Source organism: Thermobia domestica, chromosome 2, assembly GCF_964235325.1.
Source record: "Thermobia domestica chromosome 2, izTheDome1.hap1.1, whole genome shotgun sequence".
Taxonomy (NCBI): Eukaryota; Metazoa; Arthropoda; class Insecta; order Zygentoma; family Lepismatidae; genus Thermobia; species Thermobia domestica.
The window spans coordinates 85437040-85725397 of NC_137455.1; the positions used below are offsets into that span (position 1 = coordinate 85437040).

The following is a 288358-nucleotide window of genomic DNA, read 5'->3' on the forward strand; positions in this document are numbered from 1 at the left end:
TCTTATTATTATTCTGCTAAACTAATTATAAAATAATAACAATGTTGTTATGTAAAATTAAAAATACAGAATATAGAGAAACATTACACTACTACTAATAAAATGAGAACACATGAACTGGGGGTGAATCAAAACTTGCCAGTAACTCTAAAATCGATACATGCTTTTTAAAACTAGTTGTTCCAAACTCTATAATCAACGGGACTTTAGGATACGCAAACTGATCTAAAAGAACTCTAATATTATACAATAAACGTTACATCAATAAAGTAGGCCTGCTCATCAGAACACAGTTTATTCATATTAACCCCTTACTGTATATCGTTAATTATGGCACCCTAGTTGTTGATATATATTTCCCGCAGGGGCACCACTTTACTTTTAAATTCTGTCTACCATCATCTTCAGCTTTTAAGAAAAAGTTTTCTTTCAAATGTTCGAACAATAAAATATTTTCGTTCTCCATCTTTATAAAAACAACACCAATCAAAGTAATAAACTACCGATACCATTGCATTCGTAGGTCACTCACTGAACGTATAGATTTAGAGCTGCGAAATCTACGACAAAATCTTCCAGGTGCTTCCAATCAGTACACGTGATTTCCCGGAGGCTGTCCTTATCTTCCAAAAACAGCAAGTGACACTACAAACTTCTCTGTTTCTCTTGACATACGTAGTTCATGCTCGATTGTTTCATTCTGAGAAATTCACTTACAGGAAAGAAACATTTGTTTCCGAAAAAAAAATATACATATATTGTAGTTACTCATTCGAAATGTAACGCGAAAAAAGTAACGCAAACTAAGTACGTTACTTAAAAATTTGTAACGCGTTACCGTTACAGTTACTTTGGAAGAAATGTAACGCGTTACTAGGAAACGTTACTTAAAAAGTAACGCGTTACAAGTAACGCGTTACTTGCGTTACGTTACTTCCCAAGACTGATGCTCAAGAATGCTGGAGTAAAGATAACAGAATACAATGTAGCGCAACTTGTTTCAGAGGCATACCGAAAGATGTCACATGGACATTGCTCGCAATTGATTTTGCGTACACCGGAATATATTCACTGAACCCTCAGATATTCACAGACACCGACTATCTGTCCGCAAACGTGATTCGTGTTGCAAATTTTGAAAGTTGACGCCCGAAAGATAAGAAGAAGTGAACCGAAATGAATGAAATTTGGCACAGATTTTGTAGACATAAAATGAGGGAATACGGGTTTTATATTTTCCTGAAGAATAGGGTTGGGTGCAGCACGGACCTTTGCCCCCAAAACCCGTTTTTCCCCGAAAATAAAAAAAACGTGTTCGTTTATATTTTGCCTATTGTCCATACACAAAGTTTCGTTGCAATTCTTCATGTCCTTTACACATATCTGACATACTGTTACTAGCATTTTTGATATTTCGTGGTCAAAGGTTTGGAAGGGTCCGTGCCCTACCTAACGGTTTTTTTTTCAGGAAAATACGAAACCAGTATTCCCTCATTTTGTGTCTACAATATCTATGCACAATTTCATTCACTTCGGTTCACTTCGTTTTGCCTCTAAGGCGTTAACTTTCCAAATTTTGGGTGGGGGCTTTTACCCCCTAAAACTGTTTTTCCGCAGAAAATAAAAAACCCGTATTCGTTTATTTTTTGCGTATTGTCCATACGTAAAGTTTCGTTGCAATTCTTCATGTCCCTTACACACTTCTGACGTACTAGAAATTTTGATAATGTATTTCTTGTTCAAATGTTTGGAGGGGTCCGTGCCCCATCCAACCGTTTTTTTTCAGGAAAATACGAAACCCGTATTCCCTCATTTTTCGTCTGCAATACCTGTACACAATTTCATACACTTCGGTTCAGTTGTTCTTACGTTTCGGGTGTCAACTTTCTAAATTTTTGATGTGGCTTTTATATTAAGCCTTTACATTATGTAACTTTTTTCTTTATGAGATTCATTTTTGGGGCGGGAAGGAGAGAAATACTTTCCTCTGATATCTGTTTCTTGCCATTCATCTTGTTTGAACTGCGTAAGTAAGATCATTTTGTAACTTTTGATGTCATCCAACTCCGTTACAATAATAAAAATTCTTAACTATTTGTTTTATTCTCTTAGTTGCAGTTTGCCACACTCACATATTTGTTATAAAATTGAGGTTTAGTTCAACGCCTTTCGGATTCGCAACCAACCCAACCGTCTAGCTTTTGGGGTTGCCTGCTATTGCAGGAAAAAGAGAATTGTAGGTGGTAATGCACTTTTGGCGTCGTGTATACAAACTATGAAGTTCCAAACTGAAAAGTTTTAGTCCATAAGAAGATAAACAAACAGTGTGATTGTACTATGACTTAAAAGAAAAAAACTGCACCGATATTACATTGAACATATGAGACAAATGGAAACATCTTTGTCTTCTGCAATCAGCCCCGAACAGGCCCTGGCGTATTTCGCTGCACCATACTTGGTGTTGATTTAGTAGTCATCGAGTCACAAATACTGAAATTACACTTACAAAACAAAGTGTTTCTAGATGGACACGAAATAAATCGTACATTGCAGTAAACAATCGGCAATGTTCTGAGTTAGCACGATACTAATAGCGGATTCTTACCTCTATTGAAATAATAGCATCCTTCCACGGAATCTTCCCGAAGCAAACAACACTGCACGTCGCGTCGTGGTGGTCTCAGCGCTGTCTAGCGGAATATTCATCAAATCGGACTTGTACAAGACCGCGGCACATATTGGAGGCGTATTCTAACGGATCTCGTCGGAAAGATCCCAGCACTGAACACTTAGTATATTTAGCTGCACTAGCATACATATCTGCAGTTACCTTATCTTACGTGTAAGGTAGTACCCGCCAATATTGAAATATGTGAAATAATGTGATTTGTATTGTCATTTGTTTTTTCATTAATTTTGCATGTATGTCGATATCTTCGGTTTGTTAATTACATTCCAAATAAATTTCAGGCTTATTTTGGAACAACTTTACATCTTGTTACCAAGAGGCAGCTCAATGTGTTGAAATGTCCGAAGCTACTCCTTTTCCCCTAAGAATATGAACTAATATTCGCATGTTTAACTTGCTAGATTAACTTTCGAAATATACTTTAGACTCTTCAGTTAACTATTAATTTGTGCAAAATAAAAAGTTGGGGGCCATTAAATTCTCCACCTGAAGTTAGGGCAATGCCCCCGTACATCCCCCTTCCGTCTTGTTACGCCACTACGAGTTTTATGATTCCTTATGCACACCTGCCCATGTTTTCAAATCTTTTGTGTCCGTTCACCACAGGCCCAGAATGAAACAGATATCTAGACCCGAATAAAGGTCAATAATGCGGTCAAAGCTGCAGCATTCACTTGTTTCACTCTTGAATTAAATTTATAAAATATGGCTATTTCCTTTCCGCGATGTGCATTGTTAAATCAGTGTACAAAAGCATTTTTTTAAATTGGTACAAGTGAATGCTGAAAGAGATCAACGAAAGATACAAAAATCGTACCGAGACAAACTATATGAAATCAATAGGTTCCGTTCAAAAATAATGTCACAGGTAAAATATGGACGTTATCAATATGATTGTGTAACATGCAGACACGACATTTGAGATATCAATGTCCAGGTAGGGGTACGCAATGTAGGAATTGCAACAAATATAATTCTTTTGCACAGTATTGTCCAAAAGAAGGACACGAATATGTACGAAAGAAGAATCAATGAATTATCTGATGAAGACATTCAGATGGAAGACAAGACCTTCACCCTTACTGAATTACAACAAGCATTAGATGACATAAAAGCAAATACGAATGTAGAAGATAAACAAAATTTTAATTCAATGGAGATTTTGTTAAGCTCCATTCAGGTAGCCAATACAGAGAAGAAAATATATCCACTGATAATTAATCGAATTCAGTCAGAAAAAGGAAATTCAGAGGTAAAACATGAGAATCTTAAACATGAAAATCTACACCAGAGGAATCAGGTCTGTAGATGTTACATCGACAAACTGATAGAAGAAACGAAACATCTTAATATGAGTGCAGAGATAACGACGAGGGTCAACAATTACAAAAGAAAAGGACAGAATAGGAATAATAGTAGAAGTCCAAAGCAAATATGGTAAACAGGTGAGCGTAGAAAATAAAGTAACGAAAGAAAGAAATATAGAAGCGAAACAATAGAGAAAAGTAGATAGTAGAACAATATAGATGTGTAAAGATAAAAGAGAAGGCGAAGAGATGGAAGAATTAGTTAAGGAAGAAAAAAGAAAAAGTAGAGGTTGAATTGAAAGATAAAGACACAAAAAGGAGGAATGATGGAAGGAAGTCACATGACAAAGTGGAAAACAAACGAAAAAGTTCCAATATAAAACAGTTGAATATTTGTTGATTGTAATTAAGAGATAACAGTTGAATGCTTATTGATTTCACTCCTATTGCCCATTATTGCGTGACTTGAAGGAACCAATACGATATTTTCAAATATCGAAGCTTTTGATATGTTAATGATGTTGGGTGAATGTCGGCAGAATCATAGCAAGGCGCTCGGCTGTATGGTGAGCAGTTTCCCGATCGTGCTCGGCAGTCGAGAAAAGTATTTCGGCTCTCGGCACTTAGTGTGCAGAGGACTGGGTGTCCCTCCTTACCACAACAAATGTCAGCAGATCAGGCGCCGTGTTTAGAATAAACTGTCTCCCGACATTCTTGTTGCAATCCATATGGATCAGCAAATCCCGACAAGACGATTAGCCATATGACAGTTTGGAAGATTCTACACAATAATGCGTTCCATTTTCACCATGTTCATATGCATCAGGAACTCCGAGAACAAGATTTCCGTAACCGTCTGGGGTTTTGTCTGTGGATGAGCGCCAGTAACCCATGTTTCCACCAGAATATTCTATGGACGGATGAGACGACCTTCAAGAGTAATGGAGATGTTAACATACACAACGCTCACTACTGGTCCAGCGAGAATCCTCAATGAGTACGTGAAGTTGACAATCAACATATTTGGAGTCTAAATGTCTGGTGTAGTATAGTGGGATGCCAAATAATATTGGTCCCCATTTCTTCGAAAGTACATTAACAGGGATAGAGTACGCAACTTTTTTTGTAAGATGTGCATTGTGAACTCTTGGAAGACGTCCCACTAACAACTCGTGAAATGATTGGCTACAACAAGACGGTTGTCCTGCTCATTTTGCGAGAGTTGCTAGACGAACTGTTGCTCATTTATTCCCAAACAGATGGGTCGGAAGAGGAGACCGGTTTCCTGGCCAGGTCGTTTTCCAGATTTGACCCTTCACTATTTTTTCTTTTGGGGTCGTGTCAAGGAGCTGGTTTGCCAAGGGCATCCCACTACAAGGGACGACATGGCGGAGAGGATCCGTAATCTGTGTCATGGACTAAGTGCAAATGAAGTGTTAAGATCAGTCCAAAATGTCAAGGTAGGCATTCGCATGTGTATCGTAAGTGCTGGACGACCCTTTGAATATTTATTGAGGGTTTTCCTTACGTCCAAGTGCGATATATTGATAAGAATGTTCAGAACTTGCAGTTCAAGTTGTTTATTTTGTTTATTATTTTCAGTTTATTTATTGGTACTCTTCTTGAACAATTATTTGTGCAATGAGTTCCGAAATGCAATGAGTTTGAAATTTCTGGTTTTCTTTGCATGTTTTATTGCTGGGACTTTACATCTAAAATTGTTTCATATGTAGTTTTACTTAAAACCAAAAAGTGTTTTTCTCTGTTTTTCTGTTTTAAATTGGTTCTGACTCCGGAATTTAAACTACGTATTGTCCTGCAATAGAAAAATTGTTCTCGTTTGTTGATACGTGCACGAGATATGTCGTAACATTTGATACGGAATGCTATAAAGACTTTTCAACAGTACTATCTGATAGAACATGTGTTATCTGGTGCTCTTTTGGAGTCACTGCCAACTATAAAACTGTTGTTCTGTAGCTGCAATTCAAGAACAAGTAACACACGTCGATGCCAAACCATAGAATTTAACGGAAAATGTTTCGTGTAAAGGTTATTTCTTTCTTAATAGTGCTTCCAAAGAACCAGAAATTGATACCACTTTTTATTTGAAATTTTGGAGTCGACCCTCCGCAGAGATATTCCCGCTACGCCACGAAGTATCACCATTTGATTCTTCACATATGATTTGGTAATTCATTTTTTTGTTTAAAATGTCTACGTGCATTACGAGCTGAGAAAAAATGCGTGGGATGGATGATCTGATGATAGCAATTCTACAACAAATAACAGACGTAGATGCCAAACCGTAGAATTTAACGAAAAGTGTTTCCTGTAAAAGTTGTTTCATTTTCAATACTGCTTCCAAAGAAATCTAAATTGATACCACTTTCCATTTGAAATTTTGGAGTTAAACCCCCCCTCCGTAGTAGTATTCCCGCTACGCCACTGGATATGGAAGCATCACCATTTAATTCTTCACATACGATTTGGTAATTCAATTTTTTGTTTGAAATGTCTATCTGCACTACGAGGAGAGAAAATCCGCGGGACGGGTGATCTGATACACCCTGTATACCTTGTGCAGTTTTATCTTGTGCTTCAAGCTGCGTTTTCATCATATAGCTAAAGAAATTAGTGATTTCATCTTCTATATTTTCATTTTCCACGTCCTTCTTGTAAACTGCAATGAAGTGCTGGACATCTTCATAAATTATTTCGTGCTTAATTTTGGGATAAGGTGGAAAATAAAACAGACGTGTTCATATGCGGAATTCTTCACTTGATTTCGATAAGGTGTGTCGATAATGATGGTAAATGTCTCAACTTGGAATTTTTTCCTTCGTGTTAAAAAGGGAAAAAAAAGTCATCATTACCGTCAGGGAACCATTTGGTTCAGCTTCTTTTAGGTCCATCATTGTCATTCCTTACATTCTCTGTATATATCTGTAACACTTCTTCAACTTTATCAAATTTGTCTCTTAGTGAGGATACGAAAGTGTCCAGACTTTTTATCAAATTAACTGCTGTTACAACATTCAAGTCAGGCTCTTGCAAGTAGTTAATGGTTTCAATGCCGGATTTAGATTTGATGGGGCCCTAAGCTATTGAAACAGGACCCTTACACGTCACGCTTTATTTTTCTGGGGCAAAATGTTGCCGTTTTTTAGGTTTGAATAGAGCCTATGTGGTATAGAGTTAATTTATGAACCTAATGAGTATCTAAATGAAAACAAGGGCCCATTACTAGCAGGGCTGGGAAACAGGAGCTCCATTAAAAGCAGGGCTGAATAACAGGAGCCCTATTACCAAGGGCGCCGATTTCTCTGTAATTTTTTTGGGGAGGGGAATGCAGGTGCAGAAAGCATGAGGATTTTAACACAAATTACATTCAAATTATGCAAAATATTGCACATTTATAAATACAATGAGGGGGCCCACATGAGCTTTGTGGGGCCCGGGGCCCCTTGCCCCCCCCCAGGATCGACGCCCTTGCCTGTTACAAGTGGCGCTGATAAATATAACCCTATTACTTGCTTCATAAAAGCCTAGTGCACAACAATACAAAACACTATTGTTGTATGTGCATTTGTTCTTTCTTATTATTTGGTAATTACATTAAAATAAGTTTTTCTTTATTTTGGGGGGCCCCCAAGCGAGTGAGGCCCTAAGCTATAGCTTCTTTAGCTAATACTTAAATACAGTACTGACTGGTTTCGTTAAATTTTGAACATATTATCTCGACAGTTGATGTTTTAGGCGGCTACTGAACAATAGAAATTATCTTTTTCTTTTATTTAAATCCAAAAAAAGATGACTAAAATCATGTGGTATTATTGTTTTATTGACCTTACCCTCAAATAAGCTATAATTACAACATAATACAAAGGATATTTTTCTATATAAAAATTATAAAAAACTAATTTAATAACCTGAAAACAAAATAAAATTCAAAGAAAACAAATTAAATGAGGAAGAATTGAATTGACAATTCCTATAAATTCTTTTATTAATACACACACACACACACACACACACACATATATATATATATATATATATATATATATATATATATATATATATATATATATATATATATATATATATATATATATATATATATATATATAAATCTTTAAAAATCGATTAGAATGGAATGTCTAGGAAACGCGAAGTAAAATTACTAATTAGACAGGGGCCCCCTCAAGCTCAGGGCCTGGGGGTTACAGATCCCCTATCCCCCCTTAAATGGGTCCTGCATACAATCAACACTTCCTTTTCTATAACTATAAAGCTAAACAACATTAGGGCTAAGTACCACAGATGGTCTCCCAAAATTAGAATATTTATGAGAAGATAAACAGAATTTGAAGAAAGCTAAACAACATTAGGGCTAAGTACCACAGATGGTCTCCCAAAATTAGAATATTTATGAGAAGATAAACAGAATTTGAAGAAATTTAAGCATCAAACTAATATAACAATATGTGCATACGCATTTAGTGAACAACAAAGAAAGCATGAAAATAGCAAGTATTTGGAATAACAATTAGTCTACTAGTAAAGGAGAGATTATCGTTGAATAAAGGAAACATTCAATACCTGAAAACGGAGAGATTTAATTTAAAGAAATTAGAGGAGAGCCAGGCGAGAGGGGAATACCAGGTTGAAGTTTCGAACAGGTTCTCAGTTTTAGAAGGTTCGCAGTTCTTAGTTTAAAATCCACTAGTGCTGAAGATACTTGGGTCGAAATTAGAGATAGAATTATATTTCAGAACAAAAGAAAAATTGGCGCATGTGGAAATAAGAGGAACAAACCATGGTTCGACCAGGAATGCACTAAACTAGCAGCGAAGAAAAAACCGGCAAAATTGCGTTGGCTACGAAATCTGAGCGACAAAACTACACAAAATTTCGTTGACATCAAATGGAATCTTTCGAAACTTTCAGAGCAAAGAAATTGTACTGTTTTAAAGTCAAAATTAGTGAACTTAAAGATAATAGTAAAAATAACGTTCGGGACACGCATAAAGGTATCAATGAATTTAAGGAGGCTATCAACCTCGCGCTTATACATTGAAGAAAGCCGATGGAACAATCCTCACTGATATAGATAGCATTTTGAATAGAAGAAAATATTTCTTTGATGATTTACTTAACACGTAGTCAAAACCAATGTTCTTGGAGAAAGGGAAATGCAAAAAGCAGAACCGTATATTCCTAAGCCTAACCGAATAGAAAGAAATAGCTATTAAGAAATTAAAGAAACACAAATCTCCGGGTGTAGACGAGATTCCGGCTTAGTTAATTTCAGGCGAAGGGGGAAATTGTAGAACAAGATACACAAACTTATTCTCCTTATCCGGAACAAGGAGCAATTCCTCACGAGCGGAAAGAACCAATCATTCTTCTAATTCACAAGAACGAAAAAAACTGATTGTAGGCCTAATAATTATTGAGGCATCTCAATTCTGTCGACTACCTATAAAATTCTATCAAACATTCTGTTATCGAGATGATCTCATATGCAGGAACGCTCTCAAAATTTTAACTGGAAGTTCAATCGAATAACTACTATTAAGAAGGCTTGAGTGCAGATGGAAGGACGAAATTAGCCTTTAAACTACGGAGGTAAATTCTTTAACATTTAAACTAAGGAGGTAATTTATTTGACCTTTAAACTACATTTAAAGCGTTTTCGTAAGGGTTTACAAAGAAGTCAATTTCTTCACTCCTATTTATCGAAGACACATGAAACAAAAAGTGTTAGAAACGTTATTGTAGTACCATTTCGAAATCGAAATATCTGTAGTTAAGACAAGCAACAGGGTATTTCGAAAACAAAATATCCCGTAGTTAATAGGTCAAACGGATCTCGCAGAAATATTAATACAAAGCAGAAACTGGATCCAGTTGGCTAAGGACATAAATCAATGGAAGACGTTTGTGAACGTGGCATTGAATGTCCGGCTTCTATAGGCCATAGACTTAGTTTATTAGTAAGTAAAGGTGGGAATGAAACAGAAGAAATTGTGAATAAAGTGTATTAACATAACCAGAAGTAATTAGAAAAATAACATTGAAAACAGGTTCATGTGCCTGTGATTAGAGGAAATCATCAGTGAAATCTTAGTCAGTCATTCCATTCATTCCTACCAAGGATGTTATAAATAGAGGATCTGCCCATATGTATCTTCATCCTATTAAAGCCTTCCTCGATGAAGCCAAAAAACAACCGAGCATCGGCACGTCTGATAAGCTACTCTCGTTTCTGTCATCGTCTGATTGGCCACTTTCGTTTCCGCCATGATTGTTTGCTCAAAACATTGCGATCCTATTGGGCGGAGTGGGCAGAGTAGGGGTGGCGAAACTGTGACGTATGGCTTCAAGATTTTGTTGTAAGGGCAGATCCTCTATTTTATAAGATCCTTGATTCCTACAACCTTATTCTTCTCTGTATTATAAAATTGAAAGTGACTATGTTTGTGACTGTTAAACTCTTGAATCACCCGACTGATCTCGATCAAATCTTCAACATAAATGAAGTTCGATTCTGGGATAGCTTTCATCTATTCACTTTGATGGTGTGACTTAAGGACGGGAAGATACATAAAAATAGATAAAACTTAATAACTCTTGAACCATCCAACCGATCTCGATCAAATTTTCGACATAGATGAGGTTTGGACCTGGGATGGTTTTTATCAAATCACTTTGACAGTGCAACTTAGGGAAGGGGATATATTTAAAAATTATCAAAAATGACCAATATTAGTGTCGTATACATAGTTTTCGGAGTCGCTGAGATGAACAGTGACAGTTCTGATTCTGTTTAAATCCAAATTCAGCCCAGCAACTTGTGGGAGGAGAGGGAGATATATAAAAATAATCGAAAATGACCGATATCAGAGAACATTTTAGTAATAGTAAAAAGTGACTGACTAACAAAATATATTACTAATTTTTCTTATTTTAAGCCAGCGAAGCGGGTAATTGATGCTATTTATTATACATAGTCTTACCATAATTACTGTCCCAACTTTTAAGGATGGCTGTACTTCCGCCCGTACAAACGTGCGACATCAAGAGCGGTATCGTAAAGCGTTAGTCATTGCTGGATAAGCTGAAGAAGTGTAAAGGTGTCGGCAGGGGTCTAGCCCTGGGGAGGCCATCGGAGCATGCCCCCTCCCTCCCCAAATGACCAGCTTTTAAAACATCATCATGAGATTACCTCGCTTTAGTCTTTAAAAATAACGAAGTTTACATATAATTCATAATTTACGGTAAATTATTTACCGATCGAAAAATAGTACGGTATCTCTACCATTTAAGGAATGACCAAATGCACAACTTGCTACCACATCTGCTACAATCGTATGATCTAGTGCTTCTTTCTTTCATTCAGAGAAAATAAAGCCTTTATGTGATTTAATAAACTGTTATTTTAGTGTTACAGAAACAGAAACTTTGAAACGATTTGACTTGAAGAAATGTGAAAATGAGAAATTATCCGATGTGTCGATTCATAAGTTATCGAAAATAACCCATGAATTTAAAGAGACATTTCCATGTGTTTACTACACCTTATATGCCGCAGGACTGACGTCTGGTGCTTCGACAGTTTCGTGTGAATATTCATTTACCACATTGACACGCGTAATTACACCACATAGGCATTCGATGTTATACCGTCGGAAGGCGAATTTAATTTTGCTTGCGTTTGAGAGTAACATATTGCAAAATATCTCTCCTGACCAGAATCAGTTCTCTGAAAACTGAATGAAGTTGCAGCAAGTTTAACCCAAGTGGCTATATATAAAAAAAAAAAAAAAACCCTCTTGTAGTTCAGTTTTAATTACATCCAAATTCGATGAAAAAGGTTTAGATAATGTAATTATATTATCCCACACCATTTATACTATTTTGTGTGTAATTCTTTAGACTTGTGTCAACATAAACGGCATAGTAAAGAAATGGACTTTGAAAAATACTTTTTTTTTTGTGACAGCAAATTACACAATTTACTGTGACTTATATTTGATAGTTTGAAAACAAACGTTTTAACAAGGCACTATCACAGATCAGCCAGAACATTATGACTACCTACCTACTATCGATATAAAACTGTCCAGGCGATAGCAGCGTCACCTGGCGATAAATGCCTGCTATAGTCAGACAAGTACGGTGCATGTAGCATTAGTGAGGGCGCTGGCGTGTGTAGAATGGGGGAATGCGCGCGATCTATTTGAGTTTAACCGAGGGCAGATTGTGATGGCCCGGAAGCTCGGCACGAGCATTTCGGAAACTGCACGATTTTGGTGTTCGAGGAATGCTGTGGCGAGTGTCTTCAACAAGTGGCGAAACCAAGATGAAACGATGTCCAAATGTCGAGGGGTTGAGCGGTTCCCCTTATTATAGATGTCAGACATCGTAGGCTGGGAAGACTGGTAAAACAGGACAGGCAGTGAATTGTGGCAAAACTAACATCAGATTTTAATGCTGGGCAGAGTATAAGTGTGTCTGAATACACAGTGCACCAAACACACCTAACGATGGGCCTCCGCAGCCGACGACCCATCCATATGACAATGTTAACACGACGACATCGGCAGCTACGACTGAAATGGACACGTAAATATTGCCACTGGGCCTTGGCACAGTGGCAAAGCGTTGCATGGTGTAATGAATCCCGATATCTTCATCATGTCGATGGGAGGGTGCGAATCCGTCGTCTTCCAGGGGAACAGCTCCTTGATAACTGTACTGAGGGACGGAGACAAGCTAGCGGCGGCTCAATTATGCTCTGGGGAACATTCACGAGGGCATCCATGGGTCCAGTGGAATTCGTGCAAGGCACCATGATGACTGAGGCGTATCGTACATTGGTTGCAGACTATGCACACCCCTTCATGACGATCATGTTTTCCAACGGTATAATGGAATTTTTCAACAAGGAAATGCTTCATGTTACAAGGCCAGGAGTGTGATGGAGTGGTTCGAGGAACACAGTGGCGAGTTCCAATTGATGTGTTGGGCCTCCAACTCACCGGATCTGAACCTAATCAAACACCTCTGGGATGTAATTGAACGTGCCGTCATAGCGTATCGCCCCCCTCCCCGGAATTTACGGGAATTAGATAATCTGTATATGCAGATGTAGTGCCAACTCCATCCAGCGACCTACCAAGACCTCATTGCTTCCAAGACGCGTCGTCCTGTTATCCGTATCAAAGATGGACATACCGACTATTAGAGTAAGGACATGCCGAAGATACCTCGCGATCGTGTTCGAAGTTTAAGTCGCGGTCGCTACCTCGATGTCTAGTCGCAATGGATGAAGGGCACACATAGCGAGGAGGTCGCACCCTCGCTGTTAAGTTCTCAGTTTAAGGAGAAACATTGCTCCGACGCATGTGAAATTATTCCGTCAGTGCATAAAAATCACTGCAAAAACACATTTTGAAATTGAAAGACCAGTTTATAAATAGGGATGGACGCGAGACGAGATATTAGAAAGTCTCGTCTCTTGTTTCGCAAAAATATTTGAGTTTCATCTCTTGTTCACCTCTATCAATATTCTAAATCAAAGACTTTTGCCTTTATTCAATTTTCTTTGAATAAAATGCCCTCTTTCAGCACTGAGGCGAGAAATCGTTCCCCAGTAAAATTTAATAAATAAATAAATAAATCAGGTATGTCTTGAGGTTTTGAGGTGGAGGGGGTATTAACTGCAGCAAATGAAGTTTCGGCACTGAAATTCCATTATTCGACGTTTCCTCCCTATGGATACGTGCCTGTCTTTACAGGTATTTTTTTTATCTTATATCAATAACGAATTTAGAAGAAACCCTTTTTATTAATCACGGGATTGGGAGGGGGAGTGGAGTTTTTAAGCATAAATATGATTAACAGTTTTCTTTTTTTTCTTTAAAAATTCTACAATCTACGGACTTAAGCCCAAAAGCCCCGCCCCTGTGACCGCCACTGCCCTATATAATATTAAACTACAGTATAATTCTCAAATAAATAACTTACCCGCCATTCCCATTTCAGTTGCTATTTTCTTCCATTCTCTGTTTAAAACGTGTCTATTATGATGTTTGTGTTTCTTATTCCACGTTGCTGGAACATTCCTCATTAGTTCTATTAATATGTCTTTCATAATCAAATATAATAGTGCAGCAAAACATCTCGAGCATGGACACACACAATCCTCTGCAGACGAAATTCTAAACAAATGAAGACTTTATTCCGTGTAACGCTTCAGAAAGAGCCAATCAGAACATGAGCCACAGCGGTGCTTCCGCTGAACATCGATGTAAAAACAAACTCAGTTGTTTATCATCGAGACCACTAATTCACCCTCGCGCCGCTACCTAGCTCTAGGTCACGATGTAGCGTACATCTTAGGCATGCGCTTACTCATTTGAACACGTGGGTTTGTGCCAGTATCGAGAGTGCGACCGCGACTTAAACCTCGACCTCGATCTCGAGGTATCTTCGGCATGTCCCTACCCTTAGGTAGGTGGTCATAATGTTCTGGCTGATACTGCCATACTGCCATAAAACAGTATGCCATATTGCCATACTGCCATACTGCCGAATCACGCGAGTTTGAGCAACTGTCTTTAAGTTTTAAAAAATCCTTTCTTTTCTTCGTTAAATTTAGTGAATATCAGCTATATTCGCGGAAAGTTTCAATTAGAAAGCACTTGCAGATTGTGTGTGGTCTTTCCCTGTCAAAGAAAACAACGTTTTTTACATTGCGTTTTCGTGTAATATGCCAGCAAAAAATGCAGCAACCCTGTGATGTATCCTAATGGTTTGGTTTGTATGATATTTGCCGAATGTACTTTATTTTTAATAACATTTTATGCGACATGTGGATAGTGAAAGTAAATGTCGAGTAACAGTTTCAAATGTTATATAACTGTTATCTATGAAATCTTATTTGGGGTGTATTGCGAAAGGTTTTTAGTAACCTAAACATAACCAAACTCTCTACTATATTCCCGATAAAGTCTTTCTATTTCAAGTGTGCCCACCGAAAATATATGAGATATACTTTGGCCCCATCCCACCGCCCTCTTATGGAGAAAACCTTCAATTTCTTTGGGGAAAGAAATGAATGACTTTTGGCTGTATTGTTAATTAGTCATTCAGTCGTTTGGTTTTGACGAGTGAAGATCGTAGGCTAGTTAAAATGGCTAATAAGACAGTGCACAGCGAAGCTCCTGAAATAATTCGGAATGGTTTAATGGGACAATCCTGTCCGAATCAAACTATTGAAAGATCTCTGTCACAGCAACTTGTCCCACCTCTTCCGAGGGAGGTATGGGAAAACATATATCGACATAGTTCCATATTTCTAATGCTCATTAGCAGCTAAAATTTTTGTCAATATCTTATATTCAACTCTATTCTAGGACAGTAGTTGTTTCCTTTTGCTAACGCAACGGCGAAGTGGTGAGGTCTACTTGTAAGTTCTGAGCTACATAACATTCGAATATGATAACGTTGTCAACGGCTCACGGCTAAGTCATACCGAGCCGAACCGAGAATTGAGCCGAGCCAACAGATCTCAAAACCGAGCCGGTCCGAGCAGATGTCTCACATGAGCTGAGCCGAGCCGAGAAAAAGAGAGATGATGGCTCACCTGAGCCGAGCCGGTTCGAGCTGATGACTCAATTCCGCCGAATAAAACCGAGCCCATGGCTCACGTGAGCCGAACCGTCCCAAGCCGTGGCTAACCTGAGTCGAGCCGATGGATCGCCTGAGCTGAGCCGATGGCTTATCGCAACCGAGATGGCTCCTGCCGAGCCGAACAGGTTGACATCACTATGAACATGTCACACTACAGGTGTTCGAATAGGCCAAACTTTGAAATGACCCCTTGATGTTTATCTAAATTGTAGAAAATCTTTTACTGGTGATAGAAGAAAGTACAAAATTTAGACAAAATTGTAAGCTTGTTAAAAGCTTTAATTTAAAGATGTTGCACTACAAATAATCCATGTGGCTAAAATTTAAAAATGTCCCTAATTCGTTCTTGTAAATATTACAAAATTATTTTTGGTTCTACAACAACGTACACGCATCGGACAAAATTATGAGTTAATTAAAATTAGGATTTAAATATTGTCGCACTACAAGACATCGAATTGGCCAAATCTTGAAATGATCCTCCGTCGTTTATTTGAATGGTACAAAGTTCTTTGTAGTAAAAGAAATGTACTTAGTTCTCACTTGTCAGTTAGTCAAAATTCGAATAAAAAGATATCACACTACAGGTGATCGAACTGGCCACTATTTGTAATTGCCCTCAATTGTTAAATTGAATGGTACAAAATTTTTTCATGGTGTTACAAAAATGAACAAAAGCTAGACTAAATTTTGAATAATTAAAATTAGAATTTGAACTTTATCATTACAAGTGATGTAAGTGGAAAAATTTTGAAACGACAAAAATTGGACAAAACTCTAAGTTAGTTAAAATTCCAATTCGAAGATGTCGCACTACAGGTGATCGAGGTGTCCCAAGTTTTGAAATGGCCCTCGCTCGTTTATTTTAATGGTACAAAATTCTTTTCTTGGGTAGACAAAAATTGGACAAAATTCTGAGCTACTTAAAATTCGAATTTGAATATGTCGTACTACAGGTGATCGAAGTGCCCCAAATTTTAAAATGGCCCTCCCTCGTTTATTTTAATGGTACAAATTTTTTTCTTAGGTGGACAAAAATGGACAAAAATTGGACAAAATTCTGAGCTACTTAAAATTCGAATTTGAAGATGTCGCACTACAGCTAAATGGTTCGGTCAAATTTTGAAATGGCTCTCCCTCGTTTATTTTAATGGTACAAAATTTTTTCTTGGGTGTACAAAAATGGACAAGAATTGGACAAAATTCTGAGCTGCTTAAAATTCGAATTTCAAGATGTCACACTACAGTTAAATGGTTCAGCCAAATTTTGAAATGACCCTCCCTCGTTTATTTTAATGGTACAAAATTTTTTCTTAGGTGGACAAAAATGGACAAAAATTGGACAAAATTATGAGCTAGTTAAAATTCGAATTTGAAGATATCGCACTACAGGTGATCGAAGTGCCCCAAATTTTGAAATGGCCCTCCCTCGTTTATTTTAATGGTACAACATTTTTTCTTGGGTGGACAAAAATTGGACAAAATTATGAGCTAGTTAAAATTCGAATTTGAAGATGTCGCACTACAGCTAAATGGTTCGGCCAAATTTTGAAATGGTCATCCCTTGTTTATTTTAATGGTACAAAATTTTTTCTTGGGTGGACAAAAATGGACATAAATTGGACAAAATTCTGAGCTACTTAAAATTCGAATTTGAAGATGTCGCACTACAGCTAAATGGTTCGGCCAAATTTTGAAATGGACCTCCCTCGTTTATTTTAATGGTACAAATTTTTTTCTTGGGTGGACAAAAATGGACAAAAATTGGACAAAATTCTGAGCTAGTTAAAATTCGAATTTGAAGATGTCGCACTACAGCTAAATGGTTCGGCCAAATTTTGAAATGGCCCTCCCTCGTTTATTTTAATGGTACAAATTTTTTTCTTGGGTGGACAAAAATGGACAAGAATTGGACAAAATTCTGAGCTACTTAAAATTCGAATTTGAAGATGTCGCACTACAACTAAATGGGCCCCCTATTTGTATATTTCAGTTTCATCAGTCCATTAATTATTTTTTTAAAAAGCTTCGTTGTTATAAATGACTATAAGTCTGAATCTACAATAGGCAAGCAAAACGTAATTTCAAAAATATAAACAAAGCAAATTATCATGGCTAGTTGTTTAGAAATGTTAGAAGTAATCTTATCTAACGGGTAAGGAATACCAGTAGGCTTAGCGGCGAGGACTCCATTCCCCTTCCTTTGACTTCCGGAAGGAGTTGATTGACGCAACACGTCAGAAAAGTGTGAGGTGATATCGTCAGGGTAAAAAGTGTACTTTTCTGTATTTTTTCTGTTGATTTCATGTATTGCTTTGCAACCCTGCATATTTATTTAGAAGCAAAAGTTTATATTCTTCGTGTACCTGGGTCTCACCTCTAACCATTCGTTTTTGTTTGGTGTTTGTGTGATTCGTAGTCCTGAGCAACTGTAGTTTGCAAATGCAAACGCTTGCAAATGCAAATATCTGCACAACAAAGATGGCCGCCATTCCGAAACACTTGTACAGACGACAAAGTGAATAGTGTTATTGAAATTCTTATACACAAGGTTTGCCACACTCAAAGTATTATAATTTTCGGAGATGGTCGAGCAACCTGCTCTGGACCATTTCGTTTTGATTGACCCAATTCCAAACTATGTTATGCATAAGGGGCGAAAGTCTTGTATAGTAACCAGAAACATACATTTATACATAGAAGCTGCTGCATCCCTTCGGACCTTATGCAGAATCGTTCTGACGCGTGATTAGTACCATACTAAAGAGTTCTACTAACATGTTTCCTGCAGTAGTCAGGCTTTTAGTATGACGTTAAACATACGTCAAAACGACTCTGCATAAAGCGGATTATGTTTTAATTTATGCTATAAAACTTTACTAAAACCTTTCTATTTTAAGTGTGCCATTCAAACGCACAAATCTAATTTCTTTTTTAAATCTTTCACAATATTTGCCACCAAAGCTTGGAATGACACCCCTGAAAGCATCAGAAACTCTGGTTCAGTATTGACTTTTAAACTTCGACTTAAAGAACATCTTTCTAATGAAGGTCTTCAGTAAGTTAAAAGAAAAAAAAGTTGTTACACATGAAACTATTCCTTGCGCTACCATGCAGTCGTTCGCTTTTTTCTCTTTCTATTTCTTCTTATTTTCTTTTCTATTCCCTTCTGATACATGTGTATGAACGTATACATTATACACAATCACTTAAGTTGGTGCATCATTTTATCTATAGATAGTGAATCATAGGAATGTATTTCATGTTATATATAATCAATATTGGTGTCTTTGTTTCTCCTTATATAGTTTAACATATCTTTAGCATTGTCTCTTGTTTGTTTTAGTGTTTGTTTTATCAATGAAATAGAAACACGAATGTGGGAAAGCCAAGTACAATATAATTTGATAGTTGCAAGACCGATATTTTTTCGAAATAGATGGAGGAACAATAGTTATGACTTCAACTATGTAAATCGAGTTAGGAGGGGTGTTTTTATGGCATTCCAGATCGTGGCCGCCATCTTGAAATCCGCCATATTGAATCGACGTCAGCTATTTAAAATGGAAAGAGGGCCATGTGAGGTATCAAACAACAATTATTTTTTCCACCCAATCTCATACACTAATTAGTTTGTCCATATCTGGAACGGTTTACAACTTACAGTTCTTTCAATGTTGAAAAATTCGTTGTTTGTAGCAGATAACAGATAATTACAGTGGCAATGAACATAGCTCCAGAGACAGCATTCTTACAGAACAAAATTACGGCAATGCAAGAAATGAAAGTCCTCAGCATTCATAAAGTGGTTCTGATCTCGCCACTTCGTGTGTGCGTTTGTAGATTCAAACTGAAACTATATTAGCTGTGAGAGTACAAAATGAAATATCGACATTTTCTGCAGGTGCAAAACTCGTAGAAGACGCTGGTGTTCTTAATTCTTTGAAACGAGCTGGTGGCGTTCCAAGTTAATGGTAATTCGGAATTTTGAATTCGAAATTTCTCATTAACTGTAAGGGTATAAAATGAAATATTGGTATTTTCTGAGGGTGCAAAACTCGTAGAAAACGCTGATGTTCTTAATTCTTTAATACGAATTGGTGGCGTTCCAAGTAAATGGTAATTCGACGTTTTGAATTTTAGATTTCTCATTAACTGTGAGGGTACAAAATGAAATATCGACATTTTGTGAGGGTGCAAAACTCGTAGATGACACTGATATTGTTAATTCTTCGAAACGAGTTGGTCAAGTGCCCCAAATTTTCAAATGGCCCTTCCTCGTTTATTTTAATGGTACAAAATTTTTCTTGGGTGGACAAAAATGGACAAAATTGGACAAAATTCTGAGCTAGTTAAAATTAGTATTCAAAGATGTCGCACCACAGGTGATCGAAGTGCCCCAAATTTTGAAATGGCCCTCCCTTGTTTATTTTAATGGTGCAAAATTTTTTCTTGGGTGGACAAAAATGGACAAAAATTGGACAAAATTCTAAGCTACTTAAAATTCGAATTTGATGATGTTGCACTACAGGTGATCGAAGTGCCCCAAATTTTGAAATGGCCCTCCCTCGTTTATTTTAATGGTACAAAATTTTTTCTTGGGTGGACGAAAATGGACAAAAATTGGACAAATTCTGAGCTACTTAAAATTCGAATTTGAAGATGTCGCACTACAGGTGATCGAAGTGCCCCAAATTTTGAAATGTCCCTCCCTCGATTATTTTAATAGTACAAATTTTTTCTTGGGTGGACAAAAATGGACAAGAATTGGACAAAATTCTGAGCTAGTTAAAATTCGAATTTGAAGATGTCGCACTACAGTTAAATGGTTCGGCCAAATTTTGAAATGGCCATCCCTCGTTTATTTTAATGGTACAAAATTTTTTCTTGGGTGGACAAAAATGGACAAAAATTGGACAAAATTCTGAGCTACTTAAAATTTGAATTTGAAGATGTCGCACTACAGGTGATCGAAGTGCCCCAAATTTTGAAATGGCCCTCCCTCGTTTATTTTAATGGTACAAAATTTTTTCTTGGGTGGACAAAAATGGACAAAAATTGGACAAAATTCTGAGCTACTTAAAATTCGAATTTGAAGATGTCGCACTACAGCTAAATGGTTCGGCCAAATTTTGAAATGGCCCTCCCTCGTTTATTTTAATGGTACAAAATTTTTTCTTGGGTAGACAAAAATGGACAAAAATTGGACAAAATTCTGAGCTACTTAAAATTCGAATTTGAAGATGTCGCACTACAGGTGATCGAAGTGCCCCAAATTTTGAAATGGCCATCCCTCGTTTATTTTAATGGTACAAAACTAGTTTAGTCAGCATTTGTTTTGATATATATAATCAGTTTTATGTCCAGCACATCATGTTTACCTGCGACCAAAAATATTATTATTATTATTATTATTATTATTATTATTATTATTATTATTATTATTATTATTATTATTATTATTATTATTATTATTATTATTATTATTTAGAAAAATTTTGGCATTCAGAGCAAACAAAATTAAAGCCGATTAGGATACATATTTAATTGTATTGTATTAAACCATAAAATACAGGAAACAAACCGGTAAGAAAAATAGTCACACTAGAAGAAAAAAAGTCACTTTTTCTTACTTAAGTATTTCACTGTCATTTTCCGTGATCATTACGCTGTCTCAGTCTGTTTTCTGCTGAGACAAATACATCGTTATACCAAAGCTGTTCCTTTGACTTCCTACCAACTGCAAAACGCCTTTCCTTTCTGGCCAGCCATTTCATAACAGCAGGGATTAGGCTAAAATCTTCCAACGGACCCATATTTATATTAACGTGAAGGTAATTTTTCACAGTAGTGGGAGCCAAAGAGAGTCTGCTATCTGTTTTCAATATGTTGTAGTCACTTATAAGTCTTTCAACATCGGAAGAAAATGGTTTCGAAACAACAACTCGGGCTAGACTTGTTCACAAAGCATGAAATGACTGATATCCACAGATTTCGATGAGAAGGATTTTAGAGTCCAGACCTTTCAACATACTGCACAATGATGCCTCTCTATATTGCATTGCGTCTTTGGGCATCATCAGTTACATCCTCTTGCAAAACACGCAAGGGCTCCAAAGCAACAATGTCTTCATACAGCAAACGCTGAATAACAAAGTTAATTATGTTAGCCAGGACTTCGTATCGTACTACAGTAAAATCTCTTTTCTCACTGACATATTTGTTATGGGATTTATTGCGACGTGTGTTACGATGAAGTTGAATACCACTAATGAGTACTGTATTTCTCCGTTGACGTTCACTTCCACACGTTCATTTAAAAACGTTTCTTCCCACCCGCCTAACAGAAGTTTCTCTTTCATACTCTCCAATTGTGCTACAGTTCTATTTTTATGTGTTATTGTGTCCAAAAGAAACATTTCATCACTCTCAAACTTCTGCTGACAGTTCTTGAAAACATATAGAGCGTCTGTCACAAGACACAGAAGATGAAGGCGATCTACTTCTATCCATTTACGCAGATGACCATTGGGTTCACTACATCCATGGCATTCCGTTTGCAAGTAAAGATAGCTTGGAGTCCAATTTAAAGGAGAGTAGTGACCATACTGAATGAAAATTCTGTCCACCTGACGTCAAAATATTCTGGGTAGTGCAAAACTTCTAAGTTATTTTCTGAATCGTTAAACCTTTCGTTCTCTGCCCTGAAGAGTGATAGAAAGCACACCGTCCAGATGCTGCTTGTATGAGAGATGAAACTTCTTGGACATTCTTGGTGGCATCTTTTCATGCTAAATTAATGCGATGGGCAGCACACAAAACTTTCAACAGAGGCAACGTTTCACCTGAAGCAACTCTTTCGTCAGTTAACAATTACCACATTTCTTTCTGTTCTCCTGTATTCATGTTTTCAGCATCAGTAACTATCGAAGTCACTCTGGGAAACAATTTTTTGCATGGCATTACTCTTTCTACTGATTTTCGTAACGCTGTAACATGCGCTTCGGAGCTTCTTCCTTCTGGTTCTTCAAATCTCAGGAACAATAACTTGTTCTTACCCTTTTCGTCAACAATATTGGCCATAACGTAATGATTGTGCAACTGCATTCTGTCGACACTACCATCGCTTCTCAGTGATATAGCTAGTGCGTTTTTAGGGCTTTTCGTGCATTTTCTATATCTGCCTCAACAATGGAATCGAACAGTTCGGCGTGAGATGGTGGATTAAGATACAAGAAGTCTGAAGACTCGGGTTCAAACACTGTGTGTTGTATATTAACATCACTGCTATATGAATCTACGTGCATCTGACCTTTCAGGAAAGCCATCTGTCTGGAAGGCCATGACCATGCACTTAGTTCCACGTTTAGCGTCATTAAACACTGTGTTCATGTATGCACCAATCTTCTTCGCTTTTTCTACATTTTGAGTTGAAAACTTCCTTAGTAGTTGGGATTCTTTACATTTCTCCTCAAATGTAATCGATGAAAATGTTTTAGCCTTAAGAGTTTCTTCGTGATGGTGAGACGACATATGGTTGTCTGTCATCTGTTTCTTCTTTGGGTCTGTCATCTTTTGTGAGCCAGGAAAGAAGACTCCTTTGAGTACCAGTATCCTAAATTAGAAAGAGAAATGTACCCTAAATTACTAATCCCGATTTGCACTGCGTAAAGTCGTGCCAAAAATTATAGAGCCGCAATTTTGCTACATAAATACTGAATAGTGCTGGGGCTAGCGAAGAAACTGAGTTTACATTCAATTTCAAGAAAATAAGCGTTTTTCTGTCAGTGCTGACAGATTATATGCAATCATGAATTATTTACGAAAGAATGTGTTTTTGTGATATTGCGAGGCTTTTGCCAAAGTTACGTAATTTTTTCCAAGGAAACAGGAGGACAATAAAATCTATCTTCATCCATGTATACCAAATCAAATTTACTATATTATAGGCTGATATTGTTAGAATTAAATAAAAAATTAATTACATATTTAATTTTACTTAATTTTAAGAATGAGAACTAATAGCAAACTTCATTTGCTATGTATCTATGAAAGTACGTTTTATTCTGCTTATTTGTTTTCTTGCAGCAGAAAGAAAAATATCGTAACCAGAAGTCTCGGATCATGACCAAAATCACCCCACCCCCTAAACACACACACAGACAATATACTCGCGATTGCAAATTATCTATTTGCAGTTGCTTTATGTTTATATGTTATTTTCGTCTGCTTTAAGTAAATGTAGCCCCTGCTTTATCGAGTATTAATGTCGCAAAATTATCGCTCTTATTTTTGGGACGAACTCAATGAAATAAACAGAATTTAAAGGATTTATTTCCAGAGGATTTTTCGACCTGGAATGACTGTTATTATGAACCTTTATATTCTTCTTCACATATGGCAAAATGAATAATCTTCGCATCTTTATTCTGAACTAAGATAACTAATAATTTTAAATTGAGACTGATATGGCGGTTTAGTTAAGGTTGAACTGTTGTATATCAGTGTTAGGCGTACTCCCGACTGCCGTACATGTGCTGTACAGGTTTATCAGTGTCGAATCAACATGAATTTAACAACTGATACCACTATCACTATCGGATTTAACAGCTTTCGTTATTTATCTATAAATTACTTTAATCATTTAGCAATATTGGTTTCCACTCCCCTTTCTACCAGTATAATAACCTTTTGGGATGGTACTTTCAAATTCTCAGGATCACCGTGACAACGCGAAAATGCATAGCGAAAATGGTATGGCAATTTTCAAAGGCAATTAGTAACAGTTGACTGGTATTTCAAACATAACTTATTCCTAAATATATTTTTCTAAAGACAAAACTCATGAACTAAACAAGCCAGGCCAAAACCCTATGGAGACTGTTCCCAGTTCAAATGCTTAACTTTATGACTTAAGTACCATGGAAATTAAAAGTATTTTTGTGTGTGTTGAACATCGCTGATTAAATCTTAAACACTGGGTAAAATAAACTAGACGTAGCTGACATTTGGCGCAACCAGGTATAAGTATTTCACTATAAACATTGTAAATTCCGCATAATGCTATCATTGATAAGGGATTGGGAACTGACAAATACTGTTCAACCTGATGAACTTATTGTGATTTACCAATTACCATATTATGGTCACCGTAAAACTGATTCAAAAGTTAAGCCCTGTCAATGCTGGCAAAGCCCTCGCACAGCTCCCATGACATGCACATAGTCAAAAAGTATTTATTTCTTGCCTTTTTTAAAGGGGGAAATGTTATTATCTGTTTGACGACTTAGGAATGGATTTTCAGATTTGACAGGTATTATACTGTTTGCGATTGTGTGTTATACAGTCAAAAATTCAGATTTTTAACTGTTATCATATAAATTTTAGTAATTTTGCACTTATTGTGTTTTTGCACTCACATCGACATATGTTGTTTTCAGCCTGTAAAAACAAAGTAAGTGGCATTGCCTGAAGTAAAACCATTCAAAAACACGTAACAATATTTAAAAACACTTGTAAACTCAACATAGGTCTATAATTTTGAAATATATATATTATAGGTTCATAAAAGCGATACGGGAGAACTAGTCTACAGCATTATACTTACTCCCCATTATCACTGCAGCATGCACAAAACGATGGAAATAATGACGAAGAAACAGAAACAGATGTTATGTTTCTTATATTAGTAGGTGTACCTATTTTCAGGGATCCCTCCACGTGGGGCGTCGTTTTCCGCACTTAACATCACCGGGACGCCGCCCCACACCTTACCCGCACACCGCGACAATACGTGAAAAGAATAAAAATACCGCGAGTTGGTGAAGTACTTCTCCACTGACAAGACCATGTACTCTTTTCCTCAAGATGCCCAACTTGGCTCAAATTTACTGCGTTATAGGCTACTGCCTACTGTACCTGTTCATACTGTTGACTGTGAGCGCGATTTGTCAAAACCGGGTAATGTTTAGTCAGTAGTGGGTGCCCACACTAAGAAATTCCTGGAGGGATCCCTGTATAATTTTAATTTTACTGAGACTTTGAATTCCAATGTTCCATATAAAAATAAATAGACCAATAAATAATATTCATTTTTTATTTTTTTCAATTAATAGTAACAAAGTAATAAGTGTTTTATAAATTAAAATTAATTCCTTATTTGAAGTATTTTCTCATTTCATTCATATTATTTTGCAATATTTTAGTATGTCAAATATTCCTTTTTACAATTATTAGTTAAATAAATTTGCATTTAAATTATTATAACTATAATGAACAAGTATACATATATCTATACATTTATTCATATATCTAATAATAAACTGAATAAACATTTCATATCAGTAAATGTAGCGTTAAACGTAGTGCTTGTGCAAACTATAACTTAACCAGTGTATACTTCAAAAACTTACAGTGTGTCCCCGTCATACGCAAGTACAAACAATACGTGTTGCCAGGGTTCTTAAGGTAAACGCATCTCATCAGAACTTTCCTATTAACTGTTCGGGAGCCATTTTGTAATAAACTTATTTGTGCATTATTTTTGGTGTATCCAGTTCAAACAATTTAATATCCTTTTATTCTAAAAGGCTGCTATACTTAAACAAACAGTGTAGTTAAGCTTGCGCATTCTCGTACGGATAGCAACATCCAGCAAACAAAGCAGCCCGTAGCCTTGGCAACCAACAGCAGCCAATCACAGTCCTACCTGTGATTACGTCACTTTGGTAGGCGAAACTCAGGCGAACAGCGAAAGCAAGGAAAAAATTGCATAACATAGCATTCATTAGGCGCCAACATCTTTTCAACGAGAAACTCATATTAACATCGCTGTTAATATAAGTTATCAAAAATGTAGTATTAACACACCCATTTGTTTCTAAGTCATCCGAATACATCGACATTTATATTGATATTAATAATACTTTTCTATTCTAAGAATATGTAAATATACTAGTATTATTAAATACAAACTTCAATTTGTGTGTATCATTTACGTTATTTGCGTCTAAAAAGTGTTGCCTCATGTTCTTCGCCTTGTCATGCATGGTGCAATACATTGATATAAGTAAATTTTTAAAGTGTATAATTAATTTCCATGTTAAATAATGCTAAAATTTTATCTTATTTGTCAATTTAAGGTTATTTAAATTTTCACCTATGTGTAATTAACGGTAAAAAAAAGCTATCATTTTATAATAACTTATTTCTTCGTTAACGCTCAAAAAATTCAATTAATAACTATCTAATATAATGTTTGCTCTACTTAGATTACCATTCTATAGAGTGAACATTACAGGCTTTCCTAACTTTTTTTGGGGGGGGGGGATTTGCCTGAAAACCTGAAAATTCTGCAAGATACTTCATATACTTTACTAGAGTAAGTAAGATTTCGGGGGGCTTAAGTCCGGAAACCCCCCCTAAATACGCCACTGGGTTGAATTATTTTCGCTGATACACATACTATATTCAAAACTGAATATATAATTATATATGCAATGGTAAATTCGTTGTTATTTATCCTGTAATATTTGTGTGTCATATCAGAATTTAAAGAAAGCTATCAAAGTCTACTAAAATCAACTGGAGGTCCCAAGCCGTTAATGGGGAATAAAGCCGGAGCTTCCTTTTGTAGGTTTCTGGAGACGCTACTGTCCTTGACTCAAAGGGTGTCATTGAGTAGCAGATTGCGTCAACGCAGTGCATATTTTCCTATATAGTTTGCGATAATCGGTACAGTAGCTATAATTACTTGTTGCATTACATGCGGTGTATTGTGATCTTCAAATTTTGCTGACACCGTTACGGAATGAGGTCCAAAACCCCTTTTTGAAATACGAGTTAATAATTGCATATAAAATTTTAAACCTACATAATACACATTTGTATTTGTATCTGATATTGTTATTCTTTGTAAACATTTCGTCATGATAGCGTATGTGTCTTTGACGCGGAAAAGCTGAGTTCGACTCCCAGTGGGAGTTCTTCTGGTTTGAATTTCATTATCTCTAGGTGTACAGTCCATGTAGCTTGGCTATACTCAGGGCTATAAAAGGGCGCTATACTCAAATCCAACAAATCTACCATTTTCCAAGTAATCAGACCAAATGTTATCAAAGTATTTTCTTCCTTCTCGGAACGAATAGCTACGAAAAGGAGCTTATAGATAGGATAATGAGAGGAGCTCGTTACTTATAGTAACCACGTTTAGAAAATAAAAAAGAGACTCCACAAAACCTGCAAAATTGAACTATCCACCAAGGTAGTCATTTTCATGTCCATATTCATGCAAGTGAGATAGAAGTGTTTTAGCTTTTCAAAATAACCACTTGTTGCATCAAAAGATCCAATATATTTCAGGCAAAGATTTTCTTGTATTCCTTATATCCCGAGAACTACATATAATGTAGCCAAACCGAAACTACAAGGTGTCCAATATACTACAATTCAACCCGGAGTTTGGGATAGTATAACTTTTGAACCTGAAGTGATACACGAATAATGGTTTTAGCAAAATGAAGTCTTGTTCATGCATATATTTTAAAACTAGGAAGCAACGATTGAAGTACACTAGGAACAACACAGTGTTGCCAGATGTAACCGAAGGTTCATAACTCATACGTATGGATGTTCTGTCGTTAATTTTCAGGTTGTTTATTTGGAGTAGCTTGGGAACTATGGAGCAGAAATGAGAACTTTTCATTTCCAACTATAAGTAATCGGATGAGGCCTTTGTAAGGGGTAACTAGGGAAATTGTAGTTTTCATAAATTAACACTCTGAATTGGAAACTCTGCTGATGTTTCAGTGCATCAAAAGGTGTGTTAAGGATCTGTCTACATTATGCAATTCCTGAAAACAATGAAAAACAACCTTTGAAATTATCATGATAAAATTTTTATTTACATGCACCCGGCAAAACTGCTATTCATTTCTATGGGGCTATTTAAAGCAAGAGGTATACAAGAACATTTATCGAACTATTCAAAACCTGGAAACGAACATTCGCAGTGCCATTGACAACATTAACACTTGTAATCTTCGTAAAGTTACTGCCAACCTGGTGAAACATGTGAACCAGTGTTTGAATCAAAAAAGGGGAAACTCGCAGCATCCGCTGTTGCCGGGTGCATATAAATAAACGTTTTATCATGATATAATTTCAAAAATTGTTTTTCATTGTTTTCAGGATTTGTATAATGTTGAGGCATGTCATTGATTTTATTCAGAAAGATATTATTTTTGGTAAAGGAAAGTATATTTAATAAATTGAATGTTAAGAAACTAAATGTTATCACGTAACGTAAACACGTGTGTGTGTTTATGTGTTGACATCAATGTTGTGTGTATGTAATGAATGTTTCGCTGCGGCTAGACGCTTGGTCGTCAGTTCGTAAGATATTGTAATTTGTATTTGTAATGTTTTTGAATTGTCATCAGATTGTCACATTGTAACATTGACACACTTTGACTGTGATATAATCGTTGAGTTCGCAGAAATTTGTAAGTCTGAGAATTTGATCACGATGTAATTCGGGTGAAACCAACGTTTTACCAATAGCTGAGATATACAGAAAGTCGACGACAATGAATTCCAAGATGTCTGGAATCTTCGTATAAAACCTTATAGTGTTTAGAGATTGGGATCAGTCTCAGGAGATCAGTCTCAGAGGACCAGGATTAGAGCATTTGTCTCAGAGTTCAGTCTAAGAGATCATCGTACATTGAGTATTCACATAGTTACTCATGTCACAGTAGTTACTTCTCTGTGATTCGAAGTCCAGTATTAGATCAGGAGATCTAGTAGTTCAGCAGACCATTATAGTGGATAATGGTACACAATAGTCGACCATTCTAGACTATTGGCAGCAATATAGAGATCGTCCAGAACATCGACAGCAGTTCCAGTCATCAGTTGTATAAAGGTACGTGTATCTCAGCTATGTTTGAGTTCATCGTGGTTAACTTCCTAGCTGCTTAAAGATATGTGATCTTGCGTTTATATTCAATCGACGATCAATCACAATAGTACACAAGCTTTAATGAAAATACAAAGTTTTAATTCAAAGTCAATTAATGTGGTTTCTTTCCGTCATCCTGTACCTACTCATTCTAGATGGTGAGTAGCAGCGATCTTCGACCGTCATTTAACATTTCATCCCCATGCTATATAGGCACGACGGTGGAAGGTTGTTATGGTAGAGATGCTGGTTTTTGTAGCGATCCCAGGGCAGTTTTATGGTGGAGATATTTTGGTTCGATGCCCGAACAGTGCTAAAAGTAGGTCGCACCAATCTTATGGTGAAATTAGCTATGACTCGAATCCCGAAATGGAATAATTTTAGTGTTAAGAATATATTTTAATAGGTTATGGTTAAGTTCGGTTTATATTTAAGTTATTTAGTATGTTAAGAGTTTGTATTATAATCGTTCACCACTCAAAGATGAGATTTGGTTCGGATCTCGAATGACTAAGGCAAGTGACTCAAGTAGAATAAGTAATACGTTAACCCTCACCACCCACCCTCACTTCGTGATTAAAGTTAAATTAAGTATTAAGTTAAATGAATGAAAGAACTGTGTTAACTAGAGCACAGAAAGCGAGTAAGGGAATAAATATTGATGTGAATTTATTTGGTGTGAGGACACCGGAAAGACAAAATATTTCTTGTAGTCACGATAAGGTTGCGAGTCCTAAAATTGTTTTGAGTAAAGAACCAGTTTTTAATTTCCCAAGTAGTCCGGTGACGAAATCTGTATCGGAAGACTTTCCTTCAATCATAACTTTAGATCCGAAATTAGTAAATAGTGAAAATAAGAATTTTACGATGGCGTCTAACATTACGTTTTATGCAGATATTAATAAATTGCCTAAATTCGATCTCAAGAACGATAATGACATCGTGTCGTTTTTCGATGAATTCGACGATGCTTGTCAAATGGCAGGCATCGCCGAAAGCAAACGAAAGGAATTACTGCCCAATATTTTCAAAGGAGTAGGGAGGCAATGGATTAAATTGTTCCTGAAACGGAGAAACACGGCAGAAATACAGTATAAAGAGTTGCAGTCTGAAATAGTAGACGAGTTTACGAAATCTAATGTAACAATAGATATTGAAGATAAAATTAAGGAGCGGTTACAGCATGAAGACGAAGCTGTAATTAATTACGTTTATGACATGCTCGTTCTTTGTGAACGACTAGATTCAAAAATGAATGATATTAAGAAGATAGGTATTATAGTTGGAGGTCTACATCCATACTATATGGAAAAGGTAGGAACGCGTGAATATTCTAGCTTAGACAAATTCGTGGAGGATTTGCAGAAAATAGAAAAGAATAAGTGTAAAATAGCAAAGCGTGTGAAAAAAGAATCCGGTAAAGTTACAATCAAAGATCTTGTAAAGAAAATTAGAGAGCAGGTAGAAGATGACGAGAGTGGATCTGATTCAGATCACGTGGTTGTAAGAAAACATAAAGAAGACAGTAAGATCAAACAAGAACCTCCGAGTATTACGCAAATCGCGGAATTAGAAAAGAAAATAGACAAATTACAGTTAGCATTGTCGGCGAAAACACAAGACGAAGAGAAACAAGAGAATAACGCGAGAAAACAAGGGAAAAATCAGTATTATCGGAATAATAAGCAGAATAGAGGTAATTATCGAAATAATTACCGGGGAAATGGAAATAAAAATAAGAATTGGCACAGTAATAGTAATAGGAATCAAAACAACAATAGAGGTAATAACGGTTATTACAATAAGCGTGGTAATCGAGGAAATTTTTGGAGAAACAATAGAGGACGTGGTCAGCAAGGAAACTGGCAAGGAAATTGTCAGAATTCGTGTTGTCACCAGTCTTATAATTTCGAAAACCCGAATCAGCAGAGATTTGTGCAAGTGGTACCAGCACAAGTAAATGGTACTACTTACTATCAAACACCAGGCACGAGTAATTTAAACGGAACACATCTGTAAATGGGAGAGGCACATTTACAGGCAATCGAAATGTCCGAATAAGAGAAATAATTGCCTCAGTTAATTTAGACAACAACATGGTATATTTACCATTAGAAATTGATGATAGACAGATCAAAGCGTTACTCGATAGTGGGTCGCAAATTTCAATAATTAACGAGAAATTAGTGCCACCGAGTGCAAAAATAATCCCACAACAAACTAAGATCAAAGGGATCACGCAGAACACGCTGGTAATTAACAAATTAGCCATAATTAAGTTCAAAATTTTAAATCAAACGTTTCATCAGGCTTTTAGAATAATAAAAGACTTCCCATATCAAATGTTGATTGGGAATGATTTTTTGCAAACACAAAATTGTAGAATTGATTATGGAACTAGTAAAATTATTGTTCAAAGATTTGGGAAACCAATTAAACATTGTAGAAACGATCAGGAAACCAGAACAGTTTCTGATAATGTTGCAATTAGTATAAAATCAAGTTTAAAGCCAAAATGGGTTCTTGGTCATAGAGTGAAGTTGTTACCAAGAACTAGGACAACTGTTGAGGTTAACCTAGTTAATTCTTGGGAGAACAATGAATTTCTATTAGAGCCAGATAAATTGTTAGAGTCTCAATATAACATATTTGTACCTAGAGTAATTTTGTCGAATGAAAATAGGTGTTTAGAAGTAATCAATCCGTCAAATAAGACGATCATGTTGACGAAAAATTTAAAAATTGGAGATGCAGAAGCATGCATGAATGAATCGGAATTAAGAAAAGAAGGGTTATCAGAGGATGAGATTGAAGAGGTGTTAGAAGCGAGAAAAAATTACGATAAATCACGGTTAAAATTTGGCAATAATACTAAACCAGAAATCAAAAAGAAATTAGAGAAATTGTGCTACGATTACGCAGATGTTTTTGCGTGGCGAGAAAATGAATTAGGAAGAGTCAAGGGAGTAGAACATAAGATAGAGTTGGAAACGGAAGTTCCGTTTCGACGTCAACAGTATCCAATACCTATAGCTATGAAAGATAAAGTTAAAGAACAGATAAACATTTTACTCGAACAAAACATCATCGAGGAAAGTAGTAGCTCGTATAACTCACCTATGTTATTCGTAAAGAAGCCAAACGGATCGATTAGGGCCTGTTTGGACTGTAGAATGCTGAATCGGCACGTAAGGTTCCATTCCGTGGCGTTGCCGCCTATCCATCAAATTCTTACAAGTATGGGTGGTCACAAATTCTTTAGTGTGTTGGACATTAAGAGTGCCTATCATACGGTATCAATTTCTAAGGATTCTAGGAAGTATACAGCATTCAATATTCCAGGCGTAGGAGCGTATCAATACTCGAAATTACCGATGGGTTACATTCAATCGCCCGCTATATATACAAAAATCATGGCAATGACATTAGCTAACGTTCATCCGGAGGCGGTGTCATTTTACATGGATGATATATTTTTATATGTAAACAATCAGGAGAAGATGGTATCTGTGTTACACTCAGTTTTTCAAAGGTTAAGGAAATATGGTTTAAAGTTATCAGTAGAGAAATGTCACTTCATGGAAGAGAAGGTAATGGCTTTAGGTCACATTGTGAGCGAAGCTGGTTACGAAATCAGTCCTAAAGTGATTCAAGCAATAAAAGCTTGTAAGCCACCTACAAGCGCGAAAGAGTTGAAATCATTTCTTGGTTTGACTAATTATGTGAGGAAGTTTTGTAAAAACTACGCGGAAATGACATCTAATTTCCAACAACTATTAAGGAAAAACCATAAATTTGTGTGGACAGAAGAACACCAACTTAGTTTTGAAAAACTAAAGGAAGCGTTAATGAGTGCACCTTTATTGGCACCTTTCCGTGAAAAGCTGGAAACTAGAGTGTATACGGATGCATCTACAAAATCAATAGGGGCTGTACTTATGCAGAAACAATTGAATGGAGAGTGGACACCTATAGCGTATTATAGCAGAGTATTGAGACCAAACGAAACACGAAGACATATAGTGGAACTAGAAATTTTGGCCGTAGTTAGTGCTTTTAAAGCATTTAACTATTATTTGTACAATAAAGAATTTGAGCTATACACTGATTGCAGGTGTATAAAATACCTTCAAACAACGCCAAAATTATCGCCGAAACTGTTACGGTATAGTTTAGAGATGGCACAGTATCAGTACACGCCAGTACATTGTCCAGGGGAGAAAAATCCTAGCGATGTATTATCTAGAAACACGAACATCCAACCAACTTATGAGGACATCGATTTAGATGCATTACCAGTCAAGACAGAAGACCTTGAAGTCAACATCACGTTCGACGAAGATGTAGATGTGGCTGAGTTGCAACGGAAAGACCCTTTCTTCGGTTCAATAATGAAGGCTATAGAACATCCGGAAGAAGCAGATGAAAAATCAGAAAAGCAGGCACGCTGGTATGAAATTAAGGACGGAAAACTTTTCAGAACTCAAAAGATGGCTAATGGGAAGAAATTCCTATTATGCATTCCTTTTTCTTTGAGGGAACAAGTTTTCAAAAACTTGCATTGTTCGATATGCGGAGGAGGACATTATTCCTACACGAAGTGTTATAATCGAGCATTGAAATCCATCTATTTCCCAAACATGAAAAGATTTTTTCAAGAGAAGGTCAGCCAGTGCATCAGTTGCCAAATTCAGAAACGTAAAGCTGGTAGGACACCACTGCATCCGCAAACATACCCGAGTTATATGCCATTCCAGCATGTAACTATGGATGAGATCGGGCCGTTTAAAAGATCGAAAAATCACAGGAATAAATACGTTATTGTATTTGTTGATAGCGCTACTCGATACGTAATTGCAAAATGTACGGATTTTACGACTTTAAAAAAAAAGACAATAACAGCGTCACACGAGTGAAAATGTAACAAGGATAGCATTTTTGTATCCGAATAGGTTACATAACGATTAGAACACTAGTCATTATTTAGAATATGCATCGATTATGCATTTTATAGAGAATAATGAACGATTAATGAACATTAATATTAGGCCTATGCTGAAAGTATGAATATATTGTTCAGAAGAGAGTCATAGACCGCGATATAGTTATATTAGTTTTTAAGAAAAATAAAAACGCGATTTCACACTTAGTTATCTATATTTACAGGTATTATGGAAAAGAAGTTTACCGTACTTGCTATTGCTTTAACATCGTTAACAGCCTTAGTACTAGCAACGTCTATAATTATCATTTATTTAATTATTAAATTACGTAGATTTAGTAGAAAGAAAAAACAGGAAGGAAGAGTAGAGAATAAAAAGGTATATGACGATATTAGTAACATAGAAAACTGCGGATTATTTCCAATCTATGCAGAAATAAATAAAAACCACACTAAAAAGCACACTATTTGCACAAAACAAAATGCAGATCACTATCTCAAGCACAAAGAGGAACCACAAGGTAACTTGAACATTGTTGGTATGCACTGCACCAAAACCAAAGAGGGATGTATCACAAATCACGAATTATCCGATTTTGAAGCGGAAAAAACGGATAAACATTTTGTCACAAACTTGAAACACGAAAAGCTGTACATTCGTCCATGCGACGTAGTGGTCCTGTGAACATTTTGCCGAAATTTTCACGAAGAATGCGGAGCACGTATTCAAAGTTAACTTTATCCATCGAAGCAACGCGGCAAACAGGATAAGACGTGGAAGTTTTTCAAGATCAGTGTCACAAAACGTTGCTGACACAACATTTTCGGAAGGAAGTGCATCAAGAGTTGCTAACTCTACAGATAGCAAACTTACCATAAGTGAAGTGAATAATATTTTTAAATTTTATTTTTGTGTTCTAAAATCATGCAACGGCAAGAGACGTTGTTGATTAGTGTATTAGTGGTTTATATCAACATATCTAGTGTATATTGAAGAGCATTATATTTATGGAAAGCATCAGTGATATGGTCACTGATATTAGTGGAAACTATGCGGAGACAATAAACACTGAGTTGAACTTTGCGACTGAATTCAGTGGAAACTTTTCAAGAACGAGAACTAGAAATTATATGTATGTGCAGTTCCGAGCACAGGAAATGCAACACGATTTCAAGTAGTTATATATGTAACTCAATAGATGGCAGGAGCTCATATTTTGATGAGGACTCTTGACAAGTATTTTTTTTAAAAATAGAAAACAATGATTGTAAATAAATAATATTTTGATGATTTCTTTTGAATGTAATAAATGAATATGAAGATATATACAGGGTGATGGTTGAATATATATGATTATTTTATGTAATATATGTAATTAGTTTACGATCAATTTCAGGGAAGAAATTGAGTCGAGAACGGAGTTCTCTCATTTTGAAGGAGGGGCATGTTGAGGCATGTCATTGATTTTATTCAGAAAGATATTATTTTTGGTAAAGGAAAGTATATTGAATAAATTGAATGTTAAGAAACTAAATGTTATCACGTAACGTAAACACGTGTGTGTGTTTATGTGTTGACATCAATGTTGTGTGTATGTAATGAATGTTTCGCTGCGGCTAGACGCTTGGTCGTCAGTTCGTAAGATATTGTAATTTGTATTTGTAATGTTTTTGAATTGTCATCAGATTGTCACATTGTAACATTGACACACTTTGACTGTGATATAATCGTTGAGTTCGCAGAAATTTGTAAGTCTGAGAATTTGATCACGATGTAATTCGGGTGAAACCAACGTTTTACCAATAGCTGAGATATACAGAAAGTCGACGACAATGAATTCCAAGATGTCTGGAATCTTCGTATAAAACCTTATAGTGTTTAGAGATTGGGATCAATCTCAGGAGATCAGTCTCAGAGGACCAGGATTAGAGCATTTGTCTCAGAGTTCAGTCTAAGAGATCATCGTACATTGAGTATTCACATAGTTACTCATGTCACAGTAGTTACTTCTCTGTGATTCGAAGTCCAGTATTAGATCAGGAGATCTAGTAGTTCAGCAGACCATTATAGTGGATAATGGTACACAATAGTCGACCATTCTAGACTATTGGCAGCAATATAGAGATCGTCCAGAACATCGACAGCAGTTCCAGTCATCAGTTGTATAAAGGTACGTGTATCTCAGCTATGTTTGAGTTCATCGTGGTTAACTTCCTAGCTGCTTAAAGATATGTGATCTTGCGTTTATATTCAGTCGACGATCAATCACAATAGTACACAAGCTTTAATGAAAATACAAAGTTTTAATTCAAAGTCAATTAATGTGGTTTCTTTCCGTCATCCTGTACCTACTCATTCTAGATGGTGAGTAGCAGCGATCTTCGACCGTCATTTAACATTTCATCCCCATGCTATATAGGCACGACGGTGGAAGGTTGTTAATAATGTAGACAGATCCTTAACACACCTTTTGATGCACTGAAACATCAGCAAAGTTGCCAGTTCAGAGTGTTAATTTATGAAAACTACGATTTCCCTAATTATGCCTTACAGAGGCCTCATCCGATTAGTTATCGGTGAAAATGATTTTTTTTGCCCCATAGTTTCCAAGCCACTCCACCTAAACAAACTGAAAATTAATGACAGAACATCCATACATATGAATTATGAGTCAATTTACATGTTTTCAAAATAAAAAAAAATGAGCACTGTGTGGTTCCTAGTGTACGTCAATCTTTGCTTCATAGTTTAAAAATATATGCATGAGCAAGGTATAACCAGTATTTCGGTATAACCAGTATTTCTGTATCACTTCAGGTTCAAAAGTTCTATTTCAAACTGCGGGTTGCATTGTATATTGGACACCCTGTGTCATTTAATTCAGTATGATGTGCTTATTCCGTAATATATATATATATATATATATATATATATATATATATATATATATATATATGAAAACCAGATTTAGGGGCCGTTCAAAAAAAATTGTGGCCCCTGATCCACAAAATTCAATAAATTTCATTAAATCAAACATTTTCTTGTATGCCCCATATTTTGAGAACTACATGTGGTGTAGACAAACCAAAACTAACAATTTACTCAGTATGATGTGCATATTCCGCAAAAAATACGAAAACTCGATTTAGAGGCTGTTGAAAAATTTTGTGGCCCGAGATCCAAAAAATTCAATATATTTCATTAAATCAAACATTTTCTTGTACGCCTTATATGTGAACTACATATAGTGTAGCCAAACCCAAACCATCATTCAACTCAGTATGATGTGCGTATTCCGTTAAAAATACGAAAACTTGATTTAGGAGCCGTTCCAAACTTTTGTGGCCCCTGATCCTAAAACTATTTCTTGGCCAAGATCGCAATCTTTTGATGCATTTTTTGATCATTCGTAATATTCTTGGCCAAGATCGCAATCTTTTGATCCATTTTTTGATCATTCCTAAAATTCTCGTTTTATCCATTTACCCTTGATCCAATTTAATTTTTATTTTCATTTAACGTTTGACAGTAACCGGGTTTAGGTTCATTTCATTGTTTCCTGAATATCATAGGTTTTTTGACGACTGGATTTCTTGTAAAAGGGTTGGTCTCTCCTTCAATTCCGTACATGAAATTACTTCTAGCATACTATACAACTATTTTCCAAAAACGGGACTTTTTTCATTATTTTCAATGTAACATTTTGGGTACTGTTTGCATATTTCTCGGGACACTGGACGACTTTATGTAATCGAAGATACAATTCCATTAAAAACAATAGGCCTGTGACTGGTTATCCTTTATTTCAATAGACCTACAGCTATGTTCTTGCTGTGTGTAGACTTCGATGAAATAACCTTATTACTCTCTGCTACTCAGTTTTACTTGAGTGTTGACTATTACACTAGTTAACAAATTTAAACTTTTTGTTTGTTACATGAGAAAAATCACCTGATCTTAAAGGAACTTTTTGCGCTGAATTCGAATATGCACTCGGTTTCTCTCCATCACGTACAGTTTTCCCGTAACAGAGGGATTTTCGGGAAATTCCCTCAAAAATTTCCCTTTTTCAGATATTTTATTCCCCTAGCTCCTGTCCCCTTACATATAGTAACATAGAAATTATACCTAAGTATACCTTGATTTATATTTCATAAACCCTAAATGTTTCGTAAAAATCGCTTTGTTCTTTCTAGAGAAATAAATATATTTGTATGTATACTGTGTGCACTGTTAATTGCACCTGATAGTAATGCTTTCAGATCTCCTGAGTTGGGGTAAAAACTATTTGCTTTATTACTACAAACACAGACATGAAAATGAATATTTACAATAGTCAACAACACACTTGTATTGCTCTCTGTAAATTAGAAACGTGTATAAAAATAGAATGTACTCCAATGCGCAAAAAAAATTGCGCGTATACTGTAACTCTCGATTTTCCGTATTTATTCCTTTTTCCTTACGTTTATGGGTAAAATTCAGTTATTAGTATGTGGAGATAATAGAGAGCAATCCATCTAAAGAGATATTTCCAAAAAACATAATAAAATAATAAAAATATAAACAAAAACAAAATTATGCTCGGTTTTGTGTATACTGGCAACGATGATTTCTAGGGATTTTTTCAGTAGTACAGCACGATTGCGGAGGGAATTCAGTAGGGAAGTCGAGGAGATGGATCAAGGAACTGGATACTGAACTAAAATGTTGCATTTATTGGTTAAAACCTAGTGTGTAGATTGCCTGCCAAATATAAATTAGCTTCTGTAACTAAGATGTCGTACGAAAATATAGAATTAAACAGAAAAACTCTTATGTTAAGGTTCGAAGCGATACGCACCATGGTTATGAAGATTATTTCTTAAGAAAAAAGAACAAACACAACGTAGCCTCTGTGGTTAGGTGGATAGAGTGGCGGACTCGTGGATATTTCATTATTTTGACACCACATCGAATCCCATCCTATCCCATCCCATTTTTTTTAACAAAACATTATTGGAAGTGTATAACTTTGGTGTTAATAAGAACCGAAACAGTATAATAAGATAATAACTTATTGATAGTATCCTTTAATCGACGTATTTATTCAATATTAGAATACGTGTACTATTGCAAACAGTTATTGTTTTCAGTTTATGGTCTTGTATGTTACCTGCCCGTTCTTGAACAGCAGACAACTCACTTCGGATTTGTGTGTCAAGAACAGGAAAAATAACATACGCGACCTTGACAGTCTTCCCAAGTTTACCCCTTGTTATATCGACATGACGTTACATCGAATGATGCTTGTTGTCGTGAAAAAAAGGAAGAAAGGAAAAAGCTGATGTCAAATTATCGTTTGTCTGTGTGTGTGTGTGTGCTTGTGTTTTTTTCTTTTTAGAGTATTGACTTTCTCCCTCTCTCTCTTTTTTCATATCCACAATTGCAAGAAATTATGACCGACCTTTGTGGGTTTATTGAGAATATGACGATTTATTTTGGATTGCTAACAGACGACATTTTTTTAACCATTTGCTTTAAACTTTGGCTTTGTGGCTCTTAGCACCCACAAAAGGTCATTATAAAGTATATAAGCAGTTCCCGTTTTCACCGGCCGCTGAAAAGATATTGGGGAAGAGAAAAGTGCTTGCCGTAAAGATAATGAATAAAAAAAAACAAATTAAAACAAATAATTTATAAATCTTTATAATACACTGTAAAGTTACGAGCGATTACGGCTAAGAATTTAACGTGATATTAAAATTACGAGTATTATGTATTATGATTAAACAAATAATATACAATAAGTAAACTACAAGCAAATTATATATTTAACAACCTGAGTGCTTAAAAACAATTACTTCATTTTTAATTTTTATTTTTTTAAATTATTTACTTTGATTAGATGGCCTTTTTGATTTATAGGAATGATTTAAAAAAAAATATTTATAATTTGCGCTAGCGGCAACGAATGAGAGTAGGGGATAATTTATATAACACTTGCGTTTTATTATGCACTGCACAAGGAGGGTGGGGATTAAGTCAGCCGCAGCTTTTTTCTTTTGGGCTTTTTTTTTTACAGAAATTTGGTTTTCTGTAAAAGTCAAAAACTAATTTGAGTGTTATGCTTATATTTACTAAATTCTAACGACGACAAAAACACGATTTCAAAATGCAATCATAAGTCGGTGTAAGGAATGTTTTCGTTGAACGAAGCTAAATTATACAGATCTATGTATGCGGAACACGAATATTTCAAAAAGATAGCATGAATATGAACGATAATCATACCATATTTCTACATTATATAGTAGCGTGAAAAACTGATATTAAAATGATATAACAAACAGGCATAAGCTTTTTTTTCTAGCACGGCAACACATTAAACTTAACTCATTAAATTTTGGGAATTACAAATTATCACCTTACGTGTCGTTGTATTCCTATTCGTTTTCACGTTCGAGCGACGAAAGAAGAAATTGTAGTAATAGTGATAAAAATCGAATTCGAGATTTCAATGAATTCAAGTTTCATGCCCCCACATATCGAAAAAGTAATTTTGATGTCTGTCCATCTCTTCGTCTGTCGGTTCGTCACGCTTTTTCATGTATTCAAATAGAGGCCATACTGTTCGACGTACCTAGACCGAATTCTAGACATGAAGTTTTTATAACACTTTAAAAAAACTAACTATATGGCCTATGGAACCCGGAGGTTCAAAGCCGCGTTCACAAAAGCTCTCCACTGACTTCTATTCTTAGCTAACTGCATCCAGTTTCTACTTTGTATTCCAATTTCTGCGAGATCCATCTTAATATTGTCCTCCCATCTGCGCCTAGGTCTTCCTAATGGTCGTTTTCCGATTGGTCTTACAGTCAAGACTTTGAAAGCATTTCTACTTTCTTCCATTCTAGCTACATGACCCGTCCACCTAAGCCTCCTAGACTTGACGACCCTAACAATGTTGGGTAGATCATATAAATTGTGTAGTTCCTCGTTATGAAGTTTCCGCCATTCCCCATTCCCGTTCCTCTTTGGTCCGAATATTCGTCTCAGGATCTTGTTCTCATATACTTTCAGTCTATGTTCTTCCCTCAGAGTAAGTGACCATGTTTCGCAGCCATACAGAACAACAGGCATAATAATCGTTTTGTATATTTTAAGCTTCAAATTCCTCGACAGAATTCGCGACAACAAGAGATTTTGAACCGAATAGTAACACGAATTCCCTGCTTTGAGTCGACATTTAATTTCTTCGTGAATATGATTTCCCTATCTTAATATTGATCCTAGATATTTGAAACTATCCACTTTACCAAAGGTATTATTTAATATTTTAACGCATCCATAATTTGCTGTATTCCGGTCCCGACGCACTTCCATGTATTTAGTTTTATCTGCATTTACTTCTAAACCCATGTCCCTGCAAGAGTTTAATAAGATCTCTGCATTTCTTTCTATTGTTCTCCTATCATTCCCTATTAAATTTACATCATCAGCATATGCCATAACCTGGTCAATACCGTTCAACTGTAGGCCCTGGTTGCTATCTTTGATTTTCCTTATAGTGTATTCCAGAACGACGTTAAATAATAATGGCGACAACGCATCTCCTTGTTTCAGGCCATTTTCGACGTGAAAGCTCGTGGACAAAAATTTTCCTACCCGGACTTTACTTTGGGATTCATTTAAACATATCTTAATTAATCTAATTAGCTTTCTCGGTATTCCAAGTTCTGTAAGGACGTTGTATAATGTTTCTCTCCTAACCGAGTCGTACGCCTTTCTAAAATCAATAAATAGTCGATGTACCGGGGTATTGTATTCCCACTTTTTTTTCGAGTATTTGGCGAATGGTAAATATTTGGTCGATAGTTGATCGATTTCGTCTAAATCCGCACTGATAATCTCCAATAATTTCATCTGCGTATGGGGTCAATCTTGCTAACAGAATATTTGAAAGGATTTTATAGGATGTTGATAGAAGAGAAATGCCTCGATAATTATTACAGTTTTGTCGCCTTTCTAGTAAATTGGAACAATGATTGATTCTTTCCACTCTTGTGGCAATTCTTCCTTGTTCCATATAAGGAGAATGAGTTTGTGTATCTTGTTCCACAATTTTTCGCCCCCAGCTAAAATTAACTCAGCCGGAATTTCATCTTCACCCGGAGAATTGTGTTCATAACACTATCGTTTCGAATTCTATATCCTCCGACACCTAAAAATAAGGGTAGTTTACTGAAGGATGAAAATTTAAAATCATTAAATTGTCTCAAAAACGGTTGTAAAGATTTTGTTTGTATTTTTACGAATATAGTATGAATCATTGCTCTGGAAAAATACGTAAGGTGTAATTTACTGTATGGGATGCATTTTTTTGAACAATTTTCTCAATCACATTTTATAAATAAATGTATCATTAATAACCTGACAATATGACACAACTCGTTCGTCCTGTAAACATTCAGAAGAGGTAGTTTAGCCTACTCTTCGACGATTTTCCCATTAACGCCTGACCCAATTTTGTTCATATTTCATAAATAAATGTTACATAAATAACCTAACGATATGGTATAATTCCATCATCCTAAAAAGCTAGAAGTGGTATATTACTTTTCGGAGCAAGTTTTACCCTACGATTTTGTCGATAATTACTCTGGCAATTTTGTTCGTATTTCATAAATAGCATAACTCGTTTGTCCTGAAAAGATATACAAGGGATATTTTATTCTTGGGGATGACTTTTTTAACGATTTTCTCAGATAGTAATCAAACGCTTTTGCTCATAGTTCACATACAATTATCTGCTTAATAATTCTAATGTATGGCATAAGTTATTTCTAACAGAAATATGACGAATGGGTACTTTACTTTTGGACGAAAGTTGCTTCGAACAAAGTTTTCTAAAACACATTATTTTATTCGCATTTCCCAAATAAATGTTTCAGTAATAGCAGCAGCCAAACACGAGTCAGTTTAAGAAATTCGAGCGAGAAAATTCAGTGCGTTTCATCCGTACCCATTCTTAAATATATTTTTAAATGTTACACCCAATCACAATTTTCCTAAGAAAATCGAAACTTCTTTTTAAATGTGCCTTGGTGTGGCCAAATGGTTCAAGTGCATTGGTTCTGGATTTGATTCCCGGTGAGAGCTAGTGTATTTTTATCCAACGTTAAGGAATAGGTGCAAAGAGAAAAATGTTTAAACAAGTCTAACCAAGCTAATGAATAATACAAAGAAATAATACAATATTACGAAATTCTAGAAGAAACGTTGTTAATATTAGATATTTGCGTGTAAAATTGCAACCCATGACTGTCAACTCCAAAGGTGAGAAAGTGAAACATCCAATACCAGGTTAATCAGTGGTCTCTAGTTAAAGCTATCCTACTAGGAAGTGATTGAGATACCAAAAAATATTGTAATCGCTGGGAGACATGTTAGGAGAATACATTGGGTGAGAGAGTTTAATACTGGAACTCATGAATAGTCTCTGCACCTTCGTTTAGTATTGAAGTGCGTAGGTCTATATAGGTTTGCATTGAAATGAGCGGTATACGGACAAAATCTCGCGGCCGAAACATCGCCGTCCAGAATCTCGCCGGCCAAAACCTCGCGGGACAAAATCTCGCCGGGCCAAAACCTCGCGTGGCCAAAACCTCGCCGCCCAAAACCTCGCGGGACAAAATCTCGCCGGGCCAAAACCTCGCGTGGCCAAAACCTCGCCGCCCAAAACCTCGCGGGACAAAATCTCGCCAGGCCAAAACCTCGCGTGGCCAAAACCTCGCCGCCCAAAACCTCGCGTGGCCAAAACCTCGCCGCCCAAAACCCCGCGGGACAAAATCTCGCCGGGCCAAAACCTCGCCGTGCCAAAACCTCGCCGCGAATGAAACTTTTCTTTAAAATTAACCCAATGTGTTTCCTAATATTCAATTCCACATTACAAATAATAATAATAATAATAATAATAATAATAATAATAATAATAATAATAATAATAATAATAATAATATACAAAACATCGGGCTTTCTCGGGTTATTCCCGTTTCCTCCCACTTTCTTTATTCGATCATTTCCTTCATCCTTGTCATCTACGTCTCCTTTAACCTATAGGACATAATCAAGGGACGTCGTAAAAACTCATATATTGTTTCATATTTTCATAAATATTATTAGATTTTTGTTAAAATTTTAAGTTTTTGGATGTTCCAAAGTTCACGAAACTAACCTCGTTAGTTGTCATTACTTTCCTTATGCAGACTTTCTTTCCCTATAACCAGTTTAAAAACATCCTGTCGCCCTACCTTCACATTGTAATCCTCTAATACAGAAATAGAATTTTCATATGGTATCGCGGGACTTGGTCAAATACCCGTGATACTTCTTCTGAAACAGCGTCTTTTATACCGTCATCCTTATCATCTGTTGGAACATTTACATTTTGGTCAGGCGAGATTTTGAGTATGGCGATATTTTGGGGCGCGAGGTTTTGGCCCGGCGAGATTTTGGCCCGCGAGGTTTTGGGTGGCGAGGTTTTGGCCAGGCGAGGTTTTGGCCCCGCGAGATTTTGGCCCGCGACGTTTTGGGCGGCGAGGTTTTGGCCAGGCGGGGTTTTGGCCCGGCGAGATTTTGTCCCGCGAGGTTTTGGGCGGCGAGGTTTTGGCCAGGCGAGGTTTCGGCCTGGCGAGATTTTGGGCCGCGAGGTTTTGGGAGGCGAGGTTTTGGCCAGGCGAGGTTTTGGTCCGCGAGGTTGTCGCCGCGAGGTTCTGGCCGCGAGGTTTTGTACCCAAACCGAAATGAGCATTAATGCACAACATCTGTTGAACATTACGGGGGGCTTGCGGACAGGTTTGCAGTACATTTTACGGGGTTCGATATTGTAACGATCCTAGCAAACTCCTCAGCCTTTCCGCACTGTACTCTATAAGTTAAATTCGTGCTTAATTAAAACTATGTGTTTAAATTTAACACTGTTAACCGTTAATACCTGTGCACAACGGGCAACAATCCGCCAGTAATTCTTTATTTTTGCCCTTTGTTTTAGCGCCATAAATGTCTTTGTTCATAAATTTATTTGCCTATGGTTTTGCATATACGTAGCGTGGACATTAAATTTTGACTTCTACGCCATATGCATCTAATTACAAACACACCTATAGAACGAACACAACAAACTTGGAATATATAGTTTATGTATGGAAAATCATACACGAGGCGCTGCACGGTAGAGCAGTGTGCATACATATGGCAGTCAACTTCCTAAGAAATTTATAATAATAATAATAATAATAATAATAATAAAAACAGAAAACGAAACAGTTATTTACATAATGTATTTATTTAAGCATGGAAGTGCAATAGACTTAAGTTATTTCTCTCTCTCTCTCTCTTTGAAGGCAACAACCTTTAGGGTACCAAGACGTAGAAAAGGACTTGTGCCACTCATGACTATAGAGTGGTGTGTGTTTGGCACATCGGGTTCCTTCGTTGTTAGCCCCAGCTTTCTAGACCGGATGCAGTTATTCCCGGTAGAAAATACAAGAAAATATACCTTTCTATTACTATTAAAGTAAATAATTACACTCATTCCCTCAACGTGATACTTGTTTAACTGTATACAGACAGCTGATCCATGGGAGAATCGTTGATAATAATAAATAAAATAAACTCGACAAATATTCTTGTAATTAGCTGGACACGCCAGTGTGCCTGTTATCCGGCTGTGGCACACTGGAATATAGGGTATGGCTTTCTAATTTTTCCCCAACTATTTTAACTGTTTCAATTGAAATTAATCTATAATAATAAGAGTGAATTTAGTCTTCTTACCCTTCGATTTAGAAATAAGGTCCGCTAGAATTGTATATTTAAAAAATAATAATACGTACTCAAAATTTTATAGAATAGTTTGTTTTATTCGAAATGACATACTTCCTGCAATTGTTTGGGTTGGAATTGTTTGAGATCAAATCTTTAAGTTTTACGACCCATGGTTATACCGACTAGGCTAAAGGACACGGTGATGATGAGAAATGAATGAAATGGTGGAATGAAGAAAGTGGGAGAAAACAGGAGAATCCCTAGAAAACCCACGCACATGGTGTTTGTCCACCACAAAATTCACTTGGTGCGAGCTGGGGTCGAACCAAGGATCCCATGCACCAAAGGTGAACGCTTTATCACTGAGCCACCGCGGCCCCTCTGAAATTATTTATAGGAGAGAGTGACTACTTTATGAAAACTTGATATCGAACACATTTGTTTAAAAATACCAGCTTTTTGTGAAATATTGCTTAATATTCAGGAAAACCTAAGTCAATAAAATAATAATAATAATAATAATAATAATAATAATAATAATAATAATAATAATAATAATAATAATAATAATAATCTTAAATTAAAAACTCTCTAGACCTAGTGCATTGGCACAATTCCACGAATTAAAAAGAGTTTGTTTACTTCTCATGTAAGTGTAGAAGGACTTAATCCCTGTTGCTTTCAATATACGAAGAAAGTGTCCAACTGTCAAATGATATGTTACATAAAATGCCCTATGCAACATAATGTAATATGGAGTCAACATTTCAGGTTGTCTAAAGAACACTTTCGTTTTAGCAAGAAAGGAAGAAAATAGAAAATACTCAGTTTTAACCTAGTAGAAAGTTTGCAGATTTAAGAGAAAATGTACAGAGTTGTTGGATATTAAATGTAGTTCGGATTAATGGAGTAAGACACCGTAGTTCATTGTATGAAATATACTGGGAGTGACCAAGCCATTGCCTATGGAAATATCGAAAGAGATACGTTAATGGTGTTAGTTGCCAACTGTTGTAGAAATGAAAAATTTAAGGAAATCTCTAAAACTCTAAAATCACAGATCCAAATTGACTAACTGCTAACTGCTAAATCTGACTAAAGCAAAAAAAAGTCTAATGACCTGTGTTACAGTTTCAGACACATCATTCTCATATCAAAACTACGATAGAAGTAAATTATGAATACAGGTGAATTTGCAGTTCTGGAATATCAACAAATGATTTTGCTAGATGTAAATTTTGGGAAAACATTTTTATAAGGTTTTAGATTTATTTATTGGTTTATTTGTTTATTAGCTTCTCCATGCCGTAAACGTCGCCAACACCTAGTGGCCCACTTGCTGGTAAATGGCGATCGTCAATATAGCGACGCGTCGAAGGATTGCCGCTAGTGTGCCACTAGTGGCAGGGATTCGTCGAGTTGAAGCAGATATCTAGAATCGGGGATATTGAAGTTACCACCACGTAACAACGAGGACTTCATTTTGATCCCCGCCCCTTTGATTTATCACGGAGAATCGCAAAGGGACCAACACGAACTATCCCAGTCATGTGCATGCGGTTATTATTATATATTACTTTTCCCTGACGAATTGTTATTATAAGGACAATACTTGAGCTCCGGGGGTCAAGAGTAACTCCTGCCTTTACATCATGAAGTGAAAAATCTTGAGATGGGTGCGTATAATTGTATGAATTTAGTTGGCAACTGTCGCCGATCACTAGCAAGTGAATATGGGAGAACTATGAAAAAAGTAAAAAGACGCTTGCTATTTTGTTATAAAATTACATGACGAGTGCATTTGATCTGATTCCAAACAGTTATCGTCAAATATACACGGTCAATGGAGCACTCTGATTAGAAATATTAAAAATACTTCAACGATTTATCACTCTACAAGCTGTGTCTTCACAATCGCCTCCGTGGCGAATTCGGAAGAACACGCACCTAATAACCCTAAGGTTGGTGGTTCACGCCCAGCTCAGGGCACTTTATTTTTACTTTTTTTAAAAATGTTTGTAGACTCACGACTCACCTTAATGCAAAGGCGATTTAACGTATTTTAGGGGAACAATTTTGTGGTTCGTTGGCGTTCCGTCGCTTCTCTGCCAGTGGTGGTATAGTTTTCAAAGCGGAAGTGGGACCAATTTTTGCTGCGGGACCACCAATTTTTGGGGACATGTCGCTAGTTGCCTATCGGTAGTCCACCGACGCTTACGGCATGGGGTTGTCCCCTCACAAGTGAGGCAGATTGTAATCGACCAAGAGTGTTTGGGAAAAATCGGAAACATCTTCCGACTTCGACTCCTGAATAATCCGTTTAGGATCAAGTCGAATCAAGGCTGAGTCACGGGAAGGTAGAACAAGTAAGGCAATCTTTCCAAGCACTACGCTGAAGAGCCTCTGTCTCATTCAAGACTTAGACTCTTCAGGAAAAGTAACAAGTTTATTACTTGTAATTTATTCTTTGAGTCAAAGTATTTTGCAATAAACCATCGTTTTGTAAGATATTTTTACGATTGTATACTATTAATTTCGAAAATTGTACACATAATATAATTTCCCATCATGGATTTGAAAAAATCAAAGTTCGAACAAAGAAAGATCTTCGATCCACATGTCTCTTTCATTATTGACCCTTAATTTATTTTAGTCCTAGGCAAAGCAAATCGACGGGATGGCTCTAAGTGAAAACATTCATTTAGATGGTTAAGTAATCTGGAAATTCCTGCTATTATTTCACGAAACACAACAAATCTTGAGAAACAAAAACAATTTTGCTTACCAGGGGAAGGGAATAAATCATCTGCTTACGTTTGCTTAACTAGGAAGAAGGCAAGGGCGCCGATCCTAGGGGGCCGAGCCCCCCAACGCTCATGTAGGCCCCCTTTGTATTTATGAATATACAATATTTGGCATAATTTGAATGCAATTTGCCTTAAAATCCTAATATATATCGTCTGCATTTGAATGCCCTCCCAGAAAAAAAAATACAGAGAAATCGGCGCCCTTGGAAGAAGGTCTAGTGAAAGGAATAAAAATGTGATAACGTAATGCTTGAACAACTCTATCTAATGGAGAAAAGTAAATTAGTATTCAACACTTCCTTCAATTTTAAGCATTTCAAATATTCTCGTAATTTAGTAGCGTCCCGGATTTGCATTTTTGAAGTACGGGTACTCTATCTATACCTTAACGTTTCAGACCACGCACTTAAGCCGCTTTGCCACAAGAGGCACATAGGAGTTTTTCTTTCGATTTCCTTAGGAATATTGAGAATGGTATGACTTTTAAAACTATGTTTAAAAAAAGAATACATATCGACACAATAAGATGATAATCTAATACCTAGGAAATATATTGAATTGTTTTTAATTTGTTCTCACGCTACCAAAACAGTATTTATTTTTTTTCAGCCTTTTAATATAAGCATTTCACACTATTGTCTGTTCTAGGACAATACAATTCTAGTTCATGTATATGCTAGCTTTGGAAATACAGTAGAATTTCGCTTATCCGAGTGGGGGGCGCGGTGGCTCAGTGGTAGAGCGTTCACCTCTGGTGCTTGGGGTCCCGGGTTCGATCCCAGCCTCCGCCAAGTGAACTTTGTGGTGGACAAACACCGTGTGCGTGGGTTTTCTCGGGGTTCTCCCGTTTCCTCCCACTTTCTTCATTCCACCATTTCTCTCATCATCACCGTCTCCTTTAGCCTAACCGGCATAACCGTGGGACGTAAAACTCAAAGATTTCATTTCATTTTCGCTTATCCGACATAAACAGGCAGGCAGAACGCTGGATAATATGGATGTGTTAAGAAAAGACCTGTTAAAAGTAAAACTTATGATATAATTTTACATATTACACATCTAATAATAATGTTTTATAACAAATAACTGCACTGCACTGAATCAGGAACGTATCCAGCGTGAGGTCCTGAGGGCTGTCCCCCTCCGAAACTCAAGCACTTTTTAATAAACATGCTTTTACCCTTTTGAGATTCTTTTATATCAGTTTACTAATAGTCACTGTCCAAACTTTGGGCAATGTGCTGTTGTCTTGTTATAATTCTAAGAACATACATTAATGCCATTATACCATTTGGAATTAAAGAACAGGAATTAAATAGGATTAACATTTTGTTTCTGTTCTGTTTTTAACTTTAATATATTAGAACGATACACTCAATGTCTTGCTATTTTTGTTATGTGATATACGTAGCAGACAGTTTTCTTTAGTTACATTTCTCTCGAAAGTATGTTTCATTTTGTTTGTGCTATAATGCAGTTTCCAAAGTAAACCGGTTTATAAATGAAAAGTAGGAAAAAGTTTAAGAGAAATACAGAACTGTTGCATTATTATTATTATTATTATTATTATTATTATTATTATTATTATTATTATTATTATTATTATTATTATTATTATTATTATTATTATTGATATTTTTAAAACACTAGAATTACGTGCTTACGAGGATTCGTGTTGGGCCCCCTCCGAATAGAAAACCTGAATACGTGTCTGCACTGAATGATAGATGTATGAGTCAACGTGTAGACGGGCGCGCTAGGCGATATACTCCAGAGCATGAAAAATAGATTAAGACCACAACTTGCAGTTCTTCTTGCCGATTGGTGCTTTCTGCAATGATTTATCGGATCATACGGCATGTGTAACAAAGGATGGTCGGATAAGCGAGACCATTGTGTATTGGTGTTTCACGCACCTAAACCTGTAAAATGTTTGTATAAACGATTATCTTTCACTCCCTAGCTAAATTTGTGGGTATGATCACACACCTTGCCTCATAAAGTATAGTCTTATAAAGAAAAAATATTTTCTTAGCTAAAAGCTAAAGGGAAGTCAACTTCAGTAATTTACTTTTTTTTTTTTTTAATAGTGGCAAACTAGTCCATTTCATCACGATAAGTCACGTTTGATATTAAGATGTCTTTTTCTGTCCGTATATATCCTTTACACTTTGTTGGAGACAAAATTGTTATTTTCCCAAGAAAACAGGGTGAGAGAAGCTATACAACAACATGAACTGAAAACAATAGCTATTACCAATAATACTGTAATCCTGGATATCAATAAGTTGTCCTTAGTATATTGCTTCGGCTCTTATTAACATGAAAATTATAATGTTTTGTAAAAAAAAAAAAAAAAAAAGATAGGATGGGATTCGGTGTGGTGTCAAAGTAATAAAATAACTACGAGTCCGCCACTCTATCTGCCTAACCACAGAGGCTACGTTGTGTTTGTTCTTTTTTCTTAAGAAATAATCTTCATAACCATGGTGCGTATCGCTTCGAACCTTAACATAAGAGTTTTTCTGTTTAATTCTATATTTTCGTACGACATCTTAGTTACAGAAGCTAATTTATATTTGGCAGGCAATCTACACACTAGGTTTTAACCAATAAATGCAACATTTTAGTTCAGTATCCAGTTCCTTGATCCATCTCCTCGACTTCCCTACTGAATTCCCTCCGCAATCGTGCTGTACTACTGAAAAAATCCCTAGAAATCATCGTTGCCAGTATGCACAAAACCGAGCATAATTTTGTTTTTTGTTTATATTTTTATTATTTTATTATATTTTTTGGAATTTCTCCTTAGATGGATTGCTCTCTATTATCTCCACATACTGATAACTGAATTTTACCCATAAACGTAAGGAAAAAGGAATAAATACGCAAAATCGTGAGTTACAGTATACGCGCAATTTTTTTGCGCATGGGAGTACTTCCAACGTATACTTTTTTAAACGTACAGTATATGTATATCTTAATACATATATATACAATTCTCCAAGTTTTTTCGTTTTGTTCATGAAATGGTTATCAATATTTGTTATCAAATGTAACAGAATGCAAAAGAAAGAAAGAATGGAATACAGACTCATTGTTGACAACAATGAACTAATGCAGTCTGAATTTTCCACTACGGTATCGTTTCCCCCCTCCCCCCGCGCATTTCTTTCTTGTGTTCTTGACACCTGGTGAGGGAGTTTTGTACATTTTTATATTGACGTGTGGTTTAACACTACTTCACTTTCAAAGTTGTCTTTGCTGCTAAGAGTGCTTTCATGTTTGATCTTAGCGGCATTATACCCAACTAAGACCAGAAGTGTAGTTTGTGATCAGTACAATGGCGTCAAGAGGACGGCGTTCGTGTGTTAACTCACCAAATAGTTTTTGTTATGTGTGTGGCCAGTTTGTAGTTAAAGGACAGTGTAGATCCATTATGCCATCGGTGAAACTAGCATATTATATATATTTCGGATGTCGTGTGGGAGATCAGGACAAAACTTGGGCACCCAACATAATTTGTGCGTCGTGCTACGTCACTTTACTTGCATGGGCCAAAGGGAAACTGAGGTTCATGAAATTTGCTGTACCAATGGTGTGGAGAGAACCCACCAACTATCTGGATGATTGTTATTTTTGTCTCACAGTAGTTAAGGGACATTCTAAAAAAAGCAAATACACAATAAGTTATCCCAACGTTAAATCCGCAATTAGACCTATTCCGCAGGGGGATGAACTTCCACTTCCCGAGCCCCCTACCAATTGGGAAGAGATATGGCCAAAAGACTCTGATGATGATCATGACCTTGATGAACCATCGACATCAACATGTACATCCAAGGATCCAACGTTCATCCCTGACTGTGTTCGCGAGCCACATTTCATCCGGTAATGTGAACTTAATGACCTAGTCCGTGATTTGCACCTGACAAAACAAGAGGCGGAACTTCTGGGATCAAGGCTCCAGCAGTGGAACTTATTGGATGCAGAAACGAACATATCAGGTACAGGAAAAGGCATGTTCAATTTTCAAGCTATTTCTCAATGCAAGATAATGTGTGCGTATGTACGGATATAAATGGGTTGATGGCGGAGCTAGGAATTCCTTACGTTCCAGAAGAATGGAGGTTATTTATCGACGCGTCAAAGGTCAGCCTTAAAGCTGTCCTTTTACATAATGGAAATAAAAAACCTTCTATACCACTTGCGCACTCAGTGAAGATTAAGGAATCCTATGACACCATGTCAACTTTGCTAAATCTTATAAATTACAAGGACCATTGTTGGCAAATATGTTGTGATCTCAAGGTAGTTGGTATTTTATTAGGACTGCAGTGCGGTTACACGAAGTACCAATGTTTTTTATGTTTATGGGATAGCCGAGCTGATGACAAACATTATGAAGTGAAGGAATGGGAACCTAGAGTGAATTACGTACCTGGAGAATGCAACGTCAAATACGCTCCTTTGGTAGATCCTAATAAGATATTACTACCGCCACTTCATATCAAGTTAGGACTTATGAAAAACTTTGTCAAAGCCATGGACACATCTGGTGAAGGTTTCAAGTATTTGCGAGATAAGTTCCCTAACCTGAGTGATGCTAAGATTTCAGCGGGAGTGTTTATTGGTCCCCAAATTAGGAAATTAATGCTTGATGATAGCTTTGACAGCAAGTTAAACAGTGCGAGCTAGCTGCCTGGACAGCATTTAAGTGTGTTGTGCGCAACTTTCTGGGCAATAACAAAGCTGAGAGTTACACAGAAATCGTACAGGACATGATACAGAAATACAAAGAGTTGGGTTGTAGGATGTCTTTAAAAATCCACTTTTTGCACTCCCACCTCAGCTTCTTTCCTGCTAACCTAGGTGCTCTCAGCGACGAACAGGGGGAAAGATTCCACCAAGATATAATGGCAATGGAGAAAAGGTACCAGGGACAATGGGATCCTTCAATGATGGGGGACTATTGTTGGGGTCTTGTTAGAGAATGCAACATTTCTTACAAAAGAAGGAAGTAGTGTACGTTTTTGTAACCCAATGGATGTTTCATATATTGTGATAGTTTTGATTGTCTTTTCATGACCTTTTGGTACATTTGTATTATTGTTTATTGTAAATTGTCACACTTGTAAATTATATTGTATTATATTTTATATGTGTTTGTGATAATAAAGCAAAACGTTTTACCTCAACTTAAGAGATCTGAAAGCATTACTATAAGGTGCAATAAACAGTATACACAGTATACATACAAACATATTTATTTCTCTAGAAAGAATAAAGCGATTATTACGAAACTTGAAGGGTTTGTTAAATATGAATCAAAGTATACTTAGGTATAATTTCTATGTAAGTATATGCAAGGGAACAAGACCTTGGGGTGTAAAATAAACGAAAAGGGAAATTTTTGAGGGATTTTCCCGAAAATCCCTCTGTTACGGGAAAATCGTACGTGACGGAGAAAAACCGAGTGCATATTTGAATTCAGCGCAAAAAGTTCCTTTAAGAACAGGTATTTCCTTTTATGTAACAAAACCTTTGTTAACTAGTGTTATTTAATTAATTCTGGTATTTCAGCAAAAAGCATATTGATAACTATATATATACTGTAAATACGCATAGTGTCTTGATTCTTTTAGTCTAATATTTTTAGTCTAACTACTTGACATGTTAACTACCGCCATTTACAAGACGTGATTTATCCTAGCTGCCAGAAATCTACTTTTGGTAAAAGTGTTTCTCTGATCTTGTGTTAGAAATATATCTGTAATTTATGCAGGAAAAAAAAAAAAAAGACGCCGACAGTTGACAAAGACACCCTTTATTTATATAACTTCTATAGTATTATTAAGCTCAATTCATGTGCTGCGCAGAGACCAGCACGGGCCGAATATTTCGGCCCGAGCCCAATCCAGCCCGAATGTACCTAGGCCCGGCCCAGCCCGGGCCCGAAATATTTTTCAGATTTTCGGCCCGAGCCTGGCCCGGCCCGATAAGTTTTTCAAAATTCTTGACCCAAGCCCGGCCCGGGCCCGATAAATTTTAAGTTTTTGGCCCGACCCCGGCCCGATAATTTTTTTTAAAAAATTAGCTCAAGCCCGAATCTTTCTCAAAATTTAGTACTAAATTTGACCTAACCCTCAGAAACATTTTCTAAACTTTGGTTCACAACCTGACGCTTGTCTTCCGAGTGTTACCATTGACTGCTAGAACTTTGCCTGTCATCGAGAGAACAAAAACTCCATTCCCTGTAGCAAAAATCTAACTTAATTGATTTTTAGCATAAAGTGAAGATGGCAATAGTGTTTAGCGACAGGCAAAACATTCCCACCTCCTCTTGTCATATTTTGGGTTTAGTGAAGGTCAAGGTCATGGCTCAATTTACCGCATAATGCCTGCAATCCTCTATAGTGAAAGTGGAGCCGGTAAGCAACACAAACTGTAAATAACTATTGCATTCTTTGTAACATTTTTTCACGGACACACTTCTTCAACGTTTGGCTTTATTCCAATTATCGTTTAACGAAAGACAATATTTATTAAAGAATTGCAATTGAACGGCCCCAGCCAGGCCCGACCTGAAGAGAAATCAGTGTCGGCCAGCCCAAGCCCGGCCCGGCCCGAAGAAATAACAGTGTCGGCCCGCCCAAGCCCGGCCCGGCTCAAAGAAATAACAGAGTCGGCCCGCCCAAGCCCGGCCCGTGCAGGTCTCTAGTGCTGCGACAGAGAAATTTACAATTGTATCTGGGTACGATGTCTAAGCTCGAAGGGTATCATCAGCATACAAAATGGGTAGGCCTACTAGTCGGGTACTAGTTGACATCCACTGGTGTCAGCCGGCAGCGAAGGGTGGGTAGTCCTGCCCCCCCCCCACCATTACGCAATTCTTCGAAAACAATTTCAATCGTTTGTACTTCGTTTGCTTCCATTTGCTCCACAGTAGCTCCGTTTGCTCCTTTACCGTTCCCGAGAAAATGGAACCTTAAAGTGAGGGGGGGGGGCAAAACAACGTCGTTCCAGCCCCCCACCCAACTAAAAATAATCGCTGAGGGGAACGGATGGTGGCATTCGTTTGTACTTCGTTTGCTCCCATTTGCTCCGCAGTTTCTGTGTTTCCTTCCCTACCGTTCCCGAAAAAAAAAGAAATTTAAAGTGGGGGGGGGGCAGAACAACATGGTCCCAGCCCCCACCCAATAGCAAAGAGGAATGGATGGTCACATTCGTTTGTACTTCGTTTGCTCCCATTTGCTCCGCAGTTTCTACATTTGCTCCTCTACCGTTCCCGAGAAAATGGAAATTTAAAATGAGGGGCCAGAAAAAGGTGGTCCCAGATCCTCGAATTAAAAACAGTCACAGAGAGGAACAGATGGTCGCATTCGTTTGTACTTCGTTTACTCTCATTTGCTCCGCAGTAGCTTCCTTTGCTCCCTTACCATTCCCCAGAAAATGGAACCTTAAGGTAAGGGGATGCAGAACAACTTCGTCCCAGTCCCCCAACCCAACTAAAAATAATCGCTAAGGGGAACGGATGGTGGCATTCGTTTGTACTTTGTTTGCTCTCATTTACTCCGCAGTAGCTCCGTTTGCTCCCCTTACGTTCCCGACAAAATGGAGCATTAAATTGGGGGGCCAGAACAACGTCGATCCAGCCCCTCACTCAATTAAAAATAATCGCTGAAGGGAACGGACGGCGGCATTCGATTGTATTTCGTTTGCTCCCATTTGCTCCGCATTTTCTACGTTTGCTCCCCTACCATTCCCAAGAAAATAGAAATTTTATGTGGGGGGCCAGAACAACATGGTCCCGGCCCCTCAATCAATAGCAGATAGGAACGGATTGTGGCATTCGCTTGTATTTCATTTGCTCCCATTTGCTCCGCAGTTTCTAAGTTTGCATCTTTACCGTTCCCAAGAAAATGGCAAACTTTAAACTGTGAGGGGCAGATAAAAGGAAGCCAGGAACTTCGAGGGGCCAGAGAAACTGATCCCAGCCCCTCGAATTAAAAAAAAAATCACAGAGAGGAACAGATGGTCGCATTCGTTTGTATTTCCTTTGCTCTCATTTGCTCCGCAGTTTGTCCGTTTGGTCCCCTACCGCTCGCGAGAAAGTAGAATTTTAAACTGGGGGTTCCAGAGCAACATGGTTTTAGCCCCCACTCAATGGTAGAGAGGAACGAATGGTGGCATTCGCTTCTACTTCATTTGCTTCAATTTTCTCCGCAGTTTCTCAATTTGCTCCCCTGCCGTTCCTGAGAAAATGGAACATTAAACTGGTGGTCCAGGAAAACGTAGTCCCAGCACTTCGAATTGAAAATAATTTCAATTAGGAATGGATGGCGGCATTCGTTTGTTCTTGGTTTGCTTCGCAGTAGCTACGTTTACGCCCTTACCATTCCCGAGGAAATGAAACTTTAAAGTGGAAACTAGAACAAAATTGTCTCAGCATCCCACTCAAATAAACATAATAACATAGGGAAGTGATGGTGGCATTATTTTGTACTTCTTTAGCTTCGATTTGCTTCGCAGTTGCTTGGGTTTCTTCCCTAGCGTTCTCGGGTTTAACGGAACTTACATACGTGATTTCAACCACCCTCCCAACTTATATAATCGCAGAGGGGAGTGGATGTTGGCTATATCTCGTTTGTTCATGTTTGCTCCACAATTGCTCTGAGTGCTCGTCTACTCTGATTGATGTTAAGAAAGAGGAATTTTGAAGCGGTTGGTGTGGAAATGTGATCCTAGTGCTCAACCTCCTAAAACTCGGGGAACAGTAGGAAAGAAAGTTAAACAATTCCAGAGCAATTCTGGGCAAATCACGCAAACAATTATTTTTTTTACTACATTTTTTAGGAGGTTGAGGACTGGGATCACATTTCCACACCAACCGCTTCAAAATTCCTCTTTCTTAACATCAATCGGAGTAGACGAGTACTCAGAGCAATTGTGGAGCAAATATGAACAAACGAGATATAGCCAACATCCATTCCCCCTCTGCGATTATATAAGTCGGGAGGGTGGCTGAGATCACGTGTTTAAGTTCCGTTTAACCCGAGAACGCTAGGGAAGAAACCCAAGCAACTGCGAAGCAAATCGAAGCTAAAGAAGTACAAAATAATGCCACCATCACTTCCCTATGTTATTATGTTTATTTGAGTGGGATGCTGAGACAATTTTGTTCTAGTTTCCACTTTAAAGTTTCATTTCCTCGGGAATGGTAAGGGCGTAAACGTCGCTACTGCGAAGCAAGCCAAGAACAAACGAATTCCCAATTGAAATTATTTTCAATTCGAGGTGCTGGGACTACGCTTTCCTGGGCCACCAGTTTAATGTTCCATTTTCTCGGGAACGGCAGGGGAGCAAATTGAGAAACTGCGGAGAAAATTGAAGCAAATGAAGTAGAAGCGAATGCCACCATCCATTCCTCTCTACGATTGCGTGGAGGACTAGGACCATGTTGTTCTAACTCCCCCAGTCTAAAAATTCTATTTTCTCGCGAACGCCAGGGGAGCAACCGGACAAATTGCGGAGCAAATGAGAGCAAAGGAAATACAAACGATTGCGACCATCTGTTTCTCTCCTTTATTTATTTTTGTAATTCGAGGGGCTGGGATCACTTTTTTCTGGCAACTTGAAGTTCCCGGGCTCCTTTTTTCTGGCCCCTCACAGCTTAAAGTTCAATTTTCTTGCGAACGGTAAGGATGCAAACTTAGGAACTGTGGAGCAAATGAGAGAAAATGAAGTACAAGCGAATGCCACAATCCGTTCCTATCTGCTATTGATTGAGGGGCTGGGACCATGTTGTTCTGCCCCCCCACTTTAAATTTCAATTTTTTGGGGAACGGTAGGAGAGCAAATGTAGAAACTGCGGAGCAAATGGGAGCAAACGAAGTACAAACGAATGCGACCAGCGACCATCTGTTCCTCACTGTGACTGTTTTTAATTCGAGGGTCTGGGAACACCTTTTTCTGGCCCCCACTTTAAATTTCTACTTTTTCGGGAACGGTAGGAGAGCAAACGCAGAAACTGCGGAGCAAATGGTAGCAAAAGAAGTACAAACGAATACCACCATCCGTTCCCTTCAGCGATTATTTTTAGGTGGGTGGGGGGGCTGGGACGACGTTGTTCTGGTCCCCCACTTTAAGGTTCCATTTTCTCGGGAACGGTAAGGGAGCAAATGTAGAAACTGCGGAGCAAATGGGAGCAAACAAAGTACAAACGAATGCGACCATCCATTCCTCTCTGGTATTGGGTGGGGGGCTGGGACCATGTTGTTCTAGCCCTCCACTTTAAATTTCTATTTTTTCGGGAACGGTAGGGGAGGAAACGCAGAAACTGCGGAGCAAATGGGAGCAGACGAAGTACAAACGATTGAAATTGTTTTCGAAGAATTACGTGATGGTGTGGGGGGGCAGCACTACGCATGCGGCAGCGAACGTGTTTTGGGAAACCATCCGAAAATCTCCCCACCCAGAAAGGATTTTCTGAAAGAAATCTTGTATTACTGAACAGCGACGCAAATACGCTAGTTGTCGCGTGGGGCAAGAACTCGCCTTAGTGCTCCTCCTGACCAACCAAAGCAAAATGCTACCCCAAATATTTGCCCAATTTTGCGCCCTTCCATTTTGGCGTCCTCCGTTTGCCCCTTACTCTAGTTACGTTAATAGTGGTACGGAATGACCGCCATTGAAAATAAATTACCCGCAAGGAACGGAACGAAAGAATTTTGATTTAAGAAAGGCTAAAGTACAACAGCGGTGGTTACCGATTCACCTGAAGTCACCTGTGCTGTTGTGCAGAAAACTAGAGGGATATTCTTGGTATGTGGATGTGGCAAACAACTTTTCACTGTTGGTGCATAGAAAAACTGGAATGGGAAATGTAACTTAGTGAATGACATAAACGAAATAAAATAATATGCCGCCGAAATTTAAGAGGAATCTCTCCCAAGAAGACCTAATGATAGCTTCTGTTAATGAGAAGGTTTGTCTGATAACTGTTTCCTTTATTCACATCTTGATGTTTATATATGTGTGTATATGTTTAATATTATTACTTGCTAATGCTTCAGTCATTAATGCTTGTTCTCAACTGGTTAGGACACAATACACTATTTACGCTAGTATGCTAGAAATAACATCACTGACATTTCAAAAAGTAATAGTTTGACACCGGTATTGGTGCAGATTGTGAATACTGACCTATACATACGTTCATGACATTTTCGCTGTTCTTCCATATATGGCAACCGCGGATTGAACCCACCTGAACCTGCATTCAACATTATATTGCTATTCTACTACTAGAGGGGGGCGCGGTGCCTCAGTGGTAGAGCGTTCACCTCCGGTGCTTGGGGTCCCTGGTTCGATCCCAGCTCGCGCCGTGTGGACTTTGTGGTGGACAAACATCGTGCTCGTGGGTTTTCTCGGGGTTCTCCCGTTTCCTCCCACTTTCTTGATTCCACCGTTTCATTCATTTCTCATTATCACCGTCTCCTTTAGCCTAACCGGCATAATTGTGGGACGTTAAACTTTAAGATTTCATTTCTACTACTAGAATACTAGTAGTACATTATACTACCACTGAGAAAATAACTTGTTATTTTCTCTGTGATGCTACGTACTAGAATAACACCTTTTCATTTGACCTAGAATTACACCTCTTTCATTTCATCGTTTATTCTTAACTGTTAATCACATCTTGTTCTTGCAATCATCGCTCTTAGATATACATTTATCTGTACTGTCCTGTGCTACTGCGCAAAATTAGTACCTTCCAACTATTAAGTGTTACACAGATTACATGCTAATCAGAAATAACGAAAACAGGGCCCTTCTCTTTGATTCCAAGCAACACTGTAAACAACTCCCTACTACAGTATTATCTAAACAAACTTGTAGAGTGGGCAGAGTCCCTTATGAAATACATGTCTCTGGGACATCAAAAATAACAGAATGCACACGAAAATACGGCTTAAGTTTAGAGTTGCCCCTCCAGTCTGTATGTGCCCTTGGACTTTGCAACATGCAAAAAACAGTGCTTAAAGTATTAAAAATTATTACATTTCACTTAACTTTAGTACACCGTTGGCTTTACAAAAATTTAAAAGGTTTTCTTCATTATTTTTGAGCATCCATTACACCTGTTTGCCATATTCGCCATATTTTACAACTACCATGCTGCTGAAACCTTCCGCGAATGCTTCCGAATCCGGCAAACAGTACTAACTTCCACATATCTTTTCTCGTATTAAACATAACTCTCATGCCGAACTTAAATTCCTAAACATCAAATAAAAACTTCAAATTATCATTTCTTACCTCATTTCTCTTGTAAATTTTCCTGATTTTTATAAAAAGCGGAGGGGTAACTCTAAACTTAACCCGAAAATACTGCTTGCTTGTACAATGTTTTCCTGGGTAAAAATTGCCTTTAGCAGGGATAAATATAACTAGAGCATGTGCACATATGGCATAAATACTGCAGTCCATAAACCACGAATTATCTTTAAAATATAAACCAATTTGTGTAAGGTGGCCACTTAAAGCCTATCCGAGTAATGGCATGAGCGCAACAGGGGGGGGGGGAAATAAGTGTTAGTGACGGAGTACGTCTGTAGGGAGCAGGTACGTCAGCAATGGTGCGTATACGCATAAACGAGAATGGTGGAAAACACATGTCTTTGTGTAGCACAGCTTTGTGACTTTTTTATGACCACTTCATGTAAACTACTTTAACATAACACTTCACTTTATTATTATTATTATTATTATTATTATTATTATTATTATTATTATTATTATTTACTAAGTATTAAAGAGTATTCTTTCCATTTTACATTTCTGCCCTATACATGTAAGAGGTTAGATCCCGATAATTTTTATTACTTATACAATATTATTATTGTGAAATCAAGTAACACTTTTCATCATGGATTTTACAAATATATGCCCCCATAAAATGGGAATGCATCCAAAATTTTGCCCCAAGTCACCAAATTTGGTTCAGATGCAAGTCAATTCATATTAGTTTCCGCTCTACATTTCTGTATTTCCCTCCATTACTACAACATACACGGCCTAGGTTAGTTAATAAGACAGATGGGCTATTGTTTAGCTTTGGGGGGCCAGGTTTTTAACAGACATTTTTGCGATATTGTATTTACATTCGGTTACGTTAGGTTAATAACATTTAATTAATTGCCGAGCAAGCGTTAGCGAGTAAAGGCGGGTTAGAGCCCCCCAGAGCACGTTGTTTTTTGTCTTCGTTAATGTTGGCTCTCCATTATTAAACAATTACCGAGTGCTTTTTCAATGGTTTTCTGTTCCGGAGACAAAGCCAATTCTGAAACTAGGTGTGTACTGAGAAATACGATTGAAAAAAGTAATTATGATTACATATCACATTAAGGTTATCATTTCAATTAAATGTGTGTATATAAATATTTTTTTTAATGTTGGTTTTTTAAGGTGAGGACTGGGGAAAATTTCAGTAATCTTCGCTCCAGTTTCACTTTGCCCTGTACTGGTCTAGATGCAAAGCTATCTTGTGCCTACCCATCATAAATCTTCTATAATCCTCTCTTAGCAGTAGTACATATTTATCGCTATTTTTGTTGACTGAACTAACAGTATATTCGGTGATTGCAGCTTAAAATTTTGAAACTAATTAGGCTATATCGCACAACTGAGCTTCCGGTGAGAGTGCATTCTGAGTTCTTTGTAGCTAACAATCCCACAACTAGTGCGAGATACAAAACTTCGATTCCTATTAAAGTATGTATTTTTCGAATTACACGCTAAACAGGTCCACTCTTAAGTAGCCTTATGCTGGACAGAAGTGTTATACTCTTTCCTATATCTATTTCGGAAGCATTTTTTCTAGCATTGCAGCTTTTTCCCTTTCTTTTTTCTAAGATGTCTATTGAGAATCAGAGATCCTGATCAAAGTGAACCACTTTTTGGATTTCTATTTCTTTTCTATTGTATCATTCCATTAATTCAGTCATTCTTATTCCTCATATATATGTACATACTTATGGCGTGCGGGACAGAATTACGTATTTCTTCTTCATGGTCGTTTCAAAAATTACGCAAGGAGTGTGTACCAGTCTATCTCAAAAATAAGTAGAATAAATCCGGGGAAGAAAATATTGCAGATCAAAGTACAAATTACTAAAATTCTTCACAACGACTCCCTTGTACTTCAACATACTGTTGCCAGTGCCTCTGCCAGTCGCCGTACGCTTCCTGAAAGGCTTCGACGGAAATGTCGTTCGGCACCTTGTCAGCGCCTCTTTGACGATATCCAGCGTTTCAAAATAGTTGATTTTCAAGTTTCTTTTTATTCTTGAAAACAAAAAGTAGTTCGGCGGTGCCAAATTGGAGCTGTAGGGCGGCTGAATCAGGGTTGCTACCTTGTGCTTTGGAGGATACCTGATCACGATGAAGACTCGTTGTTGTGGTGCAGCCTCCAGTTAGCAAAGATTTTCCTGGCACTCTTTCCACAGCCTTTCTAGAACTTCCACTAAAACTTCTCATTGTCTGTCCCTGCGATACAAACTCCGTAGATAACTCCTTTTGGGTCGGAAAAGACTGAGCTTCGCCTTCACTAAGGACTTGCTCATTCTTGCTTTTTTCGGACGCAGGGAACCCTTCGTATGCTACTCTACACTTTATATTTTTAACTAGTGTCGTACTCAAAGATCCATGTCTCGTCGCCAGTAACCACGTATCTAAAAAATATATACATTTTGCCCATTTGGTCACTGTTGTTGACAGACGTCCAGGGCGTTCCACGTCGTCAACTTCCTTCTTTCTACCTTTCCGGGACATCTTCTGCTAGAGGGAAACCATTCCTTGGCACGTTGTTTCATTCCCGTAAGCATCCTTAATCTCGGTCATGAGCTCCGAATCCGATTTCCCCAGCCTAACAAAATTTGATCACATATCGTTGCTTCATTGAATGTGGCATCGTAAAGTTGTGACGTGCAATCGAACTGGGGTTCAGTCTAGGAGCGATCCACACACTGTAACGGCGCGCATGTAACTAATGTGGCTCGCATTGATTTACTAAGACCGACCACCACCTTTCCAGCCACAAATCGTCCCACTCCAGATGTCCGGGTTGGCGGGAACACATCATTCTACTTATTTTTTGGATAGACCATGTATATATTTGAGAATAAATGCATGATGTGTGTAATGATGTATTATATATGACTATGTTTCTAACCATGACAACTTAATTGCAGGAAAGATTACTTGAACAGGCGAGTGGCAATGATGAAGGAGATGATGATGATGATGATGATTTCTTTTTGAAGTAAGTATATTTAAATTATTTGTACTGTTTAGCAGAAAATACATAATTTGCATTTTAGACAAGTCTTCGTTGATATTATATAGGGCATTGAGATTGTGGCCAAGCTCTTAATAATTCCGCTTGGGCTCCACGACTTTCAGTGTAGACTTAGTTTAGTTATGTTCCAAAGAATATACTGTTTCCAGAGGTTCTCGATTGATATTTCTATGATTAAACAGGGCGGGGAACGAAAACGAAATTTATTTTCGAATGTCAAACAGTTAATTATTGATTAAGAAATTCACGTATTGTGCGCTTGAGTGTTAATCTTGAAATTAAGAGAAAAGTTTTCCATATTTCCGTGTTCATTTGCAAATTGTTTATTGGGTAAATTCGTAGTAGTGGGTTAGTTGGGTAGCAGGATTATTGGTGTCGGAAGAAATAAGAGTTTGGAGTAATTTGTTTCTGTAGACATAGAATATTTTAATTATTATACAATATGTATTGTTGGAGAAAAAATATCAAATTTGAGATATTTTCGATAACCATATAGAGAGGATGAAGTTTCTTTACGGAGGAAATTTTTATTTTATTTATTTTCCTTGGTCCACGCTTCTAATGGAGAATGTGTTATTAGTAGATGTATAAACTATTTTGTACTTATTTCACTTGAGCTTGTTCTTAAGAGTTTCCATTGACTCTTCGTTGCTCTCCCCTGTCTCCTCCTCCGGGAACCTTCGACCTTCGTCAAAGTGGGAAATCGTAAATCTCTTCGTGGCGCGATTGCTCCTTTAGCTGATAGCATTTAGACTGTAATATATCTTAATCGATCTTCTATATGGATTACTGCTTTGGGAAAACAGATCGATTGAGATGGGGTGCGGTATTCAACTGTATATATATATCAGTCGACATAAATGTAGCCACACGCTTGTGAGAACTGAAAGAATTTTTAAGAGTTTGAAGTAATTTGCCTATATAGACATAGGAGGTTTTAATGATTATATAGTGTATATTATTGTAGAAAAATTACCAAAATTTTAGGTATTTTTTAATAATCATAAAGAGAGAATGAAGTTTCTTTACGGAGGGATTTTATTTGATTTGTATATGTACGCCCAGTGAAGTTGCCGTCTGGTGAATAGACTCGGCTCTGTGAGTTGTTTTAGCTTGTTGAAAACTCTTGATAGTATGCTTGCAGAACAGTTGTACCAAGGTTGGTGGTTTGTAATCATCAGACGTTCTCTGAAATTTCCAAGTTCTAGAACTTTCAGTGCTGCTTCGTAGTATATTGGCAGCTTTCAAAAGGATTTTCACATCATTTACGTCACTTGTTGACAGAGCAGCACCTGTTAACAAAGTGTCCAAAGTTTTTGTTGAAAGAATTTGTTCCGCTTTTTCTTTGTCGGGAGGTCTGGTAAAGTGCACGTTACGACGTTTTCTGAAGTCACTTGCTTTAAGTGGTTTGTGCTGTGAAATGCTGGGTGTAGGGAACCGATTTGATTCAAGCAAAATCACATATGATCTATTAAAATCATTCATATTCAAACCAGAAATATGAGTTATTCAGTTCAGTTTCCACTATTTCAAGAATTTCCATGTCAGACATTAATTGTGCGAACTAAACATGTTTGCTTGGAAATTGCTTGTTACTTTTTCTACGTCACATTTACCATTACTCAATCATAGCAAGTAATATTTCAATCCTTTGCAACTGCTGTGAGATCAGGCAAGTATGTAACGTTGCTTAGTACGGCTTTAAGGCGCTCATTACTGGTCTGTTGATCAATTGCTTTCAGCTGAGCTCCCAATTTGCAGTTGACACGTAGTGCAATTTTTTCTGCTTTGTCTTCCTGACAAAGGATGCACACTGTCTTTTCAAATATCATTTCTAACTAGATCTCGGCGACTTGGAAGTACAGGTACGAGGTTTGTCCGGAAAATACGTATAAATGTTGAATAATAACTTTATTTTACAGGTTGCAGTCACCGCGAGGTGGCACTACCGCTGTAGCCAATCCCATCAGCGCTCAGTTCGAGTCAGAGCGCTCTGCGTGTCAGTAGGAGTGTGTGGCTGCTTCTTGAAAGTTACCCTGTTTCACCTGCCGTCGGCATGGAGCTCTCTCTGATTGAGGAAAAGCGCATCAACATCAAGTTTCTTGCAAAGCTAGGTGAGAATGGCCGTGAGATTTTTGAGTGTTTGAAACAAGTGTACGGAGACAATTTTCTGAAGGAACCAACCGTGAACAAGTGGTTAAAAAGGTTTCGGGAAGGCCGAGAAGACGTGAAAGGAGACCCTCGCCCAGGACGCCCGTCGACATCGAGTTCTGATGAAAATGTTGAACGAATTTGGACTTGTGTTCTTAAACACCGTAGATTGACAGTCAGAATGATTGCTGACGAGCTGTCAATTCCCAAAACAATCGTTCACGAAATTCTGACACAAAAACTTGAATTGAAGAAATTGTGTGCGAAAATCGTACCGAAGCTCTTGACTCCAGAACAGAAAGCAAAGAAGGTTGAGTGCTGTGAGGATTGGTTGGAAGCAGAGGAAAGAGGGGACTTTCTCAAGCGAGTCATCACTGGAGACGAGTCCTGGTTTTACGAATTCGATGTGCAGCTCAAATCTCAAAGCAAGGAATGGAAGCTACCAGGAGAACAGAGAACAAAAAAGTCGCGAAAAGCAAGATCCTATGTGAAGACAATGTTGATTGTTTTCTTTGATTCTAGGGGCATTGTTCACAAGAAATTTGCCCCTCCCGGCCAGAGTGTGAACGGACAGTTTTACGTGGAAGTTTTTAGACGTCTTAGAGCTCGTGTGGCCCGAGTTCGACCGGATTTGGCACAAGGGGGCAGGTGGATCCTTCATCACGACAATGCGCCCGCTCACACGTCGCTCGTTGTGCGTGAGTTTTTGGCCCGAAGCTCAATCACCGTGACAGACCACCCGCCTTATTCACCCGATTTAGCCCCTTGTGACTTCTTCCTGTTCCCGAAATGCAAAATGGTGCTTCGGGGGCGGCACTTGCGAGATGTGGAAGCCAGCAAGGCAGAAACGACACGGCAACTGAACAGTGGAAACGGCGTTGGCAGAAGTCTATCTTGTCTAAGGGAGAGTACTTTGAAGGAGACCATATTGTAATACCTGAATAATTGTAAAATAAAGTTCTTATTCAACTTCTATACGTATTTTCCGGACAAACCTCGTAGATTCACCAGCGTTCGACTTTACTGGTTTTTCTTATTTCAGCCGTTTCACGCCATTGGTGCTGCCTGTTCCTAGACCTTATATATATATATACAGGGTGGGCCATTTTAATTAATCCACGGAAATATCTGAAAAATGATAAAATATAGAAGAAATTTTTGAAGTACACGTTATATATTGCTAAGGGGGAAAACCAATTCCGCCAAAAGTACCCCTCCCTGCCCCCCCTAAATGGGGGTAACTTTGAAATGTCAAATGGGAACATGGGTCGAGTAATACCTCGTTCGAAAGGTCTTGGAAAACTAAGTAACGCTGTACCAAAAGATGTTTCATATTGTGCACCAGTTTCAAAATGGCCGCCATGGTATGGTTCGGAAACTCCAGTACCCGTAGTATGAAAACCATAGAAGGTAACTGAATGGAACAAAATTGAAATACGTAAATATCATAAGGTATATCGAATGATGTAATCCCTGTGATCCCAGTGGCCTCCCTGAAGGGGTCTTGTGGGCTAACTTCAAAATTTCAATGTCCGACCGGACAACGGTTCGGGCGTACGCTTGACCTACCCAATGCTGTTTGGAAGGCAGACTTCATGCATAGAGAATTGGTGCACTAAGTTAACGCGGATGGCCACAGTTACATTTTGATTAACTATTAGCATTCATGTCATACTGTGAGCTTGAGGGACGAAACGGTGTGTACGTATATCCCCGAAATGCTTTCTGAATAACCAGCACGCATTGCATAAAAGTTTCTCTTTTTTTAGTCACTACAGCGTCATCCTTACAAACAAATGTTTCAACCACACCATACCTATTTGTAAGATTAGCCTTAATTTACGAATTAAGGTAGAGTTCTCGTTTGAACTTTCACTTTACTTTCCACCCCACTCACATACAGAGCGCAGGGAGAGATTATTTTGCAGGACATGGTTTTCTCTATACATTATGGCAATTTTACTCTAATATTTTTTATCTCTGTTGTATTATTCTCGAGCCTTGGAACGCCTCCGTGGTTTTCCTATTTAATTTTCGTTATTTTCATTTATGTCTAACCGTATTCATACCATGGGCACTAGATGTTTTCTTAGACACAGTCACCATGTCTTTGCGATCATTTTGAAAACGGTGTCTCATGTCGAAAATTTTCTTACAGAAGCTGTTTGACATTAATTTGTCTATGTAACGTGAAGTTACTCGCTTCAAGCTGCTATTTGAAATTTTAAGTTGGCCCCGATACCTTTCAGTTGGCCCTTGGAGTCACCCCGACAACACCTCTCGATGTGCCTTACGTCAGTTAGCTACTCCAGTTTTTCTTTTGTTGATTTATCTCCGATCGCTTTCATACTACGGGTACTAAACTTTTTCTCTGACACGGATACTTTGTTTCGGCGGCCTTTTGAGAACACTGCCATTTCACATCAGTCATTTTCTCCTGCAATATGTTAGATTTTGCAAGATTTATCGAACGAGGTACCACTCGACTCATGTTACTATTTGAAATTTTGAAGTTAGCCCCAAGACCCCTTTAGGGAGGCCACTGGGATCAGAGGGATTACATCATTCGATATGCCCTATGATATTTACGTATTTCAATTTTGTTCCATTCATTTACCTTCCATGGTTTTCACACTACGGGTACTGGAGTTTCCGAACCATATTATGGCGGCCATTTTGAAACCGGTGCACAATATGGAACATCTTTTGGTACAGCGTTACTTAGTTTTCCAAGACCTTTCGAACGAGGTATTACTCGACCCATGTTCCCATTTGATATTTCAAAGTTACTCCCCGTTACCCCCATTTAGGGGGGGCGGGGAGGGGTACTTTTGGCGGAATTGGTTTTCCCCCTTAGCAATATATAACGTGTACTTCAAAAATTTCTTCTATGTTTTATCATTTTTCAGATATTTCCGTGGATTAATTAAAATGGCCCACCCTGTATATATATATATATATATATATATATATATATATATATATATATATATATATATATATATATATATATATATATATATATAAAATCTCTGCTCCTTCTATGCATGTTTTATTTGCTTGACATTTTAACAGTTGTTGTGGTAGGAAGTACCATGTAATAGTTCGTCGGCAGACAAACCTGCTATACTTTACTGGTAATGCCAAAAATTTCATTTGTCCATATAAACATCGAGGATCAAGGCTTGCGAGTATTTTCTCTCCACTGAAGGCAAAGATGGTTGAATCACGAACTTTGTGTAATCTGGTTGCTTACTTTTCATCTGACCTGATTTAAACTTTTTGCTACACCAAGATTCTGCTATGTTGGGTCAAATCTTTTGATGATTCGTAGCATTGTTATTATTGTTCAGTACTTCTTTCTCTGCAAACAGAAGTTAATGAATTAAGTTAAATATTTGTAGAAATAAATGACACTTAATAAAACATTAGATATATGAGTGTATGTATAGTTTACATATAATCCAAGTGCAAGCCTAGCCTAATGTCTAAGCCATATCAGTTGATTAGATTTCCGAGGTCACAAGTTTTATTCCAGGCAGTTTTTTTTAAATTTTTTTATCATGTTATTTCAGTACTTACGCTCAAGGCTTAGATTTACGTAGGCATCGTTCAAGAATAAGAAAAAAGAATTAAATGCATACTCAGGTGTTGAGCTGTAAATGTTGAGCCTATGAAGAGTCGCAGCCGCCAATTAAGATATTGCATGTGTCTTTGTAAACAAATTGTATGACACAATGATGTAAAGATTTGCAGTTTTTGTGTAATGGCAATGCTCTTCTCTACGGTAATAAAAGGTGTTTATACAGGCTGAAGATTTAGTTATCGGAAGACGTTTTTGAACCTTTGTGTGATTATTTGAAGTCCATTGTCTTTCCTTCTTTTCCCGTTAGCAAACATAGTAAACAAGTAGTATGAAAGAAAAGTTCTAATTTTTGTCTTAATTAAAGTTTATTATATATTTCCTGAGATGACGGATTATCCTCTACCAGCCAAATAATTTTTTGTTTTGTTTTGTTTTGTTTTGTTCTGTCCTCAAGAAAATAAGTAGGATATAACAGAATAAAATTTATAAGAGAAAGAATACAATCGTGAGTTTAAAATGTTAGATTTAAGACTGGTAGGAAAGATAACGAGATTGTTTCAAAAGTTCACAAGAGCAGGTTAGCGATAATTCATTATAATTTAGCTCATCAGTTGTGATATTGAAAGCCAATATATGGAAGAGAAATTTCGTCAGAGCACACATTTAATCTCTGTAGTCCATGATGAAATTAATCAGATTGCAGTAAGAAAAATGGATATCGGGAATTTGCAACAAATAATTGGTTTATAGGTATTTTATGAGTTCAAATAATCACACAAAGGCTCAAAAACGTCTTTCGTCAACTAAATCTTCAGCCTATACAAACTTCTTTTATTACCGTAGAGAAAAAGCATTGTCATTATTCAAGAATTGTTTAACGGGAACACATGTAACAGACTATGCAAGGTTATATACGAGTGTAAGGGTAAATACATAAGAATGACCAGAAGAATTGTTAAAGTAGAATCAATTGTTAAGATCTTTTGTCCACAATGTCTGAGCGAACTTATTTAAAAAATAACTTATATTTTGAATCTACTTATACAAAATTCTCATCTTGACAACTATCTTCACCTCTAAGATTTTGATTCCCTTTTAGAACATTAGAAACAACGAAACGATAAGCAATTAGAAGCCTTGTGTTAAATGTATGTTTCAATGTTAGAAATGATAATACATTGGATACATTTTAACATTTGTCGTATTATTACAATTTCTTTAGCAAAAGAGGTAAGTCACTGTTTTTGAGTTTTTATATTTTTGATATCCAATCCAATTTTTGGTGTTCTGTTATAGATTTTGTATAAAGATGAACTAACTCAAAGATTATATATTTTTATAATTCACAGTGAAATCTAAGTTGGCTACTTTTTGTTGCCACATGTCCACTTAGGTTGTCAACTTTCATAGTAATAGATAGTAAAGATATTACTCATCTAACATGTCCAATTAATAAGTTATTTGATAACTGTGTCGACAGCTCTATTGTTTTTGTCAAATCAAAACTGTCCCAAGTTCGGAAGTGCTACGTTCCCTGCTACATTTTTAGTATACTTCTATCCATTGTAGACGTTTCAGATTGTGTCTTTTATGAGAATTCTGTACTAAACTAACACTGTAAAAGATATATATGTGTTATTGTATGTTTACAAACTACACCTGTTAAAACTAACTACGGCACAATGTTCTTCACGGAACCTTAAACTCAAAATCAATTCATTTTTATTTACAGAATAAGTCAGTTGCATACTTTGACTTAACAGTGATAATACCTTATTGTCATATTTTCATTGTCCCGCAGAAATGGGACCAAATTAATCAGGTGGTTAGCTTCACGTGTTTGGTCGTTAATTTAATGTATAGATTAGAATATAGTAATAATATGAGTTTTCATTTTTATCTAGTTTTACCGTCAGGAACAGTATATATACACGCACTTCGGTCATAGTACGAATGAATGTTTGCTTCAAACAGGTGCAAAAGCACTTTTCTGTTAAAGACGCCACACAAAGGTCTCGAAGCAGCACTGAATCACTCTGCCACTTACTGAAGAAATGATGTTGACTGTCGTTGCTGCGCGTATCTCAGTTAAAATACATTTGTAATAACTTAACCAAGTTTACGGTAAAACGATAGACTAGAGCGAAAATTATGTGAAAATATGGTATTGTCATCGGGTTTACGTACCCGTATAAAATTTCATAGATTTAGTTAGCAAGTGAAGTGTGTGAAATTTAAGTTGCATGGTTTGACTCTTAACAAAAAACAAATAAAGTAACCTAACAAAAGCACTGTTTAAAAAACTTTAAGGAAGGTTTTTTAACAGTATTATTCCTTTCTGCTAAGAGAAATTTGTCAAATTCGGGCGATAACATTCTACGAAGATAATGTAAGGAAGAGATTCAATTGTTTAATGAAAGATTGTAGTGTTTGTGGATCAGAAGAGCCACCGCTGTATGGGCAGCGAGGGGTAGGCTTCAGATATTTCATATAATTGTCGTACAAATGGCACTAGTGTAGAAAGAAAGACTTAACGGCTATTAATTGACTCTATGGACTGAAAAAAAAAAAAATGTTCTTCAAAACTTAATTCATAAAATATCTTTGGTTTATAAAATTTAAAATTGTAAGTTTCTCAAAACAATACTGTTGTTTTTAAGAAGTGTAGTTTGTTTCACAGTCATGCTATTTATACAATAGCTCTGTTAAAACACTTGAAGGCTGCACATCATTGTATTAATAGTCAGTGTGTATCTGGGTTGTCTGCGTGGTACGTCGATTGCTCTGTTTTGAAGTTTAGGAGGTCATGGTTTTAAGTGACGTACTTTCAAAAAGTACTAAAGAGTATTTCTGTTTGCTCAAATGATTTTTAAAAAATCTAAGATTTTGTATTGAATTCGATCATTCGAGTAACGTGAGTAGAGCATTGCTAACAGCACAAAAGGCAGTTTTTAAATAAATAAATAAATAAATAAATAAATCTCAAGCAAAATTCAATTCACAGAGAATCAGATGAACTCAAATTAGTGCTGATATCTCCTTTGACATTTTCTGCCGAATATTTTCAGTGCCATGGTAACTGTATTCACTTCTCAAATGTAGGTTCTCAATTATGTGACTACTGACAGACATCGTGTCTTTTTTTTTTTTTTTTTTCTTTCTTTCTTGACAACGCCGCTTTATTTATACTGTAATTTGAGGTAAATTGTCTGATACGTCTTGTATGTACTCTTACAACATCAACATTATGATGAATGCGAATTTCTCATAAGTTTATTTCGTCTTTATTGCAGAGGTGCATCTCCAGGCACGAAAACAGTCCATTTCAAGGATGACAAATTGAAACAGTAAGTACCTAGTTGTATTGTACAGGAGTGTGTAATAAAACCACAATTTTATCTAGTCTAGACAAGAGTTTTGATATACCTGTTCGTACGTGGTACGCACAGACAAGTGTTAGATGGGGATGTTCTATACAGAGATTTAATGAGTGTAGTCTAGTGCACAAGCGACAATCACAGATTATTCAGAATGTCGGCAGCGAGTAATTATACAGGTTCGTAAACGTGTTGGCCAGTCATCAATGGCAAAAATGAAATGAAATGAAATGAAATCTTTTAGTTTTACGTTCCACGGTTATGCCTGTTAGACTAAAGGTGACGGTGATGATGAGAAATGAATGAAATATTGGAGTGAAGAAAGTGGGAGGAAACGGGAGTACCCCGAGAAAACCCACGAGCAAGGTGTTTGTCCACCAGAAAGTTCACACGGCTTTCAGTGGAAGCACTACTACTACTTGCGCAAGAACACTTCTCAATGACACAATAGCAGGGTGTCGCTTCGAGCAGATGTTTTCGCCAGTTTTGAGCATAAATCGTTTAGATGGTATAGATCCAGGCGAACACCCGTTCATTCGTTCGCAGTGATGAAGTCGGGAATATGTAGTAGCACTTTGTGTCGACTTTGCTTTATGGGCTAGAGCTGCATCTTGTTGGAAGACCCAGTGGGTATTGGGAAAGAGGGTATGACTGAAGAATTCACCTACACCTGCCAGAACATCAGACTAGTAGTTCAAGCACGCTTTTTCATTCCAGTTTCAAAGAAGTTGTTGGTTTGACGTCTCCAAGTTTCGATGATATTTCATCGACCAACTAATTAATTAATTAGTGTATCCGCCTCCCTAGACCTCCCTATAGCCTCGGTAATAATACCAGTCTCGCCTTCCACTTCAGCTCAGTTAATTCGATAAAGATTGATTCTGATGGGTCCTAACCTTTATAGGGAACTTCCCAGTCCAGAAGTAAACGAAGGTATTTAAAGGATCCATCTGGGTTCGATGTACAGCTTATTTCGTCGGGGGTGGGGGGTGGGGGGGAAATGGCCAAAGCCTGGGCATAAAGTGAGTGAAGAAAGTAGACTCGAAGTTTATTCATGATTGTTATATTACATAAAGTTAATAAAATCGAGAGAGAGAAAAAGGATGATTCAGCGTAAAACACATTAGTTGTCTGCAACTCTCAAACGAAGAAAGTTCGATGTCCATCTCAATGTTCTTGTGCACAGGAATTAACACACAGAGAGAAAATATTGAGAGATTTTTAATTTTTCTGTTCTTAACAGTTCCGATCAATAACTAATTAATAGACGAAGTTAGATAACAATCAGTAGATAATATAGAAAATAATTTTAAAAAATTAAACACTTTTCGTGTTACAATACGCTGGAAATTATTATTAGCAATTTACGAAAACCATTTATTCGATTAGTCCATGGATGTGAGTCTCAGATTCACATATATTTACACAGTTTACATTCAAACAACACGATAGTTGGCAATGGAATAAGCCGAACTCTTAGTCTTGAGGAAAAAGAGAGTAAAGTTTTGGTATAAAGTACGAGCTGAAATAGCTTATTCATTCAAAATCATGAGAGTACTCTTTCGTTAAGGAAACTTATTCTGATGGCAATTAGTAACATTGACGAAATAGAACTTACTTGAACTGTTAATCTAATAGTAAAAATATATATTGACAAAAGCTGGTTTTAATTTGAATAATTGAAAGAAGTTGAATTTGTAATCAGATAGCTCACTTTTCATCAGATAGCTCAATTGTATGCTTGTGTAGTAATTCGTCCAAAGTTAGATTTTTCTCCATTTTCATTGATTATGGTTCTGTTAAAATTTTTCTCCATTTTCGTTGACTTGATTTTTCTCCTGGTTCTGTTAAGAATATAGGAACAGCATTTGTAATAAAATGTATGAAACAAGATAGTGGAATTCTTCTAACTTTTTTGTACGATAAAACGTGTATCGAACTCTTTTAATATTAGGAAAAGAAAAAAAAATCAACATGTAATACGCTGACAATTGTGCAAGTTGCACGTGTCGAACTCGATCACTCATAGAAGTTCGTCACACTTCATTTAGAAAATAATTACAGAACTAATAGGCAGAATAATAATAATAAAAAAAGTTAAGAAAAAGCTTTTTTTTTTTAAACGTTCTTCGGTTATGCTCTGAGCTAAAGGAGACTGTGATAATGATAATAAATAAAATGGTGGAGTGATGAAAGTGTGAGGAAACAGGACCCCAAGAAGATGTTTCTTACATAACTAAGTTTCTTGAGGGAGTTATTAATGGACAAAATTGGATAGATATGAATTCCCGGAATTCAATCCCAGCTCACGCCAATTTCTTCATTCCATTTCATTCATTACCAACACCTCCTCAACACCATTTCATTCATTATCAACACGTTAACCTCAGTGCATAATTGTGGGACATCAAAGAAAAAATTCATTTTATGAGTTCCCAGAATAGTCAATTTATAGGTTACGGAGTGTTTGATATGGTGGGAGCTATTGAAGTGAGGGCATTGATTGGATACTGTAATTAATGTACCCAATATGGCACCAACTTGTCCTGTTCTTTAATTTTTCTTCTCTTTTCTTCTTGTATGTATTCGATGAAGTGTTTAGCGAAAGTATTTATAATTCACTTACGTAATAGTGTTATCACATGTGTAACAATGTTATCACTATTTTCTGGTAAGTAATTTGTTCAATGTATAATATTCAATTATGCATTTCCTCTGTACCAAACTTTTCTAGAGATATTTTAAAGGATCTATTCTTAAGCTGAATAAAACTCCGACCCTGGGTTTGAATTTATAGTGTTAAAGCATGCAGCAAAATATTTTCTTACTTGATTTTAGGGTAAAGGTCCAAATAGAGGAAGTAACTGGTGCTATGCGACACAATGTAGGAAAGATCCTAGAAAGAGGAGATAAACTGGAGGACCTACATGATGCTTCTGAGAGATTATACTTAGCCAGTGGAGATTTTGAAGCAGCGGCCAAAAGAATGAAACGCAGAGCTTGGATGCAGCATATGAAAAGTAGAGTTATTTTGGGTTCAGTTACGGCTGTTGTTATACTTGTTATTATTGGTAAGTAGATCTATTATCTTAGTAGTAAAATGTACAGATTGTTTCAAAATAATGGATGCACTTGTAGTTTGCAACGCGTAAGATGTGTGAGGTGGTAACACTGAGGATATGAGTGTACAGCGTCTGGCCATTGATAGTGGTGTCTTAGGTGATCGTTCATAGTATGTCAGGTAGAGTAGAACGGAGGTGTGTATTGAAGTGAACAGACGATGGTAATGCAGATTGAGAGATCCCTGAGTTTCAGAGGCCAAATTGTTGGTTCGCGGATAGTTGTCGCAGGTATATCTAAATGGAGAGCGTGTTTGATATGACGAGAGGAACAATGCTCATGGTGATTACGGGCTACAGAATTCATGATAAGACGTAATCAGCAAAGAGTAATTGTGAGCGGGAGAGAAGCCTCACTGACAGAGATCGCCAAACATTGAAGAGAATTGTGACCAAAGATCGTAGAGCGAATACGGCTAAATGTAACTACTAATATGCTCCCCCAAGTGCCCGAATGCTCCGGTCCCACTACTCCGTTTGAAATACTAACACCAGAGAAAACCCACACTCGGAAAAGACACATAGAGCTACAGGATTCACGGATACAGAAGTATGATTATCATTAAAGGGAATAATTGCTTCAGAACACAAGGACGACAACTTATTAACTATAACAAATCAGTTTATTTATATTGAAACTAACAAAAATTCTTATTTTCGTCCTCGCAAAATAAATACTTTTAAAAAAAATGATACTAACGGCAACTTTTGTTGGTGATTAATATAACAAATACGAAAATATAATTTTCCCTTAATTCTTTCAATTACGACTCTACGAAAATAAATATAATTTTCTTTCTTTTCTTAATTCTATTTTTTCATGGATTAACTAAAAAAGAACAAAATTATTAATGTAATTGTTGAGTTATTGGAAGTAACAAACTATATATATATATATATATATATATATATATATATATATATATATATATACAGATGGTGATCAGAAAAATGGAAACGCCTGAACGAAATTGCAACTTACCAGATTAATATGGTGTCGGGTCACCTTTCGCCTTCAGAACAGCCTTGATGCGACGTGGGATGGAGGCATCGAGGTCGTGAATGGTAGCAAGTGGAATTTTACACCATTCCTCATGCAGGGCATCGGCCAGTTCTGTGAGAGAGGATGGAGGTGGAAATCGTCGCCGGAGTCGTGTTTCCAAGACGGACCACAGATGTTCAATTATGTTGAGATCTGGGGATTGGACGGGCCAGAGGAGGTGTTGAACGTCATCCCGATGTTCCTCAAACTACGCTGCAACAACGCCAGCTGTGTGAATGGGTGCATTATCACCCTGGAAGATGGCGTCATTGTCCGGGAACAACATCCGGACCATAGGATGCAAGTAGTCTCCTAAAATTGCGATATAATCGTTGGCAGTGATTCGTCCGCTAAGTGTGACCACAGGACCCAATGAAAACCATGTTATGGCGGCCCACAGCATCACCGAGCCGCCGCCATGTTTCACAGTTGGGCGGAGACACTGCAGATCATAAGCTTCTTTGGGCGTTCTCCACACATAAACACGGCCCGTGGTTGGGAATAGGGTGAAGGAGGACTCATCCGACCATATCACACGTTTCCAGTCCTCAACGATCCAAGTTGCATGGTCGCGGCACCATTTGCGGCGTGCGAAAGCACTATGGTCCCTGATGAGCGGTTTGGCCCGTGCAACACGACCCCGTAAGTTCATGTCATGTAATTCGCGGCGGACTGTGATTGTCGAAACAGGGTGGGGGAGGTGCTGATTGAGTTCCTCCGTCACTTGCTCCGCAGTGGCACGACGGTTCTGCGTGACAATGCGCTTTAATACCCGGCGTGACCTATCACTCATTATTTTCTTCCGCCCACTGTTCCGCTTCCCCGATGTGGTTTTCCCGTGTGTTGTGTAGGCCGTCATCACCTTCGACACTGTCCCACGCGACACACGTAACACAGTAGCCACTGCCGTCACACTCACTCCAGATAACCGCGCACCAACAATTTGCCCTCTTTGAAAATCTGAGAGGTATTCCATTTTACACTACCTCCGTCTGCTGCAGCCACTGGACACTGCTGTTCCACTGCGCCTGACGAAGTATGGGGACCGACCTAACACACCACCACCAGCGGTCCGTCGCTGCGGGCGCCACGACACCACTGCCAACCCATACATCTGACGTGTTGCCAATTACAGGTGTTTCCATTTTTCTGATCACCATATATATATATATATATATATATAAAACGGAAATTCGTCTCTCATACGAAATTTACTTCTTATGATGGCACGCATTTACTCGTAAAAGAAAAAAAAAGCAAGAAACAGCTGATTGATAAGAGAGGGAGAGAAGTTAACCTCGCGTGAGCGATTCACCAACAAGATACGCAGGCTGACACCTGCCAAACAGCTTTCCCTCCTCCAACTATTATACACACAACTCAGAAGAACAAGTTAAATGCCGCTTTTATTCTTTTCCTATATACAGTAAATATAAACTTTCAATACCAAATAGCCAATATTTTCTCTAAAAAAAGGGAATAAATATGGAAAAAATTTCAGCTCCATTGCCTGCCTCACTTTTTTTTTTCTCGGATGAAATATTTTTACTTTCTCCGTCGTACTGACTTCCATATTAATAACTTCTTATTAAATATAATATAAAGTAGAACGGAACACAAAACAAACTATCTCTTGTTTCGTTAAAAATATAAGTTGTCTGAAGTTCCATAGCTCAACAACCATTTCTTAACCTCCGCACACGTTGAAGCAAGCTCACACAATGACGACTCCAACCGGCGCGAACCCTGATCAAGCCGCTCCAGTGTTACCACCTGCATAAAATAAAATACACCATAAATCTCATGCATACAGAACTTTTTTTTTTTTTTTTTTTTTGGTAACAAACGTTACATAAAGTAACTGACATAATTTGAACATATGCGATCAGATTGCAGTTTCCAAACCGCTCATTATTACCAATAACGCTTTAGCACCGTATTAATGATGTTCAGTGTTCAATTATTTTGATAACTGTCTGTAGGTGAATTGTATAGATGTGTGCCGTCACAGTTCAGTATTTAGAATTTTGTATCTAATCTAATAATATCAACTTTCAGTGACTCAAATATTAATTGGCTATTACGTGTCATATTAATCGGTAGTTATTTCACGGAACACTGAACCGAAGAACATGGCCAAAAAAATTTTGTCAAATGTCACTGGCCAAAATAATTTTTGTTCTCTTTTCTTTTTTCCTGTGTGGAATTTTTAATTGTATCATCCACTGGCTGTTGTTTCCCTTTGGCATGGAAGTTAATATCAACAAATGTTCTCGAAACTAAATTGTACTGTATTTGTAAAAAATGAGTTATATTCATAAGCACACCGTGGAAATGGTTACTCGCGTGGAACTTGCCTATTACTGGGTAAAATACCGTTTCAGGCCTGGATAATTGCCTAGGTCCTGTTTGAAGTGCCGCATCTCTCGCTCATCAGTAGATCCCTTAGTTCCAGCAAAGTACGGGATGCCTATTCCTGCTATACAAAATATTTCGCTGTTATAGATAGTCCCACAGATTTTAAAAGAGTTTACTCTGCCATATGTGTTTTGCAGACTATACTATGTGCAACAGAGAGCCTGAATGTTGATGGAAGTATCCATTGTATACTAATGGCGAAGATGGAGCAATAGCAGCACCTGGCCACTCAGTGTTACTATTTTATTTCATAGACTGTCGTATCAAATATCGAGAAGATTTTACATTTCTCAGCTACAATTATTATTAATTATTTTTTTCCAAAACTACATCTAAATATCTTGATGATGATTTGCCAACTGCTAACTACAGACTCATATAGTATATACGTATGTTCGACATATAAATGACTATAGTCGTAATCTTCAAGTTTTCTTATATTTATTTAACCTACAAGAACCTTTTGTTCTAATTACTACAATATTTTATAATATTTATGAGCCTTCGATCGACGATTTCTAACACATCTTCAAATCAAAATCATGAACTCTCATTGATTCACTTCCTTGCAATAAAGAATAACTAACTTCTTTTACATAGTTCACCTAATTATTTTACCAGCATCACATTCCAACAATTTAGTATTCTAAACTCCATGACTATTTTTATCCCAGCACTAAGCATGTTCAAATAAACTGCTTGTTCGTATTCACATCATCTGTGTAAGCAAACTCATTTCATTGTACGAAAAAACACTCCCCATAGCATTGAGCTTGTTGAATACGTGGAGCTGTATAGTATTAAACGCCTCAGTGAGAAGGCCACCTCTGTGAACTTGATTTAGCAAGTTCATCGTGTTAAGTTCCTATTGTAATATTCTGTGAGAAATTGGTTGGGATGGACCCGCATTCATGGACTGCAGATGTTCATGTCGGGAGGAAAAGATTCTCTTTTACCAGATATGAAACTCGTCGGCGTTTAGGATCTTTTGCCACCACAGGTCTGACCCGCTTTGCATTCGTATTCATGTTAGACCATTCCTTGTAGACATGTTAAAGTCCGTTTTAACACATTAGGAAATCGAACAATGTTTATTGCCATGCACAAACGTAATAACCGTTTTTACCATTGTCAGATCTTTTGTCCGACCCATCTTGACAAACTGTTCCCAGAGATCCAATTTGTACATTCATTTCAATTAAGTCTAGTGGTCATGCATCAGCAGTGGTTAATCATTTAGTTGTGTGTTTCCAGTGGAACGCCAGCTATAACGCTGAAAACGGACCAATGTTACTTCTACAGGGGACTGACAAACTTTTTAGTTTGATGTGCTTCATCATGTGAAATATTGACAACTGAGAATATTACGAAATAGAAAAATGTACTTAACGTACGCTTCTGTAATTAATCGAAAATCTTCACCGATATGTCGTCAACTTCTTATCAGAGTAAATTGCATATTTCTTTTCGTTTTTCTTTTCTTTTGGATAGAAAGTTGAATTCTCAGAGTACTGTTATTAATCCTCGATTCTCTGAGGATTTTCAACATTGTGTCTATAGCTTAAAGATGAAAATTTTACACTGATTACCAATTGAATTACAGATACCTACCTAATATCGTGTAGCACCACCTTTCGCTCTGATAACGGCGGCTACCCACCGTGGTATAGTCTCTACAGGGCGCCTTAAGTGTTGTTGTGGCATCTCAATCCATATCTGCTGCAAAGTCGCCAACATATTCCGCAGGTTTGTTGGAAGAGGGTCCACAGTTCGAAGACGTCGTTGATGGCGTCCCAGATGTTTTCGATGGGATTGAGGTCCGGTGACCATAATGGCCAGGGAAGTGTTGCTAGATCAGAGGAGTGGTTATCGACCCAGTCTGCTGCCATCCTAGAGCGGTGGGCCAGCGCATTGTCCTGCTGAAAGATGAGGTCATTATCCGTATGTTGCAACCGAACAAATGACAAGACATTGTCATTCAGAGGGTAGCGTTCACCTGTGAGGGACCGTGTTACACGTGTTAGGGGACCCATTTCAATCCATGTAAACAAGCCCCAGATGAGAATACCACCACCACAGACCTGCACAATTTCCTGCTTGCACGATGGATCCATTGCCTCGTGCGGTTGACAACCCACTTATACCCGTCCATCGGCGTGTACCAATGTAAAACGTGACTTATCTGTCCGGGCAACCTTTTCCCAGTGACTCATCTGTCCGGGCAACCTTTTTCCACATTTCCACGGTCAAGCGGCGGTGTCCCTTTGCCCATGCTAGACGTTTTCTGTGTTGTGTGGTTAGAAGAGGTACTTGTGTGGGCAGATGGCTTCTGTACTCCATGATGAGTAGATGGTTGTGGATTGTGTTCCTACTAAAACGGCGTTGTTGCCGTGCATTCAACCTTTCCGCGATTTGACACTGTGGCCCGTCTATCGGCTTTACGATACGGGCCGGTCGGCGCCTACCCCTGTCGTCGACACCCCCTGACCACGGCAGTTTGCCCATGTGGGAGCGGTTTTACCGGAAGCCAGGTACTCATGATACAGCCTTGACACAAGTTGCCTTTGAAAATCCGAGTGCCGCAGCCACTTCAAAAATTGAGCTACCTAGTTGTCTGACCCCTACGATTTGACCCGGTCAAATGCACTCAGGTCCTTTGTCTTCCCCATCACACACTGTACTGACACGGATACTGAAAGAGAAAGTACACGTCAGCAATACATTCGCGATGCGTTTCTTTCACCTGCACTGGTGGAGCCTCTGCAAGGCGGTTTCTGCAACTGCCCTCTGTCTCTAATTCAACTGGTGATTTATAAATCAAAATATTCATTGATTTGTGCTTTCACTTTATTTTCCGTGATGTAATGTAATTATTTTAATTTTCTTGCAGTTCCTGTTATAGTACACTATTCTTGAAGATGCTGGAATTAAGTGGAAGTGTTTCTCTCGTTTATGGACAGAACTTTTAATGGGGAGAGAGCAGTAATTGTCAATGTGAGCTGGAATTTTGTATGCATATGTGTAATAAGTTCTAAACAGTAATTTATTTATTTTCAGAATGAAATATCGAAGTCATTCTAATCGAGTTATTTATTCTCCTAAAGTCATATTTATAATTCAATTAGTTATTAAATAGTCGTATTAGTTTTACATTACATAATGTGTGCCTTAACGAAAAGCGCAATTGTGTGTGCTTAAGGAGTGTATTCAATTATTTAACAGCTTCCATGTGTTACATTGTACCGAAAAGTTCTCTGAAGATTCTGACCAAAACTGGCAGTAATTACTGTTATCGGTGGTGTATGCGAGTTACCATTTAATAGTTAAAAGTATCACTAGTACCCACTAAAAATGACTAATAAAAGTAGACAGAAGTTTTCAGATATTTAGTTGGCCGAATTCATTTTTTATTTTCTTCTTTTTATTTATTTATTTTTTATTGTATCTTTATGAAATACTATATGCAAGATTGTGTATCTTTTTTATCCAATATCATCATATTCAAGAATCAGTATTACGGATCTTCAAGTATGTGTATGAGAGATTTGGAGGAATGAGGTGTATTCTCTGTTTCGGTTGTACATTCGATTCGTAAACCTTAGAGGAATTTTGTAGGTAAATGTATATATGTGCTTAAGGAATAATTATATTGTTTTGTTTCATTCGATGAAAATTTTAAATAAATTGGTAATAAAATCTATTATTTAAAATAATGAAGTTAATTTATTTTACACGTTTCTGAAAGAAAATGTAATCTTCTAACCCCACCCCACCACCTAAATTAAACAATTAAATTTAAATTTCAAAGTTTCGTTTTCTATACAAAAGTAAGTCAGGTTAAAATTTCAGAACATTTTTATTAATTACTATTTATTTCCTAACATTAGTAACCACTACATTCAATAAATTTCTTTTTCCTTTGTTGTAAGTAGCTGTTTCATATAAAGTAATACGCTTCACGAGGTCTCGATTTTTTTTTCACTAAGTAATTTGTTACGTCTAAATTAAGAAAATTAAATGACACAATTTCTGCCAAGTGAGACACATGTAAAAGACAAGCGATAGAGCCCAAATTAATACTATTATCACATGAACCGTTTTCATGAACTAGTGTATTACTGCTTATGAGGAACTAGCGTATAAGTTACTCGGATGCTTAGTAACCAAGTCGGTTGTGGTGTACCAGTGATCGTAGTCTCAGTTCTATCTGGGGATCCCAATTGGACCATCGATGTAACTAGTACTGCAGTGATGCGAGATTCTTTTTTGTTTGTGAATTTATTCGATATAAATTACATATTTTTTAACGAACTCATTACTACTCATAACACGTAATATGCTGTTTTCTCAAACCTGGATTTGTACTTTCCTAACCAAACAAATAATGATATTAACATTGTCCATGGTGCTCCCTTCTATTGGAGAATGCGACAGCAGTAAATGTACAAAATATTTTACTTACGTTTGTTCCACTTTTGTTTGAAAACAATTGAACCTGTTCTCCGAATTTTCATCGACTCCTCTCTGCTCTTCCCTTCCTCCGTGAACTTTCGAACGTGGTCGAAATTTGAAATCGTTGCGAGATTGGTCCTTTAGCTGATAGCATTTAAGCTGTAATATATCTTAATCAATCTGGTGAATATAGATTGCTATCTCGGAAAAGCAGATCAATTAAAATGGTGTGCGGTATTCAACTATAGTGGTCGGTAGTAATGAAAGGATCTATAGGCAAACAGCATTCAATTAATTAGCGTTGAGAACTAGTCGAAGCAAACTATTTTAATGAAATATGAATCCCCTACATTAGTAATCAAATTTGTTCATATAGGTAGTCGTCTATTTAGAATGGACTTCGGTTCCAAGTGCCTGGGGTAAGTCGGTCAGGTGGTAGTCTATTATATAGAGTACAGTATAAAATACTGTTAATCGTCGCCCGACGATGTAGGGTGCGGTACACTAGGTTTGCATTCGCTGTTTTCATTTACAAAATTGTTTATATTTCTATAATCTTAGTGACATTGTTTTCTGCATGAGTGATATAAAGGAAACATTTTGTAATCCGAAAATCTATGGTTCGACACATTCTGTAAACTGACACCGATTGAACCACTTGCGTTTTTTCGGATAGATTCGGGCGTTTGTTACCTTGACCGCCAGATCGCGTTGTTAATTTGCTCAGTGTGTTTATCGTGACTCATTTATCATTCTGGTATCATATTTCCTGTTTTCTAGCAGGTTACATATCACGTGTGTACAATATTACAACTGTGTTCATATAGTGTGCTATAGTGTAAAGTATCCTCGAAGCCCACTATGAGTTCAAAACTAATAAGCGTAAGCATGTGGCTCTTACTATGCAACAAAAACTAGAGATAATTAATAGTCTCGAAAAAAGCCTAAACAGAAACTCCATAATGCGTTATTTCAATATTGGTTCTTCGACAATTTTCCATATTAAAAAAAAAAAAAAAAAAAAAAAAAAAACTTCTTACCATAGGATATTTGTGTCGTCGGCACAGGTTTCGAATGTGCGCAGACACTTAAGATACATATTCTAATCGCTTGCAATTTTAGAGAAATTTACCTTTGATATTCCCGTTAAAACTATATTGACGCTCGATAATCCGACAAAATAACTAGTCCCGAGTGTGTCAGATCATAAAGCGCCTTCTGTATCTGTGATTATTTTATATTATTATTTCTCATTATTATTGTCAGAACTGGCTTAAGCCGATTGAACGGATTGCTCCCAATTGGGCCCCGCGCCTAAGGGGACCCACGCTAGTGCCGTCTACTCTACTGTCCAGTATACTCCAGTGCCGTTTTAACAGCATATTAAATCCCAGAGCAAGCAAAATAGTTTGTATTAAGTTTCCGGGCATAATCAAATATTTTCTGAATTTAATGCTGCAGTAGTTTCTTTGTGTTTTTACGTTTACAACTTCTGTTGTAAAAATAGATATTATGTCCAGGGAAGATTCTGCACAACCTCAACACCCCTAACACTCCCCCAAATTTCCTTGTAACACACCCCCTAGGCATAAAAATATTGTTATATTTCAGTTTGTGTAAAACTGGGCGAACACTCTCTTTTATTTTGAACACCCCACTAAGTAAAAATTCCTGGCGTTCTTACTGATTATGTCATGGGATACTACCGTGAATACCGAGATGGTATCAAATAAATCAGCGTCAGTGCGACTTCTTTGCATATCCTTTCTCTTATATATTAAATATACAAAACCATAAGGCAAATTTACCCTCTGCGGAAAATCCCATGGATCTACTTTTTTAATAAATAAATAAATCAAATCCGGAAAATCGAATGTACATGTGCATACTGAATAGAGACTGCTTATGAAGATTGTCTTCTAACTCGAATAATCCAATGGAAAATATGTGATTCATCTTCCATCAGTTCCTTAAGGTTTGTGATCGTCTCATCACCATTTCATTTTGTCTGCAGTCGATAACGATGTCAAGCTAATTATACCTTCCATAAGTAGCTACCTACGATGTTCTCACTAGTGTACATTAGGTTTTCCTGACTTGAATTATTTTCAGAGAGATACAGCTGTTAAGAAATTTTTGAACCAACGATTTCATATCAATGTGCATTTCATTGTGTGTTACAAATATAAATTTATGGAAACATAGACTTCACCATTGTATTTCTCGTAAAATGTTAGCCCAATTTGATATATTACATGACTTCCTATTTTAAAAGGTCGAGCGAGATACAAGATGACCGACTTAATATGGCGGCCATGATAAGCATGCCCTCAAATAGAACAGGACGATTTCTTCCTGGTGTCGATTAATGTGTTTTTGTCATTCATCGCTTTACCCGTTTCACAGATAAAATGAAATTTTCAAACTTGAAACACATTGTTATGGCTTATTCTGATCAATCAGGTTCTTGGCCACTGCGGCCGTCTTTATGGACGGAAGCATTTTAAATTTTGCTTAGTCTCGTTTCTTGATATTCCACACTTCTCTGCCAAGTTTGGTCAAGAAACTAGGTTTCGACATCGATAGGTTTACTTGTAAGAGAAGAAAACTATGAAATACTGGTACAGAACCTTCTTGAAAAATTGCGGGGCACAAGAGTAAAATATGTACTTTAAAATTCATTCACTGTCCGCATTTCCATTTTAGTAATTTCTCAGAACAATGGCTGCTGTAAGTAATGAACAAGGTAAGCGTTTTCACCAGAACATTTTGCAGATGGAAAAATATTATAAACGGAAATGGGACCCGAGGACTCCACAACATAGAAACGGGAAAATGTTTCGAAACTGTCTTTGCCGTTAGTTATTTTTCTTAATCAAGCTTATAAGTAAACATGCAGAGTGTTCCGGAACAAACTGACAAACTTTTCATGTGTGTTCAGGATCTCAATACAAGAAAAATGTTTTTCTGCAACTTTGGTCGGAAACGCTTAATTACGGAGAGAGAGTTAATTAAAAGTAATTGCTGAAATTGGTCATTCCTTGTATCCTTTTATTATCCTTATCTCCGTAATTAATCAAAATTGTGGATTTTTCTTTTGTTGAGGTTCTCAACACAATGCCAAGTTTGTTGGCTTTTCCCGGAACACGCTGTATATGAATACGTAATAACGATATACTGTACACATAAGTTTGTAAATGATATGTTTGCAATGTTTAGTATCACATACATGTATTTATTTTATTAAAAATTAGAATTTATCTTCATAAACACCTTTTATTTTATATCTTAAATTACATTTACTCCTGTCAGGAATTAATCATCATTATGATAAGAGAAAATCTGAAGGTGATATGAAAAAACTAACTGCAATTTCGTTTTTAGGGCCTTTGATTTAACAAGGATTGCATTGTTTTATCTCTGCACATTTTTAAAAGTTGAAATTTGTAGATATGTGTTATCAATGGTACAAAGTTTATTACTGAAATTATATGTAAAAATAAATAAGTAAATATATAAATAAATTTAATCCGTGGCTGCTATTACTTATGTAATCGATAGTTTTAAATTAGGGTACAATAGATTTCGCCCTTCATTTCTTGCTTCTTCACTAACCTTACTAACCAATAATCGAAAGAAGACAATAGTGTAACTTATATGCGGGAGAATACTAAAGTGCATTGTCGCGTCAACAGCGTGCTGTGAACACAGTTGATTGGGACTTACGCTTATTATAACATTGAAATATAATTAAGGTCAGTTTTAGTGATCAATATATAAACAATGTATCTCAAATATGAAGTCACTGATTTTTGAAAGAAAAGCATGAAGTGCAATAGGAAATGTCAAAAAAAAAAAAAAAAAAAAAAAAAAAAAAAAAAAAAAAAAAAAAGGTAAAAGATTAGTTTTAGTTTATCGTCCTATGGTTATGCCCTTTAGGCTAAAGGAGATTATCGTATATCATTGAGTGTTACTGAAACGATGAAGATGAATTCATTTTCTCATCCATTCATTTTCAAGTATGCCTTTAGTAGCGGGCGACTTTTCGTAAGAAATTATACGCAGGTGTTATGTTTTATTCAGTCATATTAACACACAGTGCAAGTAGGGCCTATTATTATAATCTTAAATTGCAAAATAACTTTCGAAAGTCAATTCGTGTAAGGCCAAATTGACAAAGAAACTATGCTATTTATAGTTATTCTGACGCATTTAAGAAGTCATTCTCGTATATTTTCCACAATATAAGAACTGTTGATAGATTTTGCTAAATTTTTAAACACGTCTTAAAGTATAATTATTGTTGTATGCATGGCCGCCCGCAGGTGGGGCAAGGGGGTCAGTTACATCACCTATATTTTCGGAAAGTGTTCAATTCTTCGAAACACCTGTCGAAACTAGTTAGATTGGCTTGCTGATACACTGCTGTATTTAATAGATTAGTATGAAATTCTATAGTACTATACAGGGGGTAGACAAAACAATTTAAAAACCTTCATACAGGACACGTAAGTTTGGCCCTCCACTGTACAACGCGTGTTGCGGTTGCCGATCGTTTTTTGTTTTCAATGTGTCATGTGGAGCTTTCTCTTCCATCAGCAGTAACCCGTTCACCTGTGATGTGGTGTGAAAGTGGTGCGGTAAAATGGGCGACCTGACATACTTCCAAAGAGGCATGATCGTTGGTGCCCGTATGGTTGGAGCTTCAGTGACAACAGTGGCGAACATTGTGGCTGTATCGAAAGGCACTGTGTTTAATGTCACGAGGGCAGAAACAATTCATGGGCAAACGACGTCTGCAAAACACAACAGTGGTCGAAAGACAATCCTGTCAGATAGAAGCTGGAGGGCATTAAAACGGATTGTAGCAGCTAAAAGAAGACCACTGCAATGAAAATTACGTCTGAACTCAATTTCGGCTTACAAAACCCGGTTTCATCGAAAACAGTGCGACGGAAACTTCATAAAATGAAAATTCATGGCAGGGCCACTATCGCCAAACCCCTGGTTACAGCAGTAAATGCGAAGAGGCGTATCCAGTGGTGCAAGGACCACAAGGCGTGAACTCATGAGCAGTGGGAACACGTAATGTGGTCCGATGAATCAACCTTCACCTTGTTTCCAACAACCGGTCGTGTTTACGTATGGAGAACACCGTCACAGGCCTATGATACAGACTGTCTGGTCCCAACTGTAAAGCATGGGGGTGGTTCTGTTACAGAATGGGCAGTGATATCGTGGTTTTCCGCAGATCCCATCATAGCCCTGCATGGAATGATGAATGCTAAGACATATGACGCCATTTTGGGGGACTAGGTTCTACCGATTGCCCAAATATTACCTGATGGTGATGGCATCTACCAAGATAATTTAGCACTCTATCACGCTGCAAAAACGGTGAAATCATGGTTTGAGGAGCATGACCAGGAAGCATCACACCTTCCCTGGGCCCCACAATCACCAGATCTAAACATCATTGAGCCATTGTGGTCTGAGATAGAAAGGTGTGTTCGGTCTCATTACCCTCCACCAATATCCCTTAAGGAACTGGAGCATGTTTTGGAGGAACAATGGTACAAATTTCCACACACCACGATTCAGGAGCTGTATACATCCATTCCACGTCGGATCCAAGCTGTTTTGGACGCAAAAGGAGGCGTTACACTATACTAGGTATGATGTTCACACTTTTGCAAACGTTTTAGATCTTTTTGTCCACCCTTGTAGATATTTACTATATTTGATATATGCACAGTGGTGTAGCCAGGATTTCATTTCGGGGTGAGTCCGGGGTCTTTCTCTGGAAAGTTTTCGGCAATGGGAAAAAAACGCAATTTTAGAGTTTCTTTTAACATTTTTTCAAAATTTTGGAAGTCACTAAAACAAGTAGTATTACGACTATGCTCTTTTCAAATATGATATAGGCCTACTAATATTGCTTGTTGTCGATTTACATATAATTTTATATTGAAATATATCTTTTGTTCTTAGGAGACGAATGATTAATGAAAGGGAGTAATTATGAAATTAAATTTTGTGTACTCTCCTACCGGGAATCGGACTCGAGACTATGTACACCACAGGCGCACGCGCTAACCAATATATATATATATATATATATATATATATATATATATATATATATATATATATATATATATATAGGTTCTACAGACGTTAGTGCAAGTTAATTGTAAAACCGGCCCTGATTATTGTTATAGACCGTTGGTAATAATGACTACCAAACCTAATCTATACAACCGTTCGTAGTCATAGGTCGATGACTAACTGTATTTTTCTTTGTTTTTAAAAAGAGGGATAAAATATTAAGTGTATACAAAATGCTTAATTTACATATGGCATGCTCCTTACCCTAAACACAAACAGTTTTGTGGAGGGTAATAAATTTCTCTGTCATTATCAATACTGGGTAAAACTTTGAATGGTTTATTAAATATTAAATGCTGACAAATCAGTGTAGAGCATTATTGTTAATTGCTGTAATAATAGTTGATGATAAAGTAAATACGAGCTCCTCAAGTGGGATGAAAGAAGAACTTCGTAAGTGAAAATTCGATTGATTTCGGGATAATGAATATCTATTTTATAGTTAACATTTTCAATTTTTACAATATGTTGTCAACTTCTAACTTATTTTTCACATATTATTTGTTGAAGTTTAGCGTCCTTTTTTAAAGCACCGAGACTGTATGAGACGTGAACTTATGGTTTAAGGTGTACCTCGAACTACTGTAAATATTCTCCCAGCGGGAATCGAACCCGGGACCATGTGCACCGAAGGCGCACGCGCTAGCCAGTAGATCAGTGGGAAGGGCATTTAAAACTGATTTACTAATCAGTCATGGGTCTAACTTCTGTAACCATATGAAGACAATGATAATGATAAGTGTTCTTTGAAGAATTTGTACAAATTGATATACTGTTTTTACGTTTTCAAAAGAAATTGATTAAGAAAAATATGATGGTTGAATTTGCCTTACAACTTTATTCACTATCCGAACCTAATGTAATTAAAATATTTCGTACTCACCCAACCAGAGCTAACTTATGTAACCGAAGCGTAATATTGTTATAGGATGTTTACCTATTTCATAATATTGTTGAAGATGAACCCATGCTACGTTAGTACCTTGAAACTGCTGACTGTTTTATCAAAGACATCTTAACAGGGTGGTACCAGGGAAGTTTCACAAAGAAACCAAAGTAGATTTTAAATTATGCATTATGTTTTCTTTCTTTCCATCCCCGTTGATCATCTCAAAGAAAGTATATAAAACTCTTTTCCACATGTTAGTTAAAAATAGTTCTAGAACAGTGGGTCCTTGCCTTCTTTATCTGGCGCCCCCTTCTCAAATCCTGCAAACTTCACTCTTCCTGCTTGTTGATCATACTTTTCATTTTTGTCTGACCCCTTTTGCGATTTCATCTGCAGCATTGAATTATCAAATCTTTATTAACAGTCTTACCAAACGTACATTTATTTACAGCAAGATTGCAAGACTTTTATATACCATTGGAGTGCAGTATACATGTTATAATATGATTAGAAACGTTTAAAAGTTAATACGTACAAGTACTTTACTGAAAATGTTATATGCTGGATATTTACACAAGACGTATTGCTGTTAATTAGCTATGTCCTAGTTTTAAGCCTTTATAGACGTTCCATTTTTACGTCCAACTGATGTCATGAAATAGTATCAAAGATTCAAGTACAAAGATACTTTAATCTTTGCCTTTTCTGTAATATGTACCATTTCGTACAGACAAATTACATAAGGAAATTTTACAAAATTATTTGACTTAAAACAGTAACCAGTAATATTTCTAAAACTTAAGACAAATTGTCACAAATTTAGATTCAGTATTTACTCAAAACAACTTATTTCTTAACTCACAACTTATTTATTAACACAAACGTTAAAGTAATAATTTCGGCTCCTGTTTTTTCTTTTCTTTTTTAATGCGTACTTTGCGTGTAATTGACCCGAATGTACAGTGACTTCTGTGAATGCCGGCTTCTGTGAATGCACAGTGGGATTAAACGTACATTATAGTGATATTTAAAATTTAGTGAAGAGTGTGATTTGGTTGCATATGCTTCGTAGACTTTTATGCCATGCTACTTCTGTAAACAGAGTCAAAGAAAAAGGAAATACCATGATAATCTTAACTTTTTTGTTTTTATTGTGGTTTTAGCGTACAAAACTGTGAGCCCGCAACGAACGACGGGACATCCCGGGATATCCGAACGTGTTCCCGGGACATCCACAGGATATCCGCGGGAGATCCAGATGTCCGCTAATATCCCGGGATATGGGATATTCAACGGGACCACGAAGGGATGTCTATTTGTTTTCCCTCGGACCTCCTGTCCCACCTGGGACGTCCCGTGGACATCCTACATGGGAATCCTTCAGGACGTCCTATGCAGAAACGTCCATGGGATGTCTTCTCATTGTCCCGATAATCCCGGGAACGAATGGGATGATTGGGATCAAAATAGGACATCCCAGGGACGTAGTGTACTATGTGGGAATTTACATGTGAATATCAATTTATATGTTTTATAAGTCATTTTCGGCATCGAAGGAAAGTAATTTTTCTTCTTACTATTGTGTGTTTTACTGTTCTACCTGGACGTAATCTATTATCTCAAAAGCCAATTGAAACGATGTATTTCCAGATGCAGTAACACGTTAAAAAGAGGCACAGTTTCTTTGTCGCCAATTCTACCATCCTTGAATTCTACGGCTTGTCTTCAGCAATATGGTGTATGGTCCATAATGGAGTTGGTTTGAGTTATTCCAAATCTAAAGGTACCAAGAGGACTTCGAATAGACGTTTATCACTGAACTTAAAGTATAAATGAGAGAAAAAGAGAATTGTTTTGTTATGGAAGAAACACAATTCTATACTGTTTCGTTCTGTAAAAACAGTTCACTTCGTAATCAATTATAATTATAGACACTTCGCATTTTGGTATCCAATATTTTATATGCATCGCGTTTCTATTATTGTGTGTAGCAAACTACGGTGTAAAGCGGTATTACAAAATGTAGCTACAAAAAATTATACTGTGTATTATATTTAATACATATTCCAAATAATAAATTTTAACATGTAGATTTGTGAATATAGGCGTAAGATGCTCATACTTCTGGTAAACAACCATTTTTCTATTTCTTCTTCCTGTGGTTTATATAACTTGCTGACAACAGATCTTGTTTGGTAGATAAACATCAGTCAAATATGATTGCGAAAAGTTAGATACGCCTTCAATCTCAGCTTTCTTCTTGAACCGGTCCAGGATCTTTATCTGTATGTATATAAAAAGTAACAAAATTAATTTCGAGTAAAATAACAATCTAGTACATGTATGAATTGTTTGAATTTAGCAATGTTTGAATTTAAATTCCCTGGGCCGTATGCAGAGTCGTTTTGACGCGTGATTAGTGCCATACTGAAGAGTTCGACTAACATATGTTTCCTGCAATAGTCAGACCTTTAGTATGATGCTAATCATACGTCAAAACGACTCTGCATAAGGCCCCCTGTTTCGTTGAAATTATTCATTTTGATTTATCGATTTACGTTGCCCAAACTACTCTGAATTTCATATCGTGAGACTTTAAAGCAAGGGGATTATTTACAATACCTGTATTTAAACATTTTGGACCTTATGCCGAGTCGTTTTGACTTTTGATTTGACTACTGCAGGAAACATATGCTAATCGAATTCTTTAGTATGACACTATTCATGCGTCAGAACGACTCTGCATACAGCCCTTTAATTTTTATTTATTTACAATGGTGTTCCCGATACGTGTCTTTTTGGAGCAGTAAGATCAACAACAATGGAATTCAATCTCACTTTTAAGGACAAACATCATTATTTTAATTTTACAACTTAGTTTTACAGAATAGAGTAAAAGTGGAGAAAATAGGAGTAGCCTGAGAAAATCTACCGACACGATGTTGTTCACCACAAACTTGCTTGACCAGGGATCCCATGCTCTATTACTGACCCACCGCCGCCCTCTCTTCGGGCGTTTGCTGACCTTGGCCAGCAGGTCACGCCACCATGAATGATGCCACGTGTTTAGCTCGCTCAGTGTTTATCGTGACTATCAGTTTTCATTTCGGTAGTGTTCACCATTTTCTAATGGGTTACGTAGTATCACGTTTGCACAATATTACAACTATATATATGAATGTACTGTACAGTAAAATGCTTTCGAAGCCCAGTACAAGTTCTTTAAGTGCTAAGAAAACTTACATGACTGGCAAATTGCCATATTAGCAAGGTGACCAGACCGGGACAGTCCTTTATTTTCAACCGTTGTCCCGTTTTTTCTGATTCTCAAACGGGACGCCTAAATGTCCCGTTTTTAAGCAAATATGACCCAGGTGTTCGGTAATTATTAGTCAAAATATAAATGATCAATGCTAATTCTACACTCTTCCATACTAACACTCTTTGGGAAGATTCAGCCGTGCCTAGAACTTCTGAATATTCAAATGAGAATAGAGTGTTCTGTGGTTCAAGTGGGAATTCTGAGTGTTGAAGTAGTTAAAAGTATTGTTGGGTAACACTTAAGTTAGAAACACTGTGTTATCATTCTTAGTTGTGTATTTTGTAAATTGAAAACACTGCTGAGTCCCAAAATGCAATGTGGAAGCCCCCCCCCCCCCCCGTCGCCGATTCGTATGCGTTCCGTTTTTGAAAGTAAAAGTTCTGGTCACCTTGCATATTAGTCTAACATCTATGGTATAATATCAAATCAATATGAATGAAACTGGTTCATATTCTCCCTTTCCTTTCATTCTATCAAACCTTTCTATAGCTAAACAATGCACTTCTGTAGTTTTGGCTTATTGAAAAGATTTGAAGAAGACGTCTTGCTACAATAGAGACATTTCAAAAAGCGCCTCAGGAAATGTAGTTTGCAACTCACCAACTTCAGTAACCAATTAAATAAGCGAGTTTCACTACAGAACTATGCCAAAAACTCTCATTATTAAAATAAGAATAATGTTAAGGTAGGAGTGACGAGAAGATCATGAATAAATCAGGATTCAACTCACAATTAATAAACATAAAACTGCAAAGAATGGGAACAATATGTTTCTTAGATTTTATTTCGTTTTCTCCTTTTTCAGCATTTTCATAAGCCACAAAAATCACTTACACATTTTAATATAGTACAGTAAATAATCAAATTCAGTATGAATTTATGTGTGCACGAGTAAACCAATGATGTTTCAATTTATACACAAGTTCGATGTTGAAAGAATTGTAATTTACAGAGGATAGAATGCTTGAAAGTAACGCAATCGAAGAAATATAAGTACGTAATTAATAAGACTTAAAAAATGTAACAAGTAGTGATTGAGTCTAGTGAATCTTCTAGGTCCGTAGCTATGAAATATATTTATACTGTACATTTATTTTTTCTTTAATTATTCCGTCTCACACATTATCATAGATACTTAAATCACTTTTTCATCTTGTTCTTAATAATATAAGCAGTTGCAAAATGAATCCTCAAACGGCCTTAAACTAAGCAAACGAAGGCAATCGTGAACTGTGACAAACTATTCAGTATATATCAAGCGAGAGCTCTTTCGTGAGATTTTTCGTATCCTTTGTCATTTGAAAGCTATGGGCACTGACACTCAACAAAACTTTCACTCTTGTTGTCCAAAAGATATTACCACAGAGAGCTTGCAGATCAAGCACTTGTACTAGTGTACGTAGTGCACAATTACAGGATTTGTTTGATGTATTGTCCGTATGAATAACAGATAGCTGGAGTCGTTTGAGTCGCACATCCAGTTGAGTTGCGTGGGTAGGAGAGTCTAATGAAGTGTTGGAGTTCTGCACAATGCATTGTTGAAGATAATGCCTGTCCCGGATATTTATACTGTGCAATAATGCTCCAGAGATAAAAGTCAAAGGGGGTGAGGCTCAAGGTGACCTGACGTCCCGTTTTAGCCGGGACAGTCCTTTATTTTCAATCGTTGTCCCGTTTTTTTCTGATTCTCAAACGGGACGCCTAAATGTCCCGTTTTTAAGCACACATGACCCAGGTGTCCCGTAATTATTATTCAAAATATAAATGGTCAATGCTAATTCTACACTCTTCCGTACCAACACTCATTGGGAAGGTTCAGCCGTGCCTAGAACTTCTGAATATTCAAATGAGAATAGAGTGTTCTGTGGTTCAAGTGGGAATTCTGAGTGTTGAAGTAGTTAAAAGTATTTTTGGGTAGTACTTAAGTTAGAAACGCTGTGTTATCATTCTTACTTGTGTATTTTGTAAATTGAAAACACTGCTGAGTCCCAAAATGCAATGTGGAAGTCACACACCCCCCCTGTCGCCGATTCGTATGCGTCCCGTTTTTGAAAGTAAAAGTTCTGGTCACCTTGGTGAGGCTATTTGATGTAGGTGGCCATCCCATTGGAGCCTGGCGCCCAAACCATTCACTTGGGAATTTCACCGTATTTACGAACCCTTACATCATCGTGTTATGCGACTTCATCCTACTAGAAGTAACATGCGAAGTTTCCGTCTTCATTTAGCAGTGAAGGAGACAGTGTCTCTTGCAGTATTTCCAAATAACGCTCAGTATTAACGGTGGTACTGACACCAATAATATTGTCCAAAATCTCCAAAAATACAATAAATTTGTTCAGTTTATTAGAAAGTACACAAACAGCAAGTGTTATTGTTTTCTCTTTTCGGTGTAATTTTGCGTTTCACATTGAAAATTATTGTTGAAACTTATATTGTAAGAATATTTCTTAAATAAAATGTATTAACTCTTTGTCATGGAAAGTTTTAAAAACACGTTTAAAGAATGAAACGTGAAGAAATAATGACTGATATTGATTTCTTACCTGATCTTCTATGGAAGAATTACTTTGAACATAAGGTCGCACCAAGAGATCGCGTATTTTACCAAAGTCTCCTTGTTTTAATTCCTGAACTGCGTCATTGGGAAATCCAAGTTCCATTATTTCACTTGGGAAAATCCCAACCCATCTCACAGAGGGTACAGCTAATCGATCTGATTTATGAGACATGGCCTGAAATAAAATGTATATACCTGTATTTGTAAATATAAGCAAAAGGCAACTATTGTACTTATTAAACCACTAATGATAATTTGCCAGTATTTAAGAGCTACAGAATACGAGGTTTTACATAGTAATTTCATTTATTGTACAATCCGCGGCAAAAAACCTGCAACATGAGGATGTAAGTTTATTGTGAAACTACGCCTAACAGCACAGGGAATGAACATAACGTCTAAGTGGAACGAATCATGCCAGGATAAACCTCGGCCTCCTCCCATGCACACTTATTTTGGAGCAAAAGACAGTGTCATTTCACAATAAACTTATATGCTCATGTTGCAGGTTTTTTGCCGCGGATTGTACCACTATCCAGGACCAGATCTAATCATCTTCATTTGTACCTAGCTCCAATATCAGTTTCTTGGCATATTGAAGATATTTCCTCTCAACTTTAGCGGTTTCTACTTCTAGTGGTTTCAACTTCATTATATGTTACATGGTGATATATGCATTGTAGAAGTGAACGCAAGTGTAATATTATTGTTGTTTTAACTTGAGAGATATTCATCATCTTGTTCTTCATCAAATTCAGTTTCAACAACCAGAAGAGCTTTTCAAACTTCGAAGAAAATATGAAGTTACCGTTTCATGAAAATCAGATTTTGTAAAACGAAAGTTACCTGAAACAAGTTCCTAAAGTTGAAATGAATTTATCCCCTTCATAATATTCCCTTTGGCTCATTTCAAAGACTAATCTCAAGCGAACTGAACACTGTTTTATAAAAGGCGGAAATCACATAACTTTTTTTTTCTGTTTTTTAATTCTCAGGAGTTAAATACATTCCTTCATTATTGACTGATGATAAGGGATGATTCTTCAGAGAAGGGAAACGTAATAGAAAATATACTCTACACATTATATTGTATTTTTTTCTTAACCAAAGTCATCGTTAAATATGCTTTAAAATCGGAGGAAGGGGAGGGTGAATTCATCCTTTATTCTTGACTGATTCCAATTCCAAGCAATGACGATTATGGTAAACTCTCAAAATAATATAGGATTAGACCATATTACCCAAATCGAATCATTTATGATGAAACATTTTTCTTTTTCTTTCTTTTTTAGACTTCCGAATTTGCTATGCAAAAAAAAAAAAAAAAAAAAAAAAAACGGAAAGCAAGTCTTAGTCTTATAGTCTGTCTGTCTGTAGACAGGTATCAGAGCCAAAACAAAATGTCAAAAAGCGTTTTATTTATTTATTTTTTTTTTTTTTCAAATCGAATTCGCGTTGCAAGAATAGGTTCCATCTCATTCTCTATTCAAAGCGATTGTCAAGATAACAGATAAAACGATAACAGATAGCAACAGATTTTTTCGAATTGATTCGGTGTCAGGAGTAAAGATACCAGAAATGACTTTAAAAATTTGTATATAAATTTAAAAAATGTACATTTAAAAGGCACATATTTAAAAAGTATAAGCACAATTACAGTATATGACTAGACTATGACAGTATATGACTGATATTATATGTTTGACATCGAAATATGAAAATGTTACATGAAGTTAAAGAATTACTACAGAAAACTTAAGCACAATTACGGTATATGAATAGATAGTATATGTACGCTTGACATCGACCTGTGATAATGTTACACGAAGTTACAAAATGTCTTACAGAAAACAAAACATAAAATGAAGTTATAGAAATTATACGAAAGTTTGCATAAATTATAAAATAAAGCACCAAGAATCACTAGTCACACATAAATGAAATGTAGTGAGACACTGCAGCATCAAAGAGCTGTATTATCACTATTTCTTGTGATCCAACCCTTCTTTTGAATTCCACAATACATCGATAAAGGCGTCACCGCTTTGCTTTCGTTGATTTAGCGACGTGTCCTATCTGGAGTTGATACATTGTCATTTCATTTTCTGCTTGCTCCTGTTTCAAAAGATCTACAAATCTGTATATATTCAAGCCGCCGCCGCTTATACAACAATCATGTTTTCCTTGATTTCTTACCTTTGGTTCAATTATACGGTCTTCGAGCTTATAACAAAATATTTTGTAAACAAAATTTCCTTTGTTTCATATAGGCCTATGTCATCTCTGTAGGTTAGGTAGATATAAAATTACAAATAATAGGCTTGTGCCGTTTAATCTTGCTTTTGTTTATTTCAAGTCTATTTTTCTGATTGCTCTAACTGATTCACAAAGAAGGCGAATTTCATCAACCAGCCAAAATGTTTAAATACATGGGGAAATATGCATGATGTAATACTATTTTACATGATTTTTTTTTTTTTTTTTTAGGAAGAAAACTTGTTAGAAACTACTCGAGAGATAGACAGTTAATTGGCGTTATGCATCACTTGACCAAGCGCCAAAACACGGTTCTGACAAGGGAAGAGAGGGAGATTATATATTGAAGTGGAAGATGGTGTATACCAATCGAAAGCACTAATGACGCCTATTACGAAACTGTAATAAAATTTTCCGAATGCATATACTGTTTGAGTAATATGAATATACAGGGTGTTCAGAAAATCCTTTTCCACTCCTACAAATCGCAAACGGTGAACCAGATGCCAAAACAGGAAAACACGTGTTTGATAATTGAGCTGAGCGAGCGAAGCTCTTATACTCGGGTTAGCCGTTTGGGTGTCCGCGAACTCCTCCTAGACCGTTTGGCCGATCTCAACCAAACTTAGCACGCTGATAGAGTATGTCGTGCTGAGTGACAACATAGGTCGAAATCAAAAATCCGATGTACCATCGAGGAATAATGACCGAAAAACGCTTCCTCCTAGACCGTTTGGCCGATCTCAACCAAACTTAGCACGCTGATAGAGTATGTCGTGCTGAGTGACAACATAGGTCGAAATCAAAAATCCGATGTACCATCGAGGAATAATGACCGAAAAACGCTTCCTCCTAGACCGTTTGGCCGATCTCAACCAAACTTAGCACGCTGATAGAGTATGTCGTGCTGAGTGACAACATAGGTCGAAATCAAAAATCCGATGTACCATCGAGGAATAATCACTGAAAAACGCTTCCATAGACTTAACATGGGGAAAAAGTTTTCACGTGATTTTTTTTGTGAACAATTAAAATATGCGCGTGATTTTCAAAAATTCCGGCGAAGCCCTTTTATTTTTTTAGCGTAAAAATTTACGATTTTAATCACAATTTAAAAACAAATTAACGATTTTTTAAACTTTTTTTTAGCCGGAACAAAAGGTCAAGACGAAGAATTGTGCGATTGTTATGAAAAATACTGATTGTTTTAAAAAGTCACAATAAACTGATTACGTTGCTTAAGCTCGCTCAGCTCATTTCATTGCAATCGAGTATATCCATTGCATTCCTAGTTTTAAAGGTACAAGGTATCAAAGCAAAAAGTGTTGTTCCAGGGCCACCCGCAGAGTCCCAGGCGGGGTCCAACTCAAAAATTGCAAATGGTAAGGGGTTCTAGAAGCATATCGTTGGAAACCTGTTGGAAAATGGAAGAATATGAAACAAGCATCGACTCTAGAATTACCCTGTGCAAAATGGCGACCGGTCAAAGGGTCAGCAAACCTATGACAACCTAAAAAAAAATGAAAGGGTGGGACAGATGTCAAAACAGGAAAACACACGTGTTATCATTTCAAAAGTACAGTGATTGAAAGTAAAAATATTTGTCCCAGGGTCCTCCACAGGATCCCAGATGGGGTCCTACTCAAAATTTTCAAATGGCAAGGGAGATCAAGTAGCATATTGTTGGAAACCTGTTGGGAAATGAAAGAAGATGAAACAAGTCTTGACTCTCTAAAACTATCTTGTGCAAAATGGTGGCCAGTCAAAATGTACAAGCTCATTCGCTTTCCATTTAGCAATCGGTATTTGTTGTCATTGTGACACGACTGCCGTATTCGCTGTTCCTGGTGCAAGATTTTTTTTTTGTTTGTTTGTTTGAATCATTTTATACTTGATAATCCAGACAACGAGCATAAGTACCACTATTGTACATCATATGTTAGCTAGTCAGTTCTATACTCAAATAAGTCAAATTTTATTTCGTTTCTTTTCTTTATTTCTTAATTTTCTTTCCTTTTATTTATTTATTTATTTATTTATTTATTTATTTATTTATTTATTTATTTATTTATTTATTTAGATATTACTGGGCTCAAAGAGCAGAATTTCACAGTAGGGGCATTTCCTTTCTTTCCGTTGAATAAGCATTGAAGTGAAAACAAACTAAAACCCGACTACAGAAAGAAGAACTAAAATGCAAGATGTTTGCACAGTATTATTGTAGAACGCCCACACTTGTTCCATCTGCTTTCATTTAACAACAGCTTTCAAACGATATCCTTCTTAAGCCCCCTTGACATTTGAAAATTTTGACCCTATATAGGGTCTGGGACTCTATGGAGGACCTGGGACAAATATTTTTACTTTCAATCATTGTACTTTTAAAATAATCAAACACGTGTTTTCCTGTTTTGGCATCTGGTTCACTGTTTGCGATTTCGAAGGATGGAAACGGATTTTCTGGACATCCTGTATATTCATATAACTCGCACAGTATATGCATTCGGAAAATGTTTATTACAATTTCGTAATAGGCGTCATTAGTGCTCTCGATTGGTGTACAAGCCATCTTCCACTTCGATATATAATCTCCCTCTCTTCCCTTGTGATATATTGAAGGAAATAGAAACGTTCCCATTACGGTCCAGTACTTGGCGCTTCGTCGAATAGCTTTCCCTGAACATTTAAACAAATATGTAGGGTTTCAAACCATTTTTTTACATTATTTACATTGTTTCCTACTCACTGATGTAAAAATCGCAAAATAGCGCTTGGTCAATTGATGCATCTACTATGAATCCTGAAGAACTCGTAAAAGTGGGATAGTTTTTAAAATTACACCTTTATGCATCGCATGATAGTGAGGCACTGGCATTCTGTCGGTATTTCACGCATACAGAAGACTTATTTCACTCCAGTCACTCATCCCTCAGTTTTACCCAAAAAGCGTGTGAGCAGACGACACGAATTGAAGGTGTACTATCACAAGCAAACTCGGCTGGAGTAAGATATTCCAGCAATTGATTGGGGATTGGAGGAGAAAATGAAGAAGGCTGCCCAATTACTTATTTGGACATACAGCAGTATCAAATTCTTTTCTGAAGCTGATGTATTATAAATGTAAAACCCTCATGCCCTTAGTTCAACTGTTCTAGTTCGAGATTGTTTTACTCAGACATGTGCATTAATTGTAGGGAAGTCACATTTTGGGAATCAAATAACAAGAGGGGGGCCGCGGTGGCTCAGTGGTAGAGCGTTCACCTCTAGTGCTTTGGGTTCCGGGTTCAAACCCTGCTCCCGCCAAGTGAACCTTGTGATGGACAAACACCATGTGCGTGGGTTTTCTTGGGGTTCTCCCGTTTCCTCCAACTTTCTTCATTCCACCATTTCATTCATCTCTCATCATCACCGTCTCCTTTAGCCTAACCGGCATAAACGTGGGACGTAAAACAAAAAAATTCATTTCATTTTTTTTTTTTTAAATAACAAGATGAAAGTGACATGTTGGCGTTATCTTAGTGTTGAACTACCCTCGAATCATACATAACTTTTATGAGTCTTTCGAAGTTCCTTGTTTCTTATTCTTTTTAGTTTTTCAGTGTAATAGATACCTTTCCTGTTCTGAAAGAAGCAGAGTTTATTATACGAAACCTAAAATATTAGATCATAAAAGCTCTCCTTAAAACTGATTGTTTCAATGACCTTTTCATCTGAAGCAGCAGTGGGTCTGATCCAACCGAACCGTATCGTTCATGTTTCAATAGTGCACAGTGTCAAGGATTGGTTAATTTTTGTGTCTTTTATACACTATAAATTATGAATGAGGTGCAGGACTACCAACATATGCGAGCTAAACCAAGGTTTAAGAAAAATTCAACTTTCGCCTAATAAGAAAATTAGCTCTGTGTCATCGTTTTGATTGACGTTTGCATAGCTTAGAGGTATTAGGCTTATCTTGAATAGGCGAAACTTGAAGCCCCGATGAAAACCGGAAGGCAGAAATTTACTACTAAGCCCGGTTCCAATATAGATTTCTAGAGAAAAAAAAGCATTATGAGATACCGGCAAGCGGGTTTCTGAAATCAATCCATCTACTCCATTCAACCAGGAAGTTTTAGAAAATAACCATTTCTTGTTTGAACGTTGATTGTCCCAGAGTAAACACGATTAGAGATTAGTGACAAGCTGTTTTCTGGAATCGATTTAGCGTCCTAACAATAGTTTCATCTACTCCGTTAATTTAAACCGAAAGCTGAGTAATTAACCATTTCCGGTTTTAATGATCGCCCAATAGCAAAAACGGTCATAGATAGCGAGAAACTTTCTTAATATGGATTCAATAGCACAAGAACAAATTTAATCTCCAACTGGAAGTTGTAGAAATTTGCTACCACTTCCGGTTTGAATATTGATCTTTATATAGCGAAAACGGCAAGAGAGAGAGAAAAAAGTGTGTTTTTGATATGGCTTCAGCGTCCCAAAGAAAAGTTTCGTTTCTTATCTTATTCCCGTATGCATTTTCGCGGATCCCAAGAATTTCAGATATTCTCTTATCTTATTGGCCGATACAGATAAGACATCAAGTCATGACCTATATATAGCGGAAAGTAAAGGCACAGTGCTGTCAGCCCTTGTAGCCGACCGTGTTAGCGCATCATGCTAATAATGAAAGTCGCTTTAGACGTGGGTTCAAACCCTGCCCAAGAAAAGATTTTTTTTAATTTTCATAACACTTTTTTCATTAAAATAAGATTTAAAATAATACTCAAAAAAGTAATTTACCGATTATTTTTTAAATATTCATAACACTTTCTTCATTAAAATAAGCTTGCAGTTTTACTATACGGATCCATAGTATTAAAGGTAGTAGTAGTAGTAGTAGTAGTAGTAGTAGTAGTAGAAGAAGAAGAAGAAGAAGAAGAGCAGTAGTAGTAGTAGAAGAAGAAGAAGAATAGTAGTAGTAGTAGTAGCAGTAGGAACGGGTTAGAAGCCCTGCAGGGGTTCGGTTAGGTTCTGTTCTCTTGCCCAAATTTTTCGGTATATTTTATAACTTCAAACCGCTGGCTAGGGTAGCGCGCGAAAAATAATACAGGGTAGCGCGCGAATACTGAAACACTTGGGATCGGCGTAAATGCTTCTCTATTATAATTAGAGTCTTGTATAGTTCTACTACATCCAGTTTCAGGATTGACTTTACGCAGTTTGGAAGTCAATGTTACTTCCAAAATGTGAAACGGAACTCAGTTGTTTTTATCGGGAGAAAGAATAGTCATTCTCTCATTCTGCATTGATTTTTAATCTATACGGTGCGTCCAGTGGTAATAATTTAGGCGTCAAAGAAATATACGCGATATTGCATCAAAATTAAAAGTTTTTTTTTTTTTTTTACGGAAATCATCGTGTTACATACTCGTACTTTTAAAATAGGACGAAAGTATATCCAAACTTTTATTCTTGACATATTTTAACCTTAAACAGTCCAGATGATGCGGTCTCCAGGAAATAATACGCAGTATTACATAAGAATCGAATAATTTTGAAGAAAGTTACCTGGAAAAATTTTTCCTATGACACTACGTGATGAAAAAAGTTTAAAGTTGCGGGAAATTGCCCCCCGTATATACAAAAGGTTGTGTTTACGACGAATGTAGAACTACAGACTGCTTTCTTGTAAAATTATATTTATAAAACCTGCAGATAAAATATTCTGGATTAAAAGACGATGATTAGATACCTACAGTCTTTTGAAAAGTCCTGTCTTTTAAACTATCGTCCCGACATTTTAAGGTTTTGAATTGTGATGCGTGAAATGTCCTCTTTATAAGGAGGAAATAAGACAAACAAATCGGTAATTTCCATCTTGAATACCATTGCCATTAATGATAATTTTATACTCGTCTAGAACTGATAATAATAACTTAAGAATATTTGCCGAACAAATGGATAAGCCAGAGTAAATGAACAAAAAATAAGATTCTAAAAAAAAGTTGTAAGTACTGGATTTTGATACAAAAGAGAAATCAGCACACACCACAGACTTAAATTAATATTTCTTTCTAAAGTACAGCAGTTCTTGCGTTATACAGGGTGTCAAATATACAATGCAACCCGGAGTTTGGAATAGTAGAACTTTTGAACCTGAAGTGATACACAAATAATGGTTATATCAAAATAATGGATATATCAAAATGAAGCCTTGTTCATGCATATATTTTTAAACTAGGAAGCAACGATTGAAGTACACTAGGAATCACACAGTGTTGCCAGATGTAACCGAAGGTGTAAATCAATTTTTTCCAAATATGTAAATTGACTCATAACTCATACATATGGATGTTCTGTCATTAATTTTCAGTTTGCTTAGTTGGACTAGTATGCAAAATATGGAGCAGAAAAAAGAATTTTTCATTTCCACCGGTAACTAATCGGATGAGGCTTCTGTAAGAGGTAACTAGGGAAATTATAGTTTTTATAAATTAACACTCTGAATTGGCAATCCTGCTGATGTTTCAGTGCATCAAAAGGTGTGATAAGGATCTGTCTACATTATGCAATTCCTGAAAACAATGAAAAACAAACTTTGAAATTATCATGATAAAATTTTTACTTACATGCACCCGGCAACACTGCTATTCATTTCTATGGGGCTATTTAAAGCAAGAGGTATACAAGAACAATTCTCGAACTATTCAAGACCTGGAAACGAACATTCGCAGTGCCAATGAGAACATGCATCCACTGTAGAGCTGGTAACTCATTTCTGATAGTAGCAGTTTGCCGGATGCATATAAGTAAACGTTTTATCATAATAATTTCAAAGTTTTTCATTATTTCGGGAATTGCATAATGTAGACAGATCCTTAACACAGCTTTTGATGCACTGAAACATCAGCAAAGTTGCCAATTCAGAGTGTTAATTTATAAAAACTACGATTTCCTAGTTTCCCCTTACAGAAGCCTCATCCGATTAGTTATCGGTGAAAATGAAAAATTATTTTTTCTGCCCCATAATTTCCAAGCCACTCCAATTAAATAAACTGAAAATTAACGACACAACATCCATACGTATGAGTTATGAATCAATTTACGTTTTGCAAAAAAAAAAAAAAAAAAAAAAAAAAAAAAAAAAAAAAAAAAAAAAAATTACACCTTCGGTTACATCTGCAAACATTGTGTAGTTCCTAGTGTACTTCAATCGTTGCTTCCTAGTTTAAAAATATATGCATGAACAAGGCTTCATTTTGGTATAACCATTATTCGTGTATCACTTCAGGTTCAAAAGTTCTATCCCAAACTCCGGGTTGCATTGTATATTGGACACCCCGTATAACACTTTAAAAAATAGCGAAAAGAAACTTCGATCATATTGTCTAATAAACATAACTTACCAGTGAACCATACCGATACACACACATGATTTCAATTCCGTGAGGATCCGCATCAACAAGAACAAAACCTGGAATTTGGAGTTGTTCCCATATTCTGGCAACTAAGATTCTTGTGTTTACATCAGGAAATCCTTTACCCTGAAATAATGAAATGCTTTTAAAATACACAAAGATGTGGAAGAAGAAAGGCATTCATAGTAGAAAATCAAATGAAATGAAATCTTTTAGTTTAACATCCCACGATTATATCCTTTGGGATAAGGGAGACGATGATTAAAGCAAGTAAATGATGATGGAATAATTGGTGGAATCAGAATGTGGGAGGAAACGGGAGTACCCTGAGAAAAACCCAAAGACATGATGTTGTTTACCACAAACTTACTTGGGCGGGGATCGAACCACACGCACCGGAGGTAAGCGCACTACTACTGAGCCACAGTGCTCCTTCATCATAATAATTTGAATATGAGCGTCGCAAACAAACAATGAATCGAAATTCTACTATATATTCTTCTCGTCTTTAATATAATATAGAGGAGAAGGAGCAAGCGCACTAAGAGGGTAAGGATACGAATCGCTAAAACCATTAGAAAAAATATGCGTATTGCAACACTACTGTCATGTGACAACAGAAAGTTATGGCGCATAGGCGTGCCCACCTAAAATTTTCTGGGGGGGACAATACCCTTCACTCAACATTGTGGGCCAAACTTAAAGAAAGGCTGATGTCATTGTATCCCCCCCTTTATTTTCAAAATCTCATATAACATGAATTAAAGTGCTGCAATTTAGGATAGATAAATTCTATCAATGGTGATAACAGGTTCTATTCCAGAGACACAAACAATCCTATTTATGGTACTGTTGACCATATTTATTATAATTAATGGGATTTCCAGGGCGATGATATTAATTTGTAGGTTTCATGACAGTACAATGAACTTATGATCAGTGACTAAGCATATTATACAAATTAATGTTTTCATTTATGATTTTGCATTGTTTCCCATTTTGACACTGAAACTGCATCTTTAAGTGCCCTGTTAAAAATCTCCAACCTCTGATAATATCTCTAGCCATATGAGCCCAAGGAACGTAGATCCTTCTTCAAAAAGCCGCAAAAGCCCAGCTGCTGATCCTGAAGATGTGTTGACAATTCCGTCAGTCTTCATCTTTTCCAAGGTAGAGAGAATTTCTTCATAATGTCAAACAACTCCCGTTATTAGATTAAGTCTACAAATTCACTTAATAGGACACAAAGATTTAATGTTTACAATGTTTGAGGCGAGACCACCAGCATTAGCCTCGGTTAGAGGAGAAAATTATGACCTCACTGAAAGTGACTGCGAAAACAGTACTCATAGTTCGTGCACCCACTGCAAAGAGTTTCTCACTACTTCTGATCAGAGATGGAGCGGGTCAGTGGGTCGGTGGTTCAGTGGGTCAAGTGGGTCAAGTTTTCTGAGTGGGTCAGTGGGTCGTGGGTCAACAGTATGCGACCCACTGCGACCCCCCACCCACTATGACCCACTGTGACCCACCACCCACCGTGACCCACTGCGACCCACCACCCACCATGACCCACTGTGACCCACCACCCACCGTGACCCACTGTGACCCACCACCCACGGTGACCCACCACCCACCATGACCCACTGCGACCCACCACCCACCGTGACCAACTGCGATCCACCGACTCAGTATGATCTACCGACCCTTTCTGCTCACTGCACTGTAGACAGTATCTTCTGAAGACTAGTAAATTTGTCTTCGTTTTACTTTCAAGACCTTCATTTCCCTTCCTTTTCCGTTTGTTTCTGTCTATTTACCTAATGTGAGTATACCTAACCAAGTGAAAAAAGAACTTCAGGCACTTTTGGATATTGATATTTTTAATTGTAATAATAGCAATAGGACTTCTACTACTACTTGGCTTTCGAGATCTGTGAGTTTTTAGAGGAGCTAACTACTGGAAAAAATACATTTTTGAATTACTGTAATATATAAATTATTATATAAATAATTGAATGTAACTATGTGTGCCTGATCATCACGGTCAAATTGCAAAGTCAAATGAAATTACTTTTGGTATATAGTTAGGTCTTAATCCAAACTGAAATGTTATATTGCTTTTATTATAATGCATAATATCCTAAGGAGATAGAGGAGAACCGAATTTTTGCGAAAAAAAAAAATGAGTATCTCGCAAACCGTTAAACTTACGGAGCTGAAATTCAGGTATTAACTCTTTATTGAAAATAAACAGAATGTGTCCTAGCATTTTTTAAACTTCTCCTTTATGTGTGTATGGGGAGGGGGCACTTTCTATATGGAAAATTGGTAGTGAGTTGGTTTGTAAAAGCGATCGACAACGATCGATGTTATTTAAGAAAAAAACATCAGAAACAAAAAATACAGTGCTTGGCTTCATATATCCATTGCTTTCTACTATAATAATTGCTGAAGTTTATGTTTATTATATGGAGCGCTTACAGCACAGGGCAATCAACCCAAAAACATGTGACTAAAATAGGCATAAAATTTGTACTGTAAGCTTAATTACACGGAAATTTTAAGTTTGGATTGTACGCATAATTATATGGAAAATTTTACACTCTTTTTCCTTTACGTTGGTCTACTTACCTTGATTTGGAACTTTCAAATTTCATCCTTTTTTCCACTGAAAAGTATTGATAATTCAACAAGGAAATAATTATACTATGATAATTTAATTGAAATTCATCGTAATTTGGCACATGGCAAACAGCAGTGTGGTAATTGAAGGGGAGAAAGGAGGGAAATTCCCATTCACCTCTGAACACTCCAGGAACCTCGTTCCCTTTTGCTTTCTAGACGGGCGGGGGATGGAACTTGGTAATGGCATCAAACCTTCATGTGTAATTACAAAAATTAAATTTATAAACAAATAAGAAATCATCAGTTTATCAGGCTTTAATTGATAACTTATTCACAAGATTCCTATCGAAGGCGTGGTAGATGAAGTTTCTGTTCTCCATGAGTCGACATTGCCAACTGACGTGGTCGATATGGAAAAGATGTTGTACGGTGATAGAGAGATTATACTTCTTGCTGAGTATTTCAAAACTGACTAAGAAAAATCGTTATCAGACTTACGTCTAACAAGCAGATTGTCGATGAGGAGTTGCAGAAATCGGGTAGAAGTATTATCAATTTCCACGACAGAGTGCGAGCGGGGATTTCCCCTTATGAATTTACAGATGACTGATATTAGAAATAGACTAAGTGCTCAAACATTGTCTAACTTGTTGTTCATCAATGTTAATGGCCCACCGCTAGACAAGCTCAAAGTAGACGAGCTAATTATTTCTCTTGCTGAAGGATGGACATCATTCCGCTGCGGATGATTTACCACAAAAAAGTTACCAACAGGAAATAAATCCGATTTCAGATTTGTTTTAAGGTGGAAAATTACGAGTCATAGAAAATGTATACTTGTATTAGTAATGGGTTATTTGTGTTACTCAACTTTGTACCTATTTTTTAGTAAGTGTCTTCTTTGCTTTAGTTAAACTACTTTGAATAAATATTCATAATAATTGCAATTATGCATATTTGTAACTTAAATTTAACGTGGTGTTTTAGTAATTACAGAAATTACAGTTATGAGCATACTTTATGGAGATGTTCTCAGGTAGGGTACCCGGGCACCTTTATAAACTATAAAAAACTGATTTTTCAAGTTTTTTCTGAGAAAAATACTGTGAACTGAGAAACCATAACTTTTTCCATGTTGTACAGGGGTATTTTCCTGCGAATAGAAGTTTCTTTTGGAATGCGTTGAGAAATTAACACTTGCAAGAATACTCTCTTATTACAAGTATATTTTAGGCACACACTAATTTCCCCCCACCTCGAACTGTTTCAATTTCCTCGTTGACAAACACTTTACCATTTTATATCGTAAAGGTCAGATCCACCGTTATTGTAACAGAGTGGTGCTTGAGCGATTGACTAGAAATTCAAACTCCGGTTAGTGACAATTTCACAGTCTTGTTTTATTTAAAGTGTAAACTCTTTAGTCAGTACAGAAGAGGCCGTGGATCATGTTCAGAGTTGATGACGATGGATTTTGGTTAGTCAGAATATGTCAGTGAATGAGTGGTTCATGGTGGGTGGTGGATCACGGTGGGTGGTGGGTCACAGTGGGTCACCGTGAGTGGTGGGTCATGGTGGGTCACGGTGGGTGGTGGGTCAGTGAGTCGTGGGTGACGGTGGGTGGTGGGTCAGTGGGTCGTGGGTCATGGTGGGTGGTGGGTCAGTGGGTCATGGGTCAAGTTTTCATTGACCCACGCCAACTCTGCTTCTGATGCACTACAGACACCCTTAATCACAAGATTAGTATTGTGAGCTCCACAATGTACGTACAAAGCAAGAAGTTGCTGTTTACATATAATAGGTGGGACACTAATTCCAGAGCCATCACTCGTATTTCCAGAGCCATCATAAGCTTGTCCACTGAGTTGAGCAATTGAAAGCTGGAGTCTCACCATCTCATCCAGAATAACTGAAGATATAAACTCACCAGTAGTTTTTTGATAGACAGTAGAACACAAGAATACTTTCATGAGAACAGAGATCTTCATGAACTTACCTGGCACAAATACTTAATTGTTCTTCGCCATCCACATCACGGGAACCATCAGACACGATAGAGAACAGAGGAGGGTTTTGAGATTTGATTTTGTTACATATATGAAAAGCAATTTCTTGGCTTATGGTTTCGAGATTTCGTTCTGGATTTTAACATCCATGAAATTACATCTCTTCATGTTTCCCTTTATCCGGCTCTTCAATTGTGGAAAATCTTCAGAGCAAAGGCTCATCAACTGAAATAAATTCCTGAACCGGGAGTCATGTTCTCTAAATGCTTGTCCTTGTCTTGCAAGATAACGTATACTTGAGATTATATTTTTTTCCAGGAATTTCCTGGCTTTCAGTTGTTCATCTAAAATTTGTTTGTTTAATTGGTTTTCTATTGGATTTTTCTCTCTGCGTGTAGCGTAGTACAGCCAGTTTATGGCATTCTGAAGTCTCGTGTATACGGAATTTCTCTTTAGCCTTCTTCCAGTTGCAAAATCCTAGAGTAGAGAAATCGTCTTCCATGGTTTTAGTAAGAACTTTAAAAAAAATGTTTTTCAAGATGTCCATACAGTAAAAACAGAAAATGACGTTAATTTTGTTTGGATAGGCGTGCAGCCACGGAAGTAACCAAGTTGGCACAAATTTCAATGTTCGACCTTTCAGGGACTGTTGTGGAAAATTTGTAGGTAACACTAAAGTCTAATTGAGCTTTGAAAGGTTCGAAGGGTGGGGAAAATCTGAACCACTTGCCAGACGTGGAGATTGAGAGTTTTTTTTTTTTCTATGGACACTAATGGTGATGGCGACCAATACAAGATTTGAATTTCCATTGTCAGTTTCAGGTTGTTATCCATCAGCTGAACTATCATTTGAATTAATTTTTCTTTTTTCTTCAACAATGGCACTGCTTTGGCCCACGTGCTGTCTTCTTTGCTTTTTTCTTATGACAAATTGATCCATTTCAAACAATAAAACAACATTAAACAGAAACAAGAGATGAAAAACTTCATATCAACATTATATTCACAGTAACACATAAAAACAGCTGTCTAAACAACTTTACTGTTGGAGAAAATACGCTGCAAAACATGTCCTTTCAAAAACAGTGGTGCACTTGGGCACAGTTCAGTTGACCAAGTTCAACAATACATTAGAAAGAACACGCAAAGAGACCTACATTACCCGCACACGAATGAAAAGTTTTTTTAGGCAGGTTTTGAGTTATATTTCCGAAGCTAAACAGTAAGTATTCCATCGATTGTCCAGGTTGGCGCAATAATGGTGGTATTTTTACACGAAGCTGATACAGCAAGAGTCGGTATATTAAATAATAATAATAATAAAAAAAAAAAAACATTCCACATTTTCTCTTTTCTCTTTGTAGAGGGAAAGGAATCTTTTTAGATACTTAGAAAGCAACATTTTTTTTTCTTGCCGCTACCGCTTTCTTGGAAGACTAAAGATAAAATCTCAAGGCAGAAATATTTGAAACTGAGCATGAAACTTTTAATAAGTACTAAGTCAAATTCGAAATATTTTTGCCTTGGAACCAAGTTGTAAATCTTTCACAAAGCTGTAGCTGCTCAGAATGAAAAGACACACTAAGAATTGCGTACTTTCAATTAGAACCTACTATTTTCATAAAGATACTAGCTCACACACACAATTAATTATAATGTCAGTGATAGGCTATATGGTGTTCATTGGGCCAAACACTCCAAACAATAAAGATTCATCTTACACTGGAGAAATAGTTATGCTTTGTTTTTCATTATCATTTGACCATAAAACAAATGCCGGAGAGATATACTAACCTCGTATACAAATGTGCGGTGTTGGGATGTATAATTCGTTGAGATATGATGCTTTACTTTTTAAATTTTCAATACTTCCGCATACTCCTAAAAAATGTAATGAAGAAATAACGTCAATTTAAAAAAAAAATATTCAATTATAACTTTGCAATCAATCAGTGAAAACGGCATCTTTCCAGAGCTTGTAGTTTCCGAGAGACGATTGTTAAAAGAATTTGCTACAAACATATAAACGTTTCTTGACTACAAACATATAAACGTAGCATTTTAATATATAGATATTTCAAAATTCTATTTTTGCCGCAACAATATGTGCACGCGTTGTGGTAGTTTTCGATACAGTAATACAGTGTCGCTAATATTCGAGCTAATACAGTGTCGCTACCTTCTATACTTCATTTATAGATCCCTGGTAATTGTTACAGAGTTTTCTTCAATGAAACTGTAATTCCTTTCAATTCAAGGAATTATTCATTGGCAATCGACGTTCCTATTCCAGTATTTCATCATTTTTGCCGAGATATTTGGTGAAGAATTCCTGCTATACAATTTTCTGGGGGGGACAATCCCCTCCTAGAAAATTTCTGGGGGGACGCGTCCCCCTCATCCCCCCGGCTGGCACGCCCATGTATGGCGGCAAGCAACTAAATATTTATGAAGTAGATACAAATAAACGCAGGAACTCTACGGAAGAAAATTTATTTTTCTTTACTTTGATGTAATATTGTGGTTTAGGAATTTAAGGTATATAAGGCAAAACTGACAATATATTTGAATGTGCTAGTAATAGTCAGTTTTTAATGCATATCATAGAGCACACTTTGCACTTGTTTCACACCGGTGTCACGAGATGGGTATGCAGTGTTCTGGACTAGTCTATTATATGAACAGAGGGAAGGAGTACACACGTATAGTTGGGGATAAAGATACGCGTGCGTACTCTTGTTTTCAGAAGGTTATAATAAAGCTGTAACGATTGGAAATGCTGTGTCTAGTTTTGAACGTGGTATACTTCCCCAAGATTAAAACATATTCACTGATGTAGAGTTTTTGCCATCTACTGTATCAATTTTCGAAAGCGAGTCGGAAAACTATTGTACCCAAGTAGCAAGACTGCTTTCGGCCAATTTCGGCTTTTGGATTTCTACGCTTACCCTTTCAAGGCGTGCTTTCATACAATTTGCTGTTTGTTGTACTTGCAAGCGATACTTTAGATCCTTCGGAGAGTGTCATAGCATCACTGGTCGTTTATTGGCTATTGACTTCCCGCCAGCGTAAAACGCTTGCACCAAGCTTGAATGGAATACAATGCAAGGTTGCCCCGTGTAACTTCGTTCTGGAAGCTAGCTTGCGACATGTTTGCACGCTTTCCAATCAAGCCGGATGCAAGCTTTCCGCCTTCCAATGCAAGCTTGCAGCAAGCTGTTTGCCAGTTGTAATAGTACTAGGGTAATAGTTCCGATTATGAAAATATACTTTCAGTTGCAACAAACGTTTCCCCATCTCTTGAAGTTGAACAATCAGAAACTCACAATTCATCAAAAGACACCTCCCGGACTGTCAACGTCATATTGTCCGCTAGTTTCAATAAGTCCTCCACCGGCAGCCAAATGTTCAACTGTTAAACGGAAAACCACTGGCGGACAGTCTGAAATATTAACATTGTCACCTTGTAAATAGAATTTGTCTCAGAAACGTTCTCGTTCAAGGGTTACAACAAGTAATGACAAGCGGGAAAACATTAAAAGTGCCCAAAGAAAATTGATAATAAAAAAACTCTTCTAATAAAGTAAACAAGAAAAGTGATAACATTTTACACAAGTGTCCAGCACGCGATGGCGTCTATAGTGATTTTCCAACAGAAGATTAGATTAAATGAAACAAGTGTAAAGTGTGGTAGCATGAGCAGTGCACATCTTATGTAGGAATTGGCAATTATATCTATTTGTGACTTACGTTAAATTTTCTTAGTGCGTATTTTTGCCTCTTCACATTCGTACTCTTGCCCCACATATAGGGGCAAGAGTACGCTATTGTATGTTTTTGTTTCTTGCAATTCTGCATTGTAACTTTTATATATATATATATATATATATATATATATATATATATATATATATATATATATATATATATATATATATATATATATATATATATATACAGTGGCGGATCCAGAATATGATCAAGGGAGGGGCTAAACCATAGTTTGCCGCTTTATCCAGTGTAAAACAGGATTGAAGTTAATTTTATTCAGTGTATACCTGAGGGTCAAGGGGAGGCTATAGCCCCCCTTGGATCCTCCCTTATATATATATATATATATATATATATATATATATATATATATATATATATATATATATATGTGTGTGTGTGTGTGTGTGTGGTGCAAATATTTGGTGCTCTAAACTTCAAAGTAGGGATGGTCAGAACCGGTTCCTGGTGGAACCGATTTTCGGGTCTGAAGGGATCCGGTTCTAGAAGACCGGTTCCGGAACCGGTTTTCGGATCCAGGTTTGGAACCGGTTTTTGGGATCCAGGTCTGGAATCGGTTATTCGGATCCAGGTCTGGAACCGGTTCTTCGGATCAAGTTCTGGAACCGGTTCCTAAGATCCAGTTCTGGAACCGGGTTTTCGGATCCAGGTCTGCAACCGGTTCTGAAAACCGGATCTCCAAGAACCGGTTCTTCGCGGAACCGGTTCCGCTGGAACCGAAACTTTGTGACCATCCCTACGTTAAACCCGGGCTGCTGCCAGACTGTGAACAGTGTGCTAGATGAAATGGTGGAAGCGACAGGCAGGCGCCCAAGCGGCGGCCGCTTGTCTCATTTGGTTAAATAAACTGGGTAACTGGCAAACTCATTGGCTAAACAGGCAAACTGGCCAACTCATTTGGCTAAATACCCACTGGTGCAACAAAATCCCACTGGTGGAACAATTTTTTTTTTCTGGAAGCACAAGCGGGTCTGGGCGGGAAGGGCACAAGCGCATGGTCCTCTTTTCAGTGTTTTGAAGATTAACTTTGTGCTTCCTTTACGAGGCTTTCGGATCCAGGTCTGGAACCGGTTCCTAAGATCCAGTTCTGGAACCGGGTTTTCGGATCCGTGTCTGGATCTCCAAGAACCGGTTCTTCGCGGAACCGGTTCCGCTGGAACCGAAACTTTGTGACCATCCCTACGTTAAACCCGAGCTGCTGCCAGACTGTGAACAGTGTGCTAGATAAAATGGTGGAAGCACAGGCAGGCGCCCAGGCGGCGGCCGCTTGTTTCATTTGGTCAAATAAACTGGGTAAGTGGCAAACTCATTGGCTAAACAGGCAAACTGGCCAACTCATTTGGCTAAACACCCACTGGTGGAACAAATTTTTTTTCTGGAGGCACAAGCGGGTCTGGGCGGGGAGGGCACAAGCGCATGGTCCTCTTTGCAGTGTTTTGAAGGTTAACTTTGTGCTTCCTTTACGGGTCTTTCGTGTCTTTCGGATCCAGGTCTGGAACTGGTTCCTAAGATCCGATTCTGGAACCGGGTTTTCGGGACTGGTCCGGAACCTGATCTTTGTGGCCATCCCTACTTCAAAGTTCAAAATGCAAGCAGAATTTTTTCTTGTAGTCATTATGTTCAATAATACACTAATTAGAATAAAATTTGGGTGTTCTTGCCCATCCTTCCTGTAACTCATTCTTTTGTGCGTGTGCGAGAGGCGAAACAAACCCCTCCCAAACTTATGCTTCACCCTATTTTCTCTTCTCCCAGTTCCGTCTGCCGATGAAACGGATTCTTTCTTCCGTCGCGGAAAACGTGTGATTACATTGTATGCAAGGGCAAGCGTTTAATGGGCTGCTGTGTGTGGCAGGCTATTGCTTGAAAGAGCTAAGCCAGAACACATAAACAGAGAGTAAAATCAAGCATAGTGACTTACACTATGTTGCCAAATTTCTCATAATCAATCAGGGTTGCCAACTCCATATTAAAATAAGGAGTTTGCAACTCCAATCAGGGTTGCACACTCCAAACTTCTTTGGTGGTTTCTTACTTGTAAACAGGAATAAATGTCCATATATTTTTTTAATTATTTTTCTTTGCACTAATTGGTAAGACACGTGATTTTGTGACTATCCTGGAGTATAGTTTTTCTAACTATTTTCAACTGGAGATCATTTTTATTAGTCTGACAATTCCACGGAGCACAATACTCTTGTACTCTTGGAAAGCAAATTTACCATTTTTACTTTCGAGAGGCGATAGGAAGTAAAATATGGTAATCATGATGAATTCGAGATTTTTACGGGTTTTACAAGATCCCCTAGGGTCATTATTCGAACTTTATTCCAACCTTCCGAAAGAATAGTAGTTTACTGAAGGGTGAACATCAAAATTTACGATTTTCTCAAAAACGGCTCTAATGATTTTGTTCACACTTCATAAGTCGATATGAATCGGACCAAAATTTTAACTAGCAAGTTTTACAAGATCTTCTAGAGCCGTTTTTGGAATTTTATTTCAACCTTAAAAAAAAGAGTAACTTATTGGAGAGTGAAAATCAAAATTTACGATTTTCTAAAAAAAAAAAAAAAAAAAAAAAAAACCGGCTCTAACGATTTTGTTCACACTGCATACGTCAATATTTCATAAACAACCCTATAAGTCAATTTTGCAACCCTATAAGTAGGAAAAAGCCTAGAATTATATTGGATTACTTTATTGGATTGGTTCTTTCTGAACGATTTTCTCAAAAATGACTGGGGTGCTTTTATTCATATCTCGTAAATACACAATTAATTACTAACAATACAACATGGTGTTTTCATAAAAGATTCTGTAAGGGTTGGGATTTTTACTTTTAGGTCTGGCAATTTTTAGGACATTTTTTCAAATGGAACCTAGGCGATTTTGTTCATGTTTTGCAAATGAATATTTAATTTACAACCCTATAATGACCCATATATCATTTTTCCTGTAAAGATCAACAAGGGGTAGTCTATTCCTGGGGATAAGTTTTTTTCTGAAAAAAAAAATCCCAATCACTGCTCAAGTGATTTTGTTCATAGTTCAGGAATAAAGATTTTCTTAATTACTTTATAACATGGCATAACTTATTTCTCCTGATGATAGACGCAGTTTATTCTTAAGAGGAAGTTTCTTCGGACAATTAAAAAACTACTCAGATTATTTTGTTCATATTTCATAGGTAAATATTTCATTAACATCCTTACAATATGGTAGAGGTAATTACTTATGAAAAATTTTACAATATATAGTTAACTCGCAGGGGTGAGTGGTTCGAAGTTTGTCGAAAACGCGTATTATAATATTGTTCATATTTCATAAATAAATGTTTCAGCAATAACTGCACAATGGCTTAATATAATTTAAGAAATGAGAGCGAAAAAGTTTAGTGCGGTGATTTGTGCCCTTTACATATATGTATGAAAAGTTTTGAGCTTACGTTAATACCAGTATATTTACATTTTTTTTAAAAAAAAAACAATTTTATATTAGCATTAATAGAAAAAACATTTTATTTCTTTTAATAAATTAAGAATATTTTACAGAGCAGATACGGTAATAATTTTGAAAAAATATTATATCTTGAATAGATAGTGAAAGATGTTTACTTATTTATACTACAGTTTCTGTTTGACATCCTCAGATATTGTATGTGATGATATATTAATTAAATTAACTGGCTATAGTGTCTTACCTCATACTGATTACATGAATAGATTACAATTACTTCTATAACTTCTTTCTTATGATGGCAAGAGAATAACCCATTTATTGTGGGATTCTTTTCTAGAACAGCATAGAATAGAATAGAATAGAATATTTTATTGTCATTGAGCTTTACAAGCAATAGGCAACGTCCGAATGAGATATACATATAGATACAGATATATAAAAAAAATAATCATTGCATACAGACAATCAGTTATTGGTTAATTTTATAATGAACAACCTAATAATATTTGAAATAAAGTACCACTGCAAATTAGGACACAATGTCTTGACATTCACTAAACTCTTGAATCGAGTAAAATGGATTCTTTACTAACCAATCATAAGAACTTTTTCTTATAGACCTTAAATGGCAGCTGTTGTATGGAGGATGTTAGTTTATTAAACAGCTTCGGTCCTATAACTAAATAACTATTTTTGATCTTCGATAATCTAGTGAAGGGTATATCAATTTTCTTACACAATCTAGTATTATATGTATGTACTTCATCCCTGAGTTTCATATTTTCGAGGTTTTGCTTAGTGTAAAGTAGCACTTGATAAATATATACATTAACTATTGTCATTATCTTAAACCTGATAAATCGTGGTTTACAGTGTTCTTTATCATGTGTTCCAACAATAATCCTGATAGCTTTCTTTTGCAAAATTAGAACATCATGTGCTTGGCTACTGTTACCCCAAAGCAAAATCCCATATCCAATTATGCTGTGAAAAAATGCAAAATATGAATTCCTCAGATACTCATAGGGAACTGTATCTTTCAATTTTCTTAACAGAAAGAGCACTCGGGAGAGCTTTGTACATACATATTTGACATGTTGTTCCCAGGTTAGTTGGCTGTCTATACGTATACCAAGAAATTTAACCTCAGATACATCATAGTTTCCTCTATCATTGCAGTGATTGAGACTAAAGGTTACTTTTTTTGTTTTACCTTGATTTAGCACAAAACCATTTTTTTAAACCATGTCGCTGCCTGTCTTAATGCAGCTTGAGCTTCTATATACACTTCTTCAAAGCTCGTATTTATGTTAAGTAGGGTAGTGTCATCCGCGTATAGAATTGATTTCGTATTAGTATTTAGAGGCAAATCATTTATCATTATTAAAAATAGTACCGGACCCAGAACAGAACCCTGCGGTACCCCATATTTCACTTCTAAGATGTTTGAATGCATGTTGTTAACACTGACTATCTGTTTACGTTCATTTAAATAGGATTTTACAAAGTTTAAACTGCTACTATGGAATCCGTAATACGCTAACTTATCACATAGAATTTTATGATCTACACAATCAAATGCTTTACTTAAATCGCAGAATGTAGCTAGAGCAAAACCCTTATTTTCAAAAACTTAATATATTTTTTTCGTTAGTGATTCTACTGCATCAATTGTCGATTTCCCTGATCTGAATCCAAATTGAGCTTCTAGAATTATGTTTTGTTCAGTCATATATTTATATAGCTGATCTTTAAAAATAGTTTCCATAATTTTAGAAAAAACTAGAATAAGAGATATTGGACGGTAATTAGACGAACACGATCAATCTCCCGTTTTGTATATAGGTATAACTTTTGCTATTTTAAGCGCTTTAGGAAAATACCTTGAGAGAAACATTTATTGAAGCATATTGCAAGGGGTTGCGCAACGTGATTAATGATAGCTTTTATAAGTTTGTTCGATATGTCAAATATATCCTTACTGTCAGAAGTTTTAATTTTTTTTACTACTTTTATGACATTATCAGGGCTAACATAGTTAATAACAAAAGAGCTATTAAATGGACTATGTTGACTTAAATACTGATACATATTTACATTAGTACCTGCATTGTTTTTCTTGATTTACTCTACGGAAGTAACAAAATACATGTTAAGAGTATCAGGCGACAGCGTAACATTATTGTTGTTATTATTATTATTATTGCTTACCTTGTTGATTATCTTCCATGCAGTTTTGCATAGATTATAGACGTTACATGCAAAGTTTTTTCTATTCTATTAAGTAATACTTGTAGAATACAATACTATTCTAATATGTACTATTCTAATACTATTCTAGTAAGTAATAGTACTACAAAACTTCACTATTTCGTTTCACGTATACAGTGAGAAAAACGTATGTGGAGTACGTAAAAACGTATGTTACATGTGTAAATCCTGTAGTTTTTGGACATAATGTACTGCAAACGTATAACTGAAAAAGTATAATTTATACGTATTTTCTCTATAAGTGTTCCCAATAAACGTATTTTCCGTACGAACGGAAAAAAATATATAGACGGTCAGGATCTCACATATAGATAGACGTATGTAACATATAATTGACGTATGTAACATACATATACGTATATAATATACGTTAGATTTCAGACATCCTGCAACGGCATGATATAACATCTAAGCAGGAAATGTATGTAGCATATGTATAACGTATGCTCTGTACATATTCCGTAGTAAATATAAGGATTCCGTGTATTTGTAGAATAGGGATAATTGATTTTTCTCAATGTATAACTAGTTCCCAATAATGTAATCTTCTGAATTAATTGGCTACTCAATTTCTTAAAGTTATATCGTATTTTATTTCAGATCTGTTATGGATTATCATAAGTATTTTATATCTGTATGAAATAAGTCAGGAAAGAAAAGTTTATATTTTGCGTTTGCTGCAAATACTAAGCCAAATTTGAAAAATCAAGAAAACATAAATCAATATGGGTGAAGTAAACTTCGCATATTTTTGGCATATACCGTAATATTGGTTATTGTATCACATATTTATTTTAAAAAGTAAGGGTAAAGTATAAAAAGAAAGGGTAAAGTATAAAAAGAAAAGGTAAAGAAATTAATTTGCTTTACATTATTCCATCAAAACACTTGTTGTCTTACTTCGAGTTTTGCATAATTACTTACAGTAACTAGAATACAAGGCCCAAGTCTGTCTAACACTTCCTCGTCTAAAAGTTTCTGGAAACAAGCATCTTTTTCAACTATTAGTACAAATAAAGCTGTTGATTCTAATGTTACTGTTCCGGCAATCCCTTGAGGCACAAGAACGCCTGAAAAAAATAAATATACCTATACATATCGTTAAAACAATACAGTTAGTACGATTAATCTCTCTTAGAAATTTTCGAAACTCTTGTTTAACTCTCTCTCTCTCTCTCTCTCTCTCTCTCTCTCTCTCTCTCTCTCTATATATATATATATATATATATATATATATATATATATATATATATATATATATATATATATATATATATATTAGGGTGGTCCAAAATTTTTTGCGAATTTAATTGCGCATAGTTGCTAATATTGTTCCTTTCCTACAAGTATATTTCACTGCAAAAAATCAACTCAATTGGATACTATTTAGGGGTTGCTCAAGCGACACGAAGTTGTGGCATAGGATGCATATAATTATGTCGTATATCAGACATATTGGAGATATAAAAATTCAATCCTTATAAAGTAAATTGTATTTTTACCCTACAAAATGAATTATTTATTATTATTACTAAACTTGTAAATGGCTATTACCAAATTACCATTTATTGATTTCAAAATAGATAAGTGAGATACCTTTAAATATGCAGTTGCTGTTCATTTTAAACAGAAAAAAATAAGGTTATTAACGAAGTTGGTAATTTTTCAAAGTGCTCTTTCGAGCGTCTGAAACACGCTTTCTGTGGTCCTCAACAACCTGAATTAGGCTCTGCATTTCACTTTCTTTCTTTGTGAGTGACTCATTGAAATTGGACATAAGGGCCACTGAACGTTCAGCAGCATCGTTGACAACCTTAAGTGACTCGACGATTCGTTTCTCCTTTTGGAATTTGTCCGAGTTACTCCAGTTCTCGGGATCATATTGGAACATGAAATTGATGTCAACTCGAAGAGAACGTAAGGCGCAAAGAGAGGCTGAATTAATCAAATTATGAAGATTCTTTGTTTCTAAGCCGTGGCAGTTTGTGAGTTTTATATCTCTTGAACTCCAATTTTCTTCACAAGCCTTAAGACGATTTATAATATTCCGCTTGTCCTCGAAAGATAATTTCTCAGAGAACAGTGAGAGTGGAACTAACTCTGCTACAAGATACCACAAGTGAGTTTGAAACTTGTTCATTGCAGATTTATTCACTATGCCGTATTGCTTGATCTGCTTGAACAGAAGTAAGTCGTTAACGGGGGCATCACATGTCTTGGGACACAAAATCCATGCTTTCACGTATATGAGACTTGCAAATAAACACACTTCCCGCAGATTTTTTTCCTCTTTGACTGTAAGCTTAAACATTTCGCGGAAAATTTATATCTTGAAGCAGCATATTACCTTTCCCATCCAACGAGCCATATGGTAAGCACCTGGTGACTTGAAACGGTACTCCTTTGGAAATTCACCAAGTATCAACAGGCAAAGCTCTATCATTTCTTTATGGTCATCACGGAGAACATAGTTATTATCTTCCTTATGTACAAGACAATTTTGTAGAAACATAACAACTTCATTTTTCAGTGTTCATGCATATGGCATGGAAAGGCGTTCGTCTTCCAGCGCCTTAAAATTATAATGCTTAAGGTTTGGTCAAAACTCTTGGAAACGTTGAAACAGTGGAATATTTGGACCTCTAGTATGTTCTCCAAAAGATCCAAGTACTCGTGATAACATGTCGGCATCCTGTTGAATATGTCCGCAACATTGTTCCACCCTTTCTCGAAGGTCTTCTAATGTTGCAACAGGGGTAAATAAACTTGCGATTTCACATGGCCCCAGATAAAGAAATCTAAAGGATTTAAGTCCGGGGAGAGGGGTGGCCAAGCAATAGAACCCCAACGTCCTATCCACTTTCGTCCGAATCGGGCATGTAAATGTTCTCTGACACGGTTAAAGAAATGTGAAGGCGCTCCATTAAGCATAAACCACAATCGCTGACGCTTATCGAGAGGTATATCTTCGAGTAGAAGCGGCAAATCGTGTTGAAGAAATCGCAAATATGAGGTCCCAGTTAATGCATTAGGAAGAAAGAATGGTCCTACGAGCTGATCACCTAAGAGTCCTACCCACACATTTAAGGAAAACCTACGCTGATGTCCTAACTCCACTATTGCAAGTGGATTCTCAGGATCCCAGGCATGAGAATTGTGAAAATTTACAATGCCATCCCAGGTGAATTGTGCTTCATCAGTAAATAGGAAGTCATCAGTGAAATGAGGATTGCTAGTAATTTGTCTGCGAAGCCACTGACAAAACTGCATTCTCGCCGGAAAGTCTGTGGGAGTCAGAGGTTGGACACGTTGCATATGGTATGGATACAACTGCTGTTCATGGAGAATGTGCCATACGAGAGCATTGGATACGCGTTTGGCAAGTCCCACACGTCTTGTGATCGTTCCTGGGTTTTCGTCCACTGCCTGTAGCATGCGTTCTTCTAATTCAGGGGTACGTACTGTCCTTGGCCTTCCCGGCCTGGGACAATGTGTAAAGCTCCCATGTTCTCGTAGACGCTGATGTATTCTGATGAATGTTCTTCAGTCTGGTTGCTGTCTCGTAGGGAAAGTCTCGCGATATAACCTAGCGGCCTCTACCGCATTCCCGTTTGCTTTGTCGTACATAAAGTGCATGTCAGCATACTCAATATTACTGTACATTGTATTAATGGCAAGGCAAACAATGATTTATCACCACACTAATAGCACTAATTAACACTGCACAATAGTATTCCCGTGGCTTTGCAACACTACTGAAACTATTGCATTGTTCCCCGCAATACGGTGAAGCAAGTACATCCACAACACTGTAAAGGCACATGCATTTGACACCTCTTCAACACAGAGAACTGCTACATTCACTGTAGGCGAGAAAGACAAGTGAAAACAACGAACCTCTACACTCTGAATCATTCTCCCAAGCGATTACTCCGGTACGACGAAAGCATGTAGATCTGTAGCAGAACCCTTCAAGCAACATAATAAACAAACGTGTAAAGGCAAACGTGTTTCCAATTCACGTCTGCAATCGAAACAATGTAGTGTTCTTCCATTCCATATTTCCTGGCTTACCAGCTAATTGACAAGAACTGCGTGCACAGTTTTTTTTCTTTACGTATACGTACAGGGGATGAACCAAATAATGAGCAACCTACAGGCGCTCGATTGATTGAGTTATTGTTGCTTTAAACGAGCTTAGGAGCTTAGAAGGACGGGACCTACGGTTTGGAAAATCTGGGATCAGAACCACTGCATTCAGTGGGCACTTCAGCGGATTTGAACCCGCAACATCATGCACCCAAGGTGAGCTCAACGTCTGTTGCAACCCCGATTCAGTATTTCGAGCTGGCTTCCATGTTCTACCAGTGTTCCTTTCGGCCATTCCATTCATTTTTACGCACCGTTTGTTTTACCTTTGTATTGGTATAGTAAAGGACTACTCTGTACATGTGCATTCGTCTTAGGAATGTGCTCTGAAGTAGTTCACAACATGCACCACCACCTTTCTTCGATTGCCTCTCTCATTTCCTGCTGGTTGTGCAACCACACACTGCACGCATTGTCCGCCATTTTGTATCTTTTCGAGCTTTCGACCTGGTACCACGACTTATGAATTGCTGGTGGATAGACTCGCCTTCGATGTTCATCTCCAGCCCCCTTTCCTTGACCAATTTTCCGGGAATTCCTCCGTTTCTTTGGGGAATCCCTTGCGCGCGCATTGCAGAGTTATCAGCCATGCATTTCTGCATAGCGCAGGTCTGACTTCGATAGTCATTCATTGGACCACCCTCTGTCCGATTCATACTTTTTGAGATATTCGTCTCTAAACTTCATTTTCCCACACTTTCGACAGCCCCTATCTCCGTTACGAAGCGTTTGCGAACACATGTTTACTAAGACTTTTTTGTTAGTTTTGGCGTGTACTATCTACGGTTTAATTTATGACCATTACTTATTAAACACCCTGTATATATATATATATATATATATATATATATATATATATATATATATATATATATATATATATATAAAGTAACACTGGAACACATCTTTAATGACTTTAAATATAAAGCTTAAAAACCAATTTCTATGTCTCTATAGCCCTAAGGGATTTCGAGATATGGACTTCTTATTGTAACAGTTGTAATCCCCACTCTTTGATTATTTTAAATGAAAAAATCTGAATACCAAATTTCACGTCTGTAACCTTAATAAATTTTGGGGGACATGTCCTTCCAGTTATAACAATTGTACCCCAACCCTTTTTCTTCCCTTCTAGGCTAAATATTAATTTTTTAAAAAGTTGAATGACATGTCTAATTAATTTAAATGATAAGTCCGCATGTCATATTTCAGGTATCTAATATTCAGAGTTCCGAGATATGAACATTTTAATTGCCACCCTTCTTTATCATCTTCCCCGCTGAATTTCCAAAAATCTTTCGTTATTGTGACTTAACATTACAAATCCTATATTTTGTCCAAATTTTAAGTTTCTAGCTTAAACGATTTGTACTGGGCGTTGATCAGTCAGTCAGTCAGAACTGCTTCTTTTATATATAGAGATAAATAATTCCCTTATCTTTGTGTCAATATATGTTACTTTGCGCCTTTTATATACAACTTGCGTTGTATAGTCTTGTTCAAAAAATCTTGGCTATCAACCACTCTTTAAAAACTCCTGTACTCTGACTTACAGTTAGAATTAAATCAAACAAATATGAATTTTTTTAATCAATTGAGGGTTTTATTTATAGCTAAAGTATTAGAATTTCCTACGTAGGCTTGCCAGAATATGGCCTTCCAAATCAAGGAGATAGTCAAGATTGTTTGAACAAGACTGTATTATACTCAACACATTTATTTTTTCTTTTTTTTTTTTCTTTTTACGTGACGAGAATAATTTTATATCCTAGACTTGGTCTATCTCAATTTTTGCAAGTTAGAGTAATATTTTACGTTTGTACCGTAAGTTGTTGTATTAGGGGCAGGGTTCCAAGCCCCGGATGCCACTTAGCCGCGGATACTAAGTAGTTCTACGTATTCTCAACAAATAGCAGAATGTGTCGGGTGGAGCGTTTTAATAAGCAGGAATGTACTACTTCGTCAGAGTTCAACTGTGTCTTTTGGCGGGCAACAAACCATCAGTGTTTGTTGTGAACTAACTGGTAAGCATGTTATTTTATTATTATTTTAAATATTAAGGTAGGGATATCTTTTGTGTTAATATATACTGCAAAGGTTAAATTATTCGTATGGGAACAGTTTGTGGTCATATACGTAGCGCCTAGCCCCGGACTCACGTTTGGCTTCTAGCGTCGGACACCGCTGAATGTTCTTAGATTGGAAATATAGTGGCCTATATGATTAATTATTATTTTATATAATATCAAATAAGCATATAAACAAATATTCAGAACGTTTTAAATTATTTACAGGTAAGATGCCACGAACTACAAACAAGGGTGCCTGGGCGAAGAGTCTCTAAAGAATGTTCTTGATCAGATAATTAGGGGAAAATTAGGAACCAGAGAAGCAGCTGCTAGGTTTGGTATTCCCAGAAGAACACTGCATGATAGGGTTAAATTGATAAGAAATGGAACAAAAGTCAGCGTTGAACCAAAGTTAGGACATTTTCAACAGACTTTCGTTGAAGAGCAACTTGTTTGACATCTTGACAATCGTTTGATGGCTCTCACACGTAAAGAATTTCTTAGGCTTACATATGACCTAACTGAGAAACTCAAACTTAAGCACAGATTTAATAAAGAGCAGAAGACTGCAGGAAAGCATTTCTACAGAAACTTCATGGAAGATTGGATTCAGTGTTCAATCTACAAGGACTGGGCTCATGAGGCATCTACAGAAATTGATCCAAGCAACCCCTACTGCAGTTGTGACTTATGTGGATAGAAAGGAACAATAAAGTAAACTGTTTGGGGCTACCTCACTAGTTTCGAATTCGAGACATTACCTCACATCCAATGCCAAGTGTGTTGTATTTTTTTGTTCACAATTTGTGGCTACACAAAGTAGTAAAACAGTATAGTATACTATTTGCTTTACTATGTTTATTATCATATATTAAGCTTAAAAGTTTTTTCCAAAAAAGATTTGTTTTTCCATTAGTGTCTGGGGCTGGGAACCCTTCCCCTAACATTGTCTACATCGATTTATTTATTTATTGGCTCCTATTATAACCATGAATTCCCCCCCCCCCCTTTGTTGAGAGTAAATTATTATTTTTACATTTTAGTACACTATGAATATACAGTATATTGGATAACAAATTATAAATTTATCACAATTACAAGATCAAATAATCGTAGTTATAACCACAGCTGGTTCGACTTTGTTACTTTTCAAAGTATGTTTATTAATTAGCAAGCGCTTGTAATCTTCTGCTAATACTGTACGGTAGGAAAATTAAACAACGAAATGGGCTTTTAACTTCGAAATCTACACCTAGCGTACAGCAATAGTTCTATGTATACTGGTTCTATTGTCTCTCGCTTAAAGGCGAAAAAAAAAGTTGCTTTTTTGGGGATGGAGACTTTTTTTTCATAAAAAAGGCAAGTTTTTGTAAAGATCTCTAATTTTAGGTTTTTAGACTTCTTTTACTTCCCTATTCAAGTACTACTTTTGCTTCCCTGTAGTAAATTCTACATTTACAACATCCAACATCCATAGGACTGCTGTGAATCCTATATTCAGGCCGGAACTGGCTACCTTGATTGGTTTTCAAATTAGCATTGAAGTTGTTTCCGACAAGTGTATATTATGCAACTACCATATTCCAAATGTCGTTTTGGTTTCCTAAACATCTTATCAAGTTCCTGGACATTAAACATCTTGATATCTGTTTTACTGGTTGCTTAATGCAATCTAGCAGGGAATCAGTAAAACAGGTATCAAACTGAGAAACATTATAACAACGTTATATATATATATATATATATATATATATATATATATATATATATATATATATATATATATATATATATATATATATATATATATATATATATATATATATAAGGTGGTATCAAAAAGTTTCGAGACTAGTTCTGTAACATGCTATCAGATGGCAGCGCAAAGCCACACGCAGAGGCATAGGGAGCTCTAACCTTCATAAGTCAGTGTGCCAAGAGATCGTCCTGTGTACATCTGGAGCTGCGCAGCTGGTGCTATTTTGACCACGTGCGTTACTACCTCTGCGATTTTATAATGGACAGCAAGTCTGTGTGTGAATCTGGATAAATCCACCTCAAAGACGCTTGACATGATTCGACAAGTGTACGGCGATACTACAATGAATCGGTCGAACTGTTTTGAGTGGCACGCGCACTTCAAGAGCGGAAGAAGAACACTGGTAGGCGATGAGAGATCAGGACGACCTTCAACGATTCCAACACCCGAAAATATTGAAGCTACTCTGCAATTTTTGTCAGTGATGGTAAAATTATTCCTCCTTCTGTGGATAAATCACAAAATGATGCTGGATAAAATCCTACCTCCTGGAATGTTACAATCTATAACATCCGCAGTTGTAGTGATTTTCAGTGGTCCTGCTACGAGTCCTTTGGATGTTGCCATTACACCAAGTTCCCAGGGCCCTGCGTCCAACAAGCAACATATTTCTTTCAGAAAACAATCAATATCTAGAGCACTGCCAACAACTGACAACGTCTGATAATATATTTCCCTAGAAAATAAAAAATATATTTAAAAAATACATTTACTCTTATACACATCCATGAAGAGAAAAAATATCGTATAGATTTTGAAAGATTATAGAAGTTAATTTATCAATCTTAAACAGCATTTCTTACTTCGTATCGATTTATTTCCTTGCACAGAGAAATTTTTGTCCAAACAGTTTTATTGTAAATACAACTGTATGCCTAAATTTTAATTTTTCCTCCAAGGGAAATGAGTTAGAAAGTAAACTGAATGCCGGAAAACGTTAACAGTGTACAACAATGTCAAGATAAATTCTCACACATTACCTGTATGCACCGTTGTATGCACCGACGAATTGAAGAAGGTGATAGTAGGCATCAGGGGTAAAAATGAGGGGGAACGCGTGGGGACGCCTTCTCCCCACCTCCAAAAATATGTATGGCGTCCCAATAGTTCCTAAAAGATTACAATAGGCAAAGATAGTCAGGGAGGCAGCGTGACGTCATTCGCTACCTACCGTCTCCCTACCTTTTCAGATCCACGTTTACTCCTGATAGGTATTAATCAAAAAATGTCTTGTGAACATGAGTCAAAAGCGGCACCATTTTACTGTGAGAAACTTTCAAAAAAGCGACGAAGGCGTTAATATAATGCCTAATATCTCACGAACGTGGAAAAATATGACTTCGGGTCAGAAGACTACACAAAGTCGCACCCGATAAATGCAATGACGTTCAGATGACAGTGAAGCAGTAGCTGAAAAATAGTCCACTGCAGACAGATGGAGAATCCATACATACATTCCCCAGTTGTACAGATCTCCGTATCTCCTTTGAAAATCTATGTAATGACTTTATTTTTGGATCTTGTTTAATGTATATAACATATTATTGTCAGTCAAGAGTTGTTCCAAAATCTAATTCGGATTATTAAGACAAGTTCAAAGCTTAGGCTATTTTAATCTACCAGATAGACACCCGAAACTTTTAGACAAGGAAATGGGTAAAGGCATACAGATTGCATTCCAATGTTTCATATAAAAGGGACCCTTTAGATTCAATCAGCAACTTCAGTTCAGAAGACTTGGTGACTTCAAGCTACCAGAGAAACACAACATAAGTAACTGGCTTTTGCCTAATACCTTTTCCTTTAGTTTTAGATTCGTACCTTAAGTACAATTTTTCATACTCCTAATGGTGAAAACAGCTAATGAAATTAAAACTTTTCATCACTCAACGATAAGTTTTATATACTACACATTCCATGTTGTCTCTATCTCTCGCAATATCCTGCGAGGAACCAATATAAGATTTGGGTAGACCAGGAACCGACAAACAAGAGTTCCATTCTTAGTTTAAACTCTAGTATTTAGTTTCGTAGAATTTTTCGAGACAAGTCATCACTTCATGATACACTTTTGAGACGAGATAATCTGAACTCTTGTGTCGTATGCATCTCTAAAGCCATATGAGATTGTGCTGGACAACATTACACACATGGGTTTGTCGAGGCTCTACGGTTTATCCCACATTGTCATTTCAATAATCTTCCCTAATCATTCACTTTTATTGTTCGCCTATCTACTTTATGCCAAAAGACATAAATGAAAGTGTGATATTAAATGAAACACTTCATTTTCAAATTATGGCATAATTGGGGACATAGTAAAAACCAGTAAGTATTTATTGTTTACCTTTTTGTACATGTAGAGCTGGTGATTAGCAGCTGATGGATCTTTGAGAGGAGGTGCACTATGAGGACAAAATGTTGACGGCTTCGTGGGCTGGAATACTTCACACAAGTATATTTAGCAGTAGTTTTCACCTTTACTCTGTAACAAAAGAAAATATACTATTGCTAATAGTGTCATCATTATAACTACAATAGAATCCCTCTAATCTGTCACCTTTGGGACTAAGGATATGGTCGGTACGCAAAAAAAGGTCGGATTATCAAAGAATACAGAAAAATACGGATTTTCAGCATCAAACCAACCAACAGTAAGCACTAAAACCTGAACAGTAAAGCACAGAAAATACGCACAACGAAAGAAACGATACAAGAGATGACGGAGCACTAAAGCAGGCGAGCGGTACGAAGTAAACAATAATGGCGCGATGTCAGTAAACGATAATAGGCCTCGTGAGTCACCGACGAATCGGGACACGTTCGGCTCGAGCACAGTCGGATCAACCGGAGTGGCAGATCAGTCAAGGGCGGACGAGAGGAGTTCTACTGTAATTCTGTTATCACTGTCAGGTCACTTGCCAAAAACTTACCTGCGAGTTTCCATGCACTATTGTTCTTCGCTGGTCGGAGTTCGCCAGTACTTACGTAAGTAACCACTGAGAGAAATTTAATCTGATCATTTCTTGCACAGAGGAGTACCGAATCGGCAAAAGACACAATTTTTTAGACTGTTTACAGTTTTTGTATTTACATGTCTTTATTTATGTAATACTACAAATACGATTATGTAATACTACTCAGGTGTAGTAAAGGCGAACTCAACAACGGCTTGTTTTGAGACAAAACGCATTTCAAACTTTCTTCATAAGGACGAACTCCACAAAACTTCGTTGAACTTTTGACATTCGAACTTGACATTTTTTACGTTATAAGTATTTTTACTTCGGGTAAATAGAAAAAAAAAAATGAACCAATGTTGAGTTTGACATTACTACCCGTAACACCTTAATTTAACACATGTTGTCATAACACAAATAGTAAATACAGTAAACTAGTTTCAATACAAATAATTGGACAACACAATACAGAGTATTGTGCAGAAAATATTTATTTCTTTACCAGTATATCACTTACTACTTTTCGTGACCATGCTGTTCGAGGAATCATCTGCATAAAGATGCACCGACTTGTTCGTTTTCAGTCTTTCGCAGAATTTTTCGTTTCTCAACTTACTGTTCATTTGGCTTGATAACTGCTGAATTTTTCTTTGATTTTGATGCCATAAATAGTATGATGTCTTATGTTAAACTATAACTTTCTGAGATTCTTCTTTTTTAAAACTTATCTAAGATCTTTACATTTTTAACGTGATCTTAGTGGTTACATTTCATTTTGGATATCATGAATGAGCTCAATAGTTCGCGATAATCTCTTCTCTACGCTTCAAAATCTCAACTATCTACGAATTTAAAATTTTACACATTGTTAGCATGGAGTCACGACACTATTTTAGTGATAACGACAATTTCAAGGAAAAAGTAAAGAAAGAAATCCACTTTGACGGTCGGATAAGATTGTTTCGACACTAGGGCATTCATTTAGTATCGTGATTGTGAAGGTAACAGGGAAACTACATGAAAGAAAGAGGTCAAGAAAACCACCGACAATAGATCGACAGTAAGGTACTGTCTACACATCGCAGAAATTCAAATTGCTGGTTGGTCGGCTTAAGATCTTCGAGGCTTCATTGCAGGGAGTTAGTTTACTACATTTGTTCATGAGCTTTCAGTCTTATATATATATATAAGAAGCTGCTAAAAAGTTCGTAGCGCAACTGAGAACGTGTGCATATGAAATGATGAAATTGTACAGTTCTAAAGAACATATCTCTGTATGTACAAATACAAATTTTAATATTAATAACGAAATTCTTATTGTGTTTCCCAAGCTTCTGAAGCGATCATGTGTGACCAACTAGTGAATTTCATGACTATCGAGAACAGAGCTGTATTCAAATTTTTATTTCACCGAGGAAAGTAATTTTAATAAAAGAGACACTGACCAAAGCTTAAAACTTTACTTTATTTTAAATTATAATTTGTGAAAGCATAAGAGAAGGACAAGAATCGTGCAGAGTGAAGAACACAGAAGAAGCCAAGGAATTGTTAAGAAGAGTGGATCTTATTGGAGGCAGAAAACTTATGTTTAGTCTTGATGTTAAGGCTATGTTCCCGAGCCTTAGTAGAGAAGCAATAATAAGTGTCATAGAGAAAGAAATGGGTAGTAAAAGTATAAAAGGATGGACAAAAGAGAAAGTAGTTAAGGCTCTGAAGTTAATATGGGAAAACAGTTATTGTATAATCGGTGAGAAAGTGGTAAAAATAAGAAAAGGAATCAGTATAGGTTCGAGGCTGAGCCCAGTACTGGCAGAAATAATTATGAACAAATGGGAGAAAAAGGTGAAAGAAGAAGAGTGTAAGAACTTGATCATATTTTGTAGGTATGTGGATGACTGTCTAGGCTTGTGGAAAGGGACTAGGAGACAATTAGAAAACTTCAAAGATAGTGTGGAAGATAAAGAAAAAGGCATAAGCTTGGAAATGGAGTTGGAAGAAAATGGAAGAATAAACTTTTTAGACATGACCATAATAAAACAAGGAGAAGGCCTGGTTACGAGGTGGTACCAGGAAGAGTGCTCAGCGGGAGTGTACTGCCATGAGAGGAGCGACGTGGATAGGAGTACAAAGAGAAATTTCATAACAAATATGATAAGAAGAATAGAAATGTTGGAGGACGAAGAGGAAGGAAGGAAGGAGAGCATACAGAAATTCTACAGACAGTTAGAGAAGAACGGTTACAGCAAGAAAGAGTTAGAGAAGGAAGAAGAACGCAGGAAGAGGAAGAGAGGGAGAAAGAAGAATGAAGAGGATGAGAGTGGAAAATGGCATGGCATAGAAAGTATGGGAGAAGAAACGGAGAAACTGAAGAATTTATTTAAGAAAGGAGGGGTCAGAACTTATAGAAAGAGTGGAGAAACTTTATTAAGATCAATAAAGAAGAAGAATAGAAAAGGAACTAAAAAGATTAATGAAGAGGAAGAAGGGGTCATTTACAGGGTATGGTGTGAGGACTGCGATATGTCATATATAGGAGAGACAGGAAAGAGAATGAAAGAAAGGATAAAACAACATGAAGATGATGTTAGGAAGAAAAAAGATACCAATGCCATATACAAACATGTTAAGGAGACGAATCACGCAATTAATTGGGATAAGACGGAAGTATTGGAGATGGAGAAAAGAATGATAATAAGGAAGTGGAAAGAAGCGGATTGGATAAAGAAGGTAGGAAGAGATAAACTGATGAACTGGACAGGGGGCTTACCAATTAATGAATCATGGCAAGGAAGTTTGAATAACATAGAGAAGAAAAATAAATAAATAAATAAATAAATAAATAAATAAAAATAAAGGGCCCTTATAAGAACCAAAAATAAAGGAAGTGATTAATTGGAAAGTGAACACGAAGACTTACAGGATGGGCTGAAGGCCTTGGTAAATAAGAAAAATAAATAAATAAATAAAAATAAAAAAGTACAACAATGACTCTATATATGACTGTTAAAAGAATTTAAATTTTTTTATAACAATGAATATATATATGACGGTTAAAGAATTTAAACTCTGTTATAACAACATTTATATATATGTCTGTATTTTCATTAATTTCGATCGTGTCTGAAGAAGGATATGCTAGATATCCGAAACAGTTACAAATTATAATTTAAAATAAAGTAAAGTTTTAAGCTTTGGTCAGTGTCTCTTTTATTAAAATAATTAATCCAAAGCCATGAATAGTCTTACTAATGAGGAAAGTAACCGAATCAAATTCATGAGGAAATCAGTGAAACACTACAAGACTCCTCCGTCGTTTGCAGTGATGAAGAAGTGGGTTTCATTTAACTGTGACGATTTCACACCGGATGATGCTCCACATCCAAGATCAAAAAGAATGACTGATCCCGAAATCGTGAATGAAATTTATGACATTATTCTTGAAAATCGCAGAATCTCAGTAAAATGTGTAGCAGAGATTGGGGAAATTTCTCGGGAACACGTCGATAGCATAATAATGACTTGGGCATGACTAAGCTCTCGGTAAAATGGATTTCCAAAAATGGTAGAATGAGGTTATTATGGGAAGTTATCTCTCATTTTGACTGCAATGCCGACCAATTTTTGTCACGAATAATAAACCACGGACGAAACATCGTTGTACCACGATTCTGAAACGAAACAACAGTCAATAGAGTGGTGGTACTCAGGTTCCCTCTACTGAAGATGTTTAAGAGACAGAAGTCGGGTGGGAAAGTGTTCGCAACATTCTTCTGGGATAAAGTGGATTCGTACTTGTAAACTACGTGCCCAAGGGTCAGACATTTATTATACAGAATATTACTCTGCATTATTCACAGAACTTAAATACGAATTGAAAGTAAAACGCCGCGGAAAATTAAAAAAAAAAGAAAGAAATATGTTCTTTCAGGATAATGCAAACCAGGGGCGTCATTTAGGGGGGAAGAAAGGGGCAATTGACCCCCCAAGAGTTTGAGGAATACATATATTTTAATCGATTATCTACTAATATACTTGTACAAAACGTGAAAGTCTTATGTCGGTGGTGCTCTTGCCCTCCTCAAGAGAACTCTGAAATGACGCCCCTGATGCAAATACAACTGACATTGGACGATCTAAGGTTTGAATATTTATTCCCCAAATCTAGCTCTGTAGTATTATTACTTATTTTTCAAACTCAAACAACACTTGAAAGAATACCATTTTGGGTCTGATAAGAAGGTGATTAGTGCTACACAGGGGCGCACCTACGTGGGGATGATCCACCGAGTACGGATTCTTCCCACAAAACTCCCCAACTCAACATACATTTGTATACTTTCTCAATAAAACTTTACTTGTTTAACAGGGAAATGATTGATGTTACATGAAAATTGATCTTACACTTTATCTGTACTCTTTCTCTTATAAAAAAACGATCTAGTTCTATAACTTTTTTCTGAAAATATAGGTGGAAATATTTTACAATTAACTTATTGTCTTTTCGGGTGCAGAATAATCCTCTTCAATACTACATAGAAGTAGTGGCTTGTAGAATTGGACTCCCCCAAAGTTTTAACCCATTCCAACAAAAATTTCTGTATGCGAGTCTGGTGCTACGGAACAGTGGTGCAAGGAACAGTCTTCAGATTTTTTTTTAACTGGTCTGCAAAAATTGGAGCACCGTGCAAGGTAATGTATTGAACTTCGGGAATGTAGAAAAATGTAGAAATGTAGAATAAAATTTCACCATTCCATGATCACTCTTTCTGCATTATATAGCCTTGGTGCTGAAAAGGGATTTTAACTCCAATCACTCAAAAGAAAAACAAAATGTAGAATAACTAGTGCCTTTTCTAGTAGTACGAAACGGTGTGCTACAGAGTACCGGTATCTTTTGTCTTATGTTAGAAAGCACATTTCTCATTAAAAAAAAAGAAATGAAATTTTTGATTTAAATCGAAAATGAAATGAAATGAAATCTTTAAGTTTTACGTCCCGCGGCTATGCCGGTTAGGCTAAAGGAGACGGTGATGATGAGGAATTAATGAAATGGTGGAATGAAGAAAGTGGGAGGAAACGGGAGAACCCCGAGAAAACCCACGCACACGGTGTTTGTCCACCACAAAGTTCACTTGGCGGGGCCTGGGATCGAACCCGGGACCTCAAGCACCAGAGGTGAACCCTCTACCATTGAGCCACCGCGGCCCCTTGATTTAAATCGATTTGAATATTGAAACAATACCATATTACTATGTACGCATGCTAAAGGTAATACGATTATTGATTTGCAACACCTGCTAATTTCTTCCACTTTATTTATTTATTTATTTATTAAGGCTTGCCTTTACTGTCGCTGAAATACCGCTTAGAATGAGAAAGAAGCAGTTCGTGGATTCCATAACTTCAGAAAAACAAAATCTCTGACACATTATTTCCTCTAAAGCACACTTCGGCCACAATCGGAATATCTTCCAGCGAAAGTGCCTTATAACTTTCTTATATAAGAAGGTAAGAAAGTAAGAAAGTAAGAAGGTATATATATATATATATATATATATATATATATATATATATATATATATATATATATATATATATATATATATATATATATATATATATATATATATATATATATAAGAAAGTAACTTCTTTTAAGTCATCCTGCTTGTATGCCCAAATTGTACACTAATGTTTATCAGGATAACAGGACCACCTCTCACGCAACTTAGTCATAGCAAATGTGTGAAATCATGGCTGCTCCAATGTTGTCATTCTCTGGTTGATATCAAAGTCAAATAGCAATCTAGAGACGACGAGGGTATCAGTCGTTCTTTCAGAAAAAATGTTCCGGGGTGGGCACACTTAGTATTCCGGGGGCACTGCTGGTACTATTCTATTTATTATTATATTATAGACGTATTATTTTGATCTCCTCCGGGAGGGGCACTCTTCAGAACTCCGGAGGGACACTGCGTCCCCCCCCAAAAAAAAAACATTTTTGCAAGAAACACTGGAGGGTATGTCGGAAGTTACTGTGACACTCGTAGCATATTCATTTTGAGTACCGACACCTTTTCTTTTCTTTATTTTTTTTCTAAATAATGAGAATAACCATATCGTCCAACAAACAAACGTTTGAAAAAGATAAATGTAAAATTCAAAATGTAAATTAAACAGTGTAATCCTATTTATTTCATTTACGTGTGAAGTTGGCTACAGTGTCAGAGCAAACGGATTTTCTGTTTCTTTCTGCTTTTTCGTTAAATAATTGTTTCCATAGCTATTCAAAAGAAAGAGAAAAGATAGGAAAATGGATGAAGATGTTGAATTTGACGTCATACGTTTATTCCCTTTAGGTTAAGGAAGACGGATGATTAAGAAAACTGAATGATTATGAGATAATTAGTCGAATGAGAATGTGAAAGGAAAAACGGAAGAACATCGAGAAATGGATAGATCTTGTCACAACAAACTCACAGAATCTGGTCTCGAACCAGAGAGCCCACTTCTTTCTTTAAACTGAACTATCGAATACTGAATGCTTCAGTTCTTGATTTAACTCTTTTACATTTTGAATTCCTACTAGACACAACAGGTACCGGTACATACACACAGAAGCATCGAGAATAATTAGAAACGGCAATACTCTTCAATGGGATTCGAACCCATGATACGTTTCACCTTACGATTATCAACCGAAGCCTTAGTGCGTTCGACTGCACCACACAAACATGATCTTCATGATTACAGATTTAGTTTCATTTAATGTCTTACCTGTCAGAACAAGATACACTATCCCATGACTTTTGGTTCCTAATGTATAACGATGGAGCATTTCCACCCGCAACTGACGTAATTATATCAAGAGTAATCTTCTCTATTGCTTCTATTAATTCAGATCTGCAAATGGAAATTAGTTATTAGTCAATTTTCTTTGTATATAAGCTTATGTATAATGCATGATTCAATATGCTGTACTGTGACTATTTAGAATTGTCTGCCAAGAACTTTGAAGTAAATTGAGAAATTTCTCAATTTTCGATCAACACTTAGTAATTCATTTATAATTTATGCATATTGTGTTACGAAATTATTTTCACGAATGGTGATCTCAGTTAATACAAATAATTCGACAACCATTTAGATTGCAAATAATTCCACAACCAATTCGTTTATACTTACACAGGATCCATTATTTTTTCGAATTTTCTTCTATAATGGTGCATTATTCATTAAAAACAATATTTCATTAATGTAATTTCAACTTCATAATTACAATGGTAAGTATGTTGCTAAACATTTCAATATGTTAAAAATATGGGCAGAAATAATAAAGTCCGCAGTGATTAAAGCAATTGTAAATGTATAAGTTCAACTACGGCCTCGATGCCCACGCCCTTGTAAAATAATATAAATGAATCTGTGTGCGTGTGTTCTTAATTAGATGAGTTTCTTCGCATATTTTCGTCTTATTTTGAATTCCACTTACTTGTGTCTTCAAGTAGAAAAGGCAACTGAGACTTTATCCAGTCTTCTCGATTTCGGGGAGCAGGGAGGGATTTATAGCTCTAGGGAGGAGGTACATTCATTACCTACATACTACAACTACATCAGCAAAATTTGGAAGGATTCCAGAACTTTGTGGGGGGAGGGGTCTCCTAATATGTAAATCTGTGTAAAACACTAATTGAGAGAAGGCCACGCATTATACTAACAAATTCTCTCGCGTGTTATTGTGAGCAATATTTTACATCCCTCCTTCTGTATTTTTAACATAGAATTTGTCTGAATTCGAGGTCTTGCATGATCAGTGGTGCAACCAACTATGAACTCGGAGTGCCCAGGTCCCTCCCGAAACTAACATGGCCTATCTGATACAGCAGCACTGCAGACAAATTTTGGTAAAATTTCCAAAAAAAAAAAAATCATTATTGCTTGTCATTTGTTCAGTATCTTAAAAAATATGGAAACTCTCACTTACACACTCGCACCGCTCGTGAAGAGTGCTCTTAATCTGCAATTGAGGCATGAGACAACGCTTGCAAAATATCGTCTTACGATAGTTTACTGCTGTCCTTTTCGAATAACTGGACTTGCAAACAAGCCCAGGAGATTTGATATCAAACAGTAAAAATGGAAAACTTAAATTGTAGAATATTGTACTGAATAGCTTTAGAAATCATTTAAGAAGGTACATTTCAGTGATTAACAAGAATGTGCTATGTATGAAATTGTTAATCTGTCCAGGTTTATGTGCTAAATGATGATGTATTTTTTTAAAAATCTTTCTTACACAATTTTGTGAAGTTATACGAACAAAAATACGAACAATGTATGAACAATAATTGAAATTGATAGCATATATGTTGTTCATAATACTGAAGCATTTAACTGTATTTTCATAGTTATTAAAGTGTTTGATCTTGAAAAGCACCTGTACTTGTATCATACATTGAAAGTTTCGATTAGTTCATGACTACATTTGAAAGTCCGTCGTTATAAATTGTAAAGTGTATTTTAATGTGCATGTTATTGAGTAGTATTGCAAAGTTTGTAATGTACGCTCATGTCCAAAATTATTGTTGCATGTCTACAAATATGTTGTTGTAGGAATATAATTTGATAACGAATTCACCCGGTATTTCTTAAAATGTTAGTATGTGTATAATCGGCAAAGACATTTATGTGGCAAATTTCATGTCAAAAGAGCAGTAAATAAGAACAATAAAACGAAAATAAAACTTTCTTGTCCATTTAGCAACATTTTGTTTTACTGATTTTAATTTTCGTCTTTATAATTCTTTTCCTATGAAATTTACCACAAATATACATAGTATCAGTATTAAAAGTACTCTACAAAATCATTATCAAATTACTGTATTTTCTTACAAGAAGACAGTTATAGATATGCGACAATCATTTTGGACATGAGTGTACCAATAAACCGAAAATAGATCAATGTATAGTATAAATGAATATTGAATTAAGTCAAAGCACTGTACAAAAGGAAAATGAATATTGAAAACTCTAAATTAATTTCTTAGTGTAATAAATGTTAGTAAAGAGCGCGTAATCACATGTAAAAATAATGATGTACAAAATAATAATTAGAGTGCAAGTTTTAAAAATTGTGACCGTTAATAATATGGAAGTTCTGAATTACAGTTTTTATTTTAAGGCTTTTTACCATGTTAATAAGGATAACTAAATTCTTGTAGTAGAGAGAATTCAAACTTTCAATTTTGCCCATATCAGATGGTGCAGCACGTCATTTGCAGACTACTGTACTAGGTAGTCTTAGTCCCTCCCGAAATAAAATCCTGGTTGCGCCACTGCGCATGACACTCGAACGTCTCGTATAGCATCTTAAGGATGAACCCCAATCTTTTCCTTCCATTCTAGGTCAAGAAGTTGGTCAAAATGGCTAAAAACGCTGAAACATATTTTAGATTAAATTATTTTAGATAAAAAGTTCAAAACACCAAATTCCATGTCTCTAAATCTTAAGGAATTTCTATGTATATCCCTATAATAATTGCAAACCTGACCTTTTTTTCTTCTCACCCCTTTTCTAAGTCTAAAAACCAACTTCCATATATCTAACGTTCAGGAATTCGGAGATATGGACATTTTAATACAAAAATTACTACCCCTTTTTGCCCCCTTCCTCGTTAAATTTCTAGAATTCTTTCCTTAGTGATACCGTACGTGACAAATCCTACGCCCTGTTCAAATTTCAAGTTTCTAGCTTAAGAGTCTGACATACTAAAATAATACAAAATTTACCATTTTTCTTTTGCTTGTTTTTGATAAGTGAAAGGACATAATCAAGTGCAATTTACCACAGTGCTGCCAGAATAACATTTCTCCCAAAATCTCATTAATTACGACGCCATTAATTTGTTCCGCCACCTATGAATTTCGAGGTCGGTTCCTTCACATTATTTTGTGCGTGTTTTGTGCCGTTTTGTGCCCCTATTCCCGCGTTTTGTGTGTAACCAGAAGTTGGTCAAAATGGACCTACAAATATGGCGGAACAAGTTAATGCTGTTCCGCCATCATCGAATTTCGAGGTCGCTTCTTTCGCATCGTTTAGACCCTTTCTATTTCAACTGTGGCCTTGTTGGCGCTACTGTCGATATGTGATTTCCCGTACCTCCCTTGAAAGAGGAGGATAACATCCTTGAGGGATAAGTCGCTGCGACCGAATCTTTCAATTGTTAAAATACATGCGGAAGCGTTGCCACAATGAATTATTTCACGGGCTTCGGTGTGGTCTGTCTTATTAGCCACTCTAAGTAGCCTATGATCTTCACTCGTCAAGACCAAGCGACTGAATGACAAATTGGCAACATAGCTGAGGTCATTTACTTCTTTTCCCTAAGCAAAGGGAGGGTTTTATCCGTTGGGCCGAAGTATAGTTCGCATAGTTTCCGAGGGCACAGGTGGAATAGACAGGCTCTAGTTCATGTTATGTGCCGCTTTGTGCGCCTACTTCCATGTTTTATGCGTCATCGGAAGTGGGTCAAAATGAGCCTACAAACATAGCGAAACAAATTAATGCTGTTCCGCTACTATCGAATTTCGAGGTCGTTTCCTTCACATCGTTTTGTGCGAGTATTTTCACGTTTTGTGCGTCACTGGAAGTGAGTCAAAGTGGGCCTACAAATATGGCGGATTAAGTTAACGTTGTTCCTCCACCATCGAATTTCGAGGTCGTTTAATTCACATTGTTTTGTGTGTGTTTTGTGCCATCTGTAGCATTCAAGTTAACGAGGTGGGGCCATTTCAAAATTTGACCAATTCGATCACCTGTAGTGCTACATCTTCAAATTCGAATTTTAACTACCAGAACTTTGTCCATTCTTCGTCCATGTTTGTCCACCGAAGGGAAAAATTTGTACCATTCAAATAAACGAGAGAGGGTGAATTCAAACTATGGCCACTTCGATCATCTGTAGTCTGACATCTTCCCATTTGAATTTTTACTAGCTCAGAATTTTGTACAATTTTTCTTTATTTTTGTCCACCAAAGAAAAAATGTACTATTCAAATAAACGAGGGAGAGCCAATTTAAAATTTGGGACACTTCGATCAGCTGCAGTGCTACATCTTCAAATTCGAATTTTAATCAGCTCAGAATTTTGTCCATTTTTAATCTATTTTTGTACCACCAAGAAAGATTTTGTATCATTTAAATCAACCGTATGCAACAGCCGGCCCGTGGGCCATATGAGGCCCACCTAACCCTGTCTTCCGGCCCGCTGGTCAGTTATTGAAAACAATAATTATACAAAACGTATTAATAGTGAACTGGAAATTTTCCATCGATCATACAGTGCGAAACGTGGTAACGCCCTGAAGACAAGCACTTGGCAAGCGCAGGTACTTGGGAGAAATTTCCCTTGGTATAAGGATTGCTAGATGTACCGACAAGGTTCTACCAGGGCCGGCGCGAGGGGGGGTCGAGCCGTGCCACCGCCCAGGGCGGCAAGTCTAATGGGCGGCAAAAATTGAAAAGGAAAAGAATACTATCAAAATATAATGCTTCGTAATGGGCCGACATGGAAAAATAAAATTGTGTTCATCTAAGAATATAATTGAACTTACTTCACTCACATTTAGGAAAATACTCAGAAAATTCAAAACATTTTTCCTCATTTTCAATTATCAAAGTACTAGCCACAGGTATCGTTCAATATTTCCCTTACAGGGACGTAGATAAGATTTTCAGCTAGGGTGGATAAGATTGTCAATATATATATATATATATATATATATATATATATATATATATATATATATATATATATATATATATATATATATATATATATATATATATATATTATCTATTCAATAATTCAACATTGGGCCATACTAAAGGAACATATTAGCAATCTCACTTTAAAACCATTAAGCACCACAAGGTGCGAGAGCCGAATTGATGCTCTGACTCCATTGAGATACGAGTCCCTCGTATCAAACAAGGAAAGTTTATGATGCCTTACTTCAAATAATTAACGGCAATAGAACAGATAGAATGGTCACCGTCGATGCTCTGTGTATAGCAAACCAGTTACATAACTTTCCTTTCCTTTACTCACTAGTTATTTGGTATGATTTTTTACTCCACATAAACATAGTAATTAAAAGTCTCCAAAGCACTGATTCTCGTGTGTTAGATGCAGTTGGGGTTTCTTGATAATATATCTGAATACTTTGAGAGGAGAAGAAATGATGCAAAGTTTCAATCTTACTTAGTTGATATGATGGAGTTGTCATCAGCATTAGACGTGGATGACCCATGGATAGGAAATACAGTGCAAGCTCGAAGTCGAAAGAAAAACACAATTTCAGTACGAGCCTGAGGATGAAGCTATTGAAGATCCACAAACAAGATACAAGAGCGATTTTTATTACAAAGTTCTAGACGTGATTTTGTTAGTTTTAAGAGAAAAGTTTGAGCAACTTAAACATCACATCGAGTATTTCGATTTCCATTACGATATAAGTAATCTTAAAGATATGACACCTGAACTTTTGTTTGAAAAGGTACTGAACTTGCCGGCATTTTAACACACGAAGAATCGAAAGATATTAACCCCAGTGATTTGAAAGACGAACTTAAAGTGTTATCCGCTATAGTTAAGCGTAAAAGTTCAACAAAAGAAACTTTGAAATTAATTAAGGAACATGACTTTACTCCCAATGTTAGTGTTGCACTTAGGATTTTGTTAACCTTACCGGTAACCGTGGCAAGAGGAGAAAGAAGGTTTTAGAAATTTAAGCTTATTAAAAACTATCTACGTCTTCCATGTCTGAAACACGCTTGAGTGGCCTAGCGATGACATCAATAGAACACGAATTGGCTGAAACATAGGACTATGCGAATGTTATAAAGAAATTTGCTCATATCAAAGCAAGAAAAGTTTCTTTCAATTAAGGTATGTTAAATTCATGTATCTCTATTGTGTTCTATCACTATAAGGCTTAGGCTAATCACTTAGTTTTGCCGTAATATCTGATTCACTATTATTTTCATGCTCCATACTCTATTGGCAGTGGCGTACTTACGATTTTGTTTCGAGGAGGGCTTTGCTAACTTTCGGGGGGGTGGGCTTTGCCTGAAAATGTGAAAATTCTGCAAGATATATCATATACTTTACTATAGTAAGTAAGATTTCGGGGGGGGGCTTAAGCCCGGAAGCGCCCCCTAAATGCGTGAGCCCCCTAAATACGCCACTGTCTATTGGAAACACCAATGGCGTGGGAGACCCGGGGTCGATTCCCGGCGGGAGCTCACGTGGTTCGGATTCCACGTTAATCGGTAGGTCCACATCTCATATAGCCTCGCTGACGAAAGGGACGCTAAACTAAAAATCAACTCAATCAATCAACTCTATTGGAAACACCTTTTGATATAAAATAAGCTTAAAAATTAAAATTCTTAGTCGTGACTAAGGCATAATTTTTATTTTGTTTTCTGTATGTTCTGCTGTACATCACAGATATACAGTGAAATCGATCATACTGAATATTGTGACATGTATGGAGTCATTTAAATATTGCGTAAGCATTCGAGAGAGGTAGTTCAATTTTTTGTTTACTTTTCCATTTCATACGTTTTTAAACGGAGCATCCTACTTTTTCGTGACACTTGAAGGTTTTTTTTTTTGTCAAAATAAGGTTACGGATTAAAGGGGCGGCATGTGAAAGTACCGCCCAGGGCGGCAAAACTGCTAGCGCCGGCCCTGGGTTCTACATACATTATTCTGCTCCTCTTTAGTGAGTAAATATTTTGATTACCAGTATAACAGTTGTTTTGTGTTATTGTGATGTAAATTACGATAAACATGTTCCATCATTTAATACTATACTATCCAATTGTCGTAAAAATTATATACCTATAGTGAGGACCGCGACGCCATTTAGTGCTCTGGATTGGCCCGCCCACTGTTCCAAGTTGCACATCTCTGATTTAAATAAACGAGGGAGAGCCGTTTGAAATTTTAGCCACATTGATCATCTTTAGTGCGTTATCTTCAAATTGGAATTTTAACAAGCTTAGAATTTTGTCCAATTATACATTCTGGTACCAGTAACAAAACGTTTTGTGCCATTCAAATAAGCAACAAGGGGTTATTTCAAAATTTGGCCACTCCGATCATCTGCAGTGCGACATCTTCAAATTCGAATTTTAATTAGCTCAAAACTTTGTCCAATTCTTGTACATTTTTGTATCACCAAGTAAAAATTTTGTATTATTCACTTAAACCAGGGACGGTCATTTTAAAATTTGGCCAATTCGATCACCTTTAATGAGACGTCTTCAAATTCGAATTGTAACTAGTTTGGTGGTAGGAAAATATTTTTAAAATTGGCAAAATTCTAACCTAGTTAAAATTCGAGTTTGAAGATGTTACACTACTGTAGATCTAAATAACCAAAACTTTGAAATGACCCTCCCTCGTTTATTTGAATGGTAAACGTTTTTTCTCCGTCTGACAAAAATAGTACAAAAGTTGGCCAAAAAACTAAGCTTGATAATATTCGAATTTGAAGATATCGCACTACAGATGATCGATGTGGCTAAAATTTCAAATAGCCTTAACTCGTTTATTTATATGATACAAATTTTTTCTTGGTGCTACACAAATGTACAAGAATCGGACTAAATTATGACCTGGTTAAAATTCGAATTTCAAGATTGCCGCACTACAAGTGATCGAATTTTCCAAATTTTGAAATGATCCTCACTCGTTTATTTCAATGGTACAAATTTTTTTCTTGGTGGTAAAAAAAACGTACGAATATCTGAGCTAGTAAAAATTTAAATATGAAGATGTCGCACTACAGGTGATCGAAGTGGCCCAAATATGAACTTGCCATCCTTTGTTAATTTGAAAGGTACATTTTTTTCTCGCTAGTACAAGAATGTACAAAAATTGACCAAAGTTCTGAATTAGTTAAAATTCGAATTTTAAGATTCACGATAAAAGTGATCGAAGTGGTCAGATGTTGAAATGACCCTCCCTCGTTTATTTGAAAGGTACATTTTTTTTTCTTCTGGGGACAAAAATGGACAAAAATTGGACAAAATTCTGAGCTAGTTACAATTCTAATTTGAAGATGTCGCACTACAGGTGATCAAAATGGCCAAAATTTTGAATTGGCTCTCCCTCGTTTAATTGAATGGTACATTTTTTCTTGGGTGAACAAAAATGGACAAAAAGTGGACAAAATTCTGAGCTAGTTAAAATTCAATTGTGAAGATGTTACACTACAGATGATCGAAATGGCCAAATTTTGAATTGGCCCTCCCTCGTTTATTCGAATGGTATAAATTATTCATTCGGTGAACAAAAATGGACGAAGATTGGATAAAATTATAAGGTAGTTAAACATCAAATTTGAAGATGTCTTACACGTGATAGCAGTTGCCAAATTTTGACACGGCCGTACCTCGATATAATTTGAACGGTACAAAGTTTTTTCTTAAGTGGACAAAAATGGACGAAAATTAGTAAAAGAAAGCACGCAAAAAACGATGTGAAGAGCACAACCTCGAAATTCGATAGTGGCGGAATAGTGGGTCATTTTCGTCCCACCTTGGTGACCCACCATTTTGACCACTTCCGGTGACGCACAAAACGTAGAAATAGTCGCACAAAACAAGCACTAAACGATGAGAAAGAAATGATCTCGATATTCGATAGTGGCGGAACAGTGGGACATTTTCTTCCCATCTTGGAGGTCCATTTTGACCTACTTCCGGTGACGCCCAAAATGTGGGAAGAAGCGCACAAAACGACACAAAACACGCAGAGAACGATGTGAATGAAACGACCTCAAAATTCGTTGGTGGCGGAACAACATTAACTTGTTCCGCCATTTGAAGCGCATTTTGACCCACTCCCGGTGACGCACCAAACGTGGGAATAGGGGTACTAAAAGGCACAAAACACGCACTAAACGATGTGAAGGAAACAACCTCAAAATTCGTTGGTGGTGAAACAAGTTAATGACGCTATTGATTACGTTTCACGTTGTCTTGGAATCCTGTGAACTATTTTTTAAATAATAGCTGTATTTAGTTTGTAATAAACAAAATAGTTTTTACATACAGTTATTAAAATTAAATAATAATGTTTAAAAAGTAGTTCAGGAAGTAGTTCTCAAACACAAAAACACAAATTTTAAACGACAATTTCTAAATTTGTAAAGAACCAAAATATAAACATAATACTGTCCTTGACTGCTTTCCAAGTAGACTACGCAGAAATCTTACCGCCTTTGTTCAACATTTTCCTTCTCTCGTCTGGAAGAACATTCAAGTGTGTATTCTTTCCATATTTTATCTTTCATTTCTGTAACAGCAATCTTTATTTTTTCTTTTATTGAAGCCATATCTGCTGTTGACTCTTTTGTTGGTTGCATTTTCCTTCGAGAGAGAAAAAAATCAGTATAGCCAGGTAATACTTTCCGAAATATCTTAACTGATTTTTTCAAGAAAAGACTAAAATACTTATAATAGTTCTTAAATTATTTTTTCTGCTAAGTAGTAATATAATGGTATTATAACTGGCAATGATTCTTTTAGAATATGTTAAAATAAGAACATAATAATTCGAAATTAAATGTTTTTGCAGTATAATGAATTTTGAATAGGGATTTTTCTATTTCTTTTTTTAATGGTAGCACAGAAATTCTCTGTTGTTATCACGCAAGTGTTATTTATTCAATGTTCGTACAAATAAAATTTTCCTCTAATAATATTGAATTTTTCTGTATTTGCAATTTAGAATGTGGCATAATCTCTAAATGTTTTTAGAAATGGATGAATATAACGAAACAGAAAGATCAAAAATGAAATTTTCTGAGAAAAGAACCTCAAAATCAAATTATCTATTTTTTTAAACACCAAAATTATTTTGTACCCCCCTCAGAAGTCTGTCCTGGATCCGCCCCTGACACAGGGGGAAACCAGAATTTAAAAAAGAAAAAAAAACGTACTGGAATGTTCCAACATGGAGAGTTTACATATTTGAACATCCATAATTACTAAACTATGTAAGATTACTCATACCGTTAACCATTAGTACATTCATTCATTTGGCCTACATGTGAAATATATGTCAAGGGAAATGTATAAATATTCTTCACAAATAATACAAATGAGATTATAAGATAGGTATAGAAGTTCAAGAAGACAACTGTAATTAATTTGCGAATTTCTGACACTTGTATCATTGTATTCACCCCAGTAAGTTTGTAGCTAGGGGGGGAATTTTCTTCCCAAAATAAAAGGTGAAAGGATTCCCCTTCCCAGGATCTCATATTCTGCAAATACGATTCAATTATTCAACACGTTTCCTTTCCAAATTATTTCCCTGGAAATTGCTGAGTGACACGCTTGCGCTGTTCACGAGGTTTCCAAATGATTGCGTCACAATCCACGCTGGTTCTTTCTTACAGATTCTTATAATACTCAGGAATGTTCCTTTCCCAGAAAGCTTTTTAGAATCAATTAAATTTACATTTTTTGTATCACAGCTTTATATTCAAAACAGTTCATGAGTTTGTTACTTATAAAAAGAAGTTATGTTCTGCCATCTATTGATCAAGTCTGTACTCTCGTGCTTGTGTTTTTCCTTTTCATCAACAGATGGCAGATCAACCAAGAATTCCAGGGTCGGCGTATTTATTCAAACACGAATGTCCGCTTCACCTTATCCGAGACATTCATAAGTGACTTACAATGATAATTGTGGACCTCGGGATCAGTAGCGTAGCTAGAATTTTTTTCAGGGGGGCCAATGAAGGGCCCAAGATAATTTTGAGGTGGTCATCTCCAATGAATGAAAAATTGCATTTACATAAATACATACATACATATTATATATATATATATATATATATATATATATATATATATATATATATATATATATATATATATATATATATATATATATTATATATATCTTATCGTTGAAAATGTAAGAATTTACTACTTCAAACAACTAGGATACATTAATACAGGGGGGGGGGCGATTGGGGCGATCGCCCCCCAGAAGAGGAAACTTTTATTTTATATATAAATAAAATATATAGTTTATTTTTTGAAGCTCTTAAAAGTAGCTCTAAGTAGCAGTATTACAACCCCCCCCCCAGAAGTCCGTCCTGGATCCGCCCCTGCATTAATACAATTGATTTCTAATATAAGTAGTTATTTAATCGCTGCCTTTAAAATAGACTATGTGTGGCTGGTTGATTTAAGTGGAAGCAGGGAAATACACTTTTACAGGTCAAGAAAATGACTTATAGGTTCATGCCTCTACTTTCTATTCTTGTGGGCACCAGCAAACTTATCAACAACTTCTTCAAGATCTAACGATTTAGCAATTTTCTTCAATATAAAGTAATCACAAGCTTTTCAACCTATCATCAATCATTGAATTGCCTATATGTCTTTAATGTTTTCAAACATGAGAATGACCTTTCACATGTAGCATTAGAAACTGATATAGTGACAGAGATGATATCTAGCTTGTAGGTTTCTAGGAATGCGTTTTTGTAGACGCAAAGATCAACGAAATTCATCAAGAAATCAACTTTGGTTTTCTCTCGTCTTCATACAATTTACTTGTGTTTCGGAGGATTTTGAGTTCATATTTGAATATTTCCAGATCATTTCCACACAGGCCGGTAGCCAGCCCAAAAATGTAGAGGGGGCCCGGCTGAAGTTGGGAGGGGCCCGATCCAACCATTTATAGTTCATCACCATATTATAGTGCATTTGGAAGCCTACCGTGAAAATTTTAGGGTGGGGGCAGCAAAAATTTAGGGGGGGCCGGCCCCCCTAGACCCCCTCTGGATACAGACCTGCTTCCACAATGCTGAGCCATATGCTCCACAGTGTTGTAATATAGAAAATTTTCACCTCTTGGATGTAGAGTGGTGATTGATCTAATGGTTTTGCTACATGATCCAAAGGTTTTTCCCGTCTCAGTGATTGGCTTATCAATAGTAGGCAGAAAAATGTCTCTTAGAATATTATCTTTAGAAAATTCGTTTTCTGCCTCCAATGAAGGAAGAGATTCATCCAAAATGAATATGTGATATTTCGATGGCGAATGTCTAGTTCGTTTCCAGGAGAAACCCCTATATTCTATCTGTTTCTAGCTCTGGAATTTAAAGACCGTTTTCTTTGCCTATCAACAAATATTCTTGATAAATTTGTTCGAATGTTGTTCGTTGAGAGTCATATTCTCCAGACCTTATCTTCGACAGCGTTTGAACTAGTGAATCTACAAGAATCAAACCTTCCGACATGTCTGCATCTACTTGAGACAAAGTGAAGATCAAAGTTACAGCATGGCAAGACCAGAAGATAGTCGAGAAGGAAAACCAGCATCAGTAGTATATAGTAGGTGTTGGTAGTATTTAGTATCTTAATTTTCTCGAACCGCAGAGAGAATGACAGAAATAATAAAAACTCCTGCTCTCTTCTTTTACTATATATTAAACAAGACGGCTCGATATTATTTGATAATAATAATAATAATAATAATAATAATAATAATAATAATAATAATAATAATAATAATAATAATAATAATAATAATACCAAATTATTTAATGGATGGTATGCATTTGTTCTGTGTCGCCAGAATCGATGGAAATTAATTACTTAGTGTACGATGTCTTCTTTCGTCCAACACGAGTGTAATGTTTTACTGCAATGCATGCTATTTGTAAGTAAGCATCTCTTATTTTAGTATAACTTTCAACATCGAAACGAATGAGAATGTCGGCTGATTTTGCCTTTATTCTGGTTCTTTGTCTATAACAAAGAAGATAGCCAGATAAGGAACAGAGGTTAAAAGAAACGTTCAAATGGTGAGGTCAATGCATGCATCTTAGACTTCAATGAATGAGATCTTGCTGTGCTACAAACAAAAACGAGCCTGGAATTTTTTTTTTCTCGGAACGCAGACCATTGCAACATACGGTATTCTGCAGTTAGTAACTCTGTTGTCGAGAGGTGTTTCGGTAGTAGTTTCCCTTGTGGCTACTATCAACTCACCGTTTGTCGACCTATAGCATTATCACCCTGTGGGGAGGGGGGCACTAGGGGGCCAAGATTTTGAGCAAGGGGGCCTGGCCCCCAGGCCCTTCCTTGGCTACGTCACTGCTCGGGATATATTGGAAGTAGTGAGATCAGCATCACAGGCCGTCCGCTTTTATCTTCTAAGTTGCTTCAGGTATCAATTTGACCAAGATGGGATGAATTAAATCCCTGGGGTTCACTGTGGGTGACGATAGAACAAGAATAATTCATGTTTCGACTGGGAATAGAATCCAGTCCATCTGGTTCGTAACCAGTACTTCCACTTTCGATGTCCTCCCGAATTTATTTATACATATTTCTGGGCTTTACCTGTAGCTATAGCCCGTCACGTATGAGGAATTACGTCCCTCGACGAGCACACTATCCGCGAAAGGAGGGAGTGGTCTGGGATCTGTATATTAGGTAGCATTCCGGCATTTGCCTGGTGTGAATGAAGAAAACACAGAAAAAAACTCACACAGAAAGGTTGGCCTGAAAGAACTGAAAAACTGTTACATCTTTTACATTGAGTGTCCCAACTGAGAATTGAACCCGAGACCAGTAGCACGACAGAGGGTCAGCGACTACGCTACGTGGAGCCATATGTCCCGATATTTACGAAGACACGTGTCAAGTGTGGGAAATTGCATGCTACAGTGAAATTTATAGAGTTTCGTCGACAGTAGTTTACTACTAGAAGGACCACTGTTACCAACTTTATCTAAGTGAAGTAGTGAGGCAAAGCCCTAACAATTGCCGGTGCAACGCGTTTGATGTTCGTTTATAATACTTATTACTGAATACTTAAATCACCCTGTTATTCATTTTTTGTATTTGTGTATATGAGATATATGTATTATAAAATTTCAGATTAACAACAAAATTATTATCATTTTCCCTCCTTTTGTTAAAATCCAATTTCGTTCAAAAAGTAGAAATAATTTAAAATTAAACTTATTAAAACAACTAGAAATGTACAGTACACGGCATTTTGGAGATAACTTGAGCCCTTGAATGCAGAATAGGAAAGGGTAACTGAAACGAAGACTAAAGTGATCATCATCTATATACAAGTATTAAAATGCTAGGTTTATATGTTTGTCTTCAAAGAAAAGTGTATATGTTTGTCTCCAATCCTTTCAACAATGAGATTTCGAAAACCATAAGTGCTACAAACGTGCCGTTTTCACTGCCGACTAAAATTTTGTGTAGATTGTCCAGTTCTAATTGAATATTAAAAATAAACATTGCCATTATTTCTTTCTTACATGTTAGGGGTACACTGGAAGTGTTCAAATTGTAAAAAAGTAAACCATCATATCCTGTGAGTTAGTGTTTTTGTATATCTCTATCAAAGGGAATTCGAGGTCGTCATCTTCCTTACCGCCGTGCAGTCTCATCAAGAATTTTTCTCCTGTAGCCATTATAAGGAAAATTATAATGTAGCCCGTGACATGAGATCTTTATTTATAGTTAGAATGTAGACTTTAAAATTAAGAAAAAAAGCGAAAAAACGTTTAGAAGATGAAAATCCATGTATATTTGTCCAAGATATAGGAACAGCTGTGAGAGAGTAACGACTTGTTGTGCCGCCATCTTTAGACGCCATTTTGAAAGTAAAGCCGGCATGGGATCGATGGGGACTTTAGTATGTTTTAAGGTTTAATTTGAAATACCGATACTGAGAAATTCAGCTCTCATTTAATTAGTCCTATATCAAAGCATATCTTTCCTGGGCTAAATGAAAAACGAACGATAAGCATTTCTCCAGGCTGAGATGAATCTTTATTGTTTTGAGTGTCTTGCCCAATGAACACCATAGATCACTGACATTATAATTAATTGTATGTGTAATGTATTTGCTTATTACATACTATATGCAAAAAGAAGAAAACAATGATCATACATGAATTAGAAACTCCAATTGGAAGTAGGCTCAAATTTTGCAAACGGTGTGAGATATTGAAAAATAATCAAAAAAATTTCCCTTTTATGACACCCCTTGCCAATTTTTATCAAGACGTCTTTCACTTCGGTCTGTAAAGGGACATGTACAGATGTGAGAAATAACAAGGAGATTCATGCCGATATGTAAATGATGCGCTGTGTAGAGGAAGCAAGTTCAGCTAGTATCATTATGATAGTTATCAATATTTTATGTGTAATATACCTTTGTTGAAAACGAGAGAACTAATAGGTTGACTGATTTCAAGTTACCAATTTCAACCTAATAATAGGATCTTCTTTTAAAGGACGTTACCCGTTCATGGCCCTCAGAAGGACAGAACCAGTTACTGCTGCACCAAAGAGCCCCGAAGAGAGTGAAGGCCCTGCAAAACGAACTGGTGTACTACATATAAGCAGCTCGGGGAAGCATAAGGGTATGCCACATTTTCTAACTTTAGAGTAAACAGGGAAATTTCAATATTCCTATGCAATTCAATGCAATGACACACGTCAAATAAGCTTCCTCTGCCGTCTGTAGGTACAGATCCTCGGAAATTACACTATCTAAATACTGTTCTAATTCAATCCCTACCCGTTCCACCTAATAACTCAATTTTTACCGGAAGTGACAGTTATTATTATGTTCATCGAGCCGCTCATATATTCATCAGTTAAAGGGGGCTTTTTGATATGGCTTCTAGCAAAGGGATCTGTGGGAGTCATGTGATCATTTGATCGTTCAATCAACTTTGCACATATGTGAATGATACGCTGTGTAGAGAGCACAGCACATTGGTTCAGAACAGGCCCGTAGCCAGACCAAACATTTAGGGGGAGCCCGGTCGAAGTTAGGGGGGGCCCGAACCAATCATATTATAATTCATCACCATATTATAGTTCATTTGCAAGCCTATCGTGAAACTTTTATTGGGGCCGGCCAAAGTTTAGGGGGAGCCCGGCCCCAACTAGCCCCCCGTGGATACGGGCCTGGTCCAGAATCAAATTCTAGGTGGCCAAAATTCATTTCAAATAGCTGGTAGCTAAAAATTGCTACAGAGGGGTTTTCATGGTTGCTGATTTCAAATCTGGTAAAGTTTTGTTAAAAAATCAAGATGGCGGGCAATCGAAACATTTCCTTCTATCGCTCAAGAGTGAGTGTCGGGGGGTTTTCGGGGTCGCTGATTTCAAATCTGATAACAATGTTTTTTGTTTAAAATTCAAAATGGCGGATCCAAGATGGCGGACTATTCGTAAAATTAACTATATGGCTCCTTGAATATGAGTTAAGGTTATTGAAAATAAATAAATGTTACTGGAAACTGCAACAATAAGTTTTAGAAAGTAAACAAACAATTTGAAGTAAGATAATTTATTCTAAAATGAAATAATAAAGATCACTAAAGAATTTTAACTAAGAAAAAATATATCACATAAATCATCGTCTATTCAGCTGTCCAAAATATTTTCTTCGTCCTCAAATTGTTCATAGTTCTTCACCCTCATTGCCATCTCCTTCTGTTCTCGTGTCTGACTCTTTTGCGAGCAATAGCAGAGCTTTTACCTCCTCCGGTAGAGTTGTACGCTTATTTCTTGTTGCTCTCCTAAGGGTGGTTATTACTGGATCCGAATCCACGAGTAACCGATGAACTAAATTTGTCGTGGTATGCGTGCATGAATCTTTTCGAGTATGATGCATACGAAACTGTTTGTATTTTTTATTGCAAGACTGAGCTTCTTCCGACAACATACCTATTGGAAAGATGGCGCCACTGGCGCAAATCCCGGGGGGGACGAGGGGGACATGTCCCCCCAATCTTGGACCTGGGGGGGACTGTCCCCCCCAATAATCTGATTTAAAAAGTGCTTTTTCGGATAAGTGTCATGATTTGTGTCCGACTGCCCGAAAGGAATGTAACATGAAATTGATTTCTCTTGGCTTTTCCATTTTTTTAAAAAAAGAATCGTATTCTGTAGTATTTCAAACTGAACTTCGTGCTGTAGTGAGTTTAGTAGTCTCATCAATATGTATTAATTCCACTTCCCCTATTTGGGCACAAATTGTAATAAATGCCAGAGGAGGATATGCCCCTCTCCTCATGCTGGAAAGTTGTCTCAGCTGTAGGTACGGGCACGAATTCCGGGGAAAAGGGGAGACATGTCCCCCCCAACATTGGAACTGGAGGCTCTCCCAATAGTGCTTGAAAAGTGCTTTTTGCAGATAACTGTGATGAGTTGTGTCCGACTGCCACATAGGAAAGTGAGATGAAATTTGTTTCTCTTGGCTTTTCCATTTTTAATGAAAATGAAGGCGTGCGACTGTGCGTGACGTAACCTGATATGAAATCTTATCTCCTCCTCTCCCCTAGGCCCTAGCACACGAAGAGTATATAGAATATCCAATGTCAATAGAACCCATCTTTTCAGTAAATGCGCATTTAATCTATTTGTAGTATCAGCCTAGGCATCTACTCATGCTTCGTAAGCTAACTAACTCTATAGCCTATGGAACCCGGAGGTTCAATGCTGCGTTCACAAAAGCTCTCTACTGACTTCTATTCTTGGCCAACTGGATCCAGTTTCTACTTTGTATTCCTATCTCTGCGAGATCCATCTTAATATTGTCTTCTCATCTGCGCCTAAGTCTTCTTAATAGTCGTTTTCCGATTGGTCTTACCCCTAACACTTTGAAAGCGTTCCTACTTTCTTCCATCCTGGCTACATGTCCTGCCCACCTAAGCCTCCTAGACTTGATGACCTTAACAATGTTTGGTAAGCCGTATAATTTACGTAGTTCGTCGTTATGAAGTTTCCACCATTCTCCATTCCCGTTCCTCTTGGTCCGAATATTTATCTCGGGATCTTGTTCTCAAATACTTTCAGTCTATGCTCTGCACTCAGTAAGCGACCATGCTTCTAAACCATACAGAACAACAGGTATGATTATCGTTTTATACATTTTAAGCTTCAAATCCCTCGACAGAATTCGCGACGACAAGAGGTTTTGAACTGAATAATAACACGAATTCCCTGTTTTTAGTCGACATTTAATTTCTTCGTGAATATGATTTTCGTCTGTTAATATTGATCCTAGATATTTGAAAGTATCCACTTTATCAAAAGTATTATTTAATATTTTAACACATACATAATTTGCCGTATTACGGTCCCGACGCATTTCCATGTATTTAGTTTTCTCTGCATTTACTTCTAAACCCATGTCCATGCAAGCGCATCTAATAAGACCTCTGCATTTCTTTCTAGTTTTCTCCTATCATCCCCTACTAAATTTACATAATCAGCGTACGCATAACCTGGTAAACACCGTTCATCTCTAGGCCCTGGTTGCTATCTTTGATTTTCCTTATAGCGTATTCCAGGACAAATTTGAATTTGAATAATAATGGCGACAACGCATCTTCTTGTTTCAGGCCATTCTTAACGTGAAAGCTCGTGGCCAAAAATTTTCCTGCCCGGACTTTACTTTGGGATTCATTTAAACATGCCTTAATTGATCTAATTAGCTTTTTCGGTATTCCAAATTCTGTAAGAACGTTGTACAATGTTTCTCTCCTAACCGAGTTATAAGCCTTTCTAAAATCAATAAATAGTTGATGTGCCGGACTACTGTATTTCCGCTTGTTTTCGAGTATTTGGCGAATGGTAAATATTTGGTCGATAGTTGATCGATTTCGTCTAAATCCACACTGATAATCTCCAAAAATTTCATCTGCGTATGGGGTCAATCTTGCTAATAGAATGTTTGAAAGGATTTTATAGGATGTTAACAGAAGAGAGATGCTTCGATAATTATTACAGTCAGTTTTGTCGCCTTTCTTGTGGATTGGAACAATGATTGATTCTTCCCACTCTTGTGGCAATTCTTCCTTGTTGTAGATAAGGAGAATGAGTTTGTGTATCTTGTTCCACAATTTTTTGCCTCCAGCTAAAACTAACTCAGCTGGAATTTCGTTTACACCCGAGATTTGTGTTTCTTTAATTTCTTTATAGCGATTTTTACTTCTATTCGATTGGGTTCTGGAATATATGGTTCTGCGGTGTGTATCTTCCTTTCTCCACGCACATTAGTTTTTGGTTGCGTGTTAAGCAAATCGTCAAAGAAATCTTTCTATCTATTTAAAATGCTATCTGTATCAGTGAGAACTGTTCCATCAGCTTTCTTTCATATATAAGAACGAAGTTGATAGCCTTTCTTAAATTCGTTGATCCCTTTATACATGTCCCGAATGTTTTTATTTTTACTATTATCTTCAAGTTCCTAAATTTTAGCTTTCAAAATATCGCGTTTCTTTGTTCTAAAAGTTTTGGAAGTTCCTCGTCTGATGTCTACGAAATTTTGTGTAGTTATTTCATTCGGATTTTGTAGCCAACGTAATTTTGCCTGTTTTCTCTTCTCTGCTAGTTCGAACCATGGTTTGTTCCTACGTATTTCCGCGTGTCCCATTTTTTCTTTTGAGAGAGGATGTTTCGTAAGCAAAGAAAAGAATTCAATTGCTGGAATATTTTTCTCTATAATCTTAAGGTTACATCTGTTAAGTAAAAAGTATGTTATGCGTCAGATTTCTGAAACGATTCCTGTAATGTTATTAAGATTATAATAATTTTGCTCAAAGAGTATTGTTGCGTCATACATAATTGATATTCTTTCTTCATAGTTTTGGGGAAGTCGTCATTTATATTATTATATTACTATAAAACAATTTTAACGTGGATCTTTGTGGATGCCTAATTAGAAACATACCAATTATAAATATGCATGTATTCAGATTTCAGAATGTTTTCACGGCAGTGATTTGTAATACTGATATGTACTACTACTTCATCTACATCACCTAATATACTCTGCAACAGTTGATCAGATTCATCTACCGTAATATGAGTTTCATCTCCCTTATCTAGAATAAGCCTCAAATCTGCCCACCTTCCAATGTTGAAGACAACCAATGGCGTATTTAGGATTTTCTTTCTATGCCCAACACATGGAAGGAAGTGGGCAATTGCCCACCTGAGTTTGAGAATTAAATATATTTTAATTTATGCTTAAATTGAAGTTATAATGGCAAGAATTACAGATCGATAAATCCTATGTGATATGATACAAAAATTTAGAAGTGAATCTAACCCTTTATTCTATTCATACAAGAAAAAGAAAGCATCCTCGTGGCCGTTCTAATTTCCCGGGCTAATTATTCCCCCGTTTTGATTTTCTTTAATTCAAACATTTCCTTCTTTTAAAAATAACTAAACGATATAATTGTTTCTTTGTTATAATAACTAAAGTCCTGTCATGTTGATATCCGCGCATGTTGGTGTGGAAATCCGCGCACTAGTTTCGCTTATCAGCTCCTCTTAGTTTTGGTGTTACTGATGACGGCCAACTTGAATCACAACTGACAACGGTCGATAAAGTATGATAGGAGAAATGAAAGTAGTAACGTCAAGAAAAAGAAACAGAAAAATAGAAAGGATGACAGAAAGAACGCAGTTCTTACATGGAATGAAATTTGACAAATACAATATTATTTCTGAACAAAAAGCATAAGAAAATGGAAAGTCAATGACATTCTTAGAAATGGTAAGAAGGATTATTGTTGTACGTGGAATGCGTAAAACTAACAAATTATTTCGAGGGGAGAATGAGCCCGATAGTCTCCTAAATACGTCACTGAACACAATTCTGCTCCCCTGATCCTTCACAGCATTGTTTTTCAACTTCATAAATATTTTGAACATCGCTTATATATATATATATATATATATATATATATATATATATATATATATATATATATATATATATATATATATATATATATATATGGGAACGTCTTACCCGTCCCCCCCAATGTTGAAGACAGATTTGCGCCTTTGGATGGCGCTTTTAATAACTTCTGCTCCGTGCATTAAAATCTTGTGAACGCTAACAGGCATTCTGTACCACCCGTATAGACTGACAAATCTCCTTGCCGTTTCCTCTGTGTATTTAGCGAAGGCTTCTCCACTGATAACCTCTCCACTTGAACTTGCAATCATTATGTTTCCAAATCTTCGAATCAAGTCTTCATAAAACCCTGTTATATCTGAAGACTGTTTAGCATTATGAAAAAAAGTCGGGCAACGTTGCCGGTATTAGAAGTCCCGACTTTTCCTGCTAGCACCTTATCTATGTGTAGGCCTGTTTCATTCCGGAATCGGGTCTGAATTTCTTTTTTGATCATCTTCATTTCCTGTCGCTGAGCTTCAGTAGCTACTCTTATTGTCGGAGCTTTTAAGTTTTTTTATATGAGACCTTTAACACTAACTCTAAAAATTTAATCCAACTGTGAAGGGAAGATAAACCATACTCTAAGGCAGCGTTTCCCAACCTTTTTTAACTTGCGGCACACTACGGGTGTTACTTGGATTCTCGCGGCACACTTATAGATATTATTATTTGTAAATATAAAACACTGTGGTATTTTTCTGTGATTATTGATCTCCTTCTCACAGAGAAGAAAGCTCGATCACTGGTTTTCCCCGTGGTAAATCATTATGCTTATTTTTCATTCTAATTTAAAAATAGAAAACAATTGCAATGAAAAATTAGACTCGGGTTTTTAAAAATACGCTTTCTTTTTAAAAACTGTATTCAACCTTTTACTAAGAAGGAAAATCACTAAATAACGAACGAACAAACAAATCTCTCTTACTTTTAAAATACAAATGTAGGTAATTTGTCGAAATAGTCAGGTTCACTGTGTCATGATATATAACTTCGCGGGAACTTTGTGGAGAGTCTGAAAAGTGTACATTTCTTGAAAGCTTATAGTATAAGCAATAAGAAAAACAATGTTTCCATTTCCTACGAGTCCTACGTGGACGCCATCTTGGATTTTACAAAATGGCTGACGTAAAAACAATTTTTGTTAATATCTGAGCTTCTAAACAACATAAAAATATAATTTTGACAGATAAACATGCATTTTCCAGGCTAGGGCCAGTGCGGAGATTAACATTTGTAAATCCGATCTAAAACATGTAATTCTTAGTTGTATCAGACAAACTAAAAACGACCGTTCAATCAATCTTGTTTATTTTAATAAGCGTTTTGCAGATTTTAAATTATATTATATTATTGTTATGACAACAATCATATATTGAAGTTGTGTTTTTATGATTTTAGGGCCTGAACATGAGTGAAGAACCACAAACTGCTGAAGTAATTTGTCAAGGTCAATTATGAGATCTTTTAACAGCTTCTTTTAAAGATTTCCCAGCGTTGACTGTCCTCACTTGATAAAGCTTCTCATCTTCATCGTTCTGATAAAAGAAACATTTTTCCTTATTCAGTGGGCATGTATGTGACCTGGTGAATGGTGAAGAAGAGTCAGATGTTGATGAACCTGTTTCGTCCGTTTCAAATCTTCCTCTTTTGAATCCCCATTTCTTGGGCACGTGTCTACCACTTGCTAATGCATGTGCATAACGGTCTTGGGAACGTTGGATTTGGTCGTTGTTAACTGCATTTGAATAGCAACTACGATGGTAGAGTGCTTGATGTGTACAGAGTGCGTCTTTGAAGCTGTAAATTCGTTGATGGATATCAACGTACTTACCATCTTGCGAACTGACCCTCTCTGCTACTACGTCCACAATGCGCTGGTAAGAGTGCATCCGAGGATTTTGCACCAACTTCTCCTTCTCATCAGAGGACTGACACAATATACATAGCTTCCAGTTCACAGTGTTCAGACAACCCCATGCACAAGAAAACCCACAGGTTCTGGGACTGTCGCTGACCGTTTATCAGAACACCCGCGATAAGAAGTTGATGAATCTTCTCAGTTCACATGGGTACTGTGTTCCTTATGGCCGTACCCTACTTTTGGAAACTGCTTTGGCCAATGCTGTTGTAGAAAACACGAGACAGTTAGAAGGTGTGTATGTACCACCATTCTTAAAGAAGGGTGCCTTTGTGTTCTTTGCAGTCGATAACACAGATTTTGCAGAGGACACTCCTGATGGGAAAGGAACAACACATGGAACTATAACTGCTGTATATCAGCAGATGTTCTTGGAGAACCTGTTGCACCACCCTTGAAGATAACTGATGCCCACACTTTATCTGTCATTCCATACCATGTACCTATAATGCACTGTGACAAGCTAAAAGCACGGCACACCCCGAGAACAGAACACTTTGTCATAAGCCAGAATATATCAGGTTCCTACCAACAATCACAATTTGGATGGATTGTTGCTACTGCTATGCCCAGATTGAAGCAAGAGAAAGCATCCAACATTATTCCCGGGTGGGCAGGATACAACTCAATGTTGTCCGAAAGCAAGCAACTTACCCACGTCGGAGCCCTACCACTGCTACTAGAGCTGGCACACGAGTGGTCAATGCTGCTGACTGTGATCATGCAAGCGAGTGAACTGAGGAAGTTGACTGTTGGTGAAGATCATCCTACTATCATTTCATTTGACATGGCTCTGTATGAGAAGGTGGTCCAACTGCTAGATGCCAGACCTGACCTGAAACGCACAGTTATCCCGCGACTGGGAGAGCTACATGCTGTTATGGCTACCCTACGTGCTCTGGGCACCTCTATAGAGAGCTCAGGTGTTGATGATGCGTGGATAGAAGCTGATGTGTATGGGTCTGCAACAACAAGGCAAATCTTGAAATGTACCCATTACAAGCGTGCTCTTCGTGCCCATACGTGTACATATATTGCTCTGTATGAAATGTTGCTGGATGAATTCTTCATTGATAATCCGAAGCTAAAGCAGGTGTGTTTGATGGCAACAGAGATAGTTGAAGCTGCCTGTTCTGAGAGGAACAAGAACACAAAAAGTGAGTCCATGAAACAAGCAAACAACACACTACTTGAGGCCATCTTCACTAGTGATTTAACCACACAGTTCCATTCATGGGTGAAAGAGAGATTCAAAAATGCAATGTTCAAGTCAATGATGAACTACCTACAGCGAGTGGAAATAATTCTTATGTTTGTCGCTGCAACTCGGAATGCAGATCTTGAGCTTCATCTTCAAGCTGGAGAGCAGCTCAGCAAGCTCTTCTTTGCATTTGACCGGATCAAATACAAACGACTCTGGCCAAGATACATCACGGACATGCATGACCTTAGAAGCAATCACCCTCAAACATTGGCAGAACAGAAAGCAGGTAACATTTCAGTGACGAAAAATGATATCCCCTTTGTATCCATCGGGGCGGACCATGCATGCGAGCATCTGAACAAGCTCATGAAAATTCATTCTGAAATTGTCGGCATCTCGAACAAAGCCAATGCTCGACAGACATTCTTCATGGTTACACCTGAACTCTCCCGTGTTGTCAATGAGTTTACGAGTCAGTTTGATGTAGACAGTGATAAAACCAGAGAGCATCATGAACTTGGGCCAAGTACAGTCAAGAAGCATCATCATGTTATAGGCAAGATAAAGGAAGCAATTTTGAAACACGGAAACCCATTTGCTGCTGTAGGTGACAAGTTGTACAATATTATCACTCATACCTTCATCCCTGATGAGTATGTAAAAATGATCGTGAATGCAGATGAGAATGGCCAAAAGCTGTACGAAAAATACGTGTCGGAGCGAATCAATGGGGATGTTAGTCTATGAGCACCAGTAAAGAAGGAGAACAACAAGATGTTTGTGTCGGCAAATAAGAAAACCAAAGTACAACTCCGAGACAAGACTGTGGATCTACAGGAGACCAAGAACTTATATGGCAGAATGATGGTCTTGGCAAGGTCCACCAGAGACATTAATCAGAAAGAGGCCATTGGGAACTACGAATTCACTGTGACACCAAGAGCTCTTTTTGCTCCAGATGGTACAATCTTGCCATGCCTTGACAAGTCGAAACTGATCAGTCTCCTCAATAATTTGGCAATAGCAGAAACATTAAAGACAGATGTGCACCCAGAGGATTGGATGGACACAACATCAAATGCTCCAAGTCGTAGGATCGCCCTGGTAGATGGGATGGTTCTTCTTCAGAAGATGGCCAAAAAACCAGCAACGATGGCGACGGTCAAAGATCTCGGTGCTTCCTTCAATAGGCTTATGTCTCTCGTGGGAAATTACGATGAAATCATCCTTGTGTTTGATACACACAGAGAAGATTCTCTCAAAGGTGCTACTAGGGATAGAAGAAGGCAATGAAAAGCACCAATTCAGTATCAGATCAGAGATGACACAAACATTAAACACATCCCAGTGAACAGGTTTCTTTCACATGACAAGACAAAGGCAGACCTGACAAACTATCTTGTTGCTAAGATTCTAGAGTACAATCGTTCCTCACAAAAACTCATCATTACTTCTTCTTCAGGGCGCACCAGGAGCAACAAAGATTTAGTTTTCGACGACAACAATCATGAAGAAGCAGACACACTGTTGATCTACCAAGCTGTCCAGGCAACACAACGAAACTCGCCGGATGCAAAGATGGTTTTCTTTTCCCCAGATACTGATGTCCTGGTGTTAGTTATAGCTAACTATGACCTCATGCTAAAGAATACGCCGATTTCAATGGTCTCTGGAGTAATCGACATAGAGAAAATAAGGAGAGCCCTAGGACCGGAAAGAGCAAAGGCTTTGCCAGCTTTCCATGCATTCACTGGAGCCGACAACACTGGACGGTTTTCTCGTATAGGTAAAGCAACCTGGCTGCAAGCTTTCATAAAAGCAAACCCATATGTGATCAGTTCACTGCAGAAGAAGCAGAAGTGTCCGATACCATGTTGTCAAGTCTTGCTAGCTTCGTCTGTGTAGCTTATTGCCCCAAAGGCATCTATATCAACAATATCATTGAACTGCGATGGCATCTATTTTGCAAGCATATGGCAGATAGTGACAAGCTACCTCCCACACTAGGAGCTCTCAAACAGCATGTCCTCAGAGTCCACATCCAAGCCAGGTGTGGGGACAGGCTAACATCGCTATGCAAGATCATCAGCTGGATCCCACGAAGAATGGCTATCACAAAGATTTGGATGGCCAGCTGAAACCAACCATGACAGATATTCTTCCAGCTCCAAAGGCAATAATTGAGATGATTAATTGTCAATGCAAAAAAAGACTGTTCTTCTGCAAGGTGTCCTTGCAGAGCAAATAAGCCTACGTTATCATGCACCGATCTTTACCAGTGCGGCAGTGAGTGTACAAATGATGAGGATACACAAACACAGTATGAAACTGATGATGACAATGACGACGATGAATTGTAAAGACTCTGTAGTTGCTATAAAATTAAAAATATTAAACCCTATGTTGTTGGTGTCAGGAAATTTGTATAAAAAGCCATTTGATATAAATCAACATAGTTTGTCGCTTAATCTAGATAATTTATTTCGATACCATTGGATTCCCTAGTCCGGAAGATGCACGTTTATCTGTCAAACTTATATTTTTATGTTGTTTAGAAGCTCAGATATTAACAAAAATTGTTTTTACGTCAGCCATTTTGTAAAATACAAGATGGCGTCCACGTAGGAGTCGTAAAAAATGGAAACATTGTTTTTCTTGTTGGTTATACTATAAGCTTTGAGAAAATGTACACTTTTCATACTCTCCAACAATTTCCGGCGAAATTACATAGTGAACCTGACTAAAAGCATTGAATGATATTTTAAATTTTCAAGTTACGAAAAAGTCTGCAACAATAAAGAAGCAATAATGGTCATAGCAATGATAACCATTTCTTTTTTTCAACATTAGGAATGTACAGAACAGTAACCCGGTATGAAACTTAAAATTGTAGATTCATAGTAGAGGTTCATAGTAATGTGAAATACAAATATACATTTTGCAATTTGATTGCTATAAAATTAATAATTTTGTTTCGATTCCTCGCGGCACACCAGTGTGCCGCGGCACACCGGTTGGGAAACGCTGCTCTAAGGTTTCAGGATTAATATTAAACTTTTTTAAATTTTGTAAGTCATTCATCTCTTTCGGTGTGCATTTACAAATATAACATATTTGACTTCCAGTGTTTGTCAATGCATTTATAATTTTTCCGTCTATCATAGTGAAAAGGACCTTATATTCAACTAAAATAGGATTATTTTGGAATTCTACATACACTTGAAAAGGAACCAAATCATTTACTTCTGCTTTCATTTGATTCACTTGGTTTTTAATCACTTCGACAGTTTCTTTAACATATATAAATTTTATAGGGCGGCACAATGATGACGATGGCCTATCATTGATCCAGATGACCTGCTGTTCTTCATTACTTAAAGTACCCTCAAGTTTTAAAGGGACCATAGAAAATAAAAACAGATTTCCACTTTGCAGACTTGAAGTTTTAGAGTCACCTTCTTCATGTTCATCGTCGATATCCAATGCTTCATCTTGGTCTTGTGCTGCATCCGGAGTTTCTTCTGGTGTATGTGGTCGTTTTCTCCCACCTCTTCCTTTCTCCTTTTGTCCCATCGTGTCGGCTGCCAGAGGTTTGCCTTTATCGTCTGGCAGGAGTTCATTAGAATGTACATTTTTTGGAGATACATACATGTATTCGCTGTGTCCTGAGCTACCGTCGCAGCCATATTTTACAATTAAAACCACTTTCTTTAATTCTAAATGTGGGAGCGCTTCTACTGTTGTCCAGTCTGCTATTTTTATAAGCCTTACGGCAGTGTGATCTAATAACTTTTGAAGAGGAATTCTGGCTCCTTCTAAACTCACTTCAATCCCTTCAGGATAGCAGCGATTTTTTGCTTCCACTATTTTTTGTACGGAGGGTAAAAGTTTTTCAAATTATGTTCTATGGCCCCTTTTCGTAATGTGATGTAGCTGTGCTTTGACAACTTACCATCCATCATCAATGCCAGGGCTTGATCATCTGTGTATTGAGTCACTTCGGTTGACCTATCCATGCTTTGTTTGTATGCTCTTCTGATTTTTATAGGTCTCGTAGGCGAGCCCTGCAACACATCTTTTAACAAATCGGCGGCTGCTCGCTTTCCCTCGTCTCGTAGATAAGACATTGACAAAGTAGTCGCCTCTTCCACTGACACATCACCTTTCAATGTTTGTATTCTTCGCCTTTTCGAGCGCTCATTACTTTCCTCGAAACTCTTTGAAGGTCTTCCAGGACACGCTGGAATGTTCGGTTTTATCTTGAATTTTGTTTCTAGCCACTCCGAATGTTTCACTAAAAATTTGTTTCTGCCGTGATCTGCTGCTTTCCAATATTTGTGTAGTGTTGCACAAAAGTTAGCTACCTTTGAAGTTAAAAGTTCTTCGTCGATTACACCTGTGTTCAAATTTTGTATATAGGTGACAAGATAATCCCTTGTGGCTCTTGTAGCAGGCCCCTGTGGGTTAGTTTGGTTCCTCCACTGCTTAAAAAGAGTCTTAAAAGTAATAACTTCTTCCATGATCAAATAAAAATAAAGATTTATGTCACAATTTTAAACAATAATCATACAAAGTCGATTACATATCATTTTCCTCAACGGTTTTCACCTATAGACTGCATTATGTCCATTTATCTGACACCGGCGGCAACGAAACCCACTTCACTGCACTTAATATTGACAAAACAATGTGAAAATGTCGAAATATTTTGGCAGTAATAGGCACTTTTTTTCGCAGTCTAATAATTACGAAATGTAAACAAAAACACTATATGTTTACATCACTCTTCCACTCTTTAAAGCAACTTGACAAAAAAACAAACTGATTACACAAATTATAAGCTTTAGGAACTTATTAACTAAAGAAAATCACAAAAGGCTTACATTCGACCCGTAAACGACAAGCCACAGTCACAAGAACTATGAAAATCATGACTAAGCGAACGTGTCATTCGTTGCTCTTTCTTTCAGCGAAAGTGGCGCCATGCGGCGAAGAGAAGAAAACTTTAAAATGGACAGAATTATTCAGATATATAATAAAGAAACACTTCTAGCACAAATTGCGTCTAAGAATTGCATTTCTATTTTTTCGTTTTTGGCCACCTAGAATTTGATTCTGGACCAGTGCGCACAGGTTCAGTTAGTCTATCTATTAAAATGCTACAAAAGCTATAAAAACGCCTGAACTTTGGATTTCAAAACTTTGACTTATGGTTATTTGTGATTTCACGTTTAACAAAGACAATATTTTAAAGTATATGTACTTTAAATAAACTATTATTTAAATACGTCTTTTTTATATATAAGTTTGTTTTAAAGCTATTGTTCAAAGCCTTTGTATTTTAATAAGCCTTCTCCAAACTCAATGCAAATGAATTATGCTGCCATCTTTGGAGTTCTTTTAAACTATGTTTGTGGACGTTTTTATGTTTGTGGCCAATCCTTTCGACAATGAGATCTCGGAAACTACAGGCTCTAGAAAGATGGCGTTATCACTGATCGATTGCAATTTTGCAAAGATTGTCCAGTTCTAATTGAATATTTAAAAAACATGGCCATTATTTCTGTATTACATTTTTACACGTACATTGGAACTGTTGAAATTTAAAAAAAGCATCATATCCTAGGCAATATACATTCAAACACCACATTGTTGTATATACGGGTTGAATATGTCTCAGGCGTTTGTTTCCTGGCTAAATAATACTGAAAAAGGAAGGATAACCATTTCTCCAGTCTAAGATGAATCTTTATTTTTGGAGTGTTTTGCCCAATGAACACCATATATAACTGACATTATAATTAATTATGTATGTAACGTATTTGCTTATTACATACTGCATGCAAGAAGAAAGAAAACACTGGTCATAAATGACTTAGAAATTCCAACCGGAAGTAGGCTTAAATTTTGCAAACGGTAAAAGATATTGAGAAAAAATGATCGAAAAAAATTCCCCTTTGTGATGCTCTTTGCCGATTTTTTAAAAATCAAAGACGTCTTTCACTTGTGTCTGTAAAGGGACATGTACAGATGTTCTGAGGAATGTCTAGGAGATTCATGGTCATATGTGAATGAATGCGCTGTGGAGAGAGCGCAGGTTCAGCTAGTCTATATATTAAAATGCTAGGTTTACATGTATGTCTCCAATCCTTTCGACCATTAGATCTCAAAAGCCACAAGTGCTAGAAACGTGACGTTTTCGCTGGTCGATTCCAAATTTTGTGTAGATTGTCCAGTTCTCATTCAAATTTTCAAAAACCGCGTCGTTATTGTTCTATTCGACATTTTAGGGGCCATTTTGAGCCTGTAAGTTTGACATTGTTGCAGGAATAAACCACTGTGTTAGGCAACCCGTAGAGAAGATACGTATAGCAGGTTGACGGACATTGCAGGCGCTTTGCTTAAATCTGAATGGCAAAAGCTAATGCATGCTGGCAACTTCAAAGGCCTCAGCAGACGCAATGAGCCGTACTCGGATGGATATGTATTTATTAGAAAAAAAATATTTCCACTTGATATCGTGTTACTTCTACAAATTTGCTACAAACTCACTCCAACATCTATACATAGCAATTCACTTTCCTTGTGAGTCTCCCATTATTTACTTCTGTAAGTAAGGAGACATACACAGTGGAAGGAGATTCATGGTCATAACAGAACGATGCGCTAAGTAAACAGCATAGGTTCAGCTAGTCTATATATTAAAATGCTAGGCTTATATGTTTGCTTCCAATCCTTTCGACAATGAGATATTGAAAACCGCAAGTGCTAGAAACGTCCTGTTTTCGCTGGTCGATTCGAAATTTTGTATAGATTATCTAGTTGAATATTTATTAAACATGACCGTTATTTCTTTATTACATTTTTAGTGGTACACCGGAAGTGTTGTTGAATTTTTTTAAAAAAATCATATCCTACATGTTATACATTCCAATACCACATAGGTGTATGTATGGGTTGCATATATATCAGGAGTTTGTTTGATGCCCAATATTATAATGAAAAATGAAGGATAAAAATTTCTCCAGTCTAAGATGAATCTTTATAATTTGGAGTGTTTTGCCCAATGAATATTATATATCACTGACATTATAATTAATTGTATGTGTAATGTATTTGCTTATTACATACTCCATGCAAGAAGAAAGAAAACACTGATCTACATGAATTAGAAACTCCAATTGGAAGTAGGCTCAAATTTTGCAAACGGTGTGAGATATTGAAAAATAATCGAAAAAATCTCCCCTTTATGATACCCCTTGCCGATTTTTATCAAGACGTCTTTCACTTCAGTCTGTAAAGGGACATGTACTAACTAACTAAAACTAAACTAACTAACTCTATGGCCTATGGAACCCGGAGGTTCAGTACCGCGTTCACAAAAGCTCTCCACTGACTTCTATCCTTAGCCAATTGGATCCAGTTTCTACTTTGTATTCCTATCTCTGCGAGATCCATCTTAAAAAGGGACATGTACAGATGTGAGAAATAACAAAGAGATTCATGCCGATATGTAAATGATGCGCTGTGTAGAGGAAGCAAGTTCAGCTAGTATCATTATGATAATTATCAATATTTTATGTGTAATATACCTTTGTTGAAAACGAGAGAACTAATAGGTTGACTGATTTCAAGTTACCAATTTCAACCTAATAATAGGATCTTCTTTTAAAAGATGTTACCCGTTCATGGCCCTCAGAAGGACAGAACCAGTTACTGCTGCACCAAAGAGCCCCGAAGAGAGTGAAGGCCCTGCAAAACGAACTGGTGTACTACATATGAGCTGCTCGGGGAAGCATAAGGGTATGCCACATTTTCTAACTTTAGATTAAACAGGGAAATTTCAATATTCCTATGCAATTCAATGCAATGACACATGTCAAATAAACTTCCTCTAGTGTCTGTAGGTACGGATCCTCCGAAATTACACTATCTAAATACTGTTCTAATTCAATCCCTACCCGTTCCACCTAATAACTCAATTTTTACCGGAAGTGACAGTTTTTATCAGTGGCGGCCGATGGATTGTGGTTTCGGGTGTTGCAGTACGAACGATCGGAGACAGAAGATATAAAGTGGACTCATTGACTAATCAGCATAACTTTAGATGCAAATGCTATGTGACATTTGAAATTAAATAAAATTCTGTTTTTAAAAAATAAAAAATGCAGAACATTTAATCCGATTAATCACCTTATTTAATTAGTAAGTTCATTCTTCTCTCTTTTGATTGGAACAAATCTGCCTAATACATGCTGGTTGAACTTTAGTATTCTTATTGTCAGGTGTTTTTCGATGGAAAGCATAACCAATGCTGATAACCTTTCTTGGGACATTCAATTTTTTGAAAGTGTAAATTCTTTTTGATGTGAATAAAAACTTTTCTTCTTTTACTGACCCCATGGGTACGGTTAATATTAATTTCAGAACCTATAGATTCCTAAATATTTTTTCTAGATTATTGTGAACAATTTATTCTAGTAAACTCAGTCCCTGACAGTGATCCGAATTCCTCTTCAGTGTAGACTGAAGAGAGTTCGTAGCAGAGATTAATGTTATAAAAAAATGTATATTGAACACGCTTTATTCACAATTTATCTAGGAAAATTTAAAATAAATTGTGGAAATGTAAATTTCCTTTCAAGGAATTTTATACATTTATTAAGAATGGAAAAGGACTTCTTAAAACAATTTCCTATAGTTGAAGTAGAGACTATATGTTTAAAGAGTGAATTTCATTTAACAAATCCAAAATTATTAAACGTAATTATTTACATTTATCCACGTAAAGATTATTAAACTTTTGTTCATCTGTTTCGATAATTTTAAAGAAATGGTAGTTACTGGTAAATACAATAAATTAATCAATGCCGATTGATCAATTTTAGTTTCTCATTTATAGCACAATGTATCTATTAAGCTTATTAGTGAATGTTCTAAGGACATACAGAATATATGTGTTAATGATCTTTTGTTCACGATAGTAGCTACATTTCCTTTCCATGGATAGGTCCGAACAGAGATACTTTACGCTGAGACCTATATCATAGAGAATTTTGAGGAAGTGCCTTTTTTTTTTACAGAGTTGGCAACTCTATTCATATATCACCCCCCCCACACACACACACATGTGCGTAAAAGAAAAAAAAAACTACATTCCAAATCATCCGTCTTGGTTGTTATTCAATGCACGATGAACACAATATACTTCTACATAAAGCGAAACAATGTTTATAAATGTCATACGTTCTGGAAAGCAACCTTGAAACCCGCCAAATATAGGAACATGTTAGCTGGGAGGGATCCAAAGTATTTGAGGAAGGTCCAATACGTCTAAATTACTGTCACCTATATTTTTAGAAAAAATGATAGAACGATTATTTCTATAAGAAAAGAAAGAGTACATGATGAGGCGTAAAATAAAATATTTAGCGTACATCAATCATTTCTCTGTTAAACAAGTATAGTTCGTTAGGAAAGTCTACAAATGTTAGTCAAGTTTCGAAATTTTCGGGAGGTCGGATCCTGTAGACCCCCTCGTGGCTACGCCTCTGACCATTGCTAACTAGTCCCAAATTCAATGTGGTCTTCCCCACCATACAGTTTTATCAAGAGTATAAAATATACTTATTTTATAAAAGAAATATGTATATACTAAAATACTATCCACAGAGGCGGGGGGGAGGGATTCTGCATATTGACTTATTAATATTTGGTTCATAAACTACTGTAGAAGAAACCTTCATATAAGCTAAGAATTAACTTGTAAATGCGGATCTACTTTCATTTGATTTCTGCTTTATTACATATTTTCTTTCTTATTTTGTAATTCTGCTATTACTTTTTTTTAATTGTCATTATATTCATTTGTTTCAGTATAAGTACCGTAATTTAAAAATATGAATGCATAAAAACAAATTCCACTTGTTAATTGCTAGTGAAATAAAATTGAGAAAGCTTATTTAGTGCGAAAAACTTTCACATTCAATGGAAACCGTGCTGTGTTGCAGAAGCACTGCAACGACCAGACCCTTTAACTTCTGAGATAGGGGAAAGGAGACTTAACATTTGCTCCAATTGCCGCGCTGAAGGAATCTGGTCGTTGTATGCTCGCTGCAACACAATATAAATTAGAGACTCTGTGACGGATTATTTTTCGCTTTTTAAAACGGATTAACGGAACGGACAGTTACAGAAATAAAAAAAATGTTATTTAAAGTATATATGGGAGTATTAGAAAGTATTTTTTTCTGTTCTTTACTACTATTGCTAATAATATATATTTTTAAATACTTTGGTCGTTGCGCAACGCTGCAACACTAACATTAGCCGCCAATGGTTATTATTATATTCACCGAATCGATCATATATTCATCAATTAAAGTGGGCTTTCTGATATGGCTTCTAGCAAGGGGATCTGTGTGGGAGTCATGTGATTGTTTGACTGTTCAATCAAATTTGCCCTAAAAAATAAAGTATAGGGACTTAACTACGTAACTAATTTGGAAAGTTCTTAACATCAACTTTCAAAAGTTTATTATCTTCCAACATTGACTTGGATGTAGCAGAGAGAGGAGAAAAAAAGGAGAGATTAGTTCAGCAAGAGAAAGATTCAAGAAGAAACTACAGAGAGGTTGTAGGCATAGATTACACATAACAACTTGTATTGAAAGTAGGTATTTCCTAGACATTATTAGAGAAAGGTAAAAGATTTGCCACGAAATACGAGTATTTTTGATTAACTTGTATAACAAATATATATATCACTATATAACTGATACACTCACTGGTTCGTAAATAGTAAAATTGACCGACTTTAAATTACTTTGTTAAGCTTCGTAAAACGTTAACTCATATTCAACATAACAGCGAGTCCATTACATTACCTTACATTATAACTTGTTTGTTGTTTCTATGACAACCTTTAGTTCATCGTTCTTAGTTACCTATAAATATTCAATCATATATATTAAAAATATATATAATAATCTTATATTATTTTATCTTTTTCTTCTTCCATAAAATAAACTGGCTTGTACATATTATAAACCAAATATTGCTCGAAGATAAAAGAGAATACAAGTATACAATAAAGAATAAAAGTATACAACATACTGTTGTATATGGCGCTCGACGGACTTTTCTTTTATTAGTTCGTCAATTAAAAGAAAAAGAATTTTGGACCGTTAACTTTTACACATTTTAGACGACCCTTGTATATACAAATTATATTTCATATCATAATTATTATTCATTATATTTATTTTATATCAATAATAATATTATATTTATTTTCAATTTCATAATTAATCATATTCTTACATTTTATATCGTCGATAGGGCACGTCAGAAGTCCAGTTTGTAAATTATTTTAGGTCCGTTTTTAAGCCATAAAGATATTAATTAACAAATCAAAATTGTTCGAGCAAAATCAAAAGAAAGGTTGACAAATATATATTTTATAACATACATTAACATGAATGAAGAAATTGTTATATTAAATAAAAATTTAAAGATTTAATGTCATAAATTAAAATATAACATTATGCGTTATATATCTCCACAACTCTTAGTTTTCTCCCTTTTGAAAACTGAATGCCATCTGTTATATATATCATTTACATTAACTTTATAGAATTCAAATAAGGTACGAATAACAAATAAAATCATAACGATATTTAAAGTAAAAATCAATTGAATACGATTTTATCGGACACCGGAATTTTAGCTTAAGTTACATGACCAACAAATTCATTCAAATTGCATTGAAAATCATAAATCGGAATACAGTTTTCCGCGTTCTTTACTTCTCCAGTTCTTAGTTTCTTACTTTTATAACCGTAATTTCTGCCATCTACGCAGCGATTCTGAAAAAAAAAAACCTTATTTCTGTTGTGATTAGATTGCGTCGTATTACCGGTAAAATTAGGTTCAGTTCTCATTCGTTTCACTGGTGGTGAAATATCGTGTCTCCTAACGGATCTGTACTTGTCCTTTACATGACATCCACGGTAGTCTGTCCTGTCATGGTTTCTGTTTCTTCTGTAATTTGGTTCGCTTACATTACCGGTACATATGGATTTAACATCATATTTTACATTGGGATCACACTTTAATATCACATGGACACTTCGAACTTGGTTTCAATTAAGGTTAGTTTGGTTCGGGTTAGTACTGTATTGCACCATTGATGGATTTTCAAAATTTTGCAATATCATGCTTAGATGATTAAAGTCAATGCACTGCACCAGATTCTGTGAAACCATCATCGGATTGTTTACTAACATCATTTTGGTTTTTTCGTTGAATGAACAATTCAACAAATTCAATTCAATCGGCCAATCACTACAAACATTAGTAGGAACACACGTTTTCTTTCTGAATTTCACGAATACTGGAATGAACTTTCTTACTGCTACATAAACCACAGGATTGATATCATGTTGAATATACGGGGAATACAGACAGTCAATAACGTTCCCAAGAGGAAAATAATCATAACTTTTCGCACATTGATACATACCAGAATCTTCGTTGCACACAGTATCAGTAAAGCAATCAAAAACATTCGAATGAGGAGAGAAGTTAGGATGATCTGGTCCTACCAATACCTCATTATGTTTTTGCGAACATTCAGTTAATTTCGTCCACACATTCAAATCAATAATGTCATATTTCTTCGTCGATGCAAATTTAGGATCTGTAGAAGGTTCAGGTTCATTTAACGCATTCCTGCTGACTGATAATGGAGTTTCTTCAATAATTGGCAGACCTTCTTGTAACTCCATTTTCGCACTAAATTCCTGATTCATAGATTCTAGTTTATCGTCAATTTGTTCAGATAATTGCTTTAAATCGTCTTTATTTTGTAGTTGCATTTGTTCCCACCGATCCTCAATTCGCTGTTGCATCTGGTCCAATTGTTGGTTCATGTGATTATTTTGTTGTTGCATTTGTTCCCACCGGTCATCATCTCGTTGTATCTGGCCCAATCGTTGGTTCATGTGATTATTTTGTTGTTGCATTTGTTGTAGCATTTGTTTCGTCTGTTGAAGGATTACTTCCAAGGTAACGTTCGGTTGGGTTGTTTCTTGTGGCATTATATTAATCACATTCTCAGAAGTATTCGTTTCATCTTCCATATCTGTATTCACAATAAAGTCGTTTCTCGGGACACTCATTTTTACGCTCCTCTATATTTTAGTTCCACTACGAAGCAAAGTAAAATTTACGTCTTGGTCGATGATGATAAAGATTTACTATTCTTCTAATCTATATCACAGTTTCCCGACGTTTCGGCACCATTTAATATAACAAATATATATATCACTATATAACTGATACACTCACTGGTTCGTAAATAGTAAAATTGACCGACTTTAAATTACTTTGTTAAGCTTCGTAAAACGTTAACTCATATTCAACATAACAGCGAGCCCATTACATTACCTTACATTATAACTTGTTTGTTGTTTCTATGACAACCTTCAGTTCATCGTTCTTAGTTACCTATAAATATTCAATCATATATATTAAAAATATATATAATCAAGGTATATAAAATAACAGGTAGCCCCAGTTCGCGATTAGCGTTCTGATTGGCTCCCTGTGCGTGACGTCACGTGGAGGTATCGGTGAAGGTTTTTTTCGCTTGCCTGCTTGTTACACTTCGAGCTTTATTCGTAAAACTGGATTCAAAACATAATTATGATATTCCTTGTCTTCCCAAATACAAATAATGAGTTATTTTTACTCACAGATGAGACAATATAATGTAATAAATATATAAATACCGTCAATAATGATTAATTATCTATACAAATAAAAATGAGTGTAATTTTTATTCGCTAATTCATTCTAGAGCTTTGGACCGATTTTTATAATTTTTAGTACCGTACATGAGTTGACCTGGCCTAAGTAAGACTTTTATCACATTACTTTGATTAAAGGGCGAATCCTAAGGTGTAGAAAGGGTCCAAATTTGTGCCAAAAATACAGGATCTCACGAATCTATCAAGTTAGAAAGATGAAACTCGGTATATAAACTCCTCATTAAGCTTGAAGAAAAACACGTCCCATTGTTTTTGAAAATTTCTGTTTTAAGGGGCAGAGGGGGCATTTTCTATTCATTGTAACAATGTTTGATTGCTAACTTCTCCTCGACCAACTTTAACGATTTTTGGTACTTTAATGCAGCAAGGCCTAACTTAGGATCTTATCATTTTTTGGCTCGGGATGAGAGAAGATAGGAAGATGACAAATAATCAAAAGCAGCCGAAATTGGTGTCCAGTCCATAATTTTCAGGGTCACTGAAATGAATAGTGACCAACCCGATACCGTTTAAAACCAAATTCATCCTCTTTGGGCGTGGGGAAGGGGTGGCATTATGGATTTTTGTCGTTGTACTTTCATTGAAACGTGAATTCTAAGGGTAGAGGGAGTTCAAATACTTTCCATAAACCAATCCTCTTAATAAGAACATTTCGGGTAGTAAAATACATAAAGCAAACATTATTCAAAATTTAAGAGATTCCGGGTATATAATAACAAATTAGGTTAGGTTGAGTTAGAATAGGTTAGGTTACGTTAGAAATCTAATCTACCCTAACCTAATATAACCTAAACTAACTTGGTTAGGTTAGGTTAAGTTAGGTCATGTTAGAAATCTAACCTAACCCGTTGTATTTAGTGTGTATTAACCAAATTGTCAGAAGTCGTGACTGCAAAATATTTCTTTTACATTACTAATATTCGTTTATTACTCAATATAACACATTTTACATTACGTACTACAGGTTATAAGTTGCACATATATCTATAGAGTGGTATACATACATAAAAGAACCACCTTCACAGGGGAAAATTTACAGTTATTTGTCTTACACTTTGCCCTTCGATTTCTCGGCCAGCTCTTCAATTATATGAATATGGTAAGAGTGTACTTTGATCAGAACAAATGATCACACATTAAAAGTATTCTTTCGCTTACAGCGGGAAATCAACCTTCTTCGAAGTTCATCATTTTTAGGGAATCGATGGAACATTATTTCATTTTTATTGCTTCGTGTGTTATTAGAATGAACTACTGCACAAGTAAGATAACTTTTGCCCATCTTGAAACAGTAGTGTAATTGTTTATGCAGTATTTCACTTATTTTGAAAAATACCGCGATACTCCACGTGACGTCACCGACCGCAAAGTATCCTGGGAAAAATGAGAGCGGAAAACCTATCCCGAGAGTCCCCTGATATATAATAATCTTATATTATTTTATATTTTTCTTCTTCCATAAAATAAACTGGCTTGTACATATTTATAAACCAAATATTGCTCAAAGATAAAAGAGAATACAAGTATCAATAAAGAATACAATATACGACACACTGTTATACTTGTTTGTGATAGTAGATTTAATGTTTCGGAAGACAAGTTTCGCGTTAGTATATTTTTCCTGTTCTGAGTTTTGCGTTAGTATATTTTTTCTGTTCTGGATTCTATCGTAGCACAACTTAAAACCCGTTTCCGAGGTACGACTGAAGTGATAAACAATTTTGATTTTCTCAACCCTGCTACACTGACATGTTCATCTGAGGAAAAACTTCAGAAATCTGCATGCAGCTTTGCTACAAGTATGGCACCAATGTAAGCTAAGATTTTGCTTAACAAATATTGGTTTTAATATATTACAACAGGGATGGAATTGGTAACTTGAAATCAGTTTGAGAAATCATTTCGTTCTTTTTGGAAAATTATTGCTTTACGTCTCTTCTCGATATACTTACTGTGTGTATAAGCCCCCACTGTTGGTTTAGTGGCTAGCGTGAGTGTGCCTTTGGTGCGAGATCCTGGGTTCAATTCCCAGTAAGAGATCATTAAAATTTGAACCAATTATAGTAGTTCGGATTGCACCTTAAATTGTAGATCCACATCTCATATAGAATCGGCGCTGAAAAGGTATACTAAACTTAATCAAACGAAGTGTATATTTAAGTTTTCTAGCAATATCAGTGGGTATATTGCTGAATTTTTGTTCACTAAAATGAACTAATGAAGCTCATAAAGAAAAACTTCATAACAAATGTTAACTAATATTTCTATCTTCGCTAACAAAGCAAACGCTGAGATTAGAGCTCACTGGAAGTACTTTTTGAAACGACTACGAATTTATGTTAATCTATTTAGAGTTCGCTTCTGTTAATTTAATTTTAATCTACTATTAACTAATAGTAACATTAAAATCTCATACTCTTACTACGGTATTATTGTCTCGTGTTGGAATGTCACCAGCAAGCAAGAAATAATGTACTGAAGTCCACTGTCATCTTTGAATCACAAAAGACTTTTCTATTGTTCTTTCTACGATATTAGTGATTCCTACTAGACTCTATTGTTGTTGCCCCGTCTGTCTGTCTGTCACTCCTCCGTTATCCTGAGATGGATGATAGATAGTAACATGTAACTTTCGACACTCCACTCTGCATCAAGAAGTATGCTTATCAGCCAAATTTTAGACCGCTAATCTCAAGGGGTCACTTCCAGTCAAAAGTCAAAATGTTATTTGTTAACAATTTCTTTAGGGACTGCTTGACTTTGCATCCGATACAAACTCAAACCATTACCTTGTCATATCTTTACCATTATAAGATGCTCGAGAATAAAAATGTCAGCACTGGCCTTGATGTTCAAGGGAGTAGAGCATCTGCCTGCAACGCGGAGGAACCGGGTTCGGTTTCCGAGGAGATCAGAACTGGATAAATTTTCCATAGTCACTACACCTACAAGCTCTGGGGCCCACTCAGCCTCGAGATAATGTGCGTACTGAGGAGGCAACCCTGGGAGAGAAAAGATCTTGGTGTCGTGTTGACCACCCACCTCCAATATGACCGAGGTTAAGAAAGTGTGAAGCTTTTCATCTACATCTCCCTCTACTTCCCTTCATGACATGGATTTTCGCACGAGGAATACTTTCGCTTCCACCATTTGTCATTATTTTGTTTCAAAACATTTAACATTCTAAAGATAATGGAAATGTATCGTCAGAACAGTGGGTCGTAGTTGTTTTACTTTCAAACTCAAGTACAAACAGCGCGTAGGTAAATTCGATTAAATGATAACTGTGAGACAACTGAACAAAATTGGGAAGGTTCCAACGTGTAGAAAGGTTACATTTTTTACTGAGTTTGATCATTATCGTTAGAGTGCAGTACAGGGCAAATTACATTTCAATCGGAATTTTGAGCCTGTGCAACGCTGCTTTCTGTCCATGTCGCATCTAATGCTACTTCGTTGAACAATTTAGTATATTCTGTTCAATCGGTTTCCTTCGTGACACTTGCATGAGGGTTCACCGACTCCGAACCCCCCCCCAAAAAAAAATCTTAACTTGACATGTATTTGTACACTTTCTTTGTAAATCTATGCTTGCTTAGCAGATAAATGATTGGTGCAACATAGATTTTATTTTACACTTCATCTGTACTCTCCTTGAAAAATAATTTAGGTCTATATATTTTTTGGCAATATAGGTGGCAGCACTTAATTATTTATCGTCTTATTTAATTCAAGGTGAAATTATTTCCTGTAAACTCACAAATCTTTCACAATAATTATTTTCAGAACCTCAGTAAAATCTTAATTAGGTTTCATACTTTTCACAGCTTGGCTCAAGTTTTGTGACAGTTGAGTATTTCACAGACTCACAAATTTTTATGACAATGGTGAACTATACTCCCTATTTCTTAAACTATGACCATTGACTTAATACAAGGAAAAATTATTTTTCATAATCTCTCTACATTTTTATGAAATATAAAATTGTACAGACCCTTTTCTTAGGCTTTATTATAAAAGGAAAAATCAATTTTCACAATGTTCCTTAAACTTTTATTTCAATTGAAAGGAGGAAACCTTGGATACCATAAATTTGCTTAACTTTCCAGTGGTTTACGTCAAAATTGACAAACTTTGATGCCTTCCGTATAGACAGGTGTGATTTATGACAAACGGAACTGGAACAAGGAGAAAGCTTATACAGAAGGATTTTAAACAGCAATAATAATTAAAAAAAAAATACACAAATAATAAAAGAAGAAGAATGGAACATGCAGTGAGTGATAACTGTTTTTGTGATGATGCGGGCAAACCATCCGTCAGAAATACAAGAATTTGTAAATGGTAATGCGAGTATATTAATCTATTTAGCGAGGTGAAACCTTTCAAACTTACAATTCAAAGGACAAGTGATAATGCTTGTGACATCAGAGAGCCATGTCATCACATCTTTTGAAAAAAAAAATGCTATCAAAATTAATTACCGTACAACTTAATTTCACAATTGAGTTCACTGAACCAATTTCTGGAAATTTCAGCAGGAAATTTGTATTCTAGAAGTTGAAATGGGTTTCATGTCATATTGTGTTGAGATTTGATATAAATGAGATGTGTATTTGTTACAGTATTCTATTAGATCATAATTTATTGCATTTTTCATTTTATTTCTATAACTGAGGGAAAGCAACAGAATTTAATCATATATAGAAAGGTATATAGGGTCTATAATTTTGTTTTCTTCTCCTCTCCTGAAGTTACTAAATTTAAGCCCAAGATCTTGTAACCAATGTTTAATTTGTTTCACAAATGTATGCGTTTCAGTAAAATAACGCCTTTCCCATATCATGAGAAAGTAAGTGCTGACATCTAGAAAAGCACGTGTGGAATTTAGAAATTTTGGGCGATATTCAGAGAATTCGTTAAACAAGCGTTAGTCGCGCGATTAGTTAGTGTTATATTAACTCTGTACTAAGAAGGGTGTACTTTCTTATATTCAGATTCTGCTTGTAGTTCAGCCAATAAGTTTATTTGGATATGATTAACTAATATAACCCTAATATCTCGAATGAGAAAAATAAATGTGGCAACTATGGAAATCTAGATGTACGCATGCATAGTCTCTAAAAAAATAAAATATTCGAAAAGAAAATAGTACGAAATTCGAAATGTTTTCTTTGTGGTTTGACATTACAGCAAATTACAAATAGTTACGAAATCGAATTACAATTAATGTATTTATTTCTGAGGGATATTATTTATGTGGGGAATAAGTAAAAGTCAATTAATATTAGTGACAATAAAAGGATTATGTTATAAGGGAAGATAATTTATCGTTCAGTTGTATGTATTCCTAAGTAAACTGGAAATTTTCTACTCATCTTTCACTGTTCACTTTACGAATCAGCTCTGCTATGGTAGAGGACTTGGCTTAATAGCTGCTTCATACTTAACTTACCCAATGAGATGAAAGGAAAGAAAGACAGATGGATTGATAATTAACTATCTTTGTATTTCAATAACGTTAATTTATTGTGACTAAACCAGGTTACTCTCTGCTCTAAATTAATTAGTCATATGTGATTAACTTAGTCAACTACTAAGTGCCAATCAGAGATTCTGAATACACTTCTGATAACCATGCGTTAGTCAAACCCTTAGTATGGCGTTAATCATATTTCAAAACGACTCTGCATATGGTCCTTTAAAACTACTTGATACTGATGTAATCATTTTAAATTCTGTTCTAAAAAGCTGACATCACTTGAATTTTCGACCGTCTGTATAAGTTACAGATACACTGTCTACCCTTCTATGGTTTTTCCAGTGAAACAATAGATTACGATCAAGTTCTAATGTTCTTAATAAACACGTGAATACTTACATGTATTGTAAATAAAGTAAACAAAGTCCAAAAATTTAAGTTTTACACTGAACGAAATGACATTTTGACTCACAATTCATATGTATTTTGATAACATATTTATTCAACTTTTAATAACGGTACCAGTCTATTGTAGCTATCATGTTGAGGTATGCTGATATAATGCAAACTTTCCTAAAACTTTCACTGACAAGTAAGAAGGCTAACGAGATATCAGAAGCATAGCGATTGACGGAAGTCATGTATTCCTTCGATTTTGTGTTTCTGACTGTGGTGCTGTCAAAAATATTTTCACAACTGAACGTCGCATCGCAACTTCTCCAAACTAAACAAATTGACTCTGAGAAAGCTTTATGCACTCTTGAAGAGAACCGAGAAGAATTGAAGAAAATGAGAGAAGAATACCATCAAATAAAACAAGAGGCCACAGCTGTTGCTGCGAAGTGAAAAGTTAAGCCTGTGTTCGTAGAAAAAAGGCAACCCAAAATGAAGAAACACTTCGATGAACTGATAGAAGATCATCGGTTTTCGGACACAGAGGCTTGCTTCAAGGTTAATGTTTACAATTAGACTTTTACATATCGCATACAATGAAATAGAGAATCGCTTTACATCGATACAGACAATTCTTGATAAATTTTTAATCATATTCCCGAAAGTACTCGTGAACTTTTCAGACGAAGAAATTTTAGTTAAGACTCAAAAACTACAAAAGAATTACCAGCAAGACATTGGCCGTCATTAACATTGGAATTAATTTCCCTTCGCGCTAGACTTAGACACTAGATTTTAAAGATCAACACTGTTCTTGAATTTGCGGTATTACTGTAAGTCGAGTTTAATACTATTGCCCAACGTTATCCTGAAGTTTTGACTACTCTTGCTTTTTTCCTGACTTTACCCGTGACTTTGGCTTCCGTTGAAAGGTCATTCCCAGTCTTAAAGAGAATCGGTGTCCAATGACACAAGAGAGAATGAGCGACTTGGGGATGTTGGCAATCAACCATGAGAGGCTTCGACCATTGAAAAGAGAGATCTTATACGGGAATATGCGGAGATAAGTCGAGATCGAAGTATTTATTGTAAAACTAGGGATGGTACCGAGACCAAGACTAGTCTCGGTCTCGTCTCGGTATCGTCTCGAATTATCGAGACGAGACCGAGACCGAGACGGCCTTTTATATACCGAGACGAGACCGACACCGAAACTGCCTTTTATCTACCGAGACGAGACCGAGACCGAGACGGGCCTCTATAAATCGAGACGAGACCGAGACGAGACTTAGGTCAGTCTCGAAAGTCTCGGTCTCGTCTCGAATATTGATATAGACAACTATTAAGATTGACCTTTACTCAAAATTTCTTTCGTTGCTGTATTAGGTAATATGGGAACGATTGACTAATGTTCAGTGGCGTATTTAGGGGATGGCTATCGGACTGAAGCCCCTCCCGAAATAGATTTGTAATCATTTTTTCGCATTGCACGTACAACACAAATATTTCTTAATCGTTCTCAAGCCTCTCCCGAAACAAAATCCACTGCTGATGTGTATAGTCATCTCTCTCTCTCTCTCTCTCTCTCAACACACACACACAAACACACTATATATATATATATATATATATATATATATATATATATATATATATATATATATATATATATATATATATATATATATATATATATATATATAAATACACTAGCGGATCAAGGATATGATCGAGGGAGGGGCTAAACCATAGTTTGACATTTTATCCAGTGTGTATAACCCCTTTAACACTCCCCTTGGATCCTCGCCTGTATAGATATCTAATATAAGTAAAAGGAAGAGTTTGTTTGTCTGTGTGTCTGCGTGCCTGTCTTTCTGATTGCCTGTGTGCGGCCTGGGGACCAGACGAGAGTCCAAGAGTTACGAAATTTGAGTGACAAGTATTATGTCCCAGGCCTCAGACCAAGAAGAAGAGTTTTTTTTTTTTTTTTTTAAATCGGGAGGGTAGAAAATGACCGATATTAATGTCGAATACATAGTTTTCGCAGTCGCTGAGATCAATGATGATACTTCCATTAGCGATGACTTTCAAATTCAGCTACCAGTGCATGCGAGCCGAAGTTCACTTGCGGGGGAGGGGAGTACCGAGACGTAAAAATAATACAAAATGACCGATATTAGTGTCAAATACATACAGTAGTTTTCGCGGTTGCTGAGATAGTGATACTCCCACAGGCCTTGACTTCCAAATACTGGTCCCATGCGAAAAATGGGTATTTCATCTAGTAATAGTCATATATATTAAAAATGCTGATTTTTTTTAACATGCTGTGTGAAATATGGAAGGGGAAATTCTTCCAGATACTCTGCAATACCACTAGATAAACAAGCAATGTTGTCAACGCAACATAAAGTTGTAATTTCTCAAATTGCACTACGTTTGATATTACATATTTCTATTCAGTTAATTTAGTTTAGTGCGTGAGTTTTCTCGGGGTTCTCCCGTTACCTCCCACTTTCTTCACTCCACCATTTCATTCATCTCTCATCATCACAGTCTCCTTTAGCCTAACCGGAATAACCGTGGGACGTAAAACTCAAAAATTTCATTTCATTTTTAATTGAGTTTAACGCCTCTTTCAGCAGCGAGGTTATATGAGACTGAACCTACTGATTAACGTTGAATTTAAACCACATGAGCTCCCGCCGGGAATCTAACCCGGGTTTCTCACGCCATAGGCTAACTGCTTAGCCACGAAAGAGCTCTACATATTTCTATTTTAGATATTAAATTAAACCACAAAAGCACATATCTTATTCAGTGTAACAAAGGACAATACATATCACTAATATCAACATTTTGGAGATCTCTAATAACTCAAATGGCAGGAACATTATAACATTAGTGTTCAGTAGTTTTAATTACAACAAGTCGCAGTTACATCATTTTAAGCAATGTTGCGAACTTAAATAAATTGCTAAATATTATTATAAATATAGTGCAAATAACGTAGCTAAAGTGCAAAATATTTTTAAATTACTCGTAATTTGTTCTATAATGCAAGAATGTTTTCAAAACACGATATTTTTCATAGTCTTTGGGCTACTTATAATGTTAATGTCAAAGTTTTCGTTCCAGCAATACATGTAAAATCAAATTGTAACTGAAATTAAACGTAACTGACAACTTTTCAGTAGCACTAGTTGTTCTCCCTAAGCCTTAGGCCTGGTGTTTTTTTTTAGATTAAAAAACTGATTTATTAAAATTTTAATTACGCCCTAACTGCATTTCATTTGTTATAATTTGACCACCAACCACCTCAAACTCGATCCATATCATATAGCTATATGCAATTATTCAAAGACTTACAGTTAGTAATACACATTGTGTTGATTTTTGTTTTGTTTTGTTTTAGTTTAACGTCTCACGATTATGCTAGGACGGCTAAAGGAGACGTGGAGTTACTGATCATAGTGGAATCCGAAAAACTTCGGTCGTTGAACATTACCGCCACCAGGAATCGAACTCCGGATCATACGAACCAAAATCAAGCGTACTAACCATTACAGCAAATGGGGGTTCTTACATTGTGTTGATTCAAATAATTGAGTCCGTGTTGCCAGATCCGAAGATCAAAAAGTAGCGTGTCTGTGCTCCAAAAGTAGAGGATATGAACTATTTGTAGCCCAAATATATAGAAATGAATTATTTGGCAACTAATGACTGGTACTAATGAAATAATGTTTAAAATAGATCGGAAAATCTTATGGACATATTGCAAGACGAAATTATGATTGATAGACAAAAACAATTTTAGATTGTATACCACGTGACAAAAACAGCCTAGGAAATGTCCGCATACAAGAAATTGTGACAAAATCAGGAACCACTGGGGAGTAACCTGGAAAATAATTACCCAAGTTAGATAGTTGTAGAGAAAACTTGGGAAGACTTCACCCAGCAGTGGATTGATAATGCTTGATTATGATGATGGTGATGATTTTATATCAAGACCTGAGAGGTAAACTAAACCAAGTCATGATTTCGTAATTTTACAGGAGAAGCGAAAAACCGGTTCCTTAACTAAGATCTATAATACTGTTTTTCAAACTATACTAAGTAGTTACAAAGTAGTAAGGTGGCTTTAGGCTTATATTATTACACCACTAGAAAGAACACAGTCTATTAAAAAAAATATTCTAACTCAATTTGACCAAAAAGTGACTTAACATAGTCTACAATTAATGTTTATATATATATACTGTATAAATTTACTAGGTAAGGTGGGACAAAATTGGATCCAAAATTTAACGAAAGTCATACAGCGAAAAAATTTTTTTTGACTATTTAATACTTCATGTTGCTGCAAAACTAAGAAAATGAATACAAAAGAAAACTAGAAAGTTAATAATCACTTGTTTTGGCGAGAGAGAAAAAATAGATACAGCTAGCTCGAATTACCTATATACTTATATAATATATATGTTTATGTTTCGCAAGTAATTTTCAATCAATATAAAATTTCAACGTAATGAACGCACAATTGGTTTTCTCGAATAAAGATCACATGCACCGCTAAGAGCTCAGGAATAAGCTTAATCTATGTTACGGCAGTGGATATACGTATGCGTATGTAATGCATTACAACTTTAGGAACTTGTATAAGAAACAGAATGTACTTAAATTTAGAAGCGAACTATGCGTAACATCTGACTTTGAATCTAACTTGTTTCGTGATGCAACCCAAGGCCACACATAGCAAAGATGAGTGCCGTAGCTCCCATCACAAAGTTCAGGAATTTCGTGTTATAAGGTGGCAATTAAACACGTAGATGTGAAACGGTAATAAAGCATTTGATCAATTTTAAACAAAATATATTGTAGTAATAATTTACCCTATTTGTTCAGATAATGAACGTTATATTATGCTTTTAAAATGACAGTCAAAACAAAATGTATTGGACAATAAATGAGAAATTGTAAAATTTCAATTTCGGTACGATTAAATACATTCATGCTGCTATGTATTGCGTTATAAGTTAGAATATATTGAACAATTCTTATTCTAAGGAAGGAAATAAACTACTGTATAGTACTGAAGTTAATTTAATAGAGTTTAATTGTATAGGCAGTACTGAGGCCATATGAGAAAGTCTTTTGCTGAAAGTGAAATATGAGTTACTATTAGAATTTTATCTCAGATATGATATACCCACTGATGATTGAAACTGGAACACACGCATGGAAGGCATCAGCGCTAGCAAATTAGCTCTGAAGAAGTACACCATACTATAATTCTAAGTCAAGAATAAGGCCAAAAATAAGAAGCAGAAATGACAGACTTTACAATAATAATACTTTTACAATTTTAATTTCACCTATTTATTTCGAGACTTTCGAGACGAGACCGAGATTTGGCCCTCGAGACCGAGACCGAGATCGAGACAAGCATTTGTTGACCGAGACGAGACCGAGACCGAGACGGTGATTTTTGACTCGAGACGAGACCGAGACCGAGACAGCTACTTTTAAACCGAGACGAGACCGAGACTGTACAAAGTCTCGTCTCGTCTCGTCTCGATACCATCCCTATGTAAAACATAAGTATTTGAATCTCTGTTCGGTAGTAAATATAACACTAAGAATATTACATTATAACGTACTATGAAGAAAAAGTATTGAATATAGAGGGGGTCCTTTCAAATTTTCTTGCGGGGGGGGGCGAAATTTCTAGATCCGGTACTGTTCATAAGGTGTGAAAAGAAATTGATATTTCAACTCACTAGTCTTTCTTTTAATCTAATGTCCCCCATTCCTTTTGCTTGACAGAGGGATTCTCATATTACAACGTTCTTCATGTCAATTCGTTCGAAGTTTGTTCTACTTATAAACCCGAGGTAACAGAAAATACATTCGGGTGTGTCTGCGAAATTTCCTATATTCTGATTGGAATGCCGTCTAGGGTTGCACATGAGACAAGACGCGTTATCTCGTGAAGGTAAACCTATCTCATTTCGAAGAGTTCTGCTTTGTCTCATTTCTGAGAGAGACGAGACTAGAAGTCCCGTCTTGAAAAAGTAATACAAGGTAAACTCTTAATAACAGAACTAATAAATGAAAGTCACAGCACTAAACTTTCTCCCTCCCAATTGAATGGTGAACCGTACAATAAGGAAATATGTTTATGAAATATGAAAACAATGTTAGATGTTTTCGAAAAATCTCGTCTGAAGAAAACTGACTACATCAGTAGACTAACCTTTCTAAATTTGAATTTATAACAATCGTCAAGAAATGGTTTATATCATATTTTAAGATTAGTTATGAAACATTTCTGAAATATGAGTAAAATCATTGTATATCGATATTATCACAAAATTCTCTTAAAAAGGGACTAATTTCACCAGTTAAGGTAACTGTGAGGAAAGTATTGCTAATTATACGCTGTAAGATTGTTAATGAAATATTCATTTCTGAAATGCAGATTCATCCCTAGTAATGAGTTAGTCCTTCCAGAATTTCGTGAGAAAAACAATTACGCTATATTATAGGATAGTTAATTACATAGTTACTTGAATAAAATCTCTATAGCTGTTTTTCGAAAAATCGTCCGTATAAACTCTCAGTAAATTGTCCCCTATGGACTTTTCTTATAAAATTGGGTTAAATTAAATTATATTGTTTTCAATTAAAGATCTATGATATTCAAAGAAAACTGTCATATGCATTAATTCTATAAATAAGAATTAGGATTAGAAATTAGATTTCTGGGTTCTTGGCATCTATGACAATATCAGCCCGTCACGTTTAAGAGATGACGTCAATCGGCCATTAAACTGGTCTGGAATTTGCGAAGGAATATGGAAGGAAGGAAGCGGTCTGGGACTATTATCAGCCTGCCATTTGCCTGGTATGAATGAGAAAAACCCAGGAAAATTTCATTCAGGATGGCTGATTTAAAAAAAGCTTTTACTTTTTCGGCCGAATGTCCACACCGGGAATCGAACTACATTACGCGGGGCCACAATTCAACAAATAAGACTTCGATATTCTGTCCGTGTTTTGTTTATTCAACTGATGGTTCAAATACACTGACTGCGTTTATCTTCAGTTATACTAATTCGGGAACTTGTAAAATTATTGTGGTGTTATTTTATTTTTTTTATTATAATTTAATTTTAATATTTAACAATTAAATATTGTTACAAGTTACAGTTTGATTCAAATTTATAACTATTTTCTTAAGATTATTATTGCTTTCGTTTTTTATGATACATAATCGAATATTCCAAATTTTACTTAATTTTAAATCGTCTTCTATATTCAATGTTTTATCATGTAGTTTTATTTCTATTGCTTCGCTTAATAACCTTTCATATTCATGAGTGAATCTACATATCACCGACGCATTTTCAAACAAAATTTTATACTTTTCTTCTATAGCCCGTTGCACATTCCGACTTTCATAGTTGATTTGATCGTATATGGACGAACACCGTGTGCGTGGGTTTTCTCAGGTTCTCCCGTTTCCTCCCACTTTCTTCATTCCACCATTTCATTCGTTATTTCATAATCACCGTCTCCTTTAACCTAGCCGGCATAACCGGGGGCCGTAAAACTCAAAGGTTTCATTTCCTTTCATTTCATTTGCTCCTCAAATCTAGTCTTATTATACGTCCCGTTTGTTCAATGTGTGTTAGTCCACATTCACGTAGGATTGAGTAAATAGCTGGGATGTCCTATTTTTTTCTTGATCTTTCGTAGTATTTACTGAAAACTTATGGAACAAAACAATTTAAATGTCACATTTAAAGATCAAACAAATTCTACGCTCCGTGAAAAGTCAAGAAAGACTTGACACCTCAGGTATTTACTCAATCCCATGTAACTGTAAACCAACATAAATTGAACAAACGGGACCTGCAATTAAGACTAAATGTGAGGAGCATATATGATATATATGATTAAATCAATCAGAGAAGTCACGTTACTCACCATTAATCCACCGTGATGTATCAGCATTACATAATATCCAAAGACTTGTAAGCTATGATCAAGCTGTATTCAGCTAGTAACATCTCGTTTACTTTAGCAAAGTATATCATTAATTAACATGGATATTAGATAAAATAGTGGCATTTCAGATTATTAGTCACCATTAGCACAATATGCAATAGAAAAAAAAAACAATATATTGTTTGAAAGTGCGTCGGTGATATGTAGATCCAGTAATTGACATACATTGTTAAAGAAATAAAATTACACAATAACACAATAAATAAAGAAGGTTTGAAATTAAGTGAAATTTGAAATATTTTACCATAAAAAAGAATGAAAGCAAAATAATATTAAGAAAATTGTTAATATTATTTTGAATCAAATTGTAACATACAGTGGCGAAGGGAAGGGGGGCAGAGCCCCCCCCAAAGAGGTCCGACAATGTACTTTGGTACTTTGATGTTTGTAATTTTTTATATATTTTTATGTTTATATATTTTTTGTTTGTAATTACTCTATATGTACCTATAACAGCACTTGCCCCCCCCCAAACACACATCCTGGCTACGCTACTGGTAACATATAACAATATTTAATTGTTAAATATTGAAATATAAAATCATAACAATACAACAATAATTTTACAAGTCCCCGAATTAATACAACAACTCTGAAGATAAACGAAGTTAGCATGTTTGTAACATTAACCAAGTAAAATAAACACGAATGGAATATCAAATCTTACTTATTGAGTTATAAAGAGGGGTAAACGTGGACCTGAAAAGGTAGGGGAACGGGGGACGTTACACCGTCCCCCGTGCCTACCTTTGCCCATTGTAATTTGTTAAGAAGTGGGAGACGCCATAGATATTTTTGGACGTGAAGTAACTGCGCCCTTCCGAAATCCCCCTCACTTTTACCACTGGTTATAAACACTTCGTGAAGATTAGCTAAGTGGTATACACCATAAGTATTGTTTAAAACATTGTTCAAACATAATTAATTTCGAACAATTAATTACTCTTTCATAGTTTTTTCGAGAGAAATTATAATATTTATGTCAAATTGTAGAGTTGTTAGTGAGTTTTTAGAGTTTTTTCCGAGAAAATTTCTGTATTTTACTCCACTCATAATACACTTTTTACTACTATTATTTTTCATCTTACAATATATTACAAGAATGAATCATATATGCATTTGTGAAATATGAAGATTGTAACCGTCCTTCTCTGCTTCAGACAGAATGTCATAAGTGTCCAAAAACAAGTAAACGGTTCTGGTAATATACATTTAATTTTTGGTTCAAGATTTCACTATTGGGTCCTCCTGGTCGTAGTTCCACAATAACGGAAGAATACGAGAAAAAAATGTGTATGTAGATTACTGTATATAATATGTAGTATGATGTCAAACATTAACTTAGCTCACTTCTGGATTTGTTGGAAATCACCAATTATGACTATATAAGGAAGTCACAATGTCAAGGATAGACAAAGCCTCCACACCACAGCCGTGAGACATGAACGTTGTAGAGAATCTACTGACGACAAATGTAACCTATTTGTACCATTATCCTAATAAATAATCAACATTACCTCGTATTGAAGATTTTTTTTAAAAAAATTAATGATACCCTTCAGTATCCTACTATCCACCGTGATGTATCAGCATTACATAATATCCAAAGACTTGTGAGCTATGATCAAGCTGTATTCAGCTAGACAATAATATCTCGTTTACTTTAGCAAAGTATATCATTAATTAACATGGAGATTAGATAAAATAGTGGCATTTCAGATTATTTTTCCAATAATTAATGTTGTCGCATCACACATAATCGTATTTATGTCGAAAAAGAATAGGATGTAATTAAAACATTCAGAAAGCCTATACGTTTACTTGTACATTTGAGGCATTTTACAGTTATTAACTGAAAACAAGTACTGTAAAACTTTAAATATAATCTATTTACTTACATTTATTATTCACTTAAAATAATCACTTTGTGTAACTTCCAACAATATTTTACCTCAGGGAAGCAAAATCTAATCCATGGAAAATATTTTCCACCTAAACAATCAGTGCTGCCAACAACCTCTGAAGAAAATAGGCTAGATGACCTTTAGAAATAAGCTTTTTTACGCAAGAAATGGCTAGATTTTGAATTGCTAACCTATAACTCACATTGTAGATTTTAAACCTCTTTTTTTGTGTATAGGATTATACCTATAAGTGAATTATAGTAAAATTTGAAATGTTGAATTTTATTCGCTGAAGACTAATAAGCAACATACATGACTTTAAATTACAATAAAATCCATCAACAACTTATCTGATTTATGAGTCAACAGCCATATTATCAGTTGAATTGAAATGTCATCATCAATGACGTCGCAGCTAGCCTAGAAGCTGGAACTGGATGCACCATCGTTGGATTGTGGATTGGTTGTGTTTTTGTAGACTGACAGTATCCCAATTTTCAGATTAGGCTACTTCTGTCATAGTCCTTACAAACACTTCTTGTTTCTCCGTACACCTACATGAATCAACATGATGGCATTGAGAGTTTTCAAGCTAATTAGATTCTATTTATTTTCTTTAATAATCAAAAACAATCTCTGTGACTTGAAGAACCGAACGGTTTACTAAATTTGTACAGTGAAACCTCTACTAACGGACACCTCTATAAAGCGGACACCTCTCATAACGGACATATTTTGTAATCCCCAAACACTGTAATAGGAAAAACCATGTTGACAAACCTCTCTAAAGCGGACACTCTCTAGTACGGACACGGACAGTCTTTTCTGTCTCTTATAGGTATTATTTACCTCCATATTACGGACACTTTCTCTAGAAACAAGTTGAAAAATACAGAAAAAATACATTTTCAGAAATGCATACATATATCACCAAGGAAACATTGTAATAACATTTTTCCTTGTCAACTGGCTGTTCAGAAACTCAGATGAAGCATCTTTGTTTAACAACACCTTCATATCCTTTGCTTGCATTCCACTCCCACCCAACCTGTTTTAGAATCAAGTGATTGACAGTTGCCTGCCATTTGGGATGACACGTCATTTTACTGTTTTGCTGGAATCAAGCAGAAGACATGTTTGGTAATTTTTGTTCACGTATTCGCATATTGTCTTAGTGCCTCTATTTGTAGACGGAAGCAATAAGGTGTAAGTTGTTGTGAGCTTTCGAAATGCCACGAGAAGCGCTAATGTTAAAATCGAATTGATTGAATTTTCGAAGAATACTGAGGTGTGCGAAGGATAGCTGAAAATTTTTGTATCGGTAAAGCACCTGAGATCATATAAAACCTTGACAAGTTAATAAAGTTGTGGTGTGAAAATGACAATGAAAATTGTGTCTCATTGCTTTGAACAAAGTTGGTGTGCAAGTGAATGTTTTTATAGAGTGCGGAATGAAAAAAAAATCCTGTGTTAGAGTCGATGCTAAAATCTAAGAATTTAGAGGTAGCAACAGAAATGAATGTTTCAGATTTCAAGGTCTCGAACGAGTGGTTAGAGAAGTTTCGGATTAGACAAAATTTCTTTCAAAGCGATTTGTGGAGAATCCGCAGATATCGACATGCCCACAGTCAAAGAACGGTTTGATAAATTACCTTCAATAGTTTGTAATTACATATCACCTTATTTACTAATTTACGTAAGAAAATATCGAAACCTCTCTAAGACGGACACCTCTCTATAGCGGACAATTTTTGATTCCCCACGGCTGTCCGCTTTAGAGAGGTTTCACTGTATTAGAAAACTTTCATTCTTGCAATGAAATGCGCAAATTAAAATAATTAAAAAAATAGTAGGGCCTTTACGGGAGCGGCCTTTAAAATTCTTTCTGAGTCGATAAGTATTGTTAAGTAGTAAATCTGTGAGTGGGGAGAGACAAGAAGAATGAAAAACAAGTGTTTGTTGCTTAATGAAACATCCTCTGTCTTGAGAAATCAATTAATACAATAATATATAATAACAAATAGGCTAATTTTTAAACATTACACTTTATTTTCAAAGAAAAAGAATTTTTTGAATTAATTTAACGGCTAATATAAAAACCAAAAATGGCAAAAGAGATTCATAAAATAAGCTATATTTAAGGCTATAAGCATTTCGTAGATTTGTATAGCTAAATGTTTCTCCAAATAGGCTAGAATTAGCCAAAAATAGGCTAAATTGGCATCACTGTAAACATTTTTTCCTTTTTCTTTTGTTCAGTAAAAATTTGTGATTTTAATAGGAAAGTCGCAGCTTTAGCCAAGTCGACCATTGAACTGTAAATTGGTACAAGATAAATTAATTGTAGAAAATAATTAAATTGTTTGTTCTAAATAACTTAGTCACGACATTAGTCGTAACCAAAATGGCGCGGGCATAATTTACCTGCACTAATTGATATTGTTCTATAGTAAATCCATTGTATATAATAAAAAAAAGTGATGTTCATTTATATTCGTTTTATAAACAAATGTGTAACTACAGTCTTAAATGTTATTGATATTCATAAAAGAAATCTTGGATATCTTGGGAAGAGAAACTTTACAAAAAATTTTTAAAAAATAAAATAAAAAATAAGCATAAAATAGAAGTAAAGTGTTATTTTATATAATGAGATTTAAACTTGAGAAAAGTATTAGGGAACCTTTAGAAAATAAACTTGAGTATCATAATGGACACACTATTTACAAAACGTTTTGCATAAGAGATATATCTAGTTGTAAAAGAAATACATATAATTGTCCATTTAAAATCCACTACATTCCATTGTAATTACATAAAAAAGACCTCTTACATTCTCGTACTCGGAATAAAAACTGTTTCAAGGACCAATAAAGCAAAGGGAACAGCTTGTCGAAATCATGTCGCTCTCACGAGACAAGATGACTGAAAAGTTTGTCTGTTATAAACATTCATAGGTGCTGCTGGCTTTTTTTCTTTCCTTATCCGAGAGCACTGTCCGTAAGTGGATACTTATTATTTAATATCTAACAAATGCTGCTTGCGATTGTCAGTTGTTTCCCACGGTGGTGACCACCCGCTGTCCACGGCACTAGTCTATGGTCCGGTTCTCGTTTTGTTCGGTGGAGTGCGTCTCCACTTTTTTAAGACAATACCCGAAGACTTCCCGTTGAGTTTTCGACATGCAGCATCCCCACACGTAAAACAACAATGGCGTCTGCTCTCTAGATAAACCACTTGTAACATCAGGAGGGAGCCACTGCAGCCTTAACAATAACGACTTCTCAACAAAACTATAGCTCTCTTCACAAGTTTCCGCATGTTCTTGAAACAGCAGAATAACGAAAACTGCACACAGATCTATATACAATTACACTGTTTTCTCTTTATTCTTCTCTTGGATGACCTTCAGGTTTTCATATCTTCCGGCAACTTTCAATTGTTAGAAGTTCTTCGGGAATTTTCTGAAAGACAGAAATATCGTATCAAGAGCTATTGATGTATTCTATTGACAACAGCTGTCATGGTCTCTAATATCATTGTTACACAACAAAAACCGGAATAAATGTTTTTCCTATGAGAAGAAAGGTCACTTTTTATGCAGATTAGAAATAAATATAATGTGAGATCTAAATATTTTGTGTTTGGAGTAGAGTTGTTATATTTCTTCACTGTAAATACAGGATGCTCGTTGAAAAAGAAAACTCAAAACAGACTTCTAAAGATGTCTGCAACGCGTTAAGTTATTTTGGAATTAAAAAAAAAAAAAAAAAAAAAAAAGCTTTTATAAAAGTACACTTAGTTATTTCACCATAGTTACTTAGTTGATTAATAGTAGGTCCTACTGCATAAACTTCATAAGGTCTGAACTTCTAATACTAATTGATCTTAACTACGGTCTTTATTAGTGTATTTATATGCTGATTTGTTTTTTCTCTGAAACTGTTAGTCTTGAAACATACAGCCAGGCACGTAGCCAAGGGGTGGGTCCTGGGGGTCCGGACCCCCCCCCCTTCGAGACCAGAATTAAAAAATTAAGGAAGGACGAAACAAAAAGAAACAAGAAATAGGAAGAATCAGCGTTAAAAATAAAGATAAAATATAAAGATAAAAATAAAGATAAAAATAAAAAATATTTTTTTATAATCGCTTCCCTGTAGTATCAAACATGTTATTTCAGAAACGGTTTTCTACTGGTCCTTTAACTTGTCATTTGGAACAGACAGTAGTTGACGGAATAATAAAACAAAAAAGTTATGTGGAAAGCAAGACCTGTTAACATTTGATTCAACAGAGAAAGGAACACAGATATAAAATATTTTACATTATTGGATACGTACCTTTTTTTTAATAGTTGTCATAATGAAAGGAAAATTGTTATATTTGGATGAACAAAAGAAGGAACGTAGATATTGTAATTTTTTAAAAAAATATATATTTATAAATATTCTATCATTCGAGATTTCTTCATAGTTTGTTACTAAAATACTTAGTAACATGATGGGCGCCGATCCTGGAGGGCCGAGGGCGCCCTGCCCCCCAAAGGTCATGTGGGCCCTTGTTGTATTTATGAATATACAATATATTGGCATAATTTGAATGCAATTTGTCTTAAAATCCTCATATATGCCTTCTGCATCTGAATGGACCCCCCCCCCAAATTTACAGAGAAATCGGTGCCCTTGCTAACAGTCCTAATTTTAAAGTCTTAACAAACCAATATATGTTGCTAGTAAAATAGTTTAAATTGATCAAGCCCGTGGTGTGATAACCACAATATTTCATATTAAACTCTCCCACCCCCATTACGAAATCCAGACTAAACAAACCAATATATGTTACCAGTAAAATAGTGTAGAATAATCGAACTCTGGTGTGATAACCACAGTATTTCATGTCTCGGACCCCCCCTATTACGAAATCCTGGCTACGTGCCTGATACAGCTGTGAAACTCATCGCAAGTCATGTTCCAATTCACGAAACACTGTAACATTTATTCCAGTGTTGTCAAGTCAAATCTGTCTCTCTCCTTACTTCACCGTTCGCTCATAAATGAAACTATATGTTCTGCATTAGAATTATGTGCTGGGATCCTAAATGTTTGAAACTACGACTCCTATTCTGAGGAATTGTCCACGAATTATTCGTTCGTTATCGGTTCAGAAGGTCGGACTCGGTCAAGCAGTACACCATTAGAGTGTAATATAGAGAGGCACCTTTAATTACGAAAGCTTGTCCATGTCAGAGGTTTATCTAGAAGGTGAAAACTGGGGGGCACCCAGAATCCAAACTATGATAAGTATATCATGAGATTACTATAAACTTTCAAAAATATATAGTCTATCTAAATAATGGCTTAAATTATTTTTATCACTAAAAACTGGGGGGCCTAGGGTCCCCCGGCCCCAGGCTAGATCCACCACTGGGCCATGTACTTTTGCATTGTTGTTTCAAGACACTTCTTGATTGTTTGTTTTGTATTTACGTTCTCCGTTAGAGGTTAGGCTATAGAAGACGAGATTTACAGTTTATAAAGGAGGTTACTGTAATACGTTTGATGCTGCCTCACCTGGAATTGAACCGGAGCTTGTCCTTCAAAGACATACACCAATCACTATACAAATAAAAAGGACAGGACACTTCATAAAGTCAACCAAACCACGGAAAACACCAGAGCTACTAGCATCTTCGAACTCCTAATGGAACATACAGCATATTCAAACACCCCAAAATCTGATGCAATAAATCCGAAAGTAAGCAAATGTGATTTCTTTTTCTACAAGATTATTATGAGTCTTAATAGAAATGACCATGCCAACGAATCGTGATAGAATATTTGGCGTACTAACCAGGCGCCTATTCAGACAATTTTGTTAGATGAGTTTGATAGAGGGCTCAAATACTATAGGACACTATATCTATGTACGATTGATCCGATGTAATTCTACACCCGATATGTAATTGTTAAGCTCTGCCATCTATATTCCAAGAAAAAATAGAGAAAAAATATATTTTTTTTAAAGAAAAGAAAGAGTACAGATGAAGTGTAAAATCAAATCTTTATTCTACATCAGTCATTTCTCTACTAAACTATTATAGTTTTATTATGATAGTGTACAAACGTATGTCGACTTAAGAAGTTTTGAGAGGAGATCCAAACCCGGTAGATTCCCCGTGTGGGTGCGATTCTTTTGTTCACATTAGTTAAATTCAGCATAGTTTTAATGTGCTTCAGTTATCATACTTCTTTACTTTTTCAAGCAGATGTCCTACATATATTACATATACCTAATTCAGGTCCACTGCCAATTCCCTTCATATAAAACGCGAGAAAAGCAAAACAATTATTTTTTTTTTTTTTCAATTTTCAGTTTATAATCTATCAGCCATTTATTGCCTTAAATTAACTTTGAAATTTCGACACAGTTTTCACCTCCAGATGATAGTTAACTTTGGTCGAGTTTATTCTAATTTACTTATAAACTTTCACAATCCGTCAGTGCACTAAATTGATATACAGTAGTTTTCAATCGCTCAACAAAATTCTCTACAAAATATTGTAATGATAAGATTTTTCTTACAAGAAATCTTCCGAAAGATGCTTCCGTATCGCACAGGCCTTAGATTCACTAGTACTGAGAAAATATTTCAGGAAAACTAACACTACAAACCTATCGAGGAAGGTATACTGAGTTATACGTAATATATCCACCTAATTTCTTTATAGTTCAGCATATACTTATTTACTTTAATGGAAAGATGTAATGGAGGAATAAGGGTGGATATAAGCAATAGTTTTGAAAACGGTCAAGCGTATACATACCAAAAATTCTAACAGAAGGGTCTACATAGCTGATGGAAATTATGGAAAATAAATAATAAATACTAGCAAACACATTTATAAATCAATCCACCACGCACACGTTTTTACTTTTGCCACTTTGAAATACACTGAGAGAATAATGTTTCTGAGCATAAAGTACAATCTCAGAAGTAAATTATGCCCCCTCTCCAAAGAAAAAGCCTTTTTGTGTATTTTCAGAATACCAATACTCATCTTCTTCTATTTTGCATGTATTAAAAATGAATGCTGAAACAGAAAAATCAATTCCAAAATTTCCTTCAGGTTCCCACAATACAGAAGGTAAGATTTTTACTACCGTAGCGATGTTACCAAGCGATGTTTTGATAAGCTATTCGCTTTTCTTAAAGTATTCACTTTATTTAGGCAGGAAAACCGTACCTTAAACAAAAATAAGAGACTATATGTATTAAAAAAGAAGTCTTGAGAATAAATTAAAATTTAATTTTGTTTTGCGTTAACTTTAGAATCTCTGGGGAAGGGTTCTAAACCTCCCATTCCTCTTTGTAGACCTCGGAAAGCCGTAATTTTGTTTATTCCATTAGTTTATTTTCGTTACAAGTAATTGAGATTTTTAAAAAATGTAGATAACTGATTGAAAGAATGAGTTATATACTACTATATTCTTCTATTTTAAATTGCAGAAAGTCATGTTTAAAGCGCCACTGTTGTCGACTAATTTCCAGTAATGTGGCGCTTTGCTGTCAACGATACACGCCAGGAGACCACTGTTCCTCCACACATGCTCGCGCTTCCCTCCTGTACTGCACACAGAGAAGTCTATCACGCTCGCAGTCTGTTGTGAACGTGGTGTGATGATAGAATGCCTATATGCAAGGGGTAAAGCAAGCGGAAAGCAGAAGCTAAACGACAATACAATGATATTCTAAATATTATTAAATATCACAACAAATAGCGCACGATATTTGGTGGTTCACGTGTCTTGCGAACTGCATAAGACGACGCCACTGTTCCGCACACTGTAGTGTGCACTCTTTTTCTCTTCTACTCCAAGGATTGGTTAGTGCTCTACGCTGTAGTTTATACGTATCCAGTCACCTGTAGATTTCCTGCCGATGAATGATTAGAATCGAAGTACTAGTTGTTATTAATTTCATAAACTTAAAGCCCCATCTGGCATATCATTGGTAAGCAGAGGTGATCGATTGGTCTACATGTTATTGGCAGCAATACTAGTACGTATAAAGATGGTAGACTATTATGTCTTTACATACAAAACGTACATCGTCTTACGCATGATCACATACTACTTATACTGCACTCGAGCGCGTGTGTGGTTTGTCAGATGCCCCAGTGGGTGTCAACCAGCGAATCAGCATACAACCTGCGTAATAGTACTATGTTTGATACAACAACAGACAAGGTTAAGCAGTAAGGATGCCGCTTCACAGTATTAACAGTATGAGTGAAGCCTTTGTCCGGTCATCTTCATATTCTCACTGTATTTTCAAGTGTTTTCTAATTCCTGTCGAACAAATATCAAGATGGCACTACTGTACATGAAAGTCACTGCCCTATAATTATCACAACCCATTTTCATTTAAAATAAACGTGTACATCGTACCTGGTGGCTCAAGGTAATATGACTGTCATCGATGTAAGTCCATACTACTACTACTACTACTACTACTACTACTACTACTACTACTACTACTAATAATAATAATAATAATAATAATAATAATAATAATAATAATAATAATAATAATAATAATAATAATACACATTTCATGATTATATAATCCAGTTTCTACTTTGTATTTGTATTCCAATTCCTGTGAGATCCGTCTTAATATCTATCTGGATATTGTCCTTCCATCTGTACCTAGGTCTTCCTAATTGTCTCTTTCCGATTGAGTTTTCAGCTAAAATTTTGAAAACATTCCTACTTTGTTACATTCTGGTTACATGACCAGCCCACCTAAACCTTCTAGACTTAAACCTAACTTAGTTGGATAAACGGTATAAATTATGCAGTTCTTCGCTGTGAAGTTTTTACCTTCCCCTATTCCCGTCTTTCTTGGGCCGAATATTCGCCTTGGGATTTTATTTTCAAATATCTTCAGTCTGCGTTCGTCCTTCACAGTAAACAACCATATTTCGTAACCATAGAGGACGACATATTTATCGTTTTATATACTTAAGCTTCAAATTCTTCGACAGAATTCCCAAAGACAAAGGATTTTGGACTGAAGAATCGCTCTATTTTCCGTTTATAGCAAGTCTTACACATGCTCTAGAGACATTTAAACATTACCTTCCCACACACACGTGCTATTCTACATTTAGTTAAGCATTGTTAACCCCACATATGCTTCTTGCTAAAACACTACTTTGTATTGTTTAAATAAATAAATTATTTATTTTATAAAATATGCAATGAAAATATTTTCCCCAAAAGTGAACACATAAAATGGGGCACGTCTTATATGTCAGCAAATACTGTATGGTATATATATTTGGGAGTATGGTGGTTGAGTGGTAAAGCCTTCAATTCTTGTGTAAGAAGTCTACGTTTCTGTACCAAGCTATGTGAGTTTATAGTAGACAACATCGTGTCCCTGGAATTGCTCGACGATCTCCTGTTTCCTCCTACATTGTCATTCCATCAATTCTTTCTTAATAATCAGTCTTCACTAATCATTCGTCTCTTTAAGCCGAGGACGTTAAACTAAGAATTTCAGTTCATTTACTAATATTTGTGCAAATTGCAAGACGTAAATAAGCCTAAACTGCCAATACATATATTGAAATGGAGAAGAGTAATTTAAAAACAGCAATAAATCTAACAGAAATCGTTTTATACCATAAGAAAAAGGAAGTACAACACGTGTGCACAATTAACTGAGCAAGAAAACTATTATCTTTTGTTATGGAAGTGTTTACGCGCATATAAAATAGAAATACACTATTTCGCAGCTGCTGCACGATGAACAATATCCCACCAGACCAGACCACTTACATCTTGTGGATATCTCGAAGGCCGAATACTTTGGGCAGCTACTAACAGGTGACTATTATCATATGTGTGTATGTGTGGAGGACACGGCAGCAGGTGCATTGCATATATCCACTGTGTCTATTTTCATGTTAGTCTGCACCACAAATTAACTATTATGGAACCGCAGAAAAGGCATTTAGACATATGTTTATATATTACTCGTAAATGACTCCCACTATATGAAATGGTAGCCGCATAATGGATATTAGCAATATTAAAGATGATGAAATGCATATCATCTGCAAATTTCATGTAGATTGTCAAAGCATATATTCTTTCGTCTAGTGATTTCTAGTACAAGAATTGTCTTTAGAAAAGTAACAATAACTGAATTTATTAGACATCCAACTATGCTATGAATAAGTATCGGAAGTGTTATGTCTTTCTGTTGACATGCATCCGAGCAAAAACTGTCAGAAATATCGATTTTTTAAAATTTATTCACATCCATAGAATAGATTCTATCTTATCCATAAACCCTCTATTCAAACTGGTATAAATGAACCATTACTGGTTTTAATGTTTGCCATAGAACAACAGAAAGTGACAAGCGATTTTTGGAATGGACTCAGTATCTCAAGAGCAGATTTTTTATCCGCATGTCTCTACTAAAACCGCAAGTGGCACAAGTTTGCTACTACTTCCAATTTTACTATTGACTTTCATAGAGCGAAATCAATAAGATATAGGTTATCAAGAAGTGGTTTATATATATATAGGGTGGAAGGGAACTAGACCGAAAAACTTCGGGAGGTGATTCTACAGCTAAAAACAAGGAAAAAGTTCAAATAAACATTTGTCCCAACGTGGCGGTGTTTTCAAGCAGCAACCGTGCGACGTTTTTCATGTCTCCTTCTTGTAAGTGCAATATCTGCCGAACAAATAGAGATACTGACGTCGGTTCAAAAGAATATGAAGAAAGTCATACCCCATCAAAATGAAAGGAGCAGAGTGAAATACACAATGGGATTCACCAAATGAGATGCAGTAGGGGACGTGAAATGAGTAATACGTACAAATGTAAAATACACTGGTTATGTTTAGCGTACATACTGAATGATCGATTGGAACGTGCAAATGAGGATTCCCCACTGCAGCGTCGGGCAGCAATGTATACGACAGAATACACCACGAACAATCTGGGTTGCATGGTACGGACCAAGCAAAGCTACCATTCTCCTGTTAGCTTATATAGGCTGTTCTTCTTCACGGACCAGGTTTTGCGCTGAAAGGCATAGTTTTTCGAGCTCTCGCATTCTTGCTATCCACCATCCGCAATGGTCAGCAGCCGACGTTCGCTGATTTGAAACAGGAATTGAGCAGTAATGTCAGTTTGCTTAAGCAATGTGGCTCGATCAAGCGTGTTGTATAGCTACAACATCATTTCGTCCATTGCAGCAGTTGCTGCGCGAAATTCTCGACCCTCACCATGCTACTTCAAGCCTACCAGAGAGCCAATGTTTCTGTTAGCGAGGATAATTCAGATCTTGCATAGGAACATGGTTAGTTTGTGGCGGATGCAGGGAGGGACGAATCTTGCAACATCCTGAAACTGTGCCTTGTAACCAAATCAAATATCACAAGTTTCATCATCCATGAGATCAAGGCTATCAACATCGAGGAAGCACTTGCTACCATTGGCTTGCAAGTACAAGACGTAATCGTGATGTAGTTTGTTCATGGCCCCGAGATCATGTCGGCTGAGTTGGTCGCCCACGTGAGTTAAGAATCAGTTGATTCTAGTCCATGGTGTTCATGTGCGGGAAGCAGATAAGCGAACCATGAGACACAAAGAAGTGATACTCAACAAAAAACAGCATTCGTAGGATATTGGAAACAGTGACCATTTGCACTTGTTTGGAACTATGGTATAAAATGCGCATGATGAATGACCAGATCTATGTTTGCAGTACTGTGAGAACTTACCCACATAAAGTTCAAGTGGTTTAGGAATGGACTAACCAGGTTGCTTATCGCAAGAGCCATTGTTCCCTTCTGTCTTGGGCTCTTGTCTAGACTCGGTGTGATTCTCCTCGCTGTCCAACGCGAGTTCACGACCCTCGCCAGAGTCGTCACAGTCATCATTGTAGCTGGTTTCCATGGAATCATGTCAACATCCGTGTAGCAGGTTTCTATGAACATCCGCAGCAACTTGGTCATCTTGTAATGTTCCTGGGTTAACTTGCCATTTGCGAGCCTGGTAAATGCTGATAAAGTTCTTGCAAGAGCCTCCTTCGGTAAGTGGATTTAAAGAATTTACGCGTTGGGGTTACCTTTTGCGGCCATCACTCATAGCGATCACATTTGCTTTATCGCGACAATAATTGGTGTGGGTTGGTGTGGTAGGAGCGTATCGTATATTGTCTTTGTTCTTCGTGCCGCATCCGACACATTTAGCTTGAACCTTCTCATTAACTCCGGAAAGGTAACACAATGGACACATAGAAAAGGATTTGTGAGATAGAAATTATTTCTTGGACAATGTTAGAAAAAGCGTTTTCAAGAAATCATTCAGAACGACGTATACTCGATTGTTTACACCAACTGAGTGAACGCTTGAGAGAAAATGAGAGAGAACAGTTGATTCCATCTTGATAAAAAAAAAAAAAAAAAATGTGCCAGTCATGCGCAACAGTTCCCACAAATATATACTGTTCCAACTTACACAACAAAACGAGGGCGACTAATCTGTGTACATTAACCAATACATGACAAACATTTGATGGATATACTGTATATACATTGATGTTTTTTTCTCGCTCAGTCAGGTATTGAGTTTAAGCCACAGCAAAGGTAGAATAGAAGGGACCCTAGCCCAAAACTTTGGAATCCCATCTTGGTGTTAGGAATCACCTCTCAAACGCAAAACACCCTATACGTATCGGAATCTTTTCAGATTAGAGATACGAAATTTGGTGGTTCGTACTTTTAATCTAAAATATTTAAACACACGTTTCTAGATGTTTGACCTAGAATGGAAGAAAAAAGGGGTTTCTTGAGGTGCTTCCTATAGATGTTCATACGAGACATTTGAATTTTTTTTTGCGAGACCTCGAGTTCAGACAAATTCTATCTAAAAGGTACAAAAGGTAAAACGCAAAATATTGTCCACAGTAACCCATGGGGGATTTTGCTAGTCTTAAATATAATTATTAAAATATGTCGAATTAAGCATGTTGCTAACATATCGTCCCTCTTGAGACAAAAGGGCGTATCTCATTTTCTTAATTTTTCCAGGAGACAAGTTTAAACCTTTCGTCATTTTTTATTATATCATCTTCTTTTAAAATTTAGTTTAATTTCCTTCGTTTCAGGTATATAACTTACGAAATCAAATCAAATTTTGACAGAACATGATAGAATAAATTTATAATAACATCTTTAAATTTGTCTCCTGGAAAGGTTGAAAAAATTAGATACATCTTTTTGTCTCGAGAGGGACGATATGTTATAGTAGATCGGTACATTATACGGAGAAAAATGTGGAGAGATAATCGTGTATAAAATAAAGTTAATCACGTATGAATTATTACAATTATTTTGCAAATTTCAAATCGTAATGTCGCTTTTTCACCTGCCCCTCTAACTTATAGTGGGGTAATTTATTCCAAAAGTATTATTTGAGGGGGTATCTCTCCAGGATTTCGCATCTTGGTGAAAAGTGTCCTTAAAGGTAATTTCAGTTGAATATTACTAAAAATAGATTGTATCTAAATTACTTGTATGTTCTCTTATTATTTACCCTCTTTCCCAAATGGCACGAGTCAATGTTCAGAAGAGAAATACTGTATTTGATGCAAGGAATCTCTCCAAGGCCGTTCAGGACAACATACCAGAAACACTTGTTGAAGCCACTGTGAGTGAGATGGACATGCAGTTGAGACCGTTTTATTCTTATGCACGACGTCTTATCATCAGAACAAACAGATCCAGTCCTCGCACTCTGCTTCAAATTCAGATTTTTTTCTTTTTTAAGTGACAGGTTTTCAAGGAGGAGATGGTGCTAGCCGTGACGAATCGTTTAGTATAGCTCGCGCCTCGTTAGAGCTTGTTCAATGGCATTCCAGAACTGGCCTTTTATCAGGCTGTGATCTTCAATGTCTATTCTTAGGTTCTTCAATGCAAAGCAGAAATTTACTTGGAAGAAAGTTTCTTGGACACGACTAATTACACAGAACGTTAGTAATGGCCCATTATAATTAATGCAAAATAAAAAAAATATATTATCAAAATAATTAAGGTAACTCCCACCACAAAACACAGTAAAGTTTTGATCATATCGTCGCATGAGAATCAGAGGAACGTAATTCCATTTTCGTAGGTTTACAGGCGAGAGGACAAAAATATTATTTTCTTAGAAAGATGTGTTTTTAATAAGATAGTAATTGAGCTACATTACAACAGATGATCGATAAGGAGAACAGATGGCGTTACGTTCCATTTAAACCAAGTGGGGCTTTCAAAATTATGTCCAAACATGAAGAAAACGAAAACCGCATTTTTGGAGTTACGTTCCTCTGGTTCTCATGCGACGATATGAAAGCCTTCCCAGAACTGTATATTTAAAAAAAAAAATAGCAATTTTCGACACTGATTTATTTGTGAATTTTATATTTACTTTATTCATACCACAGCGCATGCTTCCTCAAGCAAACTGTTAAGTAATTCAACAAACGACTCTGAGCATCAAGCCCAGTAGTGTCCAATTATAATAAGCCTGAGGGCCATAACCCAAGGCGGAGGGCCGCAGCTAATAATAATAATAATAATAATAATAATAATAATAATAATAATAATAATAATAATAATAATAATTATTATTATTATTATTATTATTATTATTATTATTATTATTATTATTATTATTATTATTATTATTATTATTATTATTATTATTATTATTATTATACTACAAGAAAAATATAAAAATGTATTTGAAATATTACATTCAATGGGATAAATGAGGGTGACTAGGAGAGTTTACAAGGGCTGGGATATCCACATCCAATCCTGTTGTTGCAAGTTGCAGAAGATGTAAAAGAGAAGAATCTCCAAGGCAGCTTCTGAAGAGATTCTTCATAATTTTCATGGTGAATTGGTATGGTTGGTTTGGTTTGGTTAATTGAAGTAATCGTTCCATTCAGCAACGATGCCTTGCCTATAGCTACATTACCGACTTCAGTGTTGCCTTGGATGTCCGGTTCTTTTTGTTGTACAGAAGCGCTAAATTGATGCTTTATTTCGAAAGAAGAGTGGAAACATTAAAAGAATGAACATAAATGAAAATATTATCAGTAATAACAATCGTATGTCGTGAGAGCCTTGTGGGCCGCAGAAAATGGTTTGGCGGGCCGACATTTGGACAGCTCTGACTAGCCGAATAGAATGTTAGTTGTGTATTTAAAAAAAAAAACTGAAATAAAAGCTTATTTTCTTCTTTTTTTTCAATAAACACAATGGGACAGATTCAACTGTATCACTAAGAAATATTCCATCACGTTCCGAAGAGAAAAATGCGTTCTTGCCTCCACGAACTATCACAGTGTACGAATATACGAGGTGTGGCCTATTACAAGGAGGGTCAAGGTAAATCAAACCTGACATGTGAGATGAGAAACCGAGAAATGCTACTGTATTCGACATAACAGTATGCAATAATATTTCGTATTCCACGTAGCGAGTTTGAACGGAAAGAGGGGGGGAAAGCGTGAGAGGGGGAAATACCACCTGCAAAAACAGTTGAGTTAAAGCCAACTACCAATACAGACACGGAAATACCACTGGAGGACAAGATATTTATCGTAAAGGAAAGGAATACTTACAGGGCAGATCGCTGAAAGGAGCACAAGAAAAACTCCGTGCCGAGTTCAACATTGATCCACCCACCGAGCTATCCATACACGAACTCATAAAGAAGTTTGAGCGAACAGGATCCGTGATTGATAAGGAGCATGAATACCCGCGTTGCAAAAGTACTGAGGTACAGAAAGACGTGGTCACCAGCAAGTGTTACAGGACCTCACTAACAAGGAATGCTTCCTAACTGTATTTTTTTGGGCATAATCTAATAACATATTTAGATTATTCTATCGAAGATGTAAGATATTCCAAAGATGCATTTTTTTTAATGGTCATAAATAATGAAGTTATGGCCATGCGCTCCTCATGCTTATATTAATACCTTCTTTCCCTCTAAGATACTTCTACCAAAATAGAAGCTAGAAGCTATGAATGCGAGGATTTACTCGTCGATCAACACTACTTTTATTTCGAGCATTACTACCAGCTTTCGAAATTGAAATCTTTTGGATAAAATTGTATTGGATTGTTAAATATCCATTCTCCTTCGGGGAAAATCCTATTTCCCCTTGTCCTTGTGCGCTGTGTCGGGGACGAGAATCATTGGTCCCATTTCCTTCAGAGACATAGTGAACTCTGTTCATACATTGTCGACATCTTCGAGCCCTTCGTGGATCAACTGACGCCAGACAAACAATTCATATGTACGTCACTTGCTCTGGGTTCGATTTATCTTGATTAATTGTAGAAGAATGATTTTCACATATAATACTGTCCAAATAAAATTTGCACAACAGGTATATTTGATGTACGCGTAAACTATTACTTGGGACATGTTATTTAGCATTTAGAACAAAAATTCATGAATTGTGACAATGTATGAATCTTGCTTAACACTGCTATAAGGGTAAGCAAGAAAGTCCTGTAGCTTTTTCACCCACCACCTTCGAACTTAGACGTACCTGTACCTTACACGTACCCTTCTGCCAACGTTCTGGAAGGCTAAGGATTCCATCGCGGTAGAACTTGGTGGACCGTGAAGCGAAGAATGTATTAAGTGCATTTTGCACCTCTACTAGCGATTTGAACTGGTGTCCTCTAAGGTGATTGCACCGTCCGATTATCACCTGTTTCATGTTTTGGACAATGTCCGAGGAGTATGGCGGATGCAATTGTGTTTCCCATCCAAGGCGTAGAATGGTGTTCGGGTCATCCTAGCCACGTGGGGCTTAGTGTTGTCCTGTAACAGGAGGACCCCTTTGCGATTCAGAAGTACTGGCTCCAGAGTTTTGAGTTTCTCTTGAACACGGCTCAACTACTGATAGTACACAGTTGCATTGATGCTGTGACCAACTGGTAGCAGTTCCCGATGTACGATGCCGCGAGCAGTCCACCAAACACACAGGAGGACCTTCTTCTGGTGCAGTGCAGATTTCGGCTGTTTTGGAACCAGTTCATGGGATGCTAACCAATGATGACGGCACCTTGGAGCTTCGTACAGGACCCACGTCTCATCACATATCAACACGCTATCCAAAAATGGCTCCTTCTTCAGACGAGACAGCAAAGAAACACAAGTGTCTGCTAGCGTTGCCTTCTGGCCCAGAGTTAAAACATAGGGACCCATTGACCCAACTTGTAGTGCTTACCAAGTTGATGGAGATACTGCCGAACGTTTTCTCCACTCACAATGAATTGTAGTCCCAGGTCCTCACATGTGTGGCCACTGTTCACCTCAATTGCTGCCTGAAGATCTTCATTTTGTACATGTGTTGACCTTCCAGCACGTGGTGCATCTTTGAGTATTTCGTCATCGTCCTTAAACCACCGCTGCACTGTCTGCGTAGTCACGATACCCCCACCAAAGCCCTAGAATTTCTTCCGCCCCGCTGCAGCCGTGTTTGACCGCAGTTTGAACTCGTACAGCATATACGCCCTTATGACACTCTATGGAGGTCCCATGTTCACTCTGTCCTTACGCAAGTTCACGGTGTAACTGAACTGCCACAACCAGGTAGTATGTTGGAGATACCCACACCAACAACTGATCTTCGCCTTATCTCCATTCACATTCAACTCACGGTGCGAGGGCCGGTGTCGTTCTACTTGAGACAGTCTTATGTGCGACAGGAACTGTTAACTGTCCTATGAGCGACCGATTCAATCTTTTAACTGACCTATGAGTCATCGATTCGTTCATACTAAGATAACGAAAGAAGATAATGTTCCCTCTTTTTAAACTTGTTTCATCTTAATGTGATTTAGAACCTAACAAAATGTACTGTGAAAAATTCCATAGAGTAGCTCTGCTTCTGTCTATGATTCTAATGTAATAATTTCATGTGAAAATGATACGGAGCATAAGTTTAGCTTGAATATGTTTATGGCATAAGAAAGAAACAGAGGGTTGCTCACCACTTCAAAATATCAAAGAAATCTAGAAACACGGTATATCTGAAGAAATTAAAGAATGAGTCAGAAAAAACTTGGCCAGTAACTTTGACCAAAAAAGTAGGTAAAGAAATGAAAAGAAGAAAGGTCGTTTGCATATTTTAGTTGACTATAAAGTTTAAAAAAATAAACACACAAAATATATTATAAAGAACTAATTATGGAAAAATGCTCGTACATTACTCTTAATCCGCTTCATAAGAGTTCGCACATCTTCTTCTGTTATTTGATTGGCAGCTGCAGTCCACTTGCGACGAAAAGTTTTCAAGTCAGCCGCCTTCCCTTTTGATGTTTTCAATGTTCTTTTAATGTGGGCCCAATATTTTTCAATTGGCCTAAGTTCAGGGCAATTTGGTGAATTTGCCTCTCTTCGAACTGCGACGATACCCTTTTCTTTATAACAATCAGTGGCTGCTTTAGAGTAGTGAGAGGTAGCAAGATCTGGCCAAAAGAAAACAGAGTTACTGTATGACATCACAAATGGATACAAGCGTTTTTGTAAACACTCCTTCGTATAAATTTCGCCGTTAATTGTCCCTGTTGTGATGAACGCTTTGCTTTTTTTACCGCATGAACAAATAGCTTGCCAAATCAAATATTGTTTGGGATATTTGGATGCCTTCCGTTATTTAAATTTATCCTGCAAATCTCCCCTCTTCAGTGCCACGTACTACTCCTTTCCGGGAATTTGACTGAAATCAGCGACACAATAGGTTTCGTCGTCCATAATGCAACATCCATATTGAGTAAGGTACTGATCATAGAGTTTTCTTGCTCTGGATTTTGCCGTCACTTTTTGCTTTTCGTCTCGGTTAGGTACCTTTTGGACTTTGAAAGATCGTAAACTTTTCCTTGCTTAAATCTGTGCACTGTAGATTGGGACGCTTTGACCACACCAGCAACTGCTCTTTCCGATAAATAAGGATTTTGACGCAGCAATGCAGTAACCCTTTTCTCCAGCTTCGGTTGGCTAGTCCCCGGTTTTCTACCTGAGCCAGGTTTTCTTTCAACAGTTAAATCTTGTGCGTACTTTTTAATTACATTTTGCACAGTAGACCGAGGGTATTTTACGAGTTTGCTTAATTTATTTAAGGACATACCTGGATTTTCGAGGTATTTGTTCACAATTAGTTTTCGTTTTTCTAACTGACTCATCGTTCTTTACCACAGTATGCACACTTCACAACTGACAATCTATTCGTGAGTAAGATCGACAGTCTGCCCTTGCTTATGCACAGTGCTGCCAATGTTCATCTTATATACTAGAAAATATGGAGGGAGGAAAGTGGCCAGGTTTTTTCTGACTCATTCTTTATAACACAATTTATAAATCTCTCACAGGACTTAACAGCTCATCTAGCTATAAGGGATTATATCAGATTGCTATACAACAAGCTTTTATGTATATGTCAAAATAAGAGGATAAGGCGAATTAAACAATGAGCAGAGTTTACATTTTGATAACTTACAACAAGGGGGAAGGTGATTTGAAGAGTTTGTTTACCTTTTTGGATTGTTTAGAGTGCACTGCATTGTAATTGGTGGGATTAGTTGGGACTAGCCATACAGATGTAAAGGATCTCAAAAGCTATCTATTATTATTGATTTTTTTTTCATTTTATTCATAGAGTCTTAGAAAGTCTAAAAAGTAGATAGTGGCGAAACTGTTACACGTTTAAGTTTTCCAAAATAAAATATATCATTGCTTTGCTTAGTGAGTAATTAGATTTGAATTAAATTAAGTACAGAAAGCAAAGCTTTTGAAGAAAGAGGATATTACAATAGGATTTTCAGTAATTACGTAGGAATATATTTTTTATGGAAATACCCCTGTTGTCTCGTTAAGTTATTTGATATGTTTTATGTTAAATCTAACAAAAAATTCAGATAAGTTTTATTTGCACTCACAGTAGAGGGAGAATATATTTGACGAACAGTATCACTGGCACGTACATTTTTCATAGCTAAGTCGGACGCTAGTAACGCCAGAGGCAAACATATTTTTACGAGAGGGAATCATATCTTCCATCATCTCAACGTAAATGAATCGGTCACTCATAGGACAGATAACAGTTTCTGTCGCTAATAGGACTGTCGCTTCTATGATTAATTCTGAGGGCCAATGGAACACAGACCTCCACCAAAAGCGACAGAACATTCTTGGTTACCTTTATAATAGGTGTAGACCCGTTGTATTCAATATGCAGCAAATAAATAGATGTACGGTGAACATAGAAGTTCTCATCCCCATTAAATCTAAACAGAAGTTTTCTACTTCTTAATTTAAGTGTTCCCCGATTTCTCTCACGATGATTGACTAATTATATAATCCACCGGGAACTAAATCAGAAACAACACATACCAGATATGTTACAGGCCTATGCATTAAAGATTCACGGATTCTGATATTAAAAATTTGTTGAGATTTCTGTAAATATTTACAAAAACTTCAAATCGTCGAATTAAGTTACTCTTCTACGTGTTTATAAGATAATTGAAAACACAATTTGGTGTAATCAGACACACTCTATGTCTGGAAAACAAAGGAATAAAAGCCGACAGCAAAATTAGCATGGAAACTTTTTAAAAGAAATGCGAGGCGCATGATAACACAAAGACTGTTAATGAATTTATGGAAGAAAAGGACTAGTTTTAACGCTGCAAATTTATGTAACAATTAAGCTGACCTCCGTTTAATTGCAGTAATGACGGACTTTCCAAGACTTATTTGATGAAAACAAGGATAATCCTTGTATTGTTCAGTGCTTTCCGCCAAAACCACCAAAGCGGCGTCTTTTCTTCCATGTGAAAGAAACCTGCTAATGTTTGTAATATTTCGTAAAGCTCTTGCCATCGAAAGTCATCTAAGCTCTCAACTTCTGTTAGTACCAAGCTTTCATTTAAAATATTTTGTAAGTTTTCATTCTTTCATGACAGAAGGGGAGAAGAAGTTTCGAAACAGTATTTTAGAGCGTGGACCCCTAGATCATTTCTATATTGCAGCTCTTCGTTTACTGACACTTTTATTTATTTATTTATTTTTACAATAATTGCTGTCTAATGCCATCATTATGTTATTTATTCATTATATTAGAGCTAGAATTGTGTTCCACTGTAAGTCCCTGAGAAATGCAGTACAAAAACAACCCATTTCTGAACAAAAATAATAATTAGTAAAGAAAAAAGTAATATATACTTAAAATTATTTATTTTGAAAGTTGTCTGGAAAATTAAACTGTGCCTGACTTAGGCCTGGAAAATTAAACTGTGCCTTACTTAGATCTCTGCTAGTAATACAAAGTCTCAAACCAAAACAAAATAATGATTCGGAAATTGTTATATTGGAAGCCCGTCTATTACGGGTGTCCTACTCGAAGAATGCCTTGATAATATTCATTTGCTGTTGTAAACATTTCATGGATTTCGTTTACGGTGTAAGCCCATCTTACCTAATCCCATCTCTAACCATTACCACTGATTTCTCCAGTATAATAATTTAAGCCACTTTAGACAAGATAAGAATTTCCATTTTTCCTAATCCCACTACATTAATAATTGTCAGCACTATGAAAGTGTGAAATCTTAAAAACTGCACTATTTATAAATATTTATTGGAGATCGTACATTTGAAAATCAATAACCTAATTTCAATATTGATAGTTTCTGTCAGGTATACTATGAATATGAAAGATTGATTGTAAAATATAAATGATATTATTAGAGTTCTTGATTTAGGGTAACAGTTGACCAAAAAAGCTGCAATTTTGCATGCATTTTATTCTAACCCAGTGGCAACTTTTCCGCAACTTCGGAAATTAAAAAAAAATAATAATAATAATAATAAATCGACCCACACTATTGTCCAGCCACTGTCGTACGCCTCGCTAAAAAAGTGGGCTGGGCAGTGCTGGTAAACATATCACTTCTTGTGGCTAGCAGTACATCCTCCAACAGCACTTCGAGTAAATCGAATGTTGATTTTCACTTTACAGCACATTATCCTTATTCTTGGAGAAAGAGTTGAAAATCGAAAAAAAAAAAAACTACTCTGTAGAAGGCCTTAAAATTTGGCATCTACTGTAGGTATGTTTATATACCAACGGGAAAATAGACAGCTGACAAACATATAACATACATAATTTTTTTCAGTGTATATATCAACCATGAAACGTGTAAATCGGTTGAAATGTCAAATTCTATTTTGTTCACTATATCTATTCTATTCTCGTTCAAAAGGAACAAATGGGAAATTTCTAATGTGTTTATTAAGATCTAATAAATCTTCCAAATTATAACAGAGATGATGGACTAATCCTTCAAAACAGTGTTTTTCTGGCTTTTAGGACTGATCAATTCTGTAGTCATTTTGTATGTGTGTGTGTGGAAGGGGTACTTTATGATTTTTTTATGTTTATTTTATCACTAGTAATGCAGCACATTATAGTAGCGCGAGATAATGTTTATTATTATTATTATTATTATTATTATTATTATTATTATTATTATTATTATTATTATTATTATTATTATTATTATTATTATTATTATTATTATTATTATTGAGTATTTTTATTGCGTTATCTTTTACCAATTGTGACACACATATACAATTAAATATTGCGGTCCCAGTCCGTTTAAAAATATTTTAGTATCCACCAGAACTTACGATGATAATTATTTCAATAAACGAAATTAAACTATTTTTATTCCTTTTAAACTTTGTATTTCCTTAATACTTATAATTCGTTTCGCAGAAATTAAAAATACGCTTCACATAAACGTTGTCGTTTCACAATCTCATTACGTTTCCTAAAATCGGGGTCTTTTTTTTAAAAAAAAAAAAAGCAAAATAGAATAGGAAGAAGAGAGGGGGAATAAATTCATCTCTTAGTGCTTTACCTATCAATCTACACTGTAAAAAATTTCATAGCTAAATTTACAAAAAAACGGTGACAATCTGTTTGCCAAGCCTCTATGTAAAATAATTTACACCTATAAAGTAAAATTACTGATATGAAATGGTGTAAAATTACATTTTTATCAATAAAAATATCATATTTTCTTATAAATTTACTGTAAATTTGTAAAAACAACCAGCGAACTTTGTAATTTAATCTAAGGAAATGTATATCAACTTACAAAATAAAAAGTAGTTGATTTTACATTGATGTTTGGCAATTTAATTACATTTTTTTTTCAGTGTAATAGCATATGTAACCTCTTCTTGAGCTGCACTAGTGTCTCCATTCCATATATATATATATATATATATATATATATATATATATATATACTTCTAGATAATCGTTTGAATATAACTATTTGTATGTGTGTGTGTGTGTGTGTGTAGAATTTATGATTCTCCTTTATTTTACTTACAAGTTTTAATGACTATTTTATTTTCTTTTATCTTTTTTACAACGCTGGGCGGTTTTTCTTTCCATTGGTAAGACTCTCTGCACTTTCCCAAAGCTTGAGTTACTCACAAGACCACTTTCTTATATCTTCTGTTCTGTATTTTCGCATTGTTCTGCAAAGTTCTATATATTCTATTTTAGATGTCATATTAATGTTATTAATCGAAAATATGTTTTAACTATTCGAAAATTACAAGGTATGGAAGGGTGAGAAATAAAAGGTGATGTAACAATTCTTTGCTTTTAGATATCAAAAGTATTTTTTTTTCTTTTTTAATTCCGGGCTGCTATGCAGTCTATCAACTGGGTATGTGTTGATGAAGCGAAAGGTACGGTGTGATAGAGGGGTAAGATCGTAAGAGTTGGGCGATAAGCCTCAGCAGGACCATCAATCGAAGCTGACCTGGTTGAACGAGCTTCTCACGCCGATAACATTGAATGGACGTCGCAATTATCAGCTAGTTGCTTAATTGGTTGAATCGTGGGCCAGATAAAAACGTTTCTGGTGATTGTCGGTGGGAGACCCTTTTTCTTTCTTTCTTTCTCTGTTTTCTTTTCGCCTCTCTCTCCATCGACCAGAATGAGCTCCCGTCAGACTTCCTCGTCGCTGATCAGGAGGTTGATAACATTCGGGAGCAACTTTTCAGAGAAAAGTTTTTCTTTTTCATCCTTTCTTTGATTCTTGGTGGTAGACCTTTTTTTTCTTATTGTGTGCACCTAAAGGCGTGAGATTTGACGGCGGCAAACTTTCTTTTCACAACTTTGACATATTGTCATCTACAGCTATATAAACTATCATTGTATCAAATGTATCACACAAGTGCAAATTAAAAAAAAAAATTAAAATATATTAAGTTTCCCTATTGCAAAGAAATAATCCTTCATTGATTTTTTTTTCTTTTTAGTGGATCTTTATTATAGCCACTCAATTCATTTACAACATAGTTAATCAACCGTCTCAACATTGACTTCCGTAAGGCTCAAATTAACGCTTAACAGGTCTCTTCCTTGTATTATTGTTCAATATATGCCTAGTAATTAGAAACATGTTTCATGAAAAATTAATTAAATTCAAACTCAAGCTTTGATGAATCATGGCGGGGCACGGTGGTTCAGTAGTACAATGCTTACCTCTGGTGCGTCGGGTCCCTGTTTCGATCCGCCACCAAGTATGTTTGTGGTGGACAACTCGTTGTCCGTGGATTTTTTCGGGCTGCCCCATTTCCTCCCACTATCTCATTCCATCATTTCTCCCATCATCGTTCACTTGCCTTGATCATGGTCTCCCTTAGCCTAAAGGGCATGAACGTGGGACGTTAAACCGAAATATTTCATTTGATTTCATTTGATGGACCATATAACTCAGAAACCTAAGGCTTGCACACCATAATATCCCATATGATTACTAAGGTCATCAAGGCCCACCACCATATTAAGTCTGATCAAGATGGAATGAATTTCATTGATCGCATAGGATATACTGTATATGATACGTGTGTATTTGTGGTTTGATATTTTAAAAAAGAAGAATCATGAGAAAAACAAAAATCTTATATTTTATATACAGTATATAGTACCTTGGGTAAAGATACCCCACTGAGTGAAGACGCCCCTGCTCGAATTGCTCAAGGCCTGTGACTCGTGGTCACAGCACTTGCCATGCGCGTAAAAGGGTACAAAGTCTTGAGTAAATATATGTGGAAGTTGCATCGGAGAAAGAAGTTGCTTTTGTTCAGGCCTGTTCAAAAAGCTAAGTTACTCTTATTTCAGTGTCTATAATTTTAGAGAGAGAAAGGTTGCTCTTGACGGTAATTAAATAGAAGTACATGAATAAAACACAATTGCTCAAAAACTTCAGTCTTTTACAAACGCTAATATGCTTTGTTGTGTTCCTGCGTCCATAAGTATGTCACGCGATCGACTGGGGCATTTTTGCTTCAAAATTGTTAAAGTTGCCTCAGTGAAATCTAAGCAAAGATGCCCCACTCTATAACACTAAAGGTTTAAGATTTCTGTTCCGGACAACCAGTTTATGACGCGTTGCAAGTATTTGTATGTTCGTTGTTTTAAACAATGTTTGGTTTGAATATGAAACACTAATTGTTCTGAGCTCCTTCGTGGCTAAGCGGTTAGCGCACACACCTTTGGCGTGGGAGACCCGGGTTCGATTCCCGGTGGGAGCTCATGTGCTTCGGATTCCACGTTAATCAGTAGGTCCACGTCTCATATAGCCTCGCTGCTGAACGGGACGTTAAATTCAAAATCAACTCAACTCAACTAATTGTTCTGTAATAACCTGTAATTAATTATTCACTCAGAAGCAAACGGTAAATTCCCGTTTGGAGCAAGGGCTTGGTCTCCTGGGTGGGTTGCTGCTTTCAATGATGTAATATTATATTTATAAACTTTTTTCTCTTCACTTCTTACGTGATCAACCAGGAACGTAGCCAGAGTTCTGAGTTTGGGGGAGCATATTTTCAAATGGAATAACCCATATATATATATATATATATATATATATATATATATAAGGAAACACCTTCGATTCACGAGTTTGATTTGTGTGTGGGTGTGCATGATGTCTCGAGGTGAAAGTGGCGAGATCGGTATTAAAATTGGTTTTGTGATTATGTTATTATAAGGAAATGAAAGATAGGCCTAATGAACGTTATAATTCCGAAATCTTTTTACAATGAAATCTAGTGCAACGGAAAAATGAAAAGTGCATTTTTTTAGTTAATATTCGTTAAAAATGGATATTTGAAATTTTCAACAATAACAATGTGTGAAACAAAACAATGTTAACTTATAACTATAATATGGAAACATCAAGCATTTCAAATGATGTGCAATGTGTTCATTGTAATAAACATTTTCTTAGCCAAAGAGGCTTATGAATTCGCACAGGCAAATGTCATCACATTGTACCAGGCACGTAGCCAGGATTTCGTGAAGGGGGGTCCGTGACATGAAATACTCTGATCATCACAAAAGGGGCTCGATCACTCTAAACTATTTTACTGGAACATATATTGGTTCGTTTAACCAGGATTTCGTAAGGGTGGGGTGGGGTGAGTAACATGAAATTCTGAAGACCCAGGAGCTCGATCAATCTAAACTACTTTACTATCAACATATATTGGTTTGTTAGGACAATAAAATGAGGATATGTTGGCAAGTATTATAATAACAAACTATGAAGAAATTTCGAGCAAAATAATAATAAAAAAAAGATTTTGCAATATTTACGCCTTCTCCTGTTTATTCAAATATAACTATTTTCCTTTCGTTATGACCTCAACTATTATAAAAAGTACATACTGAATACTGTCTTGTAAACTATCTTCTAATATAAATGAACTAAAGAGTTTGTTTGTGTGTTTGTCTGTCTGTCTGTCTGTGTGCGGCCTGGGGACCAGACGAGTGGACCGAGAGATACCAAGTTTTGGTTAGGAGTACCTTGGCCCAGGCCCCAGATCAAGACGGCGCTTTTTTTTTTCAAATTTCGAAACAGTGGGGTCTCAGGAGGGCGTTTACCGGAAGCGGCTTGGGAACCAGACAAATTGATCGAGACTTACCAAATTTTAGTCACGAATACCTTGGTCCAGGCTCCAGACCAGAGTTAAACGTTTTTGTCGAAATTCGAACCAGGGGGTCTCAGGGGACGTTTACCAGGACATGTAAAAGTAGTAGAAAATGACCGATATTTATTTATTTATTTAACAATCACCAGGTACAACTCAGAGGCCATTTTACATTGGATATCCAACAACATTAACAATGGAAAGGATTTGGAAAGGTATCGACCAGGGCCTGTTTAGTAGGTGCCATTCCGGCATTTGCCTGGTAGGACTGAGGGAATCCCTGAAAAACCTCAGTCAGGATGGTAGGCAGCGGGATTCGAAGCCACGACCCCCGAATGCGAAGCCAACGCTCTACCACTTGAGCTATTAGTGTCAAATTCATATTTTCGCAGTCGCTGAAATCAATGATGAAACTCCAGTCGCATTAACTTCCAAATTCACGCTATTCGGCTCCGGGCCAGGGGTCACCGGATGGTGGGTGAGATACCAAGACATATAAAAGTAATCCAAAATGACCGATATTATTGTCAAATCTATAGTTTTAGCGGTCGCTGAAATCAATAGTGACACTTCCATTAGCGATGACTTGCAAGTATGCGAGCCGGGAGTCAGCTGGGGGTGGATACCGAGACATGTAAAAAATAGCCCAAAATGACCGTTATTAGTATCAAAACCATAGTTTTCGCGGTCGCTGAGATCAATGGTGATACTCCCACAGGAGTTGACTTCCAAATACAGCCCCTGTGCGAAGCATGTTTGTATTCAATTAGTTTTACAATATATGCGTTCCTTTCTCTGTTGAATCAAATGCTAACAGAACTTTCTTTCAACATAATTTTTTGTTTTTATTATTCCGTCAGCTACTGTCGGTTCCAAATGACAGGTTAAAGGAGCAACAGAAAGTTGTCCTTGAAATAATATGTTTGATACTGCAAGGATGCGATGACGAAAAGTAATGATTAAAAATGTCCACGCTGTTACACAACGGCACTTATGCTTTCGAAAGCTTGAAATCTCCCTGACTAGTAGCAGGAATTCTGAGAATTCCATAAGTTTTCTTGAAATTTCAAATTCCCTGACTCTTCCAGAATATCTCGCTTACCTCGCCACCATATTGCAAGTAATACAAATCTCCTCATAAGAAAGAGTAAGCAAAAGCTTCCTGTAGTTTTCTTTTTAAGTTTTAACGCTGATCCTTCTTTTTGTCATGTCATTTTGTTTTATCCTTCCTTATTTTTTTCATTTGCACGTAGCCAGGGGGGGGGGTCCGGAGCCCCCGGACCCCCCCTTGGCTACGTGCCTGATTGTACGCAAGAGTGGGGCCAGTAACCTCAAACTTCAACAGCCTACCGACTATATTTCGGATTTATTAATTTTAAATTTCAATGACAACAACTCTTCCGAACTTTTATCCAAAAATAATGATTTCATGTCTTATTTGAAGGCTAATGTTTCGGTTCGCCGTCGTGTCCCTCGCGGTTCTCGTTCGTCGGTAGCTGATTCTCTATTTGATATTATTCGTAATATCAACAACACCAATAATGTTAACTCTTGGATCAACCTTCTAGTTTTCCCTTACGCAGTGCTTTGCATACCACCGCGTTCTGAGAAAGTAAGTAATCTCACCACTTGGATGAAGCTAAAAGTCATAAACTGGAGGGAACATCATCGTGAAGTAACGAAGCAGCATCGAGTAACCAACGAACCTCGCAAACCGCAAAAATCCGGTTCAATCGATACTAAGAGCATCGAACGAAAAAAATAAGCAGATGGTGATATACGGGGTGCTATCAGACTACTGATATCCGATGACACTGTAGCTACGCCAGGTACGTCAGTACTAGGGATGGCCAGAAGAGGTTCCTGGTGGAACCGGTTTTAAGGTCTGAACGGATCCGGTTCTAGAAGATCCGGTCCCGGAACCGGTTTCTCGGATCCAGGTCTGGAACCGGTTCTTCGGATCCAGGTCTGGAAGCGGTTCTGAAAACGAGATCTCCAAGAACCGGCAACCGGTTCCGCTGGAACCGAAACTTTGTGACCATCCCTACGTTAAACCCGAGCTGCTGGCAGGCTGTGAACAGTGTGCTAGATGAAATGGTGGAAGAGACAGGCAGGCGCCCAGGCAGCAGCCGCTTGTTTCATTTGGCTAAATAAACTGGGATACTGGCAAACTCATTGCCTAAACAGGAAAACTGGCCAACTCATTTGGATAAACACCCACTGATGGACCAAATCTTTTTTTCTGGGGGCACAAGCGCATGGACCTTTTTGCAGTGTTTTGAAGGTGAACTTTGTGCCCTCTTTACGGCTCTTTGGGGGCTTTCGGATCCAGGTCTGGAACCGGTTCCTAAGATCCGGTTCTGGAACCGGGTTTTCGGATCCAGGTCTGGAACCGGTTCCTAAGATCAGGTTCTGGAACCGGGTTTTCAGATTCAGTTCTGGTACCGGTTCCTAAGATCGGGTTCTGGAAGCGGGTTTTTGGATCCAGGTCTGGAACAGGTTCCTAAGATCCGGTTCTGGAACCGGGTTTTCGGATCCAGGTCTGGAACCGGTTCCTAAGATCCGGTTCTGGAACCGGGTTTTCGGATCCAGGTCTGGAACCGGTTCCAGAACCGGTTCCGCCGGAACCGGAACTTTGTGGTCATCCCTAGTCAGTACCACATGCTCTCAGAGAAAAACATCCAGACCACGCTCACTCATTCATCAATCCCGAACCACCTGAGGACTCGACTACAGTAACTAAAGTCTCTTCCATCGAATTATTAAGGGCCGTAAAATCCTTTCCCTCTAGTTCGGCAGGCGGAATGGATAATCACTGTCCCTCAATCTTAAAAGATCTACTCATAAATCAAGACTGATTCAAAGGAACGCTTAATCACATCCATTTGTGAATTTATCCACTTAATTATATCTGGAAAAGTGCCGACCATTTTACGACTATTATTATTATTATTATTATTATTATTATTATTATTATTATTATTATTATTATTATTATTATTATTATTATTATTATTATTATTATTATTATTATAGCTTCACTTATAGCACTGAAGAAGAAAAGCGTTGGAATTCGCCCCATAGCTGTTGGCAATGTTTGGAGACGCTTATCAGCAAAAATTATCTGTTTTCGGATACGAGATTTATTAATTAATATACTACTCGTATAACCACATCAACTAGGAGTCTGTATACCATTCGGAACAGAATCAGCCGTACATGCTGCCAGAATGTACTACTCATCTCCCCATACTGAAGTGAAAGCATTTTTAAAAATTGACTTCCGCAACGCTTTTAATGAACTCAATCGCGACTCAATGTTACAATCTGTTAAAATTAACTTTCCAACTTACTACCCATACATCTACCAATGTTACTCCGAACCAAGCAATCTTTTTGTAAGTGATAACATAATTCACTCACAACGTGGAGTACAGCAAGGCGACCCACTTGGACCAGCGCTGTTTGCCCTAACCATCCATCATATTATTAAGGATATTAATACAGATTTAAATATCTGGTACTTAGATGACGGTACCATAGCTGGAAATATCGACGTAGTACTACGCGCTTTCAACAAAATTCGTGTAGAAGCTTCATCCGTTGGCTTGCTTCTTAACTCTACCAAATGTGAAGTGAATTTTCTAAGCGCCAGAGATGATGAAGTCCATGCTCTTTATGAAAGATTTAACGAAGTAGCACCTGGTATCAAACTCTTATCACCTACCAGTGCGGAACTTTTAGGCGCTACCATCTCTGCCGGATCAAGGAGCAAAATTTTATTTTACAAGATATCAGAATTAGAATAATTCTTTTCTCAATTATCCAAAATTTCTGCACACTCCGCTTATTATTTACCACGAGCTTCACTCTCACTTTCAAGATTATTATATTTTCTCCGTTGCTTCCCTTCTTGGACGATGATAAATTACTTGACAAATTCGACCACACTCTTAGAACAGGACTCGAATCCATTCTAAACTGTTCTTTGAAAGACAGTTCATGGTTACAAGCTTCCTTACCAGTTGAGAATGGAGGCCTTGGAATTCGTTGAGCCATGGATATCACCATACCTTCTTTCCTCGCATCATTCTATGGCTCACGAGAACTAATTGGATCTCTTCTTCAACAGGAGGTTGACTTATTCGATGTTAGACTCGATTCGAGATGTACAAGAATGCATCGATAAATGGACTAGTCTGGTTGGAATGGATCTCCCACCTAACGACAAAAGACATGTCCAGTCTGTTTGGGATGAATCTATAGTCAAGCTTCGTTTATCTTCACTCCTATCATCAACTAATAACCCAGATCACAAAGCCAGGCCAAAATCGGAGCATGACTTCAAGCCCTACTTTCTCACACACTCGGCCTACACCTTTCTAATGAGAGCTTTCGTATTGCTACAGCTCTGTGCTTAGGTGCTAATATTTGTGAACCTCATTACTGTCCTGCTTGCAACGCATATGTTGATAATAGAGGATTACATGATCTTTCATGTAAAAAGAAAGTGCGGGAAGAATCTCGACATCATAATGTGAACGACATCATTTGTAGAGTCCTCGTATCAGCTGGAGTTTTTTTTAAATTTCAATAAAAGAACCAAATGGTTGTTGTCGCTCTGATGGTAAAAGGCCTGACGGCATGACATGGGTACCGTGGAAAAATGGAAAAGCACTAGTCTGGGACCACCCAGCTATCGGTGCTATCGGAACATCCGACCTCTTGCCGCCGTCGAAAAGTGACCATTTGCCGGCTGGAAATCAACCCTTCAGGAAGGCAAAATTTTCATGACGGTTTACAGTAGCTTTGCCTAAGCTGCCTCTGTGCTATGATTTCTCGGCAAGGGCACGATTGCTAGTTCTGAAAGTATATAATACTTGCATGTTCCATTCAATTTCTTCTTTTTCGGCTTAGAGTGCTGCAAAAAAGCAAAAAGGAAGAAATTTTATACTGTGACACACACAAAAAATGCAAGTATTATACTTCAAGAACTTACAAGGGTGCTCCTTGTCGAGAAATCATAGCATGGGGGAAGATTTAGGCAAGACTTATGTAAAAGGTGATGAAAATTTTGCCTTCCTGATGGGTTGATTTCCAGTCGGCAAAGGGCAACTTTTCGACGGCGGCAAGAGGTCAGATGCCACCTGTGGGAGAATCGGGAAGCCGAAATCGAAAAGAGATCCTTTCGAGCAGTCGTCAAACAGCCGGAAAGGCGCATAAAATGCACCGACGCCGCCGCTGAAAAGTAGCCTTTACGAGCAGTCGGCAAACAGCAGAAAAGGTGCATAAAATGCGCCGGCGTCTCCGTCGAATAGTTGCCTTGACGAACAGTCGGCAAACAGCCGGAAATGAGCATTAAATGCGCCGGCGCCGCCGTCGGAAAGTTGCCTTGCCAAGCAGTCGGCAAACAGCCGTAAGGGCGCAGTAAATGCGCCGGCGTCGCCGTCGAAAAAAGGCCTATCCAAGCAGTTGGCAAAGCCGTACAGGCTCAGTAGATGTGCCGGCGCCGCCGTCGAAAAGAGGCCGGCATAAGGGATCGGCAGAGGGTCGGAAAGAGGCCTTTCCGACTGTTTTGCCGACTCTGACGGTCGGTAACAGTCGGCAAAGGATTTTTTTTTTTTTTTTTTTTTTTTACGATTTTCGATCGCTTGTCGCCTCGGCAAGAGGTCGGCAACTTTGAACAAGTAGATCGTCATGCCGCCGCGGACGGGTGGCGGCTTTACCGGCAGCCTGCCACCGTCGATGGCGACAATCTCTCTTGCCAACCGGGACTTCCTGATGGGGCTGTTTTGCAAGAATCGTTGTTGAACATAAAAAATAAGAAAGTAAATCTACATTCAATACCTTCTAGTAAAACAATTAAAACATGAAGTCCTATGTTGCAAAATCCAGCAATGGGGAGCATCCTCATAGCCTCTGAGTCGAATCGACCTTTCTGTTTTGTCTTGGTCGGTTAGAAAAAGTGCATTCGCATAGATTTTTAGCCCTTAGTACCTCAAGCAACTATACGGTTTGAATCACACTAAAAGCTTGAAGAAACTCACAATATTAATGAAGATGACGCCCGGCCCCCAAAGTTACTGATCTTATACTCTTATTACTGTCCACTTAACGTTTAAGCAATAGCCTGTAAATGGATTTTTAAAAAATAACCTTTTCAGTTTCCTGTTTATAAATAAATATTTGATTGATCCAAGCCAATATTTGGGGAGGCCAGTGCCCCCTCGTGTCCCTCTTTTAGCTACTCCCCTGTGAACAACATTGGACTGAATTAACTTTACATGTATGAATATGGCACTAGTTGGCTAACAAGCTGTATCCAAAGATTGTGCATAGGTTGAGTTTTAAGCCATTTGCACAAGCTAAATATGTATGTGGGTTGTTCAAAATACTAAAAAGTATCTTTGGGAGAGGGGCCCTGCAACACACTTGATTTGTCACAACTTCCTTTATCTGTTTGAATTATTTTGAAAAGATAAATCTCTGGGTGATCAAATATTTCTTCATTGCAAAATAAAGAGCATTTCCACTAATCCATCAGATATCATCATAGGTGTACCAGTGTTGTAACCAGAAAGTTGTTATAAGGGGAGGTAGTACTTTTTCAGAGAGCAGGTTTTTACATATTAAAAGAAAGCCGTCCTTCCCTCTGGTCTAGTGACTAGTACGTGCCCCTTTGGTGCACGAAGTTCCGGGTTCGATTCCTGGTGTGAACGCCTTGGAAAATTTGAACGATTACAGTTGCTTGGATTTCAACTGTAGGTTCATTGCATGTCACTACATTAATTGTGATCGCAAGAATCCAAGTTGGAAAACAGTGAACAAATAATATTTGTCATTTTATTGAAAATTTTCTTTATAATTAGATAGATAATTAGTAGAAATTAAAGTTAGTAATTGCCTGTTTCTATTATGTTTATGAAAACATTTTGAAAAATTGTGAAACTGGGGCATCTTCTCCCCACATGCATGCCGCAGTTAAAGGTTTTTGTAAATGGTTTATTTAAAGTTCTTAAATTTACTGAAATAAAATTCTTTCGAGATTTTACAAACAAGGCATCAATCTTCTAATTAATAATAAGTTCAACAACTTCATCTCAATTGCAGGAGTGGAAAATGGGTAATAATGAAAAAGTGGGGCATCTTTACCCAAGTTACTCTATAGTTTTTGACTAAATCATAAAATCTTAAACGTAAAGATGATGATTATAATACCGTAACCGACCTGTAATACAGTGGGACGTCGATAATACGAACGTTAAAAATCCGAACGCGGTCTCTAGAAACTTTTTACATTGTGTGTTAGCGCTAGCGATAAACAAATAATAGAGTTGTCCGTTGGCGTTGTGTGAAGGCAGTGTTTTTACAAAAGATCATTCATATGTAATGGTTTGTAATTGTAATTCAAACATATGTATATTCCCTTAGGCCTATACAAGTTAAGTTTTAAGTGTGACTTACAAGAACAGTGTAACAAGACAGTACAGAACAGTGTACGAGAAGGTTCTTCAGAAACATTAAATATAAGTAGCCTTACGTACGGTATTATAATTACTGTATGTACTATATAACCACTGTATCGATAAAGAGCACACCGTACAGTATATTTAAGCCTAAATGGCAATTTTTGGTCATTTTCGAAAACCCGAACAATATGAAAATCCGAACTACCTGTTATAACGATATCATTATGGTTCTTAAATCCTTTATATATTGAGCCATTGAAACACACCAATTACCTTTTATATACTTAGTTTAATAAATATGTTCGAGAAGCGTACAGTTTACCTTTTATACAAATTTCTAAGATGTCTGCTTTTTTCTCTGAATAATTCTATTTATTTCCTGTTGCCATGACAACAACATCGAGATTAGATTACATAAAACTTTTGAATAATATTTTTATATATTAACATTATAACCATATTATTTCTTTTTCTTTTTCTTCTTCTATTAGCAGAACCTGCCTAGTATATATTTAAAATATTTAAAACACATTATAGCCCAAAATTACAAGTTAATAATTGTTTCAAGTAGAAATATACAACATACCGTTCTATATTATGGCGCTCGACGGACTTTTCTTTTATTTATGTTATTCAATAAAAGGAAAAGAACTCTGGACCGTTAACCTTAACATACTTTTTAAGAGCCCCTTGTATATATAATATATATATTTCATATCATAATTCATAAATATTTCCTTATCTTTTTACACAAAAATATTAGTAATAATTACATTCCATTATAATTAACTCCATAGTCGACGATTACATGGCACGTTAAAAAAATACGGTTAATGTCTTCATTCAAGTCCATTATAGGCCATAAAGAGGTTAAATCATTAATCTTGGGCATAATAAATGAAGATGTTAATATACATATATTCTAGGCGATTGTAATCGGAGAAAGTCAAAAAAAAAAAAATTTTGGAAAACAAATTTGATTTTCATTACTCGTAATTCTTCCATAAAATGCTCGACATAAATTTTGTATAACTGTCATTACTTTCACATGTTTGCATTAAAAATATGCTCTTTTATTCTTTAATATTTATATTATTGAGGTAAAATTCGAATAGAATAAGAACATAAAAGCAAGAATTGCTTAAATACGAATTTCTTAGAGAAAACATAAATTATTAATTTCAATATATATTCTCGCATTATAAAAATGCTTTCAAGTATACTCTATAACATGAAATACGAATAATGCGATTAATATTGTGTTTCGCAATCATAGGAAAACATAAGAAAACATAAGAAAACACATAACTTCTATTTATCAATCCAAACACTATACGATTATATTCGTATTAATAAACGGTATTTGTATCTAAAGTTTTTAAATCAGTTTAATAATCAGAAAATTGATTGGAAGTATTTAACGATGACGTGGATTCAATCCATTCCACATCAACACAATCTAGCCTAAATCACGCTGACTCATAGCTTCAGTTAAATTACATTGTATTCCACAATGTTGAGTACTTTCTTGACGATTATGCACTGTTGCAACATTCGAATTTCTATTACCGTAATTACTGCCACCTGTAAATCGATTTTGTGTAAACAGGCGATGATTATTGTTCCTATTGAAATTTCGATTAGTATTACTAAAATTCCTGTTTCCATTTCTGAAATTAGGTTGCGTCTGATTACCGGTTACATTATGACTATTTGTTCTACTATTAAAACAGTACGAATTAGAAGTATTTTCAGGTTGTATATTTAAGTTACGAACAGGAGCATACTGTATATGGTTACGACCAGAATTACCTTGACCTCTGTCCTGCTCTCTATTACCATTTTGTATTGCAGATTGACTTTCATAATTTTGAACAAGCATAATCAAATGATTAAAATTGATATACTGCGCAGACATTAATAATTGTTGTAACCTAAAAGGCAATAGAATTCGAATGGACGCAATGATTCGGGATTCTGGATGACTCGGATTTAATGCTCTTAACTCCTTATATGTAGAAACCACAAATTCAGTAACGCTTCTATGTACCTTAGGATTGAATGGTTTAGTTCTCAGTAAGGCATCCCTATTCGCTATCGTAAAGTCATTCTCGTAATTGGAAAGTAAGGCGTCCTTAAAGTCGGAATAAGTACGGAGACTACTCCTAATGGCCTTAAACCATGTTAGACAAGACGACAATAATATATGTGGTAGTAACTTTAAAAATTAAGACTCGTCTACACCCATTAGTTCGCATTCGTCCTCAAATTTTTCGAGGAACCCCCTCGCTGGTACGTCTTCCGGTACACTACTAAATTTAGTAAGAGATTTTACATCACTAAACCGTAACGATTTACCTGTATTGGCCCTCAAATACCTGTAGTGGCTACGTTTCTGATGGGACGACTGCCTGACTCTTCTTTCTCCTTCTGTACTATCTTCATTACAGTTCGAGGATTCGTTACGTTCACAAGTTGTTCTGGGATGACGTGTAGATTCCCAACCGATAAATGTGGGGTGTACAGTATTCGTGTGCCCACCATCCTGCGCTGCACTTTCGTAAATATGCCTTTCTTTAATGAAGTTTACTTCATCTTGTAATTGCTTAATTTTATTGGCGTGTTCATTTACTGCTGTCTCTATAATATCTACCGAGTCTTTAACTTCTTTGAATGTTTGAACTATCTTGATCATTTCTTCATGATAATGCTCGAACTTAACTGCAATTTGCTGATTCATTTGACTCAATTGCTGTTGTACTTGGTTCCATTTGCCATTGTTACATTGCTGCAATTGCTCCAACCTTTCGTCAAAATGTAGTGCTTGCTCCCTAATTTGTTGATTCATCTTTTGGTCTAACCTTTCAAATTGTTGATTCATTTTTTGGTCTAATTTTTCAAACTGTTCATCGCTTCGTCGAGCTTGATCCCGAGCTTGATCCTCACTTTGTTGAACTTGATCCCTAATTTGTTGGGATATTTCATCACTGCGTTGAGCTTGATCCCTAATTTGTTGGGATATTTCATCACTTCGTCGAGCTTGGTCCTTAATTTGTTGTGATATTTCCCTTAAGATGTCAATCATGTTCCCTGGAGAATTCATTTCGACATGGATAGTTTGATTATCGGCCACTTCTCTATTCGTAGCTTTCATAAGATTCATATTTATTATCTTGCCACTTCTCAAAATAGTAAGATTGATGTTGGGCTCAATGTTGATCGCTTTACTATTCTTCTAAACGATACGACTTTTTCTCTCTCTGCGTTTTGGCACCAATTTAAAACGATATCATTATGGTTCTTAAATCCTTTATATATTGAGCCATTGAAACACACCAATTACCTTTTATATACTTAGTTTAATAAATGTGTTGGAGAAGCGTACAGTTTACCTTTTATACAAATTTCTAAGATGTCTGCTTTTTTTCTCTGAATAATTTTATTTATTTCCTGTTGTCATGACAACGACATCGAGATTAGATTACATAAAACATTTGAATAATCTTTTTATATATTAACATTATAACCATATTATTTCTTTTTCTTTTTCTTCTTCTATTAGCAGAACCTGCCTAGTATATATTTAAAATATTTAAAACACATTATAGCCCAAAATTATCAGTTAATAATTGTTACAAGTAGAAATATACAACATACCGTTGTACTGTGGTCCCAATTAGTTCGGATTTTCGACTTCCTACTTTATTGTATTGAAATAATAATAATAATAAAAAAAACAAGTATACCTTTCGTAACAATTTTATTGTTACATGAAAGCCTGTACCTTAATCTATTTTTCTACGTATTTTCCGCCAATATAACGACACTTACTGTATCTTACAACAAGCCTTTGAATACCATCGTCATAGAAATCTGCCGCTTGATTTGACAACCACTGCAATGCGGCCATTTTGATCTCATCATCGTCGTCGTGACGCTGACTACCCAGACGCTTCTTCAGATGCAGGAACATTGGTAGTCACTGGGCGCTAGATTCGGACTGTTAGGAGGTTAATTATGTTGTTTCCAGCCAAATGGCGAGATGAGATTTTAAGATGCCATGTGTAGATTAACATTGTCATGAAGCAAAACAATCCCCTTACTTTAAGCATACCACACCTTTTGTTTTGAATTGCACGGCGCAGTTTTTGTAATGTCTTACAATGCGTGGTAGAATTTATTCTCACAACGAAGGAAAAAATCCACAAGCAACACCCCTTCTTGTCCCAAAACATAGTACTCATGATATTCCGGGCTGGAATTATTTACTTGAACTTCATTTTATTGGGTGATGTTGAATTATGCTATTCCATGGATTGTTCTTTTGATTTCGGTGTAACGTAAGCCACCCACTTTTCGTCACCTGTAACAATTTTAGTTAAAATATCACTTTCCTCACTGTACCGCTCAAGGAAAGTCAACGCATTGGCTTTTTGTGCATATCAGTGAAAATTTTCGGTACTCAGCGTTTGCACAACTTTCGATAATTTAAGCATTGAGTCACAATTTCATAGAGAACACTTGAGGTCTATTGAAACTTGAGGAAACTTATCAGATAACGACGGAATCGTAAAACGTCTGTTCTCTTTCGCGTTTTCTTCAACCTTCTGCACCAAGTCTTCAGTGACGACAATGAAAGTGACTCACTTCATTCCTCATCATGAACATTCTTACTTCCATCTTTAAAAGCTCTAACTCATTTCTCTACCATTCCATTACTCATAATGTTTTCTCCATATACTTCACTAATCTGGCGATGAATTTCAACCGCGTTCATGCCTTTAGCACTAAGAAAACGAACTACACCGCATATTTCACATTCGGCGGAATTCTCAATCAATGAAGATATTTTAACTACCCACAAACAACGTAAACACGGCCGATGTTTCCGTAATGGCGTCGTGGTATGCCAACAGATGTAGATACATAGCGCGCATGTGTGGAATACCGACCACAACGCTGCAGCGGCTGAATTTCAAAACAGTAAAAAAACACATTAATTATGTTCAGTTTGAAAAATACTTCGTGACTTGTTTGTATCTCAGATTTCGAATTTATGGGAACGATATCAATTGGTTCCTTATTCTATAACTTAGCATCCTTATGTGAACATTTTTGGAACAATATTTGCAAAAGTAGTTATTGTCTACAGCAGGGATCTTGGGACATTTTTGGCCTTTGTGAAAAGTTTTGAATTATATAAGGTATATGAAACATAGAAGAAATATAGTTCTGAAAAAGTAAATGAAGAATATTTTTCTTACTTTGACGTTTTATTATGTTATAATGTTAAACATTTTCATGTAAATTATAGTGTAACTATGAAACTAATAACTGTAAAGTAACTACAAAGATTAGGTCTATTAAAAACTATCAGATGAGGCCTTCTCGAGAAATGGGCATTATTAATGTGTTCTTTAAAAGAAGAAAGGTTTGCTACCTCTAGTCTAAACTATTTGAGTGAATGGTTTATCAATGAATATCAATAAATTTCAGAGTTTGGAGTCCCCAATAATTTTCCCAATATTCATAATTATGAGAATAATGATTCTTTTTCAATTTGTAACAAAGTAGTCTAACAAAACAATTCTAAACTGCTATTTTGCTTATTAGCGTGTTAGAGATACTGTTCCATATGACAACCAATGTCTAATTTAGATCTAACAACTGTCGTGTATGGGTACGCACGCACGCATATGAACCATCATTTTTTTTTTCAAATCAGGCCGTGGATTGAATATAAAATTTATAATTTGCCTCTATCCTTGTGCTGTATTATTTATATATGATTAATAATAGTAATATCTACTTATTTAAAAATACATATCTTCATAAACACTTCATTGCTCTGCATTACCGTTTTGTATAATTCACTATCTATAAAGTCTGTAAGTGCTAATGGAAAATTTTAGTTACAACATAAATATATCTATTTCATTGCACAAATTCCATCAACTTCTTAGAACGTCGTAATCCATATCTGTAATATAATTCCTCAAAAATAATATCGTTACATTGTTGACAAGACAGCATGGGAATTTGATATAAAACCAGTTTCCATAGAGTTCCCGATGATATCTCTTCTATTTATTTAATGGAGTAAAAATTGGGAGGAAATAGATTGCTATCATAGAGGTTCACTATGCTGGTGACAAAATAAAAGCAAGATTTGACATCAAGCTGTTTCTTTTTCTTTCTTTTGTGTGATGTTGATGTACGCGGTGGGAACATTCTCTCTTAAAAATGCATACAGGTGTGATATTATAGTATAAAAGGGTGTGATCCTGAAATCATTAATATACTGTTATAATGATTGAAGTTGGGGCGACTACTTAAAGGGTTTCGTGGTGGTAACAACGCATGTACATACACCAAACTGAGAAAAAAAAAGAAAGCAAATCCTCGATTAATAACATCTGGACAAATAGTTATCAGTGTTTAATCTTCCTTTTCGTTTCTGCCTAGTTGAAAAGGGGCTGCGACAAAAGGACAGAGCAATAAAGGAATTGTGTAAGTTACTGCCTCCATTAATTCATCATCAGGGATCTTCGTACTCCTTCCTCTACCATGTTTATTCTTCAAAAATTATATCAAACATTCTTTTCAATGTTTACCTTATGATGAAATTCAACCCAGAAGGGTAAGAATAACTATACATTGTGAGAGAATTGCAACTCAATTCAACTATATTTTCAGCATTCTTTGAAGTGTTACACTAGTAAGGTACATGTTTGACATACAGTATTTGTTACGTGGTTTTTTGTAACCACGGTGAAACTGTTAACACGTAATGTTGTTATGTTTAAATTATTTAGATCTTTTGACTAAATTTTAATGAGAATTTTTCACAATTTCTTTAAAAATTGATAGAAAACAATTCTATATAATACACTTATTATTTCATCATCTGATGTACATGTTTTACCAATAGTATATGCGTTATTGTTAGGAGAAGATGTGTCACCAGTTTTAGCAATATCTGCATCACTGTTAAGATTATCCGTATTACTGGTAGGAGTATTGGTATCACCGTAGGATCGCCATCTGACAGACTTTTAAAAGGAGAGTTTTAGATTTCACAATAAGATTTACGTTACTCGGCAAATCTCTTAATCGTTGCGTGGCTTTTGCCCGTCGTAACTATTCCCCTAAAATCATGAGTCAGAGTTTAATGAAGAAATGCTGGGCTGTATCTGAATCTGGAACAAAAACAGCAAAACCAAACAAGATAAGAAATTATTTGGATTTTGCGTTTTCCTAATCTTCATCTGAAACAAAGCGATATTCCAGAATCTAAGGAATAAAGAAGAAAAAGAGTGTACTATTATATTTGAAATAATGGAAAACAACAATTTTTATCACTCCGGTTGATAGTTTGGCATCCTTACTTACATGTTTTGTTAGTTAATTTTAAATATGAACATAGTTTGCGATTTTTTCAACAAATATCTGAATATTGTTAAATTATACTGCTGCTCTGTGCGTTAAAGGAAGTCTAGTTTCTATGACATTTTTTTCACAGACGAAATGACATTTTTTCTATACAGACGAAATGACATTTTTCCTATACAGACGAAATGACATTTTTTCACCTAGCTGATTCTTTCTCTTTCTTTCTTTTTTCTTTGCTTTTTTTTTCAAAATTCTTCAATGATGTTCTCTATTATACTTTCAATTCATTATTATTCAATTAAGTTTCCATGATTTTTAGACATATAAACAATCCTATCCATAAATGTCGGAAGTCTTATAGAACTGCTTTGTCCGTCCATCCATCCATCTGTCAAGAGGTATCAGAGTAAAATCAATTCAGTATCTCAAGAATAGATTGCACCTCCTCCGTTAACTCTCCACGCAAACTGGAAGTGGTTCTAATAAGCCATTTGCTGTTTCAATGTTTATCGTCATAGAACAAAAACGGTAACAGATAGCGAAAAGCTATTTTTGAAAACGATTCAGTGCCACATGATTATTCACAACGCTCTCCCAAAACTGTAAGTGATACAAATTTACTGTTAATTCCAGTTTCAATACTGATTTTAATAAATTAAAAAAAAAAAAAAAAAAAACAGTAAGAGACATCGAGAAGTGATTTCTTGCAACCGACTCTGTTTCCCAAAATAGGTTCCATCTCTTCTGGTAATCTTCTGTTCAAACTGGAAGTGATTCAAATTAATCATTTTCAGTTCAATATTTAAATAGTTTCAATCTTTCATTTATAAAATGGCAATACATAGCAACAATTGATTCAGGTTTTCAAGAGAACATATCGTCGCAACCCGCAATACTATACCGAAACCGGAAATAGTTTAAATTTGCTACTTATTCCGGTTTCAATACTGATTTCTATACAGCAAAAAAAAAAAAAAAAAAGGTTAGAAATATCGAGAGGGTTTTCTTAAAAATCCATTCAGCATCCCAAAAATTGGTTCCGTCTTCTCTCTTAATCCTGTATACAAACCGGAATTGGTTTAAATTAGCCATATCCAGTTTCAACGTTTATCGACATAGAATAAAAATAGTAACAAAATTGGACAAGCAATTCAGGGTCTCAAGAGAACAATAGTGTCACAACTTGCAGTACTGTACCTGACACAACCTGCAAACGAAAGTGTTTGAAATTCACTTTCAGCACTGATTTCCATAGGACCTAAACGGTAATAGATATCGAGATGTGTTTTCTGCAGTCAATTGCGTGCCAAGAAGAGAGGTAGCATCAATTCCGTTAACCCTCTATTCAATCCGGAACTGGTTCAAATTAACCATTTTCGGTTTCAACATTTCTTACCATAGAACAGAAACGGTAATATATAGCGAAAATCGATTTTTTGTAAACGATACCGTGTCTCAGAAGTACATATCATCGCAACACACAAACTCTTTACCAAAACTGGAAATGTAGTTGAAATTTATTATTCCAGTTTCAAATCTGCTTTCCATAGAGCCAAAACCGTAAGAGATATCGAGGTGCAGATTTTTGCAATCAATTCGTCGTCTCAAGAATAGATTCCAGCTCCTCCCTTAACCCTTTACTCATAGCAGAAGTGGTTGAAATTAACGATTCCCGGTTTCAACGTCTATCGCTATAGAACAAAACAATAGCTATAGCGAGTAGACCTAATGGCTTTTTGATATGAATTCTGCGTCCGAGAAACAGGTTCTCCCTTTGATCTTATTACTCAATTGTAACCAGTAGTTATAGATGTACTACTTCAAGTTTTAAAAATGTGAAATGAAATCTTTCAGTTTTACGTCCCACGATTATGTCGGCTAGGCTAAAGGAGAAGGCGATGATGAAAAATGAATGAAATTGTGGAATGAAGAAATTGGGAGGAAACGGGAAAACCCCGAGGAAATCCATGCACACAGTCCACCCAGTTTGTCCACCACAAAGTTCACTTAGCGCGAGCTGGGACCCCATGCACCAGAGTGAACGCTCCACCACTGAGCTACCGCGGCTCCTAGTTCAAGTTTGAGTTTGAATTCACATAGTTTGGAAGTTTACCGTAGTTTCACATTGTAAAATGAAACTCACTTTTTTGAATCCATGTAAAATTTTGTACATTCAAGAAAGATTTAACGGAAATTCCCTAAATTTGCTCATAGTCGTAAGTATGCATAACTTTGTTCAAAATAAGTGATTTTGTGTTAAATCGCTCAGACTGGCAAGTTGCTCGAATTTGGCTAATTCAACCAATACGTTACTACCAGAGAAAGGAGAATATTGTATTTCAACTTTGAGTAGCCATTTGGAATTAATTATTGGAAGTCTATTAAGAATAATAAACAAAAAATCGTTCGTAAAAGGGCCTTATCAATATTTTGGGTAGCTAATCAGCCAATCAAAGATACATTTTCTAGTTTTGTCCAATCGAAAACTAACATCCATTCACATTTTTCAACTGCTTACTCTACACTACATATATCCTAGTAACTACTGAATGTGATGTAACTACTATTTTAGAAAGAGAGGCTATTGTATCGCAGGAAGGCCATAGTTATCTTTTTCAGTGGAGAGAATGCAACTAGTGTAGTCAAATTACCAAAAAGGAAGGAACAAATTAGTAACAAGCTGAAACTTGGTATAGATGTTGGAAACGATGTTCTAAACAACATACTAAAAGTCCCCTGAAATCCAACGTGATCTTCGCCGCCATATTGGAAAATGGCCGCTGGAAATGTCAAGTGAACAATACACAGAAAAAATAGCAATATCTTCGTTATGGTTGAACATAAAGAGATAAATTTAGTGTCGTTTTATAGAACATAGATAACACAATTGTTTTATTGAGAAATAATTTTTCATAAAACGCATACTTTTAGAAATATTTAGCTCTAAATTCTAAAATTCCGAAAACTACCGTCAAACTGATTTAAAATTTTATTGAACTTAGGAAGTAATTATTAACAAGTTAAAATTTGACATAGATATTGGTAAAGATGATTTAAATGACATACTAAAATCCCACAACTTCTTCGTTCGCCATATTGGAATCAACTAGTTTATTTTAAATGGCAACATAGTCGTGTGACATATTAAATAACATTCTCGTTCGAAGAGAAACCCAATGGTAAGGTTATTTTTCTAAACCCTGCAACGGTTTTGAAGTTGCGAATAGATTTAGGATATGTTATGTATGAAATGGTGTGAAATGTGCTGTGCGAAATTTCGAGTTGAAGGATAAAGTTTTTTTTTTTTAAAAAAAAAACAAGCTTTGTAACATCTCACATTACGTATTCTTTAATAACCAGGAAAAGACAGAGGTAATGCACATAAGACAATACAATCACATGACATGTTCTGCACGCCCACCGTTCTGTTCTATGCACATCCCAGTACTTGTGCACTCTACGAAGCATAATTGATGATAGTTGTTCACAGGCCGTAATGATTCTTCCTTTCAGGTAGCCAATGTCATCAATTTTACACTGGTAGACAATAGCTTTAAAGTGCTTCAAAAAATAGAAATCCAACGGAGTTAGGTCAGGTACCTTGCTGGCCACTCTACTGGTCCATGCCAACCTATCCAGCAAACGGGAAAATGTTCATTGAGCCATCGATTACGTTACGACCATAGTGCTGCGGTGCCACATCTTGTTGCCAATATTGATGAAATCATCCTTCCTCGTTCAACAAAAGTGGCATAAAAGCGTTATCAAGCATATCTCCATACTGTGCAGCATCGAAGGTCCCATAATTGAAAATAATTCCGATAGGTCCCGTCAATGAAAACAGGTCAAATAAATGTTTCGACCCATATTCCACGTTCATGTTGCCATTTAAAATAAACTAGTTGATTCCAAGATGACAGCCACCAAGATTGTGAACGACAACCTTAAACACGTCATAATGTTTCACCCCTCACAACAGCATTGATCCCAATTGATTCCTGATCGACTGCATTTACAATTTCTCAAATATTTAGCCCGGTCCAGATTTTGTATTTCACTTAACAAAATAGCATCTTTCAATTACTTCTGACATTTGAACATTTTCCAATATGGCAAACGAAGAAGTTGTGGGATTTTAGTATGTCATTTAAATAATCTTTATCAACATCTATGTCAAATTTTAATACATCCTAAGTTCAATAAAATTTTAAATCAGTTTTACGGTAGTTTTCGGAATTTTAGAATTTAGAGCTAAATATTTCTAAAAGTATGCATTTTATGAAAAATTGTTTCGCAATAAAAATATTGTGTTAACTATGTTCTATAAAACGACACTAAATTTATCTCTTTATGTTCAACCATAACGAAGATATTGCTATTTTTATCTGTGTATTGTTCACTTGACACTTCTAGCGACTGTTTTCCAATATGGTGGCGAAGGTAACGTGGGGTTTCAGGGGACTTTTAGTATGTTGTTTAGAACATCATTTCCAACATCTATACCAATTTTGAGCTTGTTACTAATTTGTTCCTTTCTTCATTAAAATTTGAGCTTCATTTACTGCAGTAATGCAACATATTCACAATTTACTTATTTAGATGCTACTGGAGCAGTTTGTAAGTTTAAACTCTAACTCTGGGTTTCAATTTCTAATAGTACTAAAAGTTTTAAATACAATAATTAAGTTTTAAGTTAATATTTTCTATTAGAAAGTATATATATTTCATTCACCCATGATTGATTTTGTGTTCATCAACAAGGTAAGATCACCAAGGGTTTTTAAAAGGGGAAAAGCCACGAGGACGTATTTCCTTCGGGGGAAGCCACGAAGTTCACCAATATAGAATCTCCACTACCGGGAATAGCCACAGAGCTTTCTTAATGATATAGTGAGAAAATGTAATTTATACAACTAAACTTTTACAACACAGATTATGGAAATAGCTATTTTCTTTCTTAAAACTGAATGTATTGTATTTCCTTGGAAACTGAACATTGCAATAATATTGACATTTAAATAGAATAGATTTACGGAAGGAGCTGCTTCCTGGCAAATGCATGTGTACTTTAATTTGGTGTGATAAACCTGAGAACTATTCGAAGTGGAAGCACTTGTACTTTGGAATCTACATTTTATTAATTTACGCATTATATAGACCTTATGGGTGTTGAATAGCGCTGTCAAACTGTAACTACCAACGAATGAAATTCGGAAAATCTTTGTTGAAAACGAAACAACCATAAACACTTATCATACGTTGTTTAACCGCGATAATCGCTTAAGTTGAATCAGGTTTTAGAAACATTATATTTTAGATATATACTGAAGCAACCGTTAAAACATCGCACACGCAATAGAGAGTAATTGAAGGTTAAAGTTTGGCTGATAATCGCTTATCTTGGAAGTTCTAACTGGCGCGTGCTCAGGGAGGAAACGGTTTGGGATGAGGAGAAAAACCAACTGCCGCACACCCAGCGCGAGAGCTGTTAAAAAGTCTGAAAACGTAATAATATCGCACAGCAAACTGCCTTCATTTCCATACATGAGGGCTCTTCGGGGGAGGGAAGAAAATTTGTTTCCACTTTGAAAACAGGTGGTTACATGTATGACACACTCATATAGTAGAGACTCTGTATAACCAATCTCTCCCCCTTCCCCCACACACTTACATACAAGCACAGGAAGCCACGCGCGTGTACTTTCCAATACAACCTCATTATTTAATTTACCTGTAGAGTCCGTTTCAAAGAGATAATTTACGGAACGTTTCAAAAAGGTTAACTTCTGCTCACGGAAGATTGGGTATAATATTAATATAGTCTCTTGTATAGGTGAATGGATAAAACGCATGTTTTTGGTATATGTGATAACGTTCAATTTCCAGTGGGCACATAAATTTAAGTATTGGCTCGGCATAGTGAGATAATTGGGAACTTGCTTGAATTAAAAGTAGCGAACTTGTATCTTAAGAACCAAGCACCATCACTGCATTATGGCACTTCACATACATACAGCCATACTACTGTACATTCTACAGTTATTTTTCATCTTTCTTTTCTACAGTATACGATAATTAATAGCGTATACACAGAATACACTTGATTTCAGAAAAACAAAACCCAATATGCTGGAAATGAAAATCACATTTATTAAAATCATTCAGAGTGAAACATAGGAATATATAAAAATTTAAGTCTAAAAAAATAAGTAATTCTAACGAAAAGTAAAAAATTTTCCTTTTTGGAATGTACTATTTGCTCATTGCAAATAGTTAAATATAAAAGTACTTTAAAACGGAAAAATGTGATGCATTTTCATGTTTCAAATTTAATTCAATTAGATAGAGATTACAGCATAAACCCAACAATGATAACTTTTTAAAACTCTGTTAACAGTAACGAATTATTTTTATAAAAACTCAGAAATTGTACTTTTCTTCGCAATATCGATCACATACAGAAGGATAATTAATTGAAAAATATTTGCTGAGGTATATCCAGATGACACATGTAATTTATTAAAACTCCTATTACAATCAAATGTGCCCCGAATAAAATTATATCAAGCGATGTTCTGGACTTAGAAAATGAATCTATCAACGTAATACTTCACAGCATTAGAAATACTTCCTAAATTCCGAAAAAGATAATCTCAGATTAGAACTGAGGTAAATATTGAGAACAAACGTCTTCAATCTCTAGTATATTTTTTTAAAATTATTTAGCAGATTCGCTTATGTTAGAATTTCAGTATTTGTTCAGTTTTAGTCACAACTTGAGCTAAATTTCTTAGCAATGAAAATGAGTGGTTCAATATGACTCTAGACCTATTAATTTGTTTGTAAAAAAAAAAAAAAGAAAGAAAGAAATACTTTGTTAATAAAATTATTGATACAGTGAATAATATCCTACAATTGAATCAGTGTTTGGGGCGTTCAGAGAACAAGGGAATCAAGTTCAAGTACCAACGTTGTCGGAAAAAAGAGACAAGGCTTGAACGATACAAGATACAAGGTGGATTGAAAGATACAAGGTGGGAAAGTTAACAGAACCTTTTTACATCATAAGAGCTATTTACCATATGTGCGTGAATCTTTTAATCACTGAAAGGAGCTTTAGATAGACTGCTTAATTATGAAATATGTATGTCGAAAGTAACCAAAACCGAACTTAATTCCCTTATGCACTGAACGCGTCATTTGTTAAACAACGTCAGTCACTATTTTAACATTTTTTTTTTTAAATATGTGTTTTGGAATCTGAATGTGTAGGGTCATCATTTAGTGTTAAAACATGGTGTTTTTTTTAAATCCGTGTAAATGGGAATACCGAACAGTTAACACTTAAATTTTTGTAAGAATAGCAAAACGAATTTTGTCAGTTCAACCAAACATAGGTTGTTAATGCAGATGAAGTTAGCTATACTGTTTCCCAGAGACGTACGCAAGGGGTGAATCCTGGAATCCGGATCATTTCCTCCGAAATGGAGAATTTTCTATAAATTTAGTCTAATTTTAGGGGTAATTTTATAAATTTTAATATAATTTATCCTCATATTGAATTTGAAATCCTCGAAATTTTTTGATCCCGGGACTCCCGAAATAAATTCCTGCTCACGTCTCTGCTATTACTCAATCATTTTCACGAGGAAATATTATTACAGATGATTTCATTGTCATTCTGTCAGCACAAAAGAAAAGATGGTTAAATTTGTATATGAATAATGCTGATTCTCATAGTGCAGTCAATGGTTCTTGCCAATGTCAGGAACATAAACTGAAGATTAAAAAAATATCCTTATTTGAAAGATGTCGCTAAACGCGTAGCTATTGCTGAGTTACTTGTGCAGAAGTTTTATTGCATTTTGCATCTCGAGAAATCAGAACAAGGCTAGATTGAAGACTACAGTGTAATTCTAATTCGACTTCATGGAGAACATAGATCCTATCCGTTCCAAAGCTTCCTGTTTAAGATTTATAATGTTTAAAGTAACTTGTAGTGAAAGTTTTTGCATTACAAAAATGAAAACAAATAAAAGCCTTTTTTGCATCTACCATGAAGTAGATGGTCATGGACGCAAGAGTCTCAATGAAGATAATAATTTCTGCATAACTACTTAAAACATTACAAGAAAGATGACAGAACTTCGAACACTTTCTGACAATTGTCAAATATTAAACAAAATACAAAAAGTATCGCTATCGTTATATGCATTTCTTCATATTCAAATTACCCAAAGAAGTTTTGCCATTAAACTACCAGTGATCCGACTTGAGTCTCGATTCGCCCATCAGTCTCGTTGCTTAGATCTTGTAAATTTCTTTCAACTATAATCTACATCCACTGCAAACGTCTGAAAACAAATCAATTTTGATATTTAAGCACGGCCTACATAATTTAATTTACTTATTTAATGCCCTTATACTAATATTGGTCATTTTGTGAATTTTCTATCGCGAGATAGTAAGATACATTTTTCCATGTGTACTTAATCAATGGTAGGATGCTCAAACATCCAGATTTTACAAGATGAAATCAGTAAGATATAACGTAAGAAATGAATTTCAAACTTATTGTAATCAGATATTTTAAAAATTCTTCAGCTACAAAGTCAATAATCTACTTATTGTATTTATATATGATTCATTTTTTTATATTAGTTCTTAAATTAATAGAAACAAATTTTCACACATTTGGAACAAATAAGAAAGGCAAAAATCTATTCAGTATCACAGGTCGACGGAATGAGTTAATAATATAGTAATCTACATAGGAATTGCGTGCCTTTTTTTTAATGCATGTACTTATTTTGTATTGATCATCTTGTAGTGTTCATTAGCAGTAGAGTGGTCATCTCTCAATCACAATTGTGTGAATTTTAGTGGCACCGTTTTGGTTATGTGTAGAGTAAACGCTCCCAACAGTAATATCAGTACTACTACTATTATTACTATTACTACTACTACTACTACCAATAATAATAATAATAATAATAATAATAATAATAATAATAAAGTGAGTTTCATAATTTGGAAGTCTATCATATTATGGGCAATCAATACTCAGACTTGAAGTAGTACTTCTACAACTATTAGTTACAAATCAGTAATCAGGATAACATCAAAGAAAGAATTTGGTCCGCGGACGCTGAATTTATATCAAAGAGACATTATACACTATCTCTTACTGCTTTTCATCTATGTAAAGTAACATTAAAACTGGAAGTGGTAACTGATGTCTATCACTTCCGGTTGCAGTAAAAATAATAAAATCAGAGGGAAACTTATTCTTGTTACTGAATCAATATAGAAAAACTGCTTGTCGCTAACTAGACCTATATCCGTTTTATCCACTATGTGAGTAAAGTTATAACCGAAAAATCGTAGATTTTTACCACTTCTGATTTCAACAGGTACAGAAAACTCATTTTTGAGACGCGGAATCTGTCACAAGCGGTTTCTTTATATCCCTTCTCGTTTTTATTCTATGGAAATAAGTATTGAAACCGGAAGTACTAGCAAATTCCAACTTTTTCCGGTTTTGGTAGAGTATTGCGAATGTATCTTCTTGAGACAGTGCATCGATAGTCAAAAGATTGTCGCTATCTATTATCGTTTTTGTTCTATGGCGATGTACGTTAAAACCCGGAAAGGATGATTTCTACCACTTCCCGTTCGAATAAAGAGTTAGCGGGAAAAATGAGACCTATTCTTGGAACACTGAATAGATTAAAAAAAAATATTCTCAATATATCTTATTGTTTCTGATTTATACGAATCAGTATTGAAACCGGAAGTGTTAGTAAATTTCAACCTCTTATGGTTTTCGAAAAGTGTTGAAGGTAATGATAGTATGTTCTCTTAAGACTGAATCGATTGCAAGAAAATCGATTGTCGCTATTTATTATTGTTTCTGTTCTATAGCTATGAATGTTGAAACTAGGAATGGTTTATTTCTACTACTTCCGGTTTAAATAGAAGTTTAACAGAGGAGGTGAAACCTATTCTTGGTACGTCGAATCGCGATTGTAGAAAACCACTTCTCGAAAACATTGACCTTTTTTCCCCGATACCTGTAAATAGACAGGCAGACGGACGGATATTACCGTTCCCTAACATTTCCGATACGTATGCATAGCATAGTTTGAAAGTATAATAATAATAATAATAATAATAATAATAATAATAATAATAATAATAATAATAATAATAATAATAATAATAATAATAATAATAATAATAATAGTTGTCGTAGCCTTTTAAACGTAATACACATGTTTACCGTGTGTGAAGCATCGGGTTATATTATTCACGTTGGGAGAACTTGTCTGATTAAAAAGAAAAAAGAGAAACGAATAATAGTTTAGATTCCACTCTAAACAGTAGTCCCTGTCTCATATGGGCTTAGTGCTAAGAGTACGTTGAACTTCTATCAATCAATTAATCAATAACAATAATAATGAATTGGTTACCTAGTAGAAGTCTCCTTCTTCGTTATGCTTTTTCTAAGTAAGATCAGTTTCGTTAAGTCCTTTGTCATACTACACATTATTTTATTCTTCATATGTATTTTACTCTTTTAAATCAAAAGGCATGAACATTGTCTCTAAACTGAGTAAATATATACATTTTTGTATACTTTAACACCAGTCTTTTCAATTTGTTTACCTTCAACAACGGCGCATACTTCAAACAACAGAAGACACAAGAGTATAAACTAAATTGGATTTCATTTACTGTGCTACAGCCCACAAAGAGTTTACGTATATGAACAGCTACAGATTTCGTACATTCAATTGGATGACTAGCAGTCAGTCACCATTTCTGACTTGAGTTCGATCGGGGGTATATGGCTATCGTATACACCTTTGGCGTGGGAAACTCGGAATTGATTTTCAGTAGAACTTCATGTGATTCGAATCCGGAGTGAGGCTGTTGGTCCACATAGCCTCGGTGCTGAAAGGAATGTTAAACTCCAACTTAACCAAACATTCATTTCTGACTTTCTAGATCTGAGTTCACCTCCTCTTAACTGAGTAGCTTCGTAATTCTTTCGCGATGCCCGGTCGAAATTGAAAATACCATGCTTCTACTGGAAATCACGCTTGCGCCACATACCCTACAAAAGAAACAACATAAAAATAAATTTTACGTAGTAATATTTGATATGCATGTTAGCATGCCTTTTGCATATTTCATAAGAATGATTAAAGCATCAATGAAGAAAATTCGTAGGAGACAAATGAAAAGAATGTATTTTAATAGGAATATTGTCACCACTCACCCTTTAAGTTTATCAATATAAGTAGAAGTCAATGATTCATCGGAGATGGAGTCAGGAACCAGCATCTATTAACCTGCATCTAATCGAAGGTCACACATTCACACATTTAAAACTATTGAATCCCTCCTCTCCTCTACTTTGGGAGAGCCCCCATGCCCACACAGGACCCTTAGCTTCGTTACTATAGATGAGGGACCATATGACACTTTGGACCATGCTTGTTGCATTCAAACCCGCAGAAATGTCTCAAGACTTCTTGTAGAGCAGTTCGGTGCAGTATGGCATGATAGTGTATAACATATAACATAGTGTGCTCCTCTTTGGATTACGTTCTGTGCATCGTTTTCTGAGATATGAGTGTGCTAAGTTTTTTTCTTTGTTAGCATAAATAATCCATAAATATATTTAATTAAAATTGACATAAAGTTACTTCTATATGAAGTCAATCTGTGAATTTTGTTCTGTAAGTATTCAGAAGTTATTTACGTTCTTCTAACTTCATCTAATTAATTTAACTTCTTTTCATTGTCTTGGTTGTACTTTGTTATGACACTGAGACTTTTCCATGTAGTGATTAGAGCGTTCATTTCTGAGCTTCAATTCCAAACCGCATGAGTTACTGGAGGAAAATTTGAATTTTCTTGAAATTCTCCCGTTTCCTTTTACGCTGTTTATTCCAATATTTGTTTTGTCATAATTGTCTTGCAATCATTATCTATCTGTTTCACTCTGCAGGGCTTAATCGTGAGACATCACACTAAAAATTTTCTTTCATTTCTAAGTGTCATTCTCTTAGGGAGCCCGAACTTGACTTCCAAAACCAATAAAATGACTAGAGAATGGAAACATGGAGGATTTATACAAATAAAATGTTTACCATAGATGTAACTGAATGGTTAATAAGTGTAATTCAATGTTCATGGTCACAGGTTCGATTTCTGTGAAATAGAGGATTTTCGGTGATCGTGAAGCAATTGAGTAGCACTTTTTGAACTTAGAGGTATGGAAAAATGTAATGAAATCTTTCAGTTTTACGTCCAACGGTTATGCCAGCTAGGCTAAAGGAGACGGTGATAATGAGAAATGAATGAAATAGTGTAATGAAGAAAGTGGGAAGAAAAGGGAGAACCCCGAGGAAATCCACGCACACGGTGTCCACCACAAAGTTCACTTGGTGCAAGCTGGGATCGAACCAGGGACTCCATGCACCAGAGGTGAACGCTCTACCACTGAGCCACCGCGAATCCGTTAGAGGTGGTGGAATCCGGCCTAGAAACCTACTACGAAAGTTCACCTCAGTGAAAGGTGTTCATGGTCTGGGATGCTAGGTATTGAAATTTAGAATACACTTTGGGGTATTTTGTAATCTTGTGTGACATTTTCGCTAATATTGTGCCACATTTTAATGTATTTTTGTGTTTCTTATTGATTGAGAAGCTCCTTAGTAGCTCCAATTCTATATTAGAGCAGAACAGAGTGAACGTTCGGTTTTTAATTGAGAGGAGGTTCCTATTTTGAACCCCGCAACTGATATTTCGATTGAAGTTTTTCCAGAGTTTTATTTCGGTTATACCAAACAAATATTACAGTGATTGTTTCAGCATAATCTATTACTTTTATTCCATAAATGCTTTACATTTTCCACTGTTAAGGCTTCTAGCAGAAAACAGCCCGACCGTCTTGAACTGTGTTAATACTGGTAAAGGAAATCCATCTTTCGGGACAGGCGATAAAAGGCCCAAGAGCTGAGTGGAAGTAACGCTCTACATTTCTAGACATCGGCACACACAGGACGCAGTGTGGTCAGCACTACGATCCCTAGGCACCCAATTGATCCCTTGGTACCCACTTTACAAAACCTGAGTGGACTCCCCTTCCCCATGTACAATTCGTAAAACATATGGTCCAGCTGGCAAAGGCACGTGAAGGATGCATATTAGCCTTATTTACTAATTTTATTATTAAATATTTGATTCGATACTCCGTTTTTCGTCTAAATTTATTATCTTGGATATAAACCTTATTTCATTTCAATATTCGTTTGACTCCCACTCCTCCACAGAAAAGTAATCTTCACCCCTACGAAAAAATAGTCTTCTGTTAGTATAAGGAAAGAAAATATCAAGGTTGAAGAGAGAATGAATAAGGCAAGTGCCCAGGATTGATTGACTCTTTTTCCAATTTGTAACTCCAACTATGAAATTGGATTACCTTGAATGTTTTCAGTAAGCTCACACCTGTAAGCTTCTTTCTTTACACACCTCGTTATTGGCCAGTCTAGTCTTGTTACAAATTTGTAGTAGGGTTGTCGAATAATTTAGAGTAATACACTTGCTTTGTGTATGCGTCGTTCTGTGTTTGATTTCTCTTCTGAATTGGGGGCCGCGGTGGTTCAGTGGACCTCTGGTGCTTGGGATCCCGGGTTCAAACCCTGTTCCCGTCAAGTGAACTTTGTGGTGGACAAACACCGTGTGCGTGGGTTTTCTCGGGGTTCTCCCGTTTCCACCCACTTTCTTCATTCCACCAGTTCATTCATCTCTCATCATCACCGTCTCCTTTAGCCTAACAGGCATAACCGTGGGACGTAAAACTCAAAGATTTCATTTAATTTTCATTTCTCTTCTGAATCAGAAGTGCTCGCTTTTCATGAACTCTCCAACATCAATCTCAATGGAACTCATCTGGCTGTACAGGTTAAAATTATTAAAATTCAAGTCGATCGAGGACGAGATTTGAATCTACAAATTTGGACGTCTCTACGTGATTACAAATTCCAAACTCACCTATCAATGGTCTTGGCCCGTGTCGTAGTTCCATGATCTAACTCACTTGGAGCGAAATAGTGTGGTGGGAAACTATATACTGTGAGGGATCATCTTACATGATTTCTTGCGCAAACACAAACTGCATCAGATTTGAGACCCGGTAGTAGTTTGGAGCTATCGTTAATAGTAGGTTACTTCTTCATAACCTCGGTGTTGTATAAGAACAAAAAACAAAAACTCAATTTGAACTGTAAGTGAAGGCTTACGTAGATTCTGTCTTGAAAAGAGCTACAAACAAAAAGTTATTTATTTTCTAATATGAATTTATATATATAGTAAAGATCCCCACGGGCTTATCCCGAACTATTTATTGACTCTACCGAAAAATATTTCAAAACTATTTATATTGATACACCGTTAAAACTGATAAGTTTTAAACTAATGAGCAAAAAACGATTTTTTTTTTTTTTTTTTTTTTTTTTACCATGCAAATACCACGCAAATATGTCTGTTTTGAACACATCTTTTTAGGTCACATAGAGCTTAACAATATGACATATGCTTGTAGACAAATTCTCACACAAAGTTTTGACGTAAATCGAAAAAAGAAAAACGAAGTTTTACATCTCTAAAATAGTGGGTCATTCACTGCCAATAACAATTAATAATTTTGCTTAAACAGATTATTTATAACCAAATTTATGAACTCTACATATAAAATAATACTCTGTTAAATATCAGATCCTGTCTTCTAGAAGTGACAAACATATTCTAACAGTTACAAGCACACTACATACTTTAATATTTGGAACATCTTTTTATTTTAATTCAATTTCCACCAATATTCTTGTATCTTTTTCAAAACTAGTAACATGGGTAAATATTTACAGAGTAATCAGAATTTCATAATGTAGGTAGTCAGAATTACATACTAGCCACTATTTTGATTAGTTCAAAAATACATAGTTTAAAAACAAAATACATATATATTAAATATATGGCAATATAAATACATAAAGAATGTACTCAATAAATTATTAGAACCATCTAGAGAATAACTCAATCGAACATAAATAAATATATAACATGGAAGATATAAACTTTAAATGTCATTAACAGGAAAGAATAACATGTCACCCGGGAGGTAACATCTGAGGGAGAAAGCATCTCGAAAGGAAAGAGCAATTATAGATGGAACATTGAAATTGTATATATTCTGGTTCCGATCACAAAAATCACTACCGTTTCGTATCAAAGTAAGAAATTAGACTTTTTACACTGTATTTTTCTCTAATTATTTTAATTACTGATTGAGTTTAACTGTAGAAATATTATTTTATGTTTAGATCCTAATTTACCAGATAAGTTAATGGTGAAGTGGGCCTTTTCTATTTTCTGGAAAGTGACAAAATGGAACTTAAGTCTCCTGACTATTTTGTACGTTTAGAAGCAAAAGCAAATCTCATATTGAGGATATTATCGTACAGTACGTACTGGATATTCTACAATACTATTAACGTTTAACAAAAAAAAAAAAAAAAAAAGAAAGAAAAAGAAAAAGAAAAAGAAAAAAAAGAAAAAAAGAAAAAGAAAAAAAGAAACATAACAATCGATATATGTCCTTGAGCTGAACGAAATTATGTGGGTGAGTATAAATTATCATGCTTAGTTTTCGATATAATTGATAAAAAGAAATAATTTTGTTTTTGTAAACCTAAGAATGTATGCTGTAAGTTAAGCTTAAATTGATCCTGAAGAATAAATTAATCAATTTTTACATTGTGATACTAGCAATACGACAGTATACAACATAGTCAATGAATTAGATAAGATATCGATCACATTTAGATGAACAAAATAACATCTTGAAGATGAATTATCATGCATTTTCGAGAGAATTGTGAGAATCAAATTTTAATGGTGTTAAATGTATGTCGTTCTTTGACAATTTGATGCAGTTTATAGTTTTTATTCTGCTGGAAACGTTTATTATTATTATTATTATTATTATTATTATTATTATTATTATTATTATTATTATTATTATTATTATTATTATTATTATTAATAATAATAATAATTTATGCATTGTATAAGGAAAGTATGAACCGTTAAGTAGCAGCAGCACATTGAGTCTATTTCTGTTTGCTAATAGTTACGCACATAGAGGTCTACTATTTGTATTTTGGTTTCATTCGTAATATCTTGAGAATTCACTTTAATAATTAGGATTACATTTTTTAAAACGATGCCTACGTTTCTTTGTAATCTTTAAATGTGTTTTCTTTAGGGCTCTGGTTTTTCTATGACAATCAGTTTATAAAACTTTTCCTTTAAAGTTTAATGACCAATTTAGCGCCTAGTTTATATTACGCATGGATATAGCGCCTAATTTATATTACGCATGGATATAGCGCCTAGTTTATATTACGCATGGATATAGCGCCTAGTTTATATTACGCATGGATATAGCGCCTAGTTTATATTACGCATGGATATAGCGCCTAGTTTATATTACGCATGGATATAGCGCCTAGTTTATATTACGCATGGATATAGCGCCTAGTTTATATTACGCATGGATATAGCGCCTAGTTTATATTACGCATGGATATAGCCCTAATTTTTAGTCCTAAATCACAAGTAAGCCTATTCCCGTCTGGTAACAAGCGTGGAAAAACCAAAAGTAAGAGAACTAGCACATTTTAGCTACGAATTAGCTTATTATATTTGTTATCCGAATGTGTCAGTTTTTATACGAAAATGTTGACAAACGTTTTTATACGTATTTTGAAATTGCTTTTTTACAAATAGTTTAAAACTTTAATTTTAATTAAAGACAGCACAATTGTTTTTTTAAAAAAAATTCGATACACGTATTTCCAGTGCGTAGAAAGAAAAGTAAAAGAACTGCAAATAAAAGGATAAATGAACGGAGTATTTCACCAGGCTTCAAATTAATGAATTTTTCCGCAACGTCAGCTCTTGAAATTCTGAAAGAGGTGAGAATTTCAAGGAACCACAGACACTCGCACAGTATCTGTGTGGAGCCAGAGAGGGAAAGAAGAGGTTCGTTCCTGTGGATACCAAATTGAGATACATCTCCTGGTGCTAATAAAAAAAGGGGGGAGCTTACCTATAGAACCAAGGGTTGGGGAGAATGTAGGTAATATGTATTTTATGTAAAAGACAAAGAAGTAAGCCGCCTCTGTGACAGCGCAGGTTGGTTTCCACTGCTACCCGCATCTCTGAAAAAATGCAGCTGCTTTTTTCGCTGTAGTCATTTCGTACAGCGTTCCGTTTCTGGCAGGAAGTGGTCGTTACGTTATGACCCATGCGACACATACATACGTTTACAATACTTACGCCTGTGTGCTCACTTTGCTAAGTAATCTGCAGAATATGATAACAACTATTGTTAGACGAAACGATGTTACACCTGTCCCCGCACGCGACAATTAATCATTTGAATCAACCTCAAGAAGTCAATACGTGTGCCACGACAGAAACATATAGAAGTTATATACATTGTTTTACATTTAGATTAACATTTTTTTGTGAATAAAATACAATTCAATCAACATGCACCATACTGTGTAATAAACCCAAACTTCTTCAATTTTGGAATTAATAAGAGTTATATGTACTAGAATATTACAATTAGAATTCATAAACCGTTTAAGAAATTACGGGGAGAATCTGACGATTCCTAAATATTTGACACTAAATTTTTGTGATATTTCCAATACCCGAAAAAAGAAACTAGAACAATATAAATATTTTTACTATAAAATATCTGACAAATGGTCAAGCCAGATTTTAACCATAAAATTTTCAGAGTATTCGCTGATACATATGAATTCGATCCGATCATTACAGGCTTCATTATAGAAATTTTGTAACAAATGCTTATCATCAACATTAATAACATTAACAAAATAATAGTACAGTGGTTGATGACACACACACACACACTGTTGGAAGGACTTTCCAACTCTATTCCAGAACAGTTTACTTCCAGCAGTTCTTTTCCGTGTTATTCTAATGCTTTTTGATTTCGTCTCACCACCAGAAATGAAGATGTTTCTTACATCGATTGTCGCTTTTTGATATTCAATGAATGATTGATTGCTTTTGTACACTTATTATCACTTCCTATTATACTTCATATATGTTCGAGACATTACTACAGGGTGTCCCATTTAAACTGCAAGTTGGAATCAGGTATAGGCTATCTTTTGAAGGAAATGAGATATACGTATAAATGATACAGCAATTTTTAGCTTGATCCGTGTAGATATTTTTAAGCATAAAGCAGCTAATGATATCCATGTGTGTACATGCAATGTTGCCAAATGTAAGTGAAAGCGTAAAAAATTTACAAAACATGGTAAATCGCATGTCACACATGTGCATGGACATGCAATAATTAAATTTCAGCGCGGATTTGTGAGTTGGGTCGGTAGTTAACGTAGTCGAAGAAGAACGGTTCATTTTCACCATCAGCTTTTCCAGAATTCTGCCATTATTGGCCTACCCGCGAAAACGGGTTTTGTGAGTTTTACGCTACGTACTGGCAACACTGCCTGTGTTTAAGTACAACATGTGTGTTTAGGTACTGATTATCACATGAAATCATTGAAAACACTAAATAAAAACTGAAAAAAGTAGGAAAAATAGCGTAACTTACATGCACCTTGCAACCTTGTAAGAAGAGGCTAAATATAGGCAAATGAAGAAGTAAACAGGCAGCGTGCACTTCATCGTCTTACTTGGTGTGGTGTATGTCGTAGTAGGAGGTTTGTTTGTTACTATGGTAACAACACACAGAGGAGTAACTGTAGACTTTAAGGCTTAACTTCAAAATTTCAAGCTTCTTATTACGTTCATTTTTAACAAATTCATCTGTGAACAAAAACCGTTTTTTTTTTATATATTGATTGATATTTTTAATTGTCGGATTTCACAGGTGACTAAAAAAAAAGGTTTGTCTGCATGTTTTGAAAAGGCTGTTGATATTCATTGCCAGTTGAAGTATGTTTGTGAGGACACTGTCTTTCTAACTGTACGATGCGGAAGTGCATGAATGAATTTATGAAGAGAAGGGTGGGGGACAGAGTCAACTTAAGGATTGTCAAACAAATTTGTGTAAAAATCGCAGAAAATATTCTATAAAGATCCTAGTCATGAAGAACAGAAAGTTAACTGTTGAGAGTAACAGTAATATTACAGAGTTTTCTCATTATCCTACATCGTGGAAAGAATTTTGATAGTCACTTGAAGTTCTCCAAGATTGGTTTACTTTAAGTTCCTCGATAGCTAGATGAAGAGAATAAGGTCTCCGGGATAAGAATAAGGTTTTATACAGGATAAGAACATCTCACCCATTCTGCTTACAAGAACTATTCCCAAAAAACTTCGCCTGTTTTCAAAACTGAATGATTCATTGCAAGGCAGATGTTTTGAGCCCATGAATGCCCACAGGAGTGTCATTTTCCAGTGTTTAAAATATACTCCCCAAAATTACATCTCAAACGCTTTTAATAGTAGGATAGAAATATTGTAATGATATAATGAAATATTGTAATGAAGTGGCGTATTTAAGATTTTTGTTTCAGGGGGGCTTTACTAACTTTCGGGGGGCTTTGCCTGAAAATGTGAAAATTCTGCAAGATATTTCATATACTTTACTATAGTAAGTAAGATTTCGGAGGGGGCTTAAGCCCGGAAGCCCCCCTAAATACACCACTGTTGTAATATAATGTAATGATGTGTAGATGTAGACAGAAATTGTATGAAAAGTGACAGAAACATGTAACTCGAAAAGTGGAAACTGCAGGAATTATAAGAAAACGGCACGTAATTTTGGTATGCACCCCATAATTTACAAATGTCATTTTTTCGAAAACTACGCATGAGCATAGTAGTAATGGGGTTACTTTGCCGAACTTTTTGGCCCCTGGGTCCCTGCCTCAGGACCCATGGTCCCTGGCCCGGGGTCAATGACCTAGGGGTACCTAGTACCACCCCCTAAAATTTGGCAGGGGTACATAGGACCACCCCCAGGACCCATGGTCCCTGGCCTGTGTCAATGACCTAGGGGTACTTAGGACCACCCCTCTAGATTTTGGCAGGGGTACATAGGACCACCCCTTAAATTTTGGAAATTGCCAAATCTAAAAATTGGATGTGGTAGCCTAGGACCACAGTATGTACCTCTATCAGTATTGGGTGTCTATGTCGTTCCCTTTTATGAGTAAAAAAATTGCCAAAAATTCAAATTTCGGGTTTTTTGACCTAATTTATCCCCTTTGATGAGGTATTATTACCCTATATGGTTATATGTGCATATACAGGGGTTCATTACCTTTCATAAGACATGGGTATATTGCTGCACCCCTTTAAAATTTTGGGAGGTGTACCTTGGCCCACCCCATCAATTTTGGAAATTGTCCAATTTAAACATTTTGGTACAATAGTATAGAACCCTAGTATGTATTACTGTAAATTTGGGTGGACCACTTCGTTCCCTTTTAGGGGTACAAAATTGCCAAAAATTTAGTACAACCACATGTTTGGTTTTTTGGCTTATTTTATTCCCTTGGATGAGGTCCTATTACCTTATATAGTTATATGGGTGTATACAGGTGTTTATTTCCTATTGTAAGACATAGGTACATTTGTGCACCCCGGCAGGAGTGCCTTGGCCCACCCTTAAATTTTGGAAATTGCCCAATTTAAACATTTGGTATAATAGTATAGAACCCTAATATAGATCACTATAAATTTCGGTGGTCTATCTCGTTCCCTTTTAGGGGTACAAAATTGCCAAAATATAAACGTAAGCATTACGTTGTACCACGTGTTTGGTTTTTGACCTAATTCATTTCCTTGGATGAGATCCTATTACCTTATATGGTTATATGGCCATGTATAGGAGTCCATTCCCTATTATGAAACATAAGTACATATGTGCACCCCGGGAATGGTACCTTGGCCCGCCCCTTAAGTTTTAGAAATTGCCAAATTTAAACATTTGGTATCATAGTACTGGACCCTAATATATATTACTACAAAATTTGGGTGGTCCACTTCGTTCCCTTTTAGGGGGCATTTTGTTCCGCTTTAGGAGTGAACATGGATACCTTGGAATCGTCCCGAGTTTGATTCTTGGAAATGTTGAGTTTAACGTCCCCGCGAAAACGGTGAGAAATGATAGGACGAAACATGAACTTACTTGACTGAGGATTGAAGCAGTGACCTCATACAGTAGAGACAATCGCTGAGCCATCGTACACGTGTGTTGATTACTATGCAATGGTCCCGAGTTTGATTCTTGGTGCTAGTGTTAGAAAAATTTAACGTCCCACTTGAAACGATGATGAGAAATGAGAAAACATCATAAACTTACTTGCTTGCGGATTGAAGCAGAGACCTCACACATCAGAAAAAAAAAACGCTGAGCCACCATGCTAACTTCTGTGCGAGCAGTTTTGCGTATGAAAAGAACATGAACAGATTATGTTACATTACACATTTCTGCTCGTTGTTACGCATAGAAGCTTGTTATTGTGAAATTGCAGAATCTGCTTATACTACATCAGCATTTTTTCTCAGCTGACGGACTTTTAAAGCTCAACTTTACATTTATGTCAAAGACAGTTTCGTAACATATCGATGAGTGTTACATTTTTTCAATCAAGTTTAAGAAAAATGAATCACATTTTAGATGTGGTAATTTGAATGTCGTAAGAAACTAACGAGTCAACGGTATGATGTCATTATCAAAATTGCGATACTAGATGTCGTAACGATTGATGTGTAAGGAGAAAAAACGTGAATAATGTCACAACCAATCAGATTGCTTCTTACATCACGTTTCGGCTCATGATACATGATGAAAGCTGTGTTTTCATTGGTTCTCCGTGATGTCATTGATTCATTTCCTCGTTTCTGATTGGCTGATAGTGTTGTCACTTTATAGTTGAACACGTTTCAGACCTAAATAAAATTCTTAATTTCATTTTCAAATCCTACTTCCACGAAGATCTTGAATGAACGTAGGTGTACCTCTAGTGACAGCGTGACTTTACTCCGTTCCTTGAATTTGAGGTAAGTATCAACCGCGTTTCTTAATATCAATGGAGTGTTTTTGCATGAGGATAACATTGTTATCACTGTTTTTTTTATTTTAGCATGAATTATTTAGCAAATGGAAGAATAACCCTCACTTACTTGACCGGGGATCGAATTAGGAATCCCACACATTAGAAGTAAGCACGAGAAAATTGTTGATTTTGGTTTAGCGTCCCTTCAGTAGTGGGGTGCTAGGAATACAGCTTAATGTTGAATTTGAGCGCATACTGGGTGTTGAACCCGGGCCAGAGTTGCGTAACGCTAACCACTTAGCTCAGTTTCTGAAAGTAAACAAAGAAACTACGCACGAATTTGTTCCCTACAACGTGAGACGTGGACTTGCAGTTTAATGTGGGATCTGATCTCCCGCCGAGAAACGAATTCGAGTCTTTCTTGCCTTAGCTCGAGAAAAGCAAGCGCATGAGATTTTGTTTTCGTTTCATGTTCGTCATATGTTTTAAAGTTCAGTGTCAGAGGAAAAAAAATGCTTACTACAATGATTCTTTCAGCACAGTTAGAAAAACAATTTCATTCATTCTTTTTTATCACTACAGAAACTTAGGTCATTTACATGTTGATGTTGGTCCGGGTTTGATTTCCAGTATGACGACAATAAAAATTTTAACAGTAAAACTATTTGAGATATGATAATTCTTTTAGGATTGATCGTGTAGTCATTTTGATAATGTAGTGATCTCTGAATTCAATTTTAATTCGTGCTTTTTTTTCTCTCTCGTTTTAGATATTTGTTTTCTTTGCCTATTCCTTTTTTGCTTACCTTACCTTTTTTCCCTATTTGAATATGGCTACTTCTGGCTTTACTGTCTTGCGAGAAATCAATAGACATTATCGGCGTTTTAATCTCGAAGGACGAATGCTGGAAATTCAAATTAATGCTCCGGCCAGTGGCACCGATATTGTGGAGTGGGTTCAGACCTCCTTTCAACAGATGTTGGATTATTTATTGGAAAACGTCGACGAATCATCGATGGTTGGATTATCGATTTTATCCCACGATGAGAAGAACAAGCCATTTTATTTATCTTTCCGGCATGCAAGTAATTTGACACTGGAGACTTTATGGGCTTCCTTTGATCGCATCCTTCAAAGTAACGATAGTTTTCTCATGAACGAACCGTTCATTGTCCATTTTCATCATGTGGATGTGCCCCGTGGATTTGGATTGGTGCGTCGAGGTCTTTTATCAAACGACGAATTATTAAAACGCAAGAAAGGCATTTTACGTGTAAAAAACACCGACAAGAAATGTTTAGTGTATGCAATTGTGATTGCTATTGGCCTAAAGAAATATAAGGATACGAACAACAAACTGTACAGACAATACCAGGACCAGAGCAAGTGTGTCGTTCTCCCAGCCGTACATGAACTTTTGTCCAGATCATCAGTGAATTTAGACCATGGGGGATCCGTGGAAGAATTACGACAATTGCAACGCTACTTGACAAATTATAAACTTACCGTATACACTAGCTTTTCCGGAGAAGATATTCTGTATGAAGGGCCTGGTGGCGAAGACAAATTTCCAATCAATTTAATGTGCATCAATTCACATTTTGACATCATCACGTCATTAACGGCCGTTTTTCTCTACTGTGTATTATTGTGCTGCATGCCACAAAAAATATAATAGCAGAAATAGACACGTCAAGAACTGTTCGGCCATGTGTGAAAAATGTTTGCAGAAACCGCCATGTAGTAAGACCAATACGGAGAAGCAGTGCCCAGAGTGCAATCGTGAATTTTATGGTGAAACATGTTATACAAATCATCTGACTGTACCATATCATAAGGGCCAACCAATATGCAAGATGGTGAAACAGTGTGCCAAATGTCTACGCATTTATTCGTTTGTCCATACAGGGGAAAGAAAACATGATTGTACTGATTATTTTTGTAATGTGTGCCATAAACACGTTACGTCTACCCACCAATGCTACATGAAGCCTGATACGACTCAATTAAAACCTGGAGTTCCATCAGTGTTACATGCCAAGAAAGCTATGATTGTCTTCTATGATATCGAAGCCACACAGGATACTTTCTTCGATGAAGACACATTCATTCATAAGCCCAATTTACTGGTGGCCCAACAAGTATGTTACAACTGTGTTCAAGATGAAGATATACATCATCCGTGTGAAGTTTGTGGACAGCGAGAACATATTTTTCAAGATGATCCGATCAATGCCTTTCTTGCGTATTTACGTCAACCACGACCCAACATCAAACTTATTGTATCTTTGGCACATAACTGTAAGGGATATGATGGTCATTTTATTCTTAAATCTTTAGTGGAAGAACATGAATTGAAACCTACTTTGATCTTGAACGGAGCAAAAATTTTAAGCATGAAAGTGAATCACTTATCGTTTATTGACTCTTTAAATTTCATGCCAATGGTTTTAAGTAAATTATCCAAGGCATTTCATTTACCCGCGACCAAAGGATATTTTCCACACTTTTTTAATACTGCTGCAAATCAAACGTATGTGGGAAAATTACCGGACATCCATTATTATGGTGCAGATGAAATGAAAGTGGATGAACGAGAGAAATTCATGACATGGTACAACGAACACCAGAACGATACGTTTATTTTCCAAGAAGAATTGGTAAACTATTGTGTCCAGGACGTCAACGTACTTCGAATGGCTTGTATATCTTTCATGACCACTTTTGAACAAGAAACTCACGTCAATCCTTTCCTGGAGGCTATCACTTTGGCGAGTGCGTGCAATTTAGTATTTCGACGAAATTTCTTAAAACCCAATACTATTAGCATTCTTCCTGCACGAGGATATCGTCACAGAAACAATCAGTCACGGATTGCTTTGCAGTGGCTTGCCTACATGGAAGAAAAAGAGGGTCATTCAATTCTACATGCGGCCAAAGGCAAAGAAGTTTATGTTGCTGGTTTTCATCTGGACGGCTACTACAAAGATCCCGACACTAAAGAGGAACACGTGTATGAATTTGAAGGGTGCAGATTCCATGGATGTCCTCTATGTGTCCCTACAGGCCGTGATCAACCCATTTATGAGAACTCCGAAGAAACGATGAACTATCGCTACGAGAGAACACAGCGTAAAATGAAATTATTACGATCCATGGGATATAAAATACATGAAATGTGGGAATGAGAATTTCGTCAAGTGTTAAAATCCAATCCAGCATTGGCCTCTTCTTTAAGCACACATCCTTATACTAATAAGACACCATTAAATCCAAGAGACAGCTTCTATGGTGGCCGTGTTAATGCCATTAAATTGTATCACGTCGCAAATGAAAATGAAGGCGAAGAAATAAAATTCTTGGATATCGTTTCCCTGTATCCTTATGTGAATAAATGTGGACGGTATCCAATAGGGCATCCACGAATATATCTACAGGGAGATCCAGAAATGCCCGACATTCAAGATGTCAACGGATTGGTCAAGTTGAAGATTTTGCCTAGCAGAAATGTGTTTCATCCAGTGCTGCCATTTCGCTCAAATAAGAAGTTGTTGTTTCCACTTTGTGCTGCCTGTGCCACAGCATTAAATCAAGATTCTGAATGTACACATTCGGACACTGAACGAAGTCTAACAGGAACATGGGTGTCCTATGAAATTCAAAAAGCCATTGAACTTGGGTATCAAGTCATTGAAATTTACGAAATTTGGGATTACGACATCACCGTATATGATCCAGAAACCAAAACTGGCGGATTATTCAGCGAATACATTAACACATTTTTGAAATCTAAGCTGGAAGCTTCTGGTTGGCCTGCCAATTGCGTCACCGAAGAAGAAAAGCAGCAGTATATTCAAGTGGTACAACAACGTGAAGGCATAACTTTGGATGCCACAAATATAATGACAAATTCAGCACGTCGTAGTCTTGCAAAACTCTGTTTGAATGCCTTCTGGGGACGACTCGCTATAAGAGACAATTTCAGCCAAACGACCATCATTAACGACCCCAAAGAACTGTATCAGAAATTAACTGCTCCAGACATAAAAGTCAACCAAATTTTACCTGTTAACGATTCGTTGTTATACCTTTATTGGCAGTATGAAGATGATGTTCCAGTACAAAATCACAATGCTAATGTTGTCCTTGGAGCATTTACAACGTGTCAAGCTCGTCTGGAACTCTACAAATATTTAGAACTGCTGCAAGAAAGAGTACTATATTTCGATACAGATTCCGTGATATTCACGCAGCGACCATCACAGCCCACAATAGAACCAGAAGTATTTCTTGGTTCAATGTCAAATGAACTGGAATCAATTGGACCAAAAGCATACATTAAAAAATTCGTGTCTGGTGGCCCAAAACAGTACGCCTTGGAAATCTACAACCCCGACACGAAATCAACCAGTTATGTATGCAAAATTCGTGGGTTTACACTCAATTATACTGCAAGTCAAAAGTTAAATTTTAATAGTCTGGAGCAAATGATCATAAATCAATCGAGTGAAAAAATCACCATTAGCACGCCGCACAAAATTTACAGAACCCACGATCATCATCTTGTCACAAAACCTGAAGAAAAGAAGTACAGTTTCAACTATAAAAAACGCCGATTAATACCAGACACATACGAGACATTGCCCTATGGGTATAAAAAAGCCAGAACAGAATAACAGCCATATTTTTCCCTAATCCCACCAACATCACCTCCCAAAGACGGGGCAAAGAATCAACGCAACACGGGACATGCTTCAACGATGCACGAGCGGAAACAAAACTCAGATGACATCACCTTGCAGAAACCAGTGGAGAAAAAAAAAAGGAATTCAGGTACGTCACATTTGCGTTTCTTTTCTCACCTCACTCTCTCTTGATCAGTTAGTTCGATGTTAATAATCTGTTTTTCTTCTTTCACAGGAAACAAAATAAATATTACCATGTATATTCATGTTTTATTTTCTCTTTACAGAATTTGTACCCGTCACGGACACGTCTTCCTTTGAAGAAAAAAATTCTGTATTCATTTTCACATGCTAAAATAAATGTACAAAAACATGATTCTGTGTTTTTATTTCACATCCTAAAATCAAATTCTTTTTCCTGTACTGCGATTTCAATTTCTTTTTTCTGAATCAGTTTACCGGTAAAATAAATCAATGTTTTGCGGAAAAAAAAATCAAACTAAATTTTTGTTTCAGAAAATTTTTTGTGTACGAAAAAAAACTGATTCAGAAAATTTTTGTGTACGAAAAAAAATGTTTTCAGAAAAATTTTTTGTGTACGAAAACAAAATTCTGTTTCAGAAATTTTTTTGTGTGTACAAAACAAAAACTGTTTCAGAAAAATTTTTATGTACAAACAAAATTCTGTTTCAGAAAAAAATTTTGTGTGCAAAACAAAAATCAGTTTTCGTCACGAAACTGCTCCGACTAAATGAATCGATTCATTCTGATAGTGTTGGCAACACTGGAAAAATTTCGGTAAGTATCGCTCAGGCACTAAGTTACAGCGAACACAACTAGATTCGAACCAACAACCTTACATGTCTGATTCATCTCTAAATACAGCCAACTAAACAATAAGATTATGTGTATACGTCAATGCTTTGCACTGAGTCAGCAATGTTTTCTTCAAGGTCAAAGTTGCACACGAAGTAAAAAAGATGACAACAGATCTTCTATCTTTCTATATGAAACATAAACCTAGTATAAACTGCTCGCACTGAAATGTGTAATGTAACATAATCTGCTCGTCTTCTTTTCATACGCGAAACTGTTCGCACTAAATGGAGTACGGCGGCTCAGCGCTTCAATCCACAACGAAGTAAGTTCATGTTTCCTCCTATCATTTTTCATCATCGTTTCAAGGGGACGTTAAACTCAACATTTCCAAGAATCGAACTCGGGACCATGACATAGTAATCAACAAACTGAACTTCTCAATGGGCCATGGTGACTCAGCTCTTATTTCTGATGTGTGAGATCTCTGCTTCAATCCGCAAGCAAGTAAGTTTATGATGTTTTCTCATTTCTCATCATCGTTTCAAGGGGGCGTTAACATTTCCTGAAACTAGCACCAAGAATCAAACTCGGGACCATTGCATAGTAATCAACACACGTGTACGGTCGCTTAGCGCTTGTCTCTACTGTATGAGGTCACTGCTTCAATCCTCAGTCAAGGAAGTTTATGATGTTTTCTCATTTCATCATTTCTCATCATCGGCGGGGACATTAAATTCAACATTTCCAAGAATTGAACTCGGGACGATTCCAAGGTATCCATGTTCACTCCTAAAGCGGAACAAAATGCCCCCTAAAAGGGAACGAGGTGGACCACCCAAATTTTGTAGTAATATATATTAGGGTCCAGTACTATGATACCAAATGTTTAAATTTGGCAATTTCTAAAACTTAAGGGGCGGGCCAAGGTACCATTCCCGGGGTGCACATATGTACTTATGTTTCATAATAGGGAATGGACTCCTATACATGACCATATAACCATATAAGGTAATAGGATCTCATCCAAGGAAATAAATTAGGTCAAAACCAAACACGTGGTACAACGTAATGCTTACGTTTATATTTTGGCAATTTTGTACCCCTAAAAGGGAACGAGATAGACCACCGAAATTTATAGTGATCTATATTAGGGTTCTATACTATTATACCAAATGTTTAAATTGGGCAATTTCCAAAATTTAAGGGTGGGCCAAGGCACTCCTGCCGGGGTGCACAAATGTACCTATGTCTTACAATAGGAAATAAACACCTGTATACACCCATATAAGGTAATAGGACCTCATCCAAGGGAATAAAATGAGCCAAAAAAACAAACATGTGGTTGTACTAAAAATTTGGCAATTTTGTACCCCTAAAAGGAAACGAAGTGGACCACCCAAATTTATAGTAATACATACTATTGTACCAAAATGTTTAAATTGGGCAATTTCCAAAATTGAAGGGGTGGGCCAAGGCACTCCTGCCAAATTTAAAGGGGTGCACAAATGTACCTATGTCTTACAATAGGAAATAAACACCTGTATACACCCATATAAGGTAATAGGACCTCATCCAAGGGAATAAAAATGAACCCCAAAAAAAAAAAAACATGTGGTTGTACTAAAATTTTGGCAATTTTGTACCCCTAAAAGGGAACGAAGTGGACCACCCAAATTTATAGTAATACATACTAGGGTTCTATACTATAATACCCAATGTTGAAATTGGGCAATTTTCAAAATTGAAGGGGTGGGCCAAGGTACACCTCCCAAAAATTTAAAGGGGTGCATTAATATACCCATGTCTTATGAAAGGTAATGAATCCCTGTATATGCACATATAACCATATAGGATAATAATACCTCATCAAAGGGGATAAATTAGGTCAAAAAACCCCGAAATTTGAATTTTTGGCAATTTTTTACCCATAAAAGGGAACGACATAGACACCCAATACTGATAGAGGTACATACTGTGGTCCTAGGCTACCACACCCAATTTTTAGATTTGGCAATTTCCAAAATTTAAGGGGTGGTCCTATGTACCCCTGCCAAAATCTAGAGGGGTGGTCCTAAGTACCCCTAGGTCATTGACACGGGCCAGGGACCATGGGTCCTGGGGGGTGGTCCTATGTACCCCTGCCAAATTTTAGGGGGTGGTCCTAGGTACCCCTAGGTCATTGACCCCGGCCAGGGACCATGGGTCCTGAGGCAGGGACCCAGGGGCCAAAAAGTTCGGCAAAGTAACCCCATTACTACTAGCATTTACATTGACCGATGTCATTTTGTTCATCTCAATGAGATCTGTCGATTGGTATGTCTTATCTTTGGACATTTTTTTTTCGTTAAAGCTGAAAAAAGAGAAAAAATAAAGAAAAATTGTAGATTAATAGGTTTAATTTCGTAAAGTGATTCAATAACACTAAATTTTCCTAATTGGTGAAGTGTTTAAGAATGAAGATTTTCTAATATAAGCAGAAACGTGCCGAATTCCGTGCGAAAATTTATTATAATAATTTCAATATAAATTGCTGTTTGTGAATAGAAATATATACCATAGATTGTGTGTTACATGACTACACAAAAAATATTACAATTTCAAAACTATATAACACCTCTACCCTTGATAAATCAGTATGGTCTGAAACATCCACGTGCTATAATCTGATCTTCTACACGTCGTGCGTCGAATCAAATATTGATTGAATGTCTTCCTCAGTAATCGCCTGCCCTGTTGCTTTTATCCGAATCCGCAAAATACTGACACTACAACATCACCTATGAGGCGCGGGCATGTCAGTCATCTATGCAGTCCTGTGGAGCTGCGGTTCCCCTTGTTCCTCAGTGAAGGCTTAGAAATTAGGGGATATATATGTGTGGGTAATGTCCTTCTGAAATATCGCGTCCGAAGTTTTCTGAAAGACGCGTATGACTTCGGCCTCTAGAAGTTTCCTGGTATTGCGATCATTGGTAAAGAAGTTGCTTGCAATACTTAGCAGCCGAAACTGCGTATTGTACCCAATGGCGTTCATTGCACTCCGCAATACATGTCAGGCAATTGCAGTCATTATGATAATGTTTAATGTGTATGCGGCTATCAATTTAGCGAAACTTCTTTAAAAAAAAAAAAAAAATGTAACCATCTGCCACTCAACATGCCAGCGATAACGTTCACTCACTTATTGTAGCCTGGAACTTTTGCAGTTTAAGTAAATAGAAATTGACACAAAGGCATCCATACCGCCTTCCAGTGTGGAAATCGTCGACTCATATATGGCCAAATCCAATAACCGTATTCTACCGTCGAACTAATGCATTCGATCTTCTGTTCACTGCTTACGTATGTTCACTGCCCTGCATAAATCTCTCAGCACAAGAAGCTGTCTTTCCATAGACTTCACTTGTATGACATATTTTCGAAACGGGACAACTTTAACTCTGATTTCGTACACATCCCTAACTAAGGCTAATAACGCTATTTTTTCTTTTCTTTATTGTGGCTTTAGTTTGCTTCTATTAATGTATTCCTCTTCTTTTTATTAGCTTACTGGCAAGTTGATCAATTTCGGCTAATTCCAGTCAATACCGGTACGTTACTATTAGAGAAAGAAGATAATATTGTATTTCAACTTGGCGAATAAGGAGGCGAATTAATTATTGTAAAGCTGTTAAGAAAATCCTTCAAAGAGTGTCCCTTAAATACCCTGAGTAGCAGTTCGATCAATGAGAAATCAGCATTTTCTTGTTTTCCCATTTTCCTATTTTCCTGTTTCGGCAAATCGAAGACAAACATTTCTTGATGTTTTTTCAGCTGTGTCCTTTACCATGAATTCTAGTAAGTGCTAAGTACGATGTTGTTAATACAGAAAGAGGAAACCACTCGTAATTCTACCACAAGAAGGCTATAGTTACCTTCTCTATATATATTTCACTCATCTATGATTAATTTTGTGCCCTTGAGCGAGACCAGCTTTTTAGGAGAAAATCCAAAAAGACATTCTCCTTGCGGGGAAAAAGCCACGAAAGGACACCCTACAAAAAAGTATTGCATTTCCTCGTCTGTCCGATTTGGGTGATTTTTGGATATGTTGTAGCTGAGGACCCCCTGGTCAATTGTTTATAGAGGACCAACTCCCTATGATCAATTTTGTGACCTCTTTAGGTCACCAAAGGTCACACTGTACAAACAGTATTGCATTTCCTCGTCTGTCCGGTATTTTGATATGTTGTAGCTGAGGATCACCCGGATTATTGTATATACGGGGCCAACTCCTTATGACCAAACCTGTGCCCTCCAGAGGTCACCGAAGGTCAAGCAAGGGGTGTTGGTAGAACTGGTTCAAACTTGGCATACAAAAAATAGTTATGTGTTATACTTGGTTTTGGCAAATAAGGATAGTCCACGTAACGATGTGACTTTCGGTGACCTCTGGATTTCACAGGGTTGGTCATATGGAGTTGGCTCCATATAAACAATTGACCGAGGGATCCTCAGCTACAACACCTAAAAATCACCCAAATCGGACAGACGAGGAAATGCATTGCTTTTTGTACGGTATCCTTTACCAACACGGTAATGGCAAGACGGGGAATAGCCTAGAGCCATTATGGAATATGTAGTCTTGTTTTCTTTTTTTTTTTCTTTTTTCTTTAATCATCCGTTCTCCTTCAAAGGAAAGTCCTGCATTTTAATTAATAGAGGAATTAAACCGAACAAACGTGAATCTTCTTTAGGCAACGGAAATATTTATTTAAATTCACGTCATTAAAACTTCCTACATAGAGTGCGAGAAAACTATAGTGTGGGTTGGAGTATCCACACGCTCACTATTTTTAAATGAATAATCTGTAATGAATGTGCTTATGTTGAGAGGAAAACGTAATGTTTAATGCGATTACAATGGAAAATAATGTTCATAGATGAGACATATACCGATAGATAGACTTCAATGAGGTGAACTATCATCCGACGGTGAATTTCGATTGGTTTCAACCTTCAGCTAACAGAAATCTAATGACTACAGCCCGGATTTATATGCAAAATGCATGTTTATAGTAGCATGCAGAAACTTATGAAAAATATTTTTTTCGTTCCGACGGACTTGTAAAGATTCGTTTGAGACGTATATGATAGCGCATATAAGTGCATATTTTGAGTGAATTTCGATGTGCATGCATATTTTGTAAACTTTGCAGGATACTGCATATTTCCGAATTTTATTGCTGCATACTAGAATATTTCATAGTATATCACAAAAAAGTAGGTTCTAGTTAAAGTGAACTGAATTACTTTGTAAACGCAGATGTAGAATAAAACGTATAGAATAATAGAGAGAATAATATAATAAAGTGTTGTAGTTCACCTAATTTGTCTTGCACACGGTCTTCATCGTGTAGCAGAAACAATCAGATGCCAATATCTGGAAGTAGGAGCGCTAGTATCAAATATAAAGAAAGTATTTGTGAAAGCTCCATCGCGCGTACATATCTTTCGCGAAGTTGCGAAAAATGTTCCGCTACCTCCGCAACCAGTTTAAACTCAATGGGGCTCGTGAGTCGAGGCTGTGTTGTATTATGCAGAAAATTTAAATCATCAAGTGAAGACAATTGTAAACTCACTAAACCCGATGATGCAGCCACTATTTATACGTTACAAAAATGTCTCTCTACAAGTAGCATTGAGAACAAAATTAAGTATATACACAACCACTTCTTGAGAATATCTGAAATTATCAGACATTTGGAATGCCATAACAATGCTTTGCTGCATTCACTCTCCTTGTTGGGTGAATTAGCGCAGACTTTGTCCAGTGAAACTCACGGTGTTGCGAAAATAGGGCCAGATAAACTTTGCCAAGTATTATGCAAAAATCCCGGGTACAAAACAATGTGACATTGCAAACATACTTAATGGTGAAAACATGGAATTGAAAGAGGACCTGACACGGAAGACATTTGGTGTTTTTCGGTTTTTTTTTTTTTTTTTCACATTCATCAGTGACCTGCTGATGTAGAAAGAACTTTTCGATCTACAAAACGTTTCTCACTGATAAACGCAGAGGATTTACAGAAGAAAATCTAAGGAAGACGTTAATAGTTCAAACAACAGAGGTCAATAAGATTAGATATTTTTATAAGAAATTGAAATTTATTTTCTTAGTGTACATTTCAGTGCATATGTTAAAATTTTTAATGCATATTTTAGTGCATATTTTTTTAATATATTTTTCGTGCATATTTGCATGCATATCTTGGAGTTTGTTTGTGCATGGAAATCCGGGCTCTACTAATGCCATTCTCCTGCTCCATGTTGGTACAAACCTGCAAGAATCCCGCCACCTTGTTTCACTGATTCCCAGTATCCCGTTCGCGAGGCAAGCGTGCCAGACTCATCTGATAATAGTTCTAGGACACCATCAAAAAATAACAAAGAAGCACAAAATTCGTTGAAGTTTTGTATTTTTTATACAACTTTTCCGGTTATTTATTGAATTGAGTTTGTACGTCGTTCATTGCCAATAATGATTGATTTATTCCTTATTCTGCTGGAGCAGGTCGCTTATGTAATTATGTACAGTGTATGTAAGAAAATGTATTGTTAAGTAGCAAGTTGCATTTATTGTTTTTTTCCCCTAAGGGTGACACACACGCTCCTAGTATTCTATAAACGATATTTTATAGTATTCATAGTATTTCATAGTATTTTATAAGCGGTAAATAATAAACTGTTTAATAACTTTTTTTTTTTTTTTTTAATTTTGGATAAACCAATAACTACTGTTTACGTGGTATCTAATCTAAGGCCATCCTCTTTGGATGAGTGAATGATTAAGATACTGTTCATATAACATTTACCTTCTTTTCTCTTTTGTAGGTCAAACTTGCCTTGGACATATAACTTTAATGTTGAAATCATAACATGGCCTCTGTATTGTCTATCGGAATATCACTGATTTACAGACCTGTGAGTGACACCGTTTGTTCCACTAGTTGCTCAAGCCACGAGGACAAAAGAGAACGTATATGGTTTAAAAAATATATTCTCTAAAAAAGACAACACAATACACCTGTCTGTGACCTCACAGTGACCCTGGCGCCATCTTTCAAAAGAATAGAAAGACAAGAAATTTGATGATGAAGAGACAAAGTCTTTTTACTCATAAGCACACAAACACGAAGCAACCCCACGCATGCACCACACACGTACACGCACTAAACAGAGAAGATTTGAAGAACGACATCGTAGAATCCCTACAGCGGAAAAGAACGATCAAATTAAAGCAAATGAAAACAAGAAAAAAAAAGTTCTGCGAAGTGCCACCATAAGTTTTTTATTGAGCCAAAAAGGAAATAAAACAAATAAAAAATGACACTTCATCCCTTTCTCTTCTATCTATTGAGCAAATCTCTCTTTTCATAAACGGTGACAGTGAGTTCATCTTTCTTCTTCTCTCTTTCGTTCAGGGGATGTTGGAACACGTGCAATACCCAAGATACCTGTGATTATGACCTCAAGCACGCGTCACCCAGGTGTCCTACAAGGTCGTTAAAAAGCAGCCACGATTCAATTTTGTTTTTAAAAATGTAACAGAAGTAAAGATCTCAAACGTAGTTTTTTTTTTTAGATTACAGATGTTTTGTAAGTGTGTACGTTTTTTCTTGTCAGAACTGGGTAAAATAGACTGGTTGTTTAATGTTGCTTTCCACACCTCAGTATTCCAGCCGTTAAAGTCACTCTAACATGCTCTAGGAATAATGCCAAAATTGCTATAACAACTATGATTTCTGCGAACTTGATTACTGAAACGGATGGTAAAATAAGCATTGAAGCAAAAAAAGTGTATTTTGTGGTTCCTTGAATAAAAGTTAAAGAAAAGACTTACAAAATGTTTCATGTGTAGTATTGTACTCTATGAGCAGGAATATGAACATTATACAAAAGGAATGAAAATCTTAAGGCTTTCGAAATGCGGGTGTGGAGAAGAATTGAGAGAATTGCTTAGGACAATCGGAAAATGCATCACAAACTGTTACAAATAATAGAGAAGAAAATAATAATTTTAGATGTAATTCAAAAGATAAAATCAAAACTGGTTGGGACATTGGTTCACAAGGTACTGTATCATAAGGAAGTGCTAAAGGTATAGTGACAGCAAAAAGAGGAATGAAGCACAGAAGGTTATACTTAATGGATGATGTTAAAACTGGAAATGCCTATATGAAAAATAAATGATTAGCTGAAAACCGTGGGGCCTAGTAGGTTCTGCAGCATAATTTGCCAATGATGAAGTTTTATGTGTGTATTTGTGTGTGCGTGTATGTGTGAATAGCCTAGTATGTATATGCATATGTTTGGACGTAAGATTCGATGTCTCTACATTGCTCTATTTTTAAGTAGTAACAGGTCCAGCATCTATTTACTTGTTTATCTTTCTTCATTAGTTGTGTTGTGTACAGGTTGGTCTGGAAGAACCTTCCTTGCAATAGAATTCTCCAAAAAAAACTGTTTTATTACTTATTTTTATCACTTACATCAATCATTATTTATCTTGATCTCCCACATTGGCAATTACCTCATTTACATATCTATTAAGGGTAGAGTTATAAAAAAATGCCGGCTATTTTGGAGACGAAAGCAAGCTTTTTCTGGAAAAAGAACGAAAATTTTCTCTTTTGGCTTTTTTATGATTTTGTAAATTCAAATACCATCTTTGTTTTCTTGTGATGTATTCTATAATTAAAAAAAGTGTCTTTGCAACATTCACTACTTATGAGTCCTATCTTACACTGGCATTTCATTGGAGCCAGCAAGTGTAACTTATGCAACCCAACGTATCACAACAGTCATGTTGGTTGCCTAACGATTTTATCAAGTTCTGAAAGTTAAACATCTTGTCTTGTGTGTTGTATGGGTTGCCTAAATTCAAACTGGCAGACAAGAAAAAAGGATCATAAACTAAGAAACAGACACAAATTAATTTTTGTTTTGGTATAGAATTTTGCTTACATCTCTTTCTCCGTTCGCGGAACACTTCATTGTGAGCTTCAGATAGTATATTAGAAACTAATAGTTCAATATCCAAATTGAAGCTATGAAAGAACATTTATGGCATTATCTTAGTTTAACGATAAAAAGTTCATTATTTACAGATTTTTTTTTTTTTTAGTGTTCTCTAAACTTTGTATCTTATCAATATATTTGAAATATGATTTTATTTTTCATTTGAAAGCCGTTCATTTTAGCTTTGGAACTGCGTTTCCTTAAAGAAAAATAAATTCTGACCTAAGCAAATCACTTTTAATAAATCATAGTGTTACAGCCGAAACTGTAACATCTTTAATGAGATTTTACTTTTACTTTTTTTTTTTTTTTTTTTTTTTTTAGTTAGTGTCCCACGATTATGCTCTCTAGTGTAGAGGAGTCGGACAATTAATATTTGAAAAGGAAACTTGGGTACAGTGTTTTAACATGAATTTTATTGGCCTCAATATATATATATATATATATATATATATATATATATATATATATATATAGATAGATAGATAGATAGATAGATAGATATTTAAATAGATAGATAGATAGATAGATAGATAGATAGATAGATAGATAGATAGATAGATAGATAGATAGATAGATAGATAGATAGATAGATAGATAGATAGATAGATAGATACAAGTACCGTATCTTACAGACTATAAGACCCCCTTTCTTCTTCGAAAAATTGCCTCCAAAATTCAGGTGCGTCCTGTACTCGAAATTAATATAAAAATATCCAGTGTTTGATTTAAAATTCCCGCCAGCCTTAAAAATGGCCATATATTCAATGCCGTGGGAAAGCTATCTCTATCTGGCAACATTGGATTCAACTGGCAGTATCAGTGCACCGATGCGACGACCATGAGTTGCGGGGATTTACAAGCTTGTTAACACTGTCTCTCTCCCGCCCCGCTAAAACAAAATTACTTAAAAATTGATTAAATCGTCAAAATAATACTTAAAAATTATAGCCTTATAGTCCGTAAAATACGGTAGATGGATAGATAGGTAGATTTGTACTGCGTAACCTCCTACGTAAAATGTATATTTAGCTCCAACCCATAAATTCTAAATGATGATTTTGTTCCACTAAGTCTACTGCTACATTTTCAGAGCAGTTATTGCGAACACTACTAAATTTTTCACTAAAACGCCTTTGTTATTGAGTATTACTTTAATAGCTCTATAAAGAAATTCGTTCGAACTAAGAAACTCATTGTATCCACCGATTTGTCCTTTTCTATTCTGTCGAATGATCGATTATATCCTTCATTATTGAATTTTATTTTTTTTTCTTCAGAATGCTGTAATTAAATGTTTTTTCGTGTTATAAGGAGAAAAGAAAAGCTGAAACGTATTGTTATTTTTCATTGAGGTTGAAACGTTGAAAAACGCTCAAAATTTCCCAAGCAAAAAAAGCTGTGGAATTTTTTTCTCTCAAAAAGCCTTTTCTTTTAACCCTTGCTTCTCTAATTGATATTCATATTTTTCTTTTTAACCCAGATATCTCTAATTGGTACTCAGTACCTTCTCGGGCCTGTGATGAAGAACCATTAGACCTAATTTGTTTCATGTAACTGGTGTATCTTATGTTTATGTTTTACCGATAGGTCTTTTTCTAGCCATTCTCTTTTCTTAAATATTGACTTTTCTTGTCATGCATTGGTATGAACTAATTATTCGTTAACTGTTTACTTTGACATTCGACATTCTTCTTTCGTTTATAAGCATTTGAAATTTCTTTGGATTTAATTCTTTAATGAGAATGAGAGAAATAAGAGATTCATTTTTCTTTACTAATAGATAGTTAATAAATTGAAATTTAATAAATTTAGGCATGTGTGCTTCCTAGTCGCAATGTACAGATATAGCTATAAGACTATAAAAGAAGTTCCTGAAACAGTAACCTCGAAAGATATTAATGTCCTTGTCCCTCTCCGAAATTAAATTCTGACTACGTGCCTGCCCCAATGATATGATTGAGGCGATCTGGCTGATCATTGTCGCACCATTATTACAAATACGATAAATACCGTACATTTGTAAAGTTTGACCATTTAAACTTTTCTCATCTTGAATTTTATGCTTCTTTAATAGGGAGTTAATGATTTTTTTTTTTTTTTGCCAACTCGGGAATAACGTACTTTCTATTTAAGTAGTAATCTTTAGCTTCCCTTTCAGCAGCATGGCTATATGAAACATGGGCCTACAGCTTAACGTGCAATCAGAACCAAATACGCTCCTGTGAATCGAGCCCGAGTCCTCCACACCAAAAGCTCATATGCTAGCCGCTTAGCCATGAAGGAATTCTTTTTCAGGTATCCGAACGACTCTTTTTCATGCAGATAGATAGGTACAGCCTCATGACATGAAATGAAATGAAATTATATATATAAGTAAAGTGTTTAGCACTCTCAAGTTTTTTTCTCCTTGTTTTAAAGATGCAGGAAAATATAACAATGTTAGCTAAAAGGAAAACAAGGCAGCTCCTCTCTCATTTGTTTAAAAAAAAAAAAATAGTCAAGCCGAACCTACCGGAAGAGGAATACATTCAGAATTTTTAACGTACGCGGGTGGTCGTTCTCCTTCACATTATAAACGTATAATATTATGAATTGCATAGTTCATTCATTTGAGGCAGGGACTGTACGCATCATCACAAAAGGGGTTGGGTTAAGAATTAAACATTTTAAAAATGAAAAGGGGTAGTTAGAACGATTTGGAAGGAGGGAAGACTTTCACAGGGGATGATAAAGAGGATTTTAAGGGTGGGCATCAGCTTCAAAAGAGGAAGGAGAGGAACAACTTTTAAAATAATAATAAAGTCTGAATAGGAGAAAGCATGAGAGTTCGTTTCTGTACAGTAGCCATGGCGTGACACGCGCTGAATGAAAAGAAAATAACTGGTTTTAAAATGGCTGTTGTGGAGGGTGGTAATGAATTGGTTGCTAGATTTGTGAGGAGGACCAACGATTTGTATTGTTTTTTCCTCTTCATATTGGAAAGATACAACTTCCAACGGTATGATATACTGCGACTGCAATACAACGAGTTATATATAGTTTTGATTTATGCCAAAGCGTAAATCTTTTATGTGAAAATGTTTTATATTTGTTAAGGGAGTATATTATTAAATAAACCTTTGATACCAGCTATTGGATCTCATCACTCGTGTAAACAAGTAGACATGACCTACCCCGTGCTACTTCAGCAATATTACTTTCCCACCATGCAACAGGTAAATTAAGGGGAAAGGAAAATATACAGACGTCTTTTAAAATAGGCCAACAATATTTTTTCTCAAAGCTATTTGTTAAAATTTAAGGAGTATTTTCATATTTTTCCAAACCAATACAAAAATAAATTATATAAAATGTGTTCTTACAATATTGTAATACCGCTGCTTCTTATATTCCGGCCAGAATCAGATGTCTTAATTGTGAGATACAGACGCTTGTCAATCCATATGTCTCTAGATCCATTACTTATGCAAACCAATCACAAATCAAACAACTTCAGCTGCCGATGTTGCAGGAATGCACAACGATATCATTCGGTAGTTTAAAACAGGGCTGGAAAATATACAGATTTTTTTTAAAAGAACAAAACATGTGTTTAAAACATGAAAATAGTGTTCAAAATGTTTTAAACATGTTTTAAAACACATACAAAAGAAGACATGTTTTAAACATTTTGAACAGTTTAAAACATAATTTTAAACATATTTCAAAATCGTGTAATAACGTATTTATTAAGACTTTTTTGCTCTTGCAATCGATCTTTTCATTTATTTTATTCTCGTTAAGATTACACTGTGTTGGGTACAGAATATTAAAGTATAGATTAGTAATTCTTAACTTATTTCATATCACGACCCATTACACCCTCTTGCCAGTGACTCTCGTAAGTACTTTCTTGATTGTAATAACCTTTTTAGGTAGATTTTAAAATCTACCTACTTTAGAGATTTCACACAATCTATCAATATACATGGCAAAACAAAAGTCCTCACCATCCTTGTGCATTGAGAACGGGTCGAGAGAGAATGATGAAACTTGGAAGTGGTCTGACACACCAGATGGTGATATCAAGCATCATAGTGGACATCTTTGGTATTCGAAATTTCAAATGCAAAGGGAGTCATACTAGTTTACATTTTTTAAGGTTAGAATTTTACCAGGAGTACGATTGTGTGGTTATTTTAACCCTAAAGTAAGTAATTTCGGAGTTACCACTTCTGAAAGTTTTCTAGTTATGTCTTTAGGGGCAAAGCTCGCGTTTTGTGGAGACGGGTGAGATTTTTGTTGCAAAATTTGGTTACTATTTCAGAACACTGATGTTAATAAAATTATTTTAAAATAATAATTTTTCGAAAAGTAATGTTTGAAGCACACTTCATGTTGTGCTAAATTTAGAGTGTTTTCTCCAAGCCTATGTAATTGATTGTTTCTTGAGTCAGTAATTTATTGAAGAAAGGTAATATTTAAGGCATGCAGAGCACAATAGATCCCAATCCATTTTCAATAAAGTTCAGTTTTGCTCAGCAAATGAATTCTATTTCAAAACGTAATATCTTCGCAGTCAAGAGACCGGATTTCAGATTTTGGGGCAGTAAGGTAGTTTTAGATATCTTTTAATAAGCAAAGTCCAACAGGACAAGTTTGAGGTCTTACACCGAATAAATACGGGGAACACACAGATGATTAAAACTGGGAAGTTGCTTAGGCCCAATTTCCAGAATTTTAGGCAGGCCTGAAACTCGAAAGTAGAGCCACTTTTGGAATCCTTGACCCCAAAAATATACAAGAGAGCAATATAGGCCTATAGCTCCTTATGTTTAATGGAAATGGATTATAACTGATCAAAATCCGTATTTATTCAGTGTAAGGACTTCAATTTTTTCTATTGGACTTTGCTCAGCAAAAGGTTTCTAAATCTGCATTATTGCCCCCAAAATCTGAAATTTAGGGTAAGGGGCGGATGACTTCTAAACGAACGCCTCTCTCTAGCGGCAATTATACAAAATTCTAGATTGCATCTTGTCATGTAGCTTTTCTTTCTTTCATCTCGGATTCGTGGTTGTGAAAATCTGACGTTTTCCGTCGGTGTATTCTTTTGGACACTCCCATTTATTTAACGCAATTATGCATCATTGACTATGGCATTCAGAGCTTGACTTGTTAATCATTTCCACGCTCCAGCGTACACAATTTAATGTTAATATCTTAAATTTATGAGCAACGAGGGGGAAATTCGCCCTCCTCCCCCATTCCATCAACGCCCTTGTCTAACGGTTGTCCTATGAAACTCTAGTCCAAACCCTTTTCACGTGTTTTGTTTGATTTATTTCGTACCCTTGACTACAAAGATACTACGTTTGCTGAACAAAAGTGAACCTTTCTGAAAATGGACTTGGATCCCTTGTGCTCTGAACGCCCCATATCTAAAAATATTTTATAAAAACTGAGTTGGAGCCAAATTTATCATGCAACCCAAGTTTGTTCGAAACGCATAAAATTAGTTTGTTTAATTTGATTGATTACAGCCTTGCATCAACAGCAAGTTTATATGAGACAGGGCTTTTTGTTTAAAGTGAGATCCGAACCACTAATTTTAAAATTTTAGTGATCGCAGTCAAAATCTATAAAGCAAATTCCGAAGTCTCGTCCCTCTACCCTCAAAATTTAATGTTAAAAGACCGAAAATTGCGCCCTGTAGCGCGGTACATACAGACATACATACGAACAAATTGAGATCAAATTGTCCCGGACACTGACGTTTGGCACTAATGTTACAATAAGTATCACGCTTTAATGGTTAGTTATGCGGGTGACTGCCATACGTTGCGCGTTCTCGCTTGGTCTTTTCATACAAGCTATGCCAAGGTGTAAAGTTTTTAAGAAAATTTAGAACTGAGGTGGAGAAGAGTGCCGAAATAAAATTTTCATAATATAATGAAAAAGATATTGTTGATACAAAATTAATTCTTACTTGAAGTTTCCAGTTGCACCTAAACCACATCACTGACAGAATCATCAGAAACAATTTTCGGATCAACACTTTTACCATTTGTTTGGGTTTCCAGTTTTTTCACGGCATTGCATTTTTCATAATGAATCTTCATTCTTTGAACTAAACCAACCATTTCTTTCTTACATGTTTTGCAACGAGCTCGTATGGACGTTTTCTTATCTGATGGAGTTTGAGTTACTTTAATAAATTTGCTCCAGATGATGTCCTCTTTTTCTTACCGTAAAACTCATGTTAAACGATTCCAAGTTGTACGGTAACTGAGAACCAACATGTATTGTATCAACGAATGCCTGCGTTTTTTTCTTTTTTAATTTCAGAACCAATATACAACAAACAAATGACTGTTAAAGTGGAAACTGAGCCAGTCATATAAATTCTATATTTGAGGTACATAATTGCAAATATCAATTAGGTGTAACAAGTACCTAAAACTGTAGGTAGCTGAAGTACATACTTAGCACATGAATATCATATGTGCCACGTGTCGCTTACCTAAAAGTAGCTGGGACACCTAAATGGCACATGCCTAGCACATGTTGTGCTGTTAGGGTAGTAAGGGGCAAAAAGGTACTATCCCGCGGAAAATATGCATATTTTTATGTGACAAATAATACACAGTTTATAAACTACAGACAGTTGTTACCGTTTATCTTTAGGACAGTACGATATTTAATAAGCTTTACCGCCCTATACGAAGCACACTACCACGAACAGGCTGTAACAATGTTTATATTTGAGCATTAATATTTATGTAACCGGAAGTTAGTGGGTAAACGTAAAAATGTTCAATATAAAGAATTAGAACTTTAATTAACCACGATTTTAATCTATAGCCTGTGTTCGTAGGTTTCCTTAAGAAAATTTCCCTCGACTGATACAAAATTTCCCCTTTTCTTATCCAATTTACCCTAGTTTATTGAGTATCCAAAACTTATGACAAAAGTTATGTGATAAGATTAACTCCGCTACATTAAAGAAAGTCCCATCCATATCTGTTTAGTTCATTTGCTTTCCTTTTTACTTTTCCTTCCATCTTTTTTTTTTTTTTTTTTTTTTTTTTTTACAAGAAATACATACAAATACACACAGGCAACAATGGATTCAAATTATAGTGCTTTTAACAGAGACAGACACACACAAAAATTGCTGTTGTATTGATTTGTTTTTGAAGAACAAAGAAAAATTTAACGATTATATTGGTTACTCGCTCAGCGCGAGAACTTTTGATTTTGACTTTTACCGGAAAATTCCCTTTTTCCCTTTTTGCTAAATTTACCTAGAAATTTCCCTAGATTAGGGAAGTTTCGCTCAAACTACGAACATTTGCCTATAGCGTCGGCTTGGGACTAGCAACTAGTACACGTAGCCTACGTATTTCTGTAGGAAGAGTTCTGTCTCATTTTGTATCTTTCTATGAAAATTCCGTCTAAACTCGTTTCGGAGAATTGTCCTAATTGTCATAAGACTTAAAAATTCTACTGTGTAATTGTTTAATTCACGCTGATTGATGTGTAATTTGGGTAAAAAATGTGTGCAGCGCCTTTGAATTAAACCTTATGATCGATAAAATGTCTCAACGTCATTTGAATGTAAAAGCAAATAATAACGAAAGTATCTTGTTCTTTTAACTTAACATATTCTATTTCTAACATAATATGAACATTAGTGTTTGATTCTTCGAAACCAATGGAAAAGAAGGTGTTAAGTAGTCCAACCTCTGAAGATAGATCTTATAGGAATGCTGGTAATAGCAGTGCTGATTTGAGTTACCTACATCTTCATGGTAGGATAAAATGGCGAACTTTCGTTTCTATGATAATGAACTTTCGAAAATTCGTAAAGCACATACACAGTTAGACATGTTACTATTTATTTATTTTTGAGTTCAATATTATACGTATTATCGCATGATTATTCACTGAGGCTAAAAGAGGCGGTGATAGTGAGATGGATGATAATGTTGGAATGAATAGGAGGAAAGGAGAATTCTGAGAGAACTCAGACACATGGTGTTTGTCCACCACAAAGTTCACTTGGTATGTGCTGCGATCGAACCAAAAAAATAAAAACACTAGAGGTTAGTGCTCTACCATTGAGCTACTATTGTCCATAGTTAAACATTTAACAAGATGTACGTAAACACGGCCTTCGGTGCGAGCGGTCCCGGGTTCGATTCCCGGTGGGGGCACTCGGTCGAGACAGTGTAAAACGCTTTTTCAGGCCAGCCACCCTGAATGAGGTTTTCCTGGGTTTTCCTCATTCACACCAGGCAAATGCCGGGGTGGTACCTAACTTATAGGTCCCAGGCCGCTTCCTTCCTTCCCCAATCCTTTCTTCCTTCCCTTTCCCCGGATATTGTGCTCGCCGAGGGACGTCATCCCTCAAACGTGACGGGCTAAATGGCCTTAGATGTCTAGAGCCCAGAAATCTAAAATCCTAATCCTAATCCTGTAAACACGAAGAGATTCCCTCAAGATGCAAATAGCTATTTTACTCAAACACCAATAATATTTATTACGCTTGTTTCTAAGTAGTTGTGGTTGCCTTCAAGTGTCCAACAACTCCGAGTCCATTAAAATAATACTTTTAAATTCTTTAGGGATAGATAAATCACATTCTTCACAGGAGAAAAACTGAAAAAAGGAAAAAATACTTTTAAAACTGGATTTTTATTATTTTGCAATATATAGAATGCCTTATTCGCAAATTAAACACGTAAGAACGATTATCAGTTTTTCAAACTACTACTACTACTACTACTACTACTACTACTACTACTACTACTACTACTACTAATAATAATAATAATAATAATAATAATAATAATAATAATAATAATAATAATAATAATAGGACGCTCTAAAAGATATCCAAACCTTTGCTTGGATATTGAATGATTTATTTGAGAAATAAAATTCAAATGATGCTTATGAACCACCCGTCCGTCCTCTCCGTCCATATATTGAGTTTATATATCATACCAGTCATTGGCGGAACAATCGGCTATGTGTTATGTCACTCTCGTCTCTAAAGGGTTAATGCATTATTATCAAGAACAAATTGCAAGTAGTAAAGAAAAAGGCGGGAAATCCTATCTTTATTTCATCTTTTGGTTCTGACGAAGTGGATACCCAATAGGTATTTTATAACAGAATATTATACAGAAGACATAACATACTTTAAGCAAGAAAGAATTGATCCTCTGAGGACGTGCGTGTGCTTGTGCACAATACGTAGTGCTGATGGACGGATAGATGGAGAAAAGGCTCGTTCTGGAGTCTTGACACCTACCTCGTTAAACGAGTCAGATCAGTAAAAGAAAAAGAAATCAGCAACGGCCCTCCCGTAGCGGCAATGTATAACGATGAAGAGAAAGGACACTGAGGCGAAGTCATTATTATCATGACAGCTCTTAGCCACCGGGGTTTGATTTAAGGAATAACTCCTTTGTCACCTGCTGATCCACTGGCGGAAGCATTTCTAAATGAAATTGAAACACTGCTACTCGGCGTCCATCTTAGGCTTTTGCAAACTGATGTTTCGCTTGATTTCGAAGATAATAAATGACTGAGGAAGCTTGGCAGCCGACAAATTTCTCTTGTCATTTTTTTCTTTCTCGGATTCTTTTTCTCCCATCCTGCTGAGTTCGACCCCTTTTTTTGTGTGTGTTATTTATTTATAACATGTGCTAGACAAATGATGGTCATTGTGTAGCACACATAATAGTAATGTGCAGAACACTGCAGACGTGTGAAGCCACGTATCACAACTGGATTTATTGTCTAGACTAGTAACACATACTTCAAATAACTTGTTTAACTGGATTTTAATTTAGCATACAAAAGATATTAACTCGTTTTTTTTTTTTTTTTAACTTCGTTATAATAGAAATTACACTAAGTAAAGTACTTTTTCTTCTATAGGGTTAATATTCAACCATAGAGGCAGTTCTTTCAAAGCGGAAACAGCAGTGCATTTCTAGAATTAAAAGCGAATTCTTGGTACTTGATATTTCATAAAGCTCCAATGGCAATGATTTCAGGGGGTTATGTGTGAGAAAGTATCTCCTCCCCCACAGTAATGAAATTTCGTCATTCAACTCCATATGGCGCGTTCAGTACACAACGGAATCAAGTCCACTTGTCGGCCATTTTGTACATATTTCATTTTTGAGACCTCTATCTCAAGCTCCTTTCAAAGTTTAAAACATTTATCTCGAGATATTGTAAATAATTCTTATACTGATACTGGAAAAAAAAAAAGTTGAACTTTTCCATGTATTTAAGCGAACCATACATGTTTTACACCAATTTTGATAATTGAGCTTGATTCCCTTGTGATGCTCGATGTGAGTTACCAGTACTTTTGCAATATCTTGGGAGTACTGAAAGTCCCCCTCTTCACTGTATTGACAATCCTGTTAAAAAAAAAAAAAAAAATCTGAAATTACTTCAATCAAAAAATGTGGACCTTTTTGAACAAGTGAGAACATTTCAAGCTAAAATATTACAATTTTCTATATAAGGTTGTGGGAAAATTATCTTTTAATGAGAGATGGGCAACCAATGTTCTTTTTCTTTTTTTAATTGAGAAAAAAACTGTTTTTTTTACCGTTACTTACAATTTCTTTTCGTTTCAGCATTGGACAGATTCTTAGTTCAATACGTACGTTTAAAACATTTTATTTATTACTATTATTATTATTATTATTATTATTATTATTATTATTATTATTATTATTATTATTATTATTATTATTTTATTATTATTATTATTATTATTATTATAGTTATAGTATTGCAGAAATCTAAAAATCAGTAAACCAATGAAGTTTTCATTTACTTGGTTTTCGTTATGGCTTAGTTCGTAGCCTGAGCCTAACTGAGCTGCAGATGTGTTCTTTGGCACATATCAAAAATAAAAACTACAGCGAAACCTCTTTAACCTTTTCAATCTTCATGTCCAATGTAATGGACATGTAGTTTATCTGTGTCATTTCGTATTTTTATCATGACATGTTTTAGTTGAAAACATTTTGTAGGTATATTTTAAAATTAGATGGATACTAGATTGTACTGTCAATAGTACTTATCACTTGCCATCTGACGATTTCCTTTTTGATTCTATGAAATAAAAAAAGTGACGTTTAAATAAAATCAGTCAACTGAAACCGGTCATCCAGAGGAGTAGTCTTCAGAAAAGAGGTCTCAGTAATTCACCAAGGATTTTCAAGTCACGAATTACAATTCTAATATGAGGGTCTGCAAAAGATTTTATAGAATCTGCCGGTTTTAGAAGTAAAGTCTAAAGCGAGTTACATGTTTGGGATGTATCACTCAAGCGATGGTAAGAGAAGCAGGCCATAATTATTACACTTCCACAATTTCTCTACCAGGGCCGGATTTAGAGGTGTGTGTGAAAAGGTGCACGTGCACCCCACCTCGTGAAAATATATACTACTTAAAGTGAGAAGCCAGCAGTGGAAAATGCAACATTTTCCGAAAATTTTTGCTGTCATGTTTCCGTTTGGTTTTAAAAGAAAGCGAAGTTTTGCAAGGATTCACCGAGAGCAGACATTTAGTATTTCCAGGGTAATTCCTCATTCATACTGCAGATGCCTAAAGGCATTATATAAAAAATCAAATTTAATTCAAATGTACTGGTAGTTATTGATGCAACTCCGTCAGAAAATCCTGGATCCGGCCCTGTTCTCTACTATTTACCATTAATCATTAGGATAACAAATAGCAGTATTAAGTGTACGCCACTTGAAGGAATTAGGTTTGAATGGCGTGATATTATTTACAATTAATATTGAAACCGGAAGTAATATACTTCTATCACTTCCGGTTTTAGCTGAGAGATTAGAGATGGAATATATTCTTAAGACATTTAATGGATTGCAGAAAAGCGCTTCTCCCTATTATCATCTTTTACTATATAGCGGTCAACGTTAAAACCAAAAATGATTGATTTCTATCACTTTCGATTTGAATAAGCAGTTAAGAGAGAAGATAGGACATATTCTTAGAATGCTAAATCGATTCCAAAAGAAAAAAAAAACAATTCTCGGAATCTCTGATCGTTTTTGGACTCTGTACATCAATATTGAAACCGGAAGTAGTAAATTTCTATTACTTCCAATTTTAATAGAGTTAAGGAGGAGATATAATGTATGTTTGGGACGCTTAGTCAATTGCAGGAAACAGATTCTCGTTATCTATTATCAGGGCCGGTCCTAATGTGCTCTTAAATAGTGCCTGAAAGTTAATAGACTAAACATATATAAGGTGCATTTCAATATAAAATTATATATATATATATATATATATGTAAACGTATATATACTAGCAATATTAGTATATCATATCTGAAAAGGACATAGTCATATGATAAGTTTGTCAGTTTATCCCCGGAACACCCTGCATGTTTACTTATAAACTTGATTAAGAAAAATGATTGACGGCAACGACAGGTTCGAAACATTTTCCCATTTGTTTGGAACTAAGAGATTACCAGTTGCCAGCAATCTCTCATCATGGACGGGTCCCATTTCCCTTTATAACGTTTTTCCATCTGCAAAATGTTCTGGTGAAAACGCTCACCCTGTTCATTGCTTATAGCAGCTAATTTTTCAGAGAAAGAACTCAAATGGAAATGTAGACAATGAATTAATTTTAAAATACATATTTCACCCTGTACCTCGCAATTTTTCAAGAAGTTTCTGTACCAGTATTTCAGAGTTTTCTTCTCATACAAGTAAACCTATCGATATCTAAATATAGTTTCTTGACCAAACTTGGCAGAGAAGTGTGGAATATCAAGAAACGAGCGTAAGGAAAATTTAAAGTAATTCCGTCTGTAGACGGCCGCAGTGGCCAAAAACCTCATTGATCAGAATATGCCATACAATGTGTTTCAAGTTTGAAAATTTCACTTTATTTGGAGAATGGATAAAGGAATGAAAAACAAAATAACTAACCGACACCGAGAGGAAGAATACACCTATTTGAGGGTATGCTTATCACGGCCGCCATCTTAAAGTCGGTCATCTAGTATCTCGTTCGATTTTTGTAAATAGCAAGGGGGTCGTGTAATATATCAAATTGAGCTAGAATTTTACGAGAAATACAATGGTGAAGTCTATGTTTCCATAAGTTTATATTTGTAAGACATAATGAAATGCACATTGATATGAATTCGTTGATTCTAAGATTTCTTAACAGCTGTATATTTTTGAAAATAATTCAAGTCAGGAAAACCTTATGTACGCTAGTGAGAACATCGTATGTAGCTACTTATGAAATGTATAATCAGCTTAAAATTGTTATCGACTGCAGATAAAATGAAATGGTGATGAGACCGTACAAACCTTAAGGAACTGATGGAAGATGGATTACATATTTTCCATTGGATTATTCGAGTTAGAAGACAAATCTTCATAAGCAGCCATCTATTCAGTACGCACCAGTATACATTCGATTTTCCTGACTTGATTAAAAATAATACATCCATGGGATTTTTCGCAGGAGAGAGCAAAGTTTGTCATCTGGTTTTGTGTTTTTAATATAGCTATAATAAGAGAAAGGATATGCAAAGAAATCGCACTGACGCTGATTTATTTAGTACCATCTCGGTATTCACGGTAGTATCACATGACGTAATCAGTAAGAACGCCAGGAACGTTTACTTAGTGGGATGTTCAAAATAAAAGAAGGTGTGCATCTAGAACAATGATACACATTTTTACACAAACCCAAAGAAAACAATATTTTTACGCCGAAGAGGTGTGAGTAAGGAAATTTAGCGGAGAATATTCCCTGGACATAATATATATTTTTACAACAGAACTTGTAAACGTAAAGAAAAAGAAAAGAAAAGAAAAAAGAAAGAAAGAAAGAAAGAAAGAAAGAAACTACTGCACCATTAAATTCAGAAAAATATTTGCATATGCCCGGAAACTTAATATAAACTATTCATTTACTTGTTAGGGAGAGGTAATACCCTCTCTAGTGGAGTCCATGGATGTACCTGTATTGCAATATATTGTTTTGTGTACTTGACAAACCAGAGTAGCAGAGCCATCTTAACAGTACCATAGCCACTTGGCCGGGGCTCCGCGAGTATTGGGAGCCCCGCGAGCAGAATGGCATGTATTAATTACATGTATTAAGAGCAAAATTTAGTCATAGGGACCACAACACACTTCTTTGCTCTGGGGCCTAATATTGTTAAAACAGCACTGGAGAGTAGAGTAGATGGCACTAGCGCCCGATTGGCGCAATCGGTCCAATCGGCTTAAGGCCGGCACTGTCTATTACCGGTATCGTTTTTGCTCTATTTTGATCAGGGGAAGCGGTAGAGCGTTCACCTCTGGTGCATGGGGTTCTTGGTTCGATCCCAGCTCACGTCAAGTGAACTTTATGGTGGACAAACACCGTATGCGTGGGTTTTCTCGGAGTCCTCCCGTTTCCTCTCACTTCCTTCATTCCATTCATTTCTCATCATCAGCGTCTTCTTTAGCCTATTCGGCATAATCGTGGGACTTAAAACTTAAAGATTTCATTTCATTTCATTTTTCTATTTTGATCAAAGGTAAAACCGGAAATTGTTGATTTCTACCACTTCCGGTGGTTTTATCATCTTCATCAACGAATTCGGATCGTAACTCTCGATAGTTTACATCCTAGGCAAAATTTATGGTGATCCACCCAGTAGTTCCTGAGATTTTTTGACTCTCAGAGGGTTGGACAGACGAACAGACAGGGTAAATAGGGTCTATGTAAAAGAGTTTTGGTAAATTCAATTCCATAATAATAATAATAATAAAAGTTGTAATTTGGTGGTCATAACTACTTCACAATGACCATCACGTATTCAGTACATCATTATTATTAATGTAAATCCTCCAGGCTGTACTATACAATTGAGAAGTGGAACTTACAAGTACAATTTAAAACTGAAAAACGAGTATGTTATTTTCAAAATAATATATAATTTACACCATTTTGTGTTAATAATATACTACTTGTAGTGTAAACAGTTTTTAGGTCGTGAATATTCTATTCTAGCCTGGTTGACTCTACGTATATATATTTTTTTCAAAACGTTGATACAGATATGTTCCCTCAGCCTGACATAGTTCTTTCAATCGATTTTGATTAATACAATGATTTTTCACTTTTCCCCCCTTCCTATGCAGTTAACACTACGGTGTATTCAATTAAAACACGCTCTTGAAAGTTATCATAATCACTTAAGATAGTTAACATCATGAACACTGCAGGAAATGCTAGGGATGATGTTCAGTCCTCACCCCTTTTCGTGCTCGGAGCTCTGCAAATAATTCCCTTCCCCTCCTATTCCATTCAAAACATGAGAAATGACGTCATTCCGCTAAGTGGTGGCTGTTATAAGTTAATAGATTATCGAGGTATTTTATTTGGCGAACAAAGGGACGAGTAATTACAGTACAAAGAGCACCATTTTCCCCTGGCATCTCTTATCACGGAGTGAAACTCATCGAGCGCGCTATCGGCAGGATTAACTGTCGCTCGGGCCATAGCGTTTCAAACCGATAGCAGTAGTCAGAGACCTCTGTCGGTAATTAACCGCTGATCGACATCAGCGCCGCTCACGGTGGCGGAAAGGCAGCATGTGCTATCTGACGTCGTTAATTAGTTGTCCAATTGGCAGAGTAATCTAGATTCTCTCTGTTATGAGTATCCCCCTCTCCCTCTATCTTTCTGTGTCTTTGTGTCTGCTACACTGATGAGCTCTTTATGTTCTATTACGGAGCTTAGCCCAGTTTATGTAATCGAAAATTCGAATGTAGTAACTCCTTTTTTTGTTATTATTGTTGTTAGGTATTCATCTGACGAAAAATAACCTAATTCAATGTTATATTAATAAAACTGATAACAACGTTTTCCTTTTTTACTATGCCTTTGGAAAACAGGTCAAAATTTTAATTATTTTCCTTCTATATTATCGGGACATTTTATTCTTCTTGGAATGACAACGCACATGGACAATATGTTCAGTCACTGTATATTCACACTTTAAATACACTTATTCGTATAACTTAAAATTGATCATTTAGACAGTAGATTTAGATAATATTTCCTAAATGAACTATTTTGGATAACGTAATATTACAAGTGGAATGTCCATCACAGAACAATATAAACAACAAATACACCCTGTTACTTAACGGTTCATACTTTTTAAAGGTAGAACAGTCCTGACTGACTAACTGATCGAAGTCCAGGCCAAACCATAAGCTAGAAACTTCAAAATTGTACAGTGCATAGGATTTGTGACGTAATATACCACTAAGGAAGGATTTTTGGAAATTCGATGAGAAAGGGAGGGAATGGGCGGTGGCAATTATTATAGTAAATGTCAATATTTCTGAATTTCTCTAGGGTAGAGACATGAAAATCGCAAAGGCGGATCTAGCCCGGGGCCGGGAGCCCCGCCCTTCCAGTTT

General features: G+C 36.2%; 2 protein-coding genes and 1 long non-coding RNA gene across 3 annotated transcripts; 2 read left to right on the top strand and 1 right to left on the bottom strand.

The window, feature by feature from the left end:
• Positions 1 to 59968: 59968 nt before the first annotated feature.
• Positions 59969 to 83990, top strand: LOC145673785 (uncharacterized). Its single transcript, XM_081743547.1, has 5 exons — positions 59969 to 60207; positions 64478 to 64548; positions 73615 to 73668; positions 76537 to 76769; positions 83168 to 83990. The coding sequence occupies exons 1-5, from the start codon at positions 60142 to 60144 to the stop codon at positions 83191 to 83193; spliced, it is 450 nt and encodes a 149-aa protein (XP_081599673.1). The 5' UTR covers positions 59969 to 60141; the 3' UTR covers positions 83194 to 83990.
• Positions 83991 to 92012: 8022 nt separating this feature from the next.
• Positions 92013 to 193214, bottom strand: mei-W68 (meiotic W68). The gene is made up of 9 exons (XM_081743557.1): positions 193129 to 193214; positions 148772 to 148924; positions 139255 to 139380; positions 131865 to 132002; positions 130003 to 130193; positions 122405 to 122550; positions 107313 to 107450; positions 97655 to 97843; positions 92013 to 94069 (listed from the first exon to the last, which is right to left on the bottom strand). Coding segments are annotated over exons 1-9 (1203 nt in total). The 5' UTR covers positions 193131 to 193214; the 3' UTR covers positions 92013 to 93949.
• A 53425-nt stretch (positions 193215 to 246639) lies between these two features.
• Positions 246640 to 271283, top strand: LOC145673803 (uncharacterized). The gene is made up of 2 exons (XR_014128817.1): positions 246640 to 246878; positions 269667 to 271283. It is a non-coding gene; the product is annotated as an uncharacterized LOC145673803 (long non-coding RNA).
• The last annotated feature ends 17075 nt before the right edge of the window (positions 271284 to 288358 follow it).

What these genes read in the sequence shown, in the direction of transcription:
- mei-W68 (XM_081743557.1), bottom strand. An exon ending in AGTGTATCTTGTTCTGACAG is followed by an intron (nt 132,003 to 139,254) that starts GTAAGACATTAA and finishes CTTTTGTTACAG; the next exon opens with AGTAAAGGTGAAAACTACTG. An exon ending in GGCCTTGTATTCTAGTTACT is followed by an intron (nt 107,451 to 122,404) that starts GTAAGTAATTAT and finishes TCATTATTTCAG; the next exon opens with GGTAAAGGATTTCCTGATGT.
- LOC145673785 (XM_081743547.1), top strand. Translation starts at nt 60,142, where the DNA reads ATGCCGCCGAAATTTAAGAGGAATCTCTCCCAAGAAGACCTAATGATA. An exon ending in TAGCTTCTGTTAATGAGAAG is followed by an intron (nt 60,208 to 64,477) that starts GTTTGTCTGATA and finishes ACTTAATTGCAG; the next exon opens with GAAAGATTACTTGAACAGGC. An exon ending in GATGATGATTTCTTTTTGAA is followed by an intron (nt 64,549 to 73,614) that starts GTAAGTATATTT and finishes TCTTTATTGCAG; the next exon opens with AGGTGCATCTCCAGGCACGA.